This window comes from Lonchura striata, chromosome 3, assembly GCF_046129695.1.
Source record: "Lonchura striata isolate bLonStr1 chromosome 3, bLonStr1.mat, whole genome shotgun sequence".
In the NCBI taxonomy this organism is placed as follows: domain Eukaryota; kingdom Metazoa; phylum Chordata; class Aves; order Passeriformes; family Estrildidae; genus Lonchura; species Lonchura striata.
The window spans coordinates 40,840,208-41,122,224 of record NC_134605.1 but is presented as its reverse complement, the minus strand read 5'-3'; positions in this window follow the sequence as shown (position 1 = coordinate 41,122,224).

The following is a 282,017-nucleotide window of genomic DNA, read 5'->3' as shown; positions in this document are numbered from 1 at the left end:
CTCAACGCAGCCCTTCATTTCTGCAGTTGCCATCGAGGTCTCTGCACTCGGAGACTCAGAGGACGAGCACGAGTTTCCCAGGAGGGGCTGCATCAGGACGAATTCAAAACTCAGGAAAATTGTCCTGGAACATCTTCCATAGGGATGCTAGAATGGAATTGAAGGGGCAGGCGAGCGGCCACCACGGTCCTCTAGCAGTCCTTAGGGTGCGCGCAGAAGCCCGGTGCTCTGCGGCTTCGTTCTTCGCCCTCGTACAAGCTAGCGCTCTGTCCGGCTCCCGGAGCAGGAGAAGCGGCTGCTTCGCGCACACAACAGCCGTACGCTCCGAAGCGCTGCTTCAGCCGAAAGACGCCGGCCACCGGCGCTTGGCTTCGGACAGCTCCGGAGAGCCGTAGTGTGCGTCTGCACTAGACTGCATCATAGCGAAAAGCTTTGGCAGTGTGTCTCGCAGGGAGATAGCTTAGGAGCGCAGCGCACTTATGCCGCCCTTGTCCAGAAACACGATTTTACTGCACACTCCAAAAGCAGTGCTCTTTTTAGGGCAATATATAAGCTGCTTTCTGACGGCCGTGATCTTTCGATTACTCTTGCCCAGCTCGTTGTTTTAACGTGCACATGCCGTCCTGGTATTCTGTGCACAGTGAAAGCAATCGCAAAAGTCCAGCAGCTGCTGACTCCCAAACACAAGGCGCTGTCTATGTTCTTGCTTCTCGACAACTCAACGCAGCCCTTCATTTCTGCAGTTGCCATCGAGGTCTCTGCACTCGGAGCCTCAGAGGACGAGCACGAGTTTCCCAGGAGGGGCTGCATCAGGACGAATTCAAAACTCAGGAAAATTGTCCTGGAACACCTTCCATAAGGATGCTAGAATGGAATTGAAGGGGCAGGCGAGCGGCCACCACGGTCCTCTAGCAGTCCTTAGGGTGCGCGCAGAAGCCCGGTGCTCTGCGGCTTCGTTCTTCGCCCTCGTACAAGCTAGCGCTCTGTCCGGCTCCCGGAGCAGGAGAAGCGGCTGCTTCGCGCACACAACAGCCGTACGCTCCGAAGCGCTGCTTCAGCCGAAAGACGCCGGCCACCGGCGCTTGGCTTCGGACAGCTCCGGAGAGCCGTAGTGTGCGTCTGCACTAGACTGCATCATAGCGAAAAGCTTTGGCAGTGTGTCTCGCAGGGAGATAGCTTAGGAGCGCAGCGCACTTATGCCTCCCTTGTCCAGAAACACGATTTTACTGCACACTCCAAAAGCAGTGCTCTTTCCAGGGCAAGATGCCAGATGCACTCTGATGCCCGTGCTCCCTTCCTGCTCATGTTCAGCTCGTTGTTTTAACGTGCACATGCCTTCTTGGCATTCAGTGCACAAAGAAAGCAATCGCAAAAGTCCAGCAGCTGCTGACTCCCAAACACAACACGCTTGTCTAAGTTCTTTCTTCTCGACACTTCAACAGAGTCCTTCATTTCGGCACCTGCCATCGCGTTATCTGCATCTCGATCTTCCGGGGACGAGCACAGATTTCCCAAGAGGGGCTGCATCAGAACGAAGTCAAAACCCAGGAAAGTTGTCTCCGAACACCTTCAAGAAAACATGCCAGCAGTGCATTGAACAGGCAGGGAGCTTTAGTCACCGTCCTCTAGCAGTGCCAAGGCTGTGCACACAATGTCGTCTCCCTGCGGCTTCGTTCTTCGCCCTCGTACAAGCTAGCGCTCTGTCCGGCTCCCGGAGCAGGAGAAGCGGCTGCTTCGCGCACACAACAGCCGTACGCTCCGAAGCGCTGCTTCAGCCGAAAGACGCCGGCCACCGGCGCTTGGCTTCGGACAGCTCCGGAGTGCCGTAGTGTGCGTCTGCACTAGACTGCATCATAGCGAAAAGCTTTGGCAGTGTGTCTCGCAGGGAGATAGCTTAGGAGCGCAGCGCACTTATGCCGCCCTTGTCCAGAAACACGATTTTACTGCACACTCCAAAAGCAATGCTCTTTTTAGGGCAATATATAAGCTGCTTTCTGACGGCCGTGATCTTTCGATTACTCTTGCCCAGCTCGTTGTTTTAACGTGCACATGCCGTCCTGGTATTCAGTGCACAGTGAAAGCAATCGCAAAAGTCCAGCAGCTGCTGACTCCCAAACACAAGGCGCTGTCTATGTTCTTGCTTCTCGACAACTCAACGCAGCCCTTCATTTCTGCAGTTGCCATCGAGGTCTCTGCACTCGGAGCCTCAGAGGACGAGCACGAGTTTCCCAGGAGGGGCTGCATCAGGACGAATTCAAAACTCAGGAAAATTGTCCTGGAACACCTTCCATAAGGATGCTAGAATGGAATTGAAGGGGCAGGCGAGCGGCCACCACGGTCCTCTAGCAGTCCTTAGGGTGCGCGCAGAAGCCCGGTGCTCTGCGGCTTCGTTCTTCGCCCTCGTACAAGCTACCGCTCTGTCCGGCTCCCGGAGCAGGAGAAGCGGCTGCTTCGCGCACACAACAGCCGTACGCTCCGAAGCGCTGCTTCAGCCGAAAGACGCCGGCCACCGGCGCTTGGCTTCGGACAGCTCCGGAGTGCCGTAGTGTGCATCTGCACTAGACTGCATCATAGCGAAAAGCTTTGGCAGTGTGTCTCGCAGGGAGATAGCTTAGGAGCGCAGTGCACTTATGCCTCCCTTGTCCAGGAACACGATTTTACTCACACTCCAAAAACACTGTCCTTTCCTGGGCAAGATGCCAGATGCTCTCTGATGCCCGTGCTCGCTTCCTGCTCTTGCCCAGCTCGTTGTTTTAACGTGCACATGCCGTCCTGGTATTCAGTGCACAGTGAAAGCAATCGCAAAAGTCCAGCAGCTGCTGACTCCCAAACACAAGGCGCTGTCTATGTTCTTGCTTCTCGACAACTCAACGCAGCCCTTCATTTCTGCAGTTGCCATCGAGGTCTCTGCACTCGGAGCCTCAGAGGACGAGCACGAGTTTCCCAGGAGGGGCTGCATCAGGACGAATTCAAAACTCAGGAAAATTGTCCTGGAACACCTTCCATAAGGATGCTAGAATGGAATTGAAGGGGCAGGCGAGCGGCCACCACGGTCCTCTAGCAGTCCTTAGGGTGCGCGCAGAAGCCCGGTGCTCTGCGGCTTCGTTCTTCGCCCTCGTACAAGCTAGCGCTCTGTCCGGCTCCCGGAGCAGGAGAAGCGGCTGCTTCGCGCACACAACAGCCGTACGCTCCGAAGCGCTGCTTCAGCCGAAAGACGCCGGCCACCGGCGCTTGGCTTCGGACAGCTCCGGAGAGCCGTAGTGTGCGTCTGCACTAGACTGCATCATAGCGAAAAGCTTTGGCAGTGTGTCTCGCAGGGAGATAGCTTAGGAGCGCAGCGCACTTATGCCTCCCTTGTCCAGAAACACGATTTTACTGCACACTCCAAAAGCAGTGCTCTTTCCAGGGCAAGATGCCAGATGCACTCTGATGCCCGTGCTCCCTTCCTGCTCATGTTCAGCTCGTTGTTTTAACGTGCACATGCCTTCTTGGCATTCAGTGCACAAAGAAAGCAATCGCAAAAGTCCAGCAGCTGCTGACTCCCAAACACAACACGCTTGTCTAAGTTCTTTCTTCTCGACACTTCAACAGAGTCCTTCATTTCGGCACCTGCCATCGCGTTATCTGCATCTCGATCTTCCGGGGACGAGCACAGATTTCCCAAGAGGGGCTGCATCAGAACGAAGTCAAAACCCAGGAAAGTTGTCTCCGAACACCTTCAAGAAAACATGCCAGCAGTGCATTGAACAGGCAGGGAGCTTTAGTCACCGTCCTCTAGCAGTGCCAAGGCTGTGCACACAATGTCGTCTCCCTGCGGCTTCGTTCTTCGCCCTCGTACAAGCTAGCGCTCTGTCCGGCTCCCGGAGCAGGAGAAGCGGCTGCTTCGCGCACACAACAGCCGTACGCTCCGAAGCGCTGCTTCAGCCGAAAGACGCCGGCCACCGGCGCTTGGCTTCGGACAGCTCCGGAGTGCCGTAGTGTGCGTCTGCACTAGACTGCATCATAGCGAAAAGCTTTGGCAGTGTGTCTCGCAGGGAGATAGCTTAGGAGCGCAGCGCACTTATGCCGCCCTTGTCCAGAAACACGATTTTACTGCACACTCCAAAAGCAATGCTCTTTTTAGGGCAATATATAAGCTGCTTTCTGACGGCCGTGATCTTTCGATTACTCTTGCCCAGCTCGTTGTTTTAACGTGCACATGCCGTCCTGGTATTCAGTGCACAGTGAAAGCAATCGCAAAAGTCCAGCAGCTGCTGACTCCCAAACACAAGGCGCTGTCTATGTTCTTGCTTCTCGACAACTCAACGCAGCCCTTCATTTCTGCAGTTGCCATCGAGGTCTCTGCACTCGGAGCCTCAGAGGACGAGCACGAGTTTCCCAGGAGGGGCTGCATCAGGACGAATTCAAAACTCAGGAAAATTGTCCTGGAACACCTTCCATAAGGATGCTAGAATGGAATTGAAGGGGCAGGCGAGCGGCCACCACGGTCCTCTAGCAGTCCTTAGGGTGCGCGCAGAAGCCCGGTGCTCTGCGGCTTCGTTCTTCGCCCTCGTACAAGCTAGCGCTCTGTCCGGCTCCCGGAGCAGGAGAAGCGGCTGCTTCGCGCACACAACAGCCGTACGCTCCGAAGCGCTGCTTCAGCCGAAAGACGCCGGCCACCGGCGCTTGGCTTCGGACAGCTCCGGAGTGCCGTAGTGTGCGTCTGCACTAGACTGCATCATAGCGAAAAGCTTTGGCAGTGTGTCTCGCAGGGAGATAGCTTAGGAGCGCAGTGCACTTATGCCTCCCTTGTCCAGGAACACGATTTTACTCACACTCCAAAAACACTGTCCTTTCCTGGGCAAGATGCCAGATGCTCTCTGATGCCCGTGCTCGCTTCCTGCTCTTGCCCAGCTCGTTGTTTTAACGTGCACATGCCGTCCTGGTATTCAGTGCACAGTGAAAGCAATCGCAAAAGTCCAGCAGCTGCTGACTCCCAAACACAAGGCGCTGTCTATGTTCTTGCTTCTCGACAACTCAACGCAGCCCTTCATTTCTGCAGTTGCCATCGAGGTCTCTGCACTCGGAGCCTCAGAGGACGAGCACGAGTTTCCCAGGAGGGGCTGCATCAGGACGAATTCAAAACTCAGGAAAATTGTCCTGGAACACCTTCCATAAGGATGCTAGAATGGAATTGAAGGGGCAGGCGAGCGGCCACCACGGTCCTCTAGCAGTCCTTAGGGTGCGCGCAGAAGCCCGGTGCTCTGCGGCTTCGTTCTTCGCCCTCGTACAAGCTACCGCTCTGTCCGGCTCCCGGAGCAGGAGAAGCGGCTGCTTCGCGCACACAACAGCCGTACGCTCCGAAGCGCTGCTTCAGCCGAAAGACGCCGGCCACCGGCGCTTGGCTTCGGACAGCTCCGGAGAGCCGTAGTGTGCGTCTGCACTAGACTGCATCATAGCGAAAAGCTTTGGCAGTGTGTCTCGCAGGGAGATAGCTTAGGAGCGCAGCGCACTTATGCCTCCCTTGTCCAGAAACACGATTTTACTGCACACTCCAAAAGCAGTGCTCTTTCCAGGGCAAGATGCCAGATGCACTCTGATGCCCGTGCTCCCTTCCTGCTCATGTTCAGCTCGTTGTTTTAACGTGCACATGCCTTCTTGGCATTCAGTGCACAAAGAAAGCAATCGCAAAAGTCCAGCAGCTGCTGACTCCCAAACACAACACGCTTGTCTAAGTTCTTTCTTCTCGACACTTCAACAGAGTCCTTCATTTCGGCACCTGCCATCGCGTTATCTGCATCTCGATCTTCCGGGGACGAGCACAGATTTCCCAAGAGGGGCTGCATCAGAACGAAGTCAAAACCCAGGAAAGTTGTCTCCGAACACCTTCAAGAAAACATGCCAGCAGTGCATTGAACAGGCAGGGAGCTTTAGTCACCGTCCTCTAGCAGTGCCAAGGCTGTGCACACAATGTCGTCTCCCTGCGGCTTCGTTCTTCGCCCTCGTACAAGCTAGCGCTCTGTCCGGCTCCCGGAGCAGGAGAAGCGGCTGCTTCGCGCACACAACAGCCGTACGCTCCGAAGCGCTGCTTCAGCCGAAAGTCGCCGGCCACCGGCGCTTGGCTTCGGACAGCTCCGGAGTGCCGTAGTGTGCGTCTGCACTAGACTGCATCATAGCGAAAAGCTTTGGCAGTGTGTCTCGCAGGGAGATAGCTTAGGAGCGCAGCGCACTTATGCCGCCCTTGTCCAGAAACACGATTTTACTGCACACTCCAAAAGCAATGCTCTTTTTAGGGCAATATATAAGCTGCTTTCTGACGGCCGTGATCTTTCGATTACTCTTGCCCAGCTCGTTGTTTTAACGTGCACATGCCGTCCTGGTATTCAGTGCACAGTGAAAGCAATCGCAAAAGTCCAGCAGCTGCTGACTCCCAAACACAAGGCGCTGTCTATGTTCTTGCTTCTCGACAACTCAACGCAGCCCTTCATTTCTGCAGTTGCCATCGAGGTCTCTGCACTCGGAGCCTCAGAGGACGAGCACGAGTTTCCCAGGAGGGGCTGCATCAGGACGAATTCAAAACTCAGGAAAATTGTCCTGGAACACCTTCCATAAGGATGCTAGAATGGAATTGAAGGGGCAGGCGAGCGGCCACCACGGTCCTCTAGCAGTCCTTAGGGTGCGCGCAGAAGCCCGGTGCTCTGCGGCTTCGTTCTTCGCCCTCGTACAAGCTAGCGCTCTGTCCGGCTCCCGGAGCAGGAGAAGCGGCTGCTTCGCGCACACAACAGCCGTACGCTCCGAAGCGCTGCTTCAGCCGAAAGACGCCGGCCACCGGCGCTTGGCTTCGGACAGCTCCGGAGTGCCGTAGTGTGCGTCTGCACTAGACTGCATCATAGCGAAAAGCTTTGGCAGTGTGTCTCGCAGGGAGATAGCTTAGGAGCGCAGTGCACTTATGCCTCCCTTGTCCAGGAACACGATTTTACTCACACTCCAAAAACACTGTCCTTTCCTGGGCAAGATGCCAGATGCTCTCTGATGCCCGTGCTCGCTTCCTGCTCTTGCCCAGCTCGTTGTTTTAACGTGCACATGCCGTCCTGGTATTCAGTGCACAGTGAAAGCAATCGCAAAAGTCCAGCAGCTGCTGACTCCCAAACACAAGGCTCTGGCTATGTTCTTGCTTCTCGACAACTCAACGCAGCCCTTCATTTCTGCAGTTGCCATCGAGGTCTCTGCACTCGGAGCCTCAGAGGACGAGCACGAGTTTCCCAGGAGGGGCTGCATCAGGACGAATTCAAAACTCAGGAAAATTGTCCTGGAACACCTTCCATAAGGATGCTAGAATGGAATTGAAGGGGCAGGCGAGCGGCCACCACGGTCCTCTAGCAGTCCTTAGGGTGCGCGCAGAAGCCCGGTGCTCTGCGGCTTCGTTCTTCGCCCTCGTACAAGCTACCGCTCTGTCCGGCTCCCGGAGCAGGAGAAGCGGCTGCTTCGCGCACACAACAGCCGTACGCTCCGAAGCGCTGCTTCAGCCGAAAGACGCCGGCCACCGGCGCTTGGCTTCGGACAGCTCCGGAGAGCCGTAGTGTGCGTCTGCACTAGACTGCATCATAGCGAAAAGCTTTGGCAGTGTGTCTCGCAGGGAGATAGCTTAGGAGCGCAGTGCACTTATGCCTCCCTTGTCCAGGAACACGATTTTACTGCACACTCCAAAAGCAGTGCTCTTTCCAGGGCAAGATGCCAGATGCTCTTTGATGGCCGTGCTCCCTTCCTGCTCTTGCCCAGCTCGTTGTTTTAACGTGCACATGCCGTCCTGGTATTCAGTGCACAGTGAAAGCAATCGCAAAAGTCCAGCAGCTGCTGACTCCCAAACACAAGGCGCTGGCTATGTTCTTGCTTCTCGACAACTCAACGCAGCCCTTCATTTCTGCAGTTGCCATCGAGGTCTCTGCACTCGGAGCCTCAGAGGACGAGCACGAGTTTCCCAGGAGGGGCTGCATCAGGACGAATTCAAAACTCAGGAAAATTGTCCTGGAACACCTTCCATAAGGATGCTAGAATGGAATTGAAGGGGCAGGCGAGCGGCCACCACGGTCCTCTAGCAGTCCTTAGGGTGCGCGCAGAAGCCCGGTGCTCTGCGGCTTCGTTCTTCGCCCTCGTACAAGCTACCGCTCTGTCCGGCTCCCGGAGCAGGAGAAGCGGCTGCTTCGCGCACACAACAGCCGTACGCTCCGAAGCGCTGCTTCAGCCAAAAGACGCCGGCCACCGGCGCTTGGCTTCGGACAGCTCCGGAGAGCCGTAGTGTGCGTCTGCACTAGACTGCATCATAGCGAAAAGCTTTGGCAGTGTGTCTCGCAGGGAGATAGCTTAGGAGCGCAGCGCACTTATGCCGCCCTTGTCCAGAAACACGATTTTACTGCACACTCCAAAAGCAGTGCTCTTTTTAGGGCAATATATAAGCTGCTTTCTGACGGCCGTGATCTTTCGATTACTCTTGCCCAGCTCGTTGTTTTAACGTGCACATGCCGTCCTGGTATTCTGTGCACAGTGAAAGCAATCGCAAAAGTCCAGCAGCTGCTGACTCCCAAACACAAGGCGCTGTCTATGTTCTTGCTTCTCGACAACTCAACGCAGCCCTTCATTTCTGCAGTTGCCATCGAGGTCTCTGCACTCGGAGCCTCAGAGGACGAGCACGAGTTTCCCAGGAGGGGCTGCATCAGGACGAATTCAAAACTCAGGAAAATTGTCCTGGAACACCTTCCATAAGGATGCTAGAATGGAATTGAAGGGGCAGGCGAGCGGCCAGCACGGTCCTCTAGCAGTCCTTAGGGTGCGCGCAGAAGCCCGTTGCTCTGCGGCTTCGTTCTTCGCCCTCGTACAAGCTACCGCTCTGTCCGGCTCCCGGAGCAGGAGAAGCGGCTGCTTCGCGCACACAACAGCCGTACGCTCCGAAGCGCTGCTTCAGCCGAAAGACGCCGGCCACCGGCGCTTGGCTTCGGACAGCTCCGGAGAGCCGTAGTGTGCGTCTGCACTAGACTGCATCATAGCGAAAAGCTTTGGCAGTGTGTCTCGCAGGGAGATAGCTTAGGAGCGCAGTGCACTTATGCCTCCCTTGTCCAGGAACACGATTTTACTGCACACTCCAAAAGCAGTGCTCTTTCCAGGGCAAGATGCCAGATGCTCTTTGATGGCCGTGCTCCCTTCCTGCTCTTGCCCAGCTCGTTGTTTTAACGTGCACATGCCGTCCTGGTATTCAGTGCACAGTGAAAGCAATCGCAAAAGTCCAGCAGCTGCTGACTCCCAAACACAAGGCGCTGTCTATGTTCTTGCTTCTCGACAACTCAACGCAGCCCTTCATTTCTGCAGTTGCCATCGAGGTCTCTGCACTCGGAGACTCAGAGGACGAGCACGAGTTTCCCAGGAGGGGCTGCATCAGGACGAATTCAAAACTCAGGAAAATTGTCCTGGAACATCTTCCATAGGGATGCTAGAATGGAATTGAAGGGGCAGGCGAGCGGCCACCACGGTCCTCTAGCAGTCCTTAGGGTGCGCGCAGAAGCCCGGTGCTCTGCGGCTTCGTTCTTCGCCCTCGTACAAGCTAGCGCTCTGTCCGGCTCCCGGAGCAGGAGAAGCGGCTGCTTCGCGCACACAACAGCCGTACGCTCCGAAGCGCTGCTTCAGCCGAAAGACGCCGGCCACCGGCGCTTGGCTTCGGACAGCTCCGGAGAGCCGTAGTGTGCGTCTGCACTAGACTGCATCATAGCGAAAAGCTTTGGCAGTGTGTCTCGCAGGGAGATAGCTTAGGAGCGCAGCGCACTTATGCCGCCCTTGTCCAGAAACACGATTTTACTGCACACTCCAAAAGCAGTGCTCTTTTTAGGGCAATATATAAGCTGCTTTCTGACGGCCGTGATCTTTCGATTACTCTTGCCCAGCTCGTTGTTTTAACGTGCACATGCCGTCCTGGTATTCTGTGCACAGTGAAAGCAATCGCAAAAGTCCAGCAGCTGCTGACTCCCAAACACAAGGCGCTGTCTATGTTCTTGCTTCTCGACAACTCAACGCAGCCCTTCATTTCTGCAGTTGCCATCGAGGTCTCTGCACTCGGAGCCTCAGAGGACGAGCACGAGTTTCCCAGGAGGGGCTGCATCAGGACGAATTCAAAACTCAGGAAAATTGTCCTGGAACACCTTCCATAAGGATGCTAGAATGGAATTGAAGGGGCAGGCGAGCGGCCACCACGGTCCTCTAGCAGTCCTTAGGGTGCGCGCAGAAGCCCGGTGCTCTGCGGCTTCGTTCTTCGCCCTCGTACAAGCTAGCGCTCTGTCCGGCTCCCGGAGCAGGAGAAGCGGCTGCTTCGCGCACACAACAGCCGTACGCTCCGAAGCGCTGCTTCAGCCGAAAGACGCCGGCCACCGGCGCTTGGCTTCGGACAGCTCCGGAGAGCCGTAGTGTGCGTCTGCACTAGACTGCATCATAGCGAAAAGCTTTGGCAGTGTGTCTCGCAGGGAGATAGCTTAGGAGCGCAGCGCACTTATGCCTCCCTTGTCCAGAAACACGATTTTACTGCACACTCCAAAAGCAGTGCTCTTTCCAGGGCAAGATGCCAGATGCACTCTGATGCCCGTGCTCCCTTCCTGCTCATGTTCAGCTCGTTGTTTTAACGTGCACATGCCTTCTTGGCATTCAGTGCACAAAGAAAGCAATCGCAAAAGTCCAGCAGCTGCTGACTCCCAAACACAACACGCTTGTCTAAGTTCTTTCTTCTCGACACTTCAACAGAGTCCTTCATTTCGGCACCTGCCATCGCGTTATCTGCATCTCGATCTTCCGGGGACGAGCACAGATTTCCCAAGAGGGGCTGCATCAGAACGAAGTCAAAACCCAGGAAAGTTGTCTCCGAACACCTTCAAGAAAACATGCCAGCAGTGCATTGAACAGGCAGGGAGCTTTAGTCACCGTCCTCTAGCAGTGCCAAGGCTGTGCACACAATGTCGTCTCCCTGCGGCTTCGTTCTTCGCCCTCGTACAAGCTAGCGCTCTGTCCGGCTCCCGGAGCAGGAGAAGCGGCTGCTTCGCGCACACAACAGCCGTACGCTCCGAAGCGCTGCTTCAGCCGAAAGACGCCGGCCACCGGCGCTTGGCTTCGGACAGCTCCGGAGTGCCGTAGTGTGCGTCTGCACTAGACTGCATCATAGCGAAAAGCTTTGGCAGTGTGTCTCGCAGGGAGATAGCTTAGGAGCGCAGCGCACTTATGCCGCCCTTGTCCAGAAACACGATTTTACTGCACACTCCAAAAGCAATGCTCTTTTTAGGGCAATATATAAGCTGCTTTCTGACGGCCGTGATCTTTCGATTACTCTTGCCCAGCTCGTTGTTTTAACGTGCACATGCCGTCCTGGTATTCAGTGCACAGTGAAAGCAATCGCAAAAGTCCAGCAGCTGCTGACTCCCAAACACAAGGCGCTGTCTATGTTCTTGCTTCTCGACAACTCAACGCAGCCCTTCATTTCTGCAGTTGCCATCGAGGTCTCTGCACTCGGAGCCTCAGAGGACGAGCACGAGTTTCCCAGGAGGGGCTGCATCAGGACGAATTCAAAACTCAGGAAAATTGTCCTGGAACACCTTCCATAAGGATGCTAGAATGGAATTGAAGGGGCAGGCGAGCGGCCACCACGGTCCTCTAGCAGTCCTTAGGGTGCGCGCAGAAGCCCGGTGCTCTGCGGCTTCGTTCTTCGCCCTCGTACAAGCTAGCGCTCTGTCCGGCTCCCGGAGCAGGAGAAGCGGCTGCTTCGCGCACACAACAGCCGTACGCTCCGAAGCGCTGCTTCAGCCGAAAGACGCCGGCCACCGGCGCTTGGCTTCGGACAGCTCCGGAGTGCCGTAGTGTGCGTCTGCACTAGACTGCATCATAGCGAAAAGCTTTGGCAGTGTGTCTCGCAGGGAGATAGCTTAGGAGCGCAGTGCACTTATGCCTCCCTTGTCCAGGAACACGATTTTACTCACACTCCAAAAACACTGTCCTTTCCTGGGCAAGATGCCAGATGCTCTCTGATGCCCGTGCTCGCTTCCTGCTCTTGCCCAGCTCGTTGTTTTAACGTGCACATGCCGTCCTGGTATTCAGTGCACAGTGAAAGCAATCGCAAAAGTCCAGCAGCTGCTGACTCCCAAACACAAGGCGCTGTCTATGTTCTTGCTTCTCGACAACTCAACGCAGCCCTTCATTTCTGCAGTTGCCATCGAGGTCTCTGCACTCGGAGCCTCAGAGGACGAGCACGAGTTTCCCAGGAGGGGCTGCATCAGGACGAATTCAAAACTCAGGAAAATTGTCCTGGAACACCTTCCATAAGGATGCTAGAATGGAATTGAAGGGGCAGGCGAGCGGCCACCACGGTCCTCTAGCAGTCCTTAGGGTGCGCGCAGAAGCCCGGTGCTCTGCGGCTTCGTTCTTCGCCCTCGTACAAGCTACCGCTCTGTCCGGCTCCCGGAGCAGGAGAAGCGGCTGCTTCGCGCACACAACAGCCGTACGCTCCGAAGCGCTGCTTCAGCCGAAAGACGCCGGCCACCGGCGCTTGGCTTCGGACAGCTCCGGAGAGCCGTAGTGTGCGTCTGCACTAGACTGCATCATAGCGAAAAGCTTTGGCAGTGTGTCTCGCAGGGAGATAGCTTAGGAGCGCAGCGCACTTATGCCTCCCTTGTCCAGAAACACGATTTTACTGCACACTCCAAAAGCAGTGCTCTTTCCAGGGCAAGATGCCAGATGCACTCTGATGCCCGTGCTCCCTTCCTGCTCATGTTCAGCTCGTTGTTTTAACGTGCACATGCCTTCTTGGCATTCAGTGCACAAAGAAAGCAATCGCAAAAGTCCAGCAGCTGCTGACTCCCAAACACAACACGCTTGTCTAAGTTCTTTCTTCTCGACACTTCAACAGAGTCCTTCATTTCGGCACCTGCCATCGCGTTATCTGCATCTCGATCTTCCGGGGACGAGCACAGATTTCCCAAGAGGGGCTGCATCAGAACGAAGTCAAAACCCAGGAAAGTTGTCTCCGAACACCTTCAAGAAAACATGCCAGCAGTGCATTGAACAGGCAGGGAGCTTTAGTCACCGTCCTCTAGCAGTGCCAAGGCTGTGCACACAATGTCGTCTCCCTGCGGCTTCGTTCTTCGCCCTCGTACAAGCTAGCGCTCTGTCCGGCTCCCGGAGCAGGAGAAGCGGCTGCTTCGCGCACACAACAGCCGTACGCTCCGAAGCGCTGCTTCAGCCGAAAGTCGCCGGCCACCGGCGCTTGGCTTCGGACAGCTCCGGAGTGCCGTAGTGTGCGTCTGCACTAGACTGCATCATAGCGAAAAGCTTTGGCAGTGTGTCTCGCAGGGAGATAGCTTAGGAGCGCAGCGCACTTATGCCGCCCTTGTCCAGAAACACGATTTTACTGCACACTCCAAAAGCAATGCTCTTTTTAGGGCAATATATAAGCTGCTTTCTGACGGCCGTGATCTTTCGATTACTCTTGCCCAGCTCGTTGTTTTAACGTGCACATGCCGTCCTGGTATTCAGTGCACAGTGAAAGCAATCGCAAAAGTCCAGCAGCTGCTGACTCCCAAACACAAGGCGCTGTCTATGTTCTTGCTTCTCGACAACTCAACGCAGCCCTTCATTTCTGCAGTTGCCATCGAGGTCTCTGCACTCGGAGCCTCAGAGGACGAGCACGAGTTTCCCAGGAGGGGCTGCATCAGGACGAATTCAAAACTCAGGAAAATTGTCCTGGAACACCTTCCATAAGGATGCTAGAATGGAATTGAAGGGGCAGGCGAGCGGCCACCACGGTCCTCTAGCAGTCCTTAGGGTGCGCGCAGAAGCCCGGTGCTCTGCGGCTTCGTTCTTCGCCCTCGTACAAGCTAGCGCTCTGTCCGGCTCCCGGAGCAGGAGAAGCGGCTGCTTCGCGCACACAACAGCCGTACGCTCCGAAGCGCTGCTTCAGCCGAAAGACGCCGGCCACCGGCGCTTGGCTTCGGACAGCTCCGGAGTGCCGTAGTGTGCGTCTGCACTAGACTGCATCATAGCGAAAAGCTTTGGCAGTGTGTCTCGCAGGGAGATAGCTTAGGAGCGCAGTGCACTTATGCCTCCCTTGTCCAGGAACACGATTTTACTCACACTCCAAAAACACTGTCCTTTCCTGGGCAAGATGCCAGATGCTCTCTGATGCCCGTGCTCGCTTCCTGCTCTTGCCCAGCTCGTTGTTTTAACGTGCACATGCCGTCCTGGTATTCAGTGCACAGTGAAAGCAATCGCAAAAGTCCAGCAGCTGCTGACTCCCAAACACAAGGCTCTGGCTATGTTCTTGCTTCTCGACAACTCAACGCAGCCCTTCATTTCTGCAGTTGCCATCGAGGTCTCTGCACTCGGAGCCTCAGAGGACGAGCACGAGTTTCCCAGGAGGGGCTGCATCAGGACGAATTCAAAACTCAGGAAAATTGTCCTGGAACACCTTCCATAAGGATGCTAGAATGGAATTGAAGGGGCAGGCGAGCGGCCACCACGGTCCTCTAGCAGTCCTTAGGGTGCGCGCAGAAGCCCGGTGCTCTGCGGCTTCGTTCTTCGCCCTCGTACAAGCTACCGCTCTGTCCGGCTCCCGGAGCAGGAGAAGCGGCTGCTTCGCGCACACAACAGCCGTACGCTCCGAAGCGCTGCTTCAGCCGAAAGACGCCGGCCACCGGCGCTTGGCTTCGGACAGCTCCGGAGAGCCGTAGTGTGCGTCTGCACTAGACTGCATCATAGCGAAAAGCTTTGGCAGTGTGTCTCGCAGGGAGATAGCTTAGGAGCGCAGTGCACTTATGCCTCCCTTGTCCAGGAACACGATTTTACTGCACACTCCAAAAGCAGTGCTCTTTCCAGGGCAAGATGCCAGATGCTCTTTGATGGCCGTGCTCCCTTCCTGCTCTTGCCCAGCTCGTTGTTTTAACGTGCACATGCCGTCCTGGTATTCAGTGCACAGTGAAAGCAATCGCAAAAGTCCAGCAGCTGCTGACTCCCAAACACAAGGCGCTGGCTATGTTCTTGCTTCTCGACAACTCAACGCAGCCCTTCATTTCTGCAGTTGCCATCGAGGTCTCTGCACTCGGAGCCTCAGAGGACGAGCACGAGTTTCCCAGGAGGGGCTGCATCAGGACGAATTCAAAACTCAGGAAAATTGTCCTGGAACACCTTCCATAAGGATGCTAGAATGGAATTGAAGGGGCAGGCGAGCGGCCACCACGGTCCTCTAGCAGTCCTTAGGGTGCGCGCAGAAGCCCGGTGCTCTGCGGCTTCGTTCTTCGCCCTCGTACAAGCTAGCGCTCTGTCCGGCTCCCGGAGCAGGAGAAGCGGCTGCTTCGCGCACACAACAGCCGTACGCTCCGAAGCGCTGCTTCAGCCGAAAGACGCCGGCCACCGGCGCTTGGCTTCGGACAGCTCCGGAGAGCCGTAGTGTGCGTCTGCACTAGACTGCATCATAGCGAAAAGCTTTGGCAGTGTGTCTCGCAGGGAGATAGCTTAGGAGCGCAGCGCACTTATGCCGCCCTTGTCCAGAAACACGATTTTACTGCACACTCCAAAAGCAGTGCTCTTTTTAGGGCAATATATAAGCTGCTTTCTGACGGCCGTGATCTTTCGATTACTCTTGCCCAGCTCGTTGTTTTAACGTGCACATGCCGTCCTGGTATTCTGTGCACAGTGAAAGCAATCGCAAAAGTCCAGCAGCTGCTGACTCCCAAACACAAGGCGCTGTCTATGTTCTTGCTTCTCGACAACTCAACGCAGCCCTTCATTTCTGCAGTTGCCATCGAGGTCTCTGCACTCGGAGCCTCAGAGGACGAGCACGAGTTTCCCAGGAGGGGCTGCATCAGGACGAATTCAAAACTCAGGAAAATTGTCCTGGAACACCTTCCATAAGGATGCTAGAATGGAATTGAAGGGGCAGGCGAGCGGCCACCACGGTCCTCTAGCAGTCCTTAGGGTGCGCGCAGAAGCCCGTTGCTCTGCGGCTTCGTTCTTCGCCCTCGTACAAGCTACCGCTCTGTCCGGCTCCCGGAGCAGGAGAAGCGGCTGCTTCGCGCACACAACAGCCGTACGCTCCGAAGCGCTGCTTCAGCCGAAAGACGCCGGCCACCGGCGCTTGGCTTCGGACAGCTCCGGAGAGCCGTAGTGTGCGTCTGCACTAGACTGCATCATAGCGAAAAGCTTTGGCAGTGTGTCTCGCAGGGAGATAGCTTAGGAGCGCAGTGCACTTATGCCTCCCTTGTCCAGGAACACGATTTTACTGCACACTCCAAAAGCAGTGCTCTTTCCAGGGCAAGATGCCAGATGCTCTTTGATGGCCGTGCTCCCTTCCTGCTCTTGCCCAGCTCGTTGTTTTAACGTGCACATGCCGTCCTGGTATTCAGTGCACAGTGAAAGCAATCGCAAAAGTCCAGCAGCTGCTGACTCCCAAACACAAGGCGCTGTCTATGTTCTTGCTTCTCGACAACTCAACGCAGCCCTTCATTTCTGCAGTTGCCATCGAGGTCTCTGCACTCGGAGACTCAGAGGACGAGCACGAGTTTCCCAGGAGGGGCTGCATCAGGACGAATTCAAAACTCAGGAAAATTGTCCTGGAACATCTTCCATAGGGATGCTAGAATGGAATTGAAGGGGCAGGCGAGCGGCCACCACGGTCCTCTAGCAGTCCTTAGGGTGCGCGCAGAAGCCCGGTGCTCTGCGGCTTCGTTCTTCGCCCTCGTACAAGCTAGCGCTCTGTCCGGCTCCCGGAGCAGGAGAAGCGGCTGCTTCGCGCACACAACAGCCGTACGCTCCGAAGCGCTGCTTCAGCCGAAAGACGCCGGCCACCGGCGCTTGGCTTCGGACAGCTCCGGAGAGCCGTAGTGTGCGTCTGCACTAGACTGCATCATAGCGAAAAGCTTTGGCAGTGTGTCTCGCAGGGAGATAGCTTAGGAGCGCAGCGCACTTATGCCGCCCTTGTCCAGAAACACGATTTTACTGCACACTCCAAAAGCAGTGCTCTTTTTAGGGCAATATATAAGCTGCTTTCTGACGGCCGTGATCTTTCGATTACTCTTGCCCAGCTCGTTGTTTTAACGTGCACATGCCGTCCTGGTATTCTGTGCACAGTGAAAGCAATCGCAAAAGTCCAGCAGCTGCTGACTCCCAAACACAAGGCGCTGTCTATGTTCTTGCTTCTCGACAACTCAACGCAGCCCTTCATTTCTGCAGTTGCCATCGAGGTCTCTGCACTCGGAGCCTCAGAGGACGAGCACGAGTTTCCCAGGAGGGGCTGCATCAGGACGAATTCAAAACTCAGGAAAATTGTCCTGGAACACCTTCCATAAGGATGCTAGAATGGAATTGAAGGGGCAGGCGAGCGGCCACCACGGTCCTCTAGCAGTCCTTAGGGTGCGCGCAGAAGCCCGGTGCTCTGCGGCTTCGTTCTTCGCCCTCGTACAAGCTAGCGCTCTGTCCGGCTCCCGGAGCAGGAGAAGCGGCTGCTTCGCGCACACAACAGCCGTACGCTCCGAAGCGCTGCTTCAGCCGAAAGACGCCGGCCACCGGCGCTTGGCTTCGGACAGCTCCGGAGAGCCGTAGTGTGCGTCTGCACTAGACTGCATCATAGCGAAAAGCTTTGGCAGTGTGTCTCGCAGGGAGATAGCTTAGGAGCGCAGCGCACTTATGCCTCCCTTGTCCAGAAACACGATTTTACTGCACACTCCAAAAGCAGTGCTCTTTCCAGGGCAAGATGCCAGATGCACTCTGATGCCCGTGCTCCCTTCCTGCTCATGTTCAGCTCGTTGTTTTAACGTGCACATGCCTTCTTGGCATTCAGTGCACAAAGAAAGCAATCGCAAAAGTCCAGCAGCTGCTGACTCCCAAACACAACACGCTTGTCTAAGTTCTTTCTTCTCGACACTTCAACAGAGTCCTTCATTTCGGCACCTGCCATCGCGTTATCTGCATCTCGATCTTCCGGGGACGAGCACAGATTTCCCAAGAGGGGCTGCATCAGAACGAAGTCAAAACCCAGGAAAGTTGTCTCCGAACACCTTCAAGAAAACATGCCAGCAGTGCATTGAACAGGCAGGGAGCTTTAGTCACCGTCCTCTAGCAGTGCCAAGGCTGTGCACACAATGTCGTCTCCCTGCGGCTTCGTTCTTCGCCCTCGTACAAGCTAGCGCTCTGTCCGGCTCCCGGAGCAGGAGAAGCGGCTGCTTCGCGCACACAACAGCCGTACGCTCCGAAGCGCTGCTTCAGCCGAAAGACGCCGGCCACCGGCGCTTGGCTTCGGACAGCTCCGGAGTGCCGTAGTGTGCGTCTGCACTAGACTGCATCATAGCGAAAAGCTTTGGCAGTGTGTCTCGCAGGGAGATAGCTTAGGAGCGCAGCGCACTTATGCCGCCCTTGTCCAGAAACACGATTTTACTGCACACTCCAAAAGCAATGCTCTTTTTAGGGCAATATATAAGCTGCTTTCTGACGGCCGTGATCTTTCGATTACTCTTGCCCAGCTCGTTGTTTTAACGTGCACATGCCGTCCTGGTATTCAGTGCACAGTGAAAGCAATCGCAAAAGTCCAGCAGCTGCTGACTCCCAAACACAAGGCGCTGTCTATGTTCTTGCTTCTCGACAACTCAACGCAGCCCTTCATTTCTGCAGTTGCCATCGAGGTCTCTGCACTCGGAGCCTCAGAGGACGAGCACGAGTTTCCCAGGAGGGGCTGCATCAGGACGAATTCAAAACTCAGGAAAATTGTCCTGGAACACCTTCCATAAGGATGCTAGAATGGAATTGAAGGGGCAGGCGAGCGGCCACCACGGTCCTCTAGCAGTCCTTAGGGTGCGCGCAGAAGCCCGGTGCTCTGCGGCTTCGTTCTTCGCCCTCGTACAAGCTAGCGCTCTGTCCGGCTCCCGGAGCAGGAGAAGCGGCTGCTTCGCGCACACAACAGCCGTACGCTCCGAAGCGCTGCTTCAGCCGAAAGACGCCGGCCACCGGCGCTTGGCTTCGGACAGCTCCGGAGTGCCGTAGTGTGCGTCTGCACTAGACTGCATCATAGCGAAAAGCTTTGGCAGTGTGTCTCGCAGGGAGATAGCTTAGGAGCGCAGTGCACTTATGCCTCCCTTGTCCAGGAACACGATTTTACTCACACTCCAAAAACACTGTCCTTTCCTGGGCAAGATGCCAGATGCTCTCTGATGCCCGTGCTCGCTTCCTGCTCTTGCCCAGCTCGTTGTTTTAACGTGCACATGCCGTCCTGGTATTCAGTGCACAGTGAAAGCAATCGCAAAAGTCCAGCAGCTGCTGACTCCCAAACACAAGGCGCTGTCTATGTTCTTGCTTCTCGACAACTCAACGCAGCCCTTCATTTCTGCAGTTGCCATCGAGGTCTCTGCACTCGGAGCCTCAGAGGACGAGCACGAGTTTCCCAGGAGGGGCTGCATCAGGACGAATTCAAAACTCAGGAAAATTGTCCTGGAACACCTTCCATAAGGATGCTAGAATGGAATTGAAGGGGCAGGCGAGCGGCCACCACGGTCCTCTAGCAGTCCTTAGGGTGCGCGCAGAAGCCCGGTGCTCTGCGGCTTCGTTCTTCGCCCTCGTACAAGCTACCGCTCTGTCCGGCTCCCGGAGCAGGAGAAGCGGCTGCTTCGCGCACACAACAGCCGTACGCTCCGAAGCGCTGCTTCAGCCGAAAGACGCCGGCCACCGGCGCTTGGCTTCGGACAGCTCCGGAGAGCCGTAGTGTGCGTCTGCACTAGACTGCATCATAGCGAAAAGCTTTGGCAGTGTGTCTCGCAGGGAGATAGCTTAGGAGCGCAGCGCACTTATGCCTCCCTTGTCCAGAAACACGATTTTACTGCACACTCCAAAAGCAGTGCTCTTTCCAGGGCAAGATGCCAGATGCACTCTGATGCCCGTGCTCCCTTCCTGCTCATGTTCAGCTCGTTGTTTTAACGTGCACATGCCTTCTTGGCATTCAGTGCACAAAGAAAGCAATCGCAAAAGTCCAGCAGCTGCTGACTCCCAAACACAACACGCTTGTCTAAGTTCTTTCTTCTCGACACTTCAACAGAGTCCTTCATTTCGGCACCTGCCATCGCGTTATCTGCATCTCGATCTTCCGGGGACGAGCACAGATTTCCCAAGAGGGGCTGCATCAGAACGAAGTCAAAACCCAGGAAAGTTGTCTCCGAACACCTTCAAGAAAACATGCCAGCAGTGCATTGAACAGGCAGGGAGCTTTAGTCACCGTCCTCTAGCAGTGCCAAGGCTGTGCACACAATGTCGTCTCCCTGCGGCTTCGTTCTTCGCCCTCGTACAAGCTACCGCTCTGTCCGGCTCCCGGAGCAGGAGAAGCGGCTGCTTCGCGCACACAACAGCCGTACGCTCCGAAGCGCTGCTTCAGCCGAAAGTCGCCGGCCACCGGCGCTTGGCTTCGGACAGCTCCGGAGTGCCGTAGTGTGCGTCTGCACTAGACTGCATCATAGCGAAAAGCTTTGGCAGTGTGTCTCGCAGGGAGATAGCTTAGGAGCGCAGCGCACTTATGCCGCCCTTGTCCAGAAACACGATTTTACTGCACACTCCAAAAGCAATGCTCTTTTTAGGGCAATATATAAGCTGCTTTCTGACGGCCGTGATCTTTCGATTACTCTTGCCCAGCTCGTTGTTTTAACGTGCACATGCCGTCCTGGTATTCAGTGCACAGTGAAAGCAATCGCAAAAGTCCAGCAGCTGCTGACTCCCAAACACAAGGCGCTGTCTATGTTCTTGCTTCTCGACAACTCAACGCAGCCCTTCATTTCTGCAGTTGCCATCGAGGTCTCTGCACTCGGAGCCTCAGAGGACGAGCACGAGTTTCCCAGGAGGGGCTGCATCAGGACGAATTCAAAACTCAGGAAAATTGTCCTGGAACACCTTCCATAAGGATGCTAGAATGGAATTGAAGGGGCAGGCGAGCGGCCACCACGGTCCTCTAGCAGTCCTTAGGGTGCGCGCAGAAGCCCGGTGCTCTGCGGCTTCGTTCTTCGCCCTCGTACAAGCTAGCGCTCTGTCCGGCTCCCGGAGCAGGAGAAGCGGCTGCTTCGCGCACACAACAGCCGTACGCTCCGAAGCGCTGCTTCAGCCGAAAGACGCCGGCCACCGGCGCTTGGCTTCGGACAGCTCCGGAGAGCCGTAGTGTGCGTCTGCACTAGACTGCATCATAGCGAAAAGCTTTGGCAGTGTGTCTCGCAGGGAGATAGCTTAGGAGCGCAGTGCACTTATGCCTCCCTTGTCCAGGAACACGATTTTACTCACACTCCAAAAACACTGTCCTTTCCTGGGCAAGATGCCAGATGCTCTCTGATGCCCGTGCTCGCTTCCTGCTCTTGCCCAGCTCGTTGTTTTAACGTGCACATGCCGTCCTGGTATTCAGTGCACAGTGAAAGCAATCGCAAAAGTCCAGCAGCTGCTGACTCCCAAACACAAGGCGCTGTCTATGTTCTTGCTTCTCGACAACTCAACGCAGCCCTTCATTTCTGCAGTTGCCATCGAGGTCTCTGCACTCGGAGCCTCTGAGGACGAGCACGAGTTTCCCAGGAGGGGCTGCATCAGGACGAATTCAAAACTCAGGAAAATTGTCCTGGAACACCTTCCATAAGGATGCTAGAATGGAATTGAAGGGGCAGGCGAGCGGCCACCACGGTCCTCTAGCAGTCCTTAGGGTGCGCGCAGAAGCCCGGTGCTCTGCGGCTTCGTTCTTCGCCCTCGTACAAGCTAGCGCTCTGTCCGGCTCCCGGAGCAGGAGAAGCGGCTGCTTCGCGCACACAACAGCCGTACGCTCCGAAGCGCTGCTTCAGCCGAAAGACGCCGGCCACCGGCGTTTGGCTTCGGACAGCTCCGGAGAGCCGTAGTGTGCGTCTGCACTAGACTGCATCATAGCGAAAAGCTTTGGCAGTGTGTCTCGCAGGGAGATAGCTTAGGAGTGCAGCGCACTTATGCCTCCCTTGTCCAGGAACACGATTTTACTGCACACTCCAAAAGCAGTGCTCTTTCCAGGGCAAGATGCCAGATGCTCTTTGATGGCCGTGCTCCCTTCCTGCTCTTGCCCAGCTCGTTGTTTTAACGTGCACATGCCGTCCTGGTATTCTGTGCACAGTGAAAGCAATCGCAAAAGTCCAGCAGCTGCTGACTCCCAAACACAAGGCGCTGGCTATGTTCTTGCTTCTCGACAACTCAACGCAGCCCTTCATTTCTGCAGTTGCCATCGAGGTCTCTGCACTCGGAGCCTCAGAGGACGAGCACGAGTTTCCCAGGAGGGGCTGCATCAGGACGAATTCAAAACTCAGGAAAATTGTCCTGGAACACCTTCCATAAGGATGCTAGAATGGAATTGAAGGGGCAGGCGAGCGGCCACCACGGTCCTCTAGCAGTCCTTAGGGTGCGCGCAGAAGCCCGGTGCTCTGCGGCTTCGTTCTTCGCCCTCGTACAAGCTACCGCTCTGTCCGGCTCCCGGAGCAGGAGAAGCGGCTGCTTCGCGCACACAACAGCCGTACGCTCCGAAGCGCTGCTTCAGCCGAAAGACGCCGGCCACCGGCGCTTGGCTTCGGACAGCTCCGGAGAGCCGTAGTGTGCGTCTGCACTAGACTGCATCATAGCGAAAAGCTTTGGCAGTGTGTCTCGCAGGGAGATAGCTTAGGAGCGCAGCGCACTTATGCCTCCCTTGTCCAGAAACACGATTTTACTGCACACTCCAAAAGCAGTGCTCTTTCCAGGGCAAGATGCCAGATGCACTCTGATGCCCGTGCTCCCTTCCTGCTCATGTTCAGCTCGTTGTTTTAACGTGCACATGCCTTCTTGGCATTCAGTGCACAAAGAAAGCAATCGCAAAAGTCCAGCAGCTGCTGACTCCCAAACACAACACGCTTGTCTAAGTTCTTTCTTCTCGACACTTCAACAGAGTCCTTCATTTCGGCACCTGCCATCGCGTTCTCTGCATCTCGATCTTCCGGGGACGAGCACAGATTTCCCAAGAGGGGCTGCATCAGAACGAAGTCAAAACCCAGGAAAGTTGTCTCCGAACACCTTCAAGAAAACATGCCAGCAGTGCATTGAACAGGCAGGGAGCTTTAGTCACCGTCCTCTAGCAGTGCCAAGGCTGTGCACACAATGTCGTCTCCCTGCGGCTTCGTTCTTCGCCCTCGTACAAGCTAGCGCTCTGTCCGGCTCCCGGAGCAGGAGAAGCGGCTGCTTCGCGCACACAACAGCCGTACGCTCCGAAGCGCTGCTTCAGCCGAAAGACGCCGGCCACCGGCGCTTGGCTTCGGACAGCTCCGGAGTGCCGTAGTGTGCGTCTGCACTAGACTGCATCATAGCGAAAAGCTTTGGCAGTGTGTCTCGCAGGGAGATAGCTTAGGAGCGCAGCGCACTTATGCCGCCCTTGTCCAGAAACACGATTTTACTGCACACTCCAAAAGCAATGCTCTTTTTAGGGCAATATATAAGCTGCTTTCTGACGGCCGTGATCTTTCGATTACTCTTGCCCAGCTCGTTGTTTTAACGTGCACATGCCGTCCTGGTATTCAGTGCACAGTGAAAGCAATCGCAAAAGTCCAGCAGCTGCTGACTCCCAAACACAAGGCGCTGTCTATGTTCTTGCTTCTCGACAACTCAACGCAGCCCTTCATTTCTGCAGTTGCCATCGAGGTCTCTGCACTCGGAGACTCAGAGGACGAGCACGAGTTTCCCAGGAGGGGCTGCATCAGGACGAATTCAAAACTCAGGAAAATTGTCCTGGAACACCTTCCATAAGGATGCTAGAATGGAATTGAAGGGGCAGGCGAGCGGCCACCACGGTCCTCTAGCAGTCCTTAGGGTGCGCGCAGAAGCCCGGTGCTCTGCGGCTTCGTTCTTCGCCCTCGTACAAGCTAGCGCTCTGTCCGGCTCCCGGAGCAGGAGAAGCGGCTGCTTCGCGCACACAACAGCCGTACGCTCCGAAGCGCTGCTTCAGCCGAAAGACGCCGGCCACCGGCGCTTGGCTTCGGACAGCTCCGGAGTGCCGTAGTGTGCGTCTGCACTAGACTGCATCATAGCGAAAAGCTTTGGCAGTGTGTCTCGCAGGGAGATAGCTTAGGAGCGCAGTGCACTTATGCCTCCCTTGTCCAGGAACACGATTTTACTCACACTCCAAAAACACTGTACTTTCCTGGGCAAGATGCCAGATGCTCTCTGATGCCCGTGCTCGCTTCCTGCTCTTGCCCAGCTCGTTGTTTTAACGTGCACATGCCGTCCTGGTATTCAGTGCACAGTGAAAGCAATCGCAAAAGTCCAGCAGCTGCTGACTCCCAAACACAAGGCGCTGGCTATGTTCTTGCTTCTCGACAACTCAACGCAGCCCTTCATTTCTGCAGTTGCCATCGAGGTCTCTGCACTCGGAGCCTCAGAGGACGAGCACGAGTTTCCCAGGAGGGGCTGCATCAGGACGAATTCAAAACTCAGGAAAATTGTCCTGGAACACCTTCCATAAGGATGCTAGAATGGAATTGAAGGGGCAGGCGAGCGGCCACCACGGTCCTCTAGCAGTCCTTAGGGTGCGCGCAGAAGCCCGGTGCTCTGCGGCTTCGTTCTTCGCCCTCGTACAAGCTAGCGCTCTGTCCGGCTCCCGGAGCAGGAGAAGCGGCTGCTTCGCGCACACAACAGCCGTACGCTCCGAAGCGCTGCTTCAGCCGAAAGACGCCGGCCACCGGCGTTTGGCTTCGGACAGCTCCGGAGAGCCGTAGTGTGCGTCTGCACTAGACTGCATCATAGCGAAAAGCTTTGGCAGTGTGTCTCGCAGGGAGATAGCTTAGGAGCGCAGTGCACTTATGCCTCCCTTGTCCAGGAACACGATTTTACTGCACACTCCAAAAGCAGTGCTCTTTCCAGGGCAAGATGCCAGATGCTCTTTGATGGCCGTGCTCCCTTCCTGCTCTTGCCCAGCTCGTTGTTTTAACGTGCACATGCCGTCCTGGTATTCAGTGCACAGTGAAAGCAATCGCAAAAGTCCAGCAGCTGCTGACTCCCAAACACAAGGCGCTGTCTATGTTCTTGCTTCTCGACAACTCAACGCAGCCCTTCATTTCTGCAGTTGCCATCGAGGTCTCTGCACTCGGAGACTCAGAGGACGAGCACGAGTTTCCCAGGAGGGGCTGCATCAGGACGAATTCAAAACTCAGGAAAATTGTCCTGGAACACCTTCCATAAGGATGCTAGAATGGAATTGAAGGGGCAGGCGAGCGGCCACCACGGTCCTCTAGCAGTCCTTAGGGTGCGCGCAGAAGCCCGGTGCTCTGCGGCTTCGTTCTTCGCCCTCGTACAAGCTACCGCTCTGTCCGGCTCCCGGAGCAGGAGAAGCGGCTGCTTCGCGCACACAACAGCCGTACGCTCCGAAGCGCTGCTTCAGCCGAAAGACGCCGGCCACCGGCGCTTGGCTTCGGACAGCTCCGGAGAGCCGTAGTGTGCGTCTGCACTAGACTGCATCATAGCGAAAAGCTTTGGCAGTGTGTCTCGCAGGGAGATAGCTTAGGAGCGCAGCGCACTTATGCCTCCCTTGTCCAGAAACACGATTTTACTGCACACTCCAAAAGCAGTGCTCTTTCCAGGGCAAGATGCCAGATGCACTCTGATGCCCGTGCTCCCTTCCTGCTCATGTTCAGCTCGTTGTTTTAACGTGCACATGCCTTCTTGGCATTCAGTGCACAAAGAAAGCAATCGCAAAAGTCCAGCAGCTGCTGACTCCCAAACACAACACGCTTGTCTAAGTTCTTTCTTCTCGACACTTCAACAGAGTCCTTCATTTCGGCAGCTGCCATCGCGTTCTCTGCATCTCGATCCTCCGGGGACGAGCACAGATTTCCCAAGAGGGGCTGCATCAGAACGAAGTCAAAACCCAGGAAAGTTGTCTCCGAACACCTTCAAGAAAACATGCCAGCAGTGCATTGAACAGGCAGGGAGCTTTAGTCACCGTCCTCTAGCAGTGCCAAGGCTGTGCACACAATGTCGTCTCCCTGCGGCTTCGTTCTTCGCCCTCGTACAAGCTAGCGCTCTGTCCGGCTCCCGGAGCAGGAGAAGCGGCTGCTTCGCGCACACAACAGCCGTACGCTCCGAAGCGCTGCTTCAGCCGAAAGACGCCGGCCACCGGCGCTTGGCTTCGGACAGCTCCGGAGTGCCGTAGTGTGCGTCTGCACTAGACTGCATCATAGCGAAAAGCTTTGGCAGTGTGTCTCGCAGGGAGATAGCTTAGGAGCGCAGCGCACTTATGCCGCCTTTGTCCAGAAACACGATTTTACTGCACACTCCAAAAGCAATGCTCTTTTTAGGGCAATATATAAGCTGCTTTCTGACGGCCGTGATCTTTCGATTACTCTTGCCCAGCTCGTTGTTTTAACGTGCACATGCCGTCCTGGTATTCAGTGCACAGTGAAAGCAATCGCAAAAGTCCAGCAGCTGCTGACTCCCAAACACAAGGCGCTGTCTATGTTCTTGCTTCTCGACAACTCAACGCAGCCCTTCATTTCTGCAGTTGCCATCGAGGTCTCTGCACTTGGAGACTCAGAGGACGAGCACGAGTTTCCCAGGAGGGGCTGCATCAGGACGAATTCAAAACTCAGGAAAATTGTCCTGGAACACCTTCCATAAGGATGCTAGAATGGAATTGAAGGGGCAGGCGAGCGGCCACCACGGTCCTCTAGCAGTCCTTAGGGTGCGCGCAGAAGCCCGGTGCTCTGCGGCTTCGTTCTTCGCCCTCGTACAAGCTACCGCTCTGTCCGGCTCCCGGAGCAGGAGAAGCGGCTGCTTCGCGCACACAACAGCCGTACGCTCCGAAGCGCTGCTTCAGCCGAAAGACGCCGGCCACCGGCGCTTGGCTTCGGACAGCTCCGGAGAGCCGTAGTGTGCGTCTGCACTAGACTGCATCATAGCGAAAAGCTTTGGCAGTGTGTCTCGCAGGGAGATAGCTTAGGAGCGCAGCGCACTTATGCCTCCCTTGTCCAGGAACACGATTTTACTCACACTCCAAAAACACTGTCCTTTCCTGGGCAAGATGCCAGATGCTCTCTGATGCCCGTGCTCGCTTCCTGCTCTTGCCCAGCTCGTTGTTTTAACGCGCACATGCCGTCCTGGTATTCAGTGCACAGTGAAAGCAATCGCAAAAGTCCAGCAGCTGCTGACTCCCAAACACAAGGCTCTGGCTATGTTCTTGCTTCTCGACAACTCAACGCAGCCCTTCATTTCTGCAGTTGCCATCGAGGTCTCTGCACTCGGAGCCTCAGAGGACGAGCACGAGTTTCCCAGGAGGGGCTGCATCAGGACGAATTCAAAACTCAGGAAAATTGTCCTGGAACACCTTCCATAAGGATGCTAGAATGGAATTGAAGGGGCAGGCGAGCGGCCACCACGGTCCTCTAGCAGTCCTTAGGGTGCGCGCAGAAGCCCGGTGCTCTGCGGCTTCGTTCTTCGCCCTCGTACAAGCTACCGCTCTGTCCGGCTCCCGGAGCAGGAGAAGCGGCTGCTTCGCGCACACAACAGCCGTACGCTCCGAAGCGCTGCTTCAGCCGAAAGACGCCGGCCACCGGCGCTTGGCTTCGGACAGCTCCGGAGAGCCGTAGTGTGCGTCTGCACTAGACTGCATCATAGCGAAAAGCTTTGGCAGTGTGTCTCGCAGGGAGATAGCTTAGGAGCGCAGCGCACTTATGCCTCCCTTGTCCAGAAACACGATTTTACTGCACACTCCAAAAGCAGTGCTCTTTCCAGGGCAAGATGCCAGATGCACTCTGATGCCCGTGCTCCCTTCCTGCTCATGTTCAGCTCGTTGTTTTAACGTGCACATGCCTTCTTGGCATTCAGTGCACAAAGAAAGCAATCGCAAAAGTCCAGCTGCTGCTGATTCCCAAACACAACACGCTTGTCTAAGTTCTTTCTTCTCGACACTTCAACAGAGTCCTTCATTTCGGCACCTGCCATCGCGTTCTCTGCATCTCGATCTTCCGGGGACGAGCACAGATTTCCCAAGAGGGGCTGCATCAGAACGAAGTCAAAACCCAGGAAAGTTGTCTCCGAACACCTTCAAGAAAACATGCCAGCAGTGCATTGAACAGGCAGGGAGCTTTAGTCACCGTCCTCTAGCAGTGCCAAGGCTGTGCACACAATGTCGTCTCCCTGCGGCTTCGTTCTTCGCCCTCGTACAAGCTAGCGCTCTGTCCGGCTCCCGGAGCAGGAGAAGCGGCTGCTTCGCGCACACAACAGCCGTACGCTCCGAAGCGCTGCTTCAGCCGAAAGACGCCGGCCACCGGCGCTTGGCTTCGGACAGCTCCGGAGTGCCGTAGTGTGCGTCTGCACTAGACTGCATCATAGCGAAAAGCTTTGGCAGTGTGTCTCGCAGGGAGATAGCTTAGGAGCGCAGTGCACTTATGCCGCCCTTGTCCAGAAACACGATTTTACTGCACACTCCAAAAGCAATGCTCTTTTTAGGGCAATATATAAGCTGCTTTCTGACGGCCGTGATCTTTCGATTACTCTTGCCCAGCTCGTTGTTTTAACGTGCACATGCCGTCCTGGTATTCAGTGCACAGTGAAAGCAATCGCAAAAGTCCAGCAGCTGCTGACTCCCAAACACAAGGCGCTGTCTATGTTCTTGCTTCTCGACAACTCAACGCAGCCCTTCATTTCTGCAGTTGCCATCGAGGTCTCTGCACTTGGAGACTCAGAGGACGAGCACGAGTTTCCCAGGAGGGGCTGCATCAGGACGAATTCAAAACTCAGGAAAATTGTCCTGGAACACCTTCCATAAGGATGCTAGAATGGAATTGAAGGGGCAGGCGAGCGGCCACCACGGTCCTCTAGCAGTCCTTAGGGTGCGCGCAGAAGCCCGGTGCTCTGCGGCTTCGTTCTTCGCCCTCGTACAAGCTAGCGCTCTGTCCGGCTCCCGGAGCAGGAGAAGAGGCTGCTTCGCGCACACAACAGCCGTACGCTCCGAAGCGCTGCTTCAGCCGAAAGACGCCGGCCACCGGCGCTTGGCTTCGGACAGCTCCGGAGTGCCGTAGTGTGCGTCTGCACTAGACTGCATCATAGCGAAAAGCTTTGGCAGTGTGTCTCGCAGGGAGATAGCTTAGGAGCGCAGTGCACTTATGCCTCCCTTGTCCAGGAACACGATTTTACTCACACTCCAAAAACACTGTCCTTTCCTGGGCAAGATGCCAGATGCTCTCTGATGCCCGTGCTCGCTTCCTGCTCTTGCCCAGCTCGTTGTTTTAACGTGCACATGCCGTCCTGGTATTCAGTGCACAGTGAAAGCAATCGCAAAAGTCCAGCAGCTGCTGACTCCCAAACACAAGGCGCTGGCTATGTTCTTGCTTCTCGACAACTCAACGCAGCCCTTCATTTCTGCAGTTGCCATCGAGGTCTCTGCACTCGGAGCCTCAGAGGACGAGCACGAGTTTCCCAGGAGGGGCTGCATCAGGACGAATTCAAAACTCAGGAAAATTGTCCTGGAACACCTTCCATAAGGATGCTAGAATGGAATTGAAGGGGCAGGCGAGCGGCCACCACGGTCCTCTAGCAGTCCTTAGGGTGCGCGCAGAAGCCCGGTGCTCTGCGGCTTCGTTCTTCGCCCTCGTACAAGCTAGCGCTCTGTCCGGCTCCCGGAGCAGGAGAAGCGGCTGCTTCGCGCACACAACAGCCGTACGCTCCGAAGCGCTGCTTCAGCCGAAAGACGCCGGCCACCGGCGTTTGGCTTCGGACAGCTCCGGAGAGCCGTAGTGTGCGTCTGCACTAGACTGCATCATAGCGAAAAGCTTTGGCAGTGTGTCTCGCAGGGAGATAGCTTAGGAGCGCAGTGCACTTATGCCTCCCTTGTCCAGGAACACGATTTTACTGCACACTCCAAAAGCAGTGCTCTTTCCAGGGCAAGATGCCAGATGCTCTTTGATGGCCGTGCTCCCTTCCTGCTCTTGCCCAGCTCGTTGTTTTAACGTGCACATGCCGTCCTGGTATTCTGTGCACAGTGAAAGCAATCGCAAAAGTCCAGCAGCTGCTGACTCCCAAACACAAGGCGCTGTCTATGTTCTTGCTTCTCGACAACTCAACGCAGCCCTTCATTTCTGCAGTTGCCATCGAGGTCTCTGCACTCGGAGACTCAGAGGACGAGCACGAGTTTCCCAGGAGGGGCTGCATCAGGACGAATTCAAAACTCAGGAAAATTGTCCTGGAACACCTTCCATAAGGATGCTAGAATGGAATTGAAGGGGCAGGCGAGCGGCCACCACGGTCCTCTAGCAGTCCTTAGGGTGCGCGCAGAAGCCCGGTGCTCTGCGGCTTCGTTCTTCGCCCTCGTACAAGCTAGCGCTCTGTCCGGCTCCCGGAGCAGGAGAAGCGGCTGCTTCGCGCACACAACAGCCGTACGCTCCGAAGCGCTGCTTCAGCCGAAAGACGCCGGCCACCCGCGCTTGGCTTCGGACAGCTCCGGAGAGCCGTAGTGTGCGTCTGCACTAGACTGCATCATAGCGAAAAGCTTTGGCAGTGTGTCTCGCAGGGAGATAGCTTAGGAGCGCAGCGCACTTATGCCTCCCTTGTCCAGAAACACGATTTTACTGCACACTCCAAAAGCAGTGCTCTTTCCAGGGCAAGATGCCAGATGCACTCTGATGCCCGTGCTCCCTTCCTGCTCATGTTCAGCTCGTTGTTTTAACGTGCACATGCCTTCTTGGCATTCAGTGCACAAAGAAAGCAATCGCAAAAGTCCAGCAGCTGCTGACTCCCAAACACAACACGCTTGTCTAAGTTCTTTCTTCTCGACACTTCAACAGAGTCCTTCATTTCGGCAGCTGCCATCGCGTTCTCTGCATCTCGATCCTCCGGGGACGAGCACAGATTTCCCAAGAGGGGCTGCATCAGAACGAAGTCAAAACCCAGGAAAGTTGTCTCCGAACACCTTCAAGAAAACATGCCAGCAGTGCATTGAACAGGCAGGGAGCTTTAGTCACCGTCCTCTAGCAGTGCCAAGGCTGTGCACACAATGTCGTCTCCCTGCGGCTTCGTTCTTCGCCCTCGTACAAGCTAGCGCTCTGTCCGGCTCCCGGAGCAGGAGAAGCGGCTGCTTCGCGCACACAACAGCCGTACGCTCCGAAGCGCTGCTTCAGCCGAAAGACGCCGGCCACCGGCGCTTGGCTTCGGACAGCTCCGGAGTGCCGTAGTGTGCGTCTGCACTAGACTGCATCATAGCGAAAAGCTTTGGCAGTGTGTCTCGCAGGGAGATAGCTTAGGAGCGCAGCGCACTTATGCCGCCTTTGTCCAGAAACACGATTTTACTGCACACTCCAAAAGCAATGCTCTTTTTAGGGCAATATATAAGCTGCTTTCTGACGGCCGTGATCTTTCGATTACTCTTGCCCAGCTCGTTGTTTTAACGTGCACATGCCGTCCTGGTATTCAGTGCACAGTGAAAGCAATCGCAAAAGTCCAGCAGCTGCTGACTCCCAAACACAAGGCGCTGTCTATGTTCTTGCTTCTCGACAACTCAACGCAGCCCTTCATTTCTGCAGTTGCCATCGAGGTCTCTGCACTTGGAGACTCAGAGGACGAGCACGAGTTTCCCAGGAGGGGCTGCATCAGGACGAATTCAAAACTCAGGAAAATTGTCCTGGAACACCTTCCATAAGGATGCTAGAATGGAATTGAAGGGGCAGGCGAGCGGCCACCACGGTCCTCTAGCAGTCCTTAGGGTGCGCGCAGAAGCCCGGTGCTCTGCGGCTTCGTTCTTCGCCCTCGTACAAGCTACCGCTCTGTCCGGCTCCCGGAGCAGGAGAAGCGGCTGCTTCGCGCACACAACAGCCGTACGCTCCGAAGCGCTGCTTCAGCCGAAAGACGCCGGCCACCGGCGCTTGGCTTCGGACAGCTCCGGAGAGCCGTAGTGTGCGTCTGCACTAGACTGCATCATAGCGAAAAGCTTTGGCAGTGTGTCTCGCAGGGAGATAGCTTAGGAGCGCAGTGCACTTATGCCTCCCTTGTCCAGGAACACGATTTTACTCACACTCCAAAAACACTGTCCTTTCCTGGGCAAGATGCCAGATGCTCTCTGATGCCCGTGCTCGCTTCCTGCTCTTGCCCAGCTCGTTGTTTTAACGTGCACATGCCGTCCTGGTATTCAGTGCACAGTGAAAGCAATCGCAAAAGTCCAGCAGCTGCTGACTCCCAAACACAAGGCTCTGGCTATGTTCTTGCTTCTCGACAACTCAACGCAGCCCTTCATTTCTGCAGTTGCCATCGAGGTCTCTGCACTCGGAGCCTCAGAGGACGAGCACGAGTTTCCCAGGAGGGGCTGCATCAGGACGAATTCAAAACTCAGGAAAATTGTCCTGGAACACCTTCCATAAGGATGCTAGAATGGAATTGAAGGGGCAGGCGAGCGGCCACCACGGTCCTCTAGCAGTCCTTAGGGTGCGCGCAGAAGCCCGGTGCTCTGCGGCTTCGTTCTTCGCCCTCGTACAAGCTACCGCTCTGTCCGGCTCCCGGAGCAGGAGAAGCGGCTGCTTCGCGCACACAACAGCCGTACGCTCCGAAGCGCTGCTTCAGCCGAAAGACGCCGGCCACCGGCGCTTGGCTTCGGACAGCTCCGGAGAGCCGTAGTGTGCGTCTGCACTAGACTGCATCATAGCGAAAAGCTTTGGCAGTGTGTCTCGCAGGGAGATAGCTTAGGAGCGCAGCGCACTTATGCCTCCCTTGTCCAGAAACACGATTTTACTGCACACTCCAAAAGCAGTGCTCTTTCCAGGGCAAGATGCCAGATGCACTCTGATGCCCGTGCTCCCTTCCTGCTCATGTTCAGCTCGTTGTTTTAACGTGCACATGCCTTCTTGGCATTCAGTGCACAAAGAAAGCAATCGCAAAAGTCCAGCTGCTGCTGATTCCCAAACACAACACGCTTGTCTAAGTTCTTTCTTCTCGACACTTCAACAGAGTCCTTCATTTCGGCACCTGCCATCGCGTTCTCTGCATCTCGATCTTCCGGGGACGAGCACAGATTTCCCAAGAGGGGCTGCATCAGAACGAAGTCAAAACCCAGGAAAGTTGTCTCCGAACACCTTCAAGAAAACATGCCAGCAGTGCATTGAACAGGCAGGGAGCTTTAGTCACCGTCCTCTAGCAGTGCCAAGGCTGTGCACACAATGTCGTCTCCCTGCGGCTTCGTTCTTCGCCCTCGTACAAGCTAGCGCTCTGTCCGGCTCCCGGAGCAGGAGAAGCGGCTGCTTCGCGCACACAACAGCCGTACGCTCCGAAGCGCTGCTTCAGCCGAAAGACGCCGGCCACCGGCGCTTGGCTTCGGACAGCTCCGGAGTGCCGTAGTGTGCGTCTGCACTAGACTGCATCATAGCGAAAAGCTTTGGCAGTGTGTCTCGCAGGGAGATAGCTTAGGAGCGCAGCGCACTTATGCCGCCCTTGTCCAGAAACACGATTTTACTGCACACTCCAAAAGCAATGCTCTTTTTAGGGCAATATATAAGCTGCTTTCTGACGGCCGTGATCTTTCGATTACTCTTGCCCAGCTCGTTGTTTTAACGTGCACATGCCGTCCTGGTATTCAGTGCACAGTGAAAGCAATCGCAAAAGTCCAGCAGCTGCTGACTCCCAAACACAAGGCGCTGTCTATGTTCTTGCTTCTCGACAACTCAACGCAGCCCTTCATTTCTGCAGTTGCCATCGAGGTCTCTGCACTTGGAGACTCAGAGGACGAGCACGAGTTTCCCAGGAGGGGCTGCATCAGGACGAATTCAAAACTCAGGAAAATTGTCCTGGAACACCTTCCATAAGGATGCTAGAATGGAATTGAAGGGGCAGGCGAGCGGCCACCACGGTCCTCTAGCAGTCCTTAGGGTGCGCGCAGAAGCCCGGTGCTCTGCGGCTTCGTTCTTCGCCCTCGTACAAGCTAGCGCTCTGTCCGGCTCCCGGAGCAGGAGAAGAGGCTGCTTCGCGCACACAACAGCCGTACGCTCCGAAGCGCTGCTTCAGCCGAAAGACGCCGGCCACCGGCGCTTGGCTTCGGACAGCTCCGGAGTGCCGTAGTGTGCGTCTGCACTAGACTGCATCATAGCGAAAAGCTTTGGCAGTGTGTCTCGCAGGGAGATAGCTTAGGAGCGCAGTGCACTTATGCCTCCCTTGTCCAGGAACACGATTTTACTCACACTCCAAAAACACTGTCCTTTCCTGGGCAAGATGCCAGATGCTCTCTGATGCCCGTGCTCGCTTCCTGCTCTTGCCCAGCTCGTTGTTTTAACGTGCACATGCCGTCCTGGTATTCAGTGCACAGTGAAAGCAATCGCAAAAGTCCAGCAGCTGCTGACTCCCAAACACAAGGCGCTGGCTATGTTCTTGCTTCTCGACAACTCAACGCAGCCCTTCATTTCTGCAGTTGCCATCGAGGTCTCTGCACTCGGAGCCTCAGAGGACGAGCACGAGTTTCCCAGGAGGGGCTGCATCAGGACGAATTCAAAACTCAGGAAAATTGTCCTGGAACACCTTCCATAAGGATGCTAGAATGGAATTGAAGGGGCAGGCGAGCGGCCACCACGGTCCTCTAGCAGTCCTTAGGGTGCGCGCAGAAGCCCGGTGCTCTGCGGCTTCGTTCTTCGCCCTCGTACAAGCTAGCGCTCTGTCCGGCTCCCGGAGCAGGAGAAGCGGCTGCTTCGCGCACACAACAGCCGTACGCTCCGAAGCGCTGCTTCAGCCGAAAGACGCCGGCCACCGGCGTTTGGCTTCGGACAGCTCCGGAGAGCCGTAGTGTGCGTCTGCACTAGACTGCATCATAGCGAAAAGCTTTGGCAGTGTGTCTCGCAGGGAGATAGCTTAGGAGCGCAGTGCACTTATGCCTCCCTTGTCCAGGAACACGATTTTACTGCACACTCCAAAAGCAGTGCTCTTTCCAGGGCAAGATGCCAGATGCTCTTTGATGGCCGTGCTCCCTTCCTGCTCTTGCCCAGCTCGTTGTTTTAACGTGCACATGCCGTCCTGGTATTCAGTGCACAGTGAAAGCAATCGCAAAAGTCCAGCAGCTGCTGACTCCCAAACACAAGGCGCTGTCTATGTTCTTGCTTCTCGACAACTCAACGCAGCCCTTCATTTCTGCAGTTGCCATCGAGGTCTCTGCACTTGGAGACTCAGAGGACGAGCACGAGTTTCCCAGGAGGGGCTGCATCAGGACGAATTCAAAACTCAGGAAAATTGTCCTGGAACACCTTCCATAAGGATGCTAGAATGGAATTGAAGGGGCAGGCGAGCGGCCACCACGGTCCTCTAGCAGTCCTTAGGGTGCGCGCAGAAGCCCGGTGCTCTGCGGCTTCGTTCTTCGCCCTCGTACAAGCTACCGCTCTGTCCGGCTCCCGGAGCAGGAGAAGCGGCTGCTTCGCGCACACAACAGCCGTACGCTCCGAAGCGCTGCTTCAGCCGAAAGACGCCGGCCACCGGCGCTTGGCTTCGGACAGCTCCGGAGAGCCGTAGTGTGCGTCTGCACTAGACTGCATCATAGCGAAAAGCTTTGGCAGTGTGTCTCGCAGGGAGATAGCTTAGGAGCGCAGTGCACTTATGCCTCCCTTGTCCAGGAACACGATTTTACTCACACTCCAAAAACACTGTCCTTTCCTGGGCAAGATGCCAGATGCACTCTGATGCCCGTGCTCCCTTCCTGCTCATGTTCAGCTCGTTGTTTTAACGTGCACATGCCGTCCTGGTATTCAGTGCACAGTGAAAGCAATCGCAAAAGTCCAGCAGCTGCTGACTCCCAAACACAAGGCGTTGGCTATGTTCTTGCTTCTCGACAACTCAACGCAGCCCTTCATTTCTGCAGTTGCCATCGAGGTCTCTGCACTCGGAGCCTCAGAGGACGAGCACGAGTTTCCCAGGAGGGGCTGCATCAGGACGAATTCAAAACTCAGGAAAATTGTCCTGGAACACCTTCCATAAGGATGCTAGAATGGAATTGAAGGGGCAGGCGAGCGGCCACCACGGTCCTCTAGCAGTCCTTAGGGTGCGCGCAGAAGGCCGGTGCTCTGCGTCTTCGTTCTTCGCCCTCGTACAAGCTACCGCTCTGTCCGGCTCCCGGAGCAGGAGAAGCGGCTGCTTCGCGCACACAACAGCCGTACGCTCCGAAGCGCTGCTTCAGCCGAAAGACGCCGGCCACCGGCGCTTGGCTTCGGACAGCTCCGGAGAGCCGTAGTGTGCGTCTGCACTAGACTGCATCATAGCGAAAAGCTTTGGCAGTGTGTCTCGCAGGGAGATAGCTTAGGAGCGCAGCGCACTTATGCCTCCCTTGTCCAGAAACACGATTTTACTGCACACTCCAAAAGCAGTGCTCTTTCCAGGGCAAGATGCCAGATGCACTCTGATGCCCGTGCTCCCTTCCTGCTCATGTTCAGCTCGTTGTTTTAACGTGCACATGCCTTCTTGGCATTCAGTGCACAAAGAAAGCAATCGCAAAAGTCCAGCAGCTGCTGACTCCCAAACACAACACGCTTGTCTAAGTTCTTTCTTCTCGACACTTCAACAGAGTCCTTCATTTCGGCACCTGCCATCGCGTTCTCTGCATCTCGATCTTCCGGGGACGAGCACAGATTTCCCAAGAGGGGCTGCATCAGAACGAAGTCAAAACCCAGGAAAGTTGTCTCCGAACACCTTCAAGAAAACATGCCAGCAGTGCATTGAACAGGCAGGGAGCTTTAGTCACCGTCCTCTAGCAGTGCCAAGGCTGTGCACACAATGTCGTCTCCCTGCGGCTTCGTTCTTCGCCCTCGTACAAGCTAGCGCTCTGTCCGGCTCCCGGAGCAGGAGAAGCGGCTGCTTCGCGCACACAACAGCCGTACGCTCCGAAGCGCTGCTTCAGCCGAAAGACGCCGGCCACCGGCGCTTGGCTTCGGACAGCTCCGGAGTGCCGTAGTGTGCGTCTGCACTAGACTGCATCATAGCGAAAAGCTTTGGCAGTGTGTCTCGCAGGGAGATAGCTTAGGAGCGCAGCGCACTTATGCCGCCCTTGTCCAGAAACACGATTTTACTGCACACTCCAAAAGCAATGCTCTTTTTAGGGCAATATATAAGCTGCTTTCTGACGGCCGTGATCTTTCGATTACTCTTGCCCAGCTCGTTGTTTTAACGTGCACATGCCGTCCTGGTATTCAGTGCACAGTGAAAGCAATCGCAAAAGTCCAGCAGCTGCTGACTCCCAAACACAAGGCGCTGGCTATGTTCTTGCTTCTCGACAACTCAACGCAGCCCTTCATTTCTGCAGTTGCCATCGAGGTCTCTGCACTCGGAGCCTCAGAGGACGAGCACGAGTTTCCCAGGAGGGGCTGCATCAGGACGAATTCAAAACTCAGGAAAATTGTCCTGGAACACCTTCCATAAGGATGCTAGAATGGAATTGAAGGGGCAGGCGAGCGGCCACCACGGTCCTCTAGCAGTCCTTAGGGTGCGCGCAGAAGCCCGGTGCTCTGCGGCTTCGTTCTTCGCCCTCGTACAAGCTAGCGCTCTGTCCGGCTCCCGGAGCAGGAGAAGCGGCTGCTTCGCGCACACAACAGCCGTACGCTCCGAAGCGCTGCTTCAGCCGAAAGACGCCGGCCACCGGCGCTTGGCTTCGGACAGCTCCGGAGAGCCGTAGTGTGCGTCTGCACTAGACTGCATCATAGCGAAAAGCTTTGGCAGTGTGTCTCGCAGGGAGATAGCTTAGGAGCGCAGTGCACTTATGCCTCCCTTGTCCAGGAACACGATTTTACTCACACTCCAAAAACACTGTACTTTCCTGGGCAAGATGCCAGATGCTCTCTGATGCCCGTGCTCGCTTCCTGCTCTTGCCCAGCTCGTTGTTTTAACGTGCACATGCCGTCCTGGTATTCAGTGCACAGTGAAAGCAATCGCAAAAGTCCAGCAGCTGCTGACTCCCAAACACAAGGCGCTGGCTATGTTCTTGCTTCTCGACAACTCAACGCAGCCCTTCATTTCTGCAGTTGCCATCGAGGTCTCTGCACTCGGAGCCTCTGAGGACGAGCACGAGTTTCCCAGGAGGGGCTGCATCAGGACGAATTCAAAACTCAGGAAAATTGTCCTGGAACACCTTCCATAAGGATGCTAGAATGGAATTGAAGGGGCAGGCGAGCGGCCACCACGGTCCTCTAGCAGTCCTTAGGGTGCGCGCAGAAGCCCGGTGCTCTGCGGCTTCGTTCTTCGCCCTCGTACAAGCTAGCGCTCTGTCCGGCTCCCGGAGCAGGAGAAGCGGCTGCTTCGCGCACACAACAGCCGTACGCTCCGAAGCGCTGCTTCAGCCGAAAGACGCCGGCCACCGGCGTTTGGCTTCGGACAGCTCCGGAGAGCCGTAGTGTGCGTCTGCACTAGACTGCATCATAGCGAAAAGCTTTGGCAGTGTGTCTCGCAGGGAGATAGCTTAGGAGCGCAGCGCACTTATGCCTCCCTTGTCCAGGAACACGATTTTACTGCACACTCCAAAAGCAGTGCTCTTTCCAGGGCAAGATGCCAGATGCTCTCTGATGCCCGTGCTCCCTTCCTGCTCTTGCCCAGCTCGTTGTTTTAACGTGCACATGCCGTCCTGGTATTCTGTGCACAGTGAAAGCAATCGCAAAAGTCCAGCAGCTGCTGACTCCCAAACACAAGGCGCTGGCTATGTTCTTGCTTCTCGACAACTCAACGCAGCCCTTCATTTCTGCAGTTGCCATCGAGGTCTCTGCACTCGGAGACTCAGAGGACGAGCACGAGTTTCCCAGGAGGGGCTGCATCAGGACGAATTCAAAACTCAGGAAAATTGTCCTGGAACACCTTCCATAAGGATGCTAGAATGGAATTGAAGGGGCAGGCGAGCGGCCACCACGGTCCTCTAGCAGTCCTTAGGGTGCGCGCAGAAGCCCGGTGCTCTGCGGCTTCGTTCTTCGCCCTCGTACAAGCTAGCGCTCTGTCCGGCTCCCGGAGCAGGAGAAGCGGCTGCTTCGCGCACACAACAGCCGTACGCTCCGAAGCGCTGCTTCAGCCGAAAGACGCCGGCCACCGGCGCTTGGCTTCGGACAGCTCCGGAGAGCCGTAGTGTGCGTCTGCACTAGACTGCATCATAGCGAAAAGCTTTGGCAGTGTGTCTCGCAGGGAGATAGCTTAGGAGCGCAGCGCACTTATGCCTCCCTTGTCCAGAAACACGATTTTACTGCACACTCCAAAAGCAGTGCTCTTTCCAGGGCAAGATGCCAGATGCACTCTGATGCCCGTGCTCCCTTCCTGCTCATGTTCAGCTCGTTGTTTTAACGTGCACATGCCTTCTTGGCATTCAGTGCACAAAGAAAGCAATCGCAAAAGTCCAGCAGCTGCTGACTCCCAAACACAACACGCTTGTCTAAGTTCTTTCTTCTCGACACTTCAACAGAGTCCTTCATTTCGGCACCTGCCATCGCGTTCTCTGCATCTCGATCTTCCGGGGACGAGCACAGATTTCCCAAGAGGGGCTGCATCAGAACGAAGTCAAAACCCAGGAAAGTTGTCTCCGAACACCTTCAAGAAAACATGCCAGCAGTGCATTGAACAGGCAGGGAGCTTTAGTCACCGTCCTCTAGCAGTGCCAAGGCTGTGCACACAATGTCGTCTCCCTGCGGCTTCGTTCTTCGCCCTCGTACAAGCTAGCGCTCTGTCCGGCTCCCGGAGCAGGAGAAGCGGCTGCTTCGCGCACACAACAGCCGTACGCTCCGAAGCGCTGCTTCAGCCGAAAGACGCCGGCCACCGGCGTTTGGCTTCGGACAGCTCCGGAGAGCCGTAGTGTGCGTCTGCACTAGACTGCATCATAGCGAAAAGCTTTGGCAGTGTGTCTCGCAGGGAGATAGCTTAGGAGCGCAGCGCACTTATGCCTCCCTTGTCCAGGAACACGATTTTACTGCACACTCCAAAAGCAGTGCTCTTTCCAGGGCAAGATGCCAGATGCTCTCTGATGCCCGTGCTCCCTTCCTGCTCTTGCCCAGCTCGTTGTTTTAACGTGCACATGCCGTCCTGGTATTCTGTGCACAGTGAAAGCAATCGCAAAAGTCCAGCAGCTGCTGACTCCCAAACACAAGGCGCTGGCTATGTTCTTGCTTCTCGACAACTCAACGCAGCCCTTCATTTCTGCAGTTGCCATCGAGGTCTCTGCACTCGGAGACTCAGAGGACGAGCACGAGTTTCCCAGGAGGGGCTGCATCAGGACGAATTCAAAACTCAGGAAAATTGTCCTGGAACACCTTCCATAAGGATGCTAGAATGGAATTGAAGGGGCAGGCGAGCGGCCACCACGGTCCTCTAGCAGTCCTTAGGGTGCGCGCAGAAGCCCGGTGCTCTGCGGCTTCGTTCTTCGCCCTCGTACAAGCTAGCGCTCTGTCCGGCTCCCGGAGCAGGAGAAGCGGCTGCTTCGCGCACACAACAGCCGTACGCTCCGAAGCGCTGCTTCAGCCGAAAGACGCCGGCCACCGGCGCTTGGCTTCGGACAGCTCCGGAGAGCCGTAGTGTGCGTCTGCACTAGACTGCATCATAGCGAAAAGCTTTGGCAGTGTGTCTCGCAGGGAGATAGCTTAGGAGCGCAGCGCACTTATGCCTCCCTTGTCCAGAAACACGATTTTACTGCACACTCCAAAAGCAGTGCTCTTTCCAGGGCAAGATGCCAGATGCACTCTGATGCCCGTGCTCCCTTCCTGCTCATGTTCAGCTCGTTGTTTTAACGTGCACATGCCTTCTTGGCATTCAGTGCACAAAGAAAGCAATCGCAAAAGTCCAGCAGCTGCTGACTCCCAAACACAACACGCTTGTCTAAGTTCTTTCTTCTCGACACTTCAACAGAGTCCTTCATTTCGGCACCTGCCATCGCGTTCTCTGCATCTCGATCTTCCGGGGACGAGCACAGATTTCCCAAGAGGGGCTGCATCAGAACGAAGTCAAAACCCAGGAAAGTTGTCTCCGAACACCTTCAAGAAAACATGCCAGCAGTGCATTGAACAGGCAGGGAGCTTTAGTCACCGTCCTCTAGCAGTGCCAAGGCTGTGCACACAATGTCGTCTCCCTGCGGCTTCGTTCTTCGCCCTCGTACAAGCTAGCGCTCTGTCCGGCTCCCGGAGCAGGAGAAGCGGCTGCTTCGCGCACACAACAGCCGTACGCTCCGAAGCGCTGCTTCAGCCGAAAGACGCCGGCCACCGGCGCTTGGCTTCGGACAGCTCCGGAGTGCCGTAGTGTGCGTCTGCACTAGACTGCATCATAGCGAAAAGCTTTGGCAGTGTGTCTCGCAGGGAGATAGCTTAGGAGCGCAGCGCACTTATGCCGCCTTTGTCCAGAAACACGATTTTACTGCACACTCCAAAAGCAATGCTCTTTTTAGGGCAATATATAAGCTGCTTTCTGACGGCCGTGATCTTTCGATTACTCTTGCCCAGCTCGTTGTTTTAACGTGCACATGCCGTCCTGGTATTCAGTGCACAGTGAAAGCAATCGCAAAAGTCCAGCAGCTGCTGACTCCCAAACACAAGGCGCTGGCTATGTTCTTGCTTCTCGACAACTCAACGCAGCCCTTCATTTCTGCAGTTGCCATCGAGGTCTCTGCACTCGGAGACTCAGAGGACGAGCACGAGTTTCCCAGGAGGGGCTGCATCAGGACGAATTCAAAACTCAGGAAAATTGTCCTGGAACACCTTCCATAAGGATGCTAGAATGGAATTGAAGGGGCAGGCGAGCGGCCACCACGGTCCTCTAGCAGTCCTTAGGGTGCGCGCAGAAGCCCGGTGCTCTGCGGCTTCGTTCTTCGCCCTCGTACAAGCTACCGCTCTGTCCGGCTCCCGGAGCAGGAGAAGCGGCTGCTTCGCGCACACAACAGCCGTACGCTCCGAAGCGCTGCTTCAGCCGAAAGACGCCGGCCACCGGCGCTTGGCTTCGGACAGCTCCGGAGAGCCCTAGTGTGCGTCTGCACTAGACTGCATCATAGCGGAAAGCTTTGGCAGTGTGTCTCGCAGGGAGATAGCTTAGGAGCGCAGTGCACTTATGCCTCCCTTGTCCAGGAACACGATTTTACTCACACTCCAAAAACACTGTCCTTTCCTGGGCAAGATGCCAGATGCTCTCTGATGCCCGTGCTCGCTTCCTGCTCTTGCCCAGCTCGTTGTTTTAACGTGCACATGCCGTCCTGGTATTCAGTGCACAGTGAAAGCAATCGCAAAAGTCCAGCAGCTGCTGACTCCCAAACACAAGGCGCTGTCTATGTTCTTGCTTCTCGACAACTCAACGCAGCCCTTCATTTCTGCAGTTGCCATCGAGGTCTCTGCACTCGGAGCCTCAGAGGACGAGCACGAGTTTCCCAGGAGGGGCTGCATCAGGACGAATTCAAAACTCAGGAAAATTGTCCTGGAACACCTTCCATAAGGATGCTAGAATGGAATTGAAGGGGCAGGCGAGCGGCCACCACGGTCCTCTAGCAGTCCTTAGGGTGCGCGCAGAAGCCCGGTGCTCTGCGGCTTCGTTCTTCGCCCTCGTACAAGCTACCGCTCTGTCCGGCTCCCGGAGCAGGAGAATCGGCTGCTTCGCGCACACAACAGCCGTACGCTCCGAAGCGCTGCTTCAGCCGAAAGACGCCGGCCACCGGCGCTTGGCTTCGGACAGCTCCGGAGAGCCGTAGTGTGCGTCTGCACTAGACTGCATCATAGCGAAAAGCTTTGGCAGTGTGTCTCGCAGGGAGATAGCTTAGGAGCGCAGTGCACTTATGCCTCCCTTGTCCAGGAACACGATTTTACTCATACTCCAAAAACACTGTCCTTTCCTGGGCAAGATGCCAGATGCTCTCTGATGCCCGTGCTCGCTTCCTGCTCTTGCCCAGCTCGTTGTTTTAACGTGCACATGCCGTCCTGGTATTCAGTGCACAGTGAAAGCAATCGCAAAAGTCCAGCAGCTGCTGACTCCCAAACACAAGGCGCTGGCTATGTTCTTGCTTCTCGACAACTCAACGCAGCCCTTCATTTCTGCAGTTGCCATCGAGGTCTCTGCACTCGGAGCCTCTGAGGACGAGCACGAGTTTCCCAGGAGGGGCTGCATCAGGACGAATTCAAAACTCAGGAAAATTGTCCTGGAACACCTTCCATAAGGATGCTAGAATGGAATTGAAGGGGCAGGCGAGCGGCCACCACGGTCCTCTAGCAGTCCTTAGGGTGCGCGCAGAAGCCCGGTGCTCTGCGGCTTCGTTCTTCGCCCTCGTACAAGCTAGCGCTCTGTCCGGCTCCCGGAGCAGGAGAAGCGGCTGCTTCGCGCACACAACAGCCGTACGCTCCGAAGCGCTGCTTCAGCCGAAAGACGCCGGCCACCGGCGTTTGGCTTCGGACAGCTCCGGAGAGCCGTAGTGTGCGTCTGCACTAGACTGCATCATAGCGAAAAGCTTTGGCAGTGTGTCTCGCAGGGAGATAGCTTAGGAGCGCAGCGCACTTATGCCTCCCTTGTCCAGGAACACGATTTTACTGCACACTCCAAAAGCAGTGCTCTTTCCAGGGCAAGATGCCAGATGCTCTTTGATGCCCGTGCTCCCTTCCTGCTCTTGCCCAGCTCGTTGTTTTAACGTGCACATGCCGTCCTGGTATTCTGTGCACAGTGAAAGCAATCGCAAAAGTCCAGCAGCTGCTGACTCCCAAACACAAGGCGCTGGCTATGTTCTTGCTTCTCGACAACTCAACGCAGCCCTTCATTTCTGCAGTTGCCATCGAGGTCTCTGCACTCGGAGACTCAGAGGACGAGCACGAGTTTCCCAGGAGGGGCTGCATCAGGACGAATTCAAAACTCAGGAAAATTGTCCTGGAACACCTTCCATAAGGATGCTAGAATGGAATTGAAGGGGCAGGCGAGCGGCCACCACGGTCCTCTAGCAGTCCTTAGGGTGCGCGCAGAAGCCCGGTGCTCTGCGGCTTCGTTCTTCGCCCTCGTACAAGCTACCGCTCTGTCCGGCTCCCGGAGCAGGAGAAGCGGCTGCTTCGCGCACACAACAGCCGTACGCTCCGAAGCGCTGCTTCAGCCGAAAGACGCCGGCCACCGGCGCTTGGCTTCGGACAGCTCCGGAGAGCCGTAGTGTGCGTCTGCACTAGACTGCATCATAGCGAAAAGCTTTGGCAGTGTGTCTCGCAGGGAGATAGCTTAGGAGCGCAGCGCACTTATGCCTCCCTTGTCCAGAAACACGATTTTACTGCACACTCCAAAAGCAGTGCTCTTTCCAGGGCAAGATGCCAGATGCACTCTGATGCCCGTGCTCCCTTCCTGCTCATGTTCAGCTCGTTGTTTTAACGTGCACATGCCTTCTTGGCATTCAGTGCACAAAGAAAGCAATCGCAAAAGTCCAGCAGCTGCTGACTCCCAAACACAACACGCTTGTCTAAGTTCTTTCTTCTCGACACTTCAACAGAGTCCTTCATTTCGGCACCTGCCATCGCGTTCTCTGCATCTCGATCTTCCGGGGACGAGCACAGATTTCCCAAGAGGGGCTGCATCAGAACGAAGTCAAAACCCAGGAAAGTTGTCTCCGAACACCTTCAAGAAAACATGCCAGCAGTGCATTGAACAGGCAGGGAGCTTTAGTCACCGTCCTCTAGCAGTGCCAAGGCTGTGCACACAATGTCGTCTCCCTGCGGCTTCGTTCTTCGCCCTCGTACAAGCTAGCGCTCTGTCCGGCTCCCGGAGCAGGAGAAGCGGCTGCTTCGCGCACACAACAGCCGTACGCTCCGAAGCGCTGCTTCAGCCGAAAGACGCCGGCCACCGGCGCTTGGCTTCGGACAGCTCCGGAGTGCCGTAGTGTGCGTCTGCACTAGACTGCATCATAGTGAAAAGCTTTGGCAGTGTGTCTCGCAGGGAGATAGCTTAGGAGCGCAGCGCACTTATGCCGCCTTTGTCCAGAAACACGATTTTACTGCACACTCCAAAAGCAATGCTCTTTTTAGGGCAATATATAAGCTGCTTTCTGACGGCCGTGATCTTTCGATTACTCTTGCCCAGCTCGTTGTTTTAACGTGCACATGCCGTCCTGGTATTCAGTGCACAGTGAAAGCAATCGCAAAAGTCCAGCAGCTGCTGACTCCCAAACACAAGGCGCTGGCTATGTTCTTGCTTCTCGACAACTCAACGCAGCCCTTCATTTCTGCAGTTGCCATCGAGGTCTCTGCACTCGGAGACTCAGAGGACGAGCACGAGTTTCCCAGGAGGGGCTGCATCAGGACGAATTCAAAACTCAGGAAAATTGTCCTGGAACACCTTCCATAAGGATGCTAGAATGGAATTGAAGGGGCAGGCGAGCGGCCACCACGGTCCTCTAGCAGTCCTTAGGGTGCGCGCAGAAGCCCGGTGCTCTGCGGCTTCGTTCTTCGCCCTCGTACAAGCTACCGCTCTGTCCGGCTCCCGGAGCAGGAGAAGCGGCTGCTTCGCGCACACAACAGCCGTACGCTCCGAAGCGCTGCTTCAGCTGAAAGACGCCGGCCACCGGCGCTTGGCTTCGGACAGCTCCGGAGAGCCGTAGTGTGCGTCTGCACTAGACTGCATCATAGCGAAAAGCTTTGGCAGTGTGTCTCGCAGGGAGATAGCTTAGGAGCGCAGTGCACTTATGCCTCCCTTGTCCAGGAACACGATTTTACTCACACTCCAAAAACACTGTCCTTTCCTGGGCAAGATGCCAGATGCTCTCTGATGCCCGTGCTCGCTTCCTGCTCTTGCCCAGCTCGTTGTTTTAACGTGCACATGCCGTCCTGGTATTCAGTGCACAGTGAAAGCAATCGCAAAAGTCCAGCAGCTGCTGAGTCCCAAACACAAGGCGCTGGCTATGTTCTTGCTTCTCGACAACTCAACGCAGCCCTTCATTTCTGCAGTTGCCATCGAGGTCTCTGCACTCGGAGCCTCAGAGGACGAGCACGAGTTTCCCAGGAGGGGCTGCATCAGGACGAATTCAAAACTCAGGAAAATTGTCCTGGAACACCTTCCATAAGGATGCTAGAATGGAATTGAAGGGGCAGGCGAGCGGCCACCACGGTCCTCTAGCAGTCCTTAGGGTGCGCGCAGAAGCCCGGTGCTCTGCGGCTTCGTTCTTCGCCCTCGTACAAGCTAGCGCTCTGTACGGCTCCCGGAGCAGGAGAAGCGGCTGCTTCGCGCACACAACAGCCGTACGCTCCGAAGCGCTGCTTCAGCCGAAAGACGCCGGCCACCGGCGTTTGGCTTCGGACAGCTCCGGAGAGCCGTAGTGTGCGTCTGCACTAGACTGCATCATAGCGAAAAGCTTTGGCAGTGTGTCTCGCAGGGAGATAGCTTAGGAGCGCAGCGCACTTATGCCTCCCTTGTCCAGGAACACGATTTTACTGCACACTCCAAAAGCAGTGCTCTTTCGAGGGCAAGATGCCAGATGCTCTTTGATGCCCGTGCTCGCTTCCTGCTCTTGCCCAGCTCGTTGTTTTAACGTGCACATGCCGTCCTGGTATTCAGTGCACAGTGAAAGCAATCGCAAAAGTCCAGCAGCTGCTGACTCCCAAACACAAGGCGCTGGCTATGTTCTTGCTTCTCGACAACTCAACGCAGCCCTTCATTTCTGCAGTTGCCATCGAGGTCTCTGCACTCGGAGCCTCAGAGGACGAGCACGAGTTTCCCAGGAGGGGCTGCATCAGGACGAATTCAAAACTCAGGAAAATTGTCCTGGAACACCTTCCATAAGGATGCTAGAATGGAATTGAAGGGGCAGGCGAGCGGCCACCACGGTCCTCTAGCAGTCCTTAGGGTGCGCGCAGAAGCCCGGTGCTCTGCGGCTTCGTTCTTCGCCCTCGTACAAGCTACCGCTCTGTCCGGCTCCCGGAGCAGGAGAAGCGGCTGCTTCGCGCACACAACAGCCGTACGCTCCGAAGCGCTGCTTCAGCCGAAAGACGCCGGCCACCGGCGCTTGGCTTCGGACAGCTCCGGAGAGCCGTAGTGTGCGTCTGCACTAGACTGCATCATAGCGAAAAGCTTTGGCAGTGTGTCTCGCAGGGAGATAGCTTAGGAGCGCAGTGCACTTATGCCTCCCTTGTCCAGGAACACGATTTTACTCACACTCCAAAAACACTGTCCTTTCCTGGGCAAGATGCCAGATGCTCTCTGATGCCCGTGCTCGCTTCCTGCTCTTGCCCAGCTCGTTGTTTTAACGTGCACATGCCGTCCTGGTATTCAGTGCACAGTGAAAGCAATCGCAAAAGTCCAGCAGCTGCTGACTCCCAAACACAAGGCGCTGGCTATGTTCTTGCTTCTCGACAACTCAACGCAGCCCTTCATTTCTGCAGTTGCCATCGAGGTCTCTGCACTCGGAGCCTCAGAGGACGAGCACGAGTTTCCCAGGAGGGGCTGCATCAGGACGAATTCAAAACTCAGGAAAATTGTCCTGGAACACCTTCCATAAGGATGCTAGAATGGAATTGAAGGGGCAGGCGAGCGGCCACCACGGTCCTCTAGCAGTCCTTAGGGTGCGCGCAGAAGCCCGGTGCTCTGCGGCTTCGTTCTTCGCCCTCGTACAAGCTACCGCTCTGTCCGGCTCCCGGAGCAGGAGAAGCGGCTGCTTCGCGCACACAACAGCCGTACGCTCCGAAGCGCTGCTTCAGCCGAAAGACGCCGGCCACCGGCGCTTGGCTTCGGACAGCTCCGGAGAGCCGTAGTGTGCGTCTGCACTAGACTGCATCATAGCGAAAAGCTTTGGCAGTGTGTCTCGCAGGGAGATAGCTTAGGAGCGCAGCGCACTTATGCCTCCCTTGTCCAGAAACACGATTTTACTGCACACTCCAAAAGCAGTGCTCTTTTTAGGGCAATATATAAGCTGCTTTCTAACGGCCGTGATCTTTCGATTACTCTTGCCCAGCTCGTTGTTTTAACGTGCACATGCCGTCCTGGCATTCAGTGCACCATGAAGACAATCGCAAAAGTCCAGCAGCTGCTGACTCCCAAACACAAGGCGCTGGCTATGTTCTTGCTTCTCGACAACTCAACGCAGCCCTTCATTTCTGCAGTTGCCATCGAGGTCTCTGCACTCGGAGCCTCAGAGGACGAGCACGAGTTTCCCAGGAGGGGCTGCATCAGGACGAATTCAAAACTCAGGAAAATTGTCCTGGAACACCTTCCATAAGGATGCTAGAATGGAATTGAAGGGGCAGGCGAGCGGCCACCACGGTCCTCTAGCAGTCCTTAGGGTGCGCGCAGAAGCCCGGTGCTCTGCGGCTTCGTTCTTCGCCCTCGTACAAGCTACCGCTCTGTCCGGCTCCCGGAGCAGGAGAAGCGGCTGCTTCGCGCACACAACAGCCGTACGCTCCGAAGCGCTGCTTCAGCCGAAAGACGCCGGCCACCGGCGCTTGGCTTCGGACAGCTCCGGAGAGCCGTAGTGTGCGTCTGCACTAGACTGCATCATAGCGAAAAGCTTTGGCAGTGTGTCTCGCAGGGAGATAGCTTAGGAGCGCAGTGCACTTATGCCTCCCTTGTCCAGGAACACGATTTTACTGCACACTCCAAAAACACAGTCCTTTCCAGGGCAAGATGCCAGATGCTCTCTGATGCCCGTGCTCTCTTCCTGCTCATGCCCAGCTCGTTGTTTTAACGTGCACATGCCGTCCTGGCATTCAGTGCACCGTGAAGACAATCGCAAAAGTCCAGCAGCTGCTGACTCCCAAACACAAGGCGCTGTCTATGTTCTTGCTTCTCGACAACTCAACGCAGCCCTTCATTTCTGCAGTTGCCATCGAGGTCTCTGCACTCGGAGCCTCAGAGGACGAGCACGAGTTTCCCAGGAGGGGCTGCATCAGGACGAATTCAAAACTCAGGAAAATTGTCCTGGAACACCTTCCATAAGGATGCTAGAATGGAATTGAAGGGGCAGGCGAGCGGCCACCACGGTCCTCTAGCAGTCCTTAGGGTGCGCGCAGAAGCCCGGTGCTCTGCGGCTTCGTTCTTTGCCCTCGTACAAGCTACCGCTCTGTCCGGCTCCCGGAGCAGGAGAAGCGGCTGCTTCGCGCACACAACAGCCGTACGCTCCGAAGCGCTGCTTCAGCCGAAAGACGCCGGCCACCGGCGCTTGGCTTCGGACAGCTCCGGAGAGCCGTAGTGTGCGTCTGCACTAGACTGCATCATAGCGAAAAGCTTTGGCAGTGTGTCTCGCAGGGAGATAGCTTAGGAGCGCAGCGCACTTATGCCTCCCTTGTCCAGAAACACGATTTTACTGCACACTCCAATAACAGTACTCTTTTTAGGGCAATATATAAGCTGCTTTCTGACGGCCGTGATCTTTCGATTACTCTTGCCCAGCTCGTTGTTTTAACGTGCACATGCCGTCCTGGAATTCAGTGCACCGTGAAGACAATCGCAAAAGTCTAGCAGCTGCTGACTCCCAAACACAAGGCGCTGGCTATGTTCTTGCTTCTCGACAACTCAACGCAGCCCTTTATTTCTGCAGTTGCCATCGAGGTCTCTGCACTCGGAGACTCAGAGGACGAGCACGAGTTTCCCAGGAGGGGCTGCATCAGGACGAATTCAAAACTCAGGAAAATTGTCCTGGAACATCTTCCATAAGGATGCTAGAATGGAATTGAAGGGGCAGGCGAGCGGCCACCACGGTCCTCTAGCAGTCCTTAGGGTGCGCGCAGAAGCCCGGTGCTCTGCGGCTTCGTTCTTCGCCCTCGTACAAGCTAGCGACTCTGTCCGGCTCCCGGAGCAGGAGAAGCGGCTGCTTCGCGCACACAACAGCCGTACGCTCCGAAGCGCTGCTTCAGCCGAAAGACGCCGGCCACCGGCGCTTGGCTTCGGACAGCTCCGGAGAGCCGTAGTGTGCGTCTGCACTAGACTGCATCATAGCGAAAAGCTTTGGCAGTGTGTCTCGCAGGGAGATAGCTTAGGAGCGCAGCGCACTTATGCCTCCCTTGTCCAGAAACACGATTTTACTGCACACTCCAAAGGCAGTGCTCTTTTTAGGGCAATATATAAGCTGCTTTCTAACGGCCGTGATCTTTCGATTACTCTTGCCCAGCTCGTTGTTTTAACGTGCACATGCCGTCCTGGCATTCAGTGCACCGTGAAGACAATCGCAAAAGTCCAGCAGCTGCTGACTCCCAAACACAAGGCGCTGGCTATGTTCTTTCTTCTCGACAACTCAACGCAGCCCTTCATTTCTGCAGTTGCCATCGAGGTCTCTGCACTCGGAGCCTCAGAGGACGAGCACGAGTTTCCCAGGAGGGGCTGCATCAGGACGAATTCAAAACTCAGGAAAATTGTCCTGGAACACCTTCCATAAGGATGCTAGAATGGAATTGAAGGGGCAGGCGAGCGGCCACCACGGTCCTCTAGCAGTCCTTAGGGTGCGCGCAGAAGCCCGGTGCTCTGCGGCTTCGTTCTTCGCCCTCGTACAAGCTAGCGCTCTGTCCGGCTCCCGGAGCAGGAGAAGCGGCTGCTTCGCGCACACAACAGCCGTACGCTCCGAAGCGCTGCTTCAGCCGAAAGACGCCGGCCACCGGCGCTTGGCTTCGGACAGCTCCGGAGTGCCGTAGTGTGCGTCTGCACTAGACTGCATCATAGCGAAAAGCTTTGGCAGTGTGTCTCGCAGGGAGATAGCTTAGGAGCGCAGCGCACTTATGCCTCCCTTGTCCAGGAACACGATTTTACTGCACACTCCAAAAGCAGTGCTCTTTCCAGGGCAAGATGCCAGATGCTCTTTGATGGCCGTGCTCCCTTCCTGCTCTTGCCCAGCTCGTTGTTTTAACGTGCACATGCCGTCCTGGTATTCAGTGCACCGTGAAAGCAATCGCAAAAGTCCTGCAACTGCTGACTCCCAAACACAAGGCGCTGGCTATGTTCTTGCTTCTCGACAACTCAACGCAGCCCTTCATTTCTGCAGTTGCCATCGAGGTCTCTGCACTCGGAGCCTCAGAGGACGAGCACGAGTTTCCCAGGAGGGGCTGCATCAGGACGAATTCAAAACTCAGGAAAATTGTCCTGGAACACCTTCCATAAGGATGCTAGAATGGAATTGAAGGGGCAGGCGAGCGGCCACCACGGTCCTCTAGCAGTCCTTAGGGTGCGCGCAGAAGCCCGGTGCTCTGCGGCTTCGTTCTTCGCCCTCGTACAAGCTAGCGCTCTGTCCGGCTCCCGGAGCAGGAGAAGCGGCTGCTTCGCGCACACAACAGCCGTACGCTCCGAAGCGCTGCTTCAGCCGAAAGACGCCGGCCACCGGCGCTTGGCTTCGGACAGCTCCGGAGTGCCGTAGTGTGCGTCTGCACTAGACTGCATCATAGCGAAAAGCTTTGGCAGTGTGTCTCGCAGGGAGATAGCTTAGGAGCGCAGCGCACTTATGCCTCCCTTGTCCAGGAACACGATTTTACTGCACACTCCAAAAGCAGTGCTCTTTCCAGGGGAAGATGCCAGATGCTCTTTGATGGCCGTGCTCCCTTCCTGCTCTTGCCCAGCTTGTTGTTTTAACGTGCACATGCCGTCCTGGTATTCAGTGCACCGTGAAAGCAATCGCAAAAGTCCTGCAACTGCTGACTCCCAAACACAAGGCGCTGGCTATGTTCTTGCTTCTCGACAACTCAACGCAGCCCTTCATTTCTGCAGTTGCCATCGAGGTCTCTGCACTCGGAGCCTCAGAGGACGAGCACGAGTTTCCCAGGAGGGGCTGCATCAGGACGAATTCAAAACTCAGGAAAATTGTCCTGGAACACCTTCCATAAGTATGCTAGAATGGAATTGAAGGGGCAGGCGAGCGGCCACCACGGTCCTCTAGCAGTCCTTAGGGTGCGCGCAGAAGGCCGGTGCTCTGCGTCTTCGTTCTTCGCCCTCGTACAAGCTACCGCTCTGTCCGGCTCCCGGAGCAGGAGAAGCGGCTGCTTCGCGCACACAACAGCCGTACGCTCCGAAGCGCTGCTTCAGCCGAAAGACGCCGGCCACCGGCGCTTGGCTTCGGACAGCTCCGGAGAGCCCTAGTGTGCGTCTGCACTAGACTGCATCATAGCGAAAAGCTTTGGCAGTGTGTCTCGCAGGGAGATAGCTTAGGAGCGCAGCGCACTTATGCCTCCCTTGTCCAGAAACACGATTTTACTGCACACTCCAAAGGCAGTGCTCTTTGTAGGGCAATATATAAGCTGCTTTCTAACGGCCGTGATCTTTCGATTACTCTTGCCCAGCTCGTTGTTTTAACGTGCACATGCCGTCCTGGCATTCAGTGCACCGTGAAGACAATCGCAAAAGTCCAGCAGCTGCTGACTCCCAAACACAAGGCGCTGGCTATGTTCTTGCTTCTCGACAACTCAACGCAGCCCTTCATTTCTGCAGTTGCCATCGAGGTCTCTGCACTCGGAGCCTCAGAGGACGAGCACGAGTTTCCCAGGAGGGGCTGCATCAGGACGAATTCAAAACTCAGGAAAATTGTCCTGGAACACCTTCCATAAGGATGCTAGAATGGAATTGAAGGGGCAGGCGAGCGGCCACCACGGTCCTCTAGCAGTCCTTAGGGTGCGCGCAGAAGCCCGGTGCTCTGCGGCTTCGTTCTTCGCCCTCGTACAAGCTAGCGCTCTGTCCGGCTCCCGGAGCAGGAGAAGCGGCTGCTTCGCGCACACAACAGCCGTACGCTCCGAAGCGCTGCTTCAGCCGAAAGACGCCGGCCACCGGCGCTTGGCTTCGGACAGCTCCGGAGTGCCGTAGTGTGCGTCTGCACTAGACTGCATCATAGCGAAAAGCTTTGGCAGTGTGTCTCGCAGGGAGATAGCTTAGGAGCGCAGCGCACTTATGCCTCCCTTGTCCAGGAACACGATTTTACTGCACACTCCAAAACCAGTGCTCTTTCCAGGGCAAGATGCCAGATGCTCTTTGATGGCCGTGCTCCCTTCCTGCTCTTGCCCAGCTCGTTGTTTTAACGTGCACATGCTGTCCTGGTATTCAGTGCACCGTGAAAGCAATCGCAAAAGTCCTGCAACTGCTGACTCCCAAACACAAGGCGCTGGCTATGTTCTTGCTTCTCGACAACTCAACGCAGCCCTTCATTTCTGCAGTTGCCATCGAGGTCTCTGCACTCGGAGCCTCAGAGGACGAGCACGAGTTTCCCAGGAGGGGCTGCATCAGGACGAATTCAAAACTCAGGAAAATTGTCCTGGAACACCTTCCATAAGGATGCTAGAATGGAATTGAAGGGGCAGGCGAGCGGCCACCACGGTCCTCTAGCAGTCCTTAGGGTGCGCGCAGAAGCCCGGTGCTCTGCGGCTTCGTTCTTCGCCCTCGTACAAGCTAGCGCTCTGTCCGGCTCCCGGAGCAGGAGAAGCGGCTGCTTCGCGCACACAACAGCCGTACGCTCCGAAGCGCTGCTTCAGCCGAAAGACGCCGGCCACCGGCGCTTGGCTTCGGACAGCTCCGGAGTGCCGTAGTGTGCGTCTGCACTAGACTGCATCATAGCGAAAAGCTTTGGCAGTGTGTCTCGCAGGGAGATAGCTTAGGAGCGCAGCGCACTTATGCCTCCCTTGTCCAGGAACACGATTTTACTGCACACTCCAAAAGCAGTGCTCTTTCCAGGGCAAGATGCCAGATGCTCTTTGATGGCCGTGCTCCCTTCCTGCTCTTGCCCAGCTCGTTGTTTTAATGTGCACATGCCGTCCTGGTATTCAGTGCACCGTGAAAGCAATCGCAAAAGTCCTGCAACTGCTGACTCCCAAACACAAGGCGCTGGCTATGTTCTTGCTTCTCGACAACTCAACGCAGCCCTTCATTTCTGCAGTTGCCATCGAGGTCTCTGCACTCGGAGCCTCAGAGGACGAGCACGAGTTTCCCAGGAGGGGCTGCATCAGGACGAATTCAAAACTCAGGAAAATTGTCCTGGAACATCTTCCATAAGTATGCTAGAAGGGAATTGAAGAGGCAGGTGAGCGGCCACCACGGTCCTCTAGCAGTCCTTAGGGTGCGCGCAGAAGCCCGGTGCTCTGCGGCTTCGTTCTTCGCCCTCGTACAAGCTAGCGCTCTGTCCGGCTCCCGGAGCAGGAGAAGCGGCTGCTTCGCGCACACAACAGCGGAACGGCAGCCGTACGCTCCGAAGCGCTACTTCAGCCGAAAGACGCCGGCCACCGGCGCTTGGCTTAGGATAGCAGCCGAGAGCCGTAGTGTGCGTCTGCACTAGACTGCATCATAGCGAAAAGCTTTGGCAGTGTGTCTCGCAGGGAGATAGCTTAGGAGCTCAGCGCACTTATGCCGCCTTTGTCCAGGAACACGATTTTACTGCACACTCCAAAAGCAGTGCTCTTTTTAGGGCAATATATAAGCTGCTTTCTGACGGCCGTGATCTTTCGATTACTCTTGCCCAGCTCGTTGTTTTAACGTGCACATGCCGTCCTGGTATTCAGTGCACCGTGAAGACAATCGCAAAAGTCTAGCAGCTGCTGACTCCCAAACACAAGGCGCTGGCTATGTTCTTGCTTCTCGACAACTCAACGCAGCCCTTCATTTCTGCAGTTGCCATCGAGGTCTCTGCACTCGGAGCCTCAGAGGACGAGCACGAGTTTCCCAGGAGGGGCTGCATCAGGACGAATTCAAAACTCAGGAAAATTGTCCTGGAACACCTTCCATAAGGATGCTAGAATGGAATTGAAGGGGCAGGCGAGCGGCCACCACGGTCCTCTAGCAGTCCTTAGGGTGCGCGCAGAAGCCCGGTGCTCTGCGGCTTCGTTCTTCGCCCTCGTACAAGCTACCGCTCTGTCCGGCTCCCGGAGCAGGAGAAGCGGCTGCTTCGCGCACACAACAGCCGTACGCTCCGAAGCGCTGCTTCAGCCGAAAGACGCCGGCCACCGGCGCTTGGCTTCGGACATCTCCGGAGAGCCGTAGTGTGCGTCTGCACTAGACTGCATCATAGCGAAAAGCTTTGGCAGTGTGTCTCGCAGGGAGATAGCTTAGGAGCGCAGCGCACTTATGCCGCCTTTGTCCAGAAACACGATTTTACTGCACACTCCAAAAGCAGTGCTCTTTTTAGGGCAATATATAAGCTGCTTTCTGACGGCCGTGATCTTTCGATTACTCTTGCCCAGCTCGTTGTTTTAACGTGCACATGCCGTCCTGGTATTCAGTGCACAGTGAAAGCAATCGCAAAAGTCCAGCAGCTGCTGACTCCCAAACACAAGGCGCTGGCTATGTTCTTGCTTCTCGACAACTCAACGCAGCCCTTCATTTCTGCAGTTGCCATCGAGGTCTCTGCACTCGGAGACTCAGAGGACGAGCACGAGTTTCCCAGGAGGGGCTGCATCAGGACGAATTCAAAACTCAGGAAAATTGTCCTGGAACACCTTCCATAAGGATGCTAGAATGGAATTGAAGGGGCAGGCGAGCGGCCACCACGGTCCTCTAGCAGTCCTTAGGGTGCGCGCAGAAGCCCGGTGCTCTGCGGCTTCGTTCTTCGCCCTCGTACAAGCTACCGCTCTGTCCGGCTCCCGGAGCAGGAGAAGCGGCTGCTTCGCGCACACAACAGCCGTACGCTCCGAAGCGCTGCTTCAGCCGAAAGACGCCGGCCACCGGCGCTTGGCTTCGGACAGCTCCGGAGTGCCGTAGTGTGCGTCTGCACTAGACTGCATCATAGCGAAAAGCTTTGGCAGTGTGTCTCGCAGGGAGATAGCTTAGGAGCGCAGCGCACTTATGCCGCCCTTGTCCAGGAACACGATTTTACTGCACACTCCAAAAGCAGTGCTCTTTTTAGGGCAATATATAAGCTGCTTTCTGACGGCCGTGATCTTTCGATTACTCTTGCCCAGCTCGTTGTTTTAACGTGCACATGCCGTCCTGGTATTCTGTGCACAGTGAAAGCAATCGCAAAAGTCCAGCAGCTGCTGACTCCCAAACACAAGGCGCTGGCTATGTTCTTGCTTCTCGACAACTCAACGCAGCCCTTCATTTCTGCAGTTGCCATCGAGGTCTCTGCACTCGGAGCCTCAGAGGACGAGCACGAGTTTCCCAGGAGGGGCTGCATCAGGACGAATTCAAAACTCAGGAAAATTGTCCTGGAACATCTTCCATAAGGATGCTAGAATGGAATTGAAGGGGCAGGCGAGCGGCCACCACGGTCCTCTAGCAGTCCTTAGGGTGCGCGCAGAAGCCCGGTGCTCTGCGGCTTCGTTCTTCGCCCTCGTACAAGCTACCGCTCTGTCCGGCTCCCGGAGCAGGAGAAGCGGCTGCTTCGCGCACACAACAGCCGTACGCTCCGAAGCGCTGCTTCAGCCGAAAGACGCCGGCCACCGGCGCTTGGTTTCGGACAGCAGCCGAGAGCCGTAGTGTGCGTCTGCACTAGACTGCATCATAGCGAAAAGCTTTGGCAGTGTGTCTCGCAGGGAGATAGCTTAGGAGCGCAGCGCACTTATGCCGCCCTTGTCCAGAAACACGATTTTACTGCACACTCCAAAAGCAGTGCTCTTTCCAGGGCAAAATGCCAGATGCTCTCTGATGGCCGTGCTCCCTTCCTGCTCATGCCCAGCTCGTTGTTTTAACGTGCACATGCCTTCTTGGCATTCAGTGCACAGTGAAAGCAATCGCAAAAGTCCAGCAGCTGCTGACTCCCAAACACAACACGCTTGTCTAAGTTCTTTCTTCTCGACACTTCAACAGAGTCCTTCATTTCGGCACCTGCCATCGCGTTATCTGCATCTCGATCTTCCGGGGACGAGCACAGATTTCCCAAGAGGGGCTGCATCAGAACGAAGTCAAAACCCAGGAAAGTTGTCTCGGAACACCTTCAAGAAAACATGCCAGCAGTGCATTGAACAGGCAGGGAGCTTTAGTCACCGTCCTCTAGCAGTGCCAAGGCTGTGCACACAATGTCGTCTCCCTGCGGCTTCGTTCTTCGCCCTCGTACAAGCTACCGCTCTGTCCGGCTCCCGGAGCAGGAGAAGCGGCTGCTTCGCGCACACAACAGCCGTACGCTCCGAAGCGCTGCTTCAGCCGAAAGACGCCGGCCACCGGCGCTTGGCTTCGGACATCTCCGGAGAGCCGTAGTGTGCGTCTGCACTAGACTACATCATAGCGAAAAGCTTTGGCAGTGTGTCTCGCAGGGAGATAGCTTAGGAGCGCAGCGCACTTATGCCGCCTTTGTCCAGAAACACGATTTTACTGCACACTCCAAAAGCAGTGCTCTTTTTAGGGCAATATATAAGCTGCTTTCTGACGGCCGTGATCTTTCGATTACTCTTGCCCAGCTCGTTGTTTTAACGTGCACATGCCGTCCTGGTATTCAGTGCACAGTGAAAGCAATCGCAAAAGTCCAGCAGCTGCTGACTCCCAAACACAAGGCGCTGGCTATGTTCTTGCTTCTCGACAACTCAACGCAGCCCTTCATTTCTGCAGTTGCCATCGAGGTCTCTGCACTCGGAGCCTCAGAGGACGAGCACGAGTTTCCCAGGAGGGGCTGCATCAGGACGAATTCAAAACTCAGGAAAATTGTCCTGGAACACCTTCCATAAGGATGCTAGAATGGAATTGAAGGGGCAGGCGAGCGGCCACCACGGTCCTCTAGCAGTCCTTAGGGTGCGCGCAGAAGCCCGGTGCTCTGCGGCTTCGTTCTTCGCCCTCGTACAAGCTAGCGCTCTGTCCGGCTCCCGGAGCAGGAGAAGCGGCTGCTTCGCGCACACAACAGCCGTACGCTCCGAAGCGCTGCTTCAGCCGAAAGACGCCGGCCACCGGCGCTTGGCTTCGGACAGCTCCGGAGTGCCGTAGTGTGCGTCTGCACTAGACTGCATCATAGCGAAAAGCTTTGGCAGTGTGTCTCGCAGGGAGATAGCTTAGGAGCGCAGCGCACTTATGCCTCCCTTGTCCAGGAACACGATTTTACTGCACACTCCAAAAGCAGTGCTCTTTCCAGGGCAAGATGCCAGATGCTCTTTGATGGCCGTGCTCCCTTCCTGCTCTTGCCCAGCTCGTTGTTTTAACGTGCACATGCCGTCCTGGTATTCAGTGCACCGTGAAAGCAATCGCAAAAGTCCTGCAACTGCTGACTCCCAAACACAAGGCGCTGGCTATGTTCTTGCTTCTCGACAACTCAACGCAGCCCTTCATTTCTGCAGTTGCCATCGAGGTCTCTGCACTCGGAGCCTCAGAGGACGAGCACGAGTTTCCCAGGAGGGGCTGCATCAGGACGAATTCAAAACTCAGGAAAATTGTCCTGGAACACCTTCCATAAGGATGCTAGAATGGAATTGAAGGGGCAGGCGAGCGGCCACCACGGTCCTCTAGCAGTCCTTAGGGTGCGCGCAGAAGCCCGGTGCTCTGCGGCTTCGTTCTTCGCCCTCGTACAAGCTAGCGCTCTGTCCGGCTCCCGGAGCAGGAGAAGCGGCTGCTTCGCGCACACAACAGCCGTACGCTCCGAAGCGCTGCTTCAGCCGAAAGACGCCGGCCACCGGCGCTTGGCTTCGGACAGCTCCGGAGTGCCGTAGTGTGCGTCTGCACTAGACTGCATCATAGCGAAAAGCTTTGGCAGTGTGTCTCGCAGGGAGATAGCTTAGGAGCGCAGCGCACTTATGCCTCCCTTGTCCAGGAACACGATTTTACTGCACACTCCAAAAGCAGTGCTCTTTCCAGGGGAAGATGCCAGATGCTCTTTGATGGCCGTGCTCCCTTCCTGCTCTTGCCCAGCTTGTTGTTTTAACGTGCACATGCCGTCCTGGTATTCAGTGCACCGTGAAAGCAATCGCAAAAGTCCTGCAACTGCTGACTCCCAAACACAAGGCGCTGGCTATGTTCTTGCTTCTCGACAACTCAACGCAGCCCTTCATTTCTGCAGTTGCCATCGAGGTCTCTGCACTCGGAGCCTCAGAGGACGAGCACGAGTTTCCCAGGAGGGGCTGCATCAGGACGAATTCAAAACTCAGGAAAATTGTCCTGGAACACCTTCCATAAGTATGCTAGAATGGAATTGAAGGGGCAGGCGAGCGGCCACCACGGTCCTCTAGCAGTCCTTAGGGTGCGCGCAGAAGGCCGGTGCTCTGCGTCTTCGTTCTTCGCCCTCGTACAAGCTACCGCTCTGTCCGGCTCCCGGAGCAGGAGAAGCGGCTGCTTCGCGCACACAACAGCCGTACGCTCCGAAGCGCTGCTTCAGCCGAAAGACGCCGGCCACCGGCGCTTGGCTTCGGACAGCTCCGGAGAGCCCTAGTGTGCGTCTGCACTAGACTGCATCATAGCGAAAAGCTTTGGCAGTGTGTCTCGCAGGGAGATAGCTTAGGAGCGCAGCGCACTTATGCCTCCCTTGTCCAGAAACACGATTTTACTGCACACTCCAATAACAGTACTCTTTTTAGGGCAATATATAAGCTGCTTTCTGACGGCCGTGATCTTTCGATTACTCTTGCCCAGCTCGTTGTTTTAACGTGCACATGCCGTCCTGGAATTCAGTGCACCGTGAAGACAATCGCAAAAGTCTAGCAGCTGCTGACTCCCAAACACAAGGCGCTGTCTATGTTCTTGCTTCTCGACAACTCAACGCAGCCCTTTATTTCTGCAGTTGCCATCGAGGTCTCTGCACTCGGAGACTCAGAGGACGAGCACGAGTTTCCCAGGAGGGGCTGCATCAGGACGAATTCAAAACTCAGGAAAATTGTCCTGGAACATCTTCCATAAGGATGCTAGAATGGAATTGAAGGGGCAGGCGAGCGGCCACCACGGTCCTCTAGCAGTCCTTAGGGTGCGCGCAGAAGCCCGGTGCTCTGCGGCTTCGTTCTTCGCCCTCGTACAAGCTAGCGACTCTGTCCGGCTCCCGGAGCAGGAGAAGCGGCTGCTTCGCGCACACAACAGCCGTACGCTCCGAAGCGCTGCTTCAGCCGAAAGACGCCGGCCACCGGCGCTTGGCTTCGGACAGCTCCGGAGAGCCGTAGTGTGCGTCTGCACTAGACTGCATCATAGCGAAAAGCTTTGGCAGTGTGTCTCGCAGGGAGATAGCTTAGGAGCGCAGCGCACTTATGCCTCCCTTGTCCAGAAACACGATTTTACTGCACACTCCAAAGGCAGTGCTCTTTTTAGGGCAATATATAAGCTGCTTTCTAACGGCCGTGATCTTTCGATTACTCTTGCCCAGCTCGTTGTTTTAACGTGCACATGCCGTCCTGGCATTCAGTGCACCGTGAAGACAATCGCAAAAGTCCAGCAGCTGCTGACTCCCAAACACAAGGCGCTGGCTATGTTCTTGCTTCTCGACAACTCAACGCAGCCCTTCATTTCTGCAGTTGCCATCGAGGTCTCTGCACTCGGAGCCTCAGAGGACGAGCACGAGTTTCCCAGGAGGGGCTGCATCAGGACGAATTCAAAACTCAGGAAAATTGTCCTGGAACACCTTCCATAAGGATGCTAGAATGGAATTGAAGGGGCAGGCGAGCGGCCACCACGGTCCTCTAGCAGTCCTTAGGGTGCGCGCAGAAGCCCGGTGCTCTGCGGCTTCGTTCTTCGCCCTCGTACAAGCTAGCGCTCTGTCCGGCTCCCGGAGCAGGAGAAGCGGCTGCTTCGCGCACACAACAGCCGTACGCTCCGAAGCGCTGCTTCAGCCGAAAGACGCCGGCCACCGGCGTTTGGCTTCGGACAGCTCCGGAGTGCCGTAGTGTGCGTCTGCACTAGACTGCATCATAGCGAAAAGCTTTGGCAGTGTGTCTCGCAGGGAGATAGCTTAGGAGCGCAGCGCACTTATGCCTCCCTTGTCCAGGAACACGATTTTACTGCACACTCCAAAAGCAGTGCTCTTTCCAGGGCAAGATGCCAGATGCTCTTTGATGGCCGTGCTCCCTTCCTGCTCTTGCCCAGCTCGTTGTTTTAACGTGCACATGCTGTCCTGGTATTCAGTGCACCGTGAAAGCAATCGCAAAAGTCCTGCAACTGCTGACTCCCAAACACAAGGCGCTGGCTATGTTCTTGCTTCTCGACAACTCAACGCAGCCCTTCATTTCTGCAGTTGCCATCGAGGTCTCTGCACTCGGAGCCTCAGAGGACGAGCACGAGTTTCCCAGGAGGGGCTGCATCAGGACGAATTCAAAACTCAGGAAAATTGTCCTGGAACACCTTCCATAAGGATGCTAGAATGGAATTGAAGGGGCAGGCGAGCGGCCACCACGGTCCTCTAGCAGTCCTTAGGGTGCGCGCAGAAGCCCGGTGCTCTGCGGCTTCGTTCTTCGCCCTCGTACAAGCTAGCGCTCTGTCCGGCTCCCGGAGCAGGAGAAGCGGCTGCTTCGCGCACACAACAGCCGTACGCTCCGAAGCGCTGCTTCAGCCGAAAGACGCCGGCCACCGGCGCTTGGCTTCGGACAGCTCCGGAGTGCCGTAGTGTGCGTCTGCACTAGACTGCATCATAGCGAAAAGCTTTGGCAGTGTGTCTCGCAGGGAGATAGCTTAGGAGCGCAGCGCACTTATGCCTCCCTTGTCCAGGAACACGATTTTACTGCACACTCCAAAAGCAGTGCTCTTTCCAGGGCAAGATGCCAGATGCTCTTTGATGGCCGTGCTCCCTTCCTGCTCTTGCCCAGCTCGTTGTTTTAACGTGCACATGCCGTCCTGGTATTCAGTGCACCGTGAAAGCAATCGCAAAAGTCCTGCAACTGCTGACTCCCAAACACAAGGCGCTGGCTATGTTCTTGCTTCTCGACAACTCAACGCAGCCCTTCATTTCTGCAGTTGCCATCGAGGTCTCTGCACTCGGAGCCTCAGAGGACGAGCACGAGTTTCCCAGGAGGGGCTGCATCAGGACGAATTCAAAACTCAGGAAAATTGTCCTGGAACATCTTCCATAAGTATGCTAGAAGGGAATTGAAGAGGCAGGTGAGCGGCCACCACGGTCCTCTAGCAGTCCTTAGGGTGCGCGCAGAAGCCCGGTGCTCTGCGGCTTCGTTCTTCGCCCTCGTACAAGCTAGCGCTCTGTCCGGCTCCCGGAGCAGGAGAAGCGGCTGCTTCGCGCACACAACAGCGGAACGGCAGCCGTACGCTCCGAAGCGCTACTTCAGCCGAAAGACGCCGGCCACCGGCGCTTGGCTTAGGATAGCAGCCGAGAGCCGTAGTGTGCGTCTGCACTAGACTGCATCATAGCGAAAAGCTTTGGCAGTGTGTCTCGCAGGGAGATAGCTTAGGAGCTCAGCGCACTTATGCCGCCTTTGTCCAGGAACACGATTTTACTGCACACTCCAAAAGCAGTGCTCTTTTTAGGGCAATATATAAGCTGCTTTCTGACGGCCGTGATCTTTCGATTACTCTTGCCCAGCTCGTTGTTTTAACGTGCACATGCCGTCCTGGTATTCAGTGCACCGTGAAGACAATCGCAAAAGTCTAGCAGCTGCTGACTCCCAAACACAAGGCGCTGGCTATGTTCTTGCTTCTCGACAACTAAACGCAGCCCTTCATTTCTGCAGTTGCCATCGAGGTCTCTGCACTCGGAGACTCAGAGGACGAGCACGAGTTTCCCAGGAGGGGCTGCATCAGGACGAATTCAAAACTCAGGAAAATTGTCCTGGAACACCTTCCATAAGGATGCTAGAATGGAATTGAAGGGGCAGGCGAGCGGCCACCACGGTCCTCTAGCAGTCCTTAGGGTGCGCGCAGAAGCCCGGTGCTCTGCGGCTTCGTTCTTCGCCCTCGTACAAGCTACCGCTCTGTCCGGCTCCCGGAGCAGGAGAAGCGGCTGCTTCGCGCACACAACAGCCGTACGCTCCGAAGCGCTGCTTCAGCCGAAAGACGCCGGCCACCGGCGCTTGGCTTCGGACAGCTCCGGAGAGCCGTAGTGTGCGTCTGCACTAGACTGCATCATAGCGAAAAGCTTTGGCAGTGTGTCTCGCAGGGAGATAGCTTAGGAGCGCAGCGCACTTATGCCGCCTTTGTCCAGAAACACGATTTTACTGCACACTCCAAAAGCAGTGCTCTTTTTAGGGCAATATATAAGCTGCTTTCTGACGGCCGTGATCTTTCGATTACTCTTGCCCAGCTCGTTGTTTTAACGTGCACATGCCGTCCTGGTATTCAGTGCACAGTGAAAGCAATCGCAAAAGTCCAGCAGCTGCTGACTCCCAAACACAAGGCGCTGGCTATGTTCTTGCTTCTCGACAACTCAACGCAGCCCTTCATTTCTGCAGTTGCCATCGAGGTCTCTGCACTCGGAGACTCAGAGGACGAGCACGAGTTTCCCAGGAGGGGCTGCATCAGGACGAATTCAAAACTCAGGAAAATTGTCCTGGAACACCTTCCATAAGTATGCTAGAATGGAATTGAAGGGGCAGGCGAGCGGCCACCACGGTCCTCTAGCAGTCCTTAGGGTGCGCGCAGAAGCCCGGTGCTCTGCGGCTTCGTTCTTCGCCCTCGTACAAGCTACCGCTCTGTCCGGCTCCCGGAGCAGGAGAAGCGGCTGCTTCGCGCACACAACAGCCGTACGCTCCGAAGCGCTGCTTCAGCCGAAAGACGCCGGCCACCGGCGCTTGGCTTCGGACAGCTCCGGAGTGCCGTAGTGTGCGTCTGCACTAGACTGCATCATAGCGAAAAGCTTTGGCAGTGTGTCTCGCAGGGAGATAGCTTAGGAGCGCAGCGCACTTATGCCGCCCTTGTCCAGGAACACGATTTTACTGCACACTCCAAAAGCAGTGCTCTTTTTAGGGCAATATATAAGCTGCTTTCTGACGGCCGTGATCTTTCGATTACTCTTGCCCAGCTCGTTGTTTTAACGTGCACATGCCGTCCTGGTATTCTGTGCACAGTGAAAGCAATCGCAAAAGTCCAGCAGCTGCTGACTCCCAAACACAAGGCGCTGGCTATGTTCTTGCTTCTCGACAACTCAACGCAGCCCTTCATTTCTGCAGTTGCCATCGAGGTCTCTGCACTCGGAGCCTCAGAGGACGAGCACGAGTTTCCCAGGAGGGGCTGCATCAGGACGAATTCAAAACTCAGGAAAATTGTCCTGGAACATCTTCCATAAGGATGCTAGAATGGAATTGAAGGGGCAGGCGAGCGGCCACCACGGTCCTCTAGCAGTCCTTAGGGTGCGCGCAGAAGCCCGGTGCTCTGCGGCTTCGTTCTTCGCCCTCGTACAAGCTACCGCTCTGTCCGGCTCCCGGAGCAGGAGAAGCGGCTGCTTCGCGCACACAACAGCCGTACGCTCCGAAGCGCTGCTTCAGCCGAAAGACGCCGGCCACCGGCGCTTGGTTTCGGACAGCAGCCGAGAGCCGTAGTGTGCGTCTGCACTAGACTGCATCATAGCGAAAAGCTTTGGCAGTGTGTCTCGCAGGGAGATAGCTTAGGAGCGCAGCGCACTTATGCCGCCCTTGTCCAGAAACACGATTTTACTGCACACTCCAAAAGCAGTGCTCTTTCCAGGGCAAAATGCCAGATGCTCTCTGATGGCCGTGCTCCCTTCCTGCTCATGCCCAGCTCGTTGTTTTAACGTGCACATGCCTTCTTGGCATTCAGTGCACAGTGAAAGCAATCGCAAAAGTCCAGCAGCTGCTGACTCCCAAACACAACACGCTTGTCTAAGTTCTTTCTTCTCGACACTTCAACAGAGTCCTTCATTTCGGCACCTGCCATCGCGTTATCTGCATCTCGATCTTCCGGGGACGAGCACAGATTTCCCAAGAGGGGCTGCATCAGAACGAAGTCAAAACCCAGGAAAGTTGTCTCGGAACACCTTCAAGAAAACATGCCAGCAGTGCATTGAACAGGCAGGGAGCTTTAGTCACCGTCCTCTAGCAGTGCCAAGGCTGTGCACACAATGTCGTCTCCCTGCGGCTTCGTTCTTCGCCCTCGTACAAGCTACCGCTCTGTCCGGCTCCCGGAGCAGGAGAAGCGGCTGCTTCGCGCACACAACAGCCGTACGCTCCGAAGCGCTGCTTCAGCCGAAAGACGCCGGCCACCGGCGCTTGGCTTCGGACATCTCCGGAGAGCCGTAGTGTGCGTCTGCACTAGACTACATCATAGCGAAAAGCTTTGGCAGTGTGTCTCGCAGGGAGATAGCTTAGGAGCGCAGCGCACTTATGCCGCCTTTGTCCAGAAACACGATTTTACTGCACACTCCAAAAGCAGTGCTCTTTTTAGGGCAATATATAAGCTGCTTTCTGACGGCCGTGATCTTTCGATTACTCTTGCCCAGCTCGTTGTTTTAACGTGCACATGCCGTCCTGGTATTCAGTGCACAGTGAAAGCAATCGCAAAAGTCCAGCAGCTGCTGACTCCCAAACACAAGGCGCTGGCTATGTTCTTGCTTCTCGACAACTCAACGCAGCCCTTCATTTCTGCAGTTGCCATCGAGGTCTCTGCACTCGGAGACTCAGAGGACGAGCACGAGTTTCCCAGGAGGGGCTGCATCAGGACGAATTCAAAACTCAGGAAAATTGTCCTGGAACACCTTCCATAAGTATGCTAGAATGGAATTGAAGGGGCAGGCGAGCGCCCACCACGGTCCTCTAGCAGTCCTTAGGCTGCGCGCAGAAGCCCGGTGCTCTGCGGCTTCGTTCTTCGCCCTCGTACAAGCTACCGCTCTGTCCGGCTCCCGGAGCAGGAGAAGCGGCTGCTTCGCGCACACAACAGCCGTACGCTCCGAAGCGCTGCTTCAGCCGAAAGACGCCGGCCACCGGCGCTTGGCTTCGGACAGCTCCGGAGTGCCGTAGTGTGCGTCTGCACTAGACTGCATCATAGCGAAAAGCTTTGGCAGTGTGTCTCGCAGGGAGATAGCTTAGGAGCGCAGCGCACTTATGCCGCCCTTGTCCAGGAACACGATTTTACTGCACACTCCAAAAGCAGTGCTCTTTTTAGGGCAATATATAAGCTGCTTTCTGACGGCCGTGATCTTTCGATTACTCTTGCCCAGCTCGTTGTTTTAACGTGCACATGCCGTCCTGGTATTCTGTGCACAGTGAAAGCAATCGCAAAAGTCCAGCAGCTGCTGACTCCCAAACACAAGGCGCTGGCTATGTTCTTGCTTCTCGACAACTCAACGCAGCCCTTCATTTCTGCAGTTGCCATCGAGGTCTCTGCACTCGGAGCCTCAGAGGACGAGCACGAGTTTCCCAGGAGGGGCTGCATCAGGACGAATTCAAAACTCAGGAAAATTGTCCTGGAACATCTTCCATAAGGATGCTAGAATGGAATTGAAGGGGCAGGCGAGCGGCCACCACGGTCCTCTAGCAGTCCTTAGGGTGCGCGCAGAAGCCCGGTGCTCTGCGGCTTCGTTCTTCGCCCTCGTACAAGCTACCGCTCTGTCCGGCTCCCGGAGCAGGAGAAGCGGCTGCTTCGCGCACACAACAGCCGTACGCTCCGAAGCGCTGCTTCAGCCGAAAGACGCCGGCCACCGGCGCTTGGTTTCGGACAGCAGCCGAGAGCCGTAGTGTGCGTCTGCACTAGACTGCATCATAGCGAAAAGCTTTGGCAGTGTGTCTCGCAGGGAGATAGCTTAGGAGCGCAGCGCACTTATGCCGCCCTTGTCCAGAAACACGATTTTACTGCACACTCCAAAAGCAGTGCTCTTTCCAGGGCAAAATGCCAGATGCTCTCTGATGGCCGTGCTCCCTTCCTGCTCATGCCCAGCTCGTTGTTTTAACGTGCACATGCCTTCTTGGCATTCAGTGCACAGTGAAAGCAATCGCAAAAGTCCAGCAGCTGCTGACTCCCAAACACAACACGCTTGTCTAAGTTCTTTCTTCTCGACACTTCAACAGAGTCCTTCATTTCGGCACCTGCCATCGCGTTATCTGCATCTCGATCTTCCGGGGACGAGCACAGATTTCCCAAGAGGGGCTGCATCAGAACGAAGTCAAAACCCAGGAAAGTTGTCTCGGAACACCTTCAAGAAAACATGCCAGCAGTGCATTGAACAGGCAGGGAGCTTTAGTCACTGTCCTCTAGCAGTGCCAAGGCTGTGCACACAATGTCGTCTCCCTGCGGCTTCGTTCTTCGCCCTCGTACAAGCTACCGCTCTGTCCGGCTCCCGGAGCAGGAGAAGCGGCTGCTTCGCGCACACAACAGCCGTACGCTCCGAAGCGCTGCTTCAGCCGAAAGACGCCGGCCACCGGCGCTTGGCTTCGGACAGCTCCGGAGAGCCCTAGTGTGCGTCTGCACTAGACTGCATCATAGCGAAAAGCTTTGGCAGTGTGTCTCGCAGGGAGATAGCTTAGGAGCGCAGCGCACTTATGCCGCCCTTGTCCAGAAACACGATTTTACTGCACACTCCAAAAGCAGTGCTCTTTTTAGGGCAATATATAAGCTGCTTTCTGACGGCCGTGATCTTTCGATTACTCTTGCCCAGCTCGTTGTTTTAACGTGCACATGCCGTCCTGGTATTCTGTGCACAGTGAAAGCAATCGCAAAAGTCCAGCAGCTGCTGACTCCCAAACACAAGGCGCTGGCTATGTTCTTGCTTCTCGACAACTCAACGCAGCCCTTCATTTCTGCAGTTGCCATCGACGTCTCTGCACTCGGAGCCTCAGAGGACAAGCACGAGTTTCCCAGGAGGGGCTGCATCAGGACGAATTCAAAACTCAGGAAAATTGTCCTGGAACACCTTCCATAAGGATGCTAGAATGGAATTGAAGGGGCAGGCGAGCGGCCACCACGGTCCTCTAGCAGTCCTTAGGGTGCGCGCAGAAGCCCGGTGCTCTGCGGCTTCGTTCTTCGCCCTCGTACAAGCTAGCGCTCTGTCCGGCTCCCGGAGCAGGAGAAGCGGCTGCTTCGCGCACACAACAGCCGTACGCTCCGAAGCGCTGCTTCAGCCGAAAGACGCCGGCCACCCGCGCTTGGCTTCGGACAGCTCCGGAGAGCCCTAGTGTGCGTCTGCACTAGACTGCATCATAGCGAAAAGCTTTGGCAGTGTGTCTCGCAGGGAGATAGCTTAGGAGCGCAGCGCACTTATGCCTCCCTTGTCCAGGAACACGATTTTACTGCACACTCCAATAACAGTACTCTTTTTAGGGCAATATATAAGCTGCTTTCTGACGGCCGTGATCTTTCGATTACTCTTGACCCACTCGTTGTTTTAACGTGCACATGCCGTCCTGGAATTCAGTGCAACGTGAAGACAATCGCAAAAGTCTAGCAGCTGCTGACTCCCAAACACAAGGCGCTGTCTATGTTCTTGCTTCTCGACAACTCAACGCAGCCCTTTATTTCTGCAGTTGCCATCGAGGTCTCTGCACTCGGAGCCTCAGAGGACGAGCACGAGTTTCCCAGGAGGGGCTGCATCAGGACGAATTCAAAACTCAGGAAAATTGTCCTGGAACATCTTCCATAAGGATGCTAGAATGGAATTGAAGGGGCAGGCGAGCGGCCACCACGGTCCTCTAGCAGTCCTTAGGGTGCGCGCAGAAGCCCGGTGCTCTGCGGCTTTGTTCTTCGCCCTCGTACAAGCTACCGCTCTGTCCGGCTCCCGGAGCAGGAGAAGCGGCTGCTTCGCGCACACAACAGCCGTACGCTCCGAAGCGCTGCTTCAGCCGAAAGACGCCGGCCACCGGCGCTTGGCTTCGGACAGCTCCGGAGTGCCGTAGTGTGCGTCTGCACTAGACTGCATCATAGCGAAAAGCTTTGGCAGTGTGTCTCGGAGGGAGATAGCTTAGGAGCGCAGCGCACTTATGCCTCCCTTGTCCAGAAACACGATTTTACTGCACACTCCAAAAGCAGTGCTCTTTTTAGGGCAATATATAAGCTGCTTTCTAACGGCCGTGATCTTTCGATTACTCTTGCCCAGCTCGTTGTTTTAACGTGCACATGCCGTCCTGGCATTCAGTGCACCGTGAAGACAATCGCAAAAGTCCAGCAGCTGCTGACTCCCAAACACAAGGCGCTGTCTATGTTCTTGCTTCTCGACAACTCAACGCAGCCCTTCATTTCTGCAGTTGCCATCGAGGTCTCTGCACTCGGAGCCTCAGAGGACGAGCACGAGTTTCCCAGGAGGGGCTGCATCAGGACGAATTCAAAACTCAGGAAAATTGTCCTGGAACACCTTCCATAAGGATGCTAGAATGGAATTGAAGGGGCAGGCGAGCGGCCACCACGGTCCTCTAGCAGTCCTTAGGGTGCGCGCAGAAGCCCGGTGCTCTGCGGCTTCGTTCTTCGCCCTCGTACAAGCTAGCGACTCTGTCCGGCTCCCGGAGCAGGAGAAGCGGCTGCTTCGCGCACACAACAGCCGTACGCTCCGAAGCGCTGCTTCAGCCGAAAGACGCCGGCCACCGGCGCTTGGCTTCGGACAGCTCCGGAGAGCCGTAGTGTGCGTCTGCACTAGACTGCATCATAGCGAAAAGCTTTGGCAGTGTGTCTCGCAGGGAGATAGCTTAGGAGCGCAGCGCACTTATGCCTCCCTTGTCCAGGAACACGATTTTACTGCACACTCCAAAAACACAGTCCTTTCCAGGGCAAGATGCCAGATGCTCTGTGATGCCCGTGCTCTCTTCCTGCTCTTGCCCAGCTCGTTGTTTTAACGTGCACATGCCGTCCTGGCATTCAGTGCACCGTGAAGACAATCGCAAAAGTCCAGCAGCTGCTGACTCCCAAACACAAGGCGCTGTCTATGTTCTTGCTTCTCGACAACTCAACGCAGCCCTTCATTTCTGCAGTTGCCATCGAGGTCTCTGCACTCGGAGCCTCAGAGGACGAGCACGAGTTTCCCAGGAGGGGCTGCATCAGGACGAATTCAAAACTCAGGAAAATTGTCCTGGAACACCTTCCATAAGGATGCTAGAATGGAATTGAAGGGGCAGGCGAGCGGCCACCACGGTCCTCTAGCAGTCCTTAGGGTGCGCGCAGAAGCCCGGTGCTCTGCGGCTTCGTTCTTCGCCCTCGTACAAGCTAGCGCTCTGTCCGGCTCCCGGAGCAGGAGAAGCGGCTGCTTCGCTCACACAACAGCCGTACGCTCCGAAGCGCTGCTTCAGCCGAAAGACGCCGGCCACCGGCGCTTGGCTTCGGACAGCTCCGGAGAGCTGTAGTGTGCGTCTGCACTAGACTGCATCATAGCGAAAAGCTTTGGCAGTGTGTCTCGCAGGGAGATAGCTTAGGAGCGCAGTGCACTTATGCCTCCCTTGTCCAGGAACACGATTTTACTGCACACTCCAAAAACACAGTCCTTTCCAGGGCAAGATGCCAGATGCTCTCTGATGCCCGTGCTCTCTTCCTGCTCTTGCCCAGCTCGTTGTTTTAACGTGCACATGCCGTCCTGGCATTCAGTGCACCGTGAAGACAATCGCAAAAGTCCAGCAGCTGCTGACTCCCAAACACAAGGCGCTGGCTATGTTCTTGCTTCTCGACAACTCAACGCAGCCCTTCATTTCTGCAGTTGCCATCGAGGTCTCTGCACTCGGAGCCTCAGAGGACGAGCACGAGTTTCCCAGGAGGGGCTGCATCAGGACGAATTCAAAACTCAGGAAAATTGTCCTGGAACACCTTCCATAAGGATGCTAGAATGGAATTGAAGGGGCAGGCGAGCGGCCACCACGGTCCTCTAGCAGTCCTTAGGGTGCGCGCAGAAGCCCGGTGCTCTGCGGCTTCGTTCTTCGCCCTCGTACAAGCTAGCGCTCTGTCCGGCTCCCGGAGCAGGAGAAGCGGCTGCTTCGCGCACACAACAGCCGTACGCTCCGAAGCGCTGCTTCAGCCGAAAGACGCCGGCCACCGGCGCTTGGCTTCGGACAGCTCCGGAGAGCCGTAGTGTGCGTCTGCACTAGACTGCATCATAGCGAAAAGCTTTGGCAGTGTGTCTCGCAGGGAGATAGCTTAGGAGCGCAGTGCATTTATGCCTCCCTTGTCCAGGAACACGATTTTACTGCACACTCCAAAAACACAGTCCTTTCCAGGGCAAGATGCCAGATGCTCTCTGATGCCCGTGCTCCCTTCCTGCTCATGCCCAGCTCGTTGTTTTAACGTGCACATGCCGTCCTGGCATTCAGTGCACCGTGAAGACAATCGCAAAAGTCCAGCAGCTGCTGACTCCCAAACACAAGGCGCTGGCTATGTTCTTGCTTCTCGACAACTCAACGCAGCCCTTCATTTCTGCAGTTGCCATCGAGGTCTCTGCACTCGGAGCCTCAGAGGACGAGCACGAGTTTCCCAGGAGGGGCTGCATCAGGACGAATTCAAAACTCAGGAAAATTGTCCTGGAACACCTTCCATAAGGATGCTAGAATGGAATTGAAGGGGCAGGCGAGCGGCCACCACGGTCCTCTAGCAGTCCTTAGGGTGCGCGCAGAAGCCCGGTGCTCTGCGGCTTCGTTCTTCGCCCTCGTACAAGCTACCGCTCTGTCCGGCTCCCGGAGCAGGAGAAGCGGCTGCTTCGCGCACACAACAGCCGTACGCTCCGAAGCGCTGCTTCAGCCGAAAGACGCCGGCCACCGGCGCTTGGCTTCGGACAGCTCCGGAGAGCCCTAGTGTGCGTCTGCACTAGACTGCATCATAGCGAAAAGCTTTGGCAGTGTGTCTCGCAGGGAGATAGCTTAGGAGCGCAGCGCACTTATGCCTCCCTTGTCCAGAAACACGATTTTACTCACACTCCAAAAACACTGTCCTTTCCTGGGCAAGATGCCAGATGCTCTCTGATGCCCGTGCTCGCTTCCTGCTCTTGCCCAGCTCGTTGTTTTAACGTGCACATGCCGTCCTGGTATTCAGTGCACAGTGAAAGCAATCGCAAAAGTCCAGCAGCTGCTGACTCCCAAACACAAGGCGCTGGCTATGTTCTCACTTCTCGACAACTCAACGCAGCCCTTTATTTCTGCAGTTGCCATCGAGGTCTCTGCACTCGGAGCCTCAGAGGACGAGCACGAGTTTCCCAGGAGGGGCTGCATCAGGACGAATTCAAAACTCAGGAAAATTGTCCTGGAACACCTTCCATAAGGATGCTAGAATGGAATTGAAGGGGCAGGCGAGCGGCCACCACGGTCCTCTAGCAGTCCTTAGGGTGCGCGCAGAAGCCCGGTGCTCTGCGGCTTCGTTCTTCGCCCTCGTACAAGCTACCGCTCTGTCCGGCTCCCGGAGCAGGAGAAGCGGCTGCTTCGCGCACACAACAGCGGAGCGGCAGCCGTACGCTCCGAAGCGCTGCTTCAGCCGAAAGACGCCGGCCACCGGCGCTTGGCTTCGGACAGCTCCGGAGAGCCGTAGTGTGCGTCTGCACTAGACTGCATCATAGCGAAAAGCTTTGGCAGTGTGTCTCGCAGGGAGATAGCTTAGGAGCGCAGTGCACTTATGCCTCCCTTGTCCAGGAACACGATTTTACTGCACACTCCAAAAACACAGTCCTTTCCAGGGCAAGATGCCAGATGCTCTCTGATGCCCGTGCTCTCTTCCTGCTCTTGCCCAGCTCGTTGTTTTAACGTGCACATGCCGTCCTGGCATTCAGTGCACCGTGAAGACAATCGCAAAAGTCCAGCAGCTGCTGACTCCCAAACACAAGGCGCTGGCTATGTTCTTGCTTCTCGACAACTCAACGCAGCCCTTCATTTCTGCAGTTGCCATCGAGGTCTCTGCACTCGGAGCCTCAGAGGACGAGCACGAGTTTCCCAGGAGGGGCTGCATCAGGACGAATTCAAAACTCAGGAAAATTGTCCTGGAACACCTTCCATAAGGATGCTAGAATGGAATTGAAGGGGCAGGCGAGCGGCCACCACGGTCCTCTAGCAGTCCTTAGGGTGCGCGCAGAAGCCCGGTGCTCTGCGGCTTCGTTCTTCGCCCTCGTACAAGCTAGCGCTCTGTCCGGCTCCCGGAGCAGGAGAAGCGGCTGCTTCGCGCACACAACAGCCGTACGCTCCGAAGCGCTGCTTCAGCCGAAAGACGCCGGCCACCGGCGCTTGGCTTCGGACAGCTCCGGAGAGCCCTAGTGTGCGTCTGCACTAGACTGCATCATAGCGAAAAGCTTTGGCAGTGTGTCTCGCAGGGAGATAGCTTAGGAGCGCAGCGCACTTATGCCTCCCTTGTCCAGAAACACGATTTTACTCACACTCCAAAAACACTGTCCTTTCCTGGGCAAGATGCCAGATGCTCTCTGATGCCCGTGTTCGCTTCCTGCTCTTGCCCAGCTCGTTGTTTTAACGTGCACATGCCGTCCTGGTATTCAGTGCACAGTGAAAGCAATCGCAAAAGTCCAGCAGCTGCTGACTCCCAAACACAAGGCGCTGGCTATGTTCTCACTTCTCGACAACTCAACGCAGCCCTTTATTTCTGCAGTTGCCATCGAGGTCTCTGCACTCGGAGCCTCAGAGGACGAGCACGAGTTTCCCAGGAGGGGCTGCATCAGGACGAATTCAAAACTCAGGAAAATTGTCCTGGAACACCTTCCATAAGGATGCTAGAATGCAATTGAAGGGGCAGGCGAGCGGCCACCACGGTCCTCTAGCAGTCCTTAGGGTGCGCGCAGAAGCCCGGTGCTCTGCGGCTTCGTTCTTCGCCCTCGTACAAGCTAGCGCTCTGTCCGGCTCCCGGAGCTGGAGAAGCGGCTGCTTCGCGCACACAACAGCCGTACGCTCCGAAGCGCTGCTTCAGCCGAAAGACGCCGGCCACCGGCGCTTGGCTTCGGACAGCTCCGGAGAGCCCTAGTGTGCGTCTGCACTAGACTGCATCATAGCGAAAAGCTTTGGCAGTGTGTCTCGCAGGGAGATAGCTTAGGAGCGCAGCGCACTTATGCCTCCCTTGTCCAGAAACACGATTTTACTGCACACTCCAAAAGCAGTGCTCTTTCCTGGGCAAGATGCCAGATGCTCTTTGATGGCCGTGCTCCCTTCCTGCTCTTGCCCAGCTCGTTGTTTTTACGTGCACATGCCGTCCTGGTATTCAGTGCACCGTGAATGCAATCGCAAAAGTCCAGCAACTGCTGACTCCCAAACACAAGGCGCTGGCTATGTTCTTGCTTCTCGACAACTCAACGCAGCCCTTCATTTCTGCAGTTGCCATCGAGGTCTCTGCACTCGGAGACTCAGAGGACGAGCACGAGTTTCCCAGGAGGGGCTGCATCAGGACGAATTCAAAACTCAGGAAAATTGTCCTGGAACACCTTCCATAAGGATGCTAGAATGGAATTGAAGGGGCAGGCGAGCGGCCACCACGGTCCTCTAGCAGTCCTTAGGGTGCGCGCAGAAGCCCGGTGCTCTGCGGCTTCGTTCTTCGCCCTCGTACAAGCTACCGCTCTGTCCGGCTCCCGGAGCAGGAGAAGCGGCTGCTTCGCGCACACAACAGCCGTACGCTCTGAAGCGCTGCTTCAGCCGAAAGACGCCGGCCACCGGCGCTTGGCTTCGGACAGCAGCCGAGAGCCGTAGTGTGCGTCTGCACTAGACTGCATCATAGCGAAAAGCTTTGGCAGTGTGTCTCGCAGGGAGATAGCTTAGGAGCGCAGTGCACTTATGCCTCCCTTGTCCAGGAACACGATTTTACTGCACACTCCAAAAACACAGTCCTTTCCAGGGCAAGATGCCAGATGCTCTCTGATGCCCGTGCTCCCTTCCTGCTCATGCCCAGCTCGTTGTTTTAACGTGCACATGCCGTCCTGGCATTCAGTGCACCGTGAAGACAATCGCAAAAGTCCAGCAGCTGCTGACTCCCAGACACTAGGCGCTGGCTATGTTCTTGCTTCTCGACAACTCAACGCAGCCCTTCATTTCTGCAGTTGCCATCGAGGTCTCTGCACTCGGAGCCTCAGAGGACGAGCACGAGTTTCCCAGGAGGGGCTGCATCAGGACGAATTCAAAACTCAGGAAAATTGTCCTGGAACACCTTCCATAAGGATGCTAGAATGGAATTGAAGGGGCAGGCGAGCGGCCACCACGGTCCTCTAGCAGTCCTTAGGGTGCGCGCAGAAGCCCGGTGCTCTGCGGCTTCGTTCTTCGCCCTCGTACAAGCTACCGCTCTGTCCGGCTCCCGGAGCAGGAGAAGCGGCTGCTTCGCGCACACAACAGCCGTACGCTCCGAAGCGCTGCTTCAGCCGAAAGACGCCGGCCACCGGCGCTTGGCTTCGGACAGCTCCGGAGAGCCCTAGTGTGCGTCTGCACTAGACTGCATCATAGCGAAAAGCTTTGGCAGTGTGTCTCGCAGGGAGATAGCTTAGGAGCGCAGCGCACTTATGCCTCCCTTGTCCAGAAACACGATTTTACTGCACACTCCAAAAGCAGTGCTCTTTCCAGGGAGGGATGCCAGATGCTCTTTGATGCCCGTGCTCCCTTCCTGCTCTTGCCCAGCTCGTTGTTTTAACGTGCACATGCCGTCCTGGTATTCAGTGCACCGTGAAGACAATCGCAAAAGTCCAGCAACTGCTGACTCCCAAACACAAGGCGCTGGCTATGTTCTTGCTTCTCGACAACTCAACGCAGCCCTTCATTTCTGCAGTTGCCATCGAGGTCTCTGCACTCGGAGCCTCAGAGGACGAGCACGAGTTTCCCAGGAGGGGCTGCATCAGGACGAATTCAAAACTCAGGAAAATTGTCCTGGAACACCTTCCATAAGGATGCTAGAATGGAATTGAAGGGGCAGGCGAGCGGCCACCACGGTCCTCTAGCAGTCCTTAGGGTGCGCGCAGAAGCCCGGTGCTCTGCGGCTTCGTTCTTCGCCCTCGTACAAGCTAGCGCTCTGTCCGGCTCCCGGAGCAGGAGAAGCGGCTGCTTCGCGCACACAACAGCCGTACGCTCCGAAGCGCTGCTTCAGCCGAAAGACGCCGGCCACCGGCGCTTGGCTTCGGACAGCTCCGGAGAGCCGTAGTGTGCGTCTGCACTAGACTGCATCATAGCGAAAAGCTTTGGCAGTGTGTCTCGCAGGGAGATAGCTTAGGAGCGCAGTGCATTTATGCCTCCCTTGTCCAGGAACACGATTTTACTGCACACTCCAAAAACACAGTCCTTTCCAGGGCAAGATGCCAGATGCTCTCTGATGCCCGTGCTCCCTTCCTGCTCATGCCCAGCTCGTTGTTTTAACGTGCACATGCCGTCCTGGCATTCAGTGCACCGTGAAGACAATCGCAAAAGTCCAGCAGCTGCTGACTCCCAGACACTAGGCGCTGGCTATGTTCTTGCTTCTCGACAACTCAACGCAGCCCTTCATTTCTGCAGTTGCCATCGAGGTCTCTGCACTCGGAGCCTCAGAGGACGAGCACGAGTTTCCCAGGAGGGGCTGCATCAGGACGAATTCAAAACTCAGGAAAATTGTCCTGGAACACCTTCCATAAGGATGCTAGAATGGAATTGAAGGGGCAGGCGAGCGGCCACCACGGTCCTCTAGCAGTCCTTAGGGTGCGCGCAGAAGCCCGGTGCTCTGCGGCTTCGTTCTTCGCCCTCGTACAAGCTAGCGCTCTGTCCGGCTCCCGGAGCAGGAGAAGCGGCTGCTTCGCGCACACAACAGCCGTACGCTCCGAAGCGCTGCTTCAGCCGAAAGACGCCGGCCACCGGCGCTTGGCTTCGGACAGCTCCGGAGAGCCGTAGTGTGCGTCTGCACTAGACTGCATCATAGCGAAAAGCTTTGGCAGTGTGTCTCGCAGGGAGATAGCTTAGGAGCGCAGCGCACTTATGCCTCCCTTGTCCAGAAACACGATTTTACTGCACACTCCAAAAGCAGTGCTCTTTCCAGGGCAAGATGCCAGATGCTCTTTGATGCCCGTGCTCCCTTCCTGCTCTTGCCCAGCTCGTTGTTTTAACGTGCACATGCCGTCCTGGTATTCAGTGCACCGTGAAGACAATCGCAAAAGTCCAGCAACTGCTGACTCCCAAACACAAGGCGCTGGCTATGTTCTTGCTTCTCGACAACTCAACGCAGCCCTTCATTTCTGCAGTTGCCATCGAGGTCTCTGCACTCGGAGCCTCAGAGGACGAGCACGAGTTTCCCAGGAGGGGCTGCATCAGGACGAATTCAAAACTCAGGAAAATTGTCCTGGAACACCTTCCATAAGGATGCTAGAATGGAATTGAAGGGGCAGGCGAGCGGCCACCACGGTCCTCTAGCAGTCCTTAGGGTGCGCGCAGAAGCCCGGTGCTCTGCGGCTTCGTTCTTCGCCCTCGTACAAGCTAGCGCTCTGTCTGGCTCCCGGAGCAGGAGAAGCGGCTGCTTCGCGCACACAACAGCCGTACGCTCCGAAGCGCTGCTTCAGCCGAAAGACGCCGGCCACCGGCGCTTGGCTTCGGACAGCTCCGGAGAGCCCTAGTGTGCGTCTGCACTAGACTGCATCATAGCGAAAAGCTTTGGCAGTGTGTCTCGCAGGGAGATAGCTTAGGAGCGCAGTGCATTTATGCCTCCCTTGTCCAGGAACACGATTTTACTGCACACTCCAAAAACACAGTCCTTTCCAGGGCAAGATGCCAGATGCTCTCTGATGCCCGTGCTCCCTTCCTGCTCATGCCCAGCTCGTTGTTTTAACGTGCACATGCCGTCCTGGCATTCAGTGCACCGTGAAGACAATCGCAAAAGTCCAGCAGCTGCTGACTCCCAAACACAAGGCGCTGGCTATGTTCTTGCTTCTCGACAACTCAACGCAGCCCTTCATTTCTGCAGTTGCCATCGAGGTCTCTGCACTCGGAGCCTCAGAGGACGAGCACGAGTTTCCCAGGAGGGGCTGCATCAGGACGAATTCAAAACTCAGGAAAATTGTCCTGGAACACCTTCCATAAGGATGCTAGAATGGAATTGAAGGGGCAGGCGAGCGGCCACCACGGTCCTCTAGCAGTCCTTAGGGTGCGCGCAGAAGCCCGGTGCTCTGCGGCTTCGTTCTTCGCCCTCGTACAAGCTACCGCTCTGTCCGGCTCCCGGAGCAGGAGAAGCGGCTGCTTCGCGCACACAACAGCCGTACGCTCTGAAGCGCTGCTTCAGCCGAAAGACGCCGGCCACCGGCGCTTGGCTTCGGACAGCAGCCGAGAGCCGTAGTGTGCGTCTGCACTAGACTGCATCATAGCGAAAAGCTTTGGCAGTGTGTCTCGCAGGGAGATAGCTTAGGAGCGCAGTGCACTTATGCCTCCCTTGTCCAGAAACACGATTTTACTGCACACTCCAAAAACACAGTCCTTTCCAGGGCAAGATGCCAGATGCTCTCTGATGCCCGTGCTCCCTTCCTGCTCATGCCCAGCTCGTTGTTTTAACGTGCACATGCCGTCCTGGCATTCAGTGCACCGTGAAGACAATCGCAAAAGTCCAGCAGCTGCTGACTCCCAGACACTAGGCGCTGGCTATGTTCTTGCTTCTCGACAACTCAACGCAGCCCTTCATTTCTGCAGTTGCCATCGAGGTCTCTGCACTCGGAGCCTCAGAGGACGAGCACGAGTTTCCCAGGAGGGGCTGCATCAGGACGAATTCAAAACTCAGGAAAATTGTCCTGGAACACCTTCCATAAGGATGCTAGAATGGAATTGAAGGGGCAGGCGAGCGGCCACCACGGTCCTCTAGCAGTCCTTAGGGTGCGCGCAGAAGCCCGGTGCTCTGCGGCTTCGTTCTTCGCCCTCGTACAAGCTACCGCTCTGTCCGGCTCCCGGAGCAGGAGAAGCGGCTGCTTCGCGCACACAACAGCCGTACGCTCCGAAGCGCTGCTTCAGCCGAAAGACGCCGGCCACCGGCGCTTGGCTTCGGACAGCTCCGGAGAGCCCTAGTGTGCGTCTGCACTAGACTGCATCATAGCGAAAAGCTTTGGCAGTGTGTCTCGCAGGGAGATAGCTTAGGAGCGCAGCGCACTTATGCCTCCCTTGTCCAGAAACACGATTTTACTGCACACTCCAAAAGCAGTGCTCTTTCCAGGGCAAGATGCCAGATGCTCTTTGATGCCCGTGCTCCCTTCCTGCTCTTGCCCAGCTCGTTGTTTTAACGTGCACATGCCGTCCTGGCATTCAGTGCACCGTGAAGACAATCGCAAAAGTCCAGCAACTGCTGACTCCCAAACACAAGGCGCTGGCTATGTTCTTGCTTCTCGACAACTCAACGCAGCCCTTCATTTCTGCAGTTGCCATCGAGGTCTCTGCACTCGGAGCCTCAGAGGACGAGCACGAGTTTCCCAGGAGGGGCTGCATCAGGACGAATTCAAAACTCAGGAAAATTGTCCTGGAACACCTTCCATAAGGATGCTAGAATGGAATTGAAGGGGCAGGCGAGCGGCCACCACGGTCCTCTAGCAGTCCTTAGGGTGCGCGCAGAAGCCCGGTGCTCTGCGGCTTCGTTCTTCGCCCTCGTACAAGCTACCGCTCTGTCCGGCTCCCGGAGCAGGAGAAGCGGCTGCTTCGCGCACACAACAGCCGTACGCTCCGAAGCGCTGCTTCAGCCGAAAGACGCCGGCCACCGGCGCTTGGCTTCGGACAGCTCCGGAGAGCCGTAGTGTGCGTCTGCACTAGACTGCATCATAGCGAAAAGCTTTGGCAGTGTGTCTCGCAGGGAGATAGCTTAGGAGCGCAGCGCACTTATGCCGCCCTTGTCCAGGAACACGATTTTACTGCACACTCCAAAAACACAGTCCTTTCCAGGGCAAGATGCCAGATGCTCTCTGATGCCCGTGCTCCCTTCCTGCTCATGCCCAGCTCGTTGTTTTAACGTGCACATGCCGTCCTGGCATTCAGTGCACCGTGAAGACAATCGCAAAAGTCCAGCAGCTGCTGACTCCCAGACACTAGGCGCTGGCTATGTTCTTGCTTCTCGACAACTCAACGCAGCCCTTCATTTCTGCAGTTGCCATCGAGGTCTCTGCACTCGGAGCCTCAGAGGACGAGCACGAGTTTCCCAGGAGGGGCTGCATCAGGACGAATTCAAAACTCAGGAAAATTGTCCTGGAACACCTTCCATAAGGATGCTAGAATGGAATTGAAGGGGCAGGCGAGCGGCCACCACGGTCCTCTAGCAGTCCTTAGGGTGCGCGCAGAAGCCCGGTGCTCTGCGGCTTCGTTCTTCGCCCTCGTACAAGCTAGCGCTCTGTCCGGCTCCCGGAGCAGGAGAAGCGGCTGCTTCGCGCACACAACAGCCGTACGCTCCGAAGCGCTGCTTCAGCCGAAAGACGCCGGCCACCGGCGCTTGGCTTCGGACAGCTCCGGAGAGCCGTAGTGTGCGTCTGCACTAGACTGCATCATAGCGAAAAGCTTTGGCAGTGTGTCTCGCAGGGAGATAGCTTAGGAGCGCAGCGCACTTATGCCTCCCTTGTCCAGAAACACGATTTTACTGCACACTCCAAAAGCAGTGCTCTTTCCAGGGCAAGATGCCAGATGCTCTTTGATGCCCGTGCTCCCTTCCTGCTCTTGCCCAGCTCGTTGTTTTAACGTGCACATGCCGTCCTGGTATTCAGTGCACCGTGAAGACAATCGCAAAAGTCCAGCAACTGCTGACTCCCAAACACAAGGCGCTGGCTATGTTCTTGCTTCTCGACAACTCAACGCAGCCCTTCATTTCTGCAGTTGCCATCGAGGTCTCTGCACTCGGAGCCTCAGAGGACGAGCACGAGTTTCCCAGGAGGGGCTGCATCAGGACGAATTCAAAACTCAGGAAAATTGTCCTGGAACACCTTCCATAAGGATGCTAGAATGGAATTGAAGGGGCAGGCGAGCGGCCACCACGGTCCTCTAGCAGTCCTTAGGGTGCGCGCAGAAGCCCGGTGCTCTGCGGCTTCGTTCTTCGCCCTCGTACAAGCTAGCGCTCTGTCCGGCTCCCGGAGCAGGAGAAGCGGCTGCTTCGCGCACACAACAGCCGTACGCTCCGAAGCGCTGCTTCAGCCGAAAGACGCCGGCCACCGGCGCTTGGCTTCGGACAGCTCCGGAGAGCCGTAGTGTGCGTCTGCACTAGACTGCATCATAGCGAAAAGCTTTGGCAGTGTGTCTCGCAGGGAGATAGCTTAGGAGCGCAGTGCATTTATGCCTCCCTTGTCCAGGAACACGATTTTACTGCACACTCCAAAAACACAGTCCTTTCCAGGGCAAGATGCCAGATGCTCTCTGATGCCCGTGCTCCCTTCCTGCTCATGCCCAGCTCGTTGTTTTAACGTGCACATGCCGTCCTGGCATTCAGTGCACCGTGAAGACAATCGCAAAAGTCCAGCAGCTGCTGACTCCCAAACACAAGGCGCTGGCTATGTTCTTGCTTCTCGACAACTCAACGCAGCCCTTCATTTCTGCAGTTGCCATCGAGGTCTCTGCACTCGGAGCCTCAGAGGACGAGCACGAGTTTCCCAGGAGGGGCTGCATCAGGACGAATTCAAAACTCAGGAAAATTGTCCTGGAACACCTTCCATAAGGATGCTAGAATGGAATTGAAGGGGCAGGCGAGCGGCCACCACGGTCCTCTAGCAGTCCTTAGGGTGCGCGCAGAAGCCCGGTGCTCTGCGGCTTCGTTCTTCGCCCTCGTACAAGCTAGCGCTCTGTCCGGCTCCCGGAGCAGGAGAAGCGGCTGCTTCGCGCACACAACAGCCGTACGCTCCGAAGCGCTGCTTCAGCCGAAAGACGCCGGCCACCGGCGCTTGGCTTCGGACAGCTCCGGAGAGCCGTAGTGTGCGTCTGCACTAGACTGCATCATAGCGAAAAGCTTTGGCAGTGTGTCTCGCAGGGAGATAGCTTAGGAGCGCAGCGCACTTATGCCTCCCTTGTCCAGAAACACGATTTTACTCACACTCCAAAAACACTGTCCTTTCCTGGGCAAGATGCCAGATGCTCTCTGATGCCCGTGCTCGCTTCCTGCTCTTGCCCAGCTCGTTGTTTTAACGTGCACATGCCGTCCTGGTATTCAGTGCACCGTGAAAGCAATCGCAAAAGACCAGCAACTGCTGACTCCCAAACACAAGGCGCTGTCTATGTTCTTGCTTCTCGACAACTCAACGCAGCCCTTCATTTCTGCAGTTGCCATCGAGGTCTCTGCACTCGGAGCCTCAGAGGACGAGCACGAGTTTCCCAGGAGGGGCTGCATCAGGACGAATTCAAAACTCAGGAAAATTGTCCTGGAACATCTTCCATAAGGATGCTAGAAGGGAATTGAAGAGGCAGGTGAGCAGCCACCACGGTCCTCTAGCAGTCCTTAGGGTGCGCGCAGAAGCCCGGTGCTCTGCGGCTTCGTTCTTCGCCCTCGAACAAGCTACCGCTCTGTCCGGCTCCCGGAGCAGGAGAAGCGGCTGCTTCGCGCACACAACAGCCGTACGCTCCGAAGCGCTGCTTCAGCCGAAAGACGCCGGCCACCGGCGCTTGGCTTCGGACAGCTCCGGAGAGCCCTAGTGTGCGTCTGCACTAGACTGCATCATAGCGAAAAGCTTTGGCAGTGTGTCTCGCAGGGAGATAGCTTAGGAGCGCAGCGCACTTATGCCTCCCTTGTCCAGAAACACGATTTTACTCACACTCCAAAAACACTGTCCTTTCCTGGGCAAGATGCCAGATGCTCTCTGATGCCCGTGTTCGCTTCCTGCTCTTGCCCAGCTCGTTGTTTTAACGTGCACATGCCGTCCTGGTATTCAGTGCACCGTGAAAGCAATCGCAAAAGTCCAGCAACTGCTGACTCCCAAACACAAGGCGCTGGCTATGTTCTTGCTTCTCGACAACTCAACGCAGCCCTTCATTTCTGCAGTTGCCATCGAGGTCTCTGCACTCGGAGCCTCAGAGGACGAGCACGAGTTTCCCAGGAGGGGCTGCATCAGGACGAATTCAAAACTCAGGAAAATTGTCCTGGAACATCTTCCATAAGGATGCTAGAAGGGAATTGAAGAGGCAGGTGAGCAGCCACCACGGTCCTCTAGCAGTCCTTAGGGTGCGCGCAGAAGCCCGGTGCTCTGCGGCTTCGTTCTTCGCCCTCGTACAAGCTAGCGCTCTGTCCGGCTCCCGGAGCAGGAGAAGCGGCTGCTTCGCGCACACAACAGCCGTACGCTCCGAAGCGCTGCTTCAGCCGAAAGACGCCGGCCACCGGCGTTTGGCTTCGGACAGCTCCGGAGAGCCGTAGTGTGCGTCTGCACTAGACTGCATCATAGCGAAAAGCTTTGGCAGTGTGTCTCGCAGGGAGATAGCTTAGGAGCGCAGCGCACTTATGCCTCCCTTGTCCAGGAACACGATTTTACTGCACACTCCAAAAGCAGTGCTCTTTCCAGGGCAAGATGCCAGATGCTCTTTGATGGCCGTGCTCCCTTCCTGCTCTTGCCCAGCTCGTTGTTTTAACGTGCACATGCCGTCCTGGTATTCAGTGCACCGTGAAAGCAATCGCAAAAGTCCTGCAACTGCTGACTCCCAAACACAAGGCGCTGGCTATGTTCTTGCTTCTCGACAACTCAACGCAGCCCTTCATTTCTGCAGTTGCCATCGAGGTCTCTGCACTCGGAGCCTCAGAGGACGAGCACGAGTTTCCCAGGAGGGGCTGCATCAGGACGAATTCAAAACTCAGGAAAATTGTCCTGGAACACCTTCCATAAGTATGCTAGAAGGGAATTGAAGAGGCAGGTGAGCGGCCACCACGGTCCTCTAGCAGTCCTTAGGGTGCGCGCAGAAGCCCGGTGCTCTGCGGCTTCGTTCTTCGCCCTCGTACAAGCTACCGCTCTGTCCGGCTCCCGGAGCAGGAGAAGCGGCTGCTTCGCGCACACAACAGCGGAACGGCAGCCGTACGCTCCGAAGCGCTACTTCAGCCGAAAGACGCCGGCGACCAGCACTTCGCTTAGGATAGCAGCCGAGAGCCGTAGTGTGCGTCTGCACTAGACTGCATCATAGCGAAAAGCTTTGGCAGTGTGTCTCGCAGGGAGATAGCTTAGGAGCTCAGCGCACTTATGCCGCCTTTGTCCAGGAATACGATTTTACTGCACACTCCAAAAGCAGTGCTCTTTTTAGGGCAATATATAAGCTGCTTTCTGACGGCCGTGATCTTTCGATTACTCTTGCCCAGCTCGTTGTTTTTACGTGCACATGCCGTCCTGGTATTCAGTGCACAGTGAAAGCAATCGCAAAAGTCTAGCAGCTGCTGACTCCCAAACACAAGGCGCTGTCTATGTTCTTGCTTCTCGACAACTCAACGCAGCCCTTCATTTCTGCAGTTGCCATCGAGGTCTCTGCACTCGGAGCCTCAGAGGACGAGCACGAGTTTCCCAGGAGGGGCTGCATCAGGACGAATTCAAAACTCAGGAAAATTGTCCTGGAACACCTTCCATAAGGATGCTAGAATGGAATTGAAGGGGCAGGCGAGCGGCCACCACGGTCCTCTAGCAGTCCTTAGGGTGCGCGCAGAAGCCCGGTGCTCTGCGGCTTCGTTCTTCGCCCTCGTACAAGCTAGCGCTCTGTCCGGCTCCCGGAGCAGGAGAAGCGGCTGCTTCGCGCACACAACAGCCGTACGCTCCGAAGCGCTGCTTCAGCCGAAAGACGCCGGCCACCGGCGCTTGGCTTCGGACAGCTCCGGAGAGCCCTAGTGTGCGTCTGCACTAGACTGCATCATAGCGAAAAGCTTTGGCAGTGTGTCTCGCAGGGAGATAGCTTAGGAGCGCAGCGCACTTATGCCTCCCTTGTCCAGAAACACGATTTTACTGCACACTCCAAAAGCAGTGCTCTTTTTAGGGCAATATATAAGCTGCTTTCTAACGGCCGTGATCTTTCGATTACTCTTGCCCAGCTCGTTGTTTTATCGTGCACAAGCCGTCCTGGCATTCAGTGCACCGTGAAGACAATCGCAAAAGTCCAGCAGCTGCTGACTCCCAAACACAAGGCGCTGGCTATGTTCTTGCTTCTCGACAACTCAACACAGCCCTTCATTTCTGCAGTTGCCATCGAGGTCTCTGCACTCGGAGCCTCAGAGGACGAGCACGAGTTTCCCAGGAGGGGCTGCATCAGGACGAATTCAAAACTCAGGAAAATTGTCCTGGAACACCTTCCATAAGGATGCTAGAATGGAATTGAAGGGGCAGGCGAGCGGCCACCACGGTCCTCTAGCAGTCCTTAGGGTGCGCGCAGAAGCCCGGTGCTCTGCGGCTTCGTTCTTCGCCCTCGTACAAGCTAGCGCTCTGTCCGGCTCCCGGAGCAGGAGAAGCGGCTGCTTCGCGCACACAAGAGCGGAGCGGCAGCCGTACGCTCCGAAGCGCTGCTTCAGCCGAAAGACGCCGGCCACCGGCGCTTGGCTTCGGACAGCTCCGGAGAGCCGTAGTGTGCGTCTGCACTAGACTGCATCATAGCGAAAAGCTTTGGCAGTGTGTCTCGCAGGGAGATAGCTTAGGAGCGCAGCGCACTTATGCCTCCCTTGTCCAGAAACACGATTTTACTGCACACTCCAAAAGCAGTGCTCTTTCCAGGGCAAGATGCCAGATGCTCTTTGATGGCCGTGCTCCCTTCCTGCTCTTGCCCAGCTCGTTGTTTTAACGTGCACATGCCGTCCTGGTATTCAGTGCACCGTGAAAGCAATCGCAAAAGTCCTGCAACTGCTGACTCCCAAACACAAGGCGCTGGCTATGTTCTTGCTTCTCGACAACTCAACGCAGCCCTTCATTTCTGCAGTTGCCATCGAGGTCTCTGCATGTTGGAGCCTCAGAGGACGAGCACGAGTTTCCCAGGAGGGGCTGCATCAGGACGAATTCAAAACTCAGGAAAATTGTACTGGAACATCTTCCATAAGTATGCTAGAAGGGAATTGAAGATGCAGGTGAGCAGCCACCACGGTCCTCTAGCAGTCCTTAGGCTGCGCGCAGAAGCCCGGTGCTCTGCGGCTTCGTTCTTCACCCTCGTACAAGCTAGCGCTCTGTCCGGCTCCCGGAGCAGGAGAAGCGGCTGCTTCGCGCACACAACAGCCGTACGCTCCGAAGCGCTGCTTCAGCCGAAAGACGCCGGCCACCGGCGCTTGGCTTCGGACAGCTCCGGAGAGCCCTAGTGTGCGTCTGCACTAGACTGCATCATAGCGAAAAGCTTTGGCAGTGTGTCTCGCAGGGAGATAGCTTAGGAGCGTAGCGCACTTATGCCGCCCTTGTCCAGAAACACGATTTTACTGCACACTCCAAAAACACTGTCCTTTCCTGGGCAATATATAAGGTGCTTTCTGACGGCCGTGATCTTTCGATTACTCTTGCCCAGCTCGTTGTTTTAACGTGCACATGCCGTCCTGGTATTCTGTGCACAGTGAAAGCAATCGCAAAAGTCCTGCAACTGCTGACTCCCAAACACAAGGCGCTGGCTATGTTCTTGCTTCTCGACAACTCAACGCAGCCCTTCATTTCTGCAGTTGCCATCGAGGTCTCTGCACTCGGAGCCTCAGAGGACGAGCACGAGTTTCCCAGGAGGGGCTGCATCAGGACGAATTCAAAACTCAGGAAAATTGTCCTGGAACACCTTCCATAAGGATGCTAGAAGGGAATTGAAGAGGCAGGCGAGCGGCCACCACGGTCCTCTAGCAGTCCTTAGGGTGCGCGCAGAAGCCCGGTGCTCTGCGGCTTCGTTCTTCGCCCTCGTACAAGCTACCGCTCTGTCCGGCTCCCGGAGCAGGAGAAGCGGCTGCTTCGCGCACACAACAGCGGAACGGCAGCCGTACGCTCCGAAGCGCTGCTTCAGCCGAAAGACGCCGGCCACCGGCGCTTCACTTCGGACAGCTCCGGAGAGCCGTAGTGTGCGTCTGCACTAGACTGCATCATAGCGAAAAGCTTTGGCAGTGTGTCTCGCAGGGAGATAGCTTAGGAGCGCAGTGCACTTATGCCTCCCTTGTCCAGGAACACGATTTTACTCACACTCCAAAAACACTGTCCTTTCCTGGGCAAGATGCCAGATGCTCTCTGATGCCCGTGCTCGCTTCCTGCTCTTGCCCAGCTCGTTGTTTTAACGTGCACATGCCGTCCTGGTATTCAGTGCACAGTGAAAGCAATCGCAAAAGTCCAGCAGCTGCTGACTCCCAAACACAAGGCGCTGGCTATGTTCTTGCTTCTCGACAACTCAACGCAGCCCTTCATTTCTGCAGTTGCCATCGAGGTCTCTGCACTCGGAGCCTCAGAGGACGAGCACGAGTTTCCCAGGAGGGGCTGCATCAGGACGAATTCAAAACTCAGGAAAATTGTCCTGGAACACCTTCCATAAGGATGCTAGAATGGAATTGAAGGGGCAGGCGAGCGGCCACCACGGTCCTCTAGCAGTCCTTAGGGTGCGCGCAGAAGCCCGGTGCTCTGCGGCTTCGTTCTTCGCCCTCGTACAAGCTAGCGCTCTGTCCGGCTCCCGGAGCAGGAGAAGCGGCTGCTTCGCGCACACAACAGCCGTACGCTCCGAAGCGCTGCTTCAGCCGAAAGACGCCGGCCACCGGCGCTTGGCTTCGGACAGCTCCGGAGAGCCGTAGTGTGCGTCTGCACTAGACTGCATCATAGCGAAAAGCTTTGGCAGTGTGTCTCGCAGGGAGATAGCTTAGGAGCGCAGCGCACTTATGCCTCCCTTGTCCAGAAACACGATTTTACTGCACACTCCAAAAGCAGTGCTCTTTCCAGGGCAAGATGCCAGATGCTCTTTGATGGCCGTGCTCCCTTCCTGCTCATGCCCAGCTCGTTGTTTTAACGTGCACATGCCGTCCTGGTATTCAGTGCACCGTGAAAGCAATCGCAAAAGTCCTGCAACTGCTGACTCCCAAACACAAGGCGCTGGCTATGTTCTTGCTTCTCGACAACTCAACGCAGCCCTTCATTTCTGCAGTTGCCATCGAGGTCTCTGCATGTTGGAGCCTCAGAGGACGAGCACGAGTTTCCCAGGAGGGGCTGCATCAGGACGAATTCAAAACTCAGGAAAATTGTACTGGAACATCTTCCATAAGTATGCTAGAAGGGAATTGAAGATGCAGGTGAGCAGCCACCACGGTCCTCTAGCAGTCCTTAGGCTGCGCGCAGAAGCCCGGTGCTCTGCGGCTTCGTTCTTCACCCTCGTACAAGCTAGCGCTCTGTCCGGCTCCCGGAGCAGGAGAAGCGGCTGCTTCGCGCACACAACAGCCGTACGCTCCGAAGCGCTGCTTCAGCCGAAAGACGCCGGCCACCGGCGCTTGGCTTCGGACAGCTCCGGAGAGCCGTAGTGTGCGTCTGCACTAGACTGCATCATAGCGAAAAGCTTTGGCAGTGTGTCTCGCAGGGAGATAGCTTAGGAGCGTAGCGCACTTATGCCGCCCTTGTCCAGAAACACGATTTTACTGCACACTCCAAAAACACTGTCCTTTCCTGGGCAATATATAAGCTGCTTTCTGACGGCCGTGATCTTTCGATTACTCTTGCCCAGCTCGTTGTTTTAACGTGCACATGCCGTCCTGGTATTCAGTGCACAGTGAAAGCAATCGCAAAAGTCCAGCAGCTGCTGACTCCCAAACACAAGGCGCTGGCTATGTTTTTGCTTCTCGACAACTCAACGCAGCCCTTCATTTCTGCAGTTGCCATCGAGGTCTCTGCACTCGGAGCCTCAGAGGACGAGCACGAGTTTCCCAGGAGGGGCTGCATCAGGACGAATTCAAAACTCAGGAAAATTGTCCTGGAACACCTTCCATAAGTATGCTAGAAGGGAATTGAAGAGGCAGGTGAGCGGCCACCACGGTCCTCTAGCAGTCCTTAGGGTGCGCGCAGAAGCCCGGTGCTCTGCGGCTTCGTTCTTCGCCCTCGTACAAGCTACCGCTCTGTCCGGCTCCCGGAGCAGGAGAAGCGGCTGCTTCGCGCACACAACAGCGGAACGGCAGCCGTACGCTCCGAAGCGCTACTTCAGCCGAAAGACGCCGGCGACCAGCACTTCGCTTAGGATAGCAGCCGAGAGCCGTAGTGTGCGTCTGCACTAGACTGCATCATAGCGAAAAGCTTTGGCAGTGTGTCTCGCAGGGAGATAGCTTAGGAGCTTAGCGCACTTATGCCGCCTTTGTCCAGGAATACGATTTTACTGCACACTCCAAAAGCAGTGCTCTTTTTAGGGCAATATATAAGCTGCTTTCTGACGGCCGTGATCTTTCGATTACTCTTGCCCAGCTCGTTGTTTTTACGTGCACATGCCGTCCTGGTATTCAGTGCACAGTGAAAGCAATCGCAAAAGTCTAGCAGCTGCTGACTCCCAAACACAAGGCGCTGGCTATGTTCTTGCTTCTCAACAACTCAACGCAGCCCTTCATTTCTGCAGTTGCCATCGAGGTCTCTGCACTCGGAGCCTCAGAGGACGAGCACGAGTTTCCCAGGAGGGGCTGCATCAGGACGAATTCAAAACTCAGGAAAATTGTCCTGGAACACCTTCCATAAGGATGCTAGAATGGAATTGAAGGGGCAGGCGAGCGGCCACCACAGTCCTCTAGCAGTCCTTAGGGTGCGCGCAGAAGCCCGGTGCTCTGCGGCTTCGTTCTTCGCCCTCGTACAAGCTACCGCTCTGTCCGGCTCCCGGAGCAGGAGAAGCGGCTGCTTCGCGCACACAACAGCCGTACGCTCCGAAGCGCTGCTTCAGCCGAAAGACGCCGGCCACCGGCGCTTGGCTTCGGACAGCTCCGGAGAGCCCTAGTGTGCGTCTGCACTAGACTGCATCATAGCGAAAAGCAATGGCAGTGTGTCTCGCAGGGAGATAGCTTAGGAGCGCAGCGCACTTATGCCGCCTTTGTCCAGAAACACGATTTTACTGCACACTCCAAAAGCAGTGCTCTTTTTAGGGCAATATATAAGCTGCTTTCTGACGGCCGTGATCTTTCGATTACTCTTGCCCAGCTCGTTGTTTTAACGTGCACATGCCGTCCTGGTATTCAGTGCACAGTGAAAGCAATCGCAAAAGTCCAGCAGCTGCTGACTCCCAAACACAAGGCGCTGGCTATGTTCTTGCTTCTCGACAACTCAACGCAGCCCTTCATTTCTGCAGTTGCCATCGAGGTCTCTGCACTCGGAGCCTCAGAGGACGAGCACGAGTTTCCCAGGAGGGGCTGCATCAGGACGAATTCAAAACTCAGGAAAATTGTCCTGGAACACCTTCCATAAGGATGCTAGAATGGAATTGAAGGGGCAGGCGAGCGGCCACCACGGTCCTCTAGCAGTCCTTAGGGTGCGCGCAGAAGCCCGGTGCTCTGCGGCTTCGTTCTTCGCCCTCGTACAAGCTACCGCTCTGTCCGGCTCCCGCAGCAGGAGAAGCGGCTGCTTCGCGCACACAACAGCGGAGCGGCAGCCGTACGCTCCGAAGCGCTGCTTCAGCCGAAAGACGCCGGCCACCGGCGCTTGGCTTCGGACAGCTCCGGAGAGCCGTAGTGTGCGTCTGCACTAGACTGCATCATAGCGAAAAGCTTTGGCAGTGTGTCTCGCAGGGAGATAGCTTAGGAGCGCAGCGCACTTATGCCTCCCTTGTCCAGAAACACGATTTTACTGCACACTCCAAAAGCAGTGCTCTTTTTAGGGCAATATATAAGCTGCTTTCTAACGGCCGTGATCTTTCGATTACTCTTGCCCAGCTCGTTGTTTTAACGTGCACAAGCCGTCCTGGCATTCAGTGCACCGTGAAGACAATCGCAAAAGTCCAGCAGCTGCTGACTCCCAAACACAAGGCGCTGGCTATGTTCTTGCTTCTCGACAACTCAACGCAGCCCTTCATTTCTGCAGTTGCCATCGAGGTCTCTGCACTCGGAGCCTCAGAGGACGAGCACGAGTTTCCCAGGAGGGGCTGCATCAGGACGAATTCAAAACTCAGGAAAATTGTCCTGGAACACCTTCCATAAGGATGCTAGAATGGAATTGAAGGGGCAGGCGAGCGGCCACCACGGTCCTCTAGCAGTCCTTAGGGTGCGCGCAGAAGCCCGGTGCTCTGCGGCTTCGTTCTTCGCCCTCGTACAAGCTACCGCTCTGTCCGGCTCCCGCAGCAGGAGAAGCGGCTGCTTCGCGCACACAACAGCCGTACGCTCCGAAGCGCTGCTTCAGCCGAAAGACGCCGGCCACCGGCGCTTGGCTTCGGACAGCTCCGGAGAGCCGTAGTGTGCGTCTGCACTAGACTGCATCATAGCGAAAAGCTTTGGCAGTGTGTCTCGCAGGGAGATAGCTTAGGAGCGCAGCGCACTTATGCCTCCCTTGTCCAGGAACACGATTTTACTGCACACTCCAAAAGCAGTGCTCTTTCCAGGGCAAGATGCCAGATGCTCTTTGATGGCCGTGCTCCCTTCCTGCTCTTGCCCAGCTCGTTGTTTTAACGTGCACATGCCGTCCTGGTATTCAGTGCACCATGAAAGCAATCGCAAAAGTCCTGCAACTGCTGACTCCCAAACACAAGGCGCTGGCTATGTTCTTGCTTCTCGACAACTCAACGCAGCCCTTCATTTCTGCAGTTGCCATCGAGGTCTCTGCACTCGGAGCCTCAGAGGACGAGCACGAGTTTCCCAGGAGGGGCTGCATCAGGACGAATTCAAAACTCAGGAAAATTGTCCTGGAACACCTTCCATAAGGATGCTAGAAGGGAATTGAAGAGGCAGGCGAGCGGCCACCACGGTCCTCTAGCAGTCCTTAGGGTGCGCGCAGAAGCCCGTTGCTCTGCGGCTTCGTTCTTCGCCCTCGTACAAGCTACCGCTCTGTCCGGCTCCCGGAGCAGGAGAAGCGGCTGCTTCGCGCACACAACAGCGGAACGGCAGCCGTACGCTCCGAAGCGCTACTTCAGCCGAAAGACGCCGGCGACCAGCACTTCGCTTAGTATAGCAGCCGAGAGCCGTAGTGTGCGTCTGCACTAGACTGCATCATAGCGAAAAGCTTTGGCAGTGTGTCTCGCAGGGAGATAGCTTAGGAGCTCAGCGCACTTATGCCGCCTTTGTCCAGGAATACGATTTTACTGCACACTCCAAAAGCAGTGCTCTTTCCAGGGCAATATATAAGCTGCTTTCTGACAGCCGTGATCTTTCGATTACTCTTGCCCAGCTCGTTGTTTTTACGTGCACATGCCGTCCTGGTATTCAGTGCACAGTGAAAGCAATCGCAAAAGTCTAGCAGCTGCTGACTCCCAAACACAAGGCGCTGGCTATGTTCTTGCTTCTCGACAACTCAACGCAGCCCTTCATTTCTGCAGTTGCCATCGAGGTCTCTGCACTCGGAGCCTCAGAGGACGAGCACGAGTTTCCCAGGAGGGGCTGCATCAGGACGAATTCAAAACTCAGGAAAATTGTCCTGGAACACCTTCCATAAGGATGCTAGAATGGAATTGAAGGGGCAGGCGAGCGGCCACCACGGTCCTCTAGCAGTCCTTAGGGTGCGCGCAGAAGCCCGGTGCTCTGCGGCTTCGTTCTTCGCCCTCGTACAAGCTACCGCTCTGTCCGGCTCCCGCAGCAGGAGAAGCGGCTGCTTCGCGCACACAAGAGCGGAGCGGCAGCCGTACGCTCCGAAGCGCTGCTTCAGCCGAAAGACGCCGGCCACCGGCGCTTGGCTTCGGACAGCTCCGGAGAGCCGTAGTGTGCGTCTGCACTAGACTGCATCATAGCGAAAAGCTTTGGCAGTGTGTCTCGCAGGGAGATAGCTTAGGAGCGCAGCGCACTTATGCCTCCCTTGTCCAGAAACACGATTTTACTGCACACTCCAAAAGCAGTGCTCTTTTTAGGGCAATATATAAGCTGCTTTCTAACGGCCGTGATCTTTCGATTACTCTTGCCCAGCTCGTTGTTTTAACGTGCACAAGCCGTCCTGGCATTCAGTGCACCGTGAAGACAATCGCAAAAGTCCAGCAGCTGCTGACTCCCAAACACAAGGCGCTGGCTATGTTCTTGCTTCTCGACAACTCAACGCAGCCCTTCATTTCTGCAGTTGCCATCGAGGTCTCTGCACTCGGAGCCTCAGAGGACGAGCACGAGTTTCCCAGGAGGGGCTGCATCAGGACGAATTCAAAACTCAGGAAAATTGTCCTGGAACACCTTCCATAAGGATGCTAGAAGGGAATTGAAGGGGCAGGCGAGCGGCCACCACGGTCCTCTAGCAGTCCTTAGGGTGCGCGCAGAAGCCCGGTGCTCTGCGGCTTCGTTCTTCGCCCTCGTACAAGCTACCGCTCTGTCCGGCTCCCGGAGCAGGAGAAGCGGCTGCTTCGCGCACACAACAGCCGTACGCTCCGAAGCGCTGCTTCAGCCGAAAGACGCCGGCCACCGGCGCTTGGCTTCGGACAGCTCCGGAGAGCCCTAGTGTGCGTCTGCACTAGACTGCATCATAGCGAAAAGCTTTGGCAGTGTGTCTCGCAGGGAGATAGCTTAGGAGCGCAGTGCACTTATGCCTCCCTTGTCCAGGAACACGATTTTACTCACACTCCAAAAACACTGTCCTTTCCTGGGCAAGATGCCAGATGCTCTCTGATGCCCGTGCTCGCTTCCTGCTCTTGCCCAGCTCGTTGTTTTAACGTGCACATGCCGTCCTGGTATTCAGTGCACAGTGAAAGCAATCGCAAAAGTCCAGCAGCTGCTGACTCCCAAACACAAGGCGCTGGCTATGTTCTTGCTTCTCGACAACTCAACGCAGCCCTTCATTTCTGCAGTTGCCATCGAGGTCTCTGCACTCGGAGCCTCAGAGGACGAGCACGAGTTTCCCAGGAGGGGCTGCATCAGGACGAATTCAAAACTCAGGAAAATTGTCCTGGAACACCTTCCATAAGGATGCTAGAATGGAATTGAAGGGGCAGGCGAGCGGCCACCACGGTCCTCTAGCAGTCCTTAGGCTGCGCGCAGAAGCCCGGTGCTCTGCGGCTTCGTTCTTCGCCCTCGTACAAGCTACCGCTCTGTCCGGCTCCCGGAGCAGGAGAAGCGGCTGCTTCGCGCACACAACAGCCGTACGCTCCGAAGCGCTGCTTCAGCCGAAAGACGCCGGCCACCGGCGCTTGGCTTCGGACAGCTCCGGAGAGCCCTAGTGTGCGTCTGCACTAGACTGCATCATAGCGAAAAGCTTTGGCAGTGTGTCTCGCAGGGAGATAGCTTAGGAGCGCAGCGCACTTATGCCTCCCTTGTCCAGAAACACGATTTTACTGCACACTCCAAAAGCAGTGCTCTTTCCAGGGCAAGATGCCAGATGCTCTTTGATGGCCGTGCTCCCTTCCTGCTCATGCCCAGCTCGTTGTTTTAACGTGCACATGCCGTCCTGGTATTCAGTGCACCGTGAAAGCAATCGCAAAAGTCCAGCAGCTGCTGACTCCCAAACACAAGGCGCTGGCTATGTTCTTGCTTCTCGACAACTCAACGCAGCCCTTCATTTCTGCAGTTGCCATCGAGGTCTCTGCATGTTGGAGCCTCAGAGGACGAGCACGAGTTTCCCAGGAGGGGCTGCATCAGGACGAATTCAAAACTCAGGAAAATTGTACTGGAACATCTTCCATAAGTATGCTAGAAGGGAATTGAAGATGCAGGTGAGCAGCCACCACGGTCCTCTAGCAGTCCTTAGGGTGTGCGCAGAAGCCCGGTGCTCTGCGGCTTCGTTCTTCGCCCTCGTACAAGCTACCGCTCTGTCCGGCTCCCGGAGCAGGAGAAGCGGCTGCTTCGTGCACACAACAGCCGTACGCTCCGAAGCGCTGCTTCAGCCGAAAGACGCCGGCCACCGGCGCTTGGCTTCGGACAGCAGCCGAGAGCCGTAGTGTGCGTCTGCACTAGACTGCATCATAGCGAAAAGCTTTGGCAGTGTGTCTCGCAGGGAGATAGCTTAGGAGCGCAGCGCACTTATGCCTCCCTTGTCCAGAAACACGATTTTACTGCACACTCCAAAAGCAGTGCTCTTTCCAGGGCAAAATGCCAGATGCTCTCTGATGCCCATGCTCCCTTCCTGCTCATGCCCAGCTCGTTGTTTTAACGTGCACATGCCTTCTTGGCATTCAGTGCACAGTGAAAGCAATCGCAAAAGTCCAGCAGCTGCTGACTCCCAAACACAACACGCTTGTCTAAGTTCTTTCTTCTCGACACTTCAACAGAGTCCTTCATTTCGGCACCTGCCATCGCGTTATCTGCATCTCGATCTTCCGGGGACGAGCAAAGATTTCCCAAGAGGGGCTGCATCAGAACGAAGTCAAAACCCAGGAAAGTTGTCTCGGAACACCTTCGAGAAAACATGCCAGCAGTGCATTGAACAGGCAGGGAGCTTTAGTCACCGTCCTCTAGCAGTGCCAAGGCTGTGCACACAATGTCGTCTCCCTGCGGCTTCGTTCTTCGCCCTCGTACAAGCTAGCGCTCTGTCCGGCTCCCGGAGCAGGAGAAGCGGCTGCTTCGCGCACACAACAGCGGAGCGGCAGCCGTACGCTCCGAAGCGCTGCTTCAGCCGAAAGACGCCGGCCACCGGCGCTTGGCTTCGGACAGCTCCGGAGAGCCCTATTGTGCGTCTGCACTAGACTGCATCATAGCGAAAAGCTTTGGCAGTGTGTCTCGCAGGGAGATAGCTTAGGAGCGCAGCGCACTTATGCCTCCCTTGTCCAGGAACACGATTTTACTGCACACTCCAAAAGCAGTGCTCTTTCCAGGGCAAGATGCCAGATGCTCTTTGATGGCCGTGCTCCCTTCCTGCTCTTGCCCAGCTCGTTGTTTTAACGTGCACATGCCGTCCTGGTATTCAGTGCACCATGAAAGCAATCGCAAAAGTCCTGCAACTGCTGACTCCCAAACACAAGGCGCTGGCTATGTTCTTGCTTCTCGACAACTCAACGCAGCCCTTCATTTCTGCAGTTGCCATCGAGGTCTCTGCACTCGGAGCCTCAGAGGACGAGCACGAGTTTCCCAGGAGGGGCTGCATCAGGACGAATTCAAAACTCAGGAAAATTGTCCTGGAACACCTTCCATAAGGATGCTAGAAGGGAATTGAAGAGGCAGGCGAGCGGCCACCACGGTCCTCTAGCAGTCCTTAGGGTGCGCGCAGAAGCCCGTTGCTCTGCGGCTTCGTTCTTCGCCCTCGTACAAGCTACCGCTCTGTCCGGCTCCCGGAGCAGGAGAAGCGGCTGCTTCGCGCACACAACAGCCGTACGCTCCGAAGCGCTGCTTCAGCCGAAAGACGCCGGCCACCGGCGCTTGGCTTCGGACAGCTCCGGAGAGCCGTAGTGTGCGTCTGCACTAGACTGCATCATAGCGAAAAGCTTTGGCAGTGTGTCTCGCAGGGAGATAGCTTAGGAGCGCAGTGCACTTATGCCTCCCTTGTCCAGGAACACGATTTTACTCACACTCCAAAAACACTGTCCTTTCCTGGGCAAGATGCCAGATGCTCTCTGATGCCCGTGCTCGCTTCCTGCTCTTGCCCAGCTCGTTGTTTTAACGTGCACATGCCGTCCTGGTATTCAGTGCACAGTGAAAGCAATCGCAAAAGTCCAGCAGCTGCTGACTCCCAAACACAAGGCGCTGGCTATGTTCTTGCTTCTCGACAACTCAACGCAGCCCTTCATTTCTGCAGTTGCCATCGAGGTCTCTGCACTCGGAGCCTCAGAGGACGAGCACGAGTTTCCCAGGAGGGGCTGCATCAGGACGAATTCAAAACTCAGGAAAATTGTCCTGGAACACCTTCCATAAGGATGCTAGAATGGAATTGAAGGGGCAGGCGAGCGGCCACCACGGTCCTCTAGCAGTCCTTAGGCTGCGCGCAGAAGCCCGGTGCTCTGCGGCTTCGTTCTTCGCCCTCGTACAAGCTACCGCTCTGTCCGGCTCCCGGAGCAGGAGAAGCGGCTGCTTCGCGCACACAACAGCCGTACGCTCCGAAGCGCTGCTTCAGCCGAAAGACGCCGGCCACCGGCGCTTGGCTTCGGACAGCTCCGGAGAGCCGTAGTGTGCGTCTGCACTAGACTGCATCATAGCGAAAAGCTTTGGCAGTGTGTCTCGCAGGGAGATAGCTTAGGAGCGCAGCGCACTTATGCCTCCCTTGTCCAGAAACACGATTTTACTGCACACTCCAAAAGCAGTGCTCTTTCCAGGGCAAGATGCCAGATGCTCTTTGATGCCCGTGCTCCCTTCCTGCTCTTGCCCAGCTCGTTGTTTTAACGTGCACATGCCGTCCTGGTATTCAGTGCACCGTGAAGACAATCGCAAAAGTCCAGCAACTGCTGACTCCCAAACACAAGGCGCTGGCTATGTTCTTGCTTCTCGACAACTCAACGCAGCCCTTCATTTCTGCAGTTGCCATTGAGGTCTCTGCACTCGGAGCCTCAGAGGACGAGCACGAGTTTCCCAGGAGGGGCTGCATCAGGACGAATTCAAAACTCAGGAAAATTGTCCTGGAACACCTTCCATAAGGATGCTAGAATGGAATTGAAGGGGCAGGCGAGCGGCCACCACGGTCCTCTAGCAGTCCTTAGGGTGCGCGCAGAAGCCCGGTGCTCTGCGGCTTCGTTCTTCGCCCTCGTACAAGCTACCGCTCTGTCCGGCTCCCGCAGCAGGAGAAGCGGCTGCTTCGCGCACACAAGAGCGGAGCGGCAGCCGTACGCTCCGAAGCGCTGCTTCAGCCGAAAGACGCCGGCCACCGGCGCTTGGCTTCGGACAGCTCCGGAGAGCCGTAGTGTGCGTCTGCACTAGACTGCATCATAGCGAAAAGCTTTGGCAGTGTGTCTCGCAGGGAGATAGCTTAGGAGCGCAGCGCACTTATGCCTCCCTTGTCCAGAAACACGATTTTACTGCACACTCCAAAAGCAGTGCTCTTTTTAGGGCAATATATAAGCTGCTTTCTAACGGCCGTGATCTTTCGATTACTCTTGCCCAGCTCGTTGTTTTAACGTGCACAAGCCGTCCTGGCATTCAGTGCACCGTGAAGACAATCGCAAAAGTCCAGCAGCTGCTGACTCCCAAACACAAGGCGCTGGCTATGTTCTTGCTTCTCGACAACTCAACGCAGCCCTTCATTTCTGCAGTTGCCATCGAGGTCTCTGCACTCGGAGCCTCAGAGGACGAGCACGAGTTTCCCAGGAGGGGCTGCATCAGGACGAATTCAAAACTCAGGAAAATTGTCCTGGAACACCTTCCATAAGGATGCTAGAAGGGAATTGAAGGGGCAGGCGAGCGGCCACCACGGTCCTCTAGCAGTCCTTAGGGTGCGCGCAGAAGCCCGGTGCTCTGCGGCTTCGTTCTTCGCCCTCGTACAAGCTACCGCTCTGTCCGGCTCCCGGAGCAGGAGAAGCGGCTGCTTCGCGCACACAACAGCCGTACGCTCCGAAGCGCTGCTTCAGCCGAAAGACGCCGGCCACCGGCGCTTGGCTTCGGACAGCTCCGGAGAGCCCTAGTGTGCGTCTGCACTAGACTGCATCATAGCGAAAAGCTTTGGCAGTGTGTCTCGCAGGGAGATAGCTTAGGAGCGCAGTGCACTTATGCCTCCCTTGTCCAGGAACACGATTTTACTCACACTCCAAAAACACTGTCCTTTCCTGGGCAAGATGCCAGATGCTCTCTGATGCCCGTGCTCGCTTCCTGCTCTTGCCCAGCTCGTTGTTTTAACGTGCACATGCCGTCCTGGTATTCAGTGCACAGTGAAAGCAATCGCAAAAGTCCAGCAGCTGCTGACTCCCAAACACAAGGCGCTGGCTATGTTCTTGCTTCTCGACAACTCAACGCAGCCCTTCATTTCTGCAGTTGCCATCGAGGTCTCTGCACTCGGAGCCTCAGAGGACGAGCACGAGTTTCCCAGGAGGGGCTGCATCAGGACGAATTCAAAACTCAGGAAAATTGTCCTGGAACACCTTCCATAAGGATGCTAGAATGGAATTGAAGGGGCAGGCGAGCGGCCACCACGGTCCTCTAGCAGTCCTTAGGCTGCGCGCAGAAGCCCGGTGCTCTGCGGCTTCGTTCTTCGCCCTCGTACAAGCTACCGCTCTGTCCGGCTCCCGGAGCAGGAGAAGCGGCTGCTTCGCGCACACAACAGCCGTACGCTCCGAAGCGCTGCTTCAGCCGAAAGACGCCGGCCACCGGCGCTTGGCTTCGGACAGCTCCGGAGAGCCCTAGTGTGCGTCTGCACTAGACTGCATCATAGCGAAAAGCTTTGGCAGTGTGTCTCGCAGGGAGATAGCTTAGGAGCGCAGCGCACTTATGCCTCCCTTGTCCAGAAACACGATTTTACTGCACACTCCAAAAGCAGTGCTCTTTCCAGGGCAAGATGCCAGATGCTCTTTGATGGCCGTGCTCCCTTCCTGCTCATGCCCAGCTCGTTGTTTTAACGTGCACATGCCGTCCTGGTATTCAGTGCACCGTGAAAGCAATCGCAAAAGTCCAGCAGCTGCTGACTCCCAAACACAAGGCGCTGGCTATGTTCTTGCTTCTCGACAACTCAACGCAGCCCTTCATTTCTGCAGTTGCCATCGAGGTCTCTGCATGTTGGAGCCTCAGAGGACGAGCACGAGTTTCCCAGGAGGGGCTGCATCAGGACGAATTCAAAACTCAGGAAAATTGTACTGGAACATCTTCCATAAGTATGCTAGAAGGGAATTGAAGATGCAGGTGAGCAGCCACCACGGTCCTCTAGCAGTCCTTAGGGTGTGCGCAGAAGCCCGGTGCTCTGCGGCTTCGTTCTTCGCCCTCGTACAAGCTACCGCTCTGTCCGGCTCCCGGAGCAGGAGAAGCGGCTGCTTCGTGCACACAACAGCCGTACGCTCCGAAGCGCTGCTTCAGCCGAAAGACGCCGGCCACCGGCGCTTGGCTTCGGACAGCAGCCGAGAGCCGTAGTGTGCGTCTGCACTAGACTGCATCATAGCGAAAAGCTTTGGCAGTGTGTCTCGCAGGGAGATAGCTTAGGAGCGCAGCGCACTTATGCCTCCCTTGTCCAGAAACACGATTTTACTGCACACTCCAAAAGCAGTGCTCTTTCCAGGGCAAAATGCCAGATGCTCTCTGATGCCCATGCTCCCTTCCTGCTCATGCCCAGCTCGTTGTTTTAACGTGCACATGCCTTCTTGGCATTCAGTGCACAGTGAAAGCAATCGCAAAAGTCCAGCAGCTGCTGACTCCCAAACACAACACGCTTGTCTAAGTTCTTTCTTCTCGACACTTCAACAGAGTCCTTCATTTCGGCACCTGCCATCGCGTTATCTGCATCTCGATCTTCCGGGGACGAGCAAAGATTTCCCAAGAGGGGCTGCATCAGAACGAAGTCAAAACCCAGGAAAGTTGTCTCGGAACACCTTCGAGAAAACATGCCAGCAGTGCATTGAACAGGCAGGGAGCTTTAGTCACCGTCCTCTAGCAGTGCCAAGGCTGTGCACACAATGTCGTCTCCCTGCGGCTTCGTTCTTCGCCCTCGTACAAGCTAGCGCTCTGTCCGGCTCCCGGAGCAGGAGAAGCGGCTGCTTCGCGCACACAACAGCGGAGCGGCAGCCGTACGCTCCGAAGCGCTGCTTCAGCCGAAAGACGCCGGCCACCGGCGCTTGGCTTCGGACAGCTCCGGAGAGCCCTATTGTGCGTCTGCACTAGACTGCATCATAGCGAAAAGCTTTGGCAGTGTGTCTCGCAGGGAGATAGCTTAGGAGCGCAGCGCACTTATGCCTCCCTTGTCCAGGAACACGATTTTACTGCACACTCCAAAAGCAGTGCTCTTTCCAGGGCAAGATGCCAGATGCTCTTTGATGGCCGTGCTCCCTTCCTGCTCTTGCCCAGCTCGTTGTTTTAACGTGCACATGCCGTCCTGGTATTCAGTGCACCATGAAAGCAATCGCAAAAGTCCTGCAACTGCTGACTCCCAAACACAAGGCGCTGGCTATGTTCTTGCTTCTCGACAACTCAACGCAGCCCTTCATTTCTGCAGTTGCCATCGAGGTCTCTGCACTCGGAGCCTCAGAGGACGAGCACGAGTTTCCCAGGAGGGGCTGCATCAGGACGAATTCAAAACTCAGGAAAATTGTCCTGGAACACCTTCCATAAGGATGCTAGAAGGGAATTGAAGAGGCAGGCGAGCGGCCACCACGGTCCTCTAGCAGTCCTTAGGGTGCGCGCAGAAGCCCGTTGCTCTGCGGCTTCGTTCTTCGCCCTCGTACAAGCTACCGCTCTGTCCGGCTCCCGGAGCAGGAGAAGCGGCTGCTTCGCGCACACAACAGCCGTACGCTCCGAAGCGCTGCTTCAGCCGAAAGACGCCGGCCACCGGCGCTTGGCTTCGGACAGCTCCGGAGAGCCGTAGTGTGCGTCTGCACTAGACTGCATCATAGCGAAAAGCTTTGGCAGTGTGTCTCGCAGGGAGATAGCTTAGGAGCGCAGTGCACTTATGCCTCCCTTGTCCAGGAACACGATTTTACTCACACTCCAAAAACACTGTCCTTTCCTGGGCAAGATGCCAGATGCTCTCTGATGCCCGTGCTCGCTTCCTGCTCTTGCCCAGCTCGTTGTTTTAACGTGCACATGCCGTCCTGGTATTCAGTGCACAGTGAAAGCAATCGCAAAAGTCCAGCAGCTGCTGACTCCCAAACACAAGGCGCTGGCTATGTTCTTGCTTCTCGACAACTCAACGCAGCCCTTCATTTCTGCAGTTGCCATCGAGGTCTCTGCACTCGGAGCCTCAGAGGACGAGCACGAGTTTCCCAGGAGGGGCTGCATCAGGACGAATTCAAAACTCAGGAAAATTGTCCTGGAACACCTTCCATAAGGATGCTAGAATGGAATTGAAGGGGCAGGCGAGCGGCCACCACGGTCCTCTAGCAGTCCTTAGGCTGCGCGCAGAAGCCCGGTGCTCTGCGGCTTCGTTCTTCGCCCTCGTACAAGCTACCGCTCTGTCCGGCTCCCGGAGCAGGAGAAGCGGCTGCTTCGCGCACACAACAGCCGTACGCTCCGAAGCGCTGCTTCAGCCGAAAGACGCCGGCCACCGGCGCTTGGCTTCGGACAGCTCCGGAGAGCCGTAGTGTGCGTCTGCACTAGACTGCATCATAGCGAAAAGCTTTGGCAGTGTGTCTCGCAGGGAGATAGCTTAGGAGCGCAGCGCACTTATGCCTCCCTTGTCCAGAAACACGATTTTACTGCACACTCCAAAAGCAGTGCTCTTTCCAGGGCAAGATGCCAGATGCTCTTTGATGCCCGTGCTCCCTTCCTGCTCTTGCCCAGCTCGTTGTTTTAACGTGCACATGCCGTCCTGGTATTCAGTGCACCGTGAAGACAATCGCAAAAGTCCAGCAACTGCTGACTCCCAAACACAAGGCGCTGGCTATGTTCTTGCTTCTCGACAACTCAACGCAGCCCTTCATTTCTGCAGTTGCCATTGAGGTCTCTGCACTCGGAGCCTCAGAGGACGAGCACGAGTTTCCCAGGAGGGGCTGCATCAGGACGAATTCAAAACTCAGGAAAATTGTCCTGGAACACCTTCCATAAGGATGCTAGAATGGAATTGAAGGGGCAGGCGAGCGGCCACCACGGTCCTCTAGCAGTCCTTAGGGTGCGCGCAGAAGCCCGGTGCTCTGCGGCTTCGTTCTTCGCCCTCGTACAAGCTACCGCTCTGTCCGGCTCCCGGAGCAGGAGAAGCGGCTGCTTCGCGCACACAACAGCCGTACGCTCCGAAGCGCTGCTTCAGCCGAAAGACGCCGGCCACCGGCGCTTGGCTTCGGACAGCTCCGGAGAGCCGTAGTGTGCGTCTGCACTAGACTGCATCATAGCGAAAAGCTTTGGCAGTGTGTCTCGCAGGGAGATAGCTTAGGAGCGCAGTGCATTTATGCCTCCCTTGTCCAGGAACACGATTTTACTGCACACTCCAAAAACACAGTCCTTTCCAGGGCAAGATGCCAGATGCTCTCTGATGCCCGTGCTCCCTTCCTGCTCATGCCCAGCTCGTTGTTTTAACGTGCACATGCCGTCCTGGCATTCAGTGCACCGTGAAGACAATCGCAAAAGTCCAGCAGCTGCTGACTCCCAAACACAAGGCGCTGGCTATGTTCTTGCTTCTCGACAACTCAACGCAGCCCTTCATTTCTGCAGTTGCCATCGAGGTCTCTGCACTCGGAGCCTCAGAGGACGAGCACGAGTTTCCCAGGAGGGGCTGCATCAGGACGAATTCAAAACTCAGGAAAATTGTCCTGGAACACCTTCCATAAGGATGCTAGAATGGAATTGAAGGGGCAGGCGAGCGGCCACCACGGTCTTCTAGCAGTCCTTAGGGTGCGCGCAGAAGGCCGGTGCTCTGCGTCTTCGTTCTTCGCCCTCGTACAAGCTACCGCTCTGTCCGGCTCCCGGAGCAGGAGAAGCGGCTGCTTCGCGCACACAACAGCCGTACGCTCCGAAGCGCTGCTTCAGCCGAAAGACGCCGGCCACCGGCGTTTGGCTTCGGACAGCTCCGGAGAGCCGTAGTGTGCGTCTGCACTAGACTGCATCATAGCGAAAAGCTTTGGCAGTGTGTCTCGCAGGGAGATAGCTTAGGAGCGCAGCGCACTTATGCCTCCCTTGTCCAGGAACACGATTTTACTGCACACTCCAAAAGCAGTGCTCTTTCCAGGGCAAGATGCCAGATGCTCTTTGATGGCCGTGCTCCCTTCCTGCTCTTGCCCAGCTCGTTGTTTTAACGTGCACATGCCGTCCTGGTATTCAGTGCACCGTGAAAGCAATCGCAAAAGTCCTGCAACTGCTGACTCCCAAACACAAGGCGCTGGCTATGTTCTTGCTTCTCGACAACTCAACGCAGCCCTTCATTTCTGCAGTTGCCATCGAGGTCTCTGCACTCGGAGCCTCAGAGGACGAGCACGAGTTTCCCAGGAGGGGCTGCATCAGGACGAATTCAAAACTCAGGAAAATTGTCCTGGAACACCTTCCATAAGGATGCTAGAATGGAATTGAAGGGGCAGGCGAGCGGCCACCACGGTCCTCTAGCAGTCCTTAGGGTGCGCGCAGAAGCCCGGTGCTCTGCGGCTTCGTTCTTCGCCCTCGTACAAGCTAGCGCTCTGTCCGGCTCCCGGAGCAGGAGAAGCGGCTGCTTCGCGCACACAACAGCCGTACGCTCCGAAGCGCTGCTTCAGCCGAAAGACGCCGGCCACCGGCGCTTGGCTTCGGACAGCTCCGGAGAGCCGTAGTGTGCGTCTGCACTAGACTGCATCATAGCGAAAAGCTTTGGCAGTGTGTCTCGCAGGGAGATAGCTTAGGAGCGCAGTGCATTTATGCCTCCCTTGTCCAGGAACACGATTTTACTGCACACTCCAAAAACACAGTCCTTTCCAGGGCAAGATGCCAGATGCTCTCTGATGCCCGTGCTCCCTTCCTGCTCATGCCCAGCTCGTTGTTTTAACGTGCACATGCCGTCCTGGCATTCAGTGCACCGTGAAGACAATCGCAAAAGTCCAGCAGCTGCTGACTCCCAAACACAAGGCGCTGGCTATGTTCTTGCTTCTCGACAACTCAACGCAGCCCTTCATTTCTGCAGTTGCCATCGAGGTCTCTGCACTCGGAGCCTCAGAGGACGAGCACGAGTTTCCCAGGAGGGGCTGCATCAGGACGAATTCAAAACTCAGGAAAATTGTCCTGGAACACCTTCCATAAGGATGCTAGAATGGAATTGAAGGGGCAGGCGAGCGGCCACCACGGTCCTCTAGCAGTCCTTAGGGTGCGCGCAGAAGCCCGGTGCTCTGCGGCTTCGTTCTTCGCCCTCGTACAAGCTACCGCTCTGTCCGGCTCCCGGAGCAGGAGAAGCGGCTGCTTCGCGCACACAACAGCCGTACGCTCCGAAGCGCTGCTTCAGCCGAAAGACGCCGGCCACCGGCGCTTGGCTTCGGACAGCTCCGGAGAGCCCTAGTGTGCGTCTGCACTAGACTGCATCATAGCGAAAAGCTTTGGCAGTGTGTCTCGCAGGGAGATAGCTTAGGAGCGCAGCGCACTTATGCCTCCCTTGTCCAGAAACACGATTTTACTCACACTCCAAAAACACTGTCCTTTCCTGGGCAAGATGCCAGATGCTCTCTGATGCCCGTGCTCGCTTCCTGCTCTTGCCCAGCTCGTTGTTTTAACGTGCACATGCCGTCCTGGTATTCAGTGCACAGTGAAAGCAATCGCAAAAGTCCAGCAACTGCTGACTCCCAAACACAAGGCGCTGGCTATGTTCTCACTTCTCGACAACTCAACGCAGCCCTTTATTTCTGCAGTTGCCATCGAGGTCTCTGCACTCGGAGCCTCAGAGGACGAGCACGAGTTTCCCAGGAGGGGCTGCATCAGGACGAATTCAAAACTCAGGAAAATTGTCCTGGAACACCTTCCATAAGGATGCTAGAATGGAATTGAAGGGGCAGGCGAGCGGCCACCACGGTCCTCTAGCAGTCCTTAGGGTGCGCGCAGAAGCCCGGTGCTCTGCGGCTTCGTTCTTCGCCCTCGTACAAGCTACCGCTCTGTCCGGCTCCCGGAGCAGGAGAAGCGGCTGCTTCGCGCACACAACAGCGGAGCGGCAGCCGTACGCTCCGAAGCGCTGCTTCAGCCGAAAGACGCCGGCCACCGGCGCTTGGCTTCGGACAGCTCCGGAGAGCCGTAGTGTGCGTCTGCACTAGACTGCATCATAGCGAAAAGCTTTGGCAGTGTGTCTCGCAGGGAGATAGCTTAGGAGCGCAGTGCACTTATGCCTCCCTTGTCCAGGAACACGATTTTACTGCACACTCCAAAAACACAGTCCTTTCCAGGGCAAGATGCCAGATGCTCTCTGATGCCCGTGCTCTCTTCCTGCTCTTGCCCAGCTCGTTGTTTTAACGTGCACATGCCGTCCTGGCATTCAGTGCACCGTGAAGACAATCGCAAAAGTCCAGCAGCTGCTGACTCCCAAACACAAGGCGCTGGCTATGTTCTTGCTTCTCGACAACTCAACGCAGCCCTTCATTTCTGCAGTTGCCATCGAGGTCTCTGCACTCGGAGCCTCAGAGGACGAGCACGAGTTTCCCAGGAGGGGCTGCATCAGGACGAATTCAAAACTCAGGAAAATTGTCCTGGAACACCTTCCATAAGGATGCTAGAATGGAATTGAAGGGGCAGGCGAGCGGCCACCACGGTCCTCTAGCAGTCCTTAGGGTGCGCGCAGAAGCCCGGTGCTCTGCGGCTTCGTTCTTCGCCCTCGTACAAGCTAGCGCTCTGTCCGGCTCCCGGAGCAGGAGAAGCGGCTGCTTCGCGCACACAACAGCCGTACGCTCCGAAGCGCTGCTTCAGCCGAAAGACGCCGGCCACCGGCGCTTGGCTTCGGACAGCTCCGGAGAGCCCTAGTGTGCGTCTGCACTAGACTGCATCATAGCGAAAAGCTTTGGCAGTGTGTCTCGCAGGGAGATAGCTTAGGAGCGCAGCGCACTTATGCCTCCCTTGTCCAGAAACACGATTTTACTCACACTCCAAAAACACTGTCCTTTCCTGGGCAAGATGCCAGATGCTCTCTGATGCCCGTGTTCGCTTCCTGCTCTTGCCCAGCTCGTTGTTTTAACGTGCACATGTCGTCCTGGTATTCAGTGCACAGTGAAAGCAATCGCAAAAGTCCAGCAGCTGCTGACTCCCAAACACAAGGCGCTGGCTATGTTCTCACTTCTCGACAACTCAACGCAGCCCTTTATTTCTGCAGTTGCCATCGAGGTCTCTGCACTCGGAGCCTCAGAGGACGAGCACGAGTTTCCCAGGAGGGGCTGCATCAGGACGAATTCAAAACTCAGGAAAATTGTCCTGGAACACCTTCCATAAGGATGCTAGAATGCAATTGAAGGGGCAGGCGAGCGGCCACCACGGTCCTCTAGCAGTCCTTAGGGTGCGCGCAGAAGCCCGGTGCTCTGCGGCTTCGTTCTTCGCCCTCGTACAAGCTAGCGCTCTGTCCGGCTCCCGGAGCTGGAGAAGCGGCTGCTTCGCGCACACAACAGCCGTACGCTCCGAAGCGCTGCTTCAGCCGAAAGACGCCGGCCACCGGCGCTTGGCTTCGGACAGCTCCGGAGAGCCCTAGTGTGCGTCTGCACTAGACTGCATCATAGCGAAAAGCTTTGGCAGTGTGTCTCGCAGGGAGATAGCTTAGGAGCGCAGCGCACTTATGCCTCCCTTGTCCAGAAACACGATTTTACTGCACACTCCAAAAGCAGTGCTCTTTCCTGGGCAAGATGCCAGATGCTCTTTGATGGCCGTGCTCCCTTCCTGCTCTTGCCCAGCTCGTTGTTTTTACGTGCACATGCCGTCCTGGTATTCAGTGCACCGTGAATGCAATCGCAAAAGTCCAGCAACTGCTGACTCCCAAACACAAGGCGCTGGCTATGTTCTTGCTTCTCGACAACTCAACGCAGCCCTTCATTTCTGCAGTTGCCATCGAGGTCTCTGCACTCGGAGCCTCAGAGGACGAGCACGAGTTTCCCAGGAGGGGCTGCATCAGGACGAATTCAAAACTCAGGAAAATTGTCCTGGAACACCTTCCATAAGGATGCTAGAATGGAATTGAAGGGGCAGGCGAGCGGCCACCACGGTCCTCTAGCAGTCCTTAGGGTGCGCGCAGAAGCCCGGTGCTCTGCGGCTTCGTTCTTCGCCCTCGTACAAGCTACCGCTCTGTCCGGCTCCCGGAGCAGGAGAAGCGGCTGCTTCGCGCACACAACAGCCGTACGCTCTGAAGCGCTGCTTCAGCCGAAAGACGCCGGCCACCGGCGCTTGGCTTCGGACAGCAGCCGAGAGCCGTAGTGTGCGTCTGCACTAGACTGCATCATAGCGAAAAGCTTTGGCAGTGTGTCTCGCAGGGAGATAGCTTAGGAGCGCAGTGCACTTATGCCTCCCTTGTCCAGGAACACGATTTTACTGCACACTCCAAAAACACAGTCCTTTCCAGGGCAAGATGCCAGATGCTCTCTGATGCCCGTGCTCCCTTCCTGCTCATGCCCAGCTCGTTGTTTTAACGTGCACATGCCGTCCTGGCATTCAGTGCACCGTGAAGACAATCGCAAAAGTCCAGCAGCTGCTGACTCCCAGACACTAGGCGCTGGCTATGTTCTTGCTTCTCGACAACTCAACGCAGCCCTTCATTTCTGCAGTTGCCATCGAGGTCTCTGCACTCGGAGCCTCAGAGGACGAGCACGAGTTTCCCAGGAGGGGCTGCATCAGGACGAATTCAAAACTCAGGAAAATTGTCCTGGAACACCTTCCATAAGGATGCTAGAATGGAATTGAAGGGGCAGGCGAGCGGCCACCACGGTCCTCTAGCAGTCCTTAGGGTGCGCGCAGAAGCCCGGTGCTCTGCGGCTTCGTTCTTCGCCCTCGTACAAGCTACCGCTCTGTCCGGCTCCCGGAGCAGGAGAAGCGGCTGCTTCGCGCACACAACAGCCGTACGCTCCGAAGCGCTGCTTCAGCCGAAAGACGCCGGCCACCGGCGCTTGGCTTCGGACAGCTCCGGAGAGCCCTAGTGTGCGTCTGCACTAGACTGCATCATAGCGAAAAGCTTTGGCAGTGTGTCTCGCAGGGAGATAGCTTAGGAGCGCAGCGCACTTATGCCTCCCTTGTCCAGAAACACGATTTTACTGCACACTCCAAAAGCAGTGCTCTTTCCAGGGAGGGATGCCAGATGCTCTTTGATGCCCGTGCTCCCTTCCTGCTCTTGCCCAGCTCGTTGTTTTAACGTGCACATGCCGTCCTGGTATTCAGTGCACCGTGAAGACAATCGCAAAAGTCCAGCAACTGCTGACTCCCAAACACAAGGCGCTGGCTATGTTCTTGCTTCTCGACAACTCAACGCAGCCCTTCATTTCTGCAGTTGCCATCGAGGTCTCTGCACTCGGAGCCTCAGAGGACGAGCACGAGTTTCCCAGGAGGGGCTGCATCAGGACGAATTCAAAACTCAGGAAAATTGTCCTGGAACACCTTCCATAAGGATGCTAGAATGGAATTGAAGGGGCAGGCGAGCGGCCACCACGGTCCTCTAGCAGTCCTTAGGGTGCGCGCAGAAGCCCGGTGCTCTGCGGCTTCGTTCTTCGCCCTCGTACAAGCTACCGCTCTGTCCGGCTCCCGGAGCAGGAGAAGCGGCTGCTTCGCGCACACAACAGCCGTACGCTCCGAAGCGCTGCTTCAGCCGAAAGACGCCGGCCACCGGCGCTTGGCTTCGGACAGCTCCGGAGAGCCGTAGTGTGCGTCTGCACTAGACTGCATCATAGCGAAAAGCTTTGGCAGTGTGTCTCGCAGGGAGATAGCTTAGGAGCGCAGCGCACTTATGCCGCCCTTGTCCAGAAACACGATTTTACTGCACACTCCAAAAACACAGTCCTTTCCAGGGCAAGATGCCAGATGCTCTCTGATGCCCGTGCTCCCTTCCTGCTCATGCCCAGCTCGTTGTTTTAACGTGCACATGCCGTCCTGGCATTCAGTGCACCGTGAAGACAATCGCAAAAGTCCAGCAGCTGCTGACTCCCAGACACTAGGCGCTGGCTATGTTCTTGCTTCTCGACAACTCAACGCAGCCCTTCATTTCTGCAGTTGCCATCGAGGTCTCTGCACTCGGAGCCTCAGAGGACGAGCACGAGTTTCCCAGGAGGGGCTGCATCAGGACGAATTCAAAACTCAGGAAAATTGTCCTGGAACACCTTCCATAAGGATGCTAGAATGGAATTGAAGGGGCAGGCGAGCGGCCACCACGGTCCTCTAGCAGTCCTTAGGGTGCGCGCAGAAGCCCGGTGCTCTGCGGCTTCGTTCTTCGCCCTCGTACAAGCTAGCGCTCTGTCCGGCTCCCGGAGCAGGAGAAGCGGCTGCTTCGCGCACACAACAGCCGTACGCTCCGAAGCGCTGCTTCAGCCGAAAGACGCCGGCCACCGGCGCTTGGCTTCGGACAGCTCCGGAGAGCCGTAGTGTGCGTCTGCACTAGACTGCATCATAGCGAAAAGCTTTGGCAGTGTGTCTCGCAGGGAGATAGCTTAGGAGCGCAGCGCATTTATGCCTCCCTTGTCCAGAAACACGATTTTACTGCACACTCCAAAAGCAGTGCTCTTTCCAGGGCAAGATGCCAGATGCTCTTTGATGCCCGTGCTCCCTTCCTGCTCTTGCCCAGCTCGTTGTTTTAACGTGCACATGCCGTCCTGGTATTCAGTGCACCGTGAAGACAATCGCAAAAGTCCAGCAACTGCTGACTCCCAAACACAAGGCGCTGGCTATGTTCTTGCTTCTCGACAACTCAACGCAGCCCTTCATTTCTGCAGTTGCCATCGAGGTCTCTGCACTCGGAGCCTCAGAGGACGAGCACGAGTTTCCCAGGAGGGGCTGCATCAGGACGAATTCAAAACTCAGGAAAATTGTCCTGGAACACCTTCCATAAGGATGCTAGAATGGAATTGAAGGGGCAGGCGAGCGGCCACCACGGTCCTCTAGCAGTCCTTAGGGTGCGCGCAGAAGCCCGGTGCTCTGCGGCTTCGTTCTTCGCCCTCGTACAAGCTACCGCTCTGTCCGGCTCCCGCAGCAGGAGAAGCGGCTGCTTCGCGCACACAACAGCCGTACGCTCCGAAGCGCTGCTTCAGCCGAAAGACGCCGGCCACCGGCGCTTGGCTTCGGACAGCTCCGGAGAGCCGTAGTGTGCGTCTGCACTAGACTGCATCATAGCGAAAAGCTTTGGCAGTGTGTCTCGCAGGGAGATAGCTTAGGAGCGCAGTGCATTTATGCCTCCCTTGTCCAGGAACACGATTTTACTGCACACTCCAAAAACACAGTCCTTTCCAGGGCAAGATGCCAGATGCTCTCTGATGCCCGTGCTCCCTTCCTGCTCATGCCCAGCTCGTTGTTTTAACGTGCACATGCCGTCCTGGCATTCAGTGCACCGTGAAGACAATCGCAAAAGTCCAGCAGCTGCTGACTCCCAAACACAAGGCGCTGGCTATGTTCTTGCTTCTCGACAACTCAACGCAGCCCTTCATTTCTGCAGTTGCCATCGAGGTCTCTGCACTCGGAGCCTCAGAGGACGAGCACGAGTTTCCCAGGAGGGGCTGCATCAGGACGAATTCAAAACTCAGGAAAATTGTCCTGGAACACCTTCCATAAGGATGCTAGAATGGAATTGAAGGGGCAGGCGAGCGGCCACCACGGTCCTCTAGCAGTCCTTAGGGTGCGCGCAGAAGCCCGGTGCTCTGCGGCTTCGTTCTTCGCCCTCGTACAAGCTAGCGCTCTGTCCGGCTCCCGGAGCAGGAGAAGCGGCTGCTTCGCGCACACAACAGCCGTACGCTCCGAAGCGCTGCTTCAGCCGAAAGACGCCGGCCACCGGCGCTTGGCTTCGGACAGCTCCGGAGAGCCGTAGTGTGCGTCTGCACTAGACTGCATCATAGCGAAAAGCTTTGGCAGTGTGTCTCGCAGGGAGATAGCTTAGGAGCGCAGCGCACTTATGCCTCCCTTGTCCAGAAACACGATTTTACTCACACTCCAAAAACACTGTCCTTTCCTGGGCAAGATGCCAGATGCTCTCTGATGCCCGTGCTCGCTTCCTGCTCTTGCCCAGCTCGTTGTTTTAACGTGCACATGCCGTCCTGGTATTCAGTGCACCGTGAAAGCAATCGCAAAAGACCAGCAACTGCTGACTCCCAAACACAAGGCGCTGTCTATGTTCTTGCTTCTCGACAACTCAACGCAGCCCTTCATTTCTGCAGTTGCCATCGAGGTCTCTGCACTCGGAGCCTCAGAGGACGAGCACGAGTTTCCCAGGAGGGGCTGCATCAGGACGAATTCAAAACTCAGGAAAATTGTCCTGGAACATCTTCCATAAGGATGCTAGAAGGGAATTGAAGAGGCAGGTGAGCAGCCACCACGGTCCTCTAGCAGTCCTTAGGGTGCGCGCAGAAGCCCGGTGCTCTGCGGCTTCGTTCTTCGCCCTCGAACAAGCTACCGCTCTGTCCGGCTCCCGGAGCAGGAGAAGCGGCTGCTTCGCGCACACAACAGCCGTACGCTCCGAAGCGCTGCTTCAGCCGAAAGACGCCGGCCACCGGCGCTTGGCTTCGGACAGCTCCGGAGAGCCCTAGTGTGCGTCTGCACTAGACTGCATCATAGCGAAAAGCTTTGGCAGTGTGTCTCGCAGGGAGATAGCTTAGGAGCGCAGCGCACTTATGCCTCCCTTGTCCAGAAACACGATTTTACTCACACTCCAAAAACACTGTCCTTTCCTGGGCAAGATGCCAGATGCTCTCTGATGCCCGTGTTCGCTTCCTGCTCTTGCCCAGCTCGTTGTTTTAACGTGCACATGCCGTCCTGGTATTCAGTGCACCGTGAAAGCAATCGCAAAAGTCCAGCAACTGCTGACTCCCAAACACAAGGCGCTGGCTATGTTCTTGCTTCTCGACAACTCAACGCAGCCCTTCATTTCTGCAGTTGCCATCGAGGTCTCTGCACTCGGAGCCTCAGAGGACGAGCACGAGTTTCCCAGGAGGGGCTGCATCAGGACGAATTCAAAACTCAGGAAAATTGTCCTGGAACATCTTCCATAAGGATGCTAGAAGGGAATTGAAGAGGCAGGTGAGCAGCCACCACGGTCCTCTAGCAGTCCTTAGGGTGCGCGCAGAAGCCCGGTGCTCTGCGGCTTCGTTCTTCGCCCTCGTACAAGCTAGCGCTCTGTCCGGCTCCCGGAGCAGGAGAAGCGGCTGCTTCGCGCACACAACAGCCGTACGCTCCGAAGCGCTGCTTCAGCCGAAAGACGCCGGCCACCGGCGTTTGGCTTCGGACAGCTCCGGAGAGCCGTAGTGTGCGTCTGCACTAGACTGCATCATAGCGAAAAGCTTTGGCAGTGTGTCTCGCAGGGAGATAGCTTAGGAGCGCAGCGCACTTATGCCTCCCTTGTCCAGGAACACGATTTTACTGCACACTCCAAAAGCAGTGCTCTTTCCAGGGCAAGATGCCAGATGCTCTTTGATGGCCGTGCTCCCTTCCTGCTCTTGCCCAGCTCGTTGTTTTAACGTGCACATGCCGTCCTGGTATTCAGTGCACCGTGAAAGCAATCGCAAAAGTCCTGCAACTGCTGACTCCCAAACACAAGGCGCTGGCTATGTTCTTGCTTCTCGACAACTCAACGCAGCCCTTCATTTCTGCAGTTGCCATCGAGGTCTCTGCACTCGGAGCCTCAGAGGACGAGCACGAGTTTCCCAGGAGGGGCTGCATCAGGACGAATTCAAAACTCAGGAAAATTGTCCTGGAACACCTTCCATAAGTATGCTAGAAGGGAATTGAAGAGGCAGGTGAGCGGCCACCACGGTCCTCTAGCAGTCCTTAGGGTGCGCGCAGAAGCCCGGTGCTCTGCGGCTTCGTTCTTCGCCCTCGTACAAGCTACCGCTCTGTCCGGCTCCCGGAGCAGGAGAAGCGGCTGCTTCGCGCACACAACAGCGGAACGGCAGCCGTACGCTCCGAAGCGCTACTTCAGCCGAAAGACGCCGGCGACCAGCACTTCGCTTAGGATAGCAGCCGAGAGCCGTAGTGTGCGTCTGCACTAGACTGCATCATAGCGAAAAGCTTTGGCAGTGTGTCTCGCAGGGAGATAGCTTAGGAGCTCAGCGCACTTATGCCGCCTTTGTCCAGGAATACGATTTTACTGCACACTCCAAAAGCAGTGCTCTTTTTAGGGCAATATATAAGCTGCTTTCTGACGGCCGTGATCTTTCGATTACTCTTGCCCAGCTCGTTGTTTTTACGTGCACATGCCGTCCTGGTATTCAGTGCACAGTGAAAGCAATCGCAAAAGTCTAGCAGCTGCTGACTCCCAAACACAAGGCGCTGGCTATGTTCTTGCTTCTCGACAACTCAACGCAGCCCTTCATTTCTGCAGTTGCCATCGAGGTCTCTGCACTCGGAGCCTCAGAGGACGAGCACGAGTTTCCCAGGAGGGGCTGCATCAGGACGAATTCAAAACTCAGGAAAATTGTCCTGGAACACCTTCCATAAGGATGCTAGAATGGAATTGAAGGGGCAGGCGAGCGGCCACCACGGTCCTCTAGCAGTCCTTAGGGTGCGCGCAGAAGCCCGGTGCTCTGCGGCTTCGTTCTTCGCCCTCGTACAAGCTACCGCTCTGTCCGGCTCCCGGAGCAGGAGAAGCGGCTGCTTCGCGCACACAACAGCCGTACGCTCCGAAGCGCTGCTTCAGCCGAAAGACGCCGGCCACCGGCGCTTGGCTTCGGACAGCTCCGGAGAGCCCTAGTGTGCGTCTGCACTAGACTGCATCATAGCGAAAAGCTTTGGCAGTGTGTCTCGCAGGGAGATAGCTTAGGAGCGCAGCGCACTTATGCCTCCCTTGTCCAGAAACACGATTTTACTGCACACTCCAAAAGCAGTGCTCTTTTTAGGGCAATATATAAGCTGCTTTCTAACGGCCGTGATCTTTCGATTACTCTTGCCCAGCTCGTTGTTTTATCGTGCACAAGCCGTCCTGGCATTCAGTGCACCGTGAAGACAATCGCAAAAGTCCAGCAGCTGCTGACTCCCAAACACAAGGCGCTGGCTATGTTCTTGCTTCTCGACAACTCAACACAGCCCTTCATTTCTGCAGTTGCCATCGAGGTCTCTGCACTCGGAGCCTCAGAGGACGAGCACGAGTTTCCCAGGAGGGGCTGCATCAGGACGAATTCAAAACTCAGGAAAATTGTCCTGGAACACCTTCCATAAGGATGCTAGAATGGAATTGAAGGGGCAGGCGAGCGGCCACCACGGTCCTCTAGCAGTCCTTAGGGTGCGCGCAGAAGCCCGGTGCTCTGCGGCTTCGTTCTTCGCCCTCGTACAAGCTAGCGCTCTGTCCGGCTCCCGGAGCAGGAGAAGCGGCTGCTTCGCGCACACAAGAGCGGAGCGGCAGCCGTACGCTCCGAAGCGCTGCTTCAGCCGAAAGACGCCGGCCACCGGCGCTTGGCTTCGGACAGCTCCGGAGAGCCGTAGTGTGCGTCTGCACTAGACTGCATCATAGCGAAAAGCTTTGGCAGTGTGTCTCGCAGGGAGATAGCTTAGGAGCGCAGCGCACTTATGCCTCCCTTGTCCAGGAACACGATTTTACTGCACACTCCAAAAGCAGTGCTCTTTCCAGGGCAAGATGCCAGATGCTCTTTGATGGCCGTGCTCCCTTCCTGCTCTTGCCCAGCTCGTTGTTTTAACGTGCACATGCCGTCCTGGTATTCAGTGCACCGTGAAAGCAATCGCAAAAGTCCTGCAACTGCTGACTCCCAAACACAAGGCGCTGGCTATGTTCTTGCTTCTCGACAACTCAACGCAGCCCTTCATTTCTGCAGTTGCCATCGAGGTCTCTGCACTCGGAGCCTCAGAGGACGAGCACGAGTTTCCCAGGAGGGGCTGCATCAGGACGAATTCAAAACTCAGGAAAATTGTCCTGGAACACCTTCCATAAGGATGCTAGAAGGGAATTGAAGAGGCAGGTGAGCGGCCACCACGGTCCTCTAGCAGTCCTTAGGGTGCGCGCAGAAGCCCGTTGCTCTGCGGCTTCGTTCTTCGCCCTCGAACAAGCTACCGCTCTGTCCGGCTCCCGGAGCAGGAGAAGCGGCTGCTTCGCGCACACAACAGCGGAACGGCAGCCGTACGCTCCGAAGCGCTACTTCAGCCGAAAGACGCCGGCGACCAGCACTTCGCTTAGGATAGCAGCCGAGAGCCGTAGTGTGCGTCTGCACTAGACTGCATCATAGCGAAAAGCTTTGGCAGTGTGTCTCGCAGGGAGATAGCTTAGGAGCTCAGCGCACTTATGCCGCCTTTGTCCAGGAATACGATTTTACTGCACACTCCAAAAGCAGTGCTCTTTTTAGGGCAATATATAAGCTGCTTTCTGACAGCCGTGATCTTTCGATTACTCTTGCCCAGCTCGTTGTTTTTACGTGCACATGCCGTCCTGGTATTCAGTGCACAGTGAAAGCAATCGCAAAAGTCTAGCAGCTGCTGACTCCCAAACACAAGGCGCTGGCTATGTTCTTGCTTCTCGACAACTCAACGCAGCCCTTCATTTCTGCAGTTGCCATCGAGGTCTCTGCACTCGGAGCCTCAGAGGAGGAGCAGGAGTTTCCCAGGAGGGGCTGCATCAGGACGAATTCAAAACTGAGGAAAATTGTCCTGGAACACCTTCCATAAGGATGCTAGAATGGAATTGAAGGGGCAGGCGAGCGGCCACCACGGTCCTCTAGCAGTCCTTAGGGTGCGCGCAGAAGCCCGGTGCTCTGCGGCTTCGTTCTTCGCCCTCGTACAAGCTAGCGCTCTGTCCGGCTCCCGGAGCAGGAGAAGCGGCTGCTTCGCGCACACAACAGCCGTACGCTCCGAAGCGCTGCTTCAGCCGAAAGACGCCGGCCACCGGCGCTTGGCTTCGGACAGCTCCGGAGAGCCCTAGTGTGCGTCTGCACTAGACTGCATCATAGCGAAAAGCTTTGGCAGTGTGTCTCGCAGGGAGATAGCTTAGGAGCGCAGCGCACTTATGCCTCCCTTGTCCAGAAACACGATTTTACTGCACACTCCAAAAGCAGTGCTCTTTCCAGGGCAAGATGCCAGATGCTCTTTGATGGCCGTGCTCCCTTCCTGCTCATGCCCAGCTCGTTGTTTTAACGTGCACATGCCGTCCTGGTATTCAGTGCACCGTGAAAGCAATCGCAAAAGTCCTGCAACTGCTGACTCCCAAACACAAGGCGCTGGCTATGTTCTTGCTTCTCGACAACTCAACGCAGCCCTTCATTTCTGCAGTTGCCATCGAGGTCTCTGCATGTTGGAGCCTCAGAGGACGAGCACGAGTTTCCCAGGAGGGGCTGCATCAGGACGAATTCAAAACTCAGGAAAATTGTACTGGAACATCTTCCATAAGTATGCTAGAAGGGAATTGAAGATGCAGGTGAGCAGCCACCACGGTCCTCTAGCAGTCCTTAGGCTGCGCGCAGAAGCCCGGTGCTCTGCGGCTTCGTTCTTCACCCTCGTACAAGCTAGCGCTCTGTCCGGCTCCCGGAGCAGGAGAAGCGGCTGCTTCGCGCACACAACAGCCGTACGCTCCGAAGCGCTGCTTCAGCCGAAAGACGCCGGCCACCGGCGCTTGGCTTCGGACAGCTCCGGAGAGCCGTAGTGTGCGTCTGCACTAGACTGCATCATAGCGAAAAGCTTTGGCAGTGTGTCTCGCAGGGAGATAGCTTAGGAGCGTAGCGCACTTATGCCGCCCTTGTCCAGAAACACGATTTTACTGCACACTCCAAAAACACTGTCCTTTCCTGGGCAATATATAAGGTGCTTTCTGACGGCCGTGATCTTTCGATTACTCTTGCCCAGCTCGTTGTTTTAACGTGCACATGCCGTCCTGGTATTCTGTGCACAGTGAAAGCAATCGCAAAAGTCCTGCAACTGCTGACTCCCAAACACAAGGCGCTGGCTATGTTCTTGCTTCTCGACAACTCAACGCAGCCCTTCATTTCTGCAGTTGCCATCGAGGTCTCTGCACTCGGAGCCTCAGAGGACGAGCACGAGTTTCCCAGGAGGGGCTGCATCAGGACGAATTCAAAACTCAGGAAAATTGTCCTGGAACACCTTCCATAAGGATGCTAGAAGGGAATTGAAGAGGCAGGCGAGCGGCCACCACGGTCCTCTAGCAGTCCTTAGGGTGCGCGCAGAAGCCCGGTGCTCTGCGGCTTCGTTCTTCGCCCTCGTACAAGCTACCGCTCTGTCCGGCTCCCGGAGCAGGAGAAGCGGCTGCTTCGCGCACACAACAGCGGAACGGCAGCCGTACGCTCCGAAGCGCTGCTTCAGCCGAAAGACGCCGGCCACCGGCGCTTCGCTTCGGACAGCTCCGGAGAGCCGTAGTGTGCGTCTGCACTAGACTGCATCATAGCGAAAAGCTTTGGCAGTGTGTCTCGCAGGGAGATAGCTTAGGAGCGCAGTGCACTTATGCCTCCCTTGTCCAGGAACACGATTTTACTCACACTCCAAAAACACTGTCCTTTCCTGGGCAAGATGCCAGATGCTCTCTGATGCCCGTGCTCGCTTCCTGCTCTTGCCCAGCTCGTTGTTTTAACGTGCACATGCCGTCCTGGTATTCAGTGCACAGTGAAAGCAATCGCAAAAGTCCAGCAGCTGCTGACTCCCAAACACAAGGCGCTGGCTATGTTCTTGCTTCTCGACAACTCAACGCAGCCCTTCATTTCTGCAGTTGCCATCGAGGTCTCTGCACTCGGAGCCTCAGAGGACGAGCACGAGTTTCCCAGGAGGGGCTGCATCAGGACGAATTCAAAACTCAGGAAAATTGTCCTGGAACACCTTCCATAAGGATGCTAGAATGGAATTGAAGGGGCAGGCGAGCGGCCACCACGGTCCTCTAGCAGTCCTTAGGGTGCGCGCAGAAGCCCGGTGCTCTGCGGCTTCGTTCTTCGCCCTCGTACAAGCTAGCGCTCTGTCCGGCTCCCGGAGCAGGAGAAGCGGCTGCTTCGCGCACACAACAGCCGTACGCTCCGAAGCGCTGCTTCAGCCGAAAGACGCCGGCCACCGGCGCTTGGCTTCGGACAGCTCCGGAGAGCCGTAGTGTGCGTCTGCACTAGACTGCATCATAGCGAAAAGCTTTGGCAGTGTGTCTCGCAGGGAGATAGCTTAGGAGCGCAGCGCACTTATGCCTCCCTTGTCCAGAAACACGATTTTACTGCACACTCCAAAAGCAGTGCTCTTTCCAGGGCAAGATGCCAGATGCTCTTTGATGGCCGTGCTCCCTTCCTGCTCATGCCCAGCTCGTTGTTTTAACGTGCACATGCCGTCCTGGTATTCAGTGCACCGTGAAAGCAATCGCAAAAGTCCTGCAACTGCTGACTCCCAAACACAAGGCGCTGGCTATGTTCTTGCTTCTCGACAACTCAACGCAGCCCTTCATTTCTGCAGTTGCCATCGAGGTCTCTGCATGTTGGAGCCTCAGAGGACGAGCACGAGTTTCCCAGGAGGGGCTGCATCAGGACGAATTCAAAACTCAGGAAAATTGTACTGGAACATCTTCCATAAGTATGCTAGAAGGGAATTGAAGATGCAGGTGAGCAGCCACCACGGTCCTCTAGCAGTCCTTAGGCTGCGCGCAGAAGCCCGGTGCTCTGCGGCTTCGTTCTTCACCCTCGTACAAGCTAGCGCTCTGTCCGGCTCCCGGAGCAGGAGAAGCGGCTGCTTCGCGCACACAACAGCCGTACGCTCCGAAGCGCTGCTTCAGCCGAAAGACGCCGGCCACCGGCGCTTGGCTTCGGACAGCTCCGGAGAGCCGTAGTGTGCGTCTGCACTAGACTGCATCATAGCGAAAAGCTTTGGCAGTGTGTCTCGCAGGGAGATAGCTTAGGAGCGTAGCGCACTTATGCCGCCCTTGTCCAGAAACACGATTTTACTGCACACTCCAAAAACACTGTCCTTTCCTGGGCAATATATAAGCTGCTTTCTGACGGCCGTGATCTTTCGATTACTCTTGCCCAGCTCGTTGTTTTAACGTGCACATGCCGTCCTGGTATTCAGTGCACAGTGAAAGCAATCGCAAAAGTCCAGCAGCTGCTGACTCCCAAACACAAGGCGCTGGCTATGTTTTTGCTTCTCGACAACTCAACGCAGCCCTTCATTTCTGCAGTTGCCATCGAGGTCTCTGCACTCGGAGCCTCAGAGGACGAGCACGAGTTTCCCAGGAGGGGCTGCATCAGGACGAATTCAAAACTCAGGAAAATTGTCCTGGAACACCTTCCATAAGTATGCTAGAAGGGAATTGAAGAGGCAGGTGAGCGGCCACCACGGTCCTCTAGCAGTCCTTAGGGTGCGCGCAGAAGCCCGGTGCTCTGCGGCTTCGTTCTTCGCCCTCGTACAAGCTACCGCTCTGTCCGGCTCCCGGAGCAGGAGAAGCGGCTGCTTCGCGCACACAACAGCGGAACGGCAGCCGTACGCTCCGAAGCGCTACTTCAGCCGAAAGACGCCGGCGACCAGCACTTCGCTTAGGATAGCAGCCGAGAGCCGTAGTGTGCGTCTGCACTAGACTGCATCATAGCGAAAAGCTTTGGCAGTGTGTCTCGCAGGGAGATAGCTTAGGAGCTTAGCGCACTTATGCCGCCTTTGTCCAGGAATACGATTTTACTGCACACTCCAAAAGCAGTGCTCTTTTTAGGGCAATATATAAGCTGCTTTCTGACGGCCGTGATCTTTCGATTACTCTTGCCCAGCTCGTTGTTTTTACGTGCACATGCCGTCCTGGTATTCAGTGCACAGTGAAAGCAATCGCAAAAGTCTAGCAGCTGCTGACTCCCAAACACAAGGCGCTGGCTATGTTCTTGCTTCTCAACAACTCAACGCAGCCCTTCATTTCTGCAGTTGCCATCGAGGTCTCTGCACTCGGAGCCTCAGAGGACGAGCACGAGTTTCCCAGGAGGGGCTGCATCAGGACGAATTCAAAACTCAGGAAAATTGTCCTGGAACACCTTCCATAAGGATGCTAGAATGGAATTGAAGGGGCAGGCGAGCGGCCACCACAGTCCTCTAGCAGTCCTTAGGGTGCGCGCAGAAGCCCGGTGCTCTGCGGCTTCGTTCTTCGCCCTCGTACAAGCTACCGCTCTGTCCGGCTCCCGGAGCAGGAGAAGCGGCTGCTTCGCGCACACAACAGCCGTACGCTCCGAAGCGCTGCTTCAGCCGAAAGACGCCGGCCACCGGCGCTTGGCTTCGGACAGCTCCGGAGAGCCCTAGTGTGCGTCTGCACTAGACTGCATCATAGCGAAAAGCAATGGCAGTGTGTCTCGCAGGGAGATAGCTTAGGAGCGCAGCGCACTTATGCCGCCTTTGTCCAGAAACACGATTTTACTGCACACTCCAAAAGCAGTGCTCTTTTTAGGGCAATATATAAGCTGCTTTCTGACGGCCGTGATCTTTCGATTACTCTTGCCCAGCTCGTTGTTTTAACGTGCACATGCCGTCCTGGTATTCAGTGCACAGTGAAAGCAATCGCAAAAGTCCAGCAGCTGCTGACTCCCAAACACAAGGCGCTGGCTATGTTCTTGCTTCTCGACAACTCAACGCAGCCCTTCATTTCTGCAGTTGCCATCGAGGTCTCTGCACTCGGAGCCTCAGAGGACGAGCACGAGTTTCCCAGGAGGGGCTGCATCAGGACGAATTCAAAACTCAGGAAAATTGTCCTGGAACACCTTCCATAAGGATGCTAGAATGGAATTGAAGGGGCAGGCGAGCGGCCACCACGGTCCTCTAGCAGTCCTTAGGGTGCGCGCAGAAGCCCGGTGCTCTGCGGCTTCGTTCTTCGCCCTCGTACAAGCTACCGCTCTGTCCGGCTCCCGCAGCAGGAGAAGCGGCTGCTTCGCGCACACAAGAGCGGAGCGGCAGCCGTACGCTCCGAAGCGCTGCTTCAGCCGAAAGACGCCGGCCACCGGCGCTTGGCTTCGGACAGCTCCGGAGAGCCGTAGTGTGCGTCTGCACTAGACTGCATCATAGCGAAAAGCTTTGGCAGTGTGTCTCGCAGGGAGATAGCTTAGGAGCGCAGCGCACTTATGCCTCCCTTGTCCAGAAACACGATTTTACTGCACACTCCAAAAGCAGTGCTCTTTTTAGGGCAATATATAAGCTGCTTTCTAACGGCCGTGATCTTTCGATTACTCTTGCCCAGCTCGTTGTTTTAACGTGCACAAGCCGTCCTGGCATTGAGTGCACCGTGAAGACAATCGCAAAAGTCCAGCAGCTGCTGACTCCCAAACACAAGGCGCTGGCTATGTTCTTGCTTCTCGACAACTCAACGCAGCCCTTCATTTCTGCAGTTGCCATCGAGGTCTCTGCACTCGGAGCCTCAGAGGACGAGCACGAGTTTCCCAGGAGGGGCTGCATCAGGACGAATTCAAAACTCAGGAAAATTGTCCTGGAACACCTTCCATAAGGATGCTAGAATGGAATTGAAGGGGCAGGCGAGCGGCCACCACGGTCCTCTAGCAGTCCTTAGGGTGCGCGCAGAAGCCCGGTGCTCTGCGGCTTCGTTCTTCGCCCTCGTACAAGCTACCGCTCTGTCCGGCTCCCGCAGCAGGAGAAGCGGCTGCTTCGCGCACACAACAGCCGTACGCTCCGAAGCGCTGCTTCAGCCGAAAGACGCCGGCCACCGGCGCTTGGCTTCGGACAGCTCCGGAGAGCCGTAGTGTGCGTCTGCACTAGACTGCATCATAGCGAAAAGCTTTGGCAGTGTGTCTCGCAGGGAGATAGCTTAGGAGCGCAGCGCACTTATGCCTCCCTTGTCCAGGAACACGATTTTACTGCACACTCCAAAAGCAGTGCTCTTTCCAGGGCAAGATGCCAGATGCTCTTTGATGGCCGTGCTCCCTTCCTGCTCTTGCCCAGCTCGTTGTTTTAACGTGCACATGCCGTCCTGGTATTCAGTGCACCATGAAAGCAATCGCAAAAGTCCAGCAGCTGCTGACTCCCAAACACAAGGCGCTGGCTATGTTCTTGCTTCTCGACAACTCAACGCAGCCCTTCATTTCTGCAGTTGCCATTGAGGTCTCTGCACTCGGAGCCTCAGAGGACGAGCACGAGTTTCCCAGGAGGGGCTGCATCAGGACGAATTCAAAACTCAGGAAAATTGTCCTGGAACACCTTCCATAAGGATGCTAGAATGGAATTGAAGGGGCAGGCGAGCGGCCACCACGGTCCTCTAGCAGTCCTTAGGGTGCGCGCAGAAGCCCGGTGCTCTGCGGCTTCGTTCTTCGCCCTCGTACAAGCTACCGCTCTGTCCGGCTCCCGCAGCAGGAGAAGCGGCTGCTTCGCGCACACAAGAGCGGAGCGGCAGCCGTACGCTCCGAAGCGCTGCTTCAGCCGAAAGACGCCGGCCACCGGCGCTTGGCTTCGGACAGCTCCGGAGAGCCGTAGTGTGCGTCTGCACTAGACTGCATCATAGCGAAAAGCTTTGGCAGTGTGTCTCGCAGGGAGATAGCTTAGGAGCGCAGCGCACTTATGCCTCCCTTGTCCAGAAACACGATTTTACTGCACACTCCAAAAGCAGTGCTCTTTCCAGGGCAAAATGCCAGATGCTCTCTGATGCCCATGCTCCCTTCCTGCTCATGCCCAGCTCGTTGTTTTAACGTGCACATGCCTTCTTGGCATTCAGTGCACAGTGAAAGCAATCGCAAAAGTCCAGCAGCTGCTGACTCCCAAACACAACACGCTTGTCTAAGTTCTTTCTTCTCGACACTTCAACAGAGTCCTTCATTTCGGCACCTGCCATCGCGTTATCTGCATCTCGATCTTCCGGGGACGAGCAAAGATTTCCCAAGAGGGGCTGCATCAGAACGAAGTCAAAACCCAGGAAAGTTGTCTCGGAACACCTTCGAGAAAACATGCCAGCAGTGCATTGAACAGGCAGGGAGCTTTAGTCACCGTCCTCTAGCAGTGCCAAGGCTGTGCACACAATGTCGTCTCCCTGCGGCTTCGTTCTTCGCCCTCGTACAAGCTAGCGCTCTGTCCGGCTCCCGGAGCAGGAGAAGCGGCTGCTTCGCGCACACAACAGCGGAGCGGCAGCCGTACGCTCCGAAGCGCTGCTTCAGCCGAAAGACGCCGGCCACCGGCGCTTGGCTTCGGACAGCTCCGGAGAGCCCTATTGTGCGTCTGCACTAGACTGCATCATAGCGAAAAGCTTTGGCAGTGTGTCTCGCAGGGAGATAGCTTAGGAGCGCAGCGCACTTATGCCTCCCTTGTCCAGGAACACGATTTTACTGCACACTCCAAAAGCAGTGCTCTTTCCAGGGCAAGATGCCAGATGCTCTTTGATGGCCGTGCTCCCTTCCTGCTCTTGCCCAGCTCGTTGTTTTAACGTGCACATGCCGTCCTGGTATTCAGTGCACCATGAAAGCAATCGCAAAAGTCCTGCAACTGCTGACTCCCAAACACAAGGCGCTGGCTATGTTCTTGCTTCTCGACAACTCAACGCAGCCCTTCATTTCTGCAGTTGCCATCGAGGTCTCTGCACTCGGAGCCTCAGAGGACGAGCACGAGTTTCCCAGGAGGGGCTGCATCAGGACGAATTCAAAACTCAGGAAAATTGTCCTGGAACACCTTCCATAAGGATGCTAGAAGGGAATTGAAGAGGCAGGCGAGCGGCCACCACGGTCCTCTAGCAGTCCTTAGGGTGCGCGCAGAAGCCCGTTGCTCTGCGGCTTCGTTCTTCGCCCTCGTACAAGCTACCGCTCTGTCCGGCTCCCGGAGCAGGAGAAGCGGCTGCTTCGCGCACACAACAGCCGTACGCTCCGAAGCGCTGCTTCAGCCGAAAGACGCCGGCCACCGGCGCTTGGCTTCGGACAGCTCCGGAGAGCCGTAGTGTGCGTCTGCACTAGACTGCATCATAGCGAAAAGCTTTGGCAGTGTGTCTCGCAGGGAGATAGCTTAGGAGCGCAGTGCACTTATGCCTCCCTTGTCCAGGAACACGATTTTACTCACACTCCAAAAACACTGTCCTTTCCTGGGCAAGATGCCAGATGCTCTCTGATGCCCGTGCTCGCTTCCTGCTCTTGCCCAGCTCGTTGTTTTAACGTGCACATGCCGTCCTGGTATTCAGTGCACAGTGAAAGCAATCGCAAAAGTCCAGCAGCTGCTGACTCCCAAACACAAGGCGCTGGCTATGTTCTTGCTTCTCGACAACTCAACGCAGCCCTTCATTTCTGCAGTTGCCATCGAGGTCTCTGCACTCGGAGCCTCAGAGGACGAGCACGAGTTTCCCAGGAGGGGCTGCATCAGGACGAATTCAAAACTCAGGAAAATTGTCCTGGAACACCTTCCATAAGGATGCTAGAATGGAATTGAAGGGGCAGGCGAGCGGCCACCACGGTCCTCTAGCAGTCCTTAGGCTGCGCGCAGAAGCCCGGTGCTCTGCGGCTTCGTTCTTCGCCCTCGTACAAGCTACCGCTCTGTCCGGCTCCCGGAGCAGGAGAAGCGGCTGCTTCGCGCACACAACAGCCGTACGCTCCGAAGCGCTGCTTCAGCCGAAAGACGCCGGCCACCGGCGCTTGGCTTCGGACAGCTCCGGAGAGCCGTAGTGTGCGTCTGCACTAGACTGCATCATAGCGAAAAGCTTTGGCAGTGTGTCTCGCAGGGAGATAGCTTAGGAGCGCAGCGCACTTATGCCTCCCTTGTCCAGAAACACGATTTTACTGCACACTCCAAAAGCAGTGCTCTTTCCAGGGCAAGATGCCAGATGCTCTTTGATGCCCGTGCTCCCTTCCTGCTCTTGCCCAGCTCGTTGTTTTAACGTGCACATGCCGTCCTGGTATTCAGTGCACCGTGAAGACAATCGCAAAAGTCCAGCAACTGCTGACTCCCAAACACAAGGCGCTGGCTATGTTCTTGCTTCTCGACAACTCAACGCAGCCCTTCATTTCTGCAGTTGCCATTGAGGTCTCTGCACTCGGAGCCTCAGAGGACGAGCACGAGTTTCCCAGGAGGGGCTGCATCAGGACGAATTCAAAACTCAGGAAAATTGTCCTGGAACACCTTCCATAAGGATGCTAGAATGGAATTGAAGGGGCAGGCGAGCGGCCACCACGGTCCTCTAGCAGTCCTTAGGGTGCGCGCAGAAGCCCGGTGCTCTGCGGCTTCGTTCTTCGCCCTCGTACAAGCTACCGCTCTGTCCGGCTCCCGCAGCAGGAGAAGCGGCTGCTTCGCGCACACAAGAGCGGAGCGGCAGCCGTACGCTCCGAAGCGCTGCTTCAGCCGAAAGACGCCGGCCACCGGCGCTTGGCTTCGGACAGCTCCGGAGAGCCGTAGTGTGCGTCTGCACTAGACTGCATCATAGCGAAAAGCTTTGGCAGTGTGTCTCGCAGGGAGATAGCTTAGGAGCGCAGCGCACTTATGCCTCCCTTGTCCAGAAACACGATTTTACTGCACACTCCAAAAGCAGTGCTCTTTTTAGGGCAATATATAAGCTGCTTTCTAACGGCCGTGATCTTTCGATTACTCTTGCCCAGCTCGTTGTTTTAACGTGCACAAGCCGTCCTGGCATTCAGTGCACCGTGAAGACAATCGCAAAAGTCCAGCAGCTGCTGACTCCCAAACACAAGGCGCTGGCTATGTTCTTGCTTCTCGACAACTCAACGCAGCCCTTCATTTCTGCAGTTGCCATCGAGGTCTCTGCACTCGGAGCCTCAGAGGACGAGCACGAGTTTCCCAGGAGGGGCTGCATCAGGACGAATTCAAAACTCAGGAAAATTGTCCTGGAACACCTTCCATAAGGATGCTAGAAGGGAATTGAAGGGGCAGGCGAGCGGCCACCACGGTCCTCTAGCAGTCCTTAGGGTGCGCGCAGAAGCCCGGTGCTCTGCGGCTTCGTTCTTCGCCCTCGTACAAGCTACCGCTCTGTCCGGCTCCCGGAGCAGGAGAAGCGGCTGCTTCGCGCACACAACAGCCGTACGCTCCGAAGCGCTGCTTCAGCCGAAAGACGCCGGCCACCGGCGCTTGGCTTCGGACAGCTCCGGAGAGCCCTAGTGTGCGTCTGCACTAGACTGCATCATAGCGAAAAGCTTTGGCAGTGTGTCTCGCAGGGAGATAGCTTAGGAGCGCAGTGCACTTATGCCTCCCTTGTCCAGGAACACGATTTTACTCACACTCCAAAAACACTGTCCTTTCCTGGGCAAGATGCCAGATGCTCTCTGATGCCCGTGCTCGCTTCCTGCTCTTGCCCAGCTCGTTGTTTTAACGTGCACATGCCGTCCTGGTATTCAGTGCACAGTGAAAGCAATCGCAAAAGTCCAGCAGCTGCTGACTCCCAAACACAAGGCGCTGGCTATGTTCTTGCTTCTCGACAACTCAACGCAGCCCTTCATTTCTGCAGTTGCCATCGAGGTCTCTGCACTCGGAGCCTCAGAGGACGAGCACGAGTTTCCCAGGAGGGGCTGCATCAGGACGAATTCAAAACTCAGGAAAATTGTCCTGGAACACCTTCCATAAGGATGCTAGAATGGAATTGAAGGGGCAGGCGAGCGGCCACCACGGTCCTCTAGCAGTCCTTAGGCTGCGCGCAGAAGCCCGGTGCTCTGCGGCTTCGTTCTTCGCCCTCGTACAAGCTACCGCTCTGTCCGGCTCCCGGAGCAGGAGAAGCGGCTGCTTCGCGCACACAACAGCCGTACGCTCCGAAGCGCTGCTTCAGCCGAAAGACGCCGGCCACCGGCGCTTGGCTTCGGACAGCTCCGGAGAGCCCTAGTGTGCGTCTGCACTAGACTGCATCATAGCGAAAAGCTTTGGCAGTGTGTCTCGCAGGGAGATAGCTTAGGAGCGCAGCGCACTTATGCCTCCCTTGTCCAGAAACACGATTTTACTGCACACTCCAAAAGCAGTGCTCTTTCCAGGGCAAGATGCCAGATGCTCTTTGATGGCCGTGCTCCCTTCCTGCTCATGCCCAGCTCGTTGTTTTAACGTGCACATGCCGTCCTGGTATTCAGTGCACCGTGAAAGCAATCGCAAAAGTCCAGCAGCTGCTGACTCCCAAACACAAGGCGCTGGCTATGTTCTTGCTTCTCGACAACTCAACGCAGCCCTTCATTTCTGCAGTTGCCATCGAGGTCTCTGCATGTTGGAGCCTCAGAGGACGAGCACGAGTTTCCCAGGAGGGGCTGCATCAGGACGAATTCAAAACTCAGGAAAATTGTACTGGAACATCTTCCATAAGTATGCTAGAAGGGAATTGAAGATGCAGGTGAGCAGCCACCACGGTCCTCTAGCAGTCCTTAGGGTGTGCGCAGAAGCCCGGTGCTCTGCGGCTTCGTTCTTCGCCCTCGTACAAGCTACCGCTCTGTCCGGCTCCCGGAGCAGGAGAAGCGGCTGCTTCGTGCACACAACAGCCGTACGCTCCGAAGCGCTGCTTCAGCCGAAAGACGCCGGCCACCGGCGCTTGGCTTCGGACAGCAGCCGAGAGCCGTAGTGTGCGTCTGCACTAGACTGCATCATAGCGAAAAGCTTTGGCAGTGTGTCTCGCAGGGAGATAGCTTAGGAGCGCAGCGCACTTATGCCTCCCTTGTCCAGAAACACGATTTTACTGCACACTCCAAAAGCAGTGCTCTTTCCAGGGCAAAATGCCAGATGCTCTCTGATGCCCATGCTCCCTTCCTGCTCATGCCCAGCTCGTTGTTTTAACGTGCACATGCCTTCTTGGCATTCAGTGCACAGTGAAAGCAATCGCAAAAGTCCAGCAGCTGCTGACTCCCAAACACAACACGCTTGTCTAAGTTCTTTCTTCTCGACACTTCAACAGAGTCCTTCATTTCGGCACCTGCCATCGCGTTATCTGCATCTCGATCTTCCGGGGACGAGCAAAGATTTCCCAAGAGGGGCTGCATCAGAACGAAGTCAAAACCCAGGAAAGTTGTCTCGGAACACCTTCGAGAAAACATGCCAGCAGTGCATTGAACAGGCAGGGAGCTTTAGTCACCGTCCTCTAGCAGTGCCAAGGCTGTGCACACAATGTCGTCTCCCTGCGGCTTCGTTCTTCGCCCTCGTACAAGCTAGCGCTCTGTCCGGCTCCCGGAGCAGGAGAAGCGGCTGCTTCGCGCACACAACAGCGGAGCGGCAGCCGTACGCTCCGAAGCGCTGCTTCAGCCGAAAGACGCCGGCCACCGGCGCTTGGCTTCGGACAGCTCCGGAGAGCCCTATTGTGCGTCTGCACTAGACTGCATCATAGCGAAAAGCTTTGGCAGTGTGTCTCGCAGGGAGATAGCTTAGGAGCGCAGCGCACTTATGCCTCCCTTGTCCAGGAACACGATTTTACTGCACACTCCAAAAGCAGTGCTCTTTCCAGGGCAAGATGCCAGATGCTCTTTGATGGCCGTGCTCCCTTCCTGCTCTTGCCCAGCTCGTTGTTTTAACGTGCACATGCCGTCCTGGTATTCAGTGCACCATGAAAGCAATCGCAAAAGTCCTGCAACTGCTGACTCCCAAACACAAGGCGCTGGCTATGTTCTTGCTTCTCGACAACTCAACGCAGCCCTTCATTTCTGCAGTTGCCATCGAGGTCTCTGCACTCGGAGCCTCAGAGGACGAGCACGAGTTTCCCAGGAGGGGCTGCATCAGGACGAATTCAAAACTCAGGAAAATTGTCCTGGAACACCTTCCATAAGGATGCTAGAAGGGAATTGAAGAGGCAGGCGAGCGGCCACCACGGTCCTCTAGCAGTCCTTAGGGTGCGCGCAGAAGCCCGTTGCTCTGCGGCTTCGTTCTTCGCCCTCGTACAAGCTACCGCTCTGTCCGGCTCCCGGAGCAGGAGAAGCGGCTGCTTCGCGCACACAACAGCCGTACGCTCCGAAGCGCTGCTTCAGCCGAAAGACGCCGGCCACCGGCGCTTGGCTTCGGACAGCTCCGGAGAGCCGTAGTGTGCGTCTGCACTAGACTGCATCATAGCGAAAAGCTTTGGCAGTGTGTCTCGCAGGGAGATAGCTTAGGAGCGCAGTGCACTTATGCCTCCCTTGTCCAGGAACACGATTTTACTCACACTCCAAAAACACTGTCCTTTCCTGGGCAAGATGCCAGATGCTCTCTGATGCCCGTGCTCGCTTCCTGCTCTTGCCCAGCTCGTTGTTTTAACGTGCACATGCCGTCCTGGTATTCAGTGCACAGTGAAAGCAATCGCAAAAGTCCAGCAGCTGCTGACTCCCAAACACAAGGCGCTGGCTATGTTCTTGCTTCTCGACAACTCAACGCAGCCCTTCATTTCTGCAGTTGCCATCGAGGTCTCTGCACTCGGAGCCTCAGAGGACGAGCACGAGTTTCCCAGGAGGGGCTGCATCAGGACGAATTCAAAACTCAGGAAAATTGTCCTGGAACACCTTCCATAAGGATGCTAGAATGGAATTGAAGGGGCAGGCGAGCGGCCACCACGGTCCTCTAGCAGTCCTTAGGCTGCGCGCAGAAGCCCGGTGCTCTGCGGCTTCGTTCTTCGCCCTCGTACAAGCTACCGCTCTGTCCGGCTCCCGGAGCAGGAGAAGCGGCTGCTTCGCGCACACAACAGCCGTACGCTCCGAAGCGCTGCTTCAGCCGAAAGACGCCGGCCACCGGCGCTTGGCTTCGGACAGCTCCGGAGAGCCGTAGTGTGCGTCTGCACTAGACTGCATCATAGCGAAAAGCTTTGGCAGTGTGTCTCGCAGGGAGATAGCTTAGGAGCGCAGCGCACTTATGCCTCCCTTGTCCAGAAACACGATTTTACTGCACACTCCAAAAGCAGTGCTCTTTCCAGGGCAAGATGCCAGATGCTCTTTGATGCCCGTGCTCCCTTCCTGCTCTTGCCCAGCTCGTTGTTTTAACGTGCACATGCCGTCCTGGTATTCAGTGCACCGTGAAGACAATCGCAAAAGTCCAGCAACTGCTGACTCCCAAACACAAGGCGCTGGCTATGTTCTTGCTTCTCGACAACTCAACGCAGCCCTTCATTTCTGCAGTTGCCATTGAGGTCTCTGCACTCGGAGCCTCAGAGGACGAGCACGAGTTTCCCAGGAGGGGCTGCATCAGGACGAATTCAAAACTCAGGAAAATTGTCCTGGAACACCTTCCATAAGGATGCTAGAATGGAATTGAAGGGGCAGGCGAGCGGCCACCACGGTCCTCTAGCAGTCCTTAGGGTGCGCGCAGAAGCCCGGTGCTCTGCGGCTTCGTTCTTCGCCCTCGTACAAGCTACCGCTCTGTCCGGCTCCCGGAGCAGGAGAAGCGGCTGCTTCGCGCACACAACAGCCGTACGCTCCGAAGCGCTGCTTCAGCCGAAAGACGCCGGCCACCGGCGCTTGGCTTCGGACAGCTCCGGAGAGCCGTAGTGTGCGTCTGCACTAGACTGCATCATAGCGAAAAGCTTTGGCAGTGTGTCTCGCAGGGAGATAGCTTAGGAGCGCAGTGCATTTATGCCTCCCTTGTCCAGGAACACGATTTTACTGCACACTCCAAAAACACAGTCCTTTCCAGGGCAAGATGCCAGATGCTCTCTGATGCCCGTGCTCCCTTCCTGCTCATGCCCAGCTCGTTGTTTTAACGTGCACATGCCGTCCTGGCATTCAGTGCACCGTGAAGACAATCGCAAAAGTCCAGCAGCTGCTGACTCCCAAACACAAGGCGCTGGCTATGTTCTTGCTTCTCGACAACTCAACGCAGCCCTTCATTTCTGCAGTTGCCATCGAGGTCTCTGCACTCGGAGCCTCAGAGGACGAGCACGAGTTTCCCAGGAGGGGCTGCATCAGGACGAATTCAAAACTCAGGAAAATTGTCCTGGAACACCTTCCATAAGGATGCTAGAATGGAATTGAAGGGGCAGGCGAGCGGCCACCACGGTCTTCTAGCAGTCCTTAGGGTGCGCGCAGAAGGCCGGTGCTCTGCGTCTTCGTTCTTCGCCCTCGTACAAGCTACCGCTCTGTCCGGCTCCCGGAGCAGGAGAAGCGGCTGCTTCGCGCACACAACAGCCGTACGCTCCGAAGCGCTGCTTCAGCCGAAAGACGCCGGCCACCGGCGCTTGGCTTCGGACAGCTCCGGAGAGCCGTAGTGTGCGTCTGCACTAGACTGCATCATAGCGAAAAGCTTTGGCAGTGTGTCTCGCAGGGAGATAGCTTAGGAGCGCAGCGCACTTATGCCTCCCTTGTCCAGAAACACGATTTTACTCACACTCCAAAAACACTGTCCTTTCCTGGGCAAGATGCCAGATGCTCTCTGATGCCCGTGCTCGCTTCCTGCTCTTGCCCAGCTCGTTGTTTTAACGTGCACATGCCGTCCTGGTATTCAGTGCACCGTGAAAGCAATCGCAAAAGACCAGCAACTGCTGACTCCCAAACACAAGGCGCTGTCTATGTTCTTGCTTCTCGACAACTCAACGCAGCCCTTCATTTCTGCAGTTGCCATCGAGGTCTCTGCACTCGGAGCCTCAGAGGACGAGCACGAGTTTCCCAGGAGGGGCTGCATCAGGACGAATTCAAAACTCAGGAAAATTGTCCTGGAACATCTTCCATAAGTATGCTAGAAGGGAATTGAAGAGGCAGGTGAGCAGCCACCACGGTCCTCTAGCAGTCCTTAGGGTGCGCGCAGAAGCCCGGTGCTCTGCGGCTTCGTTCTTCGCCCTCGTACAAGCTAGCGCTCTGTCCGGCTCCCGGAGCAGGAGAAGCGGCTGCTTCGCGCACACAACAGCCGTACGCTCCGAAGCGCTGCTTCAGCCGAAAGACGCCGGCCACCGGCGTTTGGCTTCGGACAGCTCCGGAGAGCCGTAGTGTGCGTCTGCACTAGACTGCATCATAGCGAAAAGCTTTGGCAGTGTGTCTCGCAGGGAGATAGCTTAGGAGCGCAGCGCACTTATGCCTCCCTTGTCCAGGAACACGATTTTACTGCACACTCCAAAAGCAGTGCTCTTTCCAGGGCAAGATGCCAGATGCTCTTTGATGGCCGTGCTCCCTTCCTGCTCTTGCCCAGCTCGTTGTTTTAACGTGCACATGCCGTCCTGGTATTCAGTGCACCGTGAAAGCAATCGCAAAAGTCCTGCAACTGCTGACTCCCAAACACAAGGCGCTGGCTATGTTCTTGCTTCTCGACAACTCAACGCAGCCCTTCATTTCTGCAGTTGCCATCGAGGTCTCTGCACTCGGAGCCTCAGAGGACGAGCACGAGTTTCCCAGGAGGGGCTGCATCAGGACGAATTCAAAACTCAGGAAAATTGTCCTGGAACACCTTCCATAAGTATGCTAGAAGGGAATTGAAGAGGCAGGTGAGCGGCCACCACGGTCCTCTAGCAGTCCTTAGGGTGCGCGCAGAAGCCCGGTGCTCTGCGGCTTCGTTCTTCGCCCTCGTACAAGCTACCGCTCTGTCCGGCTCCCGGAGCAGGAGAAGCGGCTGCTTCGCGCACACAACAGCGGAATGGCAGCCGTACGCTCCGAAGCGCTACTTCAGCCGAAAGACGCCGGCGACCAGCACTTCGCTTAGGATAGCAGCCGAGAGCCGTAGTGTGCGTCTGCACTAGACTGCATCATAGCGAAAAGCTTTGGCAGTGTGTCTCGCAGGGAGATAGCTTAGGAGCTCAGCGCACTTATGCCGCCTTTGTCCAGGAATACGATTTTACTGCACACTCCAAAAGCAGTGCTCTTTTTAGGGCAATATATAAGCTGCTTTCTGACGGCCGTGATCTTTCGATTACTCTTGCCCAGCTCGTTGTTTTTACGTGCACATGCCGTCCTGGTATTCAGTGCACAGTGAAAGCAATCGCAAAAGTCTAGCAGCTGCTGACTCCCAAACACAAGGCGCTGGCTATGTTCTTGCTTCTCGACAACTCAACGCAGCCCTTCATTTCTGCAGTTGCCATCGAGGTCTCTGCACTCGGAGCCTCAGAGGACGAGCACGAGTTTCCCAGGAGGGGCTGCATCAGGACGAATTCAAAACTCAGGAAAATTGTCCTGGAACACCTTCCATAAGGATGCTAGAATGGAATTGAAGGGGCAGGCGAGCGGCCACCACGGTCCTCTAGCAGTCCTTAGGGTGCGCGCAGAAGCCCGGTGCTCTGCGGCTTCGTTCTTCGCCCTCGTACAAGCTACCGCTCTCTCCGGCTCCCGGAGCAGGAGAAGCGGCTGCTTCGCGCACACAACAGCCGTACGCTCCGAAGCGCTGCTTCAGCCGAAAGACGCCGGCCACCGGCGCTTGGCTTCGGACAGCTCCGGAGAGCCCTAGTGTGCGTCTGCACTAGACTGCATCATAGCGAAAAGCTTTGGCAGTGTGTCTCGCAGGGAGATAGCTTAGGAGCGCAGCGCACTTATGCCTCCCTTGTCCAGAAACACGATTTTACTGCACACTCCAAAAGCAGTGCTCTTTTTAGGGCAATATATAAGCTGCTTTCTAACGGCCGTGATCTTTCGATTACTCTTGCCCAGCTCGTTGTTTTAACGTGCACAAGCCGTCCTGGCATTCAGTGCACCGTGAAGACAATCGCAAAAGTCCAGCAGCTGCTGACTCCCAAACACAAGGCGCTGGCTATGTTCTTGCTTCTCGACAACTCAACGCAGCCCTTCATTTCTGCAGTTGCCATCGAGGTCTCTGCACTCGGAGCCTCAGAGGACGAGCACGAGTTTCCCAGGAGGGGCTGCATCAGGACGAATTCAAAACTCAGGAAAATTGTCCTGGAACACCTTCCATAAGGATGCTAGAATGGAATTGAAGGGGCAGGCGAGCGGCCACCACGGTCCTCTAGCAGTCCTTAGGGTGCGCGCAGAAGCCCGGTGCTCTGCGGCTTCGTTCTTCGCCCTCGTACAAGCTAGCGCTCTGTCCGGCTCCCGGAGCAGGAGAAGCGGCTGCTTCGCGCACACAAGAGCGGAGCGGCAGCCGTACGCTCCGAAGCGCTGCTTCAGCCGAAAGACGCCGGCCACCGGCGCTTGGCTTCGGACAGCTCCGGAGAGCCGTAGTGTGCGTCTGCACTAGACTGCATCATAGCGAAAAGCTTTGGCAGTGTGTCTCGCAGGGAGATAGCTTAGGAGCGCAGCGCACTTATGCCTCCCTTGTCCAGGAACACGATTTTACTGCACACTCCAAAAGCAGTGCTCTTTCCAGGGCAAGATGCCAGATGCTCTTTGATGGCCGTGCTCCCTTCCTGCTCTTGCCCAGCTCGTTGTTTTAACGTGCACATGCCGTCCTGGTATTCAGTGCACCATGAAAGCAATCGCAAAAGTCCTGCAACTGCTGACTCCCAAACACAAGGCGCTGGCTATGTTCTTGCTTCTCGACAACTCAACGCAGCCCTTCATTTCTGCAGTTGCCATCGAGGTCTCTGCACTCGGAGCCTCAGAGGACGAGCACGAGTTTCCCAGGAGGGGCTGCATCAGGACGAATTCAAAACTCAGGAAAATTGTCCTGGAACACCTTCCATAAGGATGCTAGAAGGGAATTGAAGAGGCAGGTGAGCGGCCACCACGGTCCTCTAGCAGTCCTTAGGGTGCGCGCAGAAGCCCGTTGCTCTGCGGCTTCGTTCTTCGCCCTCGAACAAGCTACCGCTCTGTCCGGCTCCCGGAGCAGGAGAAGCGGCTGCTTCGCGCACACAACAGCGGAACGGCAGCCGTACGCTCCGAAGCGCTACTTCAGCCGAAAGACGCCGGCGACCAGCACTTCGCTTAGGATAGCAGCCGAGAGCCGTAGTGTGCGTCTGCACTAGACTGCATCATAGCGAAAAGCTTTGGCAGTGTGTCTCGCAGGGAGATAGCTTAGGAGCTCAGCGCACTTATGCCGCCTTTGTACAGGAATACGATTTTACTGCACACTCCAAAAGCAGTGCTCTTTTTAGGGCAATATATAAGCTGCTTTCTGACAGCCGTGATCTTTCGATTACTCTTGCCCAGCTCGTTGTTTTTACGTGCACATGCCGTCCTGGTATTCAGTGCACAGTGAAAGCAATCGCAAAAGTCTAGCAGCTGCTGACTCCCAAACACAAGGCGCTGGCTATGTTCTTGCTTCTCGACAACTCAACGCAGCCCTTCATTTCTGCAGTTGCCATCGAGGTCTCTGCACTCGGAGCCTCAGAGGAGGAGCAGGAGTTTCCCAGGAGGGGCTGCATCAGGACGAATTCAAAACTCAGGAAAATTGTCCTGGAACACCTTCCATAAGGATGCTAGAATGGAATTGAAGGGGCAGGCGAGCGGCCACCACGGTCCTCTAGCAGTCCTTAGGGTGCGCGCAGAAGCCCGGTGCTCTGCGGCTTCGTTCTTCGCCCTCGTACAAGCTAGCGCTCTGTCCGGCTCCCGGAGCAGGAGAAGCGGCTGCTTCGCGCACACAACAGCCGTACGCTCCGAAGCGCTGCTTCAGCCGAAAGACGCCGGCCACCGGCGCTTGGCTTCGGACAGCTCCGGAGAGCCCTAGTGTGCGTCTGCACTAGACTGCATCATAGCGAAAAGCTTTGGCAGTGTGTCTCGCAGGGAGATAGCTTAGGAGCGCAGCGCACTTATGCCTCCCTTGTCCAGAAACACGATTTTACTGCACACTCCAAAAGCAGTGCTCTTTCCAGGGCAAGATGCCAGATGCTCTTTGATGGCCGTGCTCCCTTCCTGCTCATGCCCAGCTCGTTGTTTTAACGTGCACATGCCGTCCTGGTATTCAGTGCACCGTGAAAGCAATCGCAAAAGTCCTGCAACTGCTGACTCCCAAACACAAGGCGCTGGCTATGTTCTTGCTTCTCGACAACTCAACGCAGCCCTTCATTTCTGCAGTTGCCATCGAGGTCTCTGCATGTTGGAGCCTCAGAGGACGAGCACGAGTTTCCCAGGAGGGGCTGCATCAGGACGAATTCAAAACTCAGGAAAATTGTACTGGAACATCTTCCATAAGTATGCTAGAAGGGAATTGAAGATGCAGGTGAGCAGCCACCACGGTCCTCTAGCAGTCCTTAGGCTGCGCGCAGAAGCCCGGTGCTCTGCGGCTTCGTTCTTCACCCTCGTACAAGCTAGCGCTCTGTCCGGCTCCCGGAGCAGGAGAAGCGGCTGCTTCGCGCACACAACAGCCGTACGCTCCGAAGCGCTGCTTCAGCCGAAAGACGCCGGCCACCGGCGCTTGGCTTCGGACAGCTCCGGAGAGCCCTAGTGTGCGTCTGCACTAGACTGCATCATAGCGAAAAGCTTTGGCAGTGTGTCTCGCAGGGAGATAGCTTAGGAGCGTAGCGCACTTATGCCGCCCTTGTCCAGAAACACGATTTTACTGCACACTCCAAAAACACTGTCCTTTCCTGGGCAATATATAAGGTGCTTTCTGACGGCCGTGATCTTTCGATTACTCTTGCCCAGCTCGTTGTTTTAACGTGCACATGCCGTCCTGGTATTCTGTGCACAGTGAAAGCAATCGCAAAAGTCCTGCAACTGCTGACTCCCAAACACAAGGCGCTGGCTATGTTCTTGCTTCTCGACAACTCAACGCAGCCCTTCATTTCTGCAGTTGCCATCGAGGTCTCTGCACTCGGAGCCTCAGAGGACGAGCACGAGTTTCCCAGGAGGGGCTGCATCAGGACGAATTCAAAACTCAGGAAAATTGTCCTGGAACACCTTCCATAAGGATGCTAGAAGGGAATTGAAGAGGCAGGCGAGCGGCCACCACGGTCCTCTAGCAGTCCTTAGGGTGCGCGCAGAAGCCCGGTGCTCTGCGGCTTCGTTCTTCGCCCTCGTACAAGCTACCGCTCTGTCCGGCTCCCGGAGCAGGAGAAGCGGCTGCTTCGCGCACACAACAGCGGAACGGCAGCCGTACGCTCCGAAGCGCTACTTCAGCCGAAAGACGCCGGCGACCAGCTCTTCGCTTAGGATAGCAGCCGAGAGCCGTAGTGTGCGTCTGCACTAGACTGCATCATAGCGAAAAGCTTTGGCAGTGTGTCTCGCAGGGAGATAGCTTAGGAGCTCAGCGCACTTATGCCGCCTTTGTCCAGGAATACGATTTTACTGCACACTCCAAAAGCAGTGCTCTTTTTAGGGCAATATATAAGCTGCTTTCTGACAGCCGTGATCTTTCGATTACTCTTGCCCAGCTCGTTGTTTTTACGTGCACATGCCGTCCTGGTATTCAGTGCACAGTGAAAGCAATCGCAAAAGTCTAGCAGCTGCTGACTCCCAAACACAAGGCGCTGGCTATGTTCTTGCTTCTCGACAACTCAACGCAGCCCTTCATTTCTGCAGTTGCCATCGAGGTCTCTGCACTCGGAGCCTCAGAGGACGAGCACGAGTTTCCCAGGAGGGGCTGCATCAGGACGAATTCAAAACTCAGGAAAATTGTCCTGGAACACCTTCCATAAGGATGCTAGAATGGAATTGAAGGGGCAGGCGAGCGGCCACCACGGTCCTCTAGCAGTCCTTAGGCTGCGCGCAGAAGCCCGGTGCTCTGCGGCTTCGTTCTTCGCCCTCGTACAAGCTACCGCTCTGTCCGGCTCCCGGAGCAGGAGAAGCGGCTGCTTCGCGCACACAACAGCCGTACGCTCCGAAGCGCTGCTTCAGCCGAAAGACGCCGGCCACCGGCGCTTCGCTTCGGACAGCTCCGGAGAGCCGTAGTGTGCGTCTGCACTAGACTGCATCATAGCGAAAAGCTTTGGCAGTGTGTCTCGCAGGGAGATAGCTTAGGAGCGCAGTGCACTTATGCCTCCCTTGTCCAGGAACACGATTTTACTCACACTCCAAAAACACTGTCCTTTCCTGGGCAAGATGCCAGATGCTCTCTGATGCCCGTGCTCGCTTCCTGCTCTTGCCCAGCTCGTTGTTTTAACGTGCACATGCCGTCCTGGTATTCAGTGCACAGTGAAAGCAATCGCAAAAGTCCAGCAGCTGCTGACTCCCAAACACAAGGCGCTGGCTATGTTCTTGCTTCTCGACAACTCAACGCAGCCCTTCATTTCTGCAGTTGCCATCGAGGTCTCTGCACTCGGAGCCTCAGAGGACGAGCACGAGTTTCCCAGGAGGGGCTGCATCAGGACGAATTCAAAACTCAGGAAAATTGTCCTGGAACACCTTCCATAAGGATGCTAGAATGGAATTGAAGGGGCAGGCGAGCGGCCACCACGGTCCTCTAGCAGTCCTTAGGGTGCGCGCAGAAGCCCGGTGCTCTGCGGCTTCGTTCTTCGCCCTCGTACAAGCTAGCGCTCTGTCCGGCTCCCGGAGCAGGAGAAGCGGCTGCTTCGCGCACACAACAGCCGTACGCTCCGAAGCGCTGCTTCAGCCGAAAGACGCCGGCCACCGGCGCTTGGCTTCGGACAGCTCCGGAGAGCCGTAGTGTGCGTCTGCACTAGACTGCATCATAGCGAAAAGCTTTGGCAGTGTGTCTCGCAGGGAGATAGCTTAGGAGCGCAGCGCACTTATGCCTCCCTTGTCCAGAAACACGATTTTACTGCACACTCCAAAAGCAGTGCTCTTTCCAGGGCAAGATGCCAGATGCTCTTTGATGGCCGTGCTCCCTTCCTTCTCCTGCCCAGCTCGTTGTTTTAACGTGCACATGCCGTCCTGGTATTCAGTGCACCGTGAAAGCAATCGCAAAAGTCCTGCAACTGCTGACTCCCAAACACAAGGCGCTGGCTATGTTCTTGCTTCTCGACAACTCAACGCAGCCCTTCATTTCTGCAGTTGCCATCGAGGTCTCTGCATGTTGGAGCCTCAGAGGACGAGCACGAGTTTCCCAGGAGGGGCTGCATCAGGACGAATTCAAAACTCAGGAAAATTGTACTGGAACATCTTCCATAAGTATGCTAGAAGGGAATTGAAGATGCAGGTGAGCAGCCACCACGGTCCTCTAGCAGTCCTTAGGCTGCGCGCAGAAGCCCGGTGCTCTGCGGCTTCGTTCTTCACCCTCGTACAAGCTAGCGCTCTGTCCGGCTCCCGGAGCAGGAGAAGCGGCTGCTTCGCGCACACAACAGCCGTACGCTCCGAAGCGCTGCTTCAGCCGAAAGACGCCGGCCACCGGCGCTTGGCTTCGGACAGCTCCGGAGAGCCCTAGTGTGCGTCTGCACTAGACTGCATCATAGCGAAAAGCTTTGGCAGTGTGTCTCGCAGGGAGATAGCTTAGGAGCGTAGCGCACTTATGCCGCCCTTGTCCAGAAACACGATTTTACTGCACACTCCAAAAACACTGTCCTTTCCTGGGCAATATATAAGCTGCTTTCTGACGGCCGTGATCTTTCGATTACTCTTGCCCAGCTCGTTGTTTTAACGTGCACATGCCGTCCTGGTATTCAGTGCACAGTGAAAGCAATCGCAAAAGTCCAGCAGCTGCTGACTCCCAAACACAAGGCGCTGGCTATGTTTTTGCTTCTCGACAACTCAACGCAGCCCTTCATTTCTGCAGTTGCCATCGAGGTCTCTGCACTCGGAGCCTCAGAGGACGAGCACGAGTTTCCCAGGAGGGGCTGCATCAGGACGAATTCAAAACTCAGGAAAATTGTCCTGGAACACCTTCCATAACTATGCTAGAAGGGAATTGAAGAGGCAGGTGAGCGGCCACCACGGTCCTCTAGCAGTCCTTAGGGTGCGCGCAGAAGCCCGGTGCTCTGCGGCTTCGTTCTTCGCCCTCGTACAAGCTACCGCTCTGTCCGGCTCCCGGAGCAGGAGAAGCGGCTGCTTCGCGCACACAACAGCGGAACGGCAGCCGTACGCTCCGAAGCGCTACTTCAGCCGAAAGACGCCGGCGACCAGCACTTCGCTTAGGATAGCAGCCGAGAGCCGTAGTGTGCGTCTGCACTAGACTGCATCATAGTGAAAAGCTTTGGCAGTGTGTCTCGCAGGGAGATAGCTTAGGAGCTCAGCGCACTTATGCCGCCTTTGTCCAGGAATACGATTTTACTGCACACTCCAAAAGCAGTGCTCTTTTTAGGGCAATATATAAGCTGCTTTCTGACAGCCGTGATCTTTCGATTACTCTTGCCCAGCTCGTTGTTTTTACGTGCACATGCCGTCCTGGTATTCAGTGCACAGTGAAAGCAATCGCAAAAGTCTAGCAGCTGCTGACTCCCAAACACAAGGCGCTGTCTATGTTCTTGCTTCTCGACAACTCAACGCAGCCCTTCATTTCTGCAGTTGCCATCGAGGTCTCTGCACTCGGAGCCTCAGAGGACGAGCACGAGTTTCCCAGGAGGGGCTGCATCAGGACGAATTCAAAACTCAGGAAAATTGTCCTGGAACACCTTCCATAAGGATGCTAGAATGGAATTGAAGGGGCAGGCGAGCGGCCACCACGGTCCTCTAGCAGTCCTTAGGCTGCGCGCAGAAGCCCGGTGCTCTGCGGCTTCGTTCTTCGCCCTCGTACAAGCTACCGCTCTGTCCGGCTCCCGGAGCAGGAGAAGCGGCTGCTTCGCGCACACAACAGCCGTACGCTCCGAAGCGCTGCTTCAGCCGAAAGACGCCGGCCACCGGCGCTTCGCTTCGGACAGCTCCGGAGAGCCGTAGTGTGCGTCTGCACTAGACTGCATCATAGCGAAAAGCTTTGGCAGTGTGTCTCGCAGGGAGATAGCTTAGGAGCGCAGTGCACTTATGCCTCCCTTGTCCAGGAACACGATTTTACTCACACTCCAAAAACACTGTCCTTTCCTGGGCAAGATGCCAGATGCTCTCTGATGCCCGTGCTCGCTTCCTGCTCTTGCCCAGCTCGTTGTTTTAACGTGCACATGCCGTCCTGGTATTCAGTGCACAGTGAAAGCAATCGCAAAAGTCCAGCAGCTGCTGACTCCCAAACACAAGGCGCTGGCTATGTTCTTGCTTCTCGACAACTCAACGCAGCCCTTCATTTCTGCAGTTGCCATCGAGGTCTCTGCACTCGGAGCCTCAGAGGACGAGCACGAGTTTCCCAGGAGGGGCTGCATCAGGACGAATTCAAAACTCAGGAAAATTGTCCTGGAACACCTTCCATAAGGATGCTAGAATGGAATTGAAGGGGCAGGCGAGCGGCCACCACGGTCCTCTAGCAGTCCTTAGGGTGCGCGCAGAAGCCCGGTGCTCTGCGGCTTCGTTCTTCGCCCTCGTACAAGCTAGCGCTCTGTCCGGCTCCCGGAGCAGGAGAAGCGGCTGCTTCGCGCACACAACAGCCGTACGCTCCGAAGCGCTGCTTCAGCCGAAAGACGCCGGCCACCGGCGCTTGGCTTCGGACAGCTCCGGAGAGCCCTAGTGTGCGTCTGCACTAGACTGCATCATAGCGAAAAGCTTTGGCAGTGTGTCTCGCAGGGAGATAGCTTAGGAGCGCAGCGCACTTATGCCTCCCTTGTCCAGAAACACGATTTTACTGCACACTCCAAAAGCAGTGCTCTTTCCAGGGCAAGATGCCAGATGCTCTTTGATGGCCGTGCTCCCTTCCTGCTCATGCCCAGCTCGTTGTTTTAACGTGCACATGCCGTCCTGGTATTCAGTGCACCGTGAAAGCAATCGCAAAAGTCCTGCAACTGCTGACTCCCAAACACAAGGCGCTGGCTATGTTCTTGCTTCTCGACAACTCAACGCAGCCCTTCATTTCTGCAGTTGCCATCGAGGTCTCTGCATGTTGGAGCCTCAGAGGACGAGCACGAGTTTCCCAGGAGGGGCTGCATCAGGACGAATTCAAAACTCAGGAAAATTGTACTGGAACATCTTCCATAAGTATGCTAGAAGGGAATTGAAGATGCAGGTGAGCAGCCACCACGGTCCTCTAGCAGTCCTTAGGCTGCGCGCAGAAGCCCGGTGCTCTGCGGCTTCGTTCTTCACCCTCGTACAAGCTAGCGCTCTGTCCGGCTCCCGGAGCAGGAGAAGCGGCTGCTTCGCGCACACAACAGCCGTACGCTCCGAAGCGCTGCTTCAGCCGAAAGACGCCGGCCACCGGCGCTTGGCTTCGGACAGCTCCGGAGAGCCGTAGTGTGCGTCTGCACTAGACTGCATCATAGCGAAAAGCTTTGGCAGTGTGTCTCGCAGGGAGATAGCTTAGGAGCGTAGCGCACTTATGCCGCCCTTGTCCAGAAACACGATTTTACTGCACACTCCAAAAACACTGTCCTTTCCTGGGCAATATATAAGCTGCTTTCTGACGGCCGTGATCTTTCGATTACTCTTGCCCAGCTCGTCGTTTTAACGTGCACATGCCGTCCTGGTATTCAGTGCACAGTGAAAGCAATCGCAAAAGTCCAGCAGCTGCTGACTCCCAAACACAAGGCGCTGGCTATGTTTTTGCTTCTCGACAACTCAACGCAGCCCTTCATTTCTGCAGTTGCCATCGAGGTCTCTGCACTCGGAGCCTCAGAGGACGAGCACGAGTTTCCCAGGAGGGGCTGCATCAGGACGAATTCAAAACTCAGGAAAATTGTCCTGGAACACCTTCCATAAGTATGCTAGAAGGGAATTGAAGAGGCAGGTGAGCGGCCACCACGGTCCTCTAGCAGTCCTTAGGGTGCGCGCAGAAGCCCGGTGCTCTGCGGCTTCGTTCTTCGCCCTCGTACAAGCTACCGCTCTGTCCGGCTCCCGGAGCAGGAGAAGCGGCTGCTTCGCGCACACAACAGCGGAACGGCAGCCGTACGCTCCGAAGCGCTACTTCAGCCGAAAGACGCCGGCGACCAGCACTTCGCTTAGGATAGCAGCCGAGAGCCGTAGTGTGCGTCTGCACTAGACTGCATCATAGCGAAAAGCTTTGGCAGTGTGTCTCGCAGGGAGATAGCTTAGGAGCTTAGCGCACTTATGCCGCCTTTGTCCAGGAATACGATTTTACTGCACACTCCAAAAGCAGTGCTCTTTTTAGGGCAATATATAAGCTGCTTTCTGACGGCCGTGATCTTTCGATTACTCTTGCCCAGCTCGTTGTTTTTACGTGCACATGCCGTCCTGGTATTCAGTGCACAGTGAAAGCAATCGCAAAAGTCTAGCAGCTGCTGACTCCCAAACACAAGGCGCTGGCTATGTTCTTGCTTCTCAACAACTCAACGCAGCCCTTCATTTCTGCAGTTGCCATCGAGGTCTCTGCACTCGGAGCCTCAGAGGACGAGCACGAGTTTCCCAGGAGGGGCTGCATCAGGACGAATTCAAAACTCAGGAAAATTGTCCTGGAACACCTTCCATAAGGATGCTAGAATGGAATTGAAGGGGCAGGCGAGCGGCCACCACGGTCCTCTAGCAGTCCTTAGGGTGCGCGCAGAAGCCCGGTGCTCTGCGGCTTCGTTCTTCGCCCTCGTACAAGCTACCGCTCTGTCCGGCTCCCGGAGCAGGAGAAGCGGCTGCTTCGCGCACACAACAGCCGTACGCTCCGAAGCGCTGCTTCAGCCGAAAGACACCGGCCACCGGCACTTGGCTTCGGACAGCTCCGGAGAGCCCTAGTGTGCGTCTGCACTAGACTGCATCATAGCGAAAAGCAATGGCAGTGTGTCTCGCAGGGAGATAGCTTAGGAGCGCAGCGCACTTATGCCGCCTTTGTCCAGAAACACGATTTTACTGCACACTCCAAAAGCAGTGCTCTTTTTAGGGCAATATATAAGCTGCTTTCTGACGGCCGTGATCTTTCGATTACTCTTGCCCAGCTCGTTGTTTTAACGTGCACATGCCGTCCTGGTATTCAGTGCACAGTGAAAGCAATCGCAAAAGTCCAGCAGCTGCTGACTCCCAAACACAAGGCGCTGGCTATGTTCTTGCTTCTCGACAACTCAACGCAGCCCTTCATTTCTGCAGTTGCCATCGAGGTCTCTGCACTCGGAGCCTCAGAGGACGAGCACGAGTTTCCCAGGAGGGGCTGCATCAGGACGAATTCAAAACTCAGGAAAATTGTCCTGGAACACCTTCCATAAGGATGCTAGAATGGAATTGAAGGGGCAGGCGAGCGGCCACCACGGTCCTCTAGCAGTCCTTAGGGTGCGCGCAGAAGCCCGGTGCTCTGCGGCTTCGTTCTTCGCCCTCGTACAAGCTACCGCTCTGTCCGGCTCCCGCAGCAGGAGAAGCGGCTGCTTCGCGCACACAAGAGCGGAGCGGCAGCCGTACGCTCCGAAGCGCTGCTTCAGCCGAAAGACGCCGGCCACCGGCGCTTGGCTTCGGACAGCTCCGGAGAGCCGTAGTGTGCGTCTGCACTAGACTGCATCATAGCGAAAAGCTTTGGCAGTGTGTCTCGCAGGGAGATAGCTTAGGAGCGCAGCGCACTTATGCCTCCCTTGTCCAGAAACACGATTTTACTGCACACTCCAAAAGCAGTGCTCTTTTTAGGGCAATATATAAGCTGCTTTCTAACGGCCGTGATCTTTCGATTACTCTTGCCCAGCTCGTTGTTTTAACGTGCACAAGCCGTCCTGGCATTCAGTGCACCGTGAAGACAATCGCAAAAGTCCAGCAGCTGCTGACTCCCAAACACAAGGCGCTGGCTATGTTCTTGCTTCTCGACAACTCAACGCAGCCCTTCATTTCTGCAGTTGCCATCGAGGTCTCTGCACTCGGAGCCTCAGAGGACGAGCACGAGTTTCCCAGGAGGGGCTGCATCAGGACGAATTCAAAACTCAGGAAAATTGTCCTGGAACACCTTCCATAAGGATGCTAGAATGGAATTGAAGGGGCAGGCGAGCGGCCACCACGGTCCTCTAGCAGTCCTTAGGGTGCGCGCAGAAGCCCGGTGCTCTGCGGCTTCGTTCTTCGCCCTCGTACAAGCTACCGCTCTGTCCGGCTCCCGGAGCAGGAGAAGCGGCTGCTTCGCGCACACAACAGCCGTACGCTCCGAAGCGCTGCTTCAGCCGAAAGACGCCGGCCACCGGCGCTTGGCTTCGGACAGCTCCGGAGAGCCCTAGTGTGCGTCTGCACTAGACTGCATCATAGCGAAAAGCTTTGGCAGTGTGTCTCGCAGGGAGATAGCTTAGGAGCGCAGCGCACTTATGCCTCCCTTGTCCAGGAACACGATTTTACTGCACACTCCAAAAGCAGTGCTCTTTCCAGGGCAAGATGCCAGATGCTCTTTGATGGCCGTGCTCCCTTCCTGCTCTTGCCCAGCTCGTTGTTTTAACGTGCACATGCCGTCCTGGTATTCAGTGCACCATGAAAGCCATCGCAAAAGTCCTGCAACTGCTGACTCCCAAACACAAGGCGCTGGCTATGTTCTTGCTTCTCGACAACTCAACGCAGCCCTTCCTTTCTGCAGTTGCCATCGAGGTCTCTGCACTCGGAGCCTCAGAGGACGAGCACGAGTTTCCCAGGAGGGGCTGCATCAGGACGAATTCAAAACTCAGGAAAATTGTCCTGGAACACCTTCCATAAGGATGCTAGAAGGGAATTGAAGAGGCAGGCGAGCGGCCACCACGGTCCTCTAGCAGTCCTTAGGGTGCGCGCAGAAGCCCGTTGCTCTGCGGCTTCGTTCTTCGCCCTCGTACAAGCTACCGCTCTGTCCGGCTCCCGGAGCAGGAGAAGCGGCTGCTTCGCGCACACAACAGCGGAACGGCAGCCGTACGCTCCGAAGCGCTACTTCAGCCGAAAGACGCCGGCGACCAGCACTTCGCTTAGGATAGCAGCCGAGAGCCGTAGTGTGCGTCTGCACTAGACTGCATCATAGCGAAAAGCTTTGGCAGTGTGTCTCGTAGGGAGATAGCTTAGGAGCTCAGCGCACTTATGCCGCCTTTGTCCAGGAATACGATTTTACTGCACACTCCAAAAGCAGTGCTCTTTTTAGGGCAATATATAAGCTGCTTTCTGACAGCCGTGATCTTTCGATTACTCTTGCCCAGCTCGTTGTTTTTACGTGCACATGCCGTCCTGGTATTCAGTGCACAGTGAAAGCAATCGCAAATGTCCAGCAGCTGCTGACTCCCAAACACAAGGCGCTGGCTATGTTCTTGCTTCTCGACAACTCAACGCAGCCCTTCATTTCTGCAGTTGCCATCGAGGTCTCTACACTCGGAGCCTCAGAGGACGAGCACGAGTTTCCCAGGAGGGGCTGCATCAGGACGAATTCAAAACTCAGGAAAATTGTCCTGGAACACCTTCCATAAAGATGCTAGAATGGAATTGAAGGGGCAGGCGAGCGGCCACCACGGTCCTCTAGCAGTCCTTAGGGTGCGCGCAGAAGCCCGGTGCTCTGCGGCTTCGTTCTTCGCCCTCGTACAAGCTACCGCTCTGTCCGGCTCCCGCAGCAGGAGAAGCGGCTGCTTCGCGCACACAAGAGCGGAGCGGCAGCCGTACGCTCCGAAGCGCTGCTTCAGCCGAAAGACGCCGGCCACCGGCGCTTGGCTTCGGACAGCTCCGGAGAGCCGTAGTGTGCGTCTGCACTAGACTGCATCATAGCGAAAAGCTTTGGCAGTGTGTCTCGCAGGGAGATAGCTTAGGAGCGCAGCGCACTTATGCCTCCCTTGTCCAGAAACACGATTTTACTGCACACTCCAAAAGCAGTGCTCTTTTTAGGGCAATATATAAGCTGCTTTCTAACGGCCGTGATCTTTCGATTACTCTTGCCCAGCTCGTTGTTTTAACGTGCACAAGCCGTCCTGGCATTCAGTGCACCGTGAAGACAATCGCAAAAGTCCAGCAGCTGCTGACTCCCAAACACAAGGCGCTGGCTATGTTCTTGCTTCTCGACAACTCAACGCAGCCCTTCATTTCTGCAGTTGCCATCGAGGTCTCTGCACTCGGAGCCTCAGAGGACGAGCACGAGTTTCCCAGGAGGGGCTGCATCAGGACGAATTCAAAACTCAGGAAAATTGTCCTGGAACACCTTCCATAAGGATGCTAGAATGCAATTGAAGGGGCAGGCGAGCGGCCACCACGGTCCTCTAGCAGTCCTTAGGCTGCGCGCAGAAGCCCGGTGCTCTGCGGCTTCGTTCTTCGCCCTCGTACAAGCTACCGCTCTGTCCGGCTCCCGGAGCAGGAGAAGCGGCTGCTTCGTGCACACAACAGCCGTACGCTCCGAAGCGCTGCTTCAGCCGAAAGACGCCGGCCACCGGCGCTTGGCTTCGGACAGCTCCGGAGAGCCCTAGTGTGCGTCTGCACTAGACTGCATCATAGCGAAAAGCTTTGGCAGTGTGTCTCGCAGGGAGATAGCTTAGGAGCGCAGCGCACTTATGCCTCCCTTGTCCAGGAACACGATTTTACTGCACACTCCAAAAGCAGTGCTCTTTCCAGGGCAAGATGCCAGATGCTCTTTGATGGCCGTGCTCCCTTCCTGCTCTTGCCCAGCTCGTTGTTTTAACGTGCACATGCCGTCCTGGTATTCAGTGCACCATGAAAGCAATCGCAAAATTCCTGCAACTGCTGACTCCCAAACACAAGGCGCTGGCTATGTTCTTGCTTCTCGACAACTCAACGCAGCCCTTCATTTCTGCAGTTGCCATCGAGGTCTCTGCACTCGGAGCCTCAGAGGACGAGCACGAGTTTCCCAGGAGGGGCTGCATCAGGACGAATTCAAAACTCAGGAAAATTGTCCTGGAACACCTTCCATAAGGATGCTAGAAGGGAATTGAAGAGGCAGGCGAGCGGCCACCACGGTCCTCTAGCAGTCCTTAGGGTGCGCGCAGAAGCCCGTTGCTCTGCGGCTTCGTTCTTCGCCCTCGTACAAGCTACCGCTCTGTCCGGCTCCCGGAGCAGGAGAAGCGGCTGCTTCGCGCACACAACAGCGGAACGGCAGCCGTACGCTCCGAAGCGCTACTTCAGCCGAAAGACGCCGGCGACCAGCACTTCGCTTAGGATAGCAGCCGAGAGCCGTAGTGTGCGTCTGCACTAGACTGCATCATAGCGAAAAGCTTTGGCAGTGTGTCTCGCAGGGAGATAGCTTAGGAGCTCAGCGCACTTATGCCGCCTTTGTCCAGGAATACGATTTTACTGCACACTCCAAAAGCAGTGCTCTTTTTAGGGCAATATATAAGCTGCTTTCTGACAGCCGTGATCTTTCGATTACTCTTGCCCAGCTCGTTGTTTTTACGTGCACATGCCGTCCTGGTATTCAGTGCACAGTGAAAGCAATCGCAAAAGTCTAGCAGCTGCTGACTCCCAAACACAAGGCGCTGGCTATGTTCTTGCTTCTCGACAACTCAACGCAGCCCTACATTTCTGCAGTTGCCATCGAGGTCTCTGCACTCGGAGCCTCAGAGGACGAGCACGAGTTTCCCAGGAGGGGCTGCATCAGGACGAATTCAAAACTCAGGAAAATTGTCCTGGAACACCTTCCATAAGGATGCTAGAATGCAATTGAAGGGGCAGGCGAGCGGCCACCACGGTCCTCTAGCAGTCCTTAGGGTGCGCGCAGAAGCCCAGTGCTCTGCGGCTTCGTTCTTCGCCCTCGTACAAGCTACCGCTCTGTCCGGCTCCCGGAGCAGGAGAAGCGGCTGCTTCGCGCACACAAGAGCGGAGCGGCAGCCGTACGCTCCGAAGCGCTGCTTCAGCCGAAAGACGCCGGCCACCGGCGCTTGGCTTCGGACAGCAGCCGAGAGCCGTAGTGTGCGTCTGCACTAGACTGCATCATAGCGAAAAGCTTTGGCAGTGTGTCTCGCAGGGAGATAGCTTAGGAGCGCAGCGCACTTATGCCTCCCTTGTCCAGGAACACGATTTTACTGCACACTCCAAAAGCAGTGCTCTTTCCAGGGCAAGATGCCAGATGCTCTTTGATGGCCGTGCTCCCTTCCTGCTCTTGCCCAGCTCGTTGTTTTAACGTGCACATGCCGTCCTGGTATTCAGTGCACCATGAAAGCAATCGCAAAATTCCTGCAACTGCTGACTCCCAAACACAAGGCGCTGGCTATGTTCTTGCTTCTCGACAACTCAACGCAGCCCTTCATTTCTGCAGTTGCCATCGAGGTCTCTGCACTCGGAGCCTCAGAGGACGAGCACGAGTTTCCCAGGAGGGGCTGCATCAGGACGAATTCAAAACTCAGGAAAATTGTCCTGGAACACCTTCCATAAGGATGCTAGAATGGAATTGAAGGGGCAGGCGAGCGCCCACCACGGTCCTCTAGCAGTCCTTAGGGTGCGCGCAGAAGCCCGGTGCTCTGCGGCTTCGTTCTTCGCCCTCGTACAAGCTAGCGCTCTGTCCGGCTCCCGGAGCAGGAGAAGCGGCTGCTTCGTGCACACAACAGCCGTACGCTCCGAAGCGCTGCTTCAGCCGAAAGACGCCGGCCACCGGCGCTTGGCTTCGGACAGCAGCCGAGAGCCGTAGTGTGCGTCTGCACTAGACTGCATCATAGCGAAAAGCTTTGGCAGTGTGTCTCGCAGGGAGATAGCTTAGGAGCGCAGCGCACTTATGCCTCCCTTGTCCAGAAACACGATTTTACTGCACACTCCAAAAGCAGTGCTCTTTCCAGGGCAAAATGCCAGATGCTCTCTGATGCCCGTGCTCCCTTCCTGCTCATGCCCAGCTCGTTGTTTTAACGTGCACATGCCTTCTTGGCATTCAGTGCACAGTGAAAGCAATCGCAAAAGTCCAGCAGCTGCTGACTCCCAAACACAACACGCTTGTCTAAGTTCTTTCTTCTCGACACTTCAACAGAGTCCTTCATTTCGGCACCTGCCATCGCGTTATCTGCATCTCGATCTTCCGTGGACGAGCAAAGATTTCCCAAGAGGGGCTGCATCAGAACGAAGTCAAAACCCAGGAAAGTTGTCTCGGAACACCTTCAAGAAAACATGCCAGCAGTGCATTGAACAGGCAGGGAGCTTTAGTCACCGTCCTCTAGCAGTGCCAAGGCTGTGCACACAATGTCGTCTCCCTGCGGCTTCGTTCTTCGCCCTCGTACAAGCTAGCGCTCTGTCCGGCTCCCGGAGCAGGAGAAGCGGCTGCTTCGCGCACACAAGAGCGGAGCGGCAGCCGTACGCTCCGAAGCGCTGCTTCAGCCGAAAGACGCCGGCCACCGGCGCTTGGCTTCGGACAGCTCCGGAGAGCCCTAGTGTGCGTCTGCACTAGACTGCATCATAGCGAAAAGCTTTGGCAGTGTGTCTCGCAGGGAGATAGCTTAGGAGCGCAGCGCACTTATGCCGCCTTTGTCCAGAAACACGATTTTACTGCACACTCCAAAAGCAATGCTCTTTTTAGGGCAATATATAAGCTGCTTTCTGACGGCCGTGATCTTTCGATTACTCTTGCCCAGCTCGTTGTTTTAACGTGCACATGCCGTCCTGGTATTCAGTGCACAGTGAAAGCAATCGCAAAAGTCCAGCAGCTGCTGACTCCCAAACACAAGGCGCTGGCTATGTTCTTGCTTCTCGACAACTCAACGCAGCCCTTCATTTCTGCAGTTGCCATCGAGGTCTCTGCACTCGGAGCCTCAGAGGACGAGCACGAGTTTCCCAGGAGGGGCTGCATCAGGACGAATTCAAAACTCAGGAAAATTGTCCTGGAACACCTTCCATAAGGATGCTAGAATGGAATTGAAGGGGCAGGCGAGCGGCCACCACGGTCCTCTAGCAGTCCTTAGGCTGCGCGCAGAAGCCCGGTGCTCTGCGGCTTCGTTCTTCGCCCTCGTACAAGCTACCGCTCTGTCCGGCTCCCGGAGCAGGAGAAGCGGCTGCTTCGCGCACACAACAGCCGTACGCTCCGAAGCGCTGCTTCAGCCGAAAGACGCCGGCCACCGGCGCTTGGCTTCGGACAGCTCCGGAGAGCCCTAGTGTGCGTCTGCACTAGACTGCATCATAGCGAAAAGCTTTGGCAGTGTGTCTCGCAGGGAGATAGCTTAGGAGCGCAGTGCACTTATGCCTCCCTTGTCCAGGAACACGATTTTACTCACACTCCAAAAACACTGTCCTTTCCTGGGCAAGATGCCAGATGCTCTCTGATGCCCGTGCTCGCTTCCTGCTCTTGCCCAGCTCGTTGTTTTAACGTGCACATGCCGTCCTGGTATTCAGTGCACAGTGAAAGCAATCGCAAAAGTCCAGCAGCTGCTGACTCCCAAACACAAGGCGCTGGCTATGTTCTTGCTTCTCGACAACTCAACGCAGCCCTTCATTTCTGCAGTTGCCATCGAGGTCTCTGCACTCGGAGCCTCAGAGGACGAGCACGAGTTTCCCAGGAGGGGCTGCATCAGGACGAATTCAAAACTCAGGAAAATTGTCCTGGAACACCTTCCATAAGGATGCTAGAATGGAATTGAAGGGGCAGGCGAGCGGCCACCACGGTCCTCTAGCAGTCCTTAGGGTGCGCGCAGAAGCCCGGTGCTCTGCGGCTTCGTTCTTCGCCCTCGTACAAGCTACCGCTCTGTCCGGCTCCCGGAGCAGGAGAAGCGGCTGCTTCGCGCACACAACAGCCGTACGCTCCGAAGCGCTGCTTCAGCCGAAAGACGCCGGCCACCGGCGCTTGGCTTCGGACAGCTCCGGAGAGCCGTAGTGTGCGTCTGCACTAGACTGCATCATAGCGAAAAGCTTTGGCAGTGTGTCTCGCAGGGAGATAGCTTAGGAGCGCAGTGCACTTATGCCTCCCTTGTCCAGGAACACGATTTTACTCACACTCCAAAAACACTGTCCTTTCCTGGGCAAGATGCCAGATGCTCTCTGATGCCCGTGCTCGCTTCCTGCTCTTGCCCAGCTCGTTGTTTTAACGTGCACATGCCGTCCTGGTATTCAGTGCACAGTGAAAGCAATCGCAAAAGTCCAGCAGCTGCTGACTCCCAAACACAAGGCGCTGGCTATGTTCTTGCTTCTCGACAACTCAACGCAGCCCTTCATTTCTGCAGTTGCCATCGAGGTCTCTGCACTCGGAGCCTCAGAGGACGAGCACGAGTTTCCCAGGAGGGGCTGCATCAGGACGAATTCAAAACTCAGGAAAATTGTCCTGGAACACCTTCCATAAAGATGCTAGAATGGAATTGAAGGGGCAGGCGAGCGGCCACCACGGTCCTCTAGCAGTCCTTAGGCTGCGCGCAGAAGCCCGGTGCTCTGCGGCTTCGTTCTTCGCCCTCGTACAAGCTACCGCTCTGTCCGGCTCCCGGAGCAGGAGAAGCGGCTGCTTCGCGCACACAACAGCCGTACGCTCCGAAGCGCTGCTTCAGCCGAAAGACGCCGGCCACCGGCGCTTGGCTTCGGACAGCTCCGGAGAGCCCTAGTGTGCGTCTGCACTAGACTGCATCATAGCGAAAAGCTTTGGCAGTGTGTCTCGCAGGGAGATAGCTTAGGAGCGCAGCGCACTTATGCCTCCCTTGTCCAGAAACACGATTTTACTGCACACTCCAAAAGCAGTGCTCTTTCCAGGGCAAGATGCCAGATGCTCTTGGATGGCCGTGCTCCCTTCCTGCTCATGCCCAGCTCGTTGTTTTAACGTGCACATGCCGTCCTGGTATTCAGTGCACCGTGAAAGCAATCGCAAAAGTCCTGCAACTGCTGACTCCCAAACACAAGGCGCTGGCTATGTTCTTGCTTCTCGACAACTCAACGCAGCCCTTCATTTCTGCAGTTGCCATCGAGGTCTCTGCATGTTGGAGCCTCAGAGGACGAGCACGAGTTTCCCAGGAGGGGCTGCATCAGGACGAATTCAAAACTCAGGAAAATTGTACTGGAACATCTTCCATAAGTATGCTAGAAGGGAATTGAAGGTGCAGGTGAGCAGCCACCACGGTCCTCTAGCAGTCCTTAGGCTGCGCGCAGAAGCCCGGTGCTCTGCGGCTTCGTTCTTCGCCCTCGTACAAGCTACCGCTCTGTCCGGCTCCCGGAGCAGGAGAAGCGGCTGCTTCGCGCACACAACAGCCGTACGCTCCGAAGCGCTGCTTCAGCCGAAAGACGCCGGCCACCGGCGCTTGGCTTCGGACAGCTCCGGAGAGCCGTAGTGTGCGTCTGCACTAGACTGCATCATAGCGAAAAGCTTTGGCAGTGTGTCTCGCAGGGAGATAGCTTAGGAGCGTAGCGCACTTATGCCTCCCTTGTCCAGAAACACGATTTTAATGCACACTCCAAAAACACTGTCCTTTCCTGGGCAATATATAAGCTGCTTTCTGACGGCCGTGATCTTTCGATTACTCTTGCCCAGCTCGTTGTTTTAACGTGCACATGCCGTCCTGGTATTCAGTGCACAGTGAAAGCAATCGCAAAAGTCCAGCAGCTGCTGACTCCCAAACACAAGGCGCTGTCTATGTTCTTGCTTCTCGACAACTCAACGCAGCCCTTCATTTCTGCAGTTGCCATCGAGGTCTCTGCACTCGGAGCCTCAGAGGACGAGCACGAGTTTCCCAGGAGGGGCTGCATCAGGACGAATTCAAAACTCAGGAAAATTGTCCTGGAACACCTTCCATAAGGATGCTAGAATGGAATTGAAGGGGCAGGCGAGCGGCCACCACGGTCCTCTAGCAGTCCTTAGGGTGCGCGCAGAAGCCCGGTGCTCTGCGGCTTCGTTCTTCGCCCTCGTACAAGCTACCGCTCTGTCCGGCTCCCGGAGCAGGAGAAGCGGCTGCTTCGTGCACACAACAGCCGTACGCTCCGAAGCGCTGCTTCAGCCGAAAGACGCCGGCCACCGGCGCTTGGCTTCGGACAGCAGCCGAGAGCCGTAGTGTGCGTCTGCACTAGACTGCATCATAGCGAAAAGCTTTGGCAGTGTGTCTCGCAGGGAGATAGCTTAGGAGCGCAGCGCACTTATGCCTCCCTTGTCCAGAAACACGATTTTACTGCACACTCCAAAAGCAGTGCTCTTTCCAGGGCAAAATGCCAGATGCTCTCTGATGCCCGTGCTCCCTTCCTGCTCATGCCCAGCTCGTTGTTTTAACGTGCACATGCCTTCTTGGCATTCAGTGCACAGTGAAAGCAATCGCAAAAGTCCAGCAGCTGCTGACTCCCAAACACAACACGCTTGTCTAAGTTCTTTCTTCTCGACACTTCAACAGAGTCCTTCATTTCGGCACCTGCCATCGCGTTATCTGCATCTCGATCTTCCGGGGACGAGCAAAGATTTCCCAAGAGGGGCTGCATCAGAACGAAGTCAAAACCCAGGAAAGTTGTCTCGGAACACCTTCAAGAAAACATGCCAGCAGTGCATTGAACAGGCAGGGAGCTTTAGTCACCGTCCTCTAGCAGTGCCAAGGCTGTGCACACAATGTCGTCTCCCTGCGGCTTCGTTCTTCGCCCTCGTACAAGCTAGCGCTCTGTCCGGCTCCCGGAGCAGGAGAAGCGGCTGCTTCGCGCACACAAGAGCGGAGCGGCAGCCGTACGCTCCGAAGCGCTGCTTCAGCCGAAAGACGCCGGCCACCGGCGCTTGGCTTCGGACAGCTCCGGAGAGCCCTAGTGTGCGTCTGCACTAGACTGCATCATAGCGAAAAGCTTTGGCAGTGTGTCTCGCAGGGAGATAGCTTAGGAGCGCAGCGCACTTATGCCGCCTTTGTCCAGAAACACGATTTTACTGCACACTCCAAAAGCAATGCTCTTTTTAGGGCAATATATAAGCTGCTTTCTGACGGCCGTGATCTTTCGATTACTCTTGCCCAGCTCGTTGTTTTAACGTGCACATGCCGGCCTGGTATTCAGTGCACAGTGAAAGCAATCGCAAAAGTCCAGCAGCTGCTGACTCCCAAACACAAGGCGCTGGCTATGTTCTTGCTTCTCGACAACTCAACGCAGCCCTTCATTTCTGCAGTTGCCATCGAGGTCTCTGCACTCGGAGCCTCAGAGGACGAGCACGAGTTTCCCAGGAGGGGCTGCATCAGGACGAATTCAAAACTCAGGAAAATTGTCCTGGAACACCTTCCATAAGGATGCTAGAATGCAATTGAAGGGGCAGGCGAGCGGCCACCACGGTCCTCTAGCAGTCCTTAGGGTGCGCGCAGAAGCCCGGTGCTCTGCGTCTTCGTTCTTCGCCCTCGTACAAGCTACCGCTCTGTCCGGCTCCCGGAGCAGGAGAAGCGGCTGCTTCGCGCACACAACAGCCGTACGCTCCGAAGCGCTGCTTCAGCCGAAAGACGCCGGCCACCGGCGCTTGGCTTCGGACAGCTCCGGAGAGCCCTAGTGTGCGTCTGCACTAGACTGCATCATAGCGAAAAGCTTTGGCAGTGTGTCTCGCAGGGAGATAGCTTAGGAGCGCAGTGCACTTATGCCTCCCTTGTCCAGGAACACGATTTTACTCACACTCCAAAAACACTGTCCTTTCCTGGGCAAGATGCCAGATGCTCTCTGATGCCCGTGCTCGCTTCCTGCTCTTGCCCAGCTCGTTGTTTTAACGTGCACATGCCGTCCTGGTATTCAGTGCACAGTGAAAGCAATCGCAAAAGTCCAGCAGCTGCTGACTCCCAAACACAAGGCGCTGGCTATGTTCTTGCTTCTCGACAACTCAACGCAGCCCTTCATTTCTGCAGTTGCCATCGAGGTCTCTGCACTCGGAGCCTCAGAGGACGAGCACGAGTTTCCCAGGAGGGGCTGCATCAGGACGAATTCAAAACTCAGGAAAATTGTCCTGGAACACCTTCCATAAGGATGCTAGAATGCAATTGAAGGGGCAGGCGAGCGGCCACCACGGTCCTCTAGCAGTCCTTAGGCTGCGCGCAGAAGCCCGGTGCTCTGCGGCTTCGTTCTTCGCCCTCGTACAAGCTACCGCTCTGTCCGGCTCCCGGAGCAGGAGAAGCGGCTGCTTCGCGCACACAACAGCCGTACGCTCCGAAGCGCTGCTTCAGCCGAAAGACGCCGGCCACCGGCGCTTGGCTTCGGACAGCTCCGGAGAGCCCTAGTGTGCGTCTGCACTAGACTGCATCATAGCGAAAAGCTTTGGCAGTGTGTCTCGCAGGGAGATAGCTTAGGAGCGCAGCGCACTTATGCCTCCCTTGTCCAGGAACACGATTTTACTGCACACTCCAAAAGCAGTGCTCTTTCCAGGGCAAGATGCCAGATGCTCTTTGATGGCCGTGCTCCCTTCCTGCTCTTGCCCAGCTCGTTGTTTTAACGTGCACATGCCGTCCTGGTATTCAGTGCACCGTGAAAGCAATCGTAAAAGTCCTGCAACTGCTGACTCCCAAACACAAGGCGCTGGCTATGTTCTTGCTTCTCGACAACTCAACGCAGCCCTTCATTTCTGCAGTTGCCATCGAGGTCTCTGCACTCGGAGCCTCAGAGGACGAGCACGAGTTTCCCAGGAGGGGCTGCATCAGGACGAATTCAAAACTCAGGAAAATTGTCCTGGAACACCTTCCATAAGTATGCTAGAAGGGAATTGAAGAGGCAGGCGAGCGGCCACCACGGTCCTCTAGCAGTCCTTAGGGTGCGCGCAGAAGCCCGGTGCTCTGCGGCTTCGTTCTTCGCCCTCGTACAAGCTACCGCTCTGTCCGGCTCCCGGAGCAGGAGAAGCGGCTGTTTCGCGCACACAACAGCGGAACGGCAGCCGTACGCTCCGAAGCGCTACTTCAGCCGAAAGACGCCGGCGACCAGCACTTCGCTTAGGATAGCAGCCGAGAGCCGTAGTGTGCGTCTGCACTAGACTGCATCATAGCGAAAAGCTTTGGCAGTGTGTCTCGCAGGGAGATAGCTTAGGAGCTCAGCGCACTTATGCCGCCTTTGTCCAGGAATACGATTTTACTGCACACTCCAAAAGCAGTGCTCTTTTTAGTGCAATATATAAGGTGCTTTCTGACAGCCGTGATCTTTCGATTACTCTTGCCCAGCTCGTTGTTTTAACGTGCACATGCCGTCCTGGTATTCAGTGCACAGTGAAAGCAATCGCAAAAGTCCAGCAGCTGCTGACTCCCAAACACAAGGCGCTGGCTATGTTCTTGCTTCTCGACAACTCAACGCAGCCCTTCATTTCTGCAGTTGCCATCGAGGTCTCTGCACTCGGAGCCTCAGAGGACGAGCACGAGTTTCCCAGGAGGGGCTGCATCAGGACGAATTCAAAACTCAGGAAAATTGTCCTGGAACATCTTCCGTAAGGATGCTAGAAGGGAATTGAAGAGGCAGGTGAGCAGCCACCACGGTCCTCTAGCAGTCCTTAGGGTGCGCGCAGAAGCCCGGTGCTCTGCGGCTTCGTTCTTCGCCCTCGTACAAGCTACCGCTCTGTCCGGCTCCCGGAGCAGGAGAAGCGGCTGCTTCGCGCACACAACAGCCGTACGCTCCGAAGCGCTGCTTCAGCCGAAAGACGCCGGCCACCGGCGCTTGGCTTCGGACAGCTCCGGAGAGCCCTAGTGTGCGTCTGCACTAGACTGCATCATAGCGAAAAGCTTTGGCAGTGTGTCTCGCAGGGAGATAGCTTAGGAGCGCAGCGCACTTATGCCTCCCTTGTCCAGAAACACGATTTTACTGCACACTCCAAAAGCAGTGCTCTTTCCAGGGCAAGATGCCAGATGCTCTTTGATGGCCGTGCTCCCTTCCTGCTCATGCCCAGCTCGTTGTTTTAACGTGCACATGCCTTCTTGGCATTCAGTGCACAGTGAAAGCAATCGCAAAAGTCCAGCAGCTGCTGACTCCCAAACACAACACGCTTGTCTAAGTTCTTTCTTCTCGACACTTCAACAGAGTCCTTCATTTCGGCACCTGCCATCGCGTTATCTGCATCTCGATCTTCCGGGGACGAGCACAGATTTCCCAAGAGGGGCTGCATCAGAACGAAGTCAAAACCCAGGAAAGTTGTCTCGGAACACCTTCAAGAAAACATGCCAGCAGTGCATTGAACAGGCAGGGAGCTTTAGTCACCGTCCTCTAGCAGTGCCAAGGCTGTGCACACAATGTCGTCTCCCTGCGGCTTCGTTCTTCGCCCTCGTACAAGCTAGCGCTCTGTCCGGCTCCCGGAGCAGGAGAAGCGGCTGCTTCGCGCACACAAGAGCGGAGCGGCAGCCGTACGCTCCGAAGCGCTGCTTCAGCCGAAAGACGCCGGCCACCGGCGCTTGGCTTCGGACAGCTCCGGAGAGCCCTAGTGTGCGTCTGCACTAGACTGCATCATAGCGAAAAGCTTTGGCAGTGTGTCTCGCAGGGAGATAGCTTAGGAGCGCAGCGCACTTATGCCGCCTTTGTCCAGAAACACGATTTTACTGCACACTCCAAAAGCAATGCTCTTTTTAGGGCAATATATAAGCTGCTTTCTGACGGCCGTGATCTTTCGATTACTCTTGCCCAGCTCGTTGTTTTAACGTGCACATGCCGTCCTGGTATTCAGTGCACAGTGAAAGCAATCGCAAAAGTCCAGCAGCTGCTGACTCCCAAACACAAGGCGCTGGCTATGTTCTTGCTTCTCGACAACTCAACGCAGCCCTTCATTTCTGCAGTTGCCATCGAGGTCTCTGCACTCGGAGCCTCAGAGGACGAGCACGAGTTTCCCAGGAGGGGCTGCATCAGGACGAATTCAAAACTCAGGAAAATTGTCCTGGAACACCTTCCATAAGGATGCTAGAATGCAATTGAAGGGGCAGGCGAGCGGCCACCACGGTCCTCTAGCAGTCCTTAGGGTGCGCGCAGAAGCCCGGTGCTCTGCGTCTTCGTTCTTCGCCCTCGTACAAGCTACCGCTCTGTCCGGCTCCCGGAGCAGGAGAAGCGGCTGCTTCGCGCACACAACAGCCGTACGCTCCGAAGCGCTGCTTCAGCCGAAAGACGCCGGCCACCGGCGCTTGGCTTCGGACAGCTCCGGAGAGCCCTAGTGTGCGTCTGCACTAGACTGCATCATAGCGAAAAGCTTTGGCAGTGTGTCTCGCAGGGAGATAGCTTAGGAGCGCAGTGCACTTATGCCTCCCTTGTCCAGGAACACGATTTTACTCACACTCCAAAAACACTGTCCTTTCCTGGGCAAGATGCCAGATGCTCTCTGATGCCCATGCTCGCTTCCTGCTCTTGCCCAGCTCGTTGTTTTAACGTGCACATGCCGTCCTGGTATTCAGTGCACAGTGAAAGCAATCGCAAAAGTCCAGCAGCTGCTGACTCCCAAACACAAGGCGCTGGCTATGTTCTTGCTTCTCGACAACTCAACGCAGCCCTTCATTTCTGCAGTTGCCATCGAGGTCTCTGCACTCGGAGCCTCAGAGGACGAGCACGAGTTTCCCAGGAGGGGCTGCATCAGGACGAATTCAAAACTCAGGAAAATTGTCCTGGAACACCTTCCATAAGGATGCTAGAATGGAATTGAAGGGGCAGGCGAGCGGCCACCACGGTCCTCTAGCAGTCCTTAGGCTGCGCGCAGAAGCCCGGTGCTCTGCGGCTTCGTTCTTCGCCCTCGTACAAGCTAGCGCTCTGTCCGGCTCCCGGAGCAGGAGAAGCGGCTGCTTCGCGCACACAACAGCCGTACGCTCCGAAGCGCTGCTTCAGCCGAAAGACGCCGGCCACCGGCGCTTGGCTTCGGACAGCTCCGGAGAGCCGTAGTGTGCGTCTGCACTAGACTGCATCATAGCGAAAAGCTTTGGCAGTGTGTCTCGCAGGGAGATAGCTTAGGAGCGCAGCGCACTTATGCCTCCCTTGTCCAGGAACACGATTTTACTGCACACTCCAAAAGCAGTGCTCTTTCCAGGGCAAGATGCCAGATGCTCTTTGATGGCCGTGCTCCCTTCCTGCTCTTGCCCAGCTCGTTGTTTTAACGTGCACATGCCGTCCTGGTATTCAGTGCACCGTGAAAGCAATCGTAAAAGTCCTGCAACTGCTGACTCCCAAACACAAGGCGCTGGCTATGTTCTTGCTTCTCGACAACTCAACGCAGCCCTTCATTTCTGCAGTTGCCATCGAGGTCTCTGCACTCGGAGCCTCAGAGGACGAGCACGAGTTTCCCAGGAGGGGCTGCATCAGGACGAATTCAAAACTCAGGAAAATTGTCCTGGAACACCTTCCATAAGTATGCTAGAAGGGAATTGAAGAGGCAGGCGAGCGGCCACCACGGTCCTCTAGCAGTCCTTAGGGTGCGCGCAGAAGCCCGGTGCTCTGCGGCTTCGTTCTTCGCCCTCGTACAAGCTACCGCTCTGTCCGGCTCCCGGAGCAGGAGAAGCGGCTGTTTCGCGCACACAACAGCGGAACGGCAGCCGTACGCTCCGAAGCGCTACTTCAGCCGAAAGACGCCGGCGACCAGCACTTCGCTTAGGATAGCAGCCGAGAGCCGTAGTGTGCGTCTGCACTAGACTGCATCATAGCGAAAAGCTTTGGCAGTGTGTCTCGCAGGGAGATAGCTTAGGAGCTCAGCGCACTTATGCCGCCTTTGTCCAGGAATACGATTTTACTGCACACTCCAAAAGCAGTGCTCTTTTTAGGGCAATATATAAGCTGCTTTCTGACAGCCGTGATCTTTCGATTACTCTTGCCCAGCTCGTTGTTTTAACGTGCACATGCCGTCCTGGTATTCAGTGCACAGTGAAAGCAATCGCAAAAGTCCAGCAGCTGCTGACTCCCAAACACAAGGCGCTGGCTATGTTCTTGCTTCTCGACAACTCAACGCAGCCCTTCATTTCTGCAGTTGCCATCGAGGTCTCTGCACTCGGAGCCTCAGAGGACGAGCACGAGTTTCCCAGGAGGGGCTGCATCAGGACGAATTCAAAACTCAGGAAAATTGTCCTGGAACATCTTCCATAAGGATGCTAGAAGGGAATTGAAGAGGCAGGTGAGCAGCCACCACGGTCCTCTAGCAGTCCTTAGGGTGCGCGCAGAAGCCCGGTGCTCTGCGGCTTCGTTCTTCGCCCTCGTACAAGCTACCGCTCTGTCCGGCTCCCGGAGCAGGAGAAGCGGCTGCTTCGCGCACACAACAGCCGTACGCTCCGAAGCGCTGCTTCAGCCGAAAGACGCCGGCCACCGGCGCTTGGCTTCGGACAGCTCCGGAGAGCCCTAGTGTGCGTCTGCACTAGACTGCATCATAGCGAAAAGCTTTGGCAGTGTGTCTCGCAGGGAGATAGCTTAGGAGCGCAGCGCACTTATGCCTCCCTTGTCCAGAAACACGATTTTACTGCACACTCCAAAAGCAGTGCTCTTTCCAGGGCAAGATGCCAGATGCTCTTTGATGGCCGTGCTCCCTTCCTGCTCATGCCCAGCTCGTTGTTTTAACGTGCACATGCCTTCTTGGCATTCAGTGCACAGTGAAAGCAATCGCAAAAGTCCAGCAGCTGCTGACTCCCAAACACAACACGCTTGTCTAAGTTCTTTCTTCTCGACACTTCAACAGAGTCCTTCATTTCGGCACCTGCCATCGCGTTATCTGCATCTCGATCTTCCGGGGACGAGCACAGATTTCCCAAGAGGGGCTGCATCAGAACGAAGTCAAAACCCAGGAAAGTTGTCTCGGAACACCTTCAAGAAAACATGCCAGCAGTGCATTGAACAGGCAGGGAGCTTTAGTCACCGTCCTCTAGCAGTGCCAAGGCTGTGCACACAATGTCGTCTCCCTGCGGCTTCGTTCTTCGCCCTCGTACAAGCTAGCGCTCTGTCCGGCTCCCGGAGCAGGAGAAGCGGCTGCTTCGCGCACACAACAGCCGTACGCTCCGAAGCGCTGCTTCAGCCGAAAGACGCCGGCCACCGGCGCTTGGCTTCGGACAGCTCCGGAGAGCCGTAGTGTGCGTCTGCACTAGACTGCATCATAGCGAAAAGCTTTGGCAGTGTGTCTCGCAGGGAGATAGCTTAGGAGCGCAGTGCACTTATGCCGCCTTTGTCCAGAAACACGATTTTACTGCACACTCCAAAAGCAATGCTCTTTTTAGGGCAATATATAAGCTGCTTTCTGACGGCCGTGATCTTTCGATTACTCTTGCCCAGCTCGTTGTTTTAACGTGCACATGCCTTCTTGGCATTCAGTGCACAGTGAAAGCAATCGCAAAAGTCCAGCAGCTGCTGACTCCCAAACACAAGGCGCTGGCTATGTTCTTGCTTCTCGACAACTCAACGCAGCCCTTCATTTCTGCAGTTGCCATCGAGGTCTCTGCACTCGGAGCCTCAGAGGACGAGCACGAGTTTCCCAGGAGGGGCTGCATCAGGACGAATTCAAAACTCAGGAAAATTGTCCTGGAACATCTTCCATAAGGATGCTAGAAGGGAATTGAAGAGGCAGGTGAGCAGCCACCACGGTCCTCTAGCAGTCCTTAGGGTGCGCGCAGAAGCCCGGTGCTCTGCGGCTTCGTTCTTCGCCCTCGTACAAGCTACCGCTCTGTCCGGCTCCCGGAGCAGGAGAAGCGGCTGCTTCGCGCACACAACAGCCGTACGCTCCGAAGCGCTGCTTCAGCCGAAAGACGCCGGCCACCGGCGCTTGGCTTCGGACAGCTCCGGAGAGCCCTAGTGTGCGTCTGCACTAGACTGCATCATAGCGAAAAGCTTTGGCAGTGTGTCTCGCAGGGAGATAGCTTAGGAGCGCAGCGCACTTATGCCTCCCTTGTCCAGAAACACGATTTTACTGCACACTCCAAAAGCAGTGCTCTTTCCAGGGCAAGATGCCAGATGCTCTTTGATGGCCGTGCTCCCTTCCTGCTCATGCCCAGCTCGTTGTTTTAACGTGCACATGCCTTCTTGGCATTCAGTGCACAGTGAAAGCAATCGCAAAAGTCCAGCAGCTGCTGACTCCCAAACACAACACGCTTGTCTAAGTTCTTTCTTCTCGACACTTCAACAGAGTCCTTCATTTCGGCACCTGCCATCGCGTTATCTGCATCTCGATCTTCCGGGGACGAGCACAGATTTCCCAAGAGGGGCTGCATCAGAACGAAGTCAAAACCCAGGAAAGTTGTCTCGGAACACCTTCAAGAAAACATGCCAGCAGTGCATTGAACAGGCAGGGAGCTTTAGTCACCGTCCTCTAGCAGTGCCAAGGCTGTGCACACAATGTCGTCTCCCTGCGGCTTCGTTCTTCGCCCTCGTACAAGCTAGCGCTCTGTCCGGCTCCCGGAGCAGGAGAAGCGGCTGCTTCGCGCACACAACAGCCGTACGCTCCGAAGCGCTGCTTCAGCCGAAAGACGCCGGCCACCGGCGCTTGGCTTCGGACAGCTCCGGAGAGCCGTAGTGTGCGTCTGCACTAGACTGCATCATAGCGAAAAGCTTTGGCAGTGTGTCTCGCAGGGAGATAGCTTAGGAGCGCAGTGCACTTATGCCGCCTTTGTCCAGAAACACGATTTTACTGCACACTCCAAAAGCAATGCTCTTTTTAGGGCAATATATAAGCTGCTTTCTGACGGCCGTGATCTTTCGATTACTCTTGCCCAGCTCGTTGTTTTAACGTGCACATGCCTTCTTGGCATTCAGTGCACAGTGAAAGCAATCGCAAAAGTCCAGCAGCTGCTGACTCCCAAACACAAGGCGCTGGCTATGTTCTTGCTTCTCGACAACTCAACGCAGCCCTTCATTTCTGCAGTTGCCATCGAGGTCTCTGCACTCGGAGCCTCAGAGGACGAGCACGAGTTTCCCAGGAGGGGCTGCATCAGGACGAATTCAAAACTCAGGAAAATTGTCCTGGAACACCTTCCATAAGGATGCTAGAATGCAATTGAAGGGGCAGGCGAGCGGCCACCACGGTCCTCTAGCAGTCCTTAGGGTGCACGCAGAAGCCCGGTGCTTTGCGGCTTCGTTCTTCGCCCTCGTACAAGCTACCGCTCTGTCCGGCTCCCGGAGCAGGAGAAGCGGCTGCTTCGCGCACACAACAGCCGTACGCTCCGAAGCGCTGCTTCAGCCGAAAGACGCCGGCCACCGGCGCTTGGCTTCGGACAGCTCCGGAGAGCCCTAGTGTGCGTCTGCACTAGACTGCATCATAGCGAAAAGCTTTGGCAGTGTGTCTCGCAGGGAGATAGCTTAGGAGCGCAGCGCACTTATGCCTCCCTTGTCCAGAAACACGATTTTACTGCACACTCCAAAAGCAGTGCTCTTTCCAGGGCAAGATGCCAGATGCTCTTGGATGGCCGTGCTCCCTTCCTGCTCATGCCCAGCTCGTTGTTTTAACGTGCACATGCCTTCTTGGCATTCAGTGCACAGTGAAAGCAATCGCAAAAGTCCAGCAGCTGCTGACTCCCAAACACAACACGCTTGTCTAAGTTCTTTCTTCTCGACACTTCAACAGAGTCCTTCATTTCGGCACCTGCCATCGCGTTATCTGCATCTCGATCTTCCGGGGACGAGCAAAGATTTCCCAAGAGGGGCTGCATCAGAACGAAGTCAAAACCCAGGAAAGTTGTCTCGGAACACCTTCAAGAAAACATGCCAGCAGTGCATTGAACAGGCAGGGAGCTTTAGTCACCGTCCTCTAGCAGTGCCAAGGCTGTGCACACAATGTCGTCTCCCTGCGGCTTCGTTCTTCGCCCTCGTACAAGCTACCGCTCTGTCCGGCTCCCGGAGCAGGAGAAGCGGCTGCTTCGCGCACACAACAGCGGAGCGGCAGCCGTACGCTCCGAAGCGCTGCTTCAGCCGAAAGACGCCGGCCACCGGCGCTTGGCTTCGGACAGCTCCGGAGAGCCCTAGTGTGCGTCTGCACTAGACTGCATCATAGCGAAAAGCTTTGGCAGTGTGTCTCGCAGGGAGATAGCTTAGGAGTGCAGCGCACTTATGCCGCCTTTGTCCAGAAACACGATTTTACTGCACACTCCAAAAGCAATGCTCTTTTTAGGGCAATATATAAGCTGCTTTCTGACGGCCGTGATCTTTCGATTACTCTTGCCCAGCTCGTTGTTTTAACGTGCACATGCCGTCCTGGTATTCAGTGCACAGTGAAAGCAATCGCAAAAGTCCAGCAGCTGCTGACTCCCAAACACAAGGCACTGTCTATGTTCTTGCTTCTCGACAACTCAACGCAGCCCTTCATTTCTGCAGTTGCCATCGAGGTCTCTGCACTCGGAGCCTCAGAGGACGAGCAGTTGTTTCCCAGGAGGGGCTGCATCAGGACGAATTCAAAACTCAGGAAAATTGTCCTGGAACACCTTCCATAAGGATGCTAGAATGGAATTGAAGGGGCAGGCGAGCGGCCACCACGGTCCTCTAGCAGTCCTTAGGCTGCGCGCAGAAGCCCGGTGCTCTGCGGCTTCGTTCTTCGCCCTCGTACAAGCTACCGCTCTGTCCGGCTCCCGGAGCAGGAGAAGCGGCTGCTTCGCGCACACAACAGCCGTACGCTCCGAAGCGCTGCTTCAGCCGAAAGACGCCGGCCACCGGCGCTTGGCTTCGGACAGCTCCGGAGAGCCGTAGTGTGCGTCTGCACTAGACTGCATCATAGCGAAAAGCTTTGGCAGTGTGTCTCGCAGGGAGATAGCTTAGGAGCGCAGTGCACTTATGCCTCCCTTGTCCAGGAACACGATTTTACTCACACTCCAAAAACACTGTCCTTTCCTGGGCAAGATGCCAGATGCTCTCTGATGCCCGTGCTCGCTTCCTGCTCTTGCCCAGCTCGTTGTTTTAACGTGCACATGCCGTCCTGGTATTCAGTGCACAGTGAAAGCAATCGCAAAAGTCCAGCAGCTGCTGACTCCCAAACACAAGGCGCTGGCTATGTTCTTGCTTCTCGACAACTCAACGCAGCCCTTCATTTCTGCAGTTGCCATCGAGGTCTCTGCACTCGGAGCCTCAGAGGACGAGCACGAGTTTCCCAGGAGGGGCTGCATCAGGACGAATTCAAAACTCAGGAAAATTGTCCTGGAACACCTTCCATAAGGATACTAGAATGGAATTGAAGGGGCAGGCGAGCGGCCACCACGGTCCTCTAGCAGTCCTTAGGCTGCGCGCAGAAGCCCGGTGCTCTGCGGCTTCGTTCTTCGCCCTCGTACAAGCTAGCGCTCTGTCCGGCTCCCGGAGCAGGAGAAGCGGCTGCTTCGCGCACACAACAGCCGTACGCTCCGAAGCGCTGCTTCAGCCGAAAGACGCCGGCCACCGGCGCTTGGCTTCGGACAGCTCCGGAGAGCCCTAGTGTGCGTCTGCACTAGACTGCATCATAGCGAAAAGCTTTGGCAGTGTGTCTCGCAGGGAGATAGCTTAGGAGCGCAGCGCACTTATGCCTCCCTTGTCCAGAAACACGATTTTACTGCACACTCCAAAAGCAGTGCTCTTTCCAGGGCAAGATGCCAGATGCTCTTTGATGGCCGTGCTCCCTTCCTGCTCATGCCCAGCTCGTTGTTTTAACGTGCACATGCCTTCTTGGCATTCAGTGCACAGTGAAAGCAATCGCAAAAGTCCAGCAGCTGCTGACTCCCAAACACAACACGCTTGTCTAAGTTCTTTCTTCTCGACACTTCAACAGAGTCCTTCATTTCGGCACCTGCCATCGCGTTATCTGCATCTCGATCTTCCGGGGACGAGCACAGATTTCCCAAGAGGGGCTGCATCAGAACGAAGTCAAAACCCAGGAAAGTTGTCTCGGAACACCTTCAAGAAAACATGCCAGCAGTGCATTGAACAGGCAGGGAGCTTTAGTCACCGTCCTCTAGCAGTGCCAAGGCTGTGCACACAATGTCGTCTCCCTGCGGCTTCGTTCTTCGCCCTCGTACAAGCTAGCGCTCTGTCCGGCTCCCGGAGCAGGAGAAGCGGCTGCTTCGCGCACACAACAGCCGTACGCTCCGAAGCGCTGCTTCAGCCGAAAGACGCCGGCCACCGGCGCTTGGCTTCGGACAGCTCCGGAGAGCCGTAGTGTGCGTCTGCACTAGACTGCATCATAGCGAAAAGCTTTGGCAGTGTGTCTCGCAGGGAGATAGCTTAGGAGCGCAGCGCACTTATGCCGCCTTTGTCCAGAAACACGATTTTACTGCACACTCCAAAAGCAATGCTCTTTTTAGGGCAATATATAAGCTGCTTTCTGACGGCCGTGATCTTTCGATTACTCTTGCCCAGCTCGTTGTTTTAACGTGCACATGCCGTCCTGGTATTCAGTGCACAGTGAAAGCAATCGCAAAAGTCCAGCAGCTGCTGACTCCCAAACACAAGGCGCTGGCTATGTTCTTGCTTCTCGACAACTCAACGCAGCCCTTCATTTCTGCAGTTGCCATCGAGGTCTCTGCACTCGGAGCCTCAGAGGACGAGCACGAGTTTCCCAGGAGGGGCTGCATCAGGACGAATTCAAAACTCAGGAAAATTGTCCTGGAACACCTTCCATAAGGATGCTAGAATGGAATTGAAGGGGCAGGCGAGCGGCCACCACGGTCCTCTAGCAGTCCTTAGGCTGCGCGCAGAAGCCCGGTGCTCTGCGGCTTCGTTCTTCGCCCTCGTACAAGCTACCGCTCTGTCCGGCTCCCGGAGCAGGAGAAGCGGCTGCTTCGCGCACACAACAGCCGTACGCTCCGAAGCGCTGCTTCAGGCGAAAGACGCCGGCCACCGGCGCTTGGCTTCGGACAGCTCCGGAGAGCCCTAGTGTGCGTCTGCACTAGACTGCATCATAGCGAAAAGCTTTGGCAGTGTGTCTCGCAGGGAGATAGCTTAGGAGCGCAGTGCACTTATGCCTCCCTTGTCCAGGAACACGATTTTACTCACACTCCAAAAACACTGTCCTTTCCTGGGCAAGATGCCAGATGCTCTCTGATGCCCGTGCTCGCTTCCTGCTCTTGCCCAGCTCGTTGTTTTAACGTGCACATGCCGTCCTGGTATTCAGTGCACAGTGAAAGCAATCGCAAAAGTCCAGCAACTGCTGACTCCCAAACACAAGGCGCTGGCTATGTTCTTGCTTCTCGACAACTCAACGCAGCCCTTCATTTCTGCAGTTGCCATCGAGGTCTCTGCACTCGGAGCCTCAGAGGACGAGCACGAGTTTCCCAGGAGGGGCTGCATCAGGACGAATTCAAAACTCAGGAAAATTGTCCTGGAACACCTTCCATAAGGATGCTAGAATGGAATTGAAGGGGCAGGCGAGCGGCCACCACGGTCCTCTAGCAGTCCTTAGGGTGCGCGCAGAAGCCCGGTGCTCTGCGGCTTCGTTCTTCGCCCTCGTACAAGCTACCGCTCTGTCCGGCTCCCGGAGCAGGAGAAGCGGCTGCTTCGCGCACACAACAGCCGTACGCTCCGAAGCGCTGCTTCAGCCGAAAGACGCCGGCCACCGGCGCTTGGCTTCGGACAGCTCCGGAGAGCCGTAGTGTGCGTCTGCACTAGACTGCATCATAGCGAAAAGCTTTGGCAGTGTGTCTCGCAGGGAGATAGCTTAGGAGCGCAGTGCACTTATGCCTCCCTTGTCCAGGAACACGATTTTACTCACACTCCAAAAACACTGTCCTTTCCTGGGCAAGATGCCAGATGCTCTCTGATGCCCGTGCTCGCTTCCTGCTCTTGCCCAGCTCGTTGTTTTAACGTGCACATGCCGTCCTGGTATTCAGTGCACAGTGAAAGCAATCGCAAAAGTCCAGCAGCTGCTGACTCCCAAACACAAGGCGCTGGCTATGTTCTTGCTTCTCGACAACTCAACGCAGCCCTTCATTTCTGCAGTTGCCATCGAGGTCTCTGCACTCGGAGCCTCAGAGGACGAGCACGAGTTTCCCAGGAGGGGCTGCATCAGGACGAATTCAAAACTCAGGAAAATTGTCCTGGAACACCTTCCATAAGGATGCTAGAATGCAATTGAAGGGGCAGGCGAGCGGCCACCACGGTCCTCTAGCAGTCCTTAGGCTGCGCGCAGAAGCCCGGTGCTCTGCGGCTTCGTTCTTCGCCCTCGTACAAGCTACCGCTCTGTCCGGCTCCCGGAGCAGGAGAAGCGGCTGCTTCGCGCACACAACAGCCGTACGCTCCGAAGCGCTGCTTCAGCCGAAAGACGCCGGCCACCGGCGCTTGGCTTCGGACAGCTCCGGAGAGCCCTAGTGTGCGTCTGCACTAGACTGCATCATAGCGAAAAGCTTTGGCAGTGTGTCTCGCAGGGAGATAGCTTAGGAGCGCAGCGCACTTATGCCTCCCTTGTCCAGAAACACGATTTTACTGCACACTCCAAAAGCAGTGCTCTTTCCAGGGCAAGATGCCAGATGCTCTTGGATGGCCGTGCTCCCTTCCTGCTCATGCCCAGCTCGTTGTTTTAACGTGCACATGCCGTCCTGGTATTCAGTGCACCGTGAAAGCAATCGCAAAAGTCCTGCAACTGCTGACTCCCAAACACAAGGCGCTGGCTATGTTCTTGCTTCTCGACAACTCAACGCAGCCCTTCATTTCTGCAGTTGCCATCGAGGTCTCTGCATGTTGGAGCCTCAGAGGACGAGCACGAGTTTCCCAGGAGGGGCTGCATCAGGACGAATTCAAAACTCAGGAAAATTGTACTGGAACATCTTCCATAAGTATGCTAGAAGGGAATTGAAGGTGCAGGTGAGCAGCCACCACGGTCCTCTAGCAGTCCTTAGGCTGCGCGCAGAAGCCCGGTGCTCTGCGGCTTCGTTCTTCGCCCTCGTACAAGCTACCGCTCTGTCCGGCTCCCGGAGCAGGAGAAGCGGCTGCTTCGCGCACACAACAGCCGTACGCTCCGAAGCGCTGCTTCAGCCGAAAGACGCCGGCCACCGGCGCTTGGCTTCGGACAGCTCCGGAGAGCCGTAGTGTGCGTCTGCACTAGACTGCATCATAGCGAAAAGCTTTGGCAGTGTGTCTCGCAGGGAGATAGCTTAGGAGCGTAGCGCACTTATGCCTCCCTTGTCCAGAAACACGATTTTAATGCACACTCCAAAAACACTGTCCTTTCCTGGGCAATATATAAGCTGCTTTCTGACGGCCGTGATCTTTCGATTACTCTTGCCCAGCTCGTTGTTTTAACGTGCACATGCCGTCCTGGTATTCAGTGCACAGTGAAAGCAATCGCAAAAGTCCAGCAGCTGCTGACTCCCAAACACAAGGCGCTGTCTATGTTCTTGCTTCTCGACAACTCAACGCAGCCCTTCATTTCTGCAGTTGCCATCGAGGTCTCTGCACTCGGAGCCTCAGAGGACGAGCACGAGTTTCCCAGGAGGGGCTGCATCAGGACGAATTCAAAACTCAGGAAAATTGTCCTGGAACACCTTCCATAAGGATGCTAGAATGGAATTGAAGGGGCAGGCGAGCGGCCACCACGGTCCTCTAGCAGTCCTTAGGGTGCGCGCAGAAGCCCGGTGCTCTGCGGCTTCGTTCTTCGCCCTCGTACAAGCTAGCGCTCTGTCCGGCTCCCGGAGCAGGAGAAGCGGCTGCTTCGTGCACACAACAGCCGTACGCTCCGAAGCGCTGCTTCAGCCGAAAGACGCCGGCCACCGGCGCTTGGCTTCGGACAGCAGCCGAGAGCCGTAGTGTGCGTCTGCACTAGACTGCATCATAGCGAAAAGCTTTGGCAGTGTGTCTCGCAGGGAGATAGCTTAGGAGCGCAGCGCACTTATGCCTCCCTTGTCCAGAAACACGATTTTACTGCACACTCCAAAAGCAGTGCTCTTTCCAGGGCAAAATGCCAGATGCTCTCTGATGCCCGTGCTCCCTTCCTGCTCATGCCCAGCTCGTTGTTTTAACGTGCACATGCCTTCTTGGCATTCAGTGCACAGTGAAAGCAATCGCAAAAGTCCAGCAGCTGCTGACTCCCAAACACAACACGCTTGTCTAAGTTCTTTCTTCTCGACACTTCAACAGAGTCCTTCATTTCGGCACCTGCCATCGCGTTATCTGCATCTCGATCTTCCGGGGACGAGCAAAGATTTCCCAAGAGGGGCTGCATCAGAACGAAGTCAAAACCCAGGAAAGTTGTCTCGGAACACCTTCAAGAAAACATGCCAGCAGTGCATTGAACAGGCAGGGAGCTTTAGTCACCGTCCTCTAGCAGTGCCAAGGCTGTGCACACAATGTCGTCTCCCTGCGGCTTCGTTCTTCGCCCTCGTACAAGCTAGCGCTCTGTCCGGCTCCCGGAGCAGGAGAAGCGGCTGCTTCGCGCACACAAGAGCGGAGCGGCAGCCGTACGCTCCGAAGCGCTGCTTCAGCCGAAAGACGCCGGCCACCGGCGCTTGGCTTCGGACAGCTCCGGAGAGCCCTAGTGTGCGTCTGCACTAGACTGCATCATAGCGAAAAGCTTTGGCAGTGTGTCTCGCAGGGAGATAGCTTAGGAGCGCAGCGCACTTATGCCGCCTTTGTCCAGAAACACGATTTTACTGCACACTCCAAAAGCAATGCTCTTTTTAGGGCAATATATAAGCTGCTTTCTGACGGCCGTGATCTTTCGATTACTCTTGCCCAGCTCGTTGTTTTAACGTGCACATGCCGTCCTGGTATTCAGTGCACAGTGAAAGCAATCGCAAAAGTCCAGCAGCTGCTGACTCCCAAACACAAGGCGCTGGCTATGTTCTTGCTTCTCGACAACTCAACGCAGCCCTTCATTTCTGCAGTTGCCATCGAGGTCTCTGCACTCGGAGCCTCAGAGGACGAGCACGAGTTTCCCAGGAGGGGCTGCATCAGGACGAATTCAAAACTCAGGAAAATTGTCCTGGAACACCTTCCATAAGGATGCTAGAATGCAATTGAAGGGGCAGGCGAGCGGCCACCACGGTCCTCTAGCAGTCCTTAGGCTGCGCGCAGAAGCCCGGTGCTCTGCGTCTTCGTTCTTCGCCCTCGTACAAGCTACCGCTCTGTCCGGCTCCCGGAGCAGGAGAAGCGGCTGCTTCGCGCACACAACAGCCGTACGCTCCGAAGCGCTGCTTCAGCCGAAAGACGCCGGCCACCGGCGCTTGGCTTCGGACAGCTCCGGAGAGCCCTAGTGTGCGTCTGCACTAGACTGCATCATAGCGAAAAGCTTTGGCAGTGTGTCTCGCAGGGAGATAGCTTAGGAGCGCAGCGCACTTATGCCTCCCTTGTCCAGGAACACGATTTTACTCACACTCCAAAAACACTGTCCTTTCCTGGGCAAGATGCCAGATGCTCTCTGATGCCCGTGCTCGCTTCCTGCTCTTGCCCAGCTCGTTGTTTTAACGTGCACATGCCGTCCTGGTATTCAGTGCACAGTGAAAGCAATCGCAAAAGTCCAGCAGCTGCTGACTCCCAAACACAAGGCGCTGGCTATGTTCTTGCTTCTCGACAACTCAACGCAGCCCTTCATTTCTGCAGTTGCCATCGAGGTCTCTGCACTCGGAGCCTCAGAGGACGAGCACGAGTTTCCCAGGAGGGGCTGCATCAGGACGAATTCAAAACTCAGGAAAATTGTCCTGGAACACCTTCCATAAGGATGCTAGAATGGAATTGAAGGGGCAGGCGAGCGGCCACCACGGTCCTCTAGCAGTCCTTAGGGTGCGCGCAGAAGCCCGGTGCTCTGCGGCTTCGTTCTTCGCCCTCGTACAAGCTAGCGCTCTGTCCGGCTCCCGGAGCAGGAGAAGCGGCTGCTTCGCGCACACAACAGCCGTACGCTCCGAAGCGCTGCTTCAGCCGAAAGACGCCGGCCACCGGCGCTTGGCTTCGGACAGCTCCGGAGAGCCGTAGTGTGCGTCTGCACTAGACTGCATCATAGCGAAAAGCTTTGGCAGTGTGTCTCGCAGGGAGATAGCTTAGGAGCGCAGCGCACTTATGCCTCCCTTGTCCAGGAACACGATTTTACTGCACACTCCAAAAGCAGTGCTCTTTCCAGGGCAAGATGCCAGATGCTCTTTGATGGCCGTGCTCCCTTCCTGCTCTTGCCCAGCTCGTTGTTTTAACGTGCACATGCCGTCCTGGTATTCAGTGCACCGTGAAAGCAATCGTAAAAGTCCTGCAACTGCTGACTCCCAAACACAAGGCGCTGGCTATGTTCTTGCTTCTCGACAACTCAACGCAGCCCTTCATTTCTGCAGTTGCCATCGAGGTCTCTGCACTCGGAGCCTCAGAGGACGAGCACGAGTTTCCCAGGAGGGGCTGCATCAGGACGAATTCAAAACTCAGGAAAATTGTCCTGGAACACCTTCCATAAGTATGCTAGAAGGGAATTGAAGAGGCAGGCGAGCGGCCACCACGGTCCTCTAGCAGTCCTTAGGGTGCGCGCAGAAGCCCGGTGCTCTGCGGCTTCGTTCTTCGCCCTCGTACAAGCTACCGCTCTGTCCGGCTCCCGGAGCAGGAGAAGCGGCTGTTTCGCGCACACAACAGCGGAACGGCAGCCGTACGCTCCGAAGCGCTACTTCAGCCGAAAGACGCCGGCGACCAGCACTTCGCTTAGGATAGCAGCCGAGAGCCGTAGTGTGCGTCTGCACTAGACTGCATCATAGCGAAAAGCTTTGGCAGTGTGTCTCGCAGGGAGATAGCTTAGGAGCTCAGCGCACTTATGCCGCCTTTGTCCAGGAATACGATTTTACTGCACACTCCAAAAGCAGTGCTCTTTTTAGGGCAATATATAAGGTGCTTTCTGACAGCCGTGATCTTTCGATTACTCTTGCCCAGCTCGTTGTTTTAACGTGCACATGCCGTCCTGGTATTCAGTGCACAGTGAAAGCAATCGCAAAAGTCCAGCAGCTGCTGACTCCCAAACACAAGGCGCTGGCTATGTTCTTGCTTCTCGACAACTCAACGCAGCCCTTCATTTCTGCAGTTGCCATCGAGGTCTCTGCACTCGGAGCCTCAGAGGACGAGCACGAGTTTCCCAGGAGGGGCTGCATCAGGACGAATTCAAAACTCAGGAAAATTGTCCTGGAACATCTTCCATAAGGATGCTAGAAGGGAATTGAAGAGGCAGGTGAGCAGCCACCACGGTCCTCTAGCAGTCCTTAGGGTGCGCGCAGAAGCCCGGTGCTCTGCGGCTTCGTTCTTCGCCCTCGTACAAGCTACCGCTCTGTCCGGCTCCCGGAGCAGGAGAAGCGGCTGCTTCGCGCACACAACAGCCGTACGCTCCGAAGCGCTGCTTCAGCCGAAAGACGCCGGCCACCGGCGCTTGGCTTCGGACAGCTCCGGAGAGCCCTAGTGTGCGTCTGCACTAGACTGCATCATAGCGAAAAGCTTTGGCAGTGTGTCTCGCAGGGAGATAGCTTAGGAGCGCAGCGCACTTATGCCTCCCTTGTCCAGAAACACGATTTTACTGCACACTCCAAAAGCAGTGCTCTTTCCAGGGCAAGATGCCAGATGCTCTTTGATGGCCGTGCTCCCTTCCTGCTCATGCCCAGCTCGTTGTTTTAACGTGCACATGCCTTCTTGGCATTCAGTGCACAGTGAAAGCAATCGCAAAAGTCCAGCAGCTGCTGACTCCCAAACACAACACGCTTGTCTAAGTTCTTTCTTCTCGACACTTCAACAGAGTCCTTCATTTCGGCACCTGCCATCGCGTTATCTGCATCTCGATCTTCCGGGGACGAGCACAGATTTCCCAAGAGGGGCTGCATCAGAACGAAGTCAAAACCCAGGAAAGTTGTCTCGGAACACCTTCAAGAAAACATGCCAGCAGTGCATTGAACAGGCAGGGAGCTTTAGTCACCGTCCTCTAGCAGTGCCAAGGCTGTGCACACAATGTCGTCTCCCTGCGGCTTCGTTCTTCGCCCTCGTACAAGCTAGCGCTCTGTCCGGCTCCCGGAGCAGGAGAAGCGGCTGCTTCGCGCACACAACAGCCGTACGCTCCGAAGCGCTGCTTCAGCCGAAAGACGCCGGCCACCGGCGCTTGGCTTCGGACAGCTCCGGAGAGCCGTAGTGTGCGTCTGCACTAGACTGCATCATAGCGAAAAGCTTTGGCAGTGTGTCTCGCAGGGAGATAGCTTAGGAGCGCAGTGCACTTATGCCGCCTTTGTCCAGAAACACGATTTTACTGCACACTCCAAAAGCAATGCTCTTTTTAGGGCAATATATAAGCTGCTTTCTGACGGCCGTGATCTTTCGATTACTCTTGCCCAGCTCGTTGTTTTAACGTGCACATGCCGTCCTGGTATTCAGTGCACAGTGAAAGCAATCGCAAAAGTCCAGCAGCTGCTGACTCCCAAACACAAGGCGCTGGCTATGTTCTTGCTTCTCGACAACTCAACGCAGCCCTTCATTTCTGCAGTTGCCATCGAGGTCTCTGCACTCGGAGCCTCAGAGGACGAGCACGAGTTTCCCAGGAGGGGCTGCATCAGGACGAATTCAAAACTCAGGAAAATTGTCCTGGAACACCTTCCATAAGGATGCTAGAATGGAATTGAAGGGGCAGGCGAGCGGCCACCACGGTCCTCTAGCAGTCCTTAGGGTGCACGCAGAAGCCCGGTGCTTTGCGGCTTCGTTCTTCGCCCTCGTACAAGCTACCGCTCTGTCCGGCTCCCGGAGCAGGAGAAGCGGCTGCTTCGCGCACACAACAGCCGTACGCTCCGAAGCGCTGCTTCAGCCGAAAGACGCCGGCCACCGGCGCTTGGCTTCGGACAGCTCCGGAGAGCCCTAGTGTGCGTCTGCACTAGACTGCATCATAGCGAAAAGCTTTGGCAGTGTGTCTCGCAGGGAGATAGCTTAGGAGCGCAGCGCACTTATGCCTCCCTTGTCCAGAAACACGATTTTACTGCACACTCCAAAAGCAGTGCTCTTTCCAGGGCAAGATGCCAGATGCTCTTGGATGGCCGTGCTCCCTTCCTGCTCATGCCCAGCTCGTTGTTTTAACGTGCACATGCCTTCTTGGCATTCAGTGCACAGTGAAAGCAATCGCAAAAGTCCAGCAGCTGCTGACTCCCAAACACAACACGCTTGTCTAAGTTCTTTCTTCTCGACACTTCAACAGAGTCCTTCATTTCGGCACCTGCCATCGCGTTATCTGCATCTCGATCTTCCGGGGACGAGCAAAGATTTCCCAAGAGGGGCTGCATCAGAACGAAGTCAAAACCCAGGAAAGTTGTCTCGGAACACCTTCAAGAAAACATGCCAGCAGTGCATTGAACAGGCAGGGAGCTTTAGTCACCGTCCTCTAGCAGTGCCAAGGCTGTGCACACAATGTCGTCTCCCTGCGGCTTCGTTCTTCGCCCTCGTACAAGCTACCGCTCTGTCCGGCTCCCGGAGCAGGAGAAGCGGCTGCTTCGCGCACACAACAGCGGAGCGGCAGCCGTACGCTCCGAAGCGCTGCTTCAGCCGAAAGACGCCGGCCACCGGCGCTTGGCTTCGGACAGCTCCGGAGAGCCCTAGTGTGCGTCTGCACTAGACTGCATCATAGCGAAAAGCTTTGGCAGTGTGTCTCGCAGGGAGATAGCTTAGGAGTGCAGCGCACTTATGCCGCCTTTGTCCAGAAACACGATTTTACTGCACACTCCAAAAGCAATGCTCTTTTTAGGGCAATATATAAGCTGCTTTCTGACGGCCGTGATCTTTCGATTACTCTTGCCCAGCTCGTTGTTTTAACGTGCACATGCCGTCCTGGTATTCAGTGCACAGTGAAAGCAATCGCAAAAGTCCAGCAGCTGCTGACTCCCAAACACAAGGCACTGTCTATGTTCTTGCTTCTCGACAACTCAACGCAGCCCTTCATTTCTGCAGTTGCCATCGAGGTCTCTGCACTCGGAGCCTCAGAGGACGAGCAGTTGTTTCCCAGGAGGGGCTGCATCAGGACGAATTCAAAACTCAGGAAAATTGTCCTGGAACACCTTCCATAAGGATGCTAGAATGGAATTGAAGGGGCAGGCGAGCGGCCACCACGGTCCTCTAGCAGTCCTTAGGCTGCGCGCAGAAGCCCGGTGCTCTGCGGCTTCGTTCTTCGCCCTCGTACAAGCTACCGCTCTGTCCGGCTCCCGGAGCAGGAGAAGCGGCTGCTTCGCGCACACAACAGCCGTACGCTCCGAAGCGCTGCTTCAGCCGAAAGACGCCGGCCACCGGCGCTTGGCTTCGGACAGCTCCGGAGAGCCGTAGTGTGCGTCTGCACTAGACTGCATCATAGCGAAAAGCTTTGGCAGTGTGTCTCGCAGGGAGATAGCTTAGGAGCGCAGTGCACTTATGCCTCCCTTGTCCAGGAACACGATTTTACTCACACTCCAAAAACACTGTCCTTTCCTGGGCAAGATGCCAGATGCTCTCTGATGCCCGTGCTCGCTTCCTGCTCTTGCCCAGCTCGTTGTTTTAACGTGCACATGCCGTCCTGGTATTCAGTGCACAGTGAAAGCAATCGCAAAAGTCCAGCAGCTGCTGACTCCCAAACACAAGGCGCTGGCTATGTTCTTGCTTCTCGACAACTCAACGCAGCCCTTCATTTCTGCAGTTGCCATCGAGGTCTCTGCACTCGGAGCCTCAGAGGACGAGCACGAGTTTCCCAGGAGGGGCTGCATCAGGACGAATTCAAAACTCAGGAAAATTGTCCTGGAACACCTTCCATAAGGATACTAGAATGGAATTGAAGGGGCAGGCGAGCGGCCACCACGGTCCTCTAGCAGTCCTTAGGCTGCGCGCAGAAGCCCGGTGCTCTGCGGCTTCGTTCTTCGCCCTCGTACAAGCTAGCGCTCTGTCCGGCTCCCGGAGCAGGAGAAGCGGCTGCTTCGCGCACACAACAGCCGTACGCTCCGAAGCGCTGCTTCAGCCGAAAGACGCCGGCCACCGGCGCTTGGCTTCGGACAGCTCCGGAGAGCCCTAGTGTGCGTCTGCACTAGACTGCATCATAGCGAAAAGCTTTGGCAGTGTGTCTCGCAGGGAGATAGCTTAGGAGCGCAGCGCACTTATGCCTCCCTTGTCCAGAAACACGATTTTACTGCACACTCCAAAAGCAGTGCTCTTTCCAGGGCAAGATGCCAGATGCTCTTTGATGGCCGTGCTCCCTTCCTGCTCATGCCCAGCTCGTTGTTTTAACGTGCACATGCCTTCTTGGCATTCAGTGCACAGTGAAAGCAATCGCAAAAGTCCAGCAGCTGCTGACTCCCAAACACAACACGCTTGTCTAAGTTCTTTCTTCTCGACACTTCAACAGAGTCCTTCATTTCGGCACCTGCCATCGCGTTATCTGCATCTCGATCTTCCGGGGACGAGCACAGATTTCCCAAGAGGGGCTGCATCAGAACGAAGTCAAAACCCAGGAAAGTTGTCTCGGAACACCTTCAAGAAAACATGCCAGCAGTGCATTGAACAGGCAGGGAGCTTTAGTCACCGTCCTCTAGCAGTGCCAAGGCTGTGCACACAATGTCGTCTCCCTGCGGCTTCGTTCTTCGCCCTCGTACAAGCTAGCGCTCTGTCCGGCTCCCGGAGCAGGAGAAGCGGCTGCTTCGCGCACACAACAGCCGTACGCTCCGAAGCGCTGCTTCAGCCGAAAGACGCCGGCCACCGGCGCTTGGCTTCGGACAGCTCCGGAGAGCCGTAGTGTGCGTCTGCACTAGACTGCATCATAGCGAAAAGCTTTGGCAGTGTGTCTCGCAGGGAGATAGCTTAGGAGCGCAGCGCACTTATGCCGCCTTTGTCCAGAAACACGATTTTACTGCACACTCCAAAAGCAATGCTCTTTTTAGGGCAATATATAAGCTGCTTTCTGACGGCCGTGATCTTTCGATTACTCTTGCCCAGCTCGTTGTTTTAACGTGCACATGCCGTCCTGGTATTCAGTGCACAGTGAAAGCAATCGCAAAAGTCCAGCAGCTGCTGACTCCCAAACACAAGGCGCTGGCTATGTTCTTGCTTCTCGACAACTCAACGCAGCCCTTCATTTCTGCAGTTGCCATCGAGGTCTCTGCACTCGGAGCCTCAGAGGACGAGCACGAGTTTCCCAGGAGGGGCTGCATCAGGACGAATTCAAAACTCAGGAAAATTGTCCTGGAACACCTTCCATAAGGATGCTAGAATGGAATTGAAGGGGCAGGCGAGCGGCCACCACGGTCCTCTAGCAGTCCTTAGGCTGCGCGCAGAAGCCCGGTGCTCTGCGGCTTCGTTCTTCGCCCTCGTACAAGCTACCGCTCTGTCCGGCTCCCGGAGCAGGAGAAGCGGCTGCTTCGCGCACACAACAGCCGTACGCTCCGAAGCGCTGCTTCAGGCGAAAGACGCCGGCCACCGGCGCTTGGCTTCGGACAGCTCCGGAGAGCCCTAGTGTGCGTCTGCACTAGACTGCATCATAGCGAAAAGCTTTGGCAGTGTGTCTCGCAGGGAGATAGCTTAGGAGCGCAGTGCACTTATGCCTCCCTTGTCCAGGAACACGATTTTACTCACACTCCAAAAACACTGTCCTTTCCTGGGCAAGATGCCAGATGCTCTCTGATGCCCGTGCTCGCTTCCTGCTCTTGCCCAGCTCGTTGTTTTAACGTGCACATGCCGTCCTGGTATTCAGTGCACAGTGAAAGCAATCGCAAAAGTCCAGCAACTGCTGACTCCCAAACACAAGGCGCTGGCTATGTTCTTGCTTCTCGACAACTCAACGCAGCCCTTCATTTCTGCAGTTGCCATCGAGGTCTCTGCACTCGGAGCCTCAGAGGACGAGCACGAGTTTCCCAGGAGGGGCTGCATCAGGACGAATTCAAAACTCAGGAAAATTGTCCTGGAACACCTTCCATAAGGATGCTAGAATGGAATTGAAGGGGCAGGCGAGCGGCCACCACGGTCCTCTAGCAGTCCTTAGGGTGCGCGCAGAAGCCCGGTGCTCTGCGGCTTCGTTCTTCGCCCTCGTACAAGCTACCGCTCTGTCCGGCTCCCGGAGCAGGAGAAGCGGCTGCTTCGCGCACACAACAGCCGTACGCTCCGAAGCGCTGCTTCAGCCGAAAGACGCCGGCCACCGGCGCTTGGCTTCGGACAGCTCCGGAGAGCCGTAGTGTGCGTCTGCACTAGACTGCATCATAGCGAAAAGCTTTGGCAGTGTGTCTCGCAGGGAGATAGCTTAGGAGCGCAGTGCACTTATGCCTCCCTTGTCCAGGAACACGATTTTACTCACACTCCAAAAACACTGTCCTTTCCTGGGCAAGATGCCAGATGCTCTCTGATGCCCGTGCTCGCTTCCTGCTCTTGCCCAGCTCGTTGTTTTAACGTGCACATGCCGTCCTGGTATTCAGTGCACAGTGAAAGCAATCGCAAAAGTCCAGCAGCTGCTGACTCCCAAACACAAGGCGCTGGCTATGTTCTTGCTTCTCGACAACTCAACGCAGCCCTTCATTTCTGCAGTTGCCATCGAGGTCTCTGCACTCGGAGCCTCAGAGGACGAGCACGAGTTTCCCAGGAGGGGCTGCATCAGGACGAATTCAAAACTCAGGAAAATTGTCCTGGAACACCTTCCATAAGGATGCTAGAATGCAATTGAAGGGGCAGGCGAGCGGCCACCACGGTCCTCTAGCAGTCCTTAGGCTGCGCGCAGAAGCCCGGTGCTCTGCGGCTTCGTTCTTCGCCCTCGTACAAGCTACCGCTCTGTCCGGCTCCCGGAGCAGGAGAAGCGGCTGCTTCGCGCACACAACAGCCGTACGCTCCGAAGCGCTGCTTCAGCCGAAAGACGCCGGCCACCGGCGCTTGGCTTCGGACAGCTCCGGAGAGCCCTAGTGTGCGTCTGCACTAGACTGCATCATAGCGAAAAGCTTTGGCAGTGTGTCTCGCAGGGAGATAGCTTAGGAGCGCAGCGCACTTATGCCTCCCTTGTCCAGAAACACGATTTTACTGCACACTCCAAAAGCAGTGCTCTTTCCAGGGCAAGATGCCAGATGCTCTTGGATGGCCGTGCTCCCTTCCTGCTCATGCCCAGCTCGTTGTTTTAACGTGCACATGCCGTCCTGGTATTCAGTGCACCGTGAAAGCAATCGCAAAAGTCCTGCAACTGCTGACTCCCAAACACAAGGCGCTGGCTATGTTCTTGCTTCTCGACAACTCAACGCAGCCCTTCATTTCTGCAGTTGCCATCGAGGTCTCTGCATGTTGGAGCCTCAGAGGACGAGCACGAGTTTCCCAGGAGGGGCTGCATCAGGACGAATTCAAAACTCAGGAAAATTGTACTGGAACATCTTCCATAAGTATGCTAGAAGGGAATTGAAGGTGCAGGTGAGCAGCCACCACGGTCCTCTAGCAGTCCTTAGGCTGCGCGCAGAAGCCCGGTGCTCTGCGGCTTCGTTCTTCGCCCTCGTACAAGCTACCGCTCTGTCCGGCTCCCGGAGCAGGAGAAGCGGCTGCTTCGCGCACACAACAGCCGTACGCTCCGAAGCGCTGCTTCAGCCGAAAGACGCCGGCCACCGGCGCTTGGCTTCGGACAGCTCCGGAGAGCCGTAGTGTGCGTCTGCACTAGACTGCATCATAGCGAAAAGCTTTGGCAGTGTGTCTCGCAGGGAGATAGCTTAGGAGCGTAGCGCACTTATGCCTCCCTTGTCCAGAAACACGATTTTAATGCACACTCCAAAAACACTGTCCTTTCCTGGGCAATATATAAGCTGCTTTCTGACGGCCGTGATCTTTCGATTACTCTTGCCCAGCTCGTTGTTTTAACGTGCACATGCCGTCCTGGTATTCAGTGCACAGTGAAAGCAATCGCAAAAGTCCAGCAGCTGCTGACTCCCAAACACAAGGCGCTGTCTATGTTCTTGCTTCTCGACAACTCAACGCAGCCCTTCATTTCTGCAGTTGCCATCGAGGTCTCTGCACTCGGAGCCTCAGAGGACGAGCACGAGTTTCCCAGGAGGGGCTGCATCAGGACGAATTCAAAACTCAGGAAAATTGTCCTGGAACACCTTCCATAAGGATGCTAGAATGGAATTGAAGGGGCAGGCGAGCGGCCACCACGGTCCTCTAGCAGTCCTTAGGGTGCGCGCAGAAGCCCGGTGCTCTGCGGCTTCGTTCTTCGCCCTCGTACAAGCTAGCGCTCTGTCCGGCTCCCGGAGCAGGAGAAGCGGCTGCTTCGTGCACACAACAGCCGTACGCTCCGAAGCGCTGCTTCAGCCGAAAGACGCCGGCCACCGGCGCTTGGCTTCGGACAGCAGCCGAGAGCCGTAGTGTGCGTCTGCACTAGACTGCATCATAGCGAAAAGCTTTGGCAGTGTGTCTCGCAGGGAGATAGCTTAGGAGCGCAGCGCACTTATGCCTCCCTTGTCCAGAAACACGATTTTACTGCACACTCCAAAAGCAGTGCTCTTTCCAGGGCAAAATGCCAGATGCTCTCTGATGCCCGTGCTCCCTTCCTGCTCATGCCCAGCTCGTTGTTTTAACGTGCACATGCCTTCTTGGCATTCAGTGCACAGTGAAAGCAATCGCAAAAGTCCAGCAGCTGCTGACTCCCAAACACAACACGCTTGTCTAAGTTCTTTCTTCTCGACACTTCAACAGAGTCCTTCATTTCGGCACCTGCCATCGCGTTATCTGCATCTCGATCTTCCGGGGACGAGCAAAGATTTCCCAAGAGGGGCTGCATCAGAACGAAGTCAAAACCCAGGAAAGTTGTCTCGGAACACCTTCAAGAAAACATGCCAGCAGTGCATTGAACAGGCAGGGAGCTTTAGTCACCGTCCTCTAGCAGTGCCAAGGCTGTGCACACAATGTCGTCTCCCTGCGGCTTCGTTCTTCGCCCTCGTACAAGCTAGCGCTCTGTCCGGCTCCCGGAGCAGGAGAAGCGGCTGCTTCGCGCACACAAGAGCGGAGCGGCAGCCGTACGCTCCGAAGCGCTGCTTCAGCCGAAAGACGCCGGCCACCGGCGCTTGGCTTCGGACAGCTCCGGAGAGCCCTAGTGTGCGTCTGCACTAGACTGCATCATAGCGAAAAGCTTTGGCAGTGTGTCTCGCAGGGAGATAGCTTAGGAGCGCAGCGCACTTATGCCGCCTTTGTCCAGAAACACGATTTTACTGCACACTCCAAAAGCAATGCTCTTTTTAGGGCAATATATAAGCTGCTTTCTGACGGCCGTGATCTTTCGATTACTCTTGCCCAGCTCGTTGTTTTAACGTGCACATGCCGTCCTGGTATTCAGTGCACAGTGAAAGCAATCGCAAAAGTCCAGCAGCTGCTGACTCCCAAACACAAGGCGCTGGCTATGTTCTTGCTTCTCGACAACTCAACGCAGCCCTTCATTTCTGCAGTTGCCATCGAGGTCTCTGCACTCGGAGCCTCAGAGGACGAGCACGAGTTTCCCAGGAGGGGCTGCATCAGGACGAATTCAAAACTCAGGAAAATTGTCCTGGAACACCTTCCATAAGGATGCTAGAATGCAATTGAAGGGGCAGGCGAGCGGCCACCACGGTCCTCTAGCAGTCCTTAGGCTGCGCGCAGAAGCCCGGTGCTCTGCGTCTTCGTTCTTCGCCCTCGTACAAGCTACCGCTCTGTCCGGCTCCCGGAGCAGGAGAAGCGGCTGCTTCGCGCACACAACAGCCGTACGCTCCGAAGCGCTGCTTCAGCCGAAAGACGCCGGCCACCGGCGCTTGGCTTCGGACAGCTCCGGAGAGCCCTAGTGTGCGTCTGCACTAGACTGCATCATAGCGAAAAGCTTTGGCAGTGTGTCTCGCAGGGAGATAGCTTAGGAGCGCAGCGCACTTATGCCTCCCTTGTCCAGGAACACGATTTTACTCACACTCCAAAAACACTGTCCTTTCCTGGGCAAGATGCCAGATGCTCTCTGATGCCCGTGCTCGCTTCCTGCTCTTGCCCAGCTCGTTGTTTTAACGTGCACATGCCGTCCTGGTATTCAGTGCACAGTGAAAGCAATCGCAAAAGTCCAGCAGCTGCTGACTCCCAAACACAAGGCGCTGGCTATGTTCTTGCTTCTCGACAACTCAACGCAGCCCTTCATTTCTGCAGTTGCCATCGAGGTCTCTGCACTCGGAGCCTCAGAGGACGAGCACGAGTTTCCCAGGAGGGGCTGCATCAGGACGAATTCAAAACTCAGGAAAATTGTCCTGGAACACCTTCCATAAGGATGCTAGAATGCAATTGAAGGGGCAGGCGAGCGGCCACCACGGTCCTCTAGCAGTCCTTAGGCTGCGCGCAGAAGCCCGGTGCTCTGCGGCTTCGTTCTTCGCCCTCGTACAAGCTAGCGCTCTGTCCGGCTCCCGGAGCAGGAGAAGCGGCTGCTTCGCGCACACAACAGCCGTACGCTCCGAAGCGCTGCTTCAGCCGAAAGACGCCGGCCACCGGCGCTTGGCTTCGGACAGCTCCGGAGAGCCGTAGTGTGCGTCTGCACTAGACTGCATCATAGCGAAAAGCTTTGGCAGTGTGTCTCGCAGGGAGATAGCTTAGGAGCGCAGCGCACTTATGCCTCCCTTGTCCAGGAACACGATTTTACTGCACACTCCAAAAGCAGTGCTCTTTCCAGGGCAAGATGCCAGATGCTCTTTGATGGCCGTGCTCCCTTCCTGCTCTTGCCCAGCTCGTTGTTTTAACGTGCACATGCCGTCCTGGTATTCAGTGCACCGTGAAAGCAATCGTAAAAGTCCTGCAACTGCTGACTCCCAAACACAAGGCGCTGGCTATGTTCTTGCTTCTCGACAACTCAACGCAGCCCTTCATTTCTGCAGTTGCCATCGAGGTCTCTGCACTCGGAGCCTCAGAGGACGAGCACGAGTTTCCCAGGAGGGGCTGCATCAGGACGAATTCAAAACTCAGGAAAATTGTCCTGGAACACCTTCCATAAGTATGCTAGAAGGGAATTGAAGAGGCAGGCGAGCGGCCACCACGGTCCTCTAGCAGTCCTTAGGGTGCGCGCAGAAGCCCGGTGCTCTGCGGCTTCGTTCTTCGCCCTCGTACAAGCTACCGCTCTGTCCGGCTCCCGGAGCAGGAGAAGCGGCTGTTTCGCGCACACAACAGCGGAACGGCAGCCGTACGCTCCGAAGCGCTACTTCAGCCGAAAGACGCCGGCGACCACCACTTCGCTTAGGATAGCAGCCGAGAGCCGTAGTGTGCGTCTGCACTAGACTGCATCATAGCGAAAAGCTTTGGCAGTGTGTCTCGCAGGGAGATAGCTTAGGAGCTCAGCGCACTTATGCCGCCTTTGTCCAGGAATACGATTTTACTGCACACTCCAAAAGCAGTGCTCTTTTTAGGGCAATATATAAGGTGCTTTCTGACAGCCGTGATCTTTCGATTACTCTTGCCCAGCTCGTTGTTTTAACGTGCACATGCCGTCCTGGTATTCAGTGCACAGTGAAAGCAATCGCAAAAGTCCAGCAGCTGCTGACTCCCAAACACAAGGCGCTGGCTATGTTCTTGCTTCTCGACAACTCAACGCAGCCCTTCATTTCTGCAGTTGCCATCGAGGTCTCTGCACTCGGAGCCTCAGAGGACGAGCACGAGTTTCCCAGGAGGGGCTGCATCAGGACGAATTCAAAACTCAGGAAAATTGTCCTGGAACATCTTCCATAAGGATGCTAGAAGGGAATTGAAGAGGCAGGTGAGCAGCCACCACGGTCCTCTAGCAGTCCTTAGGGTGCGCGCAGAAGCCCGGTGCTCTGCGGCTTCGTTCTTCGCCCTCGTACAAGCTACCGCTCTGTCCGGCTCCCGGAGCAGGAGAAGCGGCTGCTTCGCGCACACAACAGCCGTACGCTCCGAAGCGCTGCTTCAGCCGAAAGACGCCGGCCACCGGCGCTTGGCTTCGGACAGCTCCGGAGAGCCCTAATGTGCGTCTGCACTAGACTGCATCATAGCGAAAAGCTTTGGCAGTGTGTCTCGCAGGGAGATAGCTTAGGAGCGCAGCGCACTTATGCCTCCCTTGTCCAGAAACACGATTTTACTGCACACTCCAAAAGCAGTGCTCTTTCCAGGGCAAGATGCCAGATGCTCTTTGATGGCCGTGCTCCCTTCCTGCTCATGCCCAGCTCGTTGTTTTAACGTGCACATGCCTTCTTGGCATTCAGTGCACAGTGAAAGCAATCGCAAAAGTCCAGCAGCTGCTGACTCCCAAACACAACACGCTTGTCTAAGTTCTTTCTTCTCGACACTTCAACAGAGTCCTTCATTTCGGCACCTGCCATCGCGTTATCTGCATCTCGATCTTCCGGGGACGAGCACAGATTTCCCAAGAGGGGCTGCATCAGAACGAAGTCAAAACCCAGGAAAGTTGTCTCGGAACACCTTCAAGAAAACATGCCAGCAGTGCATTGAACAGGCAGGGAGCTTTAGTCACCGTCCTCTAGCAGTGCCAAGGCTGTGCACACAATGTCGTCTCCCTGCGGCTTCGTTCTTCGCCCTCGTACAAGCTAGCGCTCTGTCCGGCTCCCGGAGCAGGAGAAGCGGCTGCTTCGCGCACACAAGAGCGGAGCGGCAGCCGTACGCTCCGAAGCGCTGCTTCAGCCGAAAGACGCCGGCCACCGGCGCTTGGCTTCGGACAGCTCCGGAGAGCCCTAGTGTGCGTCTGCACTAGACTGCATCATAGCGAAAAGCTTTGGCAGTGTGTCTCGCAGGGAGATAGCTTAGGAGCGCAGCGCACTTATGCCGCCTTTGTCCAGAAACACGATTTTACTGCACACTCCAAAAGCAATGCTCTTTTTAGGGCAATATATAAGCTGCTTTCTGACGGCCGTGATCTTTCGATTACTCTTGCCCAGCTCGTTGTTTTAACGTGCACATGCCGTCCTGGTATTCAGTGCACAGTGAAAGCAATCGCAAAAGTCCAGCAGCTGCTGACTCCCAAACACAAGGCGCTGGCTATGTTCTTGCTTCTCGACAACTCAACGCAGCCCTTCATTTCTGCAGTTGCCATCGAGGTCTCTGCACTCGGAGCCTCAGAGGACGAGCACGAGTTTCCCAGGAGGGGCTGCATCAGGACGAATTCAAAACTCAGGAAAATTGTCCTGGAACACCTTCCATAAGGATGCTAGAATGCAATTGAAGGGGCAGGCGAGCGCCCACCACGGTCCTCTAGCAGTCCTTAGGGTGCGCGCAGAAGCCCGGTGCTCTGCGGCTTCGTTCTTCGCCCTCGTACAAGCTACCGCTCTGTCCGGCTCCCGGAGCAGGAGAAGCGGCTGCTTCGCGCACACAACAGCCGTACGCTCCGAAGCGCTGCTTCAGCCGAAAGACGCCGGCCACCGGCGCTTGGCTTCGGACAGCTCCGGAGAGCCCTAGTGTGCGTCTGCACTAGACTGCATCATAGCGAAAAGCTTTGGCAGTGTGTCTCGCAGGGAGATAGCTTAGGAGCGCAGTGCACTTATGCCTCCCTTGTCCAGGAACACGATTTTACTCACACTCCAAAAACACTGTCCTTTCCTGGGCAAGATGCCAGATGCTCTCTGATGCCCGTGCTCGCTTCCTGCTCTTGCCCAGCTCGTTGTTTTAACGTGCACATGCCGTCCTGGTATTCAGTGCACAGTGAAAGCAATCGCAAAAGTCCAGCAGCTGCTGACTCCCAAACACAAGGCGCTGGCTATGTTCTTGCTTCTCGACAACTCAACGCAGCCCTTCATTTCTGCAGTTGCCATCGAGGTCTCTGCACTCGGAGCCTCAGAGGACGAGCACGAGTTTCCCAGGAGGGGCTGCATCAGGACGAATTCAAAACTCAGGAAAATTGTCCTGGAACACCTTCCATAAGGATGCTAGAATGGAATTGAAGGGGCAGGCGAGCGGCCACCACGGTCCTCTAGCAGTCCTTAGGCTGCGCGCAGAAGCCCGGTGCTCTGCGGCTTCGTTCTTCGCCCTCGTACAAGCTACCGCTCTGTCCGGCTCCCGGAGCAGGAGAAGCGGCTGCTTCGCGCACACAACAGCCGTACGCTCCGAAGCGCTGCTTCAGCCGAAAGACGCCGGCCACCGGCGCTTGGCTTCGGACAGCTCCGGAGAGCCCTAGTGTGCGTCTGCACTAGACTGCATCATAGCGAAAAGCTTTGGCAGTGTGTCTCGCAGGGAGATAGCTTAGGAGCGCAGCGCACTTATGCCTCCCTTGTCCAGAAACACGATTTTACTGCACACTCCAAAAGCAGTGCTCTTTCCAGGGCAAGATGCCAGATGCTCTTGGATGGCCGTGCTCCCTTCCTGCTCATGCCCAGCTCGTTGTTTTAACGTGCACATGCCTTCTTGGCATTCAGTGCACAGTGAAAGCAATCGCAAAAGTCCAGCAGCTGCTGACTCCCAAACACAACACGCTTGTCTAAGTTCTTTCTTCTCGACACTTCAACAGAGTCCTTCATTTCGGCACCTGCCATCGCGTTATCTGCATCTCGATCTTCCGGGGACGAGCAAAGATTTCCCAAGAGGGGCTGCATCAGAACGAAGTCAAAACCCAGGAAAGTTGTCTCGGAACACCTTCAAGAAAACATGCCAGCAGTGCATTGAACAGGCAGGGAGCTTTAGTCACCGTCCTCTAGCAGTGCCAAGGCTGTGCACACAATGTCGTCTCCCTGCGGCTTCGTTCTTCGCCCTCGTACAAGCTACCGCTCTGTCCGGCTCCCGGAGCAGGAGAAGCGGCTGCTTCGCGCACACAACAGCGGAGCGGCAGCCGTACGCTCCGAAGCGCTGCTTCAGCCGAAAGACGCCGGCCACCGGCGCTTGGCTTCGGACAGCTCCGGAGAGCCCTAGTGTGCGTCTGCACTAGACTGCATCATAGCGAAAAGCTTTGGCAGTGTGTCTCGCAGGGAGATAGCTTAGGAGTGCAGCGCACTTATGCCGCCTTTGTCCAGAAACACGATTTTACTGCACACTCCAAAAGCAATGCTCTTTTTAGGGCAATATATAAGCTGCTTTCTGACGGCCGTGATCTTTCGATTACTCTTGCCCAGCTCGTTGTTTTAACGTGCACATGCCGTCCTGGTATTCAGTGCACAGTGAAAGCAATCGCAAAAGTCCAGCAGCTGCTGACTCCCAAACACAAGGCACTGTCTATGTTCTTGCTTCTCGACAACTCAACGCAGCCCTTCATTTCTGCAGTTGCCATCGAGGTCTCTGCACTCGGAGCCTCAGAGGACGAGCACGAGTTTCCCAGGAGGGGCTGCATCAGGACGAATTCAAAACTCAGGAAAATTGTCCTGGAACACCTTCCATAAGGATGCTAGAATGGAATTGAAGGGGCAGGCGAGCGGCCACCACGGTCCTCTAGCAGTCCTTAGGCTGCGCGCAGAAGCCCGGTGCTCTGCGGCTTCGTTCTTCGCCCTCGTACAAGCTACCGCTCTGTCCGGCTCCCGGAGCAGGAGAAGCGGCTGCTTCGCGCACACAACAGCCGTACGCTCCGAAGCGCTGCTTCAGCCGAAAGACGCCGGCCACCGGCGCTTGGCTTCGGACAGCTCCGGAGAGCCGTAGTGTGCGTCTGCACTAGACTGCATCATAGCGAAAAGCTTTGGCAGTGTGTCTCGCAGGGAGATAGCTTAGGAGCGCAGTGCACTTATGCCTCCCTTGTCCAGGAACACGATTTTACTCACACTCCAAAAACACTGTCCTTTCCTGGGCAAGATGCCAGATGCTCTCTGATGCCCGTGCTCGCTTCCTGCTCTTGCCCAGCTCGTTGTTTTAACGTGCACATGCCGTCCTGGTATTCAGTGCACAGTGAAAGCAATCGCAAAAGTCCAGCAGCTGCTGACTCCCAAACACAAGGCGCTGGCTATGTTCTTGCTTCTCGACAACTCAACGCAGCCCTTCATTTCTGCAGTTGCCATCGAGGTCTCTGCACTCGGAGCCTCAGAGGACGAGCACGAGTTTCCCAGGAGGGGCTGCATCAGGACGAATTCAAAACTCAGGAAAATTGTCCTGGAACACCTTCCATAAGGATGCTAGAATGGAATTGAAGGGGCAGGCGAGCGGCCACCACGGTCCTCTAGCAGTCCTTAGGCTGCGCGCAGAAGCCCGGTGCTCTGCGGCTTCGTTCTTCGCCCTCGTACAAGCTAGCGCTTTGTCCGGCTCCCGGAGCAGGAGAAGCGGCTGCTTCGCGCACACAACAGCCGTACGCTCCGAAGCGCTGCTTCAGCCGAAAGACGCCGGCCACCGGCGCTTGGCTTCGGACAGCTCCGGAGAGCTGTAGTGTGCGTCTGCACTAGACTGCATCATAGCGAAAAGCTTTGGCAGTGTGTCTCGCAGGGAGATAGCTTAGGAGCGCAGCGCACTTATGCCTCCCTTGTCCAGGAACACGATTTTACTGCACACTCCAAAAGCAGTGCTCTTTCCAGGGCAAGATGCCAGATGCTCTTTGATGGCCGTGCTCCCTTCCTGCTCTTGCCCAGCTCGTTGTTTTAACGTGCACATGCCGTCCTGGTATTCAGTGCACCGTGAAAGCAATCGTAAAAGTCCTGCAACTGCTGACTCCCAAACACAAGGCGCTGGCTATGTTCTTGCTTCTCGACAACTCAACGCAGCCCTTCATTTCTGCAGTTGCCATCGAGGTCTCTGCACTCGGAGCCTCAGAGGACGAGCACGAGTTTCCCAGGAGGGGCTGCATCAGGACGAATTCAAAACTCAGGAAAATTGTCCTGGAACACCTTCCATAAGTATGCTAGAAGGGAATTGAAGAGGCAGGTGCGCGGCCACCACGGTCCTCTAGCAGTCCTTAGGGTGCGCGCAGAAGCCCGGTGCTCTGCGGCTTCGTTCTTCGCCCTCGTACAAGCTACCGCTCTGTCCGGCTCCCGGAGCAGGAGAAGCGGCTGTTTCGCGCACACAACAGCGGAACGGCAGCCGTACGCTCCGAAGCGCTACTTCAGCCGAAAGACGCCGGCGACCAGCACTTCGCTTAGGATAGCAGCCGAGAGCCGTAGTGTGCGTCTGCACTAGACTGCATCATAGCGAAAAGCTTTGGCAGTGTGTCTCGCAGGGAGATAGCTTAGGAGCTCAGCGCACTTATGCCGCCTTTGTCCAGGAATACGATTTTACTGCACACTCCAAAAGCAGTGCTCTTTTTAGGGCAATATATAAGCTGCTTTCTGACAGCCGTGATCTTTCGATTACTCTTGCCCAGCTCGTTGTTTTAACGTGCACATGCCGTCCTGGTATTCAGTGCACAGTGAAAGCAATCGCAAAAGTCCAGCAGCTGCTGACTCCCAAACACAAGGCGCTGGCTATGTTCTTGCTTCTCGACAACTCAACGCAGCCCTTCATTTCTGCAGTTGCCATCGAGGTCTCTGCACTCGGAGCCTCAGAGGACGAGCACGAGTTTCCCAGGAGGGGCTGCATCAGGACGAATTCAAAACTCAGGAAAATTGTCCTGGAACATCTTCCATAAGGATGCTAGAAGGGAATTGAAGAGGCAGGTGAGCAGCCACCACGGTCCTCTAGCAGTCCTTAGGGTGCGCGCAGAAGCCCGGTGCTCTGCGGCTTCGTTCTTCGCCCTCGTACAAGCTACCGCTCTGTCCGGCTCCCGGAGCAGGAGAAGCGGCTGCTTCGCGCACACAACAGCCGTACGCTCCGAAGCGCTGCTTCAGCCGAAAGACGCCGGCCACCGGCGCTTGGCTTCGGACAGCTCCGGAGAGCCGTAGTGTGCGTCTGCACTAGACTGCATCATAGCGAAAAGCTTTGGCAGTGTGTCTCGCAGGGAGATAGCTTAGGAGCGCAGCGCACTTATGCCTCCCTTGTCCAGAAACACGATTTTACTGCACACTCCAAAAGCAGTGCTCTTTCCAGGGCAAGATGCCAGATGCTCTTTGATGGCCGTGCTCCCTTCCTGCTCATGCCCAGCTCGTTGTTTTAACGTGCACATGCCTTCTTGGCATTCAGTGCACAGTGAAAGCAATCGCAAAAGTCCAGCAGCTGCTGACTCCCAAACACAACACGCTTGTCTAAGTTCTTTCTTCTCGACACTTCAACAGAGTCCTTCATTTCGGCACCTGCCATCGCGTTATCTGCATCTCGATCTTCCGGGGACGAGCACAGATTTCCCAAGAGGGGCTGCATCAGAACGAAGTCAAAACCCAGGAAAGTTGTCTCGGAACACCTTCAAGAAAACATGCCAGCAGTGCATTGAACAGGCAGGGAGCTTTAGTCACCGTCCTCTAGCAGTGCCAAGGCTGTGCACACAATGTCGTCTCCCTGCGGCTTCGTTCTTCGCCCTCGTACAAGCTAGCGCTCTGTCCGGCTCCCGGAGCAGGAGAAGCGGCTGCTTCGCGCACAAAACAGCCGTACGCTCCGAAGCGCTGCTTCAGCCGAAAGACGCCGGCCACCGGCGCTTGGCTTCGGACAGCTCCGGAGAGCCGTAGTGTGCGTCTGCACTAGACTGCATCATAGCGAAAAGCTTTGGCAGTGTGTCTCGCAGGGAGATAGCTTAGGAGCGCAGCGCACTTATGCCGCCTTTGTCCAGAAACACGATTTTACTGCACACTCCAAAAGCAATGCTCTTTTTAGGGCAATATATAAGCTGCTTTCTGACGGCCGTGATCTTTCGATTACTCTTGCCCAGCTCGTTGTTTTAACGTGCACATGCCGTCCTGGTATTCAGTGCACAGTGAAAGCAATCGCAAAAGTCCAGCAGCTGCTGACTCCCAAACACAAGGCACTGTCTATGTTCTTGCTTCTCGACAACTCAACGCAGCCCTTCATTTCTGCAGTTGCCATCGAGGTCTCTGCACTCGGAGCCTCAGAGGACGAGCACGAGTTTCCCAGGAGGGGCTGCATCAGGACGAATTCAAAACTCAGGAAAATTGTCCTGGAACACCTTCCATAAGGATGCTAGAATGGAATTGAAGGGGCAGGCGAGCGGCCACCACGGTCCTCTAGCAGTCCTTAGGCTGCGCGCAGAAGCCCGGTGCTCTGCGGCTTCGTTCTTCGCCCTCGTACAAGCTACCGCTCTGTCCGGCTCCCGGAGCAGGAGAAGCGGCTGCTTCGCGCACACAACAGCCGTACGCTCCGAAGCGCTGCTTCAGCCGAAAGACGCCGGCCACCGGCGCTTGGCTTCGGACAGCTCCGGAGAGCCGTAGTGTGCGTCTGCACTAGACTGCATCATAGCGAAAAGCTTTGGCAGTGTGTCTCGCAGGGAGATAGCTTAGGAGCGCAGTGCACTTATGCCTCCCTTGTCCAGGAACACGATTTTACTCACACTCCAAAAACACTGTCCTTTCCTGGGCAAGATGCCAGATGCTCTCTGATGCCCGTGCTCGCTTCCTGCTCTTGCCCAGCTCGTTGTTTTAACGTGCACATGCCGTCCTGGTATTCAGTGCACAGTGAAAGCAATCGCAAAAGTCCAGCAGCTGCTGACTCCCAAACACAAGGCGCTGGCTATGTTCTTGCTTCTCGACAACTCAACGCAGCCCTTCATTTCTGCAGTTGCCATCGAGGTCTCTGCACTCGGAGCCTCAGAGGACGAGCACGAGTTTCCCAGGAGGGGCTGCATCAGGACGAATTCAAAACTCAGGAAAATTGTCCTGGAACACCTTCCATAAGGATGCTAGAATGGAATTGAAGGGGCAGGCGAGCGGCCACCACGGTCCTCTAGCAGTCCTTAGGCTGCGCGCAGAAGCCCGGTGCTCTGCGGCTTCGTTCTTCGCCCTCGTACAAGCTACCGCTCTGTCCGGCTCCCGGAGCAGGAGAAGCGGCTGCTTCGCGCACACAACAGCCGTACGCTCCGAAGCGCTGCTTCAGCCGAAAGACGCCGGCCACCGGCGCTTGGCTTCGGACAGCTCCGGAGAGCCGTAGTGTGCGTCTGCACTAGACTGCATCATAGCGAAAAGCTTTGGCAGTGTGTCTCGCAGGGAGATAGCTTAGGAGCGCAGCGCACTTATGCCTCCCTTGTCCAGAAACACGATTTTACTGCACACTCCAAAAGCAGTGCTCTTTTTAGGGCAATATATAAGCTGCTTTCTAACGGCCGTGATCTTTCGATTACTCTTGCCCAGCTCGTTGTTTTAACGTGCACATGCCGTCCTGGTATTCAGTGCACAGTGAAAGCAATCGCAAAAGTCCAGCAGCTGCTGACTCCCAAACACAACACGCTTGTCTAAGTTCTTGCTTCTCGACAACTCAACGCAGCCCTTCATTTCTGCAGTTGCCATCGAGGTCTCTGCACTCGGAGCCTCAGAGGACGAGCACGAGTTTCCCAGGAGGGGCTGCATCAGGACGAATTCAAAACTCAGGAAAATTGTCCTGGAACACCTTCCATAAGGATGCTAGAATGGAATTGAAGGGGCAGGCGAGCGCCCACCACGGTCCTCTAGCAGTCCTTAGGGTGCGCGCAGAAGCCCGGTGCTCTGCGGCTTCGTTCTTCGCCCTCGTACAAGCTAGCGCTCTGTCCGGCTCCCGGAGCAGGAGAAGCGGCTGCTTCGTGCACACAACAGCCGTACGCTCCGAAGCGCTGCTTCAGCCGAAAGACGCCGGCCACCGGCGCTTGGCTTCGGACAGCAGCCGAGAGCCGTAGTGTGCGTCTGCACTAGACTGCATCATAGCGAAAAGCTTTGGCAGTGTGTCTCGCAGGGAGATAGCTTAGGAGCGCAGCGCACTTATGCCTCCCTTGTCCAGAAACACGATTTTACTGCACACTCCAAAAGCAGTGCTCTTTCCAGGGCAAGATGCCAGATGCTCTTTGATGGCCGTGCTCCCTTCCTGCTCATGCCCAGCTCGTTGTTTTAACGTGCACATGCCTTCTTGGCATTCAGTGCACAGTGAAAGCAATCGCAAAAGTCCAGCAGCTGCTGACTCCCAAACACAACACGCTTGTCTAAGTTCTTTCTTCTCGACACTTCAACAGAGTCCTTCATTTCGGCACCTGCCATCGCGTTATCTGCATCTCGATCTTCCGTGGACGAGCAAAGATTTCCCAAGAGGGGCTGCATCAGAACGAAGTCAAAACCCAGGAAAGTTGTCTCGGAACACCTTCAAGAAAACATGCCAGCAGTGCATTGAACAGGCAGGGAGCTTTAGTCACCGTCCTCTAGCAGTGCCAAGGCTGTGCACACAATGTCGTCTCCCTGCGGCTTCGTTCTTCGCCCTCGTACAAGCTAGCGCTCTGTCCGGCTCCCGGAGCAGGAGAAGCGGCTGCTTCGCGCACACAAGAGCGGAGCGGCAGCCGTACGCTCCGAAGCGCTGCTTCAGCCGAAAGACGCCGGCCACCGGCGCTTGGCTTCGGACAGCTCCGGAGAGCCCTAGTGTGCGTCTGCACTAGACTGCATCATAGCGAAAAGCTTTGGCAGTGTGTCTCGCAGGGAGATAGCTTAGGAGCGCAGCGCACTTATGCCGCCTTTGTCCAGAAACACGATTTTACTGCACACTCCAAAAGCAATGCTCTTTTTAGGGCAATATATAAGCTGCTTTCTGACGGCCGTGATCTTTCGATTACTCTTGCCCAGCTCGTTGTTTTAACGTGCACATGCCGTCCTGGTATTCAGTGCACAGTGAAAGCAATCGCAAAAGTCCAGCAGCTGCTGACTCCCAAACACAAGGCGCTGGCTATGTTCTTGCTTCTCGACAACTCAACGCAGCCCTTCATTTCTGCAGTTGCCATCGAGGTCTCTGCACTCGGAGCCTCAGAGGACGAGCACGAGTTTCCCAGGAGGGGCTGCATCAGGACGAATTCAAAACTCAGGAAAATTGTCCTGGAACACCTTCCATAAGGATGCTAGAATGCAATTGAAGGGGCAGGCGAGCGGCCACCACGGTCCTCTAGCAGTCCTTAGGGTGCGCGCAGAAGCCCGGTGCTCTGCGGCTTCGTTCTTCGCCCTCGTACAAGCTACCGCTCTGTCCGGCTCCCGGAGCAGGAGAAGCGGCTGCTTCGCGCACACAACAGCCGTACGCTCCGAAGCGCTGCTTCAGCCGAAAGACGCCGGCCACCGGCGCTTGGCTTCGGACAGCTCCGGAGAGCCGTAGTGTGCGTCTGCACTAGACTGCATCATAGCGAAAAGCTTTGGCAGTGTGTCTCGCAGGGAGATAGCTTAGGAGCGCAGTGCACTTATGCCTCCCTTGTCCAGGAACACGATTTTACTCACACTCCAAAAACACTGTCCTTTCCTGGGCAAGATGCCAGATGCTCTCTGATGCCCGTGCTCGCTTCCTGCTCTTGCCCAGCTCGTTGTTTTAACGTGCACATGCCGTCCTGGTATTCAGTGCACAGTGAAAGCAATCGCAAAAGTCCAGCAGCTGCTGACTCCCAAACACAAGGCGCTGGCTATGTTCTTGCTTCTCGACAACTCAACGCAGCCCTTCATTTCTGCAGTTGCCATCGAGGTCTCTGCACTCGGAGCCTCAGAGGACGAGCACGAGTTTCCCAGGAGGGGCTGCATCAGGACGAATTCAAAACTCAGGAAAATTGTCCTGGAACACCTTCCATAAGGATACTAGAATGGAATTGAAGGGGCAGGCGAGCGGCCACCACGGTCCTCTAGCAGTCCTTAGGCTGCGCGCAGAAGCCCGGTGCTCTGCGGCTTCGTTCTTCGCCCTCGTACAAGCTAGCGCTCTGTCCGGCTCCCGGAGCAGGAGAAGCGGCTGCTTCGCGCACACAACAGCCGTACGCTCCGAAGCGCTGCTTCAGCCGAAAGACGCCGGCCACCGGCGCTTGGCTTCGGACAGCTCCGGAGAGCCCTAGTGTGCGTCTGCACTAGACTGCATCATAGCGAAAAGCTTTGGCAGTGTGTCTCGCAGGGAGATAGCTTAGGAGCGCAGCGCACTTATGCCTCCCTTGTCCAGAAACACGATTTTACTGCACACTCCAAAAGCAGTGCTCTTTCCAGGGCAAGATGCCAGATGCTCTTTGATGGCCGTGCTCCCTTCCTGCTCATGCCCAGCTCGTTGTTTTAACGTGCACATGCCTTCTTGGCATTCAGTGCACAGTGAAAGCAATCGCAAAAGTCCAGCAGCTGCTGACTCCCAAACACAACACGCTTGTCTAAGTTCTTTCTTCTCGACACTTCAACAGAGTCCTTCATTTCGGCACCTGCCATCGCGTTATCTGCATCTCGATCTTCCGGGGACGAGCACAGATTTCCCAAGAGGGGCTGCATCAGAACGAAGTCAAAACCCAGGAAAGTTGTCTCGGAACACCTTCAAGAAAACATGCCAGCAGTGCATTGAACAGGCAGGGAGCTTTAGTCACCGTCCTCTAGCAGTGCCAAGGCTGTGCACACAATGTCGTCTCCCTGCGGCTTCGTTCTTCGCCCTCGTACAAGCTAGCGCTCTGTCCGGCTCCCGGAGCAGGAGAAGCGGCTGCTTCACGCACACAACAGCCGTACGCTCCGAAGCGCTGCTTCAGCCGAAAGACGCCGGCCACCGGCGCTTGGCTTCGGACAGCTCCGGAGAGCCGTAGTGTGCGTCTGCACTAGACTGCATCATAGCGAAAAGCTTTGGCAGTGTGTCTCGCAGGGAGATAGCTTAGGAGCGCAGCGCACTTATGCCGCCTTTGTCCAGAAACACGATTTTACTGCACACTCCAAAAGCAATGCTCTTTTTAGGGCAATATATAAGCTGCTTTCTGACGGCCGTGATCTTTCGATTACTCTTGCCCAGCTCGTTGTTTTAACGTGCACATGCCGTCCTGGTATTCAGTGCACAGTGAAAGCAATCGCAAAAGTCCAGCAGCTGCTGACTCCCAAACACAAGGCGCTGGCTATGTTCTTGCTTCTCGACAACTCAACGCAGCCCTTCATTTCTGCAGTTGCCATCGAGGTCTCTGCACTCGGAGCCTCAGAGGACGAGCACGAGTTTCCCAGGAGGGGCTGCATCAGGACGAATTCAAAACTCAGGAAAATTGTCCTGGAACACCTTCCATAAGGATGCTAGAATGGAATTGAAGGGGCAGGCGAGCGGCCACCACGGTCCTCTAGCAGTCCTTAGGCTGCGCGCAGAAGCCCGGTGCTCTGCGGCTTCGTTCTTCGCCCTCGTACAAGCTACCGCTCTGTCCGGCTCCCGGAGCAGGAGAAGCGGCTGCTTCGCGCACACAACAGCCGTACGCTCCGAAGCGCTGCTTCAGCCGAAAGACGCCGGCCACCGGCGCTTGGCTTCGGACAGCTCCGGAGAGCCCTAGTGTGCGTCTGCACTAGACTGCATCATAGCGAAAAGCTTTGGCAGTGTGTCTCGCAGGGAGATAGCTTAGGAGCGCAGTGCACTTATGCCTCCCTTGTCCAGGAACACGATTTTACTCACACTCCAAAAACACTGTCCTTTCCTGGGCAAGATGCCAGATGCTCTCTGATGCCCGTGCTCGCTTCCTGCTCTTGCCCAGCTCGTTGTTTTAACGTGCACATGCCGTCCTGGTATTCAGTGCACAGTGAAAGCAATCGCAAAAGTCCAGCAGCTGCTGACTCCCAAACACAAGGCGCTGGCTATGTTCTTGCTTCTCGACAACTCAACGCAGCCCTTCATTTCTGCAGTTGCCATCGAGGTCTCTGCACTCGGAGCCTCAGAGGACGAGCACGAGTTTCCCAGGAGGGGCTGCATCAGGACGAATTCAAAACTCAGGAAAATTGTCCTGGAACACCTTCCATAAGGATGCTAGAATGGAATTGAAGGGGCAGGCGAGCGGCCACCACGGTCCTCTAGCAGTCCTTAGGGTGCGCGCAGAAGCCCGGTGCTCTGCGGCTTCGTTCTTCGCCCTCGTACAAGCTACCGCTCTGTCCGGCTCCCGGAGCAGGAGAAGCGGCTGCTTCGCGCACACAACAGCCGTACGCTCCGAAGCGCTGCTTCAGCCGAAAGACGCCGGCCACCGGCGCTTGGCTTCGGACAGCTCCGGAGAGCCGTAGTGTGCGTCTGCACTAGACTGCATCATAGCGAAAAGCTTTGGCAGTGTGTCTCGCAGGGAGATAGCTTAGGAGCGCAGTGCACTTATGCCTCCCTTGTCCAGGAACACGATTTTACTCACACTCCAAAAACACTGTCCTTTCCTGGGCAAGATGCCAGATGCTCTCTGATGCCCGTGCTCGCTTCCTGCTCTTGCCCAGCTCGTTGTTTTAACGTGCACATGCCGTCCTGGTATTCAGTGCACAGTGAAAGCAATCGCAAAAGTCCAGCAGCTGCTGACTCCCAAACACAAGGCGCTGGCTATGTTCTTGCTTCTCGACAACTCAACGCAGCCCTTCATTTCTGCAGTTGCCATCGAGGTCTCTGCACTCGGAGCCTCAGAGGACGAGCACGAGTTTCCCAGGAGGGGCTGCATCAGGACGAATTCAAAACTCAGGAAAATTGTCCTGGAACACCTTCCATAAGGATGCTAGAATGCAATTGAAGGGGCAGGCGAGCGGCCACCACGGTCCTCTAGCAGTCCTTAGGCTGCGCGCAGAAGCCCGGTGCTCTGCGGCTTCGTTCTTCGCCCTCGTACAAGCTACCGCTCTGTCCGGCTCCCGGAGCAGGAGAAGCGGCTGCTTCGCGCACACAACAGCCGTACGCTCCGAAGCGCTGCTTCAGCCGAAAGACGCCGGCCACCGGCGCTTGGCTTCGGACAGCTCCGGAGAGCCCTAGTGTGCGTCTGCACTAGACTGCATCATAGCGAAAAGCTTTGGCAGTGTGTCTCGCAGGGAGATAGCTTAGGAGCGCAGCGCACTTATGCCTCCCTTGTCCAGAAACACGATTTTACTGCACACTCCAAAAGCAGTGCTCTTTCCAGGGCAAGATGCCAGATGCTCTTGGATGGCCGTGCTCCCTTCCTGCTCATGCCCAGCTCGTTGTTTTAACGTGCACATGCCGTCCTGGTATTCAGTGCACCGTGAAAGCAATCGCAAAAGTCCTGCAACTGCTGACTCCCAAACACAAGGCGCTGGCTATGTTCTTGCTTCTCGACAACTCAACGCAGCCCTTCATTTCTGCAGTTGCCATCGAGGTCTCTGCATGTTGGAGCCTCAGAGGACGAGCACGAGTTTCCCAGGAGGGGCTGCATCAGGACGAATTCAAAACTCAGGAAAATTGTACTGGAACATCTTCCATAAGTATGCTAGAAGGGAATTGAAGGTGCAGGTGAGCAGCCACCACGGTCCTCTAGCAGTCCTTAGGCTGCGCGCAGAAGCCCGGTGCTCTGCGGCTTCGTTCTTCGCCCTCGTACAAGCTACCGCTCTGTCCGGCTCCCGGAGCAGGAGAAGCGGCTGCTTCGCGCACACAACAGCCGTACGCTCCGAAGCGCTGCTTCAGCCGAAAGACGCCGGCCACCGGCGCTTGGCTTCGGACAGCTCCGGAGAGCCGTAGTGTGCGTCTGCACTAGACTGCATCATAGCGAAAAGCTTTGGCAGTGTGTCTCGCAGGGAGATAGCTTAGGAGCGTAGCGCACTTATGCCTCCCTTGTCCAGAAACACGATTTTAATGCACACTCCAAAAACACTGTCCTTTCCTGGGCAATATATAAGCTGCTTTCTGACGGCCGTGATCTTTCGATTACTCTTGCCCAGCTCGTTGTTTTAACGTGCACATGCCGTCCTGGTATTCAGTGCACAGTGAAAGCAATCGCAAAAGTCCAGCAGCTGCTGACTCCCAAACACAAGGCGCTGTCTATGTTCTTGCTTCTCGACAACTCAACGCAGCCCTTCATTTCTGCAGTTGCCATCGAGGTCTCTGCACTCGGAGCCTCAGAGGACGAGCACGAGTTTCCCAGGAGGGGCTGCATCAGGACGAATTCAAAACTCAGGAAAATTGTCCTGGAACACCTTCCATAAGGATGCTAGAATGGAATTGAAGGGGCAGGCGAGCGGCCACCACGGTCCTCTAGCAGTCCTTAGGGTGCGCGCAGAAGCCCGGTGCTCTGCGGCTTCGTTCTTCGCCCTCGTACAAGCTACCGCTCTGTCCGGCTCCCGGAGCAGGAGAAGCGGCTGCTTCGTGCACACAACAGCCGTACGCTCCGAAGCGCTGCTTCAGCCGAAAGACGCCGGCCACCGGCGCTTGGCTTCGGACAGCAGCCGAGAGCCGTAGTGTGCGTCTGCACTAGACTGCATCATAGCGAAAAGCTTTGGCAGTGTGTCTCGCAGGGAGATAGCTTAGGAGCGCAGCGCACTTATGCCTCCCTTGTCCAGAAACACGATTTTACTGCACACTCCAAAAGCAGTGCTCTTTCCAGGGCAAAATGCCAGATGCTCTCTGATGCCCGTGCTCCCTTCCTGCTCATGCCCAGCTCGTTGTTTTAACGTGCACATGCCTTCTTGGCATTCAGTGCACAGTGAAAGCAATCGCAAAAGTCCAGCAGCTGCTGACTCCCAAACACAACACGCTTGTCTAAGTTCTTTCTTCTCGACACTTCAACAGAGTCCTTCATTTCGGCACCTGCCATCGCGTTATCTGCATCTCGATCTTCCGGGGACGAGCAAAGATTTCCCAAGAGGGGCTGCATCAGAACGAAGTCAAAACCCAGGAAAGTTGTCTCGGAACACCTTCAAGAAAACATGCCAGCAGTGCATTGAACAGGCAGGGAGCTTTAGTCACCGTCCTCTAGCAGTGCCAAGGCTGTGCACACAATGTCGTCTCCCTGCGGCTTCGTTCTTCGCCCTCGTACAAGCTAGCGCTCTGTCCGGCTCCCGGAGCAGGAGAAGCGGCTGCTTCGCGCACACAAGAGCGGAGCGGCAGCCGTACGCTCCGAAGCGCTGCTTCAGCCGAAAGACGCCGGCCACCGGCGCTTGGCTTCGGACAGCTCCGGAGAGCCCTAGTGTGCGTCTGCACTAGACTGCATCATAGCGAAAAGCTTTGGCAGTGTGTCTCGCAGGGAGATAGCTTAGGAGCGCAGCGCACTTATGCCGCCTTTGTCCAGAAACACGATTTTACTGCACACTCCAAAAGCAATGCTCTTTTTAGGGCAATATATAAGCTGCTTTCTGACGGCCGTGATCTTTCGATTACTCTTGCCCAGCTCGTTGTTTTAACGTGCACATGCCGTCCTGGTATTCAGTGCACAGTGAAAGCAATCGCAAAAGTCCAGCAGCTGCTGACTCCCAAACACAAGGCGCTGGCTATGTTCTTGCTTCTCGACAACTCAACGCAGCCCTTCATTTCTGCAGTTGCCATCGAGGTCTCTGCACTCGGAGCCTCAGAGGACGAGCACGAGTTTCCCAGGAGGGGCTGCATCAGGACGAATTCAAAACTCAGGAAAATTGTCCTGGAACACCTTCCATAAGGATGCTAGAATGCAATTGAAGGGGCAGGCGAGCGGCCACCACGGTCCTCTAGCAGTCCTTAGGGTGCGCGCAGAAGCCCGGTGCTCTGCGTCTTCGTTCTTCGCCCTCGTACAAGCTACCGCTCTGTCCGGCTCCCGGAGCAGGAGAAGCGGCTGCTTCGCGCACACAACAGCCGTACGCTCCGAAGCGCTGCTTCAGCCGAAAGACGCCGGCCACCGGCGCTTGGCTTCGGACAGCTCCGGAGAGCCGTAGTGTGCGTCTGCACTAGACTGCATCATAGCGAAAAGCTTTGGCAGTGTGTCTCGCAGGGAGATAGCTTAGGAGCGCAGTGCACTTATGCCTCCCTTGTCCAGGAACACGATTTTACTCACACTCCAAAAACACTGTCCTTTCCTGGGCAAGATGCCAGATGCTCTCTGATGCCCGTGCTCGCTTCCTGCTCTTGCCCAGCTCGTTGTTTTAACGTGCACATGCCGTCCTGGTATTCAGTGCACAGTGAAAGCAATCGCAAAAGTCCAGCAGCTGCTGACTCCCAAACACAAGGCGCTGGCTATGTTCTTGCTTCTCGACAACTCAACGCAGCCCTTCATTTCTGCAGTTGCCATCGAGGTCTCTGCACTCGGAGCCTCAGAGGACGAGCACGAGTTTCCCAGGAGGGGCTGCATCAGGACGAATTCAAAACTCAGGAAAATTGTCCTGGAACACCTTCCATAAGGATGCTAGAATGCAATTGAAGGGGCAGGCGAGCGGCCACCACGGTCCTCTAGCAGTCCTTAGGCTGCGCGCAGAAGCCCGGTGCTCTGCGGCTTCGTTCTTCGCCCTCGTACAAGCTAGCGCTCTGTCCGGCTCCCGGAGCAGGAGAAGCGGCTGCTTCGCGCACACAACAGCCGTACGCTCCGAAGCGCTGCTTCAGCCGAAAGACGCCGGCCACCGGCGCTTGGCTTCGGACAGCTCCGGAGAGCCCTAGTGTGCGTCTGCACTAGACTGCATCATAGCGAAAAGCTTTGGCAGTGTGTCTCGCAGGGAGATAGCTTAGGAGCGCAGCGCACTTATGCCTCCCTTGTCCAGGAACACGATTTTACTGCACACTCCAAAAGCAGTGCTCTTTCCAGGGCAAGATGCCAGATGCTCTTTGATGGCCGTGCTCCCTTCCTGCTCTTGCCCAGCTCGTTGTTTTAACGTGCACATGCCGTCCTGGTATTCAGTGCACCGTGAAAGCAATCGTAAAAGTCCTGCAACTGCTGACTCCCAAACACAAGGCGCTGGCTATGTTCTTGCTTCTCGACAACTCAACGCAGCCCTTCATTTCTGCAGTTGCCATCGAGGTCTCTGCACTCGGAGCCTCAGAGGACGAGCACGAGTTTCCCAGGAGGGGCTGCATCAGGACGAATTCAAAACTCAGGAAAATTGTCCTGGAACACCTTCCATAAGTATGCTAGAAGGGAATTGAAGAGGCAGGCGAGCGGCCACCACGGTCCTCTAGCAGTCCTTAGGGTGCGTGCAGAAGCCCGGTGCTCTGCGGCTTCGTTCTTCGCCCTCGTACAAGCTACCGCTCTGTCCGGCTCCCGGAGCAGGAGAAGCGGCTGCTTCGCGCACACAACAGCGGAACGGCAGCCGTACGCTCCGAAGCGCTACTTCAGCCGAAAGACGCCGGCGACCAGCACTTCGCTTAGGATAGCAGCCGAGAGCCGTAGTGTGCGTCTGCACTAGACTGCATCATAGCGAAAAGCTTTGGCAGTGTGTCTCGCAGGGAGATAGCTTAGGAGCTCAGCGCACTTATGCCGCCTTTGTCCAGGAATACGATTTTACTGCACACTCCAAAAGCAGTGCTCTTTTTAGGGCAATATATAAGGTGCTTTCTGACAGCCGTGATCTTTCGATTACTCTTGCCCAGCTCGTTGTTTTAACGTGCACATGCCGTCCTGGTATTCAGTGCACAGTGAAAGCAATCGCAAAAGTCCAGCAGCTGCTGACTCCCAAACACAAGGCGCTGGCTATGTTCTTGCTTCTCGACAACTCAACGCAGCCCTTCATTTCTGCAGTTGCCATCGAGGTCTCTGCACTCGGAGCCTCAGAGGACGAGCACGAGTTTCCCAGGAGGGGCTGCATCAGGACGAATTCAAAACTCAGGAAAATTGTCCTGGAACATCTTCCGTAAGGATGCTAGAAGGGAATTGAAGAGGCAGGTGAGCAGCCACCACGGTCCTCTAGCAGTCCTTAGGGTGCGCGCAGAAGCCCGGTGCTCTGCGGCTTCGTTCTTCGCCCTCGTACAAGCTACCGCTCTGTCCGGCTCCCGGAGCAGGAGAAGCGGCTGCTTCGCGCACACAACAGCCGTACGCTCCGAAGCGCTGCTTCAGCCGAAAGACGCCGGCCACCGGCGCTTGGCTTCGGACAGCTCCGGAGAGCCCTAGTGTGCGTCTGCACTAGACTGCATCATAGCGAAAAGCTTTGGCAGTGTGTCTCGCAGGGAGATAGCTTAGGAGCGCAGCGCACTTATGCCTCCCTTGTCCAGAAACACGATTTTACTGCACACTCCAAAAGCAGTGCTCTTTCCAGGGCAAGATGCCAGATGCTCTTTGATGGCCGTGCTCCCTTCCTGCTCATGCCCAGCTCGTTGTTTTAACGTGCACATGCCTTCTTGGCATTCAGTGCACAGTGAAAGCAATCGCAAAAGTCCAGCAGCTGCTGACTCCCAAACACAACACGCTTGTCTAAGTTCTTTCTTCTCGACACTTCAACAGAGTCCTTCATTTCGGCACCTGCCATCGCGTTATCTGCATCTCGATCTTCCGGGGACGAGCACAGATTTCCCAAGAGGGGCTGCATCAGAACGAAGTCAAAACCCAGGAAAGTTGTCTCGGAACACCTTCAAGAAAACATGCCAGCAGTGCATTGAACAGGCAGGGAGCTTTAGTCACCGTCCTCTAGCAGTGCCAAGGCTGTGCACACAATGTCGTCTCCCTGCGGCTTCGTTCTTCGCCCTCGTACAAGCTAGCGCTCTGTCCGGCTCCCGGAGCAGGAGAAGCGGCTGCTTCGCGCACACAAGAGCGGAGCGGCAGCCGTACGCTCCGAAGCGCTGCTTCAGCCGAAAGACGCCGGCCACCGGCGCTTGGCTTCGGACAGCTCCGGAGAGCCCTAGTGTGCGTCTGCACTAGACTGCATCATAGCGAAAAGCTTTGGCAGTGTGTCTCGCAGGGAGATAGCTTAGGAGCGCAGCGCACTTATGCCGCCTTTGTCCAGAAACACGATTTTACTGCACACTCCAAAAGCAATGCTCTTTTTAGGGCAATATATAAGCTGCTTTCTGACGGCCGTGATCTTTCGATTACTCTTGCCCAGCTCGTTGTTTTAACGTGCACATGCCGTCCTGGTATTCAGTGCACAGTGAAAGCAATCGCAAAAGTCCAGCAGCTGCTGACTCCCAAACACAAGGCGCTGGCTATGTTCTTGCTTCTCGACAACTCAACGCAGCCCTTCATTTCTGCAGTTGCCATCGAGGTCTCTGCACTCGGAGCCTCAGAGGACGAGCACGAGTTTCCCAGGAGGGGCTGCATCAGGACGAATTCAAAACTCAGGAAAATTGTCCTGGAACACCTTCCATAAGGATGCTAGAATGGAATTGAAGGGGCAGGCGAGCGGCCACCACGGTCCTCTAGCAGTCCTTAGGGTGCACGCAGAAGCCCGGTGCTTTGCGGCTTCGTTCTTCGCCCTCGTACAAGCTACCGCTCTGTCCGGCTCCCGGAGCAGGAGAAGCGGCTGCTTCGCGCACACAACAGCCGTACGCTCCGAAGCGCTGCTTCAGCCGAAAGACGCCGGCCACCGGCGCTTGGCTTCGGACAGCTCCGGAGAGCCGTAGTGTGCGTCTGCACTAGACTGCATCATAGCGAAAAGCTTTGGCAGTGTGTCTCGCAGGGAGATAGCTTAGGAGCGCAGTGCACTTATGCCTCCCTTGTCCAGGAACACGATTTTACTCACACTCCAAAAACACTGTCCTTTCCTGGGCAAGATGCCAGATGCTCTCTGATGCCCGTACTCGCTTCCTGCTCTTGCCCAGCTCGTTGTTTTAACGTGCACATGCCGTCCTGGTATTCAGTGCACAGTGAAAGCAATCGCAAAAGTCCAGCAGCTGCTGACTCCCAAACACAAGGCGCTGGCTATGTTCTTGCTTCTCGACAACTCAACGCAGCCCTTCATTTCTGCAGTTGCCATCGAGGTCTCTGCACTCGGAGCCTCAGAGGACGAGCACGAGTTTCCCAGGAGGGGCTGCATCAGGACGAATTCAAAACTCAGGAAAATTGTCCTGGAACACCTTCCATAAGGATGCTAGAATGGAATTGAAGGGGCAGGCGAGCGGCCACCACGGTCCTCTAGCAGTCCTTAGGCTGCGCGCAGAAGCCCGGTGCTCTGCGGCTTCGTTCTTCGCCCTCGTACAAGCTACCGCTCTGTCCGGCTCCCGGAGCAGGAGAAGCGGCTGCTTCGCGCACACAACAGCCGTACGCTCCGAAGCGCTGCTTCAGCCGAAAGACGCCGGCCACCGGCGCTTGGCTTCGGACAGCTCCGGAGAGCCCTAGTGTGCGTCTGCACTAGACTGCATCATAGCGAAAAGCTTTGGCAGTGTGTCTCGCAGGGAGATAGCTTAGGAGCGCAGCGCACTTATGCCTCCCTTGTCCAGAAACACGATTTTACTGCACACTCCAAAAGCAGTGCTCTTTCCAGGGCAAGATGCCAGATGCTCTTGGATGGCCGTGCTCCCTTCCTGCTCATGCCCAGCTCGTTGTTTTAACGTGCACATGCCTTCTTGGCATTCAGTGCACAGTGAAAGCAATCGCAAAAGTCCAGCAGCTGCTGACTCCCAAACACAACACGCTTGTCTAAGTTCTTTCTTCTCGACACTTCAACAGAGTCCTTCATTTCGGCACCTGCCATCGCGTTATCTGCATCTCGATCTTCCGGGGACGAGCAAAGATTTCCCAAGAGGGGCTGCATCAGAACGAAGTCAAAACCCAGGAAAGTTGTCTCGGAACACCTTCAAGAAAACATGCCAGCAGTGCATTGAACAGGCAGGGAGCTTTAGTCACCGTCCTCTAGCAGTGCCAAGGCTGTGCACACAATGTCGTCTCCCTGCGGCTTCGTTCTTCGCCCTCGTACAAGCTACCGCTCTGTCCGGCTCCCGGAGCAGGAGAAGCGGCTGCTTCGCGCACACAACAGCGGAGCGGCAGCCGTACGCTCCGAAGCGCTGCTTCAGCCGAAAGACGCCGGCCACCGGCGCTTGGCTTCGGACAGCTCCGGAGAGCCCTAGTGTGCGTCTGCACTAGACTGCATCATAGCGAAAAGCTTTGGCAGTGTGTCTCGCAGGGAGATAGCTTAGGAGTGCAGCGCACTTATGCCGCCTTTGTCCAGAAACACGATTTTACTGCACACTCCAAAAGCAATGCTCTTTTTAGGGCAATATATAAGCTGCTTTCTGACGGCCGTGATCTTTCGATTACTCTTGCCCAGCTCGTTGTTTTAACGTGCACATGCCGTCCTGGTATTCAGTGCACAGTGAAAGCAATCGCAAAAGTCCAGCAGCTGCTGACTCCCAAACACAAGGTACTGTCTATGTTCTTGCTTCTCGACAACTCAACGCAGCCCTTCATTTCTGCAGTTGCCATCGAGGTCTCTGCACTCGGAGCCTCAGAGGACGAGCAGTTGTTTCCCAGGAGGGGCTGCATCAGGACGAATTCAAAACTCAGGAAAATTGTCCTGGAACACCTTCCATAAGGATGCTAGAATGGAATTGAAGGGGCAGGCGAGCGGCCACCACGGTCCTCTAGCAGTCCTTAGGCTGCGCGCAGAAGCCCGGTGCTCTGCGGCTTCGTTCTTCGCCCTCGTACAAGCTACCGCTCTGTCCGGCTCCCGGAGCAGGAGAAGCGGCTGCTTCGCGCACACAACAGCCGTACGCTCCGAAGCGCTGCTTCAGCCGAAAGACGCCGGCCACCGGCGCTTGGCTTCGGACAGCTCCGGAGAGCCGTAGTGTGCGTCTGCACTAGACTGCATCATAGCGAAAAGCTTTGGCAGTGTGTCTCGCAGGGAGATAGCTTAGGAGCGCAGTGCACTTATGCCTCCCTTGTCCAGGAACACGATTTTACTCACACTCCAAAAACACTGTCCTTTCCTGGGCAAGATGCCAGATGCTCTCTGATGCCCGTGCTCGCTTCCTGCTCTTGCCCAGCTCGTTGTTTTAACGTGCACATGCCGTCCTGGTATTCAGTGCACAGTGAAAGCAATCGCAAAAGTCCAGCAGCTGCTGACTCCCAAACACAAGGCGCTGGCTATGTTCTTGCTTCTCGACAACTCAACGCAGCCCTTCATTTCTGCAGTTGCCATCGAGGTCTCTGCACTCGGAGCCTCAGAGGACGAGCACGAGTTTCCCAGGAGGGGCTGCATCAGGACGAATTCAAAACTCAGGAAAATTGTCCTGGAACACCTTCCATAAGGATACTAGAATGGAATTGAAGGGGCAGGCGAGCGGCCACCACGGTCCTCTAGCAGTCCTTAGGCTGCGCGCAGAAGCCCGGTGCTCTGCGGCTTCGTTCTTCGCCCTCGTACAAGCTAGCGCTCTGTCCGGCTCCCGGAGCAGGAGAAGCGGCTGCTTCGCGCACACAACAGCCGTACGCTCCGAAGCGCTGCTTCAGCCGAAAGACGCCGGCCACCGGCGCTTGGCTTCGGACAGCTCCGGAGAGCCCTAGTGTGCGTCTGCACTAGACTGCATCATAGCGAAAAGCTTTGGCAGTGTGTCTCGCAGGGAGATAGCTTAGGAGCGCAGCGCACTTATGCCTCCCTTGTCCAGAAACACGATTTTACTGCACACTCCAAAAGCAGTGCTCTTTCCAGGGCAAGATGCCAGATGCTCTTTGATGGCCGTGCTCCCTTCCTGCTCATGCCCAGCTCGTTGTTTTAACGTGCACATGCCTTCTTGGCATTCAGTGCACAGTGAAAGCAATCGCAAAAGTCCAGCAGCTGCTGACTCCCAAACACAACACGCTTGTCTAAGTTCTTTCTTCTCGACACTTCAACAGAGTCCTTCATTTCGGCACCTGCCATCGCGTTATCTGCATCTCGATCTTCCGGGGACGAGCACAGATTTCCCAAGAGGGGCTGCATCAGAACGAAGTCAAAACCCAGGAAAGTTGTCTCGGAACACCTTCAAGAAAACATGCCAGCAGTGCATTGAACAGGCAGGGAGCTTTAGTCACCGTCCTCTAGCAGTGCCAAGGCTGTGCACACAATGTCGTCTCCCTGCGGCTTCGTTCTTCGCCCTCGTACAAGCTAGCGCTCTGTCCGGCTCCCGGAGCAGGAGAAGCGGCTGCTTCGCGCACACAACAGCCGTACGCTCCGAAGCGCTGCTTCAGCCGAAAGACGCCGGCCACCGGCGCTTGGCTTCGGACAGCTCCGGAGAGCCGTAGTGTGCGTCTGCACTAGACTGCATCATAGCGAAAAGCTTTGGCAGTGTGTCTCGCAGGGAGATAGCTTAGGAGCGCAGCGCACTTATGCCGCCTTTGTCCAGAAACACGATTTTACTGCACACTCCAAAAGCAATGCTCTTTTTAGGGCAATATATAAGCTGCTTTCTGACGGCCGTGATCTTTCGATTACTCTTGCCCAGCTCGTTGTTTTAACGTGCACATGCCGTCCTGGTATTCAGTGCACAGTGAAAGCAATCGCAAAAGTCCAGCAGCTGCTGACTCCCAAACACAAGGCGCTGGCTATGTTCTTGCTTCTCGACAACTCAACGCAGCCCTTCATTTCTGCAGTTGCCATCGAGGTCTCTGCACTCGGAGCCTCAGAGGACGAGCACGAGTTTCCCAGGAGGGGCTGCATCAGGACGAATTCAAAACTCAGGAAAATTGTCCTGGAACACCTTCCATAAGGATGCTAGAATGGAATTGAAGGGGCAGGCGAGCGGCCACCACGGTCCTCTAGCAGTCCTTAGGCTGCGCGCAGAAGCCCGGTGCTCTGCGGCTTCGTTCTTCGCCCTCGTACAAGCTACCGCTCTGTCCGGCTCCCGGAGCAGGAGAAGCGGCTGCTTCGCGCACACAACAGCCGTACGCTCCGAAGCGCTGCTTCAGGCGAAAGACGCCGGCCACCGGCGCTTGGCTTCGGACAGCTCCGGAGAGCCCTAGTGTGCGTCTGCACTAGACTGCATCATAGCGAAAAGCTTTGGCAGTGTGTCTCGCAGGGAGATAGCTTAGGAGCGCAGTGCACTTATGCCTCCCTTGTCCAGGAACACGATTTTACTCACACTCCAAAAACACTGTCCTTTCCTGGGCAAGATGCCAGATGCTCTCTGATGCCCGTGCTCGCTTCCTGCTCTTGCCCAGCTCGTTGTTTTAACGTGCACATGCCGTCCTGGTATTCAGTGCACAGTGAAAGCAATCGCAAAAGTCCAGCAACTGCTGACTCCCAAACACAAGGCGCTGGCTATGTTCTTGCTTCTCGACAACTCAACGCAGCCCTTCATTTCTGCAGTTGCCATCGAGGTCTCTGCACTCGGAGCCTCAGAGGACGAGCAGTTGTTTCCCAGGAGGGGCTGCATCAGGACGAATTCAAAACTCAGGAAAATTGTCCTGGAACACCTTCCATAAGGATGCTAGAATGGAATTGAAGGGGCAGGCGAGCGGCCACCACGGTCCTCTAGCAGTCCTTAGGGTGCGCACAGAAGCCCGGTGCTCTGCGGCTTCGTTCTTCGCCCTCGTACAAGCTACCGCTCTGTCCGGCTCCCGGAGCAGGAGAAGCGGCTGCTTCGCGCACACAACAGCCGTACGCTCCGAAGCGCTGCTTCAGCCGAAAGACGCCGGCCACCGGCGCTTGGCTTCGGACAGCTCCGGAGAGCCGTAGTGTGCGTCTGCACTAGACTGCATCATAGCGAAAAGCTTTGGCAGTGTGTCTCGCAGGGAGATAGCTTAGGAGCGCAGTGCACTTATGCCTCCCTTGTCCAGGAACACGATTTTACTCACACTCCAAAAACACTGTCCTTTCCTGGGCAAGATGCCAGATGCTCTCTGATGCCCGTGCTCGCTTCCTGCTCTTGCCCAGCTCGTTGTTTTAACGTGCACATGCCGTCCTGGTATTCAGTGCACAGTGAAAGCAATCGCAAAAGTCCAGCAGCTGCTGACTCCCAAACACAAGGCGCTGGCTATGTTCTTGCTTCTCGACAACTCAACGCAGCCCTTCATTTCTGCAGTTGCCATCGAGGTCTCTGCACTCGGAGCCTCAGAGGACGAGCACGAGTTTCCCAGGAGGGGCTGCATCAGGACGAATTCAAAACTCAGGAAAATTGTCCTGGAACACCTTCCATAAGGATGCTAGAATGCAATTGAAGGGGCAGGCGAGCGGCCACCACGGTCCTCTAGCAGTCCTTAGGCTGCGCGCAGAAGCCCGGTGCTCTGCGGCTTCGTTCTTCGCCCTCGTACAAGCTACCGCTCTGTCCGGCTCCCGGAGCAGGAGAAGCGGCTGCTTCGCGCACACAACAGCCGTACGCTCCGAAGCGCTGCTTCAGCCGAAAGACGCCGGCCACCGGCGCTTGGCTTCGGACAGCTCCGGAGAGCCCTAGTGTGCGTCTGCACTAGACTGCATCATAGCGAAAAGCTTTGGCAGTGTGTCTCGCAGGGAGATAGCTTAGGAGCGCAGCGCACTTATGCCTCCCTTGTCCAGAAACACGATTTTACTGCACACTCCAAAAGCAGTGCTCTTTCCAGGGCAAGATGCCAGATGCTCTTGGATGGCCGTGCTCCCTTCCTGCTCATGCCCAGCTCGTTGTTTTAACGTGCACATGCCGTCCTGGTATTCAGTGCACCGTGAAAGCAATCGCAAAAGTCCTGCAACTGCTGACTCCCAAACACAAGGCGCTGGCTATGTTCTTGCTTCTCGACAACTCAACGCAGCCCTTCATTTCTGCAGTTGCCATCGAGGTCTCTGCATGTTGGAGCCTCAGAGGACGAGCACGAGTTTCCCAGGAGGGGCTGCATCAGGACGAATTCAAAACTCAGGAAAATTGTACTGGAACATCTTCCATAAGTATGCTAGAAGGGAATTGAAGGTGCAGGTGAGCAGCCACCACGGTCCTCTAGCAGTCCTTAGGCTGCGCGCAGAAGCCCGGTGCTCTGCGGCTTCGTTCTTCGCCCTCGTACAAGCTACCGCTCTGTCCGGCTCCCGGAGCAGGAGAAGCGGCTGCTTCGCGCACACAACAGCCGTACGCTCCGAAGCGCTGCTTCAGCCGAAAGACGCCGGCCACCGGCGCTTGGCTTCGGACAGCTCCGGAGAGCCGTAGTGTGCGTCTGCACTAGACTGCATCATAGCGAAAAGCTTTGGCAGTGTGTCTCGCAGGGAGATAGCTTAGGAGCGTAGCGCACTTATGCCTCCCTTGTCCAGAAACACGATTTTAATGCACACTCCAAAAACACTGTCCTTTCCTGGGCAATATATAAGCTGCTTTCTGACGGCCGTGATCTTTCGATTACTCTTGCCCAGCTCGTTGTTTTAACGTGCACATGCCGTCCTGGTATTCAGTGCACAGTGAAAGCAATCGCAAAAGTCCAGCAGCTGCTGACTCCCAAACACAAGGCGCTGTCTATGTTCTTGCTTCTCGACAACTCAACGCAGCCCTTCATTTCTGCAGTTGCCATCGAGGTCTCTGCACTCGGAGCCTCAGAGGACGAGCACGAGTTTCCCAGGAGGGGCTGCATCAGGACGAATTCAAAACTCAGGAAAATTGTCCTGGAACACCTTCCATAAGGATGCTAGAATGGAATTGAAGGGGCAGGCGAGCGGCCACCACGGTCCTCTAGCAGTCCTTAGGGTGCGCGCAGAAGCCCGGTGCTCTGCGGCTTCGTTCTTCGCCCTCGTACAAGCTAGCGCTCTGTCCGGCTCCCGGAGCAGGAGAAGCGGCTGCTTCGTGCACACAACAGCCGTACGCTCCGAAGCGCTGCTTCAGCCGAAAGACGCCGGCCACCGGCGCTTGGCTTCGGACAGCAGCCGAGAGCCGTAGTGTGCGTCTGCACTAGACTGCATCATAGCGAAAAGCTTTGGCAGTGTGTCTCGCAGGGAGATAGCTTAGGAGCGCAGCGCACTTATGCCTCCCTTGTCCAGAAACACGATTTTACTGCACACTCCAAAAGCAGTGCTCTTTCCAGGGCAAAATGCCAGATGCTCTCTGATGCCCGTGCTCCCTTCCTGCTCATGCCCAGCTCGTTGTTTTAACGTGCACATGCCTTCTTGGCATTCAGTGCACAGTGAAAGCAATCGCAAAAGTCCAGCAGCTGCTGACTCCCAAACACAACACGCTTGTCTAAGTTCTTTCTTCTCGACACTTCAACAGAGTCCTTCATTTCGGCACCTGCCATCGCGTTATCTGCATCTCGATCTTCCGGGGACGAGCAAAGATTTCCCAAGAGGGGCTGCATCAGAACGAAGTCAAAACCCAGGAAAGTTGTCTCGGAACACCTTCAAGAAAACATGCCAGCAGTGCATTGAACAGGCAGGGAGCTTTAGTCACCGTCCTCTAGCAGTGCCAAGGCTGTGCACACAATGTCGTCTCCCTGCGGCTTCGTTCTTCGCCCTCGTACAAGCTAGCGCTCTGTCCGGCTCCCGGAGCAGGAGAAGCGGCTGCTTCGCGCACACAAGAGCGGAGCGGCAGCCGTACGCTCCGAAGCGCTGCTTCAGCCGAAAGACGCCGGCCACCGGCGCTTGGCTTCGGACAGCTCCGGAGAGCCCTAGTGTGCGTCTGCACTAGACTGCATCATAGCGAAAAGCTTTGGCAGTGTGTCTCGCAGGGAGATAGCTTAGGAGCGCAGCGCACTTATGCCGCCTTTGTCCAGAAACACGATTTTACTGCACACTCCAAAAGCAATGCTCTTTTTAGGGCAATATATAAGCTGCTTTCTGACGGCCGTGATCTTTCGATTACTCTTGCCCAGCTCGTTGTTTTAACGTGCACATGCCGTCCTGGTATTCAGTGCACAGTGAAAGCAATCGCAAAAGTCCAGCAGCTGCTGACTCCCAAACACAAGGCGCTGGCTATGTTCTTGCTTCTCGACAACTCAACGCAGCCCTTCATTTCTGCAGTTGCCATCGAGGTCTCTGCACTCGGAGCCTCAGAGGACGAGCACGAGTTTCCCAGGAGGGGCTGCATCAGGACGAATTCAAAACTCAGGAAAATTGTCCTGGAACACCTTCCATAAGGATGCTAGAATGCAATTGAAGGGGCAGGCGAGCGGCCACCACGGTCCTCTAGCAGTCCTTAGGCTGCGCGCAGAAGCCCGGTGCTCTGCGTCTTCGTTCTTCGCCCTCGTACAAGCTACTGCTCTGTCCGGCTCCCGGAGCAGGAGAAGCGGCTGCTTCGCGCACACAACAGCCGTACGCTCCGAAGCGCTGCTTCAGCCGAAAGACGCCGGCCACCGGCGCTTGGCTTCGGACAGCTCCGGAGAGCCCTAGTGTGCGTCTGCACTAGACTGCATCATAGCGAAAAGCTTTGGCAGTGTGTCTCGCAGGGAGATAGCTTAGGAGCGCAGCGCACTTATGCCTCCCTTGTCCAGGAACACGATTTTACTCACACTCCAAAAACACTGTCCTTTCCTGGGCAAGATGCCAGATGCTCTCTGATGCCCGTGCTCGCTTCCTGCTCTTGCCCAGCTCGTTGTTTTAACGTGCACATGCCGTCCTGGTATTCAGTGCACAGTGAAAGCAATCGCAAAAGTCCAGCAGCTGCTGACTCCCAAACACAAGGCGCTGGCTATGTTCTTGCTTCTCGACAACTCAACGCAGCCCTTCATTTCTGCAGTTGCCATCGAGGTCTCTGCACTCGGAGCCTCAGAGGACGAGCACGAGTTTCCCAGGAGGGGCTGCATCAGGACGAATTCAAAACTCAGGAAAATTGTCCTGGAACACCTTCCATAAGGATGCTAGAATGCAATTGAAGGGGCAGGCGAGCGGCCACCACGGTCCTCTAGCAGTCCTTAGGCTGCGCGCAGAAGCCCGGTGCTCTGCGGCTTCGTTCTTCGCCCTCGTACAAGCTACCGCTCTGTCCGGCTCCCGGAGCAGGAGAAGCGGCTGCTTCGCGCACACAACAGCCGTACGCTCCGAAGCGCTGCTTCAGCCGAAAGACGCCGGCCACCGGCGCTTGGCTTCGGACAGCTCCGGAGAGCCGTAGTGTGCGTCTGCACTAGACTGCATCATAGCGAAAAGCTTTGGCAGTGTGTCTCGCAGGGAGATAGCTTAGGAGCGCAGCGCACTTATGCCTCCCTTGTCCAGGAACACGATTTTACTGCACACTCCAAAAGCAGTGCTCTTTCCAGGGCAAGATGCCAGATGCTCTTTGATGGCCGTGCTCCCTTCCTGCTCTTGCCCAGCTCGTTGTTTTAACGTGCACATGCCGTCCTGGTATTCAGTGCACCGTGAAAGCAATCGTAAAAGTCCTGCAACTGCTGACTCCCAAACACAAGGCGCTGGCTATGTTCTTGCTTCTCGACAACTCAACGCAGCCCTTCATTTCTGCAGTTGCCATCGAGGTCTCTGCACTCGGAGCCTCAGAGGACGAGCACGAGTTTCCCAGGAGGGGCTGCATCAGGACGAATTCAAAACTCAGGAAAATTGTCCTGGAACACCTTCCATAAGTATGCTAGAAGGGAATTGAAGAGGCAGGCGAGCGGCCACCACGGTCCTCTAGCAGTCCTTAGGGTGCGCGCAGAAGCCCGGTGCTCTGCGGCTTCGTTCTTCGCCCTCGTACAAGCTACCGCTCTGTCCGGCTCCCGGAGCAGGAGAAGCGGCTGTTTCGCGCACACAACAGCGGAACGGCAGCCGTACGCTCCGAAGCGCTACTTCAGCCGAAAGACGCCGGCGACCAGCACTTCGCTTAGGATAGCAGCCGAGAGCCGTAGTGTGCGTCTGCACTAGACTGCATCATAGCGAAAAGCTTTGGCAGTGTGTCTCGCAGGGAGATAGCTTAGGAGCTCAGCGCACTTATGCCGCCTTTGTCCAGGAATACGATTTTACTGCACACTCCAAAAGCAGTGCTCTTTTTAGGGCAATATATAAGGTGCTTTCTGACAGCCGTGATCTTTCGATTACTCTTGCCCAGCTCGTTGTTTTAACGTGCACATGCCGTCCTGGTATTCAGTGCACAGTGAAAGCAATCGCAAAAGTCCAGCAGCTGCTGACTCCCAAACACAAGGCGCTGGCTATGTTCTTGCTTCTCGACAACTCAACGCAGCCCTTCATTTCTGCAGTTGCCATCGAGGTCTCTGCACTCGGAGCCTCAGAGGACGAGCACGAGTTTCCCAGGAGGGGCTGCATCAGGACGAATTCAAAACTCAGGAAAATTGTCCTGGAACACCTTCCATAAGGATACTAGAATGGAATTGAAGGGGCAGGCGAGCGGCCACCACGGTCCTCTAGCAGTCCTTAGGCTGCGCGCAGAAGCCCGGTGCTCTGCGGCTTCGTTCTTCGCCCTCGTACAAGCTACCGCTCTGTCCGGCTCCCGGAGCAGGAGAAGCGGCTGCTTCGCGCACACAACAGCCGTACGCTCCGAAGCGCTGCTTCAGCCGAAAGACGCCGGCCACCGGCGCTTGGCTTCGGACAGCTCCGGAGAGCCCTAATGTGCGTCTGCACTAGACTGCATCATAGCGAAAAGCTTTGGCAGTGTGTCTCGCAGGGAGATAGCTTAGGAGCGCAGCGCACTTATGCCTCCCTTGTCCAGAAACACGATTTTACTGCACACTCCAAAAGCAGTGCTCTTTCCAGGGCAAGATGCCAGATGCTCTTTGATGGCCGTGCTCCCTTCCTGCTCATGCCCAGCTCGTTGTTTTAACGTGCACATGCCTTCTTGGCATTCAGTGCACAGTGAAAGCAATCGCAAAAGTCCAGCAGCTGCTGACTCCCAAACACAACACGCTTGTCTAAGTTCTTTCTTCTCGACACTTCAACAGAGTCCTTCATTTCGGCACCTGCCATCGCGTTATCTGCATCTCGATCTTCCGGGGACGAGCACAGATTTCCCAAGAGGGGCTGCATCAGAACGAAGTCAAAACCCAGGAAAGTTGTCTCGGAACACCTTCAAGAAAACATGCCAGCAGTGCATTGAACAGGCAGGGAGCTTTAGTCACCGTCCTCTAGCAGTGCCAAGGCTGTGCACACAATGTCGTCTCCCTGCGGCTTCGTTCTTCGCCCTCGTACAAGCTAGCGCTCTGTCCGGCTCCCGGAGCAGGAGAAGCGGCTGCTTCGCGCACACAAGAGCGGAGCGGCAGCCGTACGCTCCGAAGCGCTGCTTCAGCCGAAAGACGCCGGCCACCGGCGCTTGGCTTCGGACAGCTCCGGAGAGCCCTAGTGTGCGTCTGCACTAGACTGCATCATAGCGAAAAGCTTTGGCAGTGTGTCTCGCAGGGAGATAGCTTAGGAGCGCAGCGCACTTATGCCGCCTTTGTCCAGAAACACGATTTTACTGCACACTCCAAAAGCAATGCTCTTTTTAGGGCAATATATAAGCTGCTTTCTGACGGCCGTGATCTTTCGATTACTCTTGCCCAGCTCGTTGTTTTAACGTGCACATGCCGTCCTGGTATTCAGTGCACAGTGAAAGCAATCGCAAAAGTCCAGCAGCTGCTGACTCCCAAACACAAGGCGCTGGCTATGTTCTTGCTTCTCGACAACTCAACGCAGCCCTTCATTTCTGCAGTTGCCATCGAGGTCTCTGCACTCGGAGCCTCAGAGGACGAGCACGAGTTTCCCAGGAGGGGCTGCATCAGGACGAATTCAAAACTCAGGAAAATTGTCCTGGAACACCTTCCATAAGGATGCTAGAATGCAATTGAAGGGGCAGGCGAGCGGCCACCACGGTCCTCTAGCAGTCCTTAGGGTGCGCGCAGAAGCCCGGTGCTCTGCGGCTTCGTTCTTCGCCCTCGTACAAGCTACCGCTCTGTCCGGCTCCCGGAGCAGGAGAAGCGGCTGCTTCGCGCACACAACAGCCATACGCTCCGAAGCGCTGCTTCAGCCGAAAGACGCCGGCCACCGGCGCTTGGCTTCGGACAGCTCCGGAGAGCCCTAGTGTGCGTCTGCACTAGACTGCATCATAGCGAAAAGCTTTGGCAGTGTGTCTCGCAGGGAGATAGCTTAGGAGCGCAGTGCACTTATGCCTCCCTTGTCCAGGAACACGATTTTACTCACACTCCAAAAACACTGTCCTTTCCTGGGCAAGATGCCAGATGCTCTCTGATGCCCGTGCTCGCTTCCTGCTCTTGCCCAGCTCGTTGTTTTAACGTGCACATGCCGTCCTGGTATTCAGTGCACAGTGAAAGCAATCGCAAAAGTCCAGCAGCTGCTGACTCCCAAACACAAGGCGCTGGCTATGTTCTTGCTTCTCGACAACTCAACGCAGCCCTTCATTTCTGCAGTTGCCATCGAGGTCTCTGCACTCGGAGCCTCAGAGGACGAGCACGAGTTTCCCAGGAGGGGCTGCATCAGGACGAATTCAAAACTCAGGAAAATTGTCCTGGAACACCTTCCATAAGGATGCTAGAATGGAATTGAAGGGGCAGGCGAGCGGCCACCACGGTCCTCTAGCAGTCCTTAGGCTGCGCGCAGAAGCCCGGTGCTCTGCGGCTTCGTTCTTCGCCCTCGTACAAGCTACCGCTCTGTCCGGCTCCCGGAGCAGGAGAAGCGGCTGCTTCGCGCACACAACAGCCGTACGCTCCGAAGCGCTGCTTCAGCCGAAAGACGCCGGCCACCGGCGCTTGGCTTCGGACAGCTCCGGAGAGCCCTAGTGTGCGTCTGCACTAGACTGCATCATAGCGAAAAGCTTTGGCAGTGTGTCTCGCAGGGAGATAGCTTAGGAGCGCAGCGCACTTATGCCTCCCTTGTCCAGAAACACGATTTTACTGCACACTCCAAAAGCAGTGCTCTTTCCAGGGCAAGATGCCAGATGCTCTTGGATGGCCGTGCTCCCTTCCTGCTCATGCCCAGCTCGTTGTTTTAACGTGCACATGCCTTCTTGGCATTCAGTGCACAGTGAAAGCAATCGCAAAAGTCCAGCAGCTGCTGACTCCCAAACACAACACGCTTGTCTAAGTTCTTTCTTCTCGACACTTCAACAGAGTCCTTCATTTCGGCACCTGCCATCGCGTTATCTGCATCTCGATCTTCCGGGGACGAGCAAAGATTTCCCAAGAGGGGCTGCATCAGAACGAAGTCAAAACCCAGGAAAGTTGTCTCGGAACACCTTCAAGAAAACATGCCAGCAGTGCATTGAACAGGCAGGGAGCTTTAGTCACCGTCCTCTAGCAGTGCCAAGGCTGTGCACACAATGTCGTCTCCCTGCGGCTTCGTTCTTCGCCCTCGTACAAGCTACCGCTCTGTCCGGCTCCCGGAGCAGGAGAAGCGGCTGCTTCGCGCACACAACAGCGGAGCGGCAGCCGTACGCTCCGAAGCGCTGCTTCAGCCGAAAGACGCCGGCCACCGGCGCTTGGCTTCGGACAGCTCCGGAGAGCCCTAGTGTGCGTCTGCACTAGACTGCATCATAGCGAAAAGCTTTGGCAGTGTGTCTCGCAGGGAGATAGCTTAGGAGTGCAGCGCACTTATGCCGCCTTTGTCCAGAAACACGATTTTACTGCACACTCCAAAAGCAATGCTCTTTTTAGGGCAATATATAAGCTGCTTTCTGACGGCCGTGATCTTTCGATTACTCTTGCCCAGCTCGTTGTTTTAACGTGCACATGCCGTCCTGGTATTCAGTGCACAGTGAAAGCAATCGCAAAAGTCCAGCAGCTGCTGACTCCCAAACACAAGGCACTGTCTATGTTCTTGCTTCTCGACAACTCAACGCAGCCCTTCATTTCTGCAGTTGCCATCGAGGTCTCTGCACTCGGAGCCTCAGAGGACGAGCACGAGTTTCCCAGGAGGGGCTGCATCAGGACGAATTCAAAACTCAGGAAAATTGTCCTGGAACACCTTCCATAAGGATGCTAGAATGGAATTGAAGGGGCAGGCGAGCGGCCACCACGGTCCTCTAGCAGTCCTTAGGCTGCGCGCAGAAGCCCGGTGCTCTGCGGCTTCGTTCTTCGCCCTCGTACAAGCTACCGCTCTGTCCGGCTCCCGGAGCAGGAGAAGCGGCTGCTTCGCGCACACAACAGCCGTACGCTCCGAAGCGCTGCTTCAGCCGAAAGACGCCGGCCACCGGCGCTTGGCTTCGGACAGCTCCGGAGAGCCCTAGTGTGCGTCTGCACTAGACTGCATCATAGCGAAAAGCTTTGGCAGTGTGTCTCGCAGGGAGATAGCTTAGGAGCGCAGTGCACTTATGCCTCCCTTGTCCAGGAACACGATTTTACTCACACTCCAAAAACACTGTCCTTTCCTGGGCAAGATGCCAGATGCTCTCTGATGCCCGTGCTCGCTTCCTGCTCTTGCCCAGCTCGTTGTTTTAACGTGCACATGCCGTCCTGGTATTCAGTGCACAGTGAAAGCAATCGCAAAAGTCCAGCAGCTGCTGACTCCCAAACACAAGGCGCTGGCTATGTTCTTGCTTCTCGACAACTCAACGCAGCCCTTCATTTCTGCAGTTGCCATCGAGGTCTCTGCACTCGGAGCCTCAGAGGACGAGCACGAGTTTCCCAGGAGGGGCTGCATCAGGACGAATTCAAAACTCAGGAAAATTGTCCTGGAACACCTTCCATAAGGATGCTAGAATGGAATTGAAGGGGCAGGCGAGCGGCCACCACGGTCCTCTAGCAGTCCTTAGGCTGCGCGCAGAAGCCCGGTGCTCTGCGGCTTCGTTCTTCGCCCTCGTACAAGCTAGCGCTTTGTCCGGCTCCCGGAGCAGGAGAAGCGGCTGCTTCGCGCACACAACAGCCGTACGCTCCGAAGCGCTGCTTCAGCCGAAAGACGCCGGCCACCGGCGCTTGGCTTCGGACAGCTCCGGAGAGCTGTAGTGTGCGTCTGCACTAGACTGCATCATAGCGAAAAGCTTTGGCAGTGTGTCTCGCAGGGAGATAGCTTAGGAGCGCAGCGCACTTATGCCTCCCTTGTCCAGGAACACGATTTTACTGCACACTCCAAAAGCAGTGCTCTTTCCAGGGCAAGATGCCAGATGCTCTTTGATGGCCGTGCTCCCTTCCTGCTCTTGCCCAGCTCGTTGTTTTAACGTGCACATGCCGTCCTGGTATTCAGTGCACCGTGAAAGCAATCGTAAAAGTCCTGCAACTGCTGACTCCCAAACACAAGGCGCTGGCTATGTTCTTGCTTCTCGACAACTCAACGCAGCCCTTCATTTCTGCAGTTGCCATCGAGGTCTCTGCACTCGGAGCCTCAGAGGACGAGCACGAGTTTCCCAGGAGGGGCTGCATCAGGACGAATTCAAAACTCAGGAAAATTGTCCTGGAACACCTTCCATAAGTATGCTAGAAGGGAATTGAAGAGGCAGGTGCGCGGCCACCACGGTCCTCTAGCAGTCCTTAGGGTGCGCGCAGAAGCCCGGTGCTCTGCGGCTTCGTTCTTCGCCCTCGTACAAGCTACCGCTCTGTCCGGCTCCCGGAGCAGGAGAAGCGGCTGTTTCGCGCACACAACAGCGGAACGGCAGCCGTACGCTCCGAAGCGCTACTTCAGCCGAAAGACGCCGGCGACCAGCACTTCGCTTAGGATAGCAGCCGAGAGCCGTAGTGTGCGTCTGCACTAGACTGCATCATAGCGAAAAGCTTTGGCAGTGTGTCTCGCAGGGAGATAGCTTAGGAGCTCAGCGCACTTATGCCGCCTTTGTCCAGGAATACGATTTTACTGCACACTCCAAAAGCAGTGCTCTTTTTAGGGCAATATATAAGCTGCTTTCTGACAGCCGTGATCTTTCGATTACTCTTGCCCAGCTCGTTGTTTTAACGTGCACATGCCGTCCTGGTATTCAGTGCACAGTGAAAGCAATCGCAAAAGTCCAGCAGCTGCTGACTCCCAAACACAAGGCGCTGGCTATGTTCTTGCTTCTCGACAACTCAACGCAGCCCTTCATTTCTGCAGTTGCCATCGAGGTCTCTGCACTCGGAGCCTCAGAGGACGAGCACGAGTTTCCCAGGAGGGGCTGCATCAGGACGAATTCAAAACTCAGGAAAATTGTCCTGGAACATCTTCCATAAGGATGCTAGAAGGGAATTGAAGAGGCAGGTGAGCAGCCACCACGGTCCTCTAGCAGTCCTTAGGGTGCGCGCAGAAGCCCGGTGCTCTGCGGCTTCGTTCTTCGCCCTCGTACAAGCTACCGCTCTGTCCGGCTCCCGGAGCAGGAGAAGCGGCTGCTTCGCGCACACAACAGCCGTACGCTCCGAAGCGCTGCTTCAGCCGAAAGACGCCGGCCACCGGCGCTTGGCTTCGGACAGCTCCGGAGAGCCCTAGTGTGCGTCTGCACTAGACTGCATCATAGCGAAAAGCTTTGGCAGTGTGTCTCGCAGGGAGATAGCTTAGGAGCGCAGCGCACTTATGCCTCCCTTGTCCAGAAACACGATTTTACTGCACATTCCAAAAGCAGTGCTCTTTCCAGGGCAAGATGCCAGATGCTCTTGGATGGCCGTGCTCCCTTCCTGCTCATGCCCAGCTCGTTGTTTTAACGTGCACATGCCTTCTTGGCATTCAGTGCACAGTGAAAGCAATCGCAAAAGTCCAGCAGCTGCTGACTCCCAAACACAACACGCTTGTCTAAGTTCTTTCTTCTCGACACTTCAACAGAGTCCTTCATTTCGGCACCTGCCATCGCGTTATCTGCATCTCGATCTTCCGGGGACGAGCACAGATTTCCCAAGAGGGGCTGCATCAGAACGAAGTCAAAACCCAGGAAAGTTGTCTCGGAACACCTTCAAGAAAACATGCCAGCAGTGCATTGAACAGGCAGGGAGCTTTAGTCACCGTCCTCTAGCAGTGCCAAGGCTGTGCACACAATGTCGTCTCCCTGCGGCTTCGTTCTTCGCCCTCGTACAAGCTAGCGCTCTGTCCGGCTCCCGGAGCAGGAGAAGCGGCTGCTTCGCGCACAAAACAGCCGTACGCTCCGAAGCGCTGCTTCAGCCGAAAGACGCCGGCCACCGGCGCTTGGCTTCGGACAGCTCCGGAGAGCCCTAGTGTGCGTCTGCACTAGACTGCATCATAGCGAAAAGCTTTGGCAGTGTGTCTCGCAGGGAGATAGCTTAGGAGCGCAGCGCACTTATGCCGCCTTTGTCCAGGAATACGATTTTACTGCACACTCCAAAAGCAGTGCTCTTTTTAGGGCAATATATAAGCTGCTTTCTGACGGCCGTGATCTTTCGATTACTCTTGCCCAGCTCGTTGTTTTAACGTGCACATGCCGTCCTGGTATTCAGTGCACAGTGAAAGCAATCGCAAAAGTCCAGCAGCTGCTGACTCCCAAACACAAGGCGCTGGCTATGTTCTTGCTTCTCGACAACTCAACGCAGCCCTTCATTTCTGCAGTTGCCATCGAGGTCTCTGCACTCGGAGCCTCAGAGGACGAGCACGAGTTTCCCAGGAGGGGCTGCATCAGGACGAATTCAAAACTCAGGAAAATTGTCCTGGAACATCTTCCATAAGGATGCTAGAAGGGAATTGAAGAGGCAGGTGAGCAGCCACCACGGTCCTCTAGCAGTCCTTAGGGTGCGCGCAGAAGCCCGGTGCTCTGCGGCTTCGTTCTTCGCCCTCGTACAAGCTACCGCTCTGTCCGGCTCCCGGAGCAGGAGAAGCGGCTGCTTCGCGCACACAACAGCCGTACGCTCCGAAGCGCTGCTTCAGCCGAAAGACGCCGGCCACCGGCGCTTGGCTTCGGACAGCTCCGGAGAGCCCTAGTGTGCGTCTGCACTAGACTGCATCATAGCGAAAAGCTTTGGCAGTGTGTCTCGCAGGGAGATAGCTTAGGAGCGCAGCGCACTTATGCCTCCCTTGTCCAGAAACACGATTTTACTGCACACTCCAAAAGCAGTGCTCTTTCCAGGGCAAGATGCCAGATGCTCTTTGATGGCCGTGCTCCCTTCCTGCTCATGCCCAGCTCGTTGTTTTAACGTGCACATGCCTTCTTGGCATTCAGTGCACAGTGAAAGCAATCGCAAAAGTCCAGCAGCTGCTGACTCCCAAACACAACACGCTTGTCTAAGTTCTTTCTTCTCGACACTTCAACAGAGTCCTTCATTTCGGCACCTGCCATCGCGTTATCTGCATCTCGATCTTCCGGGGACGAGCACAGATTTCCCAAGAGGGGCTGCATCAGAACGAAGTCAAAACCCAGGAAAGTTGTCTCGGAACACCTTCAAGAAAACATGCCAGCAGTGCATTGAACAGGCAGGGAGCTTTAGTCACCGTCCTCTAGCACTGCCAAGGCTGTGCACACAATGTCGTCTCCCTGCGGCTTCGTTCTTCGCCCTCGTACAAGCTAGCGCTCTGTCCGGCTCCCGGAGCAGGAGAAGCGGCTGCTTCGCGCACAAAACAGCCGTACGCTCCGAAGCGCTGCTTCAGCCGAAAGACGCCGGCCACCGGCGCTTGGCTTCGGACAGCTCCGGAGAGCCGTAGTGTGCGTCTGCACTAGACTGCATCATAGCGAAAAGCTTTGGCAGTGTGTCTCGCAGGGAGATAGCTTAGGAGCGCAGCGCACTTATGCCGCCTTTGTCCAGAAACACGATTTTACTGCACACTCCAAAAGCAATGCTCTTTTTAGGGCAATATATAAGCTGCTTTCTGACGGCCGTGATCTTTCGATTACTCTTGCCCAGCTCGTTGTTTTAACGTGCACATGCCGTCCTGGTATTCAGTGCACAGTGAAAGCAATCGCAAAAGTCCAGCAGCTGCTGACTCCCAAACACAAGGCGCTGGCTATGTTCTTGCTTCTCGACAACTCAACGCAGCCCTTCATTTCTGCAGTTGCCATCGAGGTCTCTGCACTCGGAGCCTCAGAGGACGAGCACGAGTTTCCCAGGAGGGGCTGCATCAGGACGAATTCAAAACTCAGGAAAATTGTCCTGGAACACCTTCCATAAGGATGCTAGAATGGAATTGAAGGGGCAGGCGAGCGGCCACCACGGTCCTCTAGCAGTCCTTAGGGTGCGCGCAGAAGCCCGGTGCTCTGCGGCTTCGTTCTTCGCCCTCGTACAAGCTACCGCTCTGTCCGGCTCCCGGAGCAGGAGAAGCGGCTGCTTCGCGCACACAACAGCCGTACGCTCCGAAGCGCTGCTTCAGCTGAAAGACGCCGGCCACCGGCGCTTGGCTTCGGACAGCTCCGGAGAGCCCTAGTGTGCGTCTGCACTAGACTGCATCATAGCGAAAAGCTTTGGCAGTGTGTCTCGCAGGGAGATAGCTTAGGAGCGCAGTGCACTTATGCCTCCCTTGTCCAGGAACACGATTTTACTCACACTCCAAAAACACTGTCCTTTCCTGGGCAAGATGCCAGATGCTCTCTGATGCCCGTGCTCGCTTCCTGCTCTTGCCCAGCTCGTTGTTTTAACGTGCACATGCCGTCCTGGTATTCAGTGCACAGTGAAAGCAATCGCAAAAGTCCAGCAACTGCTGACTCCCAAACACAAGGCGCTGGCTATGTTCTTGCTTCTCGACAACTCAACGCAGCCCTTCATTTCTGCAGTTGCCATCGAGGTCTCTGCACTCGGAGCCTCAGAGGACGAGCACGAGTTTCCCAGGAGGGGCTGCATCAGGACGAATTCAAAACTCAGGAAAATTGTCCTGGAACACCTTCCATAAGGATGCTAGAATGGAATTGAAGGGGCAGGCGAGCGGCCACCACGGTCCTCTAGCAGTCCTTAGGCTGCGCGCAGAAGCCCGGTGCTCTGCGGCTTCGTTCTTCGCCCTCGTACAAGCTACCGCTCTGTCCGGCTCCCGGAGCAGGAGAAGCGGCTGCTTCGCGCACACAACAGCCGTACGCTCCGAAGCGCTGCTTCAGCCGAAAGACGCCGGCCACCGGCGCTTGGCTTCGGACAGCTCCGGAGAGCCGTAGTGTGCGTCTGCACTAGACTGCATCATAGCGAAAAGCTTTGGCAGTGTGTCTCGCAGGGAGATAGCTTAGGAGCGCAGTGCACTTATGCCTCCCTTGTCCAGGAACACGATTTTACTCACACTCCAAAAACACAGTCCTTTCCTGGGCAAGATGCCAGATGCTCTCTGATGCCCGTGCTCGCTTCCTGCTCTTGCCCAGCTCGTTGTTTTAACGTGCACATGCCGTCCTGGTATTCAGTGCACAGTGAAAGCAATCGCAAAAGTCCAGCAGCTGCTGACTCCCAAACACAAGGCGCTGGCTATGTTCTTGCTTCTCGACAACTCAACGCAGCCCTTCATTTCTGCAGTTGCCATCGAGGTCTCTGCACTCGGAGACCCAGAGGACGAGCACGAGTTTCCCAGGAGGGGCTGCATCAGGACGAATTCAAAACTCAGGAAAATTGTCCTGGAACACCTTCCATAAGGATGCTAGAATGGAATTGAAGGGGCAGGCGAGCGGCCACCACGGTCCTCTAGCAGTCCTTAGGCTGCGCGCAGAAGCCCGGTGCTCTGCGGCTTCGTTCTTCGCCCTCGTACAAGCTAGCGCTCTGTCCGGCTCCCGGAGCAGGAGAAGCGGCTGCTTCGCGCACACAACAGCCGTACGCTCCGAAGCGCTGCTTCAGCCGAAAGACGCCGGCCACCGGCGCTTGGCTTCGGACAGCTCCGGAGAGCCGTAGTGTGCGTCTGCACTAGACTGCATCATAGCGAAAAGCTTTGGCAGTGTGTCTCGCAGGGAGATAGCTTAGGAGCGCAGCGCACTTATGCCTCCCTTGTCCAGAAACACGATTTTACTGCACACTCCAAAAACACTGTCCTTTCCTGGGCAATATATAAGCTGCTTTCTGACGGCCATGATCTTTCGATTACTCTTGCCCAGCTCGTTGTTTTAACGTGCACATGCCGTCCTGGTATTCAGTGCACAGTGAAAGCAATCGCAAAAGTCCAGCAGCTGCTGACTCCCAAACACAAGGCGCTGGCTATGTTCTTGCTTCTCGACAACTCAACGCAGCCCTTCATTTCTGCAGTTGCCATCGAGGTCTCTGCACTCGGAGCCTCAGAGGACGAGCACGAGTTTCCCAGGAGGGGCTGCATCAGGACGAATTCAAAACTCAGGAAAATTGTCCTGGAACACCTTCCATAAGGATGCTAGAATGGAATTGAAGGGGCAGGCGAGCGGCCACCACGGTCCTCTAGCAGTCCTTAGGGTGCGCGCAGAAGCCCGGTGCTCTGCGGCTTCGTTCTTCGCCCTCGTACAAGCTAGCGCTCTGTCCGGCTCCCGGAGCAGGAGAAGCGGCTGCTTCGCGCACACAACAGCCGTACGCTCCGAAGCGCTGCTTCAGCCGAAAGACGCCGGCCACCGGCGCTTGGCTTCGGACAGCAGCCGAGAGCCGTAGTGTGCGTCTGCACTAGACTGCATCATAGCGAAAAGCTTTGGCAGTGTGTCTCGCAGGGAGATAGCTTAGGAGCGCAGCGCACTTATGCCTCCCTTGTCCAGAAACACGATTTTACTGCACACTCCAAAAGCAGTGCTCTTTCCAGGGCAAAATGCCAGATGGTCTCTGATGCCCGTGCTCCCTTCCTGCTCATGCCCAGCTCGTTGTTTTAACGTGCACATGCCTTCTTGGCATTCAGTGCACCGTGAAAGCAATCGCAAAAGTCCAGCAGCTGCTGACTCCCAAACACAACACGCTTGTCTAAGTTCTTTCTTCTCGACACTTCAACAGAGTCCTTCATTTCGGCACCTGCCATCGCGTTATCTGCATCTCGATCTTCCGGGGACGAGCAAAGATTTCCCAAGAGGGGCTGCATCAGAACGAAGTCAAAACCCAGGAAAGTTGTCTCGGAACACCTTCAAGAAAACATGCCAGCAGTGCATTGAACAGGCAGGGAGCTTTAGTCACCGTCCTCTAGCAGTGCCAAGGCTGTGCACACAATGTCGTCTCCCTGCGGCTTCGTTCTTCGCCCTCGTACAAGCTAGCGCTCTGTCCGGCTCCCGGAGCAGGAGAAGCGGCTGCTTCGCGCACACAAGAGCGGAGCGGCAGCCGTACGCTCCGAAGCGCTGCTTCAGCCGAAAGACGCCGGCCACCGGCGCTTGGCTTCGGACAGCTCCGGAGAGCCCTAGTGTGCGTCTGCACTAGACTGCATCATAGCGAAAAGCTTTGGCAGTGTGTCTCGCAGGGAGATAGCTTAGGAGCGCAGCGCACTTATGCCGCCTTTGTCCAGAAACACGATTTTACTGCACACTCCAAAAGCAATGCTCTTTTTAGGGCAATATATAAGCTGCTTTCTGATGCCCGTGATCTTTCGATTACTCTTGCCCAGCTCGTTGTTTTAACGTGCACATGCCGTCCTGGTATTCAGTGCACAGTGAAAGCAATCGCAAAAGTCCAGCAGCTGCTGACTCCCAAACACAAGGCGCTGGCTATGTTCTTGCTTCTCGACAACTCAACGCAGCCCTTCATTTCTGCAGTTGCCATTGAGGTCTCTGCACTCGGAGCCTCAGAGGACGAGCACGAGTTTCCCAGGAGGGGCTGCATCAGGACGAATTCAAAACTCAGGAAAATTGTCCTGGAACACCTTCCATAAGGATGCTAGAATGGAATTGAAGGGGCAGGCGAGCGCCCACCACGGTCCTCTAGCAGTCCTTAGGGTGCGCGCAGAAGCCCGGTGCTCTGCGGCTTCGTTCTTCGCCCTCGTACAAGCTACCGCTCTGTCCGGCTCCCGGAGCAGGAGAAGCGGCTGCTTCGCGCACACAACAGCCGTACGCTCCGAAGCGCTGCTTCAGCCGAAAGACGCCGGCCACCGGCGCTTGGCTTCGGACAGCTCCGGAGAGCCGTAGTGTGCGTCTGCACTAGACTGCATCATAGCGAAACGCTTTGGCAGTGTGTCTCGCAGGGAGATAGCTTAGGAGCGCAGTGCACTTATGCCTCCCTTGTCCAGGAACACGATTTTACTCACACTCCAAAAACACTGTCCTTTCCTGGGCAAGATGCCAGATGCTCTCTGATGCCCGTGCTCGCTTCCTGCTCTTGCCCAGCTCGTTGTTTTAACGTGCACATGCCGTCCTGGTATTCAGTGCACAGTGAAAGCAATCGCAAAAGTCCAGCAGCTGCTGACTCCCAAACACAAGGCGCTGGCTATGTTCTTGCTTCTCGACAACTCAACGCAGCCCTTCATTTCTGCAGTTGCCATCGAGGTCTCTGCACTCGGAGCCTCAGAGGACGAGCACGAGTTTCCCAGGAGGGGCTGCATCAGGACGAATTCAAAACTCAGGAAAATTGTCCTGGAACACCTTCCATAAGGATGCTAGAATGCAATTGAAGGGGCAGGCGAGCGCCCACCACGGTCCTCTAGCAGTCCTTAGGGTGCGCGCAGAAGCCCGGTGCTCTGCGGCTTCGTTCTTCGCCCTCGTACAAGCTACCGCTCTGTCCGGCTCCCGGAGCAGGAGAAGCGGCTGCTTCGCGCACACAACAGCCGTACGCTCCGAAGCGCTGCTTCAGCCGAAAGACGCCGGCCACCGGCGCTTGGCTTCGGACAGCTCCGGAGAGCCGTAGTGTGCGTCTGCACTAGACTGCATCATAGCGAAAAGCTTTGGCAGTGTGTCTCGCAGGGAGATAGCTTAGGAGCGCAGTGCACTTATGCCTCCCTTGTCCAGGAACACGATTTTACTCACACTCCAAAAACACTGTCCTTTCCTGGGCAAGATGCCAGATGCTCTCTGATGCCTGTGCTCGCTTCCTGCTCTTGCCCAGCTCGTTGTTTTAACGTGCACATGCCGTCCTGGTATTCAGTGCACAGTGAAAGCAATCGCAAAAGTCCAGCAGCTGCTGACTCCCAAACACAAGGCGCTGGCTATGTTCTTGCTTCTCGACAACTCAACGCAGCCCTTCATTTCTGCAGTTGCCATCGAGGTCTCTGCACTCGGAGCCTCAGAGGACGAGCACGAGTTTCCCAGGAGGGGCTGCATCAGGACGAATTCAAAACTCAGGAAAATTGTACTGGAACATCTTCCATAAGTATGCTAGAAGGGAATTGAAGACGCAGGTGAGCAGCCACCACGGTCCTCTAGCAGTCCTTAGGCTGCGCGCAGAAGCCCGGTGCTCTGCGGCTTCGTTCTTCACCCTCGTACAAGCTAGCGCTCTGTCCGGCTCCCGGAGCAGGAGAAGCGGCTGCTTCGCGCACACAACAGCCGTACGCTCCGAAGCGCTGCTTCAGCCGAAAGACGCCGGCCACCGGCGCTTGGCTTCGGACAGCTCCGGAGAGCCGTAGTGTGCGTCTGCACTAGACTGCATCATAGCGAAAAGCTTTGGCAGTGTGTCTCGCAGGGAGATAGCTTAGGAGCGCAGCGCACTTATGCCGCCCTTGTCCAGAAACACGATTTTACTGCACACTCCAAAAACACCGTCCTTTCCAGGGCAATATATAAGCTGCTTTCTGATGGCCGTGATCTTTCGATTACTCTTGCCCAGCTCGTTGTTTTAACGTGCACATGCCGTCCTGGTATTCAGTGCACAGTGAAAGCAATCGCAAAAGTCCAGCAGCTGCTGACTCCCAAACACAAGGCGCTGGCTATGTTCTTGCTTCTCGACAACTCAACGCAGCCCTTCATTTCTGCAGTTGCCATCGAGGTCTCTGCACTCGGAGCCTCAGAGGACGAGCACGAGTTTCCCAGGAGGGGCTGCATCAGGACGAATTCAAAACTCAGGAAAATTGTCCTGGAACACCTTCCATAAGGATGCTAGAATGGAATTGAAGGGGCAGGCGAGCGGCCACCACGGTCCTCTAGCAGTCCTTAGGGTGCGCGCAGAAGCCCGGTGCTCTGCGGCTTCGTTCTTCGCCCTCGTACAAGCTAGCGCTCTGTCCGGCTCCCGGAGCAGGAGAAGCGGCTGCTTCGTGCACACAACAGCCGTACGCTCCGAAGCGCTGCTTCAGCCGAAAGACGCCGGCCACCGGCGCTTGGCTTCGGACAGCTCCCGAGAGCCGTAATGTGCGTCTGCACTAGACTGCATCATAGCGAAAAGCTTTGGCAGTGTGTCTCGCAGGGAGATAGCTTAGGAGCGCAGCGCACTTATGCCTCCCTTGTCCAGAAACACGATTTTACTGCACACTCCAAAAACACTGTCCTTTCCTGGGCAATATATAAGCTGCTTTCTGACGGCCGTGATCTTTCGATTACTCTTGCCCAGCTCGTTGTTTTAACGTGCACATGCCGTCCTGGTATTCAGTGCACAGTGAAAGCAATCGCAAAAGTCCAGCAGCTGCTGACTCCCAAACACAAGGCGCTGGCTATGTTCTTGCTTCTCGACAACTCAACGCAGCCCTTCATTTCTGCAGTTGCCATCGAGGTCTCTGCACTCGGAGCCTCAGAGGACGAGCACGAGTTTCCCAGGAGGGGCTGCATCAGGACGAATTCAAAACTCAGGAAAATTGTCCTGGAACACCTTCCATAAGGATGCTAGAATGGAATTGAAGGGGCAGGCGAGCGGCCACCACGGTCCTCTAGCAGTCCTTAGGCTGCGCGCAGAAGCCCGGTGCTCTGCGGCTTCGTTCTTCGCCCTCGTACAAGCTAGCGCTCTGTCCGGCTCCCGGAGCAGGAGAAGCGGCTGCTTCGTGCACACAACAGCCGTACGCTCCGAAGCGCTGCTTCAGCCGAAAGACGCCGGCCACCGGCGCTTGGCTTCGGACAGCTCCCGAGAGCCGTAATGTGCGTCTGCACTAGACTGCATCATAGCGAAAAGCTTTGGCAGTGTGTCTCGCAGGGAGATAGCTTAGGAGCGCAGCGCACTTATGCCTCCCTTGTCCAGAAACACGATTTTACTGCACACTCCAAAAGCAGTGCTCTTTCCAGGGCAAAATGCCAGATGCTCTCTGATGCCCGTGCTCCCTTCCTGCTCATGCCCAGCTCGTTGTTTTAACGTGCACATGCCTTCTTGGCATTCAGTGCACAGTGAAAGCAATCGCAAAAGTCCAGCAGCTGCTGACTCCCAAACACAACACGCTTGTCTAAGTTCTTTCTTCTCGACACTTCAACAGAGTCCTTCATTTCGGCACCTGCCATCGCGTTATCTGCATCTCGATCTTCCGGGGACGAGCAAAGATTTCCCAAGAGGGGCTGCATCAGAACGAAGTCAAAACCCAGGAAAGTTGTCTCGGAACACCTTCAAGAAAACATGCCAGCAGTGCATTGAACAGGCAGGGAGCTTTAGTCACCGTCCTCTAGCAGTGCCAAGGCTGTGCACACAATGTCGTCTCCCTGCGGCTTCGTTCTTCGCCCTCGTACAAGCTAGCGCTCTGTCCGGCTCCCGGAGCAGGAGAAGCGGCTGCTTCGCGCACACAACAGCGGAGCGGCAGCCGTACGCTCCGAAGCGCTGCTTCAGCCGAAAGACGCCGGCCACCGGCGCTTGGCTTCGGACAGCTCCGGAGAGCCGTAGTGTGCGTCTGCACTAGACTGCATCATAGCGAAAAGCTTTGGCAGTGTGTCTCGCAGGGAGATAGCTTAGGAGCGCAGCGCACTTATGCCGCCTTTGTCCAGAAACACGATTTTACTCACACTCCAAAAGCAATGCTCTTTTTAGGGTAATATATAAGCTGCTTTCTGACGGCCGTGATCTTTCGATTACTCTTGCCCAGCTCGTTGTTTTAACGTGCACATGCCGTCCTGGTATTCAGTGCACAGTGAAAGCAATCGCAAAAGTCCAGCAGCTGCTGACTCCCAAACACAAGGCGCTGGCTATGTTCTTGCTTCTCGACAACTCAACGCAGCCCTTCATTTCTGCAGTTGCCATCGAGGTCTCTGCACTCGGAGCCTCAGAGGACGAGCACGAGTTTCCCAGGAGGGGCTGCATCAGGACGAATTCAAAACTCAGGAAAATTGTCCTGGAACACCTTCCATAAGGATGCTAGAATGGAATTGAAGGGGCAGGCGAGCGGCCACCACGGTCCTCTAGCAGTCCTTAGGGTGCGCGCAGAAGCCCGGTGCTCTGCGGCTTCGTTCTTCGCCCTCGTACAAGCTACCGCTCTGTCCGGCTCCCGGAGCAGGAGAAGCGGCTGCTTCGCGCACACAACAGCCGTACGCTCCGAAGCGCTGCTTCAGCCGAAAGACGCCGGCCACCGGCGCTTGGCTTCGGACAGCTCCGGAGAGCCGTAGTGTGCGTCTGCACTAGACTGCATCATAGCGAAAAGCTTTGGCAGTGTGTCTCGCAGGGAGATAGCTTAGGAGCGCAGTGCACTTATGCCTCCCTTGTCCAGGAACACGATTTTACTCACACTCCAAAAACACTGTCCTTTCCTGGGCAAGATGCCAGATGCTCTCTGATGCCCGTGCTCGCTTCCTGCTCTTGCCCAGCTCGTTGTTTTAACGTGCACATGCCGTCCTGGTATTCAGTGCACAGTGAAAGCAATCGCAAAAGTCCAGCAGCTGCTGACTCCCAAACACAAGGCGCTGGCTATGTTCTTGCTTCTCGACAACTCAACGCAGCCCTTCATTTCTGCAGTTGCCATCGAGGTCTCTGCACTCGGAGCCTCAGAGGACGAGCACGAGTTTCCCAGGAGGGGCTGCATCAGGACGAATTCAAAACTCAGGAAAATTGTCCTGGAACACCTTCCATAAGGATGCTAGAATGCAATTGAAGGGGCAGGCGAGCGCCCACCACGGTCCTCTAGCAGTCCTTAGGGTGCGCGCAGAAGCCCGGTGCTCTGCGGCTTCGTTCTTCGCCCTCGTACAAGCTACCGCTCTGTCCGGCTCCCGGAGCAGGAGAAGCGGCTGCTTCGCGCACACAACAGCCGTACGCTCCGAAGCGCTGCTTCAGCCGAAAGACGCCGGCCACCGGCGCTTGGCTTCGGACAGCTCCGGAGAGCCGTAGTGTGCGTCTGCACTAGACTGCATCATAGCGAAAAGCTTTGGCAGTGTGTCTCGCAGGGAGATAGCTTAGGAGCGCAGCGCACTTATGCCTCCCTTGTCCAGAAACACGATTTTACTGCACACTCCAAAAGCAGTGCTCTTTCCAGGGCAAGATGCCAGATGCTCTTTGATGGCCGTGCTCCCTTCCTGCTCTTGCCCAGCTCGTTGTTTTAACGTGCACATGCCGTCCTGGTATTCAGTGCACCGTGAAAGCAATCGCAAAAGTCCTGCAACTGCTGACTCCCAAACACAAGGCGCTGGCTATGTTCTTGCTTCTCGACAACTCAACGCAGCCCTTCATTTCTGCAGTTGCCATCGAGGTCTCTGCATGTTGGAGCCTCAGAGGACGAGCACGAGTTTCCCAGGAGGGGCTGCATCAGGACGAATTCAAAACTCAGGAAAATTGTCCTGGAACACCTTCCATAAGGATGCTAGAATGGAATTGAAGGGGCAGGCGAGCGGCCACCACGGTCCTCTAGCAGTCCTTAGGTTGCGCGCAGAAGCCCGGTGCTCTGCGGCTTCGTTCTTCGCCCTCGTACAAGCTACCGCTCTGTCCGGCTCCCGGAGCAGGAGAAGCGGCTGCTTCGCGCACACAACAGCCGTACGCTCCGAAGCGCTGCTTCAGCCGAAAGACGCCGGCCACCGGCGCTTGGCTTCGGACAGCTCCGGAGAGCCGTAGTGTGCGTCTGCACTAGACTGCATCATAGCGAAAAGCTTTGGCAGTGTGTCTCGCAGGGAGATAGCTTAGGAGCGCAGCGCACTTATGCCGCCTTTGTCCAGAAACACGATTTTACTGCACACTCCAAAAGCAATGCTCTTTTTAGGGCAATATATAAGCTGCTTTCTGACGGCCGTGATCTTTCGATTACTCTTGCCCAGCTCGTTGTTTTAACGTGCACATGCCGTCCTGGTATTCAGTGCACCGTGAAAGCAATCGCAAAAGTCCAGCAGCTGCTGACTCCCAAACACAAGGCGCTGGCTATGTTCTTGCTTCTCGACAACTCAACGCAGCCCTTCATTTCTGCAGTTGCCATCGAGGTCTCTGCACTCGGAGCCTCAGAGGACGAGCACGAGTTTCCCAGGAGGGGCTGCATCAGGACGAATTCAAAACTCAGGAAAATTGTCCTGGAACACCTTCCATAAGGATGCTAGAATGCAATTGAAGGGGCAGGCGAGCGCCCACCACGGTCCTCTAGCAGTCCTTAGGGTGCGCGCAGAAGCCCGGTGCTCTGCGGCTTCGTTCTTCGCCCTCGTACAAGCTACCGCTCTGTCCGGCTCCCGGAGCAGGAGAAGCGGCTGCTTCGTGCACACAACAGCCGTACGCTCCGAAGCGCTGCTTCAGCCGAAAGACGCCGGCCACCGGCGCTTGGCTTCGGACAGCTCCGGAGAGCCGTAGTGTGCGTCTGCACTAGACTGCATCATAGCGAAAAGCTTTGGCAGTGTGTCTCGCAGGGAGATAGCTTAGGAGCGCAGCGCACTTATGCCGCCTTTGTCCAGAAACACGATTTTACTGCACACTCCAAAAGCAATGCTCTTTTTAGGGCAATATATAAGCTGCTTTCTGACGGCCGTGATCTTTCGATTACTCTTGCCCAGCTCGTTGTTTTAACGTGCACATGCCTTCTTGGCATTCAGTGCACAGTGAAAGCAATCGCAAAAGTCCAGCAGCTGCTGACTCCCAAACACAACACGCTTGTCTAAGTTCTTTCTTCTCGACACTTCAACAGAGTCCTTCATTTCGGCACCTGCCATCGCGTTATCTGCATCTCGATCTTCCGGGGACGAGCACAGATTTCCCAAGAGGGGCTGCATCAGAACGAAGTCAAAACCCAGGAAAGTTGTCTCGGAACACCTTCAAGAAAACATGCCAGCAGTGCATTGAACAGGCAGGGAGCTTTAGTCACCGTCCTCTAGCAGTGCCAAGGCTGTGCACACAATGTCGTCTCCCTGCGGCTTCGTTCTTCGCCCTCGTACAAGCTAGCGCTCTGTCCGGCTCCCGGAGCAGGAGAAGCGGCTGCTTCGCGCACACAACAGCGGAGCGGCAGCCGTACGCTCCGAAGCGCTGCTTCAGCCGAAAGACGCCGGCCACCGGCGCTTGGCTTCGGACAGCTCCGGAGAGCCGTAGTGTGCGTCTGCACTAGACTGCATCATAGCGAAAAGCTTTGGCAGTGTGTCTCGCAGGGAGATAGCTTAGGAGCGCAGCGCACTTATGCCGCCTTTGTCCAGAAACACGATTTTACTGCACACTCCAAAAGCAATGCTCTTTTTAGGGCAATATATAAGCTGCTTTCTGACGGCCGTGATCTTTCGATTACTCTTGCCCAGCTCGTTGTTTTAACGTGCACATGCCGTCCTGGTATTCAGTGCACCGTGAAAGCAATCGCAAAAGTCCAGCAGCTGCTGACTCCCAAACACAAGGCGCTGGCTATGTTCTTGCTTCTCGACAACTCAACGCAGCCCTTCATTTCTGCAGTTGCCATCGAGGTCTCTGCACTCGGAGCCTCAGAGGACGAGCACGAGTTTCCCAGGAGGGGCTGCATCAGGACGAATTCAAAACTCAGGAAAATTGTCCTGGAACACCTTCCATAAGGATGCTAGAATGCAATTGAAGGGGCAGGCGAGCGGCCACCACGGTCCTCTAGCAGTCCTCAGGGTGCGCGCAGAAGCCCGGTGCTCTGCGGCTTCGTTCTTCGCCCTCGTACAAGCTACCGCTCTGTCCGGCTCCCGGAGCAGGAGAAGCGGCTGCTTCGCGCACACAACAGCCGTACGCTCCGAAGCGCTGCTTCAGCCGAAAGACGCCGGCGACCGGCGCTTGGCTTCGGACAGCTCCGGAGAGCCCTAGTGTGCGTCTGCACTAGACTGCATCATAGCGAAAAGCTTTGGCAGTGTGTCTCGCAGGGAGATAGCTTAGGAGCGCAGTGCACCTATGCCTCCTTTGTCCAGGAACACGATTTTACTGCACACTCCAAAAACACTGTCCTTTCAAGGGCAAGATGCCAGATGCTCTCTGATGCCCGTGCTCTCTTCCTGCTCTTGCCCAGCTCGTTGTTTTAACGTGCACATGCCGTCCTGGCATTCAGTGCACCGTGAAGACAATCGCAAAAGTCCAGCAGCTGCTGACTCCCAAACACAAGGCGCTGGCTATGTTCTTGCTTCTCGACAACTCAACGCAGCCCTTCATTTCTGCAGTTGCCATCGAGGTCTCTGCACTCGGAGCCTCAGAGGACGAGCACGAGTTTCCCAGGAGGGGCTGCATCAGGACGAATTCAAAACTCAGGAAAATTGTCCTGGAACACCTTCCATAAGGATGCTAGAATGGAATTGAAGGGGCAGGCGAGCGGCCACCACGGTCCTCTAGCAGTCCTTAGGGTGCGCGCAGAAGCCCGGTGCTCTGCGGCTTCGTTCTTCGCCCTCGTACAAGCTACCGCTCTGTCCGGCTCCCGGAGCAGGAGAAGCGGCTGCTTCGCGCACACAACAGCCGTACGCTCCGAAGCGCTGCTTCAGCCGAAAGACGCCGGCCACCGGCGCTTGGCTTCGGACAGCTCCGGAGAGCCCTAGTGTGCGTCTGCACTAGACTGCATCATAGCGAAAAGCTTTGGCAGTGTGTCTCGCAGGGAGATAGCTTAGGAGCGCAGTGCACTTATGCCTCCTTTGTCCAGGAACACGATTTTACTGCACACTCCAAAAACACAGTCCTTTCCAGGGCAAGATGCCAGATGCTCTCTGATGCCCGTGCTCCCTTCCTGCTCTTGCCCAGCTCGTTGTTTTAACGTGCACATGCCGTCCTGGCATTCAGTGCACCGTGAAGACAATCGCAAAAGTCCAGCAGCTGCTGACTCCCAAACACAAGGCGCTGGCTATGTTCTTGCTTCTCGACAACTCAACGCAGCCCTTCATTTCTGCAGTTGCCATCGAGGTCTCTGCACTCGGAGCCTCAGAGGACGAGCACGAGTTTCCCAGGAGGGGCTGCATCAGGACGAATTCAAAACTCAGGAAAATTGTCCTGGAACACCTTCCATAAGGATGCTAGAATGGAATTGAAGGGGCAGGCGAGCGGCCACCACGGTCCTCCAGCAGTCCTTAGGGTGCGCGCAGAAGCCCGGTGCTCTGCGGCTTCGTTCTTCGCCCTCGTACAAGCTACCGCTCTGTCCGGCTCCCGGAGCAGGAGAAGCGGCTGCTTCGCGCACACAACAGCCGTACGCTCCGAAGCGCTGCTTCAGCCGAAAGACGCCGGCCACCGGCGCTTGGCTTCGGACAGCTCCGGAGAGCCCTAGTGTGCGTCTGCACTAGACTGCATCATAGCGAAAAGCTTTGGCAGTGTGTCTCGCAGAGAGATAGCTTAGGAGCGCAGCGCACTTATGCCTCCCTTGTCCAGAAACACGATTTTACTCACACTCCAAAAACACTGTCCTTTCCTGGGCAAGATGCCAGATGCTCTCTGATGCCCGTGCTCGCTTCCTGCTCTTGCCCAGCTCGTTGTTTTAACGTGCACATGCCGTCCTGGTATTCAGTGCACCGTGAAAGCAATCGCAAAAGTCCAGCAGCTGCTGACTCCCAAACACAAGGCGCTGGCTATGTTCTCACTTCTCGACAACTCAACGCAGCCCTTCATTTCTGCAGTTGCCATCGAGGTCTCTGCACTCGGAGACCCAGAGGACGAGCACGAGTTTCCCAGGAGGGGCTGCATCAGGACGAATTCAAAACTCAGGAAAATTGTCCTGGAACACCTTCCATAAGGATGCTAGAATGGAATTGAAGGGGCAGGCGAGCGGCCACCACGGTCCTCTAGCAGTCCTTAGGGTGCGCGCAGAAGCCCGGTGCTCTGCGGCTTCGTTCTTCGCCCTCGTACAAGCTACCGCTCTGTCCGGCTCCCGGAGCAGGAGAAGCGGCTGCTTCGTGCACACAACAGCCGTACGCTCCGAAGCGCTGCTTCAGCCGAAAGACGCCGGCCACCGGCGCTTGGCTTCGGACAGCAGCCGAGAGCCGTAGTGTGCGTCTGCACTAGACTGCATCATAGCGAAAAGCTTTGGCAGTGTGTCTCGCAGGGAGATAGCTTAGGAGCGCAGCGCACTTATGCCTCCCTTGTCCAGAAACACGATTTTACTCACACTCCAAAAGCAGTGCTCTTTCCAGGGCAAGATGCCAGATGCTCTTTGATGGCCGTGCTCCCTTCCTGCTCATGCCCAGCTCGTTGTTTTAACGTGCACATGCCTTCTTGGCATTCAGTGCACAGTGAAAGCAATCGCAAAAGTCCAGCAGCTGCTGACTCCCAAACACAACACGCTTGTCTAAGTTCTTTCTTCTCGACACTTCAACAGAGTCCTTCATTTCGGCACCTGCCATCGCGTTATCTGCATCTCGATCTTCCGGGGACGAGCACAGATTTCCCAAGAGGGGCTGCATCAGAACGAAGTCAAAACCCAGGAAAGTTGTCTCGGAACACCTTCAAGAAAACATGCCAGCAGTGCATTGAACAGGCAGGGAGCTTTAGTCACCGTCCTCTAGCAGTGCCAAGGCTGTGCACACAATGTCGTCTCCCTGCGGCTTCGTTCTTCGCCCTCGTACAAGCTAGCGCTCTGTCCGGCTCCCGGAGCAGGAGAAGCGGCTGCTTCGCGCACACAACAGCCGTACGCTCCGAAGCGCTGCTTCAGCCGAAAGACGCCGGCCACCGGCGCTTGGCTTCGGACAGCTCCGGAGAGCCGTAGTGTGCGTCTGCACTAGACTGCATCATAGCGAAAAGCTTTGGCAGTGTGTCTCGCAGGGAGATAGCTTAGGAGCGCAGCGCACTTATGCCGCCTTTGTCCAGAAACACGATTTTACTGCACACTCCAAAAGCAATGCTCTTTTTAGGGCAATATATAAGCTGCTTTCTGACGGCCGTGATCTTTCGATTACTCTTGCCCAGCTCGTTGTTTTAACGTGCACATGCCGTCCTGGTATTCAGTGCACAGTGAAAGCAATCGCAAAAGTCCAGCAGCTGCTGACTCCCAAACACAAGGCGCTGGCTATGTTCTTGCTTCTCGACAACTCAACGCAGCCCTTCATTTCTGCAGTTGCCATCGAGGTCTCTGCACTCGGAGCCTCAGAGGACGAGCACGAGTTTCCCAGGAGGGGCTGCATCAGGACGAATTCAAAACTCAGGAAAATTGTCCTGGAACACCTTCCATAAGGATGCTAGAATGGAATTGAAGGGGCAGGCGAGCGGCCACCACGGTCCTCTAGCAGTCCTTAGGGTGCGCGCAGAAGCCCGGTGCTCTGCGGCTTCGTTCTTCGCCCTCGTACAAGCTACCGCTCTGTCCGGCTCCCGGAGCAGGAGAAGCGGCTGCTTCGCGCACACAACAGCCGTACGCTCCGAAGCGCTGCTTCAGCTGAAAGACGCCGGCCACCGGCGCTTGGCTTCGGACAGCTCCGGAGAGCCCTAGTGTGCGTCTGCACTAGACTGCATCATAGCGAAAAGCTTTGGCAGTGTGTCTCGCAGGGAGATAGCTTAGGAGCGCAGTGCACTTATGCCTCCCTTGTCCAGGAACACGATTTTACTCACACTCCAAAAACACTGTCCTTTCCTGGGCAAGATGCCAGATGCTCTCTGATGCCCGTGCTCGCTTCCTGCTCTTGCCCAGCTCGTTGTTTTAACGTGCACATGCCGTCCTGGTATTCAGTGCACAGTGAAAGCAATCGCAAAAGTCCAGCAACTGCTGACTCCCAAACACAAGGCGCTGGCTATGTTCTTGCTTCTCGACAACTCAACGCAGCCCTTCATTTCTGCAGTTGCCATCGAGGTCTCTGCACTCGGAGCCTCAGAGGACGAGCACGAGTTTCCCAGGAGGGGCTGCATCAGGACGAATTCAAAACTCAGGAAAATTGTCCTGGAACACCTTCCATAAGGATGCTAGAATGGAATTGAAGGGGCAGGCGAGCGGCCACCACGGTCCTCTAGCAGTCCTTAGGCTGCGCGCAGAAGCCCGGTGCTCTGCGGCTTCGTTCTTCGCCCTCGTACAAGCTACCGCTCTGTCCGGCTCCCGGAGCAGGAGAAGCGGCTGCTTCGCGCACACAACAGCCGTACGCTCCGAAGCGCTGCTTCAGCCGAAAGACGCCGGCCACCGGCGCTTGGCTTCGGACAGCTCCGGAGAGCCGTAGTGTGCGTCTGCACTAGACTGCATCATAGCGAAAAGCTTTGGCAGTGTGTCTCGCAGGGAGATAGCTTAGGAGCGCAGTGCACTTATGCCTCCCTTGTCCAGGAACACGATTTTACTCACACTCCAAAAACACAGTCCTTTCCTGGGCAAGATGCCAGATGCTCTCTGATGCCCGTGCTCGCTTCCTGCTCTTGCCCAGCTCGTTGTTTTAACGTGCACATGCCGTCCTGGTATTCAGTGCACAGTGAAAGCAATCGCAAAAGTCCAGCAGCTGCTGACTCCCAAACACAAGGCGCTGGCTATGTTCTTGCTTCTCAACAACTCAACGCAGCCCTTCATTTCTGCAGTTGCCATCGAGGTCTCTGCACTCGGAGACCCAGAGGACGAGCACGAGTTTCCCAGGAGGGGCTGCATCAGGACGAATTCAAAACTCAGGAAAATTGTCCTGGAACACCTTCCATAAGGATGCTAGAATGGAATTGAAGGGGCAGGCGAGCGGCCACCACGGTCCTCTAGCAGTCCTTAGGCTGCGCGCAGAAGCCCGGTGCTCTGCGGCTTCGTTCTTCGCCCTCGTACAAGCTAGCGCTCTGTCCGGCTCCCGGAGCAGGAGAAGCGGCTGCTTCGCGCACACAACAGCCGTACGCTCCGAAGCGCTGCTTCAGCCGAAAGACGCCGGCCACCGGCGCTTGGCTTCGGACAGCTCCGGAGAGCCGTAGTGTGCGTCTGCACTAGACTGCATCATAGCGAACAGCTTTGGCAGTGTGTCTCGCAGGGAGATAGCTTAGGAGCGCAGCGCACTTATGCCTCCCTTGTCCAGAAACACGATTTTACTGCACACTCCAAAAACACTGTCCTTTCCTGGGCAATATATAAGCTGCTTTCTGACGGCCATGATCTTTCGATTACTCTTGCCCAGCTCGTTGTTTTAACGTGCACATGCCGTCCTGGTATTCAGTGCACAGTGAAAGCAATCGCAAAAGTCCAGCAGCTGCTGACTCCCAAACACAAGGCGCTGGCTATGTTCTTGCTTCTCGACAACTCAACGCAGCCCTTCATTTCTGCAGTTGCCATCGAGGTCTCTGCACTCGGAGCCTCAGAGGACGAGCACGAGTTTCCCAGGAGGGGCTGCATCAGGACGAATTCAAAACTCAGGAAAATTGTCCTGGAACACCTTCCATAAGGATGCTAGAATGGAATTGAAGGGGCAGGCGAGCGGCCACCACGGTCCTCTAGCAGTCCTTAGGGTGCGCGCAGAAGCCCGGTGCTCTGCGGCTTCGTTCTTCGCCCTCGTACAAGCTAGCGCTCTGTCCGGCTCCCGGAGCAGGAGAAGCGGCTGCTTCGCGCACACAACAGCCGTACGCTCCGAAGCGCTGCTTCAGCCGAAAGACGCCGGCCACCGGCGCTTGGCTTCGGACAGCAGCCGAGAGCCGTAGTGTGCGTCTGCACTAGACTGCATCATAGCGAAAAGCTTTGGCAGTGTGTCTCGCAGGGAGATAGCTTAGGAGCGCAGCGCACTTATGCCTCCCTTGTCCAGAAACACGATTTTACTGCACACTCCAAAAGCAGTGCTCTTTCCAGGGCAAAATGCCAGATGGTCTCTGATGCCCGTGCTCCCTTCCTGCTCATGCCCAGCTCGTTGTTTTAACGTGCACATGCCTTCTTGGCATTCAGTGCACCGTGAAAGCAATCGCAAAAGTCCAGCAGCTGCTGACTCCCAAACACAACACGCTTGTCTAAGTTCTTTCTTCTCGACACTTCAACAGAGTCCTTCATTTCGGCACCTGCCATCGCGTTATCTGCATCTCGATCTTCCGGGGACGAGCAAAGATTTCCCAAGAGGGGCTGCATCAGAACGAAGTCAAAACCCAGGAAAGTTGTCTCGGAACACCTTCAAGAAAACATGCCAGCAGTGCATTGAACAGGCAGGGAGCTTTAGTCACCGTCCTCTAGCAGTGCCAAGGCTGTGCACACAATGTCGTCTCCCTGCGGCTTCGTTCTTCGCCCTCGTACAAGCTAGCGCTCTGTCCGGCTCCCGGAGCAGGAGAAGCGGCTGCTTCGCGCACACAACAGCGGAGCGGCAGCCGTACGCTCCGAAGCGCTGCTTCAGCCGAAAGACGCCGGCCACCGGCGCTTGGCTTCGGACAGCTCCGGAGAGCCCTAGTGTGCGTCTGCACTAGACTGCATCATAGCGAAAAGCTTTGGCAGTGTGTCTCGCAGGGAGATAGCTTAGGAGCGCAGCGCACTTATGCCGCCTTTGTCCAGAAACACGATTTTACTGCACACTCCAAAAGCAATGCTCTTTTTAGGGCAATATATAAGCTGCTTTCTGATGCCCGTGATCTTTCGATTACTCTTGCCCAGCTCGTTGTTTTAACGTGCACATGCCGTCCTGGTATTCAGTGCACAGTGAAAGCAATCGCAAAAGTCCAGCAGCTGCTGACTCCCAAACACAAGGCGCTGGCTATGTTCTTGCTTCTCGACAACTCAACGCAGCCCTTCATTTCTGCAGTTGCCATTGAGGTCTCTGCACTCGGAGCCTCAGAGGACGAGCACGAGTTTCCCAGGAGGGGCTGCATCAGGACGAATTCAAAACTCAGGAAAATTGTCCTGGAACACCTTCCATAAGGATGCTAGAATGGAATTGAAGGGGCAGGCGAGCGCCCACCACGGTCCTCTAGCAGTCCTTAGGGTGCGCGCAGAAGCCCGGTGCTCTGCGGCTTCGTTCTTCGCCCTCGTACAAGCTACCGCTCTGTCCGGCTCCCGGAGCAGGAGAAGCGGCTGCTTCGCGCACACAACAGCCGTACGCTCCGAAGCGCTGCTTCAGCCGAAAGACGCCGGCCACCGGCGCTTGGCTTCGGACAGCTCCGGAGAGCCGTAGTGTGCGTCTGCACTAGACTGCATCATAGCGAAAAGCTTTGGCAGTGTGTCTCGCAGGGAGATAGCTTAGGAGCGCAGTGCACTTATGCCTCCCTTGTCCAGGAACACGATTTTACTCACACTCCAAAAACACTGTCCTTTCCTGGGCAAGATGCCAGATGCTCTCTGATGCCCGTGCTCGCTTCCTGCTCTTGCCCAGCTCGTTGTTTTAACGTGCACATGCCGTCCTGGTATTCAGTGCACAGTGAAAGCAATCGCAAAAGTCCAGCAGCTGCTGACTCCCAAACACAAGGCGCTGGCTATGTTCTTGCTTCTCGACAACTCAACGCAGCCCTTCATTTCTGCAGTTGCCATCGAGGTCTCTGCACTCGGAGCCTCAGAGGACGAGCACGAGTTTCCCAGGAGGGGCTGCATCAGGACGAATTCAAAACTCAGGAAAATTGTCCTGGAACACCTTCCATAAGGATGCTAGAATGCAATTGAAGGGGCAGGCGAGCGCCCACCACGGTCCTCTAGCAGTCCTTAGGGTGCGCGCAGAAGCCCGGTGCTCTGCGGCTTCGTTCTTCGCCCTCGTACAAGCTACCGCTCTGTCCGGCTCCCGGAGCAGGAGAAGCGGCTGCTTCGCGCACACAACAGCCGTACGCTCCGAAGCGCTGCTTCAGCCGAAAGACGCCGGCCACCGGCGCTTGGCTTCGGACAGCTCCGGAGAGCCGTAGTGTGCGTCTGCACTAGACTGCATCATAGCGAAAAGCTTTGGCAGTGTGTCTCGCAGGGAGATAGCTTAGGAGCGCAGTGCACTTATGCCTCCCTTGTCCAGGAACACGATTTTACTCACACTCCAAAAACACTGTCCTTTCCTGGGCAAGATGCCAGATGCTCTCTGATGCCTGTGCTCGCTTCCTGCTCTTGCCCAGCTCGTTGTTTTAACGTGCACATGCCGTCCTGGTATTCAGTGCACAGTGAAAGCAATCGCAAAAGTCCAGCAGCTGCTGACTCCCAAACACAAGGCGCTGGCTATGTTCTTGCTTCTCGACAACTCAACGCAGCCCTTCATTTCTGCAGTTGCCATCGAGGTCTCTGCACTCGGAGCCTCAGAGGACGAGCACGAGTTTCCCAGGAGGGGCTGCATCAGGACGAATTCAAAACTCAGGAAAATTGTACTGGAACATCTTCCATAAGTATGCTAGAAGGGAATTGAAGATGCAGGTGAGCAGCCACCACGGTCCTCTAGCAGTCCTTAGGCTGCGCGCAGAAGCCCGGTGCTCTGCGGCTTCGTTCTTCACCCTCGTACAAGCTAGCGCTCTGTCCGGCTCCCGGAGCAGGAGAAGCGGCTGCTTCGCGCACACAACAGCCGTACGCTCCGAAGCGCTGCTTCAGCCGAAAGACGCCGGCCACCGGCGCTTGGCTTCGGACAGCTCCGGAGAGCCGTAGTGTGCGTCTGCACTAGACTGCATCATAGCGAAAAGCTTTGGCAGTGTGTCTCGCAGGGAGATAGCTCTAGGAGCGCAGCGCACTTATGCCGCCCTTGTCCAGAAACACGATTTTACTGCACACTCCAAAAACACTGTCCTTTCCAGGGCAATATATAAGCTGCTTTCTGATGGCCGTGATCTTTCGATTACTCTTGCCCAGCTCGTTGTTTTAACGTGCACATGCCGTCCTGGTATTCAGTGCACAGTGAAAGCAATCGCAAAAGTCCAGCAGCTGCTGACTCCCAAACACAAGGCGCTGGCTATGTTCTTGCTTCTCGACAACTCAACGCAGCCCTTCATTTCTGCAGTTGCCATCGAGGTCTCTGCACTCGGAGCCTCAGAGGACGAGCACGAGTTTCCCAGGAGGGGCTGCATCAGGACGAATTCAAAACTCAGGAAAATTGTCCTGGAACACCTTCCATAAGGATGCTAGAATGGAATTGAAGGGGCAGGCGAGCGGCCACCACGGTCCTCTAGCAGTCCTTAGGGTGCGCGCAGAAGCCCGGTGCTCTGCGGCTTCGTTCTTCGCCCTCGTACAAGCTAGCGCTCTGTCCGGCTCCCGGAGCAGGAGAAGCGGCTGCTTCGTGCACACAACAGCCGTACGCTCCGAAGCGCTGCTTCAGCCGAAAGACGCCGGCCACCGGCGCTTGGCTTCGGACAGCTCCCGAGAGCCGTAATGTGCGTCTGCACTAGACTGCATCATAGCGAAAAGCTTTGGCAGTGTGTCTCGCAGGGAGATAGCTTAGGAGCGCAGCGCACTTATGCCTCCCTTGTCCAGAAACACGATTTTACTGCACACTCCAAAAACACTGTCCTTTCCTGGGCAATATATAAGCTGCTTTCTGACGGCCGTGATCTTTCGATTACTCTTGCCCAGCTCGTTGTTTTAACGTGCACATGCCGTCCTGGTATTCAGTGCACAGTGAAAGCAATCGCAAAAGTCCAGCAGCTGCTGACTCCCAAACACAAGGCGCTGGCTATGTTCTTGCTTCTCGACAACTCAACGCAGCCCTTCATTTCTGCAGTTGCCATCGAGGTCTCTGCACTCGGAGCCTCAGAGGACGAGCACGAGTTTCCCAGGAGGGGCTGCATCAGGACGAATTCAAAACTCAGGAAAATTGTCCTGGAACACCTTCCATAAGGATGCTAGAATGGAATTGAAGGGGCAGGCGAGCGGCCACCACGGTCCTCTAGCAGTCCTTAGGGTGCGCGCAGAAGCCCGGTGCTCTGCGGCTTCGTTCTTCGCCCTCGTACAAGCTACCGCTCTGTCCGGCTCCCGGAGCAGGAGAAGCGGCTGCTTCGTGCACACAACAGCCGTACGCTCCGAAGCGCTGCTTCAGCCGAAAGACGCCGGCCACCGGCGCTTGGCTTCGGACAGCTCCCGAGAGCCGTAATGTGCGTCTGCACTAGACTGCATCATAGCGAAAAGCTTTGGCAGTGTGTCTCGCAGGGAGATAGCTTAGGAGCGCAGCGCACTTATGCCTCCCTTGTCCAGAAACACGATTTTACTGCACACTCCAAAAGCAGTGCTCTTTCCAGGGCAAAATGCCAGATGCTCTCTGATGCCCGTGCTCCCTTCCTGCTCATGCCCAGCTCGTTGTTTTAACGTGCACATGCCTTCTTGGCATTCAGTGCACAGTGAAAGCAATCGCAAAAGTCCAGCAGCTGCTGACTCCCAAACACAACACGCTTGTCTAAGTTCTTTCTTCTCGACACTTCAACAGAGTCCTTCATTTCGGCACCTGCCATCGCGTTATCTGCATCTCGATCTTCCGGGGACGAGCAAAGATTTCCCAAGAGGGGCTGCATCAGAACGAAGTCAAAACCCAGGAAAGTTGTCTCGGAACACCTTCAAGAAAACATGCCAGCAGTGCATTGAACAGGCAGGGAGCTTTAGTCACCGTCCTCTAGCAGTGCCAAGGCTGTGCACACAATGTCGTCTCCCTGCGGCTTCGTTCTTCGCCCTCGTACAAGCTAGCGCTCTGTCCGGCTCCCGGAGCAGGAGAAGCGGCTGCTTCGCGCACACAACAGCGGAGCGGCAGCCGTACGCTCCGAAGCGCTGCTTCAGCCGAAAGACGCCGGCCACCGGTGCTTGGCTTCGGACAGCTCCGGAGAGCCGTAGTGTGCGTCTGCACTAGACTGCATCATAGCGAAAAGCTTTGGCAGTGTGTCTCGCAGGGAGATAGCTTAGGAGCGCAGCGCACTTATGCCGCCTTTGTCCAGAAACACGATTTTACTGCACACTCCAAAAGCAATGCTCTTTTTAGGGTAATATATAAGCTGCTTTCTGACGGCCGTGATCTTTCGATTACTCTTGCCCAGCTCGTTGTTTTAACGTGCACATGCCGTCCTGGTATTCAGTGCACAGTGAAAGCAATCGCAAAAGTCCAGCAGCTGCTGACTCCCAAACACAAGGCGCTGGCTATGTTCTTGCTTCTCGACAACTCAACGCAGCCCTTCATTTCTGCAATTGCCATCGAGGTCTCTGCACTCGGAGCCTCAGAGGACGAGCACGAGTTTCCCAGGAGGGGCTGCATCAGGACGAATTCAAAACTCAGGAAAATTGTCCTGGAACACCTTCCATAAGGATGCTAGAATGGAATTGAAGGGGCAGGCGAGCGCCCACCACGGTCCTCTAGCAGTCCTTAGGGTGCGCGCAGAAGCCCGGTGCTCTGCGGCTTCGTTCTTCGCCCTCGTACAAGCTACCGCTCTGTCCGGCTCCCGGAGCAGGAGAAGCGGCTGCTTCGCGCACACAACAGCCGTACGCTCCGAAGCGCTGCTTCAGCCGAAAGACGCCGGCCACCGGCGCTTGGCTTCGGACAGCTCCGGAGAGCCGTAGTGTGCGTCTGCACTAGACTGCATCATAGCGAAAAGCTTTGGCAGTGTGTCTCGCAGGGAGATAGCTTAGGAGCGCAGTGCACTTATGCCTCCCTTGTCCAGGAACACGATTTTACTCACACTCCAAAAACACTGTCCTTTCCTGGGCAAGATGCCAGATGCTCTCTGATGCCCGTGCTCGCTTCCTGCTCTTGCCCAGCTCGTTGTTTTAACGTGCACATGCCGTCCTGGTATTCAGTGCACAGTGAAAGCAATCGCAAAAGTCCAGCAGCTGCTGACTCCCAAACACAAGGCGCTGGCTATGTTCTTGCTTCTCGACAACTCAACGCAGCCCTTCATTTCTGCAGTTGCCATCGAGGTCTCTGCACTCGGAGCCTCAGAGGACGAGCACGAGTTTCCCAGGAGGGGCTGCATCAGGACGAATTCAAAACTCAGGAAAATTGTCCTGGAACACCTTCCATAAGGATGCTAGAATGGAATTGAAGGGGCAGGCGAGCGGCCACCACGGTCCTCTAGCAGTCCTTAGGGTGCGCGCAGAAGCCCGGTGCTCTGCGGCTTCGTTCTTCGCCCTCGTACAAGCTACCGCTCTGTCCGGCTCCCGGAGCAGGAGAAGCGGCTGCTTCGCGCACACAACAGCCGTACGCTCCGAAGCGCTGCTTCAGCCGAAAGACGCCGGCCACCGGCGCTTGGCTTCGGACAGCTCCGGAGAGCCGTAGTGTGCGTCTGCACTAGACTGCATCATAGCGAAAAGCTTTGGCAGTGTGTCTCGCAGGGAGATAGCTTAGGAGCGCAGCGCACTTATGCCTCCCTTGTCCAGAAACACGATTTTACTGCACACTCCAAAAGCAGTGCTCTTTCCAGGGCAAGATGCCAGATGCTCTTTGATGGCCGTGCTCCCTTCCTGCTCTTGCCCAGCTCGTTGTTTTAACGTGCACATGCCGTCCTGGTATTCAGTGCACCGTGAAAGCAATCGCAAAAGTCCTGCAACTGCTGACTCCCAAACACAAGGCGCTGGCTATGTTCTTGCTTCTCGACAACTCAACGCAGCCCTTCATTTCTGCAGTTGCCATCGAGGTCTCTGCATGTTGGAGCCTCAGAGGACGAGCACGAGTTTCCCAGGAGGGGCTGCATCAGGACGAATTCAAAACTCAGGAAAATTGTCCTGGAACACCTTCCATAAGGATGCTAGAATGGAATTGAAGGGGCAGGCGAGCGGCCACCACGGTCCTCTAGCAGTCCTTAGGTTGCGCGCAGAAGCCCGGTGCTCTGCGGCTTCGTTCTTCGCCCTCGTACAAGCTACCGCTCTGTCCGGCTCCCGGAGCAGGAGAAGCGGCTGCTTCGCGCACACAACAGCCGTACGCTCCGAAGCGCTGCTTCAGCCGAAAGACGCCGGCCACCGGCGCTTGGCTTCGGACAGCTCCGGAGAGCCGTAGTGTGCGTCTGCACTAGACTGCATCATAGCGAAAAGCTTTGGCAGTGTGTCTCGCAGGGAGATAGCTTAGGAGCGCAGCGCACTTATGCCGCCTTTGTCCAGAAACACGATTTTACTGCACACTCCAAAAGCAATGCTCTTTTTAGGGCAATATATAAGCTGCTTTCTGACGGCCGTGATCTTTCGATTACTCTTGCCCAGCTCGTTGTTTTAACGTGCACATGCCGTCCTGGTATTCAGTGCACCGTGAAAGCAATCGCAAAAGTCCAGCAGCTGCTGACTCCCAAACACAAGGCGCTGGCTATGTTCTTGCTTCTCGACAACTCAACGCAGCCCTTCATTTCTGCAGTTGCCATCGAGGTCTCTGCACTCGGAGCCTCAGAGGACGAGCACGAGTTTCCCAGGAGGGGCTGCATCAGGACGAATTCAAAACTCAGGAAAATTGTCCTGGAACACCTTCCATAAGGATGCTAGAATGCAATTGAAGGGGCAGGCGAGCGCCCACCACGGTCCTCTAGCAGTCCTTAGGGTGCGCGCAGAAGCCCGGTGCTCTGCGGCTTCGTTCTTCGCCCTCGTACAAGCTACCGCTCTGTCCGGCTCCCGGAGCAGGAGAAGCGGCTGCTTCGCGCACACAACAGCCGTACGCTCCGAAGCGCTGCTTCAGCCGAAAGACGCCGGCCACCGGCGCTTGGCTTCGGACAGCTCCGGAGAGCCCTAGTGTGCGTCTGCACTAGACTGCATCATAGCGAAAAGCTTTGGCAGTGTGTCTCGCAGAGAGATAGCTTAGGAGCGCAGCGCACTTATGCCTCCCTTGTCCAGAAACACGATTTTACTCACACTCCAAAAACACTGTCCTTTCCTGGGCAAGATGCCAGATGCTCTCTGATGCCCGTGCTCGCTTCCTGCTCTTGCCCAGCTCGTTGTTTTAACGTGCACATGCCGTCCTGGTATTCAGTGCACCGTGAAAGCAATCGCAAAAGTCCAGCAGCTGCTGACTCCCAAACACAAGGCGCTGGCTATGTTCTCACTTCTCGACAACTCAACGCAGCCCTTCATTTCTGCAGTTGCCATCGAGGTCTCTGCACTCGGAGACCCAGAGGACGAGCACGAGTTTCCCAAGAGGGGCTGCATCAGGACGAATTCAAAACTCAGGAAAATTGTCCTGGAACACCTTCCATAAGGATGCTAGAATGGAATTGAAGGGGCAGGCGAGCGGCCACCACGGTCCTCTAGCAGTCCTTAGGGTGCGCGCAGAAGCCCGGTGCTCTGCGGCTTCGTTCTTCGCCCTCGTACAAGCTACCGCTCTGTCCGGCTCCCGGAGCAGGAGAAGCGGCTGCTTCGTGCACACAACAGCCGTACGCTCCGAAGCGCTGCTTCAGCCGAAAGACGCCGGCCACCGGCGCTTGGCTTCGGACAGCAGCCGAGAGCCGTAGTGTGCGTCTGCACTAGACTGCATCATAGCGAAAAGCTTTGGCAGTGTGTCTCGCAGGGAGATAGCTTAGGAGCGCAGCGCACTTATGCCTCCCTTGTCCAGAAACACGATTTTACTCACACTCCAAAAGCAGTGCTCTTTCCAGGGCAAAATGCCAGATGCTCTCTGATGCCCGTGCTCCCTTCCTGCTCATGCCCAGCTCGTTGTTTTAACGTGCACATGCCTTCTTGGCATTCAGTGCACAGTGAAAGCAATCGCAAAAGTCCAGCAGCTGCTGACTCCCAAACACAACACGCTTGTCTAAGTTCTTTCTTCTCGACACTTCAACAGAGTCCTTCATTTCGGCACCTGCCATCGCGTTATCTGCATCTCGATCTTCCGGGGACGAGCACAGATTTCCCAAGAGGGGCTGCATCAGAACGAAGTCAAAACCCAGGAAAGTTGTCTCGGAACACCTTCAAGAAAACATGCCAGCAGTGCATTGAACAGGCAGGGAGCTTTAGTCACCGTCCTCTAGCAGTGCCAAGGCTGTGCACACAATGTCGTCTCCCTGCGGCTTCGTTCTTCGCCCTCGTACAAGCTAGCGCTCTGTCCGGCTCCCGGAGCAGGAGAAGCGGCTGCTTCGCGCACACAACAGCGGAGCGGCAGCCGTACGCTCCGAAGCGCTGCTTCAGCCGAAAGACGCCGGCCACCGGCGCTTGGCTTCGGACAGCTCCGGAGAGCCGTAGTGTGCGTCTGCACTAGACTGCATCATAGCGAAAAGCTTTGGCAGTGTGTCTCGCAGGGAGATAGCTTAGGAGCGCAGCGCACTTATGCCGCCTTTGTCCAGAAACACGATTTTACTGCACACTCCAAAAGCAATGCTCTTTTTAGGGCAATATATAAGCTGCTTTCTGACGGCCGTGATCTTTCGATTACTCTTGCCCAGCTCGTTGTTTTAACGTGCACATGCCGTCCTGGTATTCAGTGCACCGTGAAGACAATCGCAAAAGTCCAGCAGCTGCTGACTCCCAAACACAAGGCGCTGGCTATGTTCTTGCTTCTCGACAACTCAACGCAGCCCTTCATTTCTGCAGTTGCCATCGAGGTCTCTGCACTCGGAGCCTCAGAGGACGAGCACGAGTTTCCCAGGAGGGGCTGCATCAGGACGAATTCAAAACTCAGGAAAATTGTCCTGGAACACCTTCCATAAGGATGCTAGAATGGAATTGAAGGGGCAGGCGAGCGGCCACCACGGTCCTCTAGCAGTCCTTAGGGTGCGCGCAGAAGCCCGGTGCTCTGCGGCTTCGTTCTTCGCCCTCGTACAAGCTACCGCTCTGTCCGGCTCCCGGAGCAGGAGAAGCGGCTGCTTCGCGCACACAACAGCCGTACGCTCCGAAGCGCTGCTTCAGCCGAAAGACGCCGGCGAGCGGCGCTTGGCTTCGGACAGCTCCGGAGAGCCGTAGTGTGCGTCTGCACTAGACTGCATCATAGCGAAAAGCTTTGGCAGTGTGTCTCGCAGGGAGATAGCTTAGGAGCGCAGTGCACTTATGCCTCCTTTGTCCAGGAACACGATTTTACTGCACACTCCAAAAACACTGTCCTTTCAAGGGCAAGATGCCAGATGCTCTCTGATGCCCGTGCTCTCTTCCTGCTCTTGCCCAGCTCGTTGTTTTAACGTGCACATGCCGTCCTGGCATTCAGTGCACCGTGAAGACAATCGCAAAAGTCCAGCAGCTGCTGACTCCCAAACACAAGGCGCTGGCTATGTTCTTGCTTCTCGACAACTCAACGCAGCCCTTCATTTCTGCAGTTGCCATCGAGGTCTCTGCACTCGGAGCCTCAGAGGACGAGCACGAGTTTCCCAGGAGGGGCTGCATCAGGACGAATTCAAAACTCAGGAAAATTGTCCTGGAACACCTTCCATAAGGATGCTAGAATGGAATTGAAGGGGCAGGCGAGCGGCCACCACGGTCCTCTAGCAGTCCTTAGGGTGCGCGCAGAAGCCCGGTGCTCTGCGGCTTCGTTCTTCGCCCTCGTACAAGCTACCGCTCTGTCCGGCTCCCGGAGCAGGAGAAGCGGCTGCTTCGCGCACACAACAGCCGTACGCTCCGAAGCGCTGCTTCAGCCGAAAGACGCCGGCCACCGGCGCTTGGCTTCGGACAGCTCCGGAGAGCCGTAGTGTGCGTCTGCACTAGACTGCATCATAGCGAAAAGCTTTGGCAGTGTGTCTCGCAGGGAGATAGCTTAGGAGCGCAGTGCACTTATGCCTCCTTTGTCCAGGAACACGATTTTACTGCACACTCCAAAAACACAGTCCTTTCCAGGGCAAGATGCCAGATGCTCTCTGATGCCCGTGCTCCCTTCCTGCTCTTGCCCAGCTCGTTGTTTTAACGTGCACATGCCGTCCTGGCATTCAGTGCACCGTGAAGACAATCGCAAAAGTCCAGCAGCTGCTGACTCCCAAACACAAGGCGCTGGCTATGTTCTTGCTTCTCGACAACTCAACGCAGCCCTTCATTTCTGCAGTTGCCATCGAGGTCTCTGCACTCGGAGCCTCAGAGGACGAGCACGAGTTTCCCAGGAGGGGCTGCATCAGGACGAATTCAAAACTCAGGAAAATTGTCCTGGAACACCTTCCATAAGGATGCTAGAATGGAATTGAAGGGGCAGGCGAGCGGCCACCACGGTCCTCCAGCAGTCCTTAGGGTGCGCGCAGAAGCCCGGTGCTCTGCGGCTTCGTTCTTCGCCCTCGTACAAGCTACCGCTCTGTCCGGCTCCCGGAGCAGGAGAAGCGGCTGCTTCGCGCACACAACAGCCGTACGCTCCGAAGCGCTGCTTCAGCCGAAAGACGCCGGCCACCGGCGCTTGGCTTCGGACAGCTCCGGAGAGCCCTAGTGTGCGTCTGCACTAGACTGCATCATAGCGAAAAGCTTTGGCAGTGTGTCTCGCAGAGAGATAGCTTAGGAGCGCAGCGCACTTATGCCTCCCTTGTCCAGAAACACGATTTTACTCACACTCCAAAAACACTGTCCTTTCCTGGGCAAGATGCCAGATGCTCTCTGATGCCCGTGCTCGCTTCCTGCTCTTGCCCAGCTCGTTGTTTTAACGTGCACATGCCGTCCTGGTATTCAGTGCACCGTGAAAGCAATCGCAAAAGTCCAGCAGCTGCTGACTCCCAAACACAAGGCGCTGGCTATGTTCTCACTTCTCGACAACTCAACGCAGCCCTTCATTTCTGCAGTTGCCATCGAGGTCTCTGCACTCGGAGACCCAGAGGACGAGCACGAGTTTCCCAGGAGGGGCTGCATCAGGACGAATTCAAAACTCAGGAAAATTGTCCTGGAACACCTTCCATAAGGATGCTAGAATGGAATTGAAGGGGCAGGCGAGCGGCCACCACGGTCCTCTAGCAGTCCTTAGGGTGCGCGCAGAAGCCCGGTGCTCTGCGGCTTCGTTCTTCGCCCTCGTACAAGCTACCGCTCTGTCCGGCTCCCGGAGCAGGAGAAGCGGCTGCTTCGTGCACACAACAGCCGTACGCTCCGAAGCGCTGCTTCAGCCGAAAGACGCCGGCCACCGGCGCTTGGCTTCGGACAGCAGCCGAGAGCCGTAGTGTGCGTCTGCACTAGACTGCATCATAGCGAAAAGCTTTGGCAGTGTGTCTCGCAGGGAGATAGCTTAGGAGCGCAGTGCACTTATGCCTCCCTTGTCCAGGAACACGATTTTACTCACACTCCAAAAACACTGTCCTTTCCTGGGCAAGATGCCAGATGCTCTCTGATGCCTGTGCTCGCTTCCTGCTCTTGCCCAGCTCGTTGTTTTAACGTGCACATGCCGTCCTGGTATTCAGTGCACAGTGAAAGCAATCGCAAAAGTCCAGCAGCTGCTGACTCCCAAACACAAGGCGCTGGCTATGTTCTTGCTTCTCGACAACTCAACGCAGCCCTTCATTTCTGCAGTTGCCATCGAGGTCTCTGCACTCGGAGCCTCAGAGGACGAGCACGAGTTTCCCAGGAGGGGCTGCATCAGGACGAATTCAAAACTCAGGAAAATTGTACTGGAACATCTTCCATAAGTATGCTAGAAGGGAATTGAAGATGCAGGTGAGCAGCCACCACGGTCCTCTAGCAGTCCTTAGGCTGCGCGCAGAAGCCCGGTGCTCTGCGGCTTCGTTCTTCACCCTCGTACAAGCTAGCGCTCTGTCCGGCTCCCGGAGCAGGAGAAGCGGCTGCTTCGCGCACACAACAGCCGTACGCTCCGAAGCGCTGCTTCAGCCGAAAGACGCCGGCCACCGGCGCTTGGCTTCGGACAGCTCCGGAGAGCCGTAGTGTGCGTCTGCACTAGACTGCATCATAGCGAAAAGCTTTGGCAGTGTGTCTCGCAGGGAGATAGCTTAGGAGCGTAGCGCACTTATGCCGCCCTTGTCCAGAAACACGATTTTACTGCACACTCCAAAAACACTGTCCTTTCCAGGGCAATATATAAGCTGCTTTCTGATGGCCGTGATCTTTCGATTACTCTTGCCCAGCTCGTTGTTTTAACGTGCACATGCCGTCCTGGTATTCAGTGCACAGTGAAAGCAATCGCAAAAGTCCAGCAGCTGCTGACTCCCAAACACAAGGCGCTGGCTATGTTCTTGCTTCTCGACAACTCAACGCAGCCCTTCATTTCTGCAGTTGCCATCGAGGTCTCTGCACTCGGAGCCTCAGAGGACGAGCACGAGTTTCCCAGGAGGGGCTGCATCAGGACGAATTCAAAACTCAGGAAAATTGTCCTGGAACACCTTCCATAAGGATGCTAGAATGGAATTGAAGGGGCAGGCGAGCGGCCACCACGGTCCTCTAGCAGTCCTTAGGGTGCGCGCAGAAGCCCGGTGCTCTGCGGCTTCGTTCTTCGCCCTCGTACAAGCTAGCGCTCTGTCCGGCTCCCGGAGCAGGAGAAGCGGCTGCTTCGTGCACACAACAGCCGTACGCTCCGAAGCGCTGCTTCAGCCGAAAGACGCCGGCCACCGGCGCTTGGCTTCGGACAGCTCCCGAGAGCCGTAATGTGCGTCTGCACTAGACTGCATCATAGCGAAAAGCTTTGGCAGTGTGTCTCGCAGGGAGATAGCTTAGGAGCGCAGCGCACTTATGCCTCCCTTGTCCAGAAACACGATTTTACTGCACACTCCAAAAACACTGTCCTTTCCTGGGCAATATATAAGCTGCTTTCTGACGGCCGTGATCTTTCGATTACTCTTGCCCAGCTCGTTGTTTTAACGTGCACATGCCGTCCTGGTATTCAGTGCACAGTGAAAGCAATCGCAAAAGTCCAGCAGCTGCTGACTCCCAAACACAAGGCGCTGGCTATGTTCTTGCTTCTCGACAACTCAACGCAGCCCTTCATTTCTGCAGTTGCCATCGAGGTCTCTGCACTCGGAGCCTCAGAGGACGAGCACGAGTTTCCCAGGAGGGGCTGCATCAGGACGAATTCAAAACTCAGGAAAATTGTCCTGGAACACCTTCCATAAGGATGCTAGAATGGAATTGAAGGGGCAGGCGAGCGGCCACCACGGTCCTCTAGCAGTCCTTAGGGTGCGCGCAGAAGCCCGGTGCTCTGCGGCTTCGTTCTTCGCCCTCGTACAAGCTACCGCTCTGTCCGGCTCCCGGAGCAGGAGAAGCGGCTGCTTCGTGCACACAACAGCCGTACGCTCCGAAGCGCTGCTTCAGCCGAAAGACGCCGGCCACCGGCGCTTGGCTTCGGACAGCTCCCGAGAGCCGTAATGTGCGTCTGCACTAGACTGCATCATAGCGAAAAGCTTTGGCAGTGTGTCTCGCAGGGAGATAGCTTAGGAGCGCAGCGCACTTATGCCTCCCTTGTCCAGAAACACGATTTTACTGCACACTCCAAAAGCAGTGCTCTTTCCAGGGCAAAATGCCAGATGCTCTCTGATGCCCGTGCTCCCTTCCTGCTCATGCCCAGCTCGTTGTTTTAACGTGCACATGCCTTCTTGGCATTCAGTGCACAGTGAAAGCAATCGCAAAAGTCCAGCAGCTGCTGACTCCCAAACACAACACGCTTGTCTAAGTTCTTTCTTCTCGACACTTCAACAGAGTCCTTCATTTCGGCACCTGCCATCGCGTTATCTGCATCTCGATCTTCCGGGGACGAGCAAAGATTTCCCAAGAGGGGCTGCATCAGAACGAAGTCAAAACCCAGGAAAGTTGTCTCGGAACACCTTCAAGAAAACATGCCAGCAGTGCATTGAACAGGCAGGGAGCTTTAGTCACCGTCCTCTAGCAGTGCCAAGGCTGTGCACACAATGTCGTCTCCCTGCGGCTTCGTTCTTCGCCCTCGTACAAGCTAGCGCTCTGTCCGGCTCCCGGAGCAGGAGAAGCGGCTGCTTCGCGCACACAACAGCGGAGCGGCAGCCGTACGCTCCGAAGCGCTGCTTCAGCCGAAAGACGCCGGCCACCGGCGCTTGGCTTCGGACAGCTCCGGAGAGCCGTAGTGTGCGTCTGCACTAGACTGCATCATAGCGAAAAGCTTTGGCAGTGTGTCTCGCAGGGAGATAGCTTAGGAGCGCAGCGCACTTATGCCGCCTTTGTCCAGAAACACGATTTTACTGCACACTCCAAAAGCAATGCTCTTTTTAGGGTAATATATAAGCTGCTTTCTGACGGCCGTGATCTTTCGATTACTCTTGCCCAGCTCGTTGTTTTAACGTGCACATGCCGTCCTGGTATTCAGTGCACAGTGAAAGCAATCGCAAAAGTCCAGCAGCTGCTGACTCCCAAACACAAGGCGCTGGCTATGTTCTTGCTTCTCGACAACTCAACGCAGCCCTTCATTTCTGCAGTTGCCATCGAGGTCTCTGCACTCGGAGCCTCAGAGGACGAGCACGAGTTTCCCAGGAGGGGCTGCATCAGGACGAATTCAAAACTCAGGAAAATTGTCCTGGAACACCTTCCATAAGGATGCTAGAATGGAATTGAAGGGGCAGGCGAGCGGCCACCACGGTCCTCTAGCAGTCCTTAGGGTGCGCGCAGAAGCCCGGTGCTCTGCGGCTTCGTTCTTCGCCCTCGTACAAGCTACCGCTCTGTCCGGCTCCCGGAGCAGGAGAAGCGGCTGCTTCGCGCACACAACAGCCGTACGCTCCGAAGCGCTGCTTCAGCCGAAAGACGCCGGCCACCGGCGCTTGGCTTCGGACAGCTCCGGAGAGCCGTAGTGTGCGTCTGCACTAGACTGCATCATAGCGAAAAGCTTTGGCAGTGTGTCTCGCAGGGAGATAGCTTAGGAGCGCAGTGCACTTATGCCTCCCTTGTCCAGGAACACGATTTTACTCACACTCCAAAAACACTGTCCTTTCCTGGGCAAGATGCCAGATGCTCTCTGATGCCCGTGCTCGCTTCCTGCTCTTGCCCAGCTCGTTGTTTTAACGTGCACATGCCGTCCTGGTATTCAGTGCACAGTGAAAGCAATCGCAAAAGTCCAGCAGCTGCTGACTCCCAAACACAAGGCGCTGGCTATGTTCTTGCTTCTCGACAACTCAACGCAGCCCTTCATTTCTGCAGTTGCCATCGAGGTCTCTGCACTCGGAGCCTCAGAGGACGAGCACGAGTTTCCCAGGAGGGGCTGCATCAGGACGAATTCAAAACTCAGGAAAATTGTCCTGGAACACCTTCCATAAGGATGCTAGAATGGAATTGAAGGGGCAGGCGAGCGGCCACCACGGTCCTCTAGCAGTCCTTAGGGTGCGCGCAGAAGCCCGGTGCTCTGCGGCTTCGTTCTTCGCCCTCGTACAAGCTACCGCTCTGTCCGGCTCGCGGAGCAGGAGAAGCGGCTGCTTCGCGCACACAACAGCCGTACGCTCCGAAGCGCTGCTTCAGCCGAAAGACGCCGGCCACCGGCGCTTGGCTTCGGACAGCTCCGGAGAGCCGTAGTGTGCGTCTGCACTAGACTGCATCATAGCGAAAAGCTTTGGCAGTGTGTCTCGCAGGGAGATAGCTTAGGAGCGCAGCGCACTTATGCCTCCCTTGTCCAGAAACACGATTTTACTGCACACTCCAAAAGCAGTGCTCTTTCCAGGGCAAGATGCCAGATGCTCTTTGATGGCCGTGCTCCCTTCCTGCTCTTGCCCAGCTCGTTGTTTTAACGTGCACATGCCGTCCTGGTATTCAGTGCACCGTGAAAGCAATCGCAAAAGTCCTGCAACTGCTGACTCCCAAACACAAGGCGCTGGCTATGTTCTTGCTTCTCGACAACTCAACGCAGCCCTTCATTTCTGCAGTTGCCATCGAGGTCTCTGCATGTTGGAGCCTCAGAGGACGAGCACGAGTTTCCCAGGAGGGGCTGCATCAGGACGAATTCAAAACTCAGGAAAATTGTCCTGGAACACCTTCCATAAGGATGCTAGAATGGAATTGAAGGGGCAGGCGAGCGGCCACCACGGTCCTCTAGCAGTCCTTAGGTTGCGCGCAGAAGCCCGGTGCTCTGCGGCTTCGTTCTTCGCCCTCGTACAAGCTACCGCTCTGTCCGGCTCCCGGAGCAGGAGAAGCGGCTGCTTCGCGCACACAACAGCCGTACGCTCCGAAGCGCTGCTTCAGCCGAAAGACGCCGGCCACCGGCGCTTGGCTTCGGACAGCTCCGGAGAGCCGTAGTGTGCGTCTGCACTAGACTGCATCATAGCGAAAAGCTTTGGCAGTGTGTCTCGCAGGGAGATAGCTTAGGAGCGCAGCGCACTTATGCCGCCTTTGTCCAGAAACACGATTTTACTGCACACTCCAAAAGCAATGCTCTTTTTAGGGCAATATATAAGCTGCTTTCTGACGGCCGTGATCTTTCGATTACTCTTGCCCAGCTCGTTGTTTTAACGTGCACATGCCGTCCTGGTATTCAGTGCACCGTGAAAGCAATCGCAAAAGTCCAGCAGCTGCTGACTCCCAAACACAAGGCGCTGGCTATGTTCTTGCTTCTCGACAACTCAACGCAGCCCTTCATTTCTGCAGTTGCCATCGAGGTCTCTGCACTCGGAGCCTCAGAGGACGAGCACGAGTTTCCCAGGAGGGGCTGCATCAGGACGAATTCAAAACTCAGGAAAATTGTCCTGGAACACCTTCCATAAGGATGCTAGAATGCAATTGAAGGGGCAGGCGAGCGCCCACCACGGTCCTCTAGCAGTCCTTAGGGTGCGCGCAGAAGCCCGGTGCTCTGCGGCTTCGTTCTTCGCCCTCGTACAAGCTACCGCTCTGTCCGGCTCCCGGAGCAGGAGAAGCGGCTGCTTCGCGCACACAACAGCCGTACGCTCCGAAGCGCTGCTTCAGCCGAAAGACGCCGGCCACCGGCGCTTGGCTTCGGACAGCTCCGGAGAGCCCTAGTGTGCGTCTGCACTAGACTGCATCATAGCGAAAAGCTTTGGCAGTGTGTCTCGCAGAGAGATAGCTTAGGAGCGCAGCGCACTTATGCCTCCCTTGTCCAGAAACACGATTTTACTCACACTCCAAAAACACTGTCCTTTCCTGGGCAAGATGCCAGATGCTCTCTGATGCCCGTGCTCGCTTCCTGCTCTTGCCCAGCTCGTTGTTTTAACGTGCACATGCCGTCCTGGTATTCAGTGCACCGTGAAAGCAATCGCAAAAGTCCAGCAGCTGCTGACTCCCAAACACAAGGCGCTGGCTATGTTCTCACTTCTCGACAACTCAACGCAGCCCTTCATTTCTGCAGTTGCCATCGAGGTCTCTGCACTCGGAGACCCAGAGGACGAGCACGAGTTTCCCAAGAGGGGCTGCATCAGGACGAATTCAAAACTCAGGAAAATTGTCCTGGAACACCTTCCATAAGGATGCTAGAATGGAATTGAAGGGGCAGGCGAGCGGCCACCACGGTCCTCTAGCAGTCCTTAGGTTGCGCGCAGAAGCCCGGTGCTCTGCGGCTTCGTTCTTCGCCCTCGTACAAGCTACCGCTCTGTCCGGCTCCCGGAGCAGGAGAAGCGGCTGCTTCGTGCACACAACAGCCGTACGCTCCGAAGCGCTGCTTCAGCCGAAAGACGCCGGCCACCGGCGCTTGGCTTCGGACAGCAGCCGAGAGCCGTAGTGTGCGTCTGCACTAGACTGCATCATAGCGAAAAGCTTTGGCAGTGTGTCTCGCAGGGAGATAGCTTAGGAGCGCAGCGCACTTATGCCTCCCTTGTCCAGAAACACGATTTTACTCACACTCCAAAAGCAGTGCTCTTTCCAGGGCAAAATGCCAGATGCTCTCTGATGCCCGTGCTCCCTTCCTGCTCATGCCCAGCTCGTTGTTTTAACGTGCACATGCCTTCTTGGCATTCAGTGCACAGTGAAAGCAATCGCAAAAGTCCAGCAGCTGCTGACTCCCAAACACAACACGCTTGTCTAAGTTCTTTCTTCTCGACACTTCAACAGAGTCCTTCATTTCGGCACCTGCCATCGCGTTATCTGCATCTCGATCTTCCGGGGACGAGCACAGATTTCCCAAGAGGGGCTGCATCAGAACGAAGTCAAAACCCAGGAAAGTTGTCTCGGAACACCTTCAAGAAAACATGCCAGCAGTGCATTGAACAGGCAGGGAGCTTTAGTCACCGTCCTCTAGCAGTGCCAAGGCTGTGCACACAATGTCGTCTCCCTGCGGCTTCGTTCTTCGCCCTCGTACAAGCTAGCGCTCTGTCCGGCTCCCGGAGCAGGAGAAGCGGCTGCTTCGCGCACACAACAGCGGAGCGGCAGCCGTACGCTCCGAAGCGCTGCTTCAGCCGAAAGACGCCGGCCACCGGCGCTTGGCTTCGGACAGCTCCGGAGAGCCGTAGTGTGCGTCTGCACTAGACTGCATCATAGCGAAAAGCTTTGGCAGTGTGTCTCGCAGGGAGATAGCTTAGGAGCGCAGCGCACTTATGCCGCCTTTGTCCAGAAACACGATTTTACTGCACACTCCAAAAGCAATGCTCTTTTTAGGGCAATATATAAGCTGCTTTCTGACGGCCGTGATCTTTCGATTACTCTTGCCCAGCTCGTTGTTTTAACGTGCACATGCCGTCCTGGCATTCAGTGCACCGTGAAGACAATCGCAAAAGTCCAGCAGCTGCTGACTCCCAAACACAAGGCGCTGGCTATGTTCTTGCTTCTCGACAACTCAACGCAGCCCTTCATTTCTGCAGTTGCCATCGAGGTCTCTGCACTCGGAGCCTCAGAGGACGAGCACGAGTTTCCCAGGAGGGGCTGCATCAGGACGAATTCAAAACTCAGGAAAATTGTCCTGGAACACCTTCCATAAGGATGCTAGAATGGAATTGAAGGGGCAGGCGAGCGGCCACCACGGTCCTCTAGCAGTCCTTAGGGTGCGCGCAGAAGCCCGGTGCTCTGCGGCTTCGTTCTTCGCCCTCGTACAAGCTACCGCTCTGTCCGGCTCCCGGAGCAGGAGAAGCGGCTGCTTCGCGCACACAACAGCCGTACGCTCCGAAGCGCTGCTTCAGCCGAAAGACGCCGGCGACCGGCGCTTGGCTTCGGACAGCTCCGGAGAGCCGTAGTGTGCGTCTGCACTAGACTGCATCATAGCGAAAAGCTTTGGCAGTGTGTCTCGCAGGGAGATAGCTTAGGAGCGCAGTGCACTTATGCCTCCTTTGTCCAGGAACACGATTTTACTGCACACTCCAAAAACACTGTCCTTTCAAGGGCAAGATGCCAGATGCTCTCTGATGCCCGTGCTCTCTTCCTGCTCTTGCCCAGCTCGTTGTTTTAACGTGCACATGCCGTCCTGGCATTCAGTGCACCGTGAAGACAATCGCAAAAGTCCAGCAGCTGCTGACTCCCAAACACAAGGCGCTGGCTATGTTCTTGCTTCTCGACAACTCAACGCAGCCCTTCATTTCTGCAGTTGCCATCGAGGTCTCTGCACTCGGAGCCTCAGAGGACGAGCACGAGTTTCCCAGGAGGGGCTGCATCAGGACGAATTCAAAACTCAGGAAAATTGTCCTGGAACACCTTCCATAAGGATGCTAGAATGGAATTGAAGGGGCAGGCGAGCGGCCACCACGGTCCTCTAGCAGTCCTTAGGGTGCGCGCAGAAGCCCGGTGCTCTGCGGCTTCGTTCTTCGCCCTCGTACAAGCTACCGCTCTGTCCGGCTCCCGGAGCAGGAGAAGCGGCTGCTTCGCGCACACAACAGCCGTACGCTCCGAAGCGCTGCTTCAGCCGAAAGACGCCGGCCACCGGCGCTTGGCTTCGGACAGCTCCGGAGAGCCGTAGTGTGCGTCTGCACTAGACTGCATCATAGCGAAAAGCTTTGGCAGTGTGTCTCGCAGGGAGATAGCTTAGGAGCGCAGTGCACTTATGCCTCCTTTGTCCAGGAACACGATTTTACTGCACACTCCAAAAACACAGTCCTTTCCAGGGCAAGATGCCAGATGCTCTCTGATGCCCGTGCTCCCTTCCTGCTCTTGCCCAGCTCGTTGTTTTAACGTGCACATGCCGTCCTGGCATTCAGTGCACCGTGAAGACAATCGCAAAAGTCCAGCAGCTGCTGACTCCCAAACACAAGGCGCTGGCTATGTTCTTGCTTCTCGACAACTCAACGCAGCCCTTCATTTCTGCAGTTGCCATCGAGGTCTCTGCACTCGGAGCCTCAGAGGACGAGCACGAGTTTCCCAGGAGGGGCTGCATCAGGACGAATTCAAAACTCAGGAAAATTGTCCTGGAACACCTTCCATAAGGATGCTAGAATGGAATTGAAGGGGCAGGCGAGCGGCCACCACGGTCCTCCAGCAGTCCTTAGGGTGCGCGCAGAAGCCCGGTGCTCTGCGGCTTCGTTCTTCGCCCTCGTACAAGCTACCGCTCTGTCCGGCTCCCGGAGCAGGAGAAGCGGCTGCTTCGCGCACACAACAGCCGTACGCTCCGAAGCGCTGCTTCAGCCGAAAGACGCCGGCCACCGGCGCTTGGCTTCGGACAGCTCCGGAGAGCCCTAGTGTGCGTCTGCACTAGACTGCATCATAGCGAAAAGCTTTGGCAGTGTGTCTCGCAGAGAGATAGCTTAGGAGCGCAGCGCACTTATGCCTCCCTTGTCCAGAAACACGATTTTACTCACACTCCAAAAACACTGTCCTTTCCTGGGCAAGATGCCAGATGCTCTCTGATGCCCGTGCTCGCTTCCTGCTCTTGCCCAGCTCGTTGTTTTAACGTGCACATGCCGTCCTGGTATTCAGTGCACCGTGAAAGCAATCGCAAAAGTCCAGCAGCTGCTGACTCCCAAACACAAGGCGCTGGCTATGTTCTCACTTCTCGACAACTCAACGCAGCCCTTCATTTCTGCAGTTGCCATCGAGGTCTCTGCACTCGGAGACCCAGAGGACGAGCACGAGTTTCCCAGGAGGGGCTGCATCAGGACGAATTCAAAACTCAGGAAAATTGTCCTGGAACACCTTCCATAAGGATGCTAGAATGGAATTGAAGGGGCAGGCGAGCGGCCACCACGGTCCTCTAGCAGTCCTTAGGGTGCGCGCAGAAGCCCGGTGCTCTGCGGCTTCGTTCTTCGCCCTCGTACAAGCTACCGCTCTGTCCGGCTCCCGGAGCAGGAGAAGCGGCTGCTTCGTGCACACAACAGCCGTACGCTCCGAAGCGCTGCTTCAGCCGAAAGACGCCGGCCACCGGCGCTTGGCTTCGGACAGCAGCCGAGAGCCGTAGTGTGCGTCTGCACTAGACTGCATCATAGCGAAAAGCTTTGGCAGTGTGTCTCGCAGGGAGATAGCTTAGGAGCGCAGCGCACTTATGCCTCCCTTGTCCAGAAACACGATTTTACTCACACTCCAAAAGCAGTGCTCTTTCCAGGGCAAAATGCCAGATGCTCTCTGATGCCCGTGCTCCCTTCCTGCTCATGCCCAGCTCGTTGTTTTAACGTGCACATGCCTTCTTGGCATTCAGTGCACAGTGAAAGCAATCGCAAAAGTCCAGCAGCTGCTGACTCCCAAACACATCACGCTTGTCTAAGTTCTTTCTTCTCGACACTTCAACAGAGTCCTTCATTTCGGCACCTGCCATCGCGTTATCTGCATCTCGATCTTCCGGGGACGAGCACAGATTTCCCAAGAGGGGCTGCATCAGAACGAAGTCAAAACCCAGGAAAGTTGTCTCGGAACACCTTCAAGAAAACATGCCAGCAGTGCATTGAACAGGCAGGGAGCTTTAGTCACCGTCCTCTAGCAGTGCCAAGGCTGTGCACACAATGTCGTCTCCCTGCGGCTTCGTTCTTCGCCCTCGTACAAGCTAGCGCTCTGTCCGGCTCCCGGAGCAGGAGAAGCGGCTGCTTCGCGCACACAAGAGCGGAGCGGCAGCCGTACGCTCCGAAGCGCTGCTTCAGCCGAAAGACGCCGGCCACCGGCGCTTGGCTTCGGACAGCTCCGGAGAGCCGTAGTGTGCGTCTGCACTAGACTGCATCATAGCGAAAAGCTTTGGCAGTGTGTCTCGCAGGGAGATAGCTTAGGAGCGCAGCGCACTTATGCCGCCTTTGTCCAGAAACACGATTTTACTGCACACTCCAAAAGCAATGCTCTTTTTAGGGCAATATATAAGCTGCTTTCTGACGGCCGTGATCTTTCGATTACTCTTGCCCAGCTCGTTGTTTTAACGTGCACATGCCGTCCTGGTATTCAGTGCACCGTGAAAGCAATCGCAAAAGTCCAGCAGCTGCTGACTCCCAAACACAAGGCGCTGGCTATGTTCTTGCTTCTCGACAACTCAACGCAGCCCTTCATTTCTGCAGTTGCCATCGAGGTCTCTGCACTCGGAGCCTCAGAGGACGAGCACGAGTTTCCCAGGAGGGGCTGCATCAGGACGAATTCAAAACTCAGGAAAATTGTCCTGGAACACCTTCCATAAGGATGCTAGAATGGAATTGAAGGGGCAGGCGAGCGGCCACCACGGTCCTCTAGCAGTCCTCAGGGTGCGCGCAGAAGCCCGTTGCTCTGCGGCTTCGTTCTTCGCCCTCGTACAAGCTACCGCTCTGTCCGGCTCGCGGAGCAGGAGAAGCGGCTGCTTCGCGCACACAACAGCCGTACGCTCCGAAGCGCTGCTTCAGCCGAAAGACGCCGGCCACCGGCGCTTGGCTTCGGACAGCTCCGGAGAGCCGTAGTGTGCGTCTGCACTAGACTGCATCATAGCGAAAAGCTTTGGCAGTGTGTCTCGCAGGGAGATAGCTTAGGAGCGCAGTGCACTTATGCCTCCTTTGTCCAGGAACACGATTTTACTGCACACTCCAAAAACACTGTCCTTTCAAGGGCAAGATGCCAGATGCTCTCTGATGCCCGTGCTCTCTTCCTGCTCTTGCCCAGCTCGTTGTTTTAACGTGCACATGCCGTCCTGGCATTCAGTGCACCGTGAAGACAATCGCAAAAGTCCAGCAGCTGCTGACTCCCAAACACAAGGCGCTGGCTATGTTCTTGCTTCTCGACAACTCAACGCAGCCCTTCATTTCTGCAGTTGCCATCGAGGTCTCTGCACTCGGAGACCCAGAGGACGAGCACGAGTTTCCCAGGAGCGGCTGCATCAGGACGAATTCAAAACTCAGGAAAATTGTCCTGGAACACCTTCCATAAGGATGCTAGAATGGAATTGAAGGGGCAGGCGAGCGGCCACCACGGTCCTCTAGCAGTCCTTAGGGTGCGCGCAGAAGCCCGGTGCTCTGCGGCTTCGTTCTTCGCCCTCGTACAAGCTACCGCTCTGTCCGGCTCCCGGAGCAGGAGAAGCGGCTGCTTCGCGCACACAACAGCCGTACGCTCCGAAGCGCTGCTTCAGCCGAAAGACGCCGGCCACCGGCGCTTGGCTTCGGACAGCTCCGGAGAGCCGTAGTGTGCGTCTGCACTAGACTGCATCATAGCGAAAAGCTTTGGCAGTGTGTCTCGCAGGGAGATAGCTTAGGAGCGCAGCGCACTTATGCCTCCCTTGTCCAGAAACACGATTTTACTCACACTCCAAAAGCAGTGCTCTTTCCAGGGCAAAATGCCAGATGCTCTCTGATGCCCGTGCTCCCTTCCGGCTCATGCCCAGCTCGTTGTTTTAACGTGCACATGCCTTCTTGGCATTCAGTGCACAGTGAAAGCAATCGCAAAAGTCCAGCAGCTGCTGACTCCCAAACACAACACGCTTGTCTAAGTTCTTTCTTCTCGACACTTCAACAGAGTCCTTCATTTCGGCACCTGCCATCGCGTTATCTGCATCTCGATCTTCCGGGGACGAGCACAGATTTCCCAAGAGGGGCTGCATCAGAACGAAGTCAAAACCCAGGAAAGTTGTCTCGGAACACCTTCAAGAAAACATGCCAGCAGTGCATTGAACAGGCAGGGAGCTTTAGTCACCGTCCTCTAGCAGTGCCAAGGCTGTGCACACAATGTCGTCTCCCTGCGGCTTCGTTCTTCGCCCTCGTACAAGCTAGCGCTCTGTCCGGCTCCCGGAGCAGGAGAAGCGGCTGCTTCGCGCACACAACAGCGGAGCGGCAGCCGTACGCTCCGAAGCGCTGCTTCAGCCGAAAGACGCCGGCCACCGGCGCTTGGCTTCGGACAGCTCCGGAGAGCCGTAGTGTGCGTCTGCACTAGACTGCATCATAGCGAAAAGCTTTGGCAGTGTGTCTCGCAGGGAGATAGCTTAGGAGCGCAGCGCACTTATGCCGCCTTTGTCCAGAAACACGATTTTACTGCACACTCCAAAAGCAATGCTCTTTTTAGGGCAATATATAAGCTGCTTTCTGACGGCCGTGATCTTTCGATTACTCTTGCCCAGCTCGTTGTTTTAACGTGCACATGCCGTCCTGGTATTCAGTGCACCGTGAAAGCAATCGCAAAAGTCCAGCAGCTGCTGACTCCCAAACACAAGGCGCTGGCTATGTTCTTGCTTCTCGACAACTCAACGCAGCCCTTCATTTCTGCAGTTGCCATCGAGGTCTCTGCACTCGGAGCCTCAGAGGACGAGCACGAGTTTCCCAGGAGGGGCTGCATCAGGACGAATTCAAAACTCAGGAAAATTGTCCTGGAACACCTTCCATAAGGATGCTAGAATGGAATTGAAGGGGCAGGCGAGCGGCCACCACGGTCCTCTAGCAGTCCTTAGGGTGCGCGCAGAAGCCCGGTGCTCTGCGGCTTCGTTCTTCGCCCTCGTACAAGCTACCGCTCTGTCCGGCTCCCGGAGCAGGAGAAGCGGCTGCTTCGCGCACACAACAGCCGTACGCTCCGAAGCGCTGCTTCAGCCGAAAGACGCCGGCCACCGGCGCTTGGCTTCGGACAGCTCCGGAGAGCCGTAGTGTGCGTCTGCACTAGACTGCATCATAGCGAAAAGCTTTGGCAGTGTGTCTCGCAGGGAGATAGCTTAGGAGCGCAGTGCACTTATGCCTCCTTTGTCCAGGAACACGATTTTACTGCACACTCCAAAAACACTGTCCTTTCAAGGGCAAGATGCCAGATGCTCTCTGATGCCCGTGCTCTCTTCCTGCTCTTGCCCAGCTCGTTGTTTTAACGTGCACATGCCGTCCTGGCATTCAGTGCACCGTGAAGACAATCGCAAAAGTCCAGCAGCTGCTGACTCCCAAACACAAGGCGCTGGCTATGTTCTTGCTTCTCGACAACTCAACGCAGCCCTTCATTTCTGCAGTTGCCATCGAGGTCTCTGCACTCGGAGCCTCAGAGGACGAGCACGAGTTTCCCAGGAGGGGCTGCATCAGGACGAATTCAAAACTCAGGAAAATTGTCCTGGAACACCTTCCATAAGGATGCTAGAATGGAATTGAAGGGGCAGGCGAGCGGCCACCACGGTCCTCTAGCAGTCCTTAGGGTGCGCGCAGAAGCCCGGTGCTCTGCGGCTTCGTTCTTCGCCCTCGTACAAGCTACCGCTCTGTCCGGCTCCCGGAGCAGGAGAAGCGGCTGCTTCGCGCACACAACAGCCGTACGCTCCGAAGCGCTGCTTCAGCCGAAAGACGCCGGCCACCGGCGCTTGGCTTCGGACAGCTCCGGAGAGCCGTAGTGTGCGTCTGCACTAGACTGCATCATAGCGAAAAGCTTTGGCAGTGTGTCTCGCAGGGAGATAGCTTAGGAGCGCAGTGCACTTATGCCTCCTTTGTCCAGGAACACGATTTTACTGCACACTCCAAAAACACAGTCCTTTCCAGGGCAAGATGCCAGATGCTCTCTGATGCCCGTGCTCCCTTCCTGCTCTTGCCCAGCTCGTTGTTTTAACGTGCACATGCCGTCCTGGCATTCAGTGCACCGTGAAGACAATCGCAAAAGTCCAGCAGCTGCTGACTCCCAAACACAAGGCGCTGGCTATGTTCTTGCTTCTCGACAACTCAACGCAGCCCTTCATTTCTGCAGTTGCCATCGAGGTCTCTGCACTCGGAGCCTCAGAGGACGAGCACGAGTTTCCCAGGAGGGGCTGCATCAGGACGAATTCAAAACTCAGGAAAATTGTCCTGGAACACCTTCCATAAGGATGCTAGAATGGAATTGAAGGGGCAGGCGAGCGGCCACCACGGTCCTCCAGCAGTCCTTAGGGTGCGCGCAGAAGCCCGGTGCTCTGCGGCTTCGTTCTTCGCCCTCGTACAAGCTACCGCTCTGTCCGGCTCCCGGAGCAGGAGAAGCGGCTGCTTCGCGCACACAACAGCCGTACGCTCCGAAGCGCTGCTTCAGCCGAAAGACGCCGGCCACCGGCGCTTGGCTTCGGACAGCTCCGGAGAGCCCTAGTGTGCGTCTGCACTAGACTGCATCATAGCGAAAAGCTTTGGCAGTGTGTCTCGCAGAGAGATAGCTTAGGAGCGCAGCGCACTTATGCCTCCCTTGTCCAGAAACACGATTTTACTCACACTCCAAAAACACTGTCCTTTCCTGGGCAAGATGCCAGATGCTCTCTGATGCCCGTGCTCGCTTCCTGCTCTTGCCCAGCTCGTTGTTTTAACGTGCACATGCCGTCCTGGTATTCAGTGCACCGTGAAAGCAATCGCAAAAGTCCAGCAGCTGCTGACTCCCAAACACAAGGCGCTGGCTATGTTCTTGCTTCTCGACAACTCAACGCAGCCCTTCATTTCTGCAGTTGCCATCGAGGTCTCTGCACTCGGAGCCTCAGAGGACGAGCACGAGTTTCCCAGGAGGGGCTGCATCAGGACGAATTCAAAACTCAGGAAAATTGTCCTGGAACACCTTCCATAAGGATGCTAGAATGGAATTGAAGGGGCAGGCGAGCGCCCACCACGGTCCTCTAGCAGTCCTTAGGGTGCGCGCAGAAGCCCGGTGCTCTGCGGCTTCGTTCTTCGCCCTCGTACAAGCTACCGCTCTGTCCGGCTCCCGGAGCAGGAGAAGCGGCTGCTTCGTGCACACAACAGCCGTACGCTCCGAAGCGCTGCTTCAGCCGAAAGACGCCGGCCACCGGCGCTTGGCTTCGGACAGCAGCCGAGAGCCGTAGTGTGCGTCTGCACTAGACTGCATCATAGCGAAAAGCTTTGGCAGTGTGTCTCGCAGGGAGATAGCTTAGGAGCGCAGCGCACTTATGCCTCCCTTGTCCAGAAACACGATTTTACTCACACTCCAAAAGCAGTGCTCTTTCCAGGGCAAAATGCCAGATGCTCTCTGATGCCCGTGCTCCCTTCCTGCTCATGCCCAGCTCGTTGTTTTAACGTGCACATGCCTTCTTGGCATTCAGTGCACAGTGAAAGCAATCGCAAAAGTCCAGCAGCTGCTGACTCCCAAACACAACACGCTTGTCTAAGTTCTTTCTTCTCGACACTTCAACAGAGTCCTTCATTTCGGCACCTGCCATCGCGTTATCTGCATCTCGATCTTCCGGGGACGAGCACAGATTTCCCAAGAGGGGCTGCATCAGAACGAAGTCAAAACCCAGGAAAGTTGTCTCGGAACACCTTCAAGAAAACATGCCAGCAGTGCATTGAACAGGCAGGGAGCTTTAGTCACCGTCCTCTAGCAGTGCCAAGGCTGTGCACACAATGTCGTCTCCCTGCGGCTTCGTTCTTCGCCCTCGTACAAGCTAGCGCTCTGTCCGGCTCCCGGAGCAGGAGAAGCGGCTGCTTCGCGCACACAACAGCGGAGCGGCAGCCGTACGCTCCGAAGCGCTGCTTCAGCCGAAAGACGCCGGCCACCGGCGCTTGGCTTCGGACAGCTCCGGAGAGCCGTAGTGTGCGTCTGCACTAGACTGCATCATAGCGAAAAGCTTTGGCAGTGTGTCTCGCAGGGAGATAGCTTAGGAGCGCAGCGCACTTATGCCGCCTTTGTCCAGAAACACGATTTTACTGCACACTCCAAAAGCAATGCTCTTTTTAGGGCAATATATAAGCTGCTTTCTGACGGCCGTGATCTTTCGATTACTCTTGCCCAGCTCGTTGTTTTAACGTGCACATGCCGTCCTGGCATTCAGTGCACCGTGAAAGCAATCGCAAAAGTCCAGCAGCTGCTGACTCCCAAACACAAGGCGCTGGCTATGTTCTTGCTTCTCGACAACTCAACGCAGCCCTTCATTTCTGCAGTTGCCATCGAGGTCTCTGCACTCGGAGCCTCAGAGGACGAGCACGAGTTTCCCAGGAGGGGCTGCATCAGGACGAATTCAAAACTCAGGAAAATTGTCCTGGAACACCTTCCATAAGGATGCTAGAATGGAATTGAAGGGGCAGGCGAGCGGCCACCACGGTCCTCTAGCAGTCCTCAGGGTGCGCGCAGAAGCCCGTTGCTCTGCGGCTTCGTTCTTCGCCCTCGTACAAGCTACCGCTCTGTCCGGCTCGCGGAGCAGGAGAAGCGGCTGCTTCGCGCACACAACAGCCGTACGCTCCGAAGCGCTGCTTCAGCCGAAAGACGCCGGCCACCGGCGCTTGGCTTCGGACAGCTCCGGAGAGCCGTAGTGTGCGTCTGCACTAGACTGCATCATAGCGAAAAGCTTTGGCAGTGTGTCTCGCAGGGAGATAGCTTAGGAGCGCAGTGCACTTATGCCTCCTTTGTCCAGGAACACGATTTTACTGCACACTCCAAAAACACTGTCCTTTCAAGGGCAAGATGCCAGATGCTCTCTGATGCCCGTGCTCTCTTCCTGCTCTTGCCCAGCTCGTTGTTTTAACGTGCACATGCCGTCCTGGCATTCAGTGCACCGTGAAGACAATCGCAAAAGTCCAGCAGCTGCTGACTCCCAAACACAAGGCGCTGGCTATGTTCTTGCTTCTCGACAACTCAACGCAGCCCTTCATTTCTGCAGTTGCCATCGAGGTCTCTGCACTCGGAGCCTCAGAGGACGAGCACGAGTTTCCCAGGAGCGGCTGCATCAGGACGAATTCAAAACTCAGGAAAATTGTCCTGGAACACCTTCCATAAGGATGCTAGAATGGAATTGAAGGGGCAGGCGAGCGGCCACCACGGTCCTCTAGCAGTCCTTAGGGTGCGCGCAGAAGCCCGGTGCTCTGCGGCTTCGTTCTTCGCCCTCGTACAAGCTACCGCTCTGTCCGGCTCCCGGAGCAGGAGAAGCGGCTGCTTCGCGCACACAACAGCCGTACGCTCCGAAGCGCTGCTTCAGCCGAAAGACGCCGGCCACCGGCGCTTGGCTTCGGACAGCTCCGGAGAGCCGTAGTGTGCGTCTGCACTAGACTGCATCATAGCGAAAAGCTTTGGCAGTGTGTCTCGCAGGGAGATAGCTTAGGAGCGCAGCGCACTTATGCCTCCCTTGTCCAGAAACACGATTTTACTCACACTCCAAAAGCAGTGCTCTTTCCAGGGCAAAATGCCAGATGCTCTCTGATGCCCGTGCTCCCTTCCGGCTCATGCCCAGCTCGTTGTTTTAACGTGCACATGCCTTCTTGGCATTCAGTGCACAGTGAAAGCAATCGCAAAAGTCCAGCAGCTGCTGACTCCCAAACACAACACGCTTGTCTAAGTTCTTTCTTCTCGACACTTCAACAGAGTCCTTCATTTCGGCACCTGCCATCGCGTTATCTGCATCTCGATCTTCCGGGGACGAGCACAGATTTCCCAAGAGGGGCTGCATCAGAACGAAGTCAAAACCCAGGAAAGTTGTCTCGGAACACCTTCAAGAAAACATGCCAGCAGTGCATTGAACAGGCAGGGAGCTTTAGTCACCGTCCTCTAGCAGTGCCAAGGCTGTGCACACAATGTCGTCTCCCTGCGGCTTCGTTCTTCGCCCTCGTACAAGCTAGCGCTCTGTCCGGCTCCCGGAGCAGGAGAAGCGGCTGCTTCGCGCACACAACAGCGGAGCGGCAGCCGTACGCTCCGAAGCGCTGCTTCAGCCGAAAGACGCCGGCCACCGGCGCTTGGCTTCGGACAGCTCCGGAGAGCCGTAGTGTGCGTCTGCACTAGACTGCATCATAGCGAAAAGCTTTGGCAGTGTGTCTCGCAGGGAGATAGCTTAGGAGCGCAGCGCACTTATGCCGCCTTTGTCCAGAAACACGATTTTACTGCACACTCCAAAAGCAATGCTCTTTTTAGGGCAATATATAAGCTGCTTTCTGACGGCCGTGATCTTTCGATTACTCTTGCCCAGCTCGTTGTTTTAACGTGCACATGCCGTCCTGGTATTCAGTGCACCGTGAAAGCAATCGCAAAAGTCCAGCAGCTGCTGACTCCCAAACACAAGGCGCTGGCTATGTTCTTGCTTCTCGACAACTCAACGCAGCCCTTCATTTCTGCAGTTGCCATCGAGGTCTCTGCACTCGGAGCCTCAGAGGACGAGCACGAGTTTCCCAGGAGGGGCTGCATCAGGACGAATTCAAAACTCAGGAAAATTGTCCTGGAACACCTTCCATAAGGATGCTAGAATGGAATTGAAGGGGCAGGCGAGCGGCCACCACGGTCCTCTAGCAGTCCTTAGGGTGCGCGCAGAAGCCCGGTGCTCTGCGGCTTCGTTCTTCGCCCTCGTACAAGCTACCGCTCTGTCCGGCTCCCGGAGCAGGAGAAGCGGCTGCTTCGCGCACACAACAGCCGTACGCTCCGAAGCGCTGCTTCAGCCGAAAGACGCCGGCGACCGGCGCTTGGCTTCGGACAGCTCCGGAGAGCCGTAGTGTGCGTCTGCACTAGACTGCATCATAGCGAAAAGCTTTGGCAGTGTGTCTCGCAGGGAGATAGCTTAGGAGCGCAGTGCACTTATGCCTCCTTTGTCCAGGAACACGATTTTACTGCACACTCCAAAAACACTGTCCTTTCAAGGGCAAGATGCCAGATGCTCTCTGATGCCCGTGCTCTCTTCCTGCTCTTGCCCAGCTCGTTGTTTTAACGTGCACATGCCGTCCTGGCATTCAGTGCACCGTGAAGACAATCGCAAAAGTCCAGCAGCTGCTGACTCCCAAACACAAGGCGCTGGCTATGTTCTTGCTTCTCGACAACTCAACGCAGCCCTTCATTTCTGCAGTTGCCATCGAGGTCTCTGCACTCGGAGCCTCAGAGGACGAGCACGAGTTTCCCAGGAGGGGCTGCATCAGGACGAATTCAAAACTCAGGAAAATTGTCCTGGAACACCTTCCATAAGGATGCTAGAATGGAATTGAAGGGGCAGGCGAGCGGCCACCACGGTCCTCTAGCAGTCCTTAGGGTGCGCGCAGAAGCCCGGTGCTCTGCGGCTTCGTTCTTCGCCCTCGTACAAGCTACCGCTCTGTCCGGCTCCCGGAGCAGGAGAAGCGGCTGCTTCGCGCACACAACAGCCGTACGCTCCGAAGCGCTGCTTCAGCCGAAAGACGCCGGCCACCGGCGCTTGGCTTCGGACAGCTCCGGAGAGCCGTAGTGTGCGTCTGCACTAGACTGCATCATAGCGAAAAGCTTTGGCAGTGTGTCTCGCAGGGAGATAGCTTAGGAGCGCAGTGCACTTATGCCTCCTTTGTCCAGGAACACGATTTTACTGCACACTCCAAAAACACAGTCCTTTCCAGGGCAAGATGCCAGATGCTCTCTGATGCCCGTGCTCCCTTCCTGCTCTTGCCCAGCTCGTTGTTTTAACGTGCACATGCCGTCCTGGCATTCAGTGCACCGTGAAGACAATCGCAAAAGTCCAGCAGCTGCTGACTCCCAAACACAAGGCGCTGGCTATGTTCTTGCTTCTCGACAACTCAACGCAGCCCTTCATTTCTGCAGTTGCCATCGAGGTCTCTGCACTCGGAGCCTCAGAGGACGAGCACGAGTTTCCCAGGAGGGGCTGCATCAGGACGAATTCAAAACTCAGGAAAATTGTCCTGGAACACCTTCCATAAGGATGCTAGAATGGAATTGAAGGGGCAGGCGAGCGGCCACCACGGTCCTCCAGCAGTCCTTAGGGTGCGCGCAGAAGCCCGGTGCTCTGCGGCTTCGTTCTTCGCCCTCGTACAAGCTACCGCTCTGTCCGGCTCCCGGAGCAGGAGAAGCGGCTGCTTCGCGCACACAACAGCCGTACGCTCCGAAGCGCTGCTTCAGCCGAAAGACGCCGGCCACCGGCGCTTGGCTTCGGACAGCTCCGGAGAGCCGTAGTGTGCGTCTGCACTAGACTGCATCATAGCGAAAAGCTTTGGCAGTGTGTCTCGCAGGGAGATAGCTTAGGAGCGCAGTGCACTTATGCCTCCTTTGTCCAGGAACACGATTTTACTGCACACTCCAAAAACACAGTCCTTTCCAGGGCAAGATGCCAGATGCTCTCTGATGCCCGTGCTCCCTTCCTGCTCTTGCCCAGCTCGTTGTTTTAACGTGCACATGCCGTCCTGGCATTCAGTGCACCGTGAAGACAATCGCAAAAGTCCAGCAGCTGCTGACTCCCAAACACAAGGCGCTGGCTATGTTCTTGCTTCTCGACAACTCAACGCAGCCCTTCATTTCTGCAGTTGCCATCGAGGTCTCTGCACTCGGAGCCTCAGAGGACGAGCACGAGTTTCCCAGGAGGGGCTGCATCAGGACGAATTCAAAACTCAGGAAAATTGTCCTGGAACACCTTCCATAAGGATGCTAGAATGGAATTGAAGGGGCAGGCGAGCGGCCACCACGGTCCTCCAGCAGTCCTTAGGGTGCGCGCAGAAGCCCAGTGCTCTGCGGCTTCGTTCTTCGCCCTCGTACAAGCTACCGCTCTGTCCGGCTCCCGGAGCAGGAGAAGCGGCTGCTTCGCGCACACAACAGCCGTACGCTCCGAAGCGCTGCTTCAGCCGAAAGACGCCGGCCACCGGCGCTTGGCTTCGGACAGCTCCGGAGAGCCGTAGTGTGCGTCTGCACTAGACTGCATCATAGCGAAAAGCTTTGGCAGTGTGTCTCGCAGAGAGATAGCTTAGGAGCGCAGCGCACTTATGCCTCCCTTGTCCAGAAACACGATTTTACTCACACTCCAAAAACACTGTCCTTTCCTGGGCAAGATGCCAGATGCTCTCTGATGCCCGTGCTCGCTTCCTGCTCTTGCCCAGCTCGTTGTTTTAACGTGCACATGCCGTCCTGGTATTCAGTGCACCGTGAAAGCAATCGCAAAAGTCCAGCAGCTGCTGACTCCCAAACACAAGGCGCTGGCTATGTTCTTGCTTCTCGACAACTCAACGCAGCCCTTCATTTCTGCAGTTGCCATCGAGGTCTCTGCACTCGGAGCCTCAGAGGACGAGCACGAGTTTCCCAGGAGGGGCTGCATCAGGACGAATTCAAAACTCAGGAAAATTGTCCTGGAACACCTTCCATAAGGATGCTAGAATGCAATTGAAGGGGCAGGCGAGCGCCCACCACGGTCCTCTAGCAGTCCTTAGGGTGCGCGCAGAAGCCCGGTGCTCTGCGGCTTCGTTCTTCGCCCTCGTACAAGCTACCGCTCTGTCCGGCTCCCGGAGCAGGAGAAGCGGCTGCTTCGCGCACACAACAGCCGTACGCTCCGAAGCGCTGCTTCAGCCGAAAGACGCCGGCCACCGGCGCTTGGCTTCGGACAGCTCCGGAGAGCCCTAGTGTGCGTCTGCACTAGACTGCATCATAGCGAAAAGCTTTGGCAGTGTGTCTCGCAGAGAGATAGCTTAGGAGCGCAGCGCACTTATGCCTCCCTTGTCCAGAAACACGATTTTACTCACACTCCAAAAACACTGTCCTTTCCTGGGCAAGATGCCAGATGCTCTCTGATGCCCGTGCTCGCTTCCTGCTCTTGCCCAGCTCGTTGTTTTAACGTGCACATGCCGTCCTGGTATTCAGTGCACCGTGAAAGCAATCGCAAAAGTCCAGCAGCTGCTGACTCCCAAACACAAGGCGCTGGCTATGTTCTCACTTCTCGACAACTCAACGCAGCCCTTCATTTCTGCAGTTGCCATCGAGGTCTCTGCACTCGGAGACCCAGAGGACGAGCACGAGTTTCCCAAGAGGGGCTGCATCAGGACGAATTCAAAACTCAGGAAAATTGTCCTGGAACACCTTCCATAAGGATGCTAGAATGGAATTGAAGGGGCAGGCGAGCGGCCACCACGGTCCTCTAGCAGTCCTTAGGTTGCGCGCAGAAGCCCGGTGCTCTGCGGCTTCGTTCTTCGCCCTCGTACAAGCTACCGCTCTGTCCGGCTCCCGGAGCAGGAGAAGCGGCTGCTTCGTGCACACAACAGCCGTACGCTCCGAAGCGCTGCTTCAGCCGAAAGACGCCGGCCACCGGCGCTTGGCTTCGGACAGCAGCCGAGAGCCGTAGTGTGCGTCTGCACTAGACTGCATCATAGCGAAAAGCTTTGGCAGTGTGTCTCGCAGGGAGATAGCTTAGGAGCGCAGCGCACTTATGCCTCCCTTGTCCAGAAACACGATTTTACTCACACTCCAAAAGCAGTGCTCTTTCCAGGGCAAAATGCCAGATGCTCTCTGATGCCCGTGCTCCCTTCCTGCTCATGCCCAGCTCGTTGTTTTAACGTGCACATGCCTTCTTGGCATTCAGTGCACAGTGAAAGCAATCGCAAAAGTCCAGCAGCTGCTGACTCCCAAACACAACACGCTTGTCTAAGTTCTTTCTTCTCGACACTTCAACAGAGTCCTTCATTTCGGCACCTGCCATCGCGTTATCTGCATCTCGATCTTCCGGGGACGAGCACAGATTTCCCAAGAGGGGCTGCATCAGAACGAAGTCAAAACCCAGGAAAGTTGTCTCGGAACACCTTCAAGAAAACATGCCAGCAGTGCATTGAACAGGCAGGGAGCTTTAGTCACCGTCCTCTAGCAGTGCCAAGGCTGTGCACACAATGTCGTCTCCCTGCGGCTTCGTTCTTCGCCCTCGTACAAGCTAGCGCTCTGTCCGGCTCCCGGAGCAGGAGAAGCGGCTGCTTCGCGCACACAACAGCGGAGCGGCAGCCGTACGCTCCGAAGCGCTGCTTCAGCCGAAAGACGCCGGCCACCGGCGCTTGGCTTCGGACAGCTCCGGAGAGCCGTAGTGTGCGTCTGCACTAGACTGCATCATAGCGAAAAGCTTTGGCAGTGTGTCTCGCAGGGAGATAGCTTAGGAGCGCAGCGCACTTATGCCGCCTTTGTCCAGAAACACGATTTTACTGCACACTCCAAAAGCAATGCTCTTTTTAGGGCAATATATAAGCTGCTTTCTGACGGCCGTGATCTTTCGATTACTCTTGCCCAGCTCGTTGTTTTAACGTGCACATGCCGTCCTGGTATTCAGTGCACCGTGAAAGCAATCGCAAAAGTCCAGCAGCTGCTGACTCCCAAACACAAGGCGCTGGCTATGTTCTTGCTTCTCGACAACTCAACGCAGCCCTTCATTTCTGCAGTTGCCATCGAGGTCTCTGCACTCGGAGCCTCAGAGGACGAGCACGAGTTTCCCAGGAGGGGCTGCATCAGGACGAATTCAAAACTCAGGAAAATTGTCCTGGAACACCTTCCATAAGGATGCTAGAATGGAATTGAAGGGGCAGGCGAGCGGCCACCACGGTCCTCTAGCAGTCCTTAGGGTGCGCGCAGAAGCCCGGTGCTCTGCGGCTTCGTTCTTCGCCCTCGTACAAGCTACCGCTCTGTCCGGCTCCCGGAGCAGGAGAAGCGGCTGCTTCGCGCACACAACAGCCGTACGCTCCGAAGCGCTGCTTCAGCCGAAAGACGCCGGCGACCGGCGCTTGGCTTCGGACAGCTCCGGAGAGCCGTAGTGTGCGTCTGCACTAGACTGCATCATAGCGAAAAGCTTTGGCAGTGTGTCTCGCAGGGAGATAGCTTAGGAGCGCAGTGCACTTATGCCTCCTTTGTCCAGGAACACGATTTTACTGCACACTCCAAAAACACTGTCCTTTCAAGGGCAAGATGCCAGATGCTCTCTGATGCCCGTGCTCTCTTCCTGCTCTTGCCCAGCTCGTTGTTTTAACGTGCACATGCCGTCCTGGCATTCAGTGCACCGTGAAGACAATCGCAAAAGTCCAGCAGCTGCTGACTCCCAAACACAAGGCGCTGGCTATGTTCTTGCTTCTCGACAACTCAACGCAGCCCTTCATTTCTGCAGTTGCCATCGAGGTCTCTGCACTCGGAGCCTCAGAGGACGAGCACGAGTTTCCCAGGAGGGGCTGCATCAGGACGAATTCAAAACTCAGGAAAATTGTCCTGGAACACCTTCCATAAGGATGCTAGAATGGAATTGAAGGGGCAGGCGAGCGGCCACCACGGTCCTCTAGCAGTCCTTAGGGTGCGCGCAGAAGCCCGGTGCTCTGCGGCTTCGTTCTTCGCCCTCGTACAAGCTACCGCTCTGTCCGGCTCCCGGAGCAGGAGAAGCGGCTGCTTCGCGCACACAACAGCCGTACGCTCCGAAGCGCTGCTTCAGCCGAAAGACGCCGGCGACCGGCGCTTGGCTTCGGACAGCTCCGGAGAGCCGTAGTGTGCGTCTGCACTAGACTGCATCATAGCGAAAAGCTTTGGCAGTGTGTCTCGCAGGGAGATAGCTTAGGAGCGCAGTGCACTTATGCCTCCTTTGTCCAGGAACACGATTTTACTGCACACTCCAAAAACACAGTCCTTTCCAGGGCAAGATGCCAGATGCTCTCTGATGCCCGTGCTCCCTTCCTGCTCTTGCCCAGCTCGTTGTTTTAACGTGCACATGCCGTCCTGGCATTCAGTGCACCGTGAAGACAATCGCAAAAGTCCAGCAGCTGCTGACTCCCAAACACAAGGCGCTGGCTATGTTCTTGCTTCTCGACAACTCAACGCAGCCCTTCATTTCTGCAGTTGCCATCGAGGTCTCTGCACTCGGAGCCTCAGAGGACGAGCACGAGTTTCCCAGGAGGGGCTGCATCAGGACGAATTCAAAACTCAGGAAAATTGTCCTGGAACACCTTCCATAAGGATGCTAGAATGGAATTGAAGGGGCAGGCGAGCGGCCACCACGGTCCTCCAGCAGTCCTTAGGGTGCGCGCAGAAGCCCGGTGCTCTGCGGCTTCGTTCTTCGCCCTCGTACAAGCTACCGCTCTGTCCGGCTCCCGGAGCAGGAGAAGCGGCTGCTTCGCGCACACAACAGCCGTACGCTCCGAAGCGCTGCTTCAGCCGAAAGACGCCGGCCACCGGCGCTTGGCTTCGGACAGCTCCGGAGAGCCCTAGTGTGCGTCTGCACTAGACTGCATCATAGCGAAAAGCTTTGGCAGTGTGTCTCGCAGAGAGATAGCTTAGGAGCGCAGCGCACTTATGCCTCCCTTGTCCAGAAACACGATTTTACTCACACTCCAAAAACACTGTCCTTTCCTGGGCAAGATGCCAGATGCTCTCTGATGCCCGTGCTCGCTTCCTGCTCTTGCCCAGCTCGTTGTTTTAACGTGCACATGCCGTCCTGGTATTCAGTGCACCGTGAAAGCAATCGCAAAAGTCCAGCAGCTGCTGACTCCCAAACACAAGGCGCTGGCTATGTTCTCACTTCTCGACAACTCAACGCAGCCCTTCATTTCTGCAGTTGCCATCGAGGTCTCTGCACTCGGAGACCCAGAGGACGAGCACGAGTTTCCCAGGAGGGGCTGCATCAGGACGAATTCAAAACTCAGGAAAATTGTCCTGGAACACCTTCCATAAGGATGCTAGAATGGAATTGAAGGGGCAGGCGAGCGGCCACCACGGTCCTCTAGCAGTCCTTAGGGTGCGCGCAGAAGCCCGGTGCTCTGCGGCTTCGTTCTTCGCCCTCGTACAAGCTACCGCTCTGTCTGGCTCCCGGAGCAGGAGAAGCGGCTGCTTCGTGCACACAACAGCCGTACGCTCCGAAGCGCTGCTTCAGCCGAAAGACGCCGGCCACCGGCGCTTGGCTTCGGACAGCAGCCGAGAGCCGTAGTGTGCGTCTGCACTAGACTGCATCATAGCTAAAAGCTTTGGCAGTGTGTCTCGCAGGGAGATAGCTTAGGAGCGCAGCGCACTTATGCCTCCCTTGTCCAGAAACACGATTTTACTCACACTCCAAAAGCAGTGCTCTTTCCAGGGCAAAATGCCAGATGCTCTCTGATGCCCGTGCTCCCTTCCTGCTCATGCCCAGCTCGTTGTTTTAACGTGCACATGCCTTCTTGGCATTCAGTGCACAGTGAAAGCAATCGCAAAAGTCCAGCAGCTGCTGACTCCCAAACACAACACGCTTGTCTAAGTTCTTTCTTCTCGACACTTCAACAGAGTCCTTCATTTCGGCACCTGCCATCGCGTTATCTGCATCTCGATCTTCCGGGGACGAGCACAGATTTCCCAAGAGGGGCTGCATCAGAACGAAGTCAAAACCCAGGAAAGTTGTCTCGGAACACCTTCAAGAAAACATGCCAGCAGTGCATTGAACAGGCAGGGAGCTTTAGTCACCGTCCTCTAGCAGTGCCAAGGCTGTGCACACAATGTCGTCTCCCTGCGGCTTCGTTCTTCGCCCTCGTACAAGCTAGCGCTCTGTCCGGCTCCCGGAGCAGGAGAAGCGGCTGCTTCGCGCACACAAGAGCGGAGCGGCAGCCGTACGCTCCGAAGCGCTGCTTCAGCCGAAAGACGCCGGCCACCGGCGCTTGGCTTCGGACAGCTCCGGAGAGCCGTAGTGTGCGTCTGCACTAGACTGCATCATAGCGAAAAGCTTTGGCAGTGTGTCTCGCAGGGAGATAGCTTAGGAGCGCAGCGCACTTATGCCGCCTTTGTCCAGAAACACGATTTTACTGCACACTCCAAAAGCAATGCTCTTTTTAGGGCAATATATAAGCTGCTTTCTGACGGCCGTGATCTTTCGATTACTCTTGCCCAGCTCGTTGTTTTAACGTGCACATGCCGTCCTGGTATTCAGTGCACCGTGAAAGCAATCGCAAAAGTCCAGCAGCTGCTGACTCCCAAACACAAGGCGCTGGCTATGTTCTTGCTTCTCGACAACTCAACGCAGCCCTTCATTTCTGCAGTTGCCATCGAGGTCTCTGCACTCGGAGCCTCAGAGGACGAGCACGAGTTTCCCAGGAGGGGCTGCATCAGGACGAATTCAAAACTCAGGAAAATTGTCCTGGAACACCTTCCATAAGGATGCTAGAATGGAATTGAAGGGGCAGGCGAGCGGCCACCACGGTCCTCTAGCAGTCCTCAGGGTGCGCGCAGAAGCCCGTTGCTCTGCGGCTTCGTTCTTCGCCCTCGTACAAGCTACCGCTCTGTCCGGCTCGCGGAGCAGGAGAAGCGGCTGCTTCGCGCACACAACAGCCGTACGCTCCGAAGCGCTGCTTCAGCCGAAAGACGCCGGCCACCGGCGCTTGGCTTCGGACAGCTCCGGAGAGCCGTAGTGTGCGTCTGCACTAGA